The sequence below is a fragment of the Nerophis lumbriciformis genome, linkage group LG24 (assembly GCF_033978685.3).
Source record: "Nerophis lumbriciformis linkage group LG24, RoL_Nlum_v2.1, whole genome shotgun sequence".
NCBI lineage: Eukaryota > Metazoa > Chordata > Actinopteri > Syngnathiformes > Syngnathidae > Nerophis > Nerophis lumbriciformis.
The window spans coordinates 16973361-17214181 of record NC_084571.2 but is presented as its reverse complement, the minus strand read 5'-3'; the positions used below and the strand labels follow the sequence as shown (position 1 = coordinate 17214181).

General features: G+C 40.5%; 5 protein-coding genes across 11 annotated transcripts; 2 read left to right on the top strand and 3 right to left on the bottom strand.

Moving 5' to 3' along the window:
• Positions 1-5191: 5191 nt before the first annotated feature.
• On the top strand, positions 5192-28951 carry cln3 (CLN3 lysosomal/endosomal transmembrane protein, battenin). The gene is made up of 15 exons (XM_061981704.2): positions 5192-5405; positions 5701-5737; positions 6294-6384; positions 6877-6960; positions 7637-7716; positions 12372-12457; positions 13410-13482; positions 16211-16354; positions 18233-18366; positions 19647-19702; positions 21020-21088; positions 22573-22628; positions 24664-24757; positions 25266-25406; positions 28495-28951. Exons 1-15 carry the CDS (start codon positions 5357-5359, stop codon positions 28612-28614), a joined length of 1314 nt encoding a protein of 437 aa, XP_061837688.1. The 5' UTR covers positions 5192-5356; the 3' UTR covers positions 28615-28951.
• Positions 28952-71331: 42380 nt separating this feature from the next.
• On the top strand, positions 71332-88632 carry LOC133620310 (inositol monophosphatase 1-like). 2 transcript variants are annotated; one of them, XM_061981702.2, is made up of 9 exons: positions 71332-71471; positions 72448-72532; positions 72625-72764; positions 72817-72921; positions 74951-74996; positions 76079-76187; positions 76296-76404; positions 88221-88372; positions 88447-88632. In XM_061981702.2, exons 2-9 carry the CDS (start codon positions 72470-72472, stop codon positions 88569-88571), a joined length of 849 nt encoding a protein of 282 aa, XP_061837686.1. In that variant the 5' UTR covers positions 71332-71471; positions 72448-72469; the 3' UTR covers positions 88572-88632. The 2 variants fall into 2 exon arrangements, with proteins under 2 accessions (XP_061837686.1, XP_061837687.1); XM_061981703.2 differs by having other exon boundaries at positions 71342-71471; positions 72429-72532.
• Positions 88633-116433: 27801 nt separating this feature from the next.
• On the bottom strand, positions 116434-139951 carry gna13b (guanine nucleotide binding protein (G protein), alpha 13b). 2 transcript variants are annotated; one of them, XR_012051148.1, is made up of 6 exons: positions 139039-139951; positions 127243-127472; positions 122447-122497; positions 120821-121021; positions 116899-117437; positions 116434-116850 (listed from the first exon to the last, which is right to left on the bottom strand). XR_012051148.1 is itself a non-coding variant. In XM_061981697.2 (5 exons), exons 1-5 carry the CDS (start codon positions 139319-139321, stop codon positions 117066-117068), a joined length of 1137 nt encoding a protein of 378 aa, XP_061837681.1. In that variant the 5' UTR covers positions 139322-139951; the 3' UTR covers positions 116434-117065. The 2 variants fall into 2 exon arrangements, 1 of the variants encoding a protein (XP_061837681.1); XM_061981697.2 differs by having other exon boundaries at positions 116434-117437.
• Positions 139952-142689: 2738 nt separating this feature from the next.
• On the bottom strand, positions 142690-214909 carry LOC133620308 (uncharacterized protein C7orf57 homolog). Of its 3 annotated transcripts, none has more exons than XM_061981698.2 (7): positions 214654-214909; positions 214443-214489; positions 213995-214159; positions 207395-207479; positions 207076-207190; positions 164028-164107; positions 142690-142895 (listed from the first exon to the last, which is right to left on the bottom strand). In XM_061981698.2, the coding sequence occupies exons 1-7, from the start codon at positions 214662-214664 to the stop codon at positions 142790-142792; spliced, it is 609 nt and encodes a 202-aa protein (XP_061837682.1). In that variant the 5' UTR covers positions 214665-214909; the 3' UTR covers positions 142690-142789. The 3 variants fall into 3 exon arrangements, with proteins under 3 accessions (XP_061837682.1, XP_061837684.1, XP_061837683.1); XM_061981699.2 differs by lacking the exon at positions 142690-142895 and adding an exon at positions 162574-162760; XM_061981700.2 differs by lacking the exon at positions 164028-164107.
• Positions 214910-215243: 334 nt separating this feature from the next.
• Positions 215244-239227, bottom strand: slc16a6b (solute carrier family 16 member 6b). Of its 3 annotated transcripts, none has more exons than XM_061981694.2 (6): positions 239169-239227; positions 229551-229787; positions 225696-225839; positions 225215-225343; positions 221069-221962; positions 215244-221007 (listed from the first exon to the last, which is right to left on the bottom strand). In XM_061981694.2, exons 2-6 carry the CDS (start codon positions 229783-229785, stop codon positions 220646-220648), a joined length of 1764 nt encoding a protein of 587 aa, XP_061837678.1. In that variant the 5' UTR covers positions 229786-229787; positions 239169-239227; the 3' UTR covers positions 215244-220645. The 3 variants fall into 3 exon arrangements, with proteins under 3 accessions (XP_061837678.1, XP_061837679.1, XP_061837680.1); XM_061981695.2 differs by lacking the exon at positions 239169-239227 and adding an exon at positions 233405-233517; XM_061981696.2 differs by lacking the exon at positions 239169-239227 and adding an exon at positions 233314-233407.
• Positions 239228-240821: the final 1594 nt, after the last annotated feature.

Sequence of the window (240821 nt, the reverse complement as noted above, 5' to 3'; positions counted from 1 at the left end):
GATTGTGCACTACTACATTATCGCATTCCTTTGATTCATACGCATGCGCAGATTGAAGGTGCATGAATTCCAAGGATGCCTGTTGACGAGGCACTAGCAGCGTTACTTCCTCTTCGAGGTGTTACACTAGTGATAGAACACAAAACACTTCAAACTCTTTACCTTCATATGGGATTCCTCATTCTATGAATACTCTATACCTCGCATTTTGGCCACACATGTAAAAAAAAAATGCATGCAGACGTAGAATTGATGAGTTACAATCATTATTTCAATTCACCATAAATAATTCCTGATTATTAAGAAACTGTACCACATGATATTGGCCAGGATACTTGTCTCTGTAATATTCTATGTTTGACGGTTAAGTTAAACATAACAGTGGCCGATGCATATTTGTACATTTTTAGTCAACAATTTTAATACATTTACAGACTTTTTTCCTATTAATGTGACATTTTAACGTGATAAAGGCAATTATAATTGTAGATGAGACACTTTTTTCAAGTTCTTTAATTTGCTCACAGGACCAAAATTGTTCAATTTGTTTATTAACAACATTTGTAAAGTTACATTTTTATCAGACAACACGACTGTGTTTTGTTCAGGAGAGAACAAGATAATAACAGAAGAAATGACTTTGGTGTAACAGCTTGAAAACATAAAGAAGAGCACATTTGGAAGAAAAAGTAACTCATTCTGAACATGTCTTACACTAACCTATCATCTATTAAACCTTCAAATACATTTAGATGTAACACATGTAGCATGTCTTACACTAACTTATCCTCTATTAGACCTTCAAATACATTTAGATGTAACACATGTAACAGTGTAATTTGTCTTACACTAACCTATTATCTAATAGACCTTCAAATACATTTAGATGTTACACATGTAACAGTGTAACATGTCTTACACTAACCTATCATTTATTAGACCTTCAAATGCATTTAGATGTAACACATTTAATAGTGTAACACATACTTGCCAACCTTGAGACCTCCGATTTCGGGAGGTGGGGGTGGGGGCGTGGTCGGGGCGTGGTTGGGGGCGTGGCTAGTAGGGGAGGAATATATTTACAGCTAGAATTCACCAAGTATATATATATATATATATATATATATATAAAATAAATACTAACTTTCAGTGAATTGTAGCTGTATATATATATATATTTATTTTATTACACACACATAACACTCATCTACTCATTGTTGAGTTAAGGGTTGAATTGTCCATCCTTGTTCTATTCTTTGTCACTATTTTTCGAACCATGCTAAACACCCTCTCTGATGATTCATTCTGCTTCGTCTCCTTGTTGTGTGCGCAGTTGTGCACTGCACTCTCTAAAAGCCCTAAATGTTAATGTCACATATGCATGTACAGTAGATGGCAGTATTGTCCTGTTTAAGAGTGTCACAACATTGCTGTTTACGGCACACCAACTGCTTTACAAGCTGTCCTCACTCAGGTCTGCATGGAGCTGGAGGGGGCGTGGCCTCCAGCTCCGCCGGAATTTCGGGAGATTTTCGGGAGAAAATTTGTCCCGGGAGGTTTTCGGGAGAGGCGCTGAATTTCGGGAGTCTCCCGGAAAATCCGGGAGTGTTGGCAAGTATGGTGAAACATGTATTACACTAACCTATTATCTATTAGACCTTCAAATACATTTAGATGTAACACATGTAACAGTGTAACATGTCTTACACTAACCTTTCATCTATTAGACCTTCAACTACATTTAGATGTAACACATGTAACAGTGTAACATGTCTTACACTAACCCATCATCTATTAGACCTTCAAATACATTTAGATGTAACACATGTAACAGTGTAACATGTCTTACAGTAACCTATCATCCATTAGACCTTCAAATACATTCAGATGTAACACATGTAACAGTGTAATACATCAAACTGAAGGACAAAGCCCTATACAGGGTTATTTTGACTCATGGTACATTTGAATACCAGATAGAAGTGGGAATACAAAGATATGGTTACCAAACCGTAACTGACAAAGGTAGCTGAATAGCCCTATGGTTTGATGTGAACCACATTCTTGTTACAGTTCCAGCCGCCCAATTACATGTGATACAAGTTAGATTACAGTTACATGTGATACAAGTTACATTACAATTACATGTGATACAAGTTAGATTGCAATTATATGTGATACAATTTAGATTACAATTACATGTGATACAAGTTAGATTACAATTACATGTGACACAAGTTAGATTACAGTTACATGTGATACAAGTTACATTACAGTTACATGTGATACAAGTGTGATTACAATTACATGTGATACAAATTAGACTACAATTACATGTGATACAAGTATTAAAAACACACAAAGTATTAAATACATCCATCTTGTCCGTGGTGGTCTCGGGGGCAGCAACCTAAGCAGACTTCCTCTCCCCAGCTACTACCTGCATCTCCTGCCCAGGGATCCCCAGGACTTCCCAGGACTTCCCAGTAGTCTCTAAAGGTGTCCTGGGTCTTCCTCCTACTGGTCGGACGTGTCTTCATGACCTCTCCAGGGGTCATCCTGACCAGATGCCAGAACCTCCACATCTTCATGTGGAGGAGCAGCAGATTTACTGTGAAGGTGACAGATCTTCCCATCCTGTCTCTCAGGAAGAGACCCACCACCCAACTGAGGAAACTTATTTGGGCCACTTGTACCCGTGATCTGGTCCTTTAGGTCATAACTTCAAAGTTCATGACCTCAGGTGAGGATGAACCTAGATACACCGCTAAATTGAGAGCTTTGCCTTCTGGCTCAGCTCCTTCTTCTTCACCATGACAAATTAATACAGGGTACGCATCATATATATATATATATATATATATATATACAGGTAAAAGCCAGTAAATTAGAATATTTTGAAAAACTTGATTTATTTCAGTAATTGCATTCAAAAGGTGTATTATATTTATTCATTGCACACAGACTGATGCATTCAAATGTTTATTTCATTTAATTTTGATGATTTGAAGTGGCAACAAATGAAAATCCAAAATTCCGTGTGTCACAAAATTAGAATATTACTTAAGGCTAATACAAAAAAGGGATTTTTAGAAATGTTGGCCAACTGAAAAGTATGAAAATGAAAAATATGAGCATGTACAATACTCAATACTTGGTTGGAGCTCCTTTTGCCTCAATTACTGCGTTAATGCGGCGTGGCATGGAGTCGATGAGTTTCTGGCACTGCTCAGGTGTTATGAGAGCCCAGGTTGCTCTGATAGTGGCCTTCAACTCTTCTGCGTTTTTGGGTCTGGCATTCTGCATCTTCCTTTTCGCAATACCCCACAGATTTTCTATGGGGCTAAGGTCAGGGGAGTTGGCGGGCCAATTTAGAACAGAAATACCATGGTCCGTAAACCAGGCACGGGTAGATTTTGCGCTGTGTGCAGGCGCCAAGTCCTGTTGGAACTTGAAATCTCCATCTCCATAGAGCAGGTCAGCAGCAGGAAGCATGAAGTGCTCTAAAACTTGCTGGTAGACGGCTGCGTTGACCCTGGATCTCAGGAAACAGAGTGGACCGACACCAGCAGATGACATGGCACCCCAAACCATCACCCAACCATGCAAATTTTGCATTTCCTTTGGAAATCGAGGTCCCAGAGTCTGGAGGAAGACAGGAGAGGCACAGGATCCACGTTGCCTGAAGTCTAGTGTAAAGTTTCCACCATCAGTGATGGTTTGGGGTGCCATGTCATCTGCTGGTGTCGGTCCACTCTGTTTCCTGAGATCCAGGGTCAACGCAGCCGTCTACCAGCAAGTTTTAGAGCACTTCATGCTTCCTGCTGCTGACCTGCTCTATGGAGATGGAGATTTCAAGTTCCAACAGGACTTGGCGCCTGCACACAGCGCAAAATCTACCCGTGCCTGGTTTACGGACCATGGTATTTCTGTTCTAAATTGGCCCGCCAACTCCCCTGACCTTAGCCCCATAGAAAATCTGTGGGGTATTGTGAAAAGGAAGATGCAGAATGCCAGACCCAAAAACGCAGAAGAGTTGAAGGCCACTATCAGAGCAACCTGGGCTCTCATAACACCTGAGCAGTGCCAGAAACTCATCGACTCCATGCCACGCCGCATTAACGCAGTAATTGAGGCAAAAGGAGCTCCAACCAAGTATTGAGTATTGTACATGCTCATATTTTTCATTTTCATACTTTTCAGTTGGCCAACATTTCTAAAAATCCCTTTTTTGTATTAGCCTTAAGTAATATTCTAATTTTGTGACACACGGAATTTTGGATTTTCATTTGTTGCCACTTCAAATCATCAAAATTAAATGAAATAAACATTTGAATGCATCAGTCTGTGTGCAATGAATAAATATAATGTACAAGTTACACCTTTTGAATGCAATTACTGAAATAAATCAAGTTTTTCAAAATATTCTAATTTACTGGCTTTTACCTGTATATATAAACATATATATACATATATTGTATATATACATATATGTGTATATACATATATTGTGTGTATGTATATATATATATATATATATATATATATATATATATATATATATATATATATATATATATATACATGTGTGTTACATGTACATACATGTGTATTTATGTATATATTTATGTATATACATGTATATATGTATATGCATGTATACATAAATACGTGTGTATGTCTCTTTCTATGTATAAATGTGTGTATATATATATATATTTATATATATATACACATATGTGTTGTGTATATATATCCATCCATTTCCTACCGCTTGTCCCTTTTTTGAGGTCGCGGGGGGTGCTGGAGCCTATCTCAGCTGCATTCGGGCGGAAGGCGGCGTACACCCTGGACAGGTCGCCCCTTCATCACAGGACCAACACAGATATACAATAGATATATCACTTATGAGTCATGCCATGTTGTGACGATATGCAGTGTTCCAACACAGTCCACTAGATGTCAGTAGAGTTCATTTAGAATGAGAACAATGAGTCACTTCAGTAAAAATGGATCTAACAAGGAATATCTGTGGTCACGTGATGTCGTCTTTGGAAATGAAACAAGTGTCAACAAGATTTGCGTAGTCGAACAGAACCAGGTTTTATTGCGACATGTCATGTGGGTCTTGTACTGCAGGGGGCAGTATTGCAAGCATTCCACTGGCGATTAAATAGTAGAAGAAGAAATAGCCAACGCAGAAGAAATAGCAAAACAAAACATTTCCGGTGTTTTCTGTAATATTCTGCAGCACCCATCCATTTTCTACCGCTTGTCCCACACAATATGACATTGAGTAAAGTGTCATTTATCAACATGGAGCAATATAACACTGAGTAAAGTGTCATTTATCAACATGGAGCAGACTGTCAATGCAGACTCCAACGATCACCAATACACCAATAGTGAGTATCTTTTCTCATGCTTGTGTTCATTATTATTATTATTATTATTATTTTTAATTGTATTATTATTTATTCTTCACAGCTCTTTGCAAACATTTCTAATGCTTGTGTTCATTATTATTATTATTATTTATTCTTCACAGCTCCTTGCAAATATTTATAATGCTTGTGTTGATGTATTGTTTATTATTATTATTATTATTATTATTTGTTCTTCACAGCTCTTGGCAAACATTTCTAATGCTTGTGTTGATTTATCATCATTATTATTATTATTATGATGTATTCTTCACAGCTCCTTGCAAACAATGGCGCAATTGGCTGGGATTTTGGTGAGTCTAATAACTTGATAATAACGTGATAATAACGTGATATGATAACTTGATAATAGCTTGATAATAACTTGATGTGGCCCTAGTGTGTGAATGTGAGTGTGAATGTTGTCTGTCTATCTGTGTTGGCCCTGTGATGAGGTGGTGACTTGTCCAGGGTGTACCCCGCCTTCCGCCCGAATGCAGCTGAGATAGGCTCCAGCACCCCCTGTGACCCCGGAAGGGACAAGCGGTAGAAAATGGATGGATGGATGGATGGACTTGATGTGTTTGCTGCATATGATAATCCCCTTATTATCAAAGCAGATGACTAAAGATGACATTGCACATTTGATTGATGTGACGAATCATATTTAAACAAGATTGCTCAGCTTGTGTGAGTAAAAACAAGTTGAAATGATTGACTGGGTTGTGTGTTTCTTATAAAGCTAATGCAATAATGTTGAATTCAAGCTAGATGTCAGTCACTTGTCAGCTTTATTCCTTTTCAAAAAGAGCAATGATTTTCTGGAACTTTTGGTTTGTTGTGTTATTTACCCTGAGTTGTTTGTTGCAGGTTGCTTGGATTGTGCAACAACTTTGCTTACGTGGTCATGCTCAGTGCTGCACAGGACATCCTTCAAAAGCAACAGTCTGGAAACACCACAGTAAGTTGATATTGTTTGTTGTCAACACCTTTGATCAATCAGACATAATCACTGACTCTCTGTTATGTCTGTGTTATTAACTGTCTGTAATGGACTTATGTTGTCTTTAAGTTGAAATGGAGTGCTAAATGTTTTTTGGTGACACCTACTGGTCACAATAATTCATGAAGTCAAGATCATGACGCACTAAATTGAATGATGCGGACACGTTTGTTACTGGATACTTTCTAATCTGCCTTGGAGCCTTTGTATGTGTATGTAATATGTAACAATAACTATTTGTTTGTATTGACAAATGTCACCTTTTATTGTTCAATGATTATTACCTATGTTTAGCTTGTGTCCTATTGTGTGCTTAGCTGTTGTGTAGCTACTAGCTCCTAGTAGCTTTTAGTCTAGCATGTTTACCTTTTGTAAATAACTTTAATAAAATAGAAGACATTTGTTTACAAAGAACCAACAATTCTTCAAGGTGAACTTGTTTCTTTCCAGAAGTGGACTGTGAGCTTGTTGGACTCTGAAGGTGTGAAGAGTGGGAACAACAGTCGATACGATTGTAGTCCTGTGTCCACAGCAGTAAGATCACCTTTTTATTCAACAAGACAAAGTAGACAACAGTCACTATGATTGTAGTCCTGTGTCCACAGCAGTAATAACACCTTTTTATTCAACAAGACAAAGTAGGAAGTCATCATTGAGTTACTTGCAAGTATTAAAACAATATTTTGTTTACTTAAAAGAAACGATTCGGAAACATAAATGTGTTGTTTTATAATACTAAGTGGTGCCTGTGCATGACGTATTTACCTCGGCGGAAGAAAAACTAGTTCTCCTCTAACGTTCATGTGGACTTTTAGACAAGATCTCAATGACTGAGTTATTTACTTCCTGTTGATGACACATAATCACAAATAACTCATGTGGACATTTAGACAAGATCTCAATGACTGAGTTACTTACTTCCTGTTGATGACATACATGATCACAAATAACTCATGTGGACATTTAGACAAGATCTCAATGACTGAGTTATTTACTTCACATGATCACAAATAATTCAGAACTGATAATGGAGCTCAAAGATCTGGGAGTGGTGGTATCAATATTTCAGTATCAATCCACACATGACTAATAAATATGAATGTATGACAATAACCTTCAAATACTTGATAAAGTAGTTGATTTCACACTGGCCTGTCATATTTATAAGTCTTATAGTGATGTAAGATGATGAATTGTACTTTGTCTTCAGGCGGTGCTTCTAGCTGACATCCTGCCAACACTCATCATCAAGTTGTCTTTGCCACTCTTTATCCACCAAGTGCCTTATGGGTAAGCAAGTTGTTATCACCTCTGTCATGGCTGATGTTTATTGGTATCACTCTAGAAGTATTAGTATCACTACAGTAGTGTATTGGTATCACTACGGTAGTGTATTGGTATCACTATAGTAGTATTAGTATCACTATAGTAGTGTATTGGTATCACTACAGTAGTGTATTGTTGTCACTATAGTAGTATTAGTATCACTACAGTAGTGTATTGGTATCACTGCAGTAGTGTATTGGTATCACTGCAGTAGTGTATTGGTATCACTATGGTAATAATAATAATAATAATAACTGGGATTTATATAGCGCTTTTCTAAGTACCCAAAGTCGCTTTACATGTAGAACCCATCAATCATTCACACCTGGTGGTGGTAAGCTACTTTCATAGCCACAGCTAGTATTAGTATCACTACAGTAGTGTATTGGTATCACTGCAGTTGTGTATTGGTATCACTATAGTAGTGTATTGGTATCACTAGTAGTATTAGTATCACTACAGTAGTGTATTGGTATCACTGCAGTAGTGTATTGTACCACTGCTTTAGTGTATTGGTATCACTATAGTAGTATTAGTATCACTATAGTAGTGCATTGGTATCACTACACTAGTGTATTGGTATCACTATAGTAGTATTAGTATCACTATGGTAGTGTATTAGTATCACTATAGTAGTGTATTGGTATCACTACAGTAGTGTATTAGTATCACTATAGTAGTGTATTAGTATCACTATATCAGTACAGTATTAGTATCACCATATCAGTACAGTAGTGTATTAGTATCACTATATCAGTACAGTATTAGTATCACTATATCAGTACAGTAATTTAGTTGAGTCTTTATTTAAAGGGACAATGCACAGAAACATTACGCTTAAAGACAGATATGTTCTGTACTAGATTATAGCTAAATAGATCATTTCCATCTGCAGTCCCTGGCTACCTAAATTAAAGGGATGCAAAAATCCTGCAATAAAATCATAACAAATCAAGTTAAGAAAAGTCCTAAAATGCCCTTTCATTGACACATACTTAATATACAATACAACCACAACTCCTTTACATCATCACACAAAGACAACACATGCTCTTGTTCACATTTGTCATCACTTGTAAAACAACCATGATTTTAACACACACACCTCACAGTTTACAACACAATGTTCTCATGCATAAATATAATACACTTTAAGTTGACATGTCAATCATAGTTGTACTGTCATCATTCCTCCATGAAGGAGAGGGGGGCAGAGCAGAAAATAAACGGCAGATCAACTGGTCAAAAACGGGGGTCTATTTAAGGGCTAGAGTATATAAATGAGTTTTAAGATGGAACTTAAATGCTTCTACTGAGGTAGCATCTCTAACTGTTACCGGGAGGGCATTCCATAGTACTGGAGCCCGAATAGAAAACGCTCTATAGCCCGCAGACGTTTTTTGGGCTCTGGGAATCACTAATAAGTCGGAGTTCTTTGAATGCAGATTTCTTGCCGGGACATATGGTACAATACAATCAGAAAGATAGGATGGAGCTAGACCGTGTAGTATTTTATGTGTAAGTAGTAAAACCTTAAAGTCACATCTTAAGTGCACAGGAAGCCAGTGCAGGTGAGCCAGTATAGGCGTAATATGATCAACCTGGGGTCTATCAGAGTCATGGTAGTTGCAGGACTACATTTGGCCAAAAGATGGGTTCTATCAGAGTCATGAAACAGTACAAAGGTGCAGAACTATATTTGGCCAAATGGTGGGGTCTATCAGAGTCATGGAACAGTACAAAGGTGCAGGACTATATTTGGCCAAATGGTGGGTCTATCAGAGTCATGGAACAGTACAAAGGTGCAGGACTACATTTGGCTAAATGGTGGGTCTATCAGAGTCATGGAACAGTACAAAGGTGCAGGACTACATTTGGCTAAATGGTGGGGTCTATCAGAGTCATTGAACAGTACAAAGGTGCAGGACTACATTTGGCCAAATGGTGGGTCTATCAGAGTCATGGAACAGTACAAAGGTGCAGGACTACATTTGGCCAAATGGTGGGTCTATCAGAGTCATGGAACAGTAAAAAGGTGCAGGACTACATTTGGCCAAATGGTGGGTCTATCAGAGTCATGGAACAGTACAAAGGTGCAGGACTACATTTGGCTAAATGGTGGGGTCTATCAGAGTCATGGAACAGTAACCTACTCAGTGGCCTAGTGGTTAGAGTGTCCACCCTGAGATCGGTAGGTTGTAAGTTCAAACCTGGCGGAGTAATACCAAAGACTATAAAAATGGGACCCATTACCTCCCTGCTTGGCACTCAGCATCAAGTGTTGGAATTCGGGGTTAAATTACAAAAAATTATTCCTGGGCGTGGCCACGGCTGCTGCTCACTGCTCCCCTCACCTCCCAGGGGGCGATCAAGGCTGATGGGTCAAATGCAGAGAATAATTTCGCCGCACCTCGTGTGTGTGTGTGACAATCATTGGTACTTTAACTTTAACTTTTTACAAAGGTGCAGGACTACATTTGGCCAAATGGTGAGGTCTATCAGAGTCATGGAACTGTACAAAGGTGCAGGACTACATTTGGCCAAATGGTGGCTCTATCAGAATCATGGAACATTACAAAGGTGCAGGACTACATTTGGCCAAATGGTGGCTCTGTCAGACTCATGGAACAGTACAAAGGTGCAGGACTACATTTGGCCAAATGGTGGTTCTATCAGAGTCATGGAACAGTACAAAGGTGCAGGACTACATTTGGCCAAATGGTGGCTCTATCAGAATCATGGAACAGTACAAAGGTGCAGGACTACATTTGGCCAAATGGTGGCTCTGTCAGACTCATGGAACAGTACAAAGGTGCAGGACTACATTTGGCCAAATGGTGGCTCTATCAGAGTCATGGAACAGCACAAAGGTGCAGGACTACATTTGGCCAAATGGTGGGTTTTATCAGAGTCATGGAACAGGCTGCCAGAAAGTGTGACTCCTATTGAACATTTCAAACTGCTTGAAAAATAATCAGACATGCAAGCACTATTAGATTATTCACTTGTTTTTTTGTTTCTGTGATGTTTTTGTCCATGGTCTGTGCTTATGGTATGCTTGTAATGTGTAATGTCTTGTGATTTATGTATTCTTTTGTATCATGTTTACTCTATTAACCTGCCTTAGGACAACTCGTGAAAATTAGCTATTGTGCTAACTCCAGCATATTTACATTGTTGCTCTATGTTGATAAATATGCATTGTCCTAATTCAAATAAATAAATGCATTACAATAACAGGTACAAATATGCATGAAAACACTCCTACAGAAGTCACACATGGGACACTTTAGTAAGTAAGAATTGTTTTAGTTCTATTGTAAAACTTGCAAACGTTGCTTGGAGTGACGAATGAAGAATCCATACGAGCAGAAACGCTATGGACGGCTAGCACATTGAACGACACTTGTACTTCTAGCTCATAGCTTTAAAGAGCAGGAATTCACATTCACCCAGCAGCATCTGCAGGGAGCGAACTGGTCCAAAAATGGCGCCATAGCATAAACAACAACACACCTTTTCAGTGTCTCTGCAGGTGTTGAATGAACACCTTTTGCATTATGGCCGTCAGCCAAGACAAATCCATAAGTTAGCCGTATCGTTTTAGCGTAGGAGAAAATAGAGGCTTTCAGTTGACAGTAAATTTATTATGCTATAAAAGCGGTACACAGACTACTTTAAAAAGTTTTATCCCGCATTGTCCCTTTAGAATACCGTAAATTCCGGACTATAAGAAGCTACTCTTTTCCCTACACTTTGAACTCTGCGGCTAATAAAACGATGCAGCTAATTTACAGATTTTTTTTCGGTGACGGCTATATTGCAAATAGTTTTAAAAAAAAAACAAGCAAAGACACTGAAAAGATGTGTTATTGTTTGTAGTATGGCGCCATCTTTTGGACGATTTTGCTCATTGCAGGTGCTGCAGTGTTCTTCTAAATAGTGCTTTCAACTGGAAGTACAAGTGCCGATCAGTCTTTGAGCCATACGAGTAGAAACGCTATGGAGTTTTGTTTCATCACTCCAAGCAACGTTTGTAAGTTTAACAATAGACCTAAAACAATTTTTACTTACTAAAGTGTCCCATGTGTGATGTCTGTAGGAGTGTTTTCATGCATATTTGTACCTGCTATTGTAATCAAGCTAGCATCGTTAGCATTAGCTCATATGCTAACATGTTTACGAGTGTCTGTGTTATTATTATTAACTTACATTCTTTTTGTATTGTTTCACTTTCACAAATTCACCAAAACGTCACCGTGGAGTTATTGAGTCTGTTTAGTTGATTGGAGAGCTAGCTTGCGCAGCTAGTGGGTCCATGACCATGACTTCTTTTTTGTTTGATCAGCCGTTTTACTGCTGTGTTACAAACACCGTTTAGAAACAATTATGGTATGTAAATAAACATTTACAGAATATTTCTGTGTCCAGTGAAGCTTATATACGGAAACAGTCCCTAAAATTTAGTGGGCGCGGCTTAAATACCGGTGCACTCTGTAGTCTGGAAAGTGGGTTATATAAAATGTTTGCAGACATTAGAGGTCTACTCTAATTTTTCAGTATTGCGCTGACTTTACTGTCTGCCTAAATTCTCATTACCCCCCCCCCCCCCCCCCCAGAGTTCGAGTCCTGTTCTGTGTCGTCATGGCTGCCACAAGTTTTCTCATTGTTTCCTTTTCCTCGACGGTGTGGATGAGCATCATAGGTAATGACCACACAACTGTCAACATTAAAGTTGCCTTTTTCTTGTTGCTAAATCATCCAGTATGATTTAGCAACACAACATTTAGCAAAAGAAGTAGAACTAAGTATCATCCAGTAACCCACTGGCAGAAGTAGCACTAAGTATCATCCAGTGACCGACTGGCAGAAGTAGAACTAAGTATCACCCAGTGACCGACTGGCAGAAGTACAACTAAGTATCATCCAGTGACTGACTGGCAGAAGTAGAACTAAGTATCATCCAGTGACTGACAGGCAGAAGTAGAACTAAGTATCATCCAGTGACCGACTGGCAGAAGTAGAACTAAGTATAATCCAGTGACTGACAGGCAGAAGTAGAACTAAGTATCATCCAGTGACTGACCGGCAGAAGTAGAACTAAGTATCATCCAGTGACTGACAGGCAGAAGTAGAACTAAGTATCATCCAGTGACCGACTGGCAGAAGTAGAACTAAGTATCATCCAGTGACCGACTGGCAGAAGTAGAACTAAGTATCATCCAGTGACCGACTGGCAGAAGTAAAACTAAGTATCATCCAGTGACTGACTGGCAGAAGTAGAACTAAGTATCATTCAGTGACTGACTGGCAGAAGTAGAACTAAGTATCATCCAGTGACTGACAGGCAGAAGTAGAACTAAGTATCATCCAGTGACCGACTGGCAGAAGTAGAACTAAGTATCATCCAGTGACCGACTGGCAGAAGTAAAATTAAATATCCATGTTTGAAATGATTTCAACAGTCTATTGCTAAATGTTGTTTTCATAAAAGGGAAAGATCAGGTAACGACATGGCCTAGGTTTCACTCACATGTACCAAATATGATCATTGAAGTAATGGTACCATGGTGTCTGAGAAATTTCAAGATGACTTCTTTCTAATGTGTTCCCCATTATTCCTGCATCATGTACATTTTATTTCCTTCTGCTTCCAGGCGTGATATTTGCCAGTGCCAGCTCAGGAGTGGGAGAGTTATCCTTCCTTTCTCTCACAGTCTACTACAGCAGGTATGTCCTCTCAATGGTTCACCATTGACTACTTAATTTTTATACCATTTGATTGAGTGTGGACCCAGGTTGGAGCCCAGGGTGGAACAGAAGCAGGGGCTGGACCATGAGGGTTACAGTTGGTGCTGTGACCTGGATGAGAGTGAGCTTTAGGGTGGTGAGCATAATGGAGCCCAGGCTGTCTGGCTGTGCAGGTGAACGTGGGTAAACGTCACTGCCTAAAACCTTAAGAGTTTGAACCGGGCATCATGTTGACAGATTAGACTTCTTAGCTCAGGGGTCGGCAACCTTTACCACTCCAAGAGCCATTTTGACCCGTTTCACAAATTAAAGAAAACAATGGGAGCCACAAAACTCTTTTGAAATTTAAAATGAAATAACACTGCATACAACGTTTTTTTTTGCTTTCTGCTATGTATAAACCAGGGGTCTCAGACACGCGGCCCGCACCTTAATATGAAAATTTAAACTCCGCGAGTTTTATATGAGTTTATATGACAGCGTCACACTTGCCACCCCTCCCGATTTTTCCGGGAGACTCCCGAATTTCAGGGCAACTATTCTCTCGAATGTCTGCTGATTTTCACCCTAACAACAATAATAAGGGCGTGCCGTGATGGCACTGCCTTTAGCGCCCTCTACAACCTGTACATACAGCGTGCCAGCCCAGTTACATGTTGTATGCGGCTTCTGCAGACACACATGAGTGACTGCTAGGCATACTTGGTCAACAGCCATACAGGTCACACTGAGGGTGGCCGTATAAACAACTTTAACACTCTTACTAATATTAAAACGTTAAAGTTAAAGTACCAATGATTGTCACACACACACTAGGTGTGGCGAAATTATTCTCTGCATTTGACCCATCACCCTTGATCACCCCCTGGGAGGTGAGGGGAGCAGTGGGCAGCAGCGGTGGCTGCGCCCGGGAATCATTTTGGTGATTTAACCCCCAATTCCAACCCTTGATGCTGAGTGCCAAGCAGGGAGGTAATGGGTCCCATTTTTATAGTCTTTGGTATGACTCGGCCGGGATTTGAACTCCCAACCTACCGATCTCAGGACGGACACTCTAACCACTAGGCCACTGAGTAGTAGGTAATATGCGCCACACTGTGAACCCACACCAAACAAGAATGACAAACACATTTCGAGAGAACATCCGCACCGTACCACAACATAAACACAGCAGAACAAATACCCAGAATCCCATGTATCCCTAACTCTTCCGGGCTACATTATACACCCCCGCTACCACCAAACCCCGCCCCTCCAAACATCACCCCCCCCTCCGTGCGTCGGTTGAGGTGGGCGGGGATGGGGGGTTGGGGCGGGTTTTGGTGGTAGCGGGGGTGTATAATGTAGCCCGGAAGAGTTAGGGATACATGGGATTCTGGGTATTTGTTCTGTTATGGTGAAAAAGCGGACGCGACGACAGGTTGTAGAGGACGCTAAAGGCAGTTCCATCACGGCACGCCTTCAATATTGTTGTCCGGGTGAAAATCGGAGAATGTTTTTCCAGGGAGATTTCCGGGAGAGGCACTGAAATCCGGGAGTCTCCCGGAAAAACCGGGAGGGTCGGCAAGTATGCAGCTGAGCCGCATCAGAGTGATCAAAGAGCCGCATGCGGCTCCGGAGCCGCGGGTTGCCGACCCCTGTCTTAGCTCGATGCCTAGTACTCTCATTCGGAAGAACCATATTGGAGCCCAGGGTGGAACAGAATCAGGGGCTGGACCAGGCAGTCTACAGTCGGTGCCGCGACCCGGATGAGAATGAGTTTTAGGGTGGTGAGCATAATCAATAATGGAGCCCAGGCAGTTTGGCTGTGCCAGTATACGCTGGTAAACACGTGAGGAGCTTGCATTGGACATCAGGTCGACAGCTCAGGTCGACAGCTCAGGCTTTTATCTCGATGCCTAGCGCTCTCACACTCTCATTTGAATGACCCACGTTCAAGCCCCGGGCGTAATGGAAGCAAGGGCTGTGCCATGTGGGTTACAGTGGTGCCATGACCCAGGTAATGGAGGCCAACCAGTACCCTAATACCTTAAGAGTTTGTGATGGAGATTGAGATGATAGCTCAGGTTTAAGCTTGTTCGGAGGACCCAGGTTTGAGCCCCATGCTGGACTGGGTGTGTTACACCTAGAGGTTACATCTAGTCTGATGACATCCCCTGGTCTGACCACATTACAGCCACAGTGAGAAGGGCCCAGCAGAGGCTCTGGTCTATCTGGGTTCTTAAGAGAACAAACAAGGAGAAGATGCTGCTCATCTCCTGCTGCTTCCATAAAGTCTTTCTTTAAGGGGTTGAAGAACTACAGTAAACCAACCGCCGTGTGTGGAGATGTATCCATAAAGTCTTTCTTTAAGGGGTAGAACAATTGATTGATTTATTGATTGATTGATTGAAACTTTTATTAGTAGATTGCACAGTACAGTACATATTCCGTACAGTTGACCACTAAATGGTAACAACCGAGGTTTTTCGGTTGTTACATTAATCAATTCATGGTAACTAACTACAGGGAAACCAACCACCATGTGTGGAGATGTAGCCACCTTGTGTTGTCCCAGCAGAGCACAGAAGGTAGTGCTGATGGACACCATGTAATTAAACTGAGAAGTTACAAGTTCACACAGGGACCAGATATCATCAGACATGGTGTGACTCCCACCTGACTGTAAGAGATTCCATAGTTCTTCTCTCTTCCCCACCTGTCCTAGGGATGTACTTGGAGCTTGGGGCTCTGGGACTGGTGGGGCTGGTGTTGCAGGAGCCCTCCTTTATTCAAGCCTCACTCAGGTTGGCCTGTCACCTCGGTCTACCCTTCTGACCATGCTGACCGTCCCATTGGCCATGTTCCTTAGGTAAGTGACATGCCAACTTCTGCATAAGAAACATGAATAATTCAAGTTCATATTTGAGTCATGTGTGTACACTTTGAAGACAATATGAAGTGATACTGTACAACAACCTGAATATATGCCCTGCTCTGCCAACACACACACACACACACACACACACACACACACACACACACACACACACACACACACACACACACACACACACACACACACACACACACACACACACACACACACACACACACACAGACAGAAGTGCCTTTGGTGCTCTCACAAATGATCAGGAATCACAATCCTTCATTTGAACAACCGTATTGCTGCATTTATAATTATTTAAAAATGTAAAATCGACGAGACAGAGGGAATGAAGGGGGGTTTGGGGGAAGGAAATTAGGTAAAATGGCCACTGCCCAGTTAGCTCATACACGTCTTTAAATCTCTGGATTGATGAAGTAATGTGCTGGTCATTCTTACTGGGGACCCTGAGGAAAAAGAGTTAATATTGTTCATGGGGACCAAATTTAAATCATTTTGCATAATTCACACACATTTGTACTAACCCAGGCTGCTGTGCAAATGTCTCACACTCAAACTAACCAGTAAACATGTTTTATGGGCCAAAGCTTAAAAATCACTTAGGCATCTTCAGAATGGAACTGACTATCATTTAAAAAGGTTTCCCTTTAGGGGACCTGTTTTTTTGTCCCCATACCTAGTCACGTCCGTTGTGTCCTTGGGCAAGACACTTAACCCCTTGCTCCTGATGGCTGCTGGTTAGCGCCTTGCATGGCAGCTCCCGCCATCAGTGTGTGAATGTGTGTGTGAATGGGTGAATGTGGAAATACTGTGAAAGCGTTTTGAGTACCTTGAAGGTAGAAAAGCGCTATACAAGTATAACCCATTTATACTTGTATAGCGCATTTACCATTTAAAATACACTTTTAAATGGTAAATGTTTTACCATTTAAATCTGGTAAAACAGGTAAATCTGCTATGCAGGGTCATTTCCCTGAAAATATGATCATTTGAGTCCTTCTATACAAATATTTGTTGTGTATCAATAAAAATACATCTGTTTACCACAGTCAGGCCTGGAACCTGTTGTGTTGTACTGTAGCATATACTACATGGCCTAGGTAAATCTGCTATGCAGGGTCATTTCCCTGAAAATATGATAATTTTAGTCCTTCAATACAAATATTTGTTGTCTATCAATAAAAATATATCTGTTTACCACAGTCAGGACTGGAACCAAAGAGCCAGGAAAAACAACCGTTGTGTTGTACTGTAGCAGATACTGCATGGCCTAGGCAAATCTGCTATGCAGGGTAATTTCCCTGAAAATATGATCATTTTAGTCCTTCAATACAAATATTTGTTGTCTATCAATAAATATACATCTGTTTACCAGTCAATCAGGCCTAGAACCAATGACAAACAACTGTTGTGTTGTAGTGTAGCAGATACTACATGGCCTAGGTAAATCTGTTATGCAGGGTAATTTCCCTAAAAATATGATCATTTTAGCCCTTCAATACAAATAATTGTTGTGTATCAATAAAAATACATCTGTTTACCACAGTCAGGCCTGGAACCAAATAGCCAGGACAAACAACTGTTGTGTTGTACTGTAGCAGATACTACATGGCCTAGGCAAATCTGCTATGCAGGGTAATTTCCCTGAAAATATGATCATTTGATGTTTGTGGTGTGATGGCAACAGTGCTGGGTTCTGGGGTCTTGTTCATTCTCAGTACAGTAAGAGGAACACATGCAACACATGAAGGTGCATATGAAGTTGTACTTTACATTTCTTCACAAATTGCATTCGTTGCTAAAATAATTCCCAACCCCCTTCATCTTCAAACAAACTATTAGTTATTTCTTCCTGCTGGCTCCGCCTCCTCACCTTCCTCAGTGGAAGGACCGAAGGGCCGACGGTGCTTTGCTTCCAGAGGAGAGGCAGCGACTGATGGACCAATCACAGGAGGAGCAGGAAACCTGCCGCCAAGGTACTAACTCTCCTTCACCTGTATTGCATGTGGCCATCACAGCATGAAAATACACTTTTGAATGGATGTGTCATTCCAATAACGTGCCATACCAATAATGTGTCATACCAATAATGTGTCATACTAATAACGTGTCATACCAATAACGTGTCATACCAATAACGTGTCATACCAATAATGTGTCACACCAATAACGTGTCACACCAATAATGTGTCATACCAATAATGTGTCATACCATAAATGTGTCATACCAATAATGTGTCATACCAATAACGTGTCATACCAGTAATGTGTCATACCAATAACGTGTGATACCAATAACCAGTCATACCAGTAATGTGTCATACCAATAACGTGTCATACCAGTAATGTGTCATACCAATAACATGTCATACCAATAACCTGTCATACCAATAATGTTGTCATGATCCGTTACCCGGATCATGGCATGATTTACGTTGGTAATGTTTCTGTTTTAGTCTGTTTCCTGGGTGCACCCTCTTTCCCTGTTTACTGTTGGTTTCCATGGGCACTGATTACTCTCACCTGTCTTAGTTTTGCAATTAGTGTTCCCACCAGGTGTTTTGGTTAATCACTCCCCTTTATAGTTTCCTGTCACCCAGCAATAGTTGCTGGGTCAATGTTTGCTTTATGCAACATTTACGTTCCCCTGGTTTTCTCCTCGCTCTTTAGATTATTCTGCCGTCCAGCATTCCCCGTTTTTCACCCTTGGTGACATTTTGGTTTTTTGTTTAGCTCCACGCTTGCTAGCGTCCTCAGTTTTGTATTTTTGTCCTGCCTTTTATTTATTAAAAATACTTTAATCTTACCTGCACACTCCTCCTGCTTGTCTTCTGCCTTGGAAGGAACACGACAATCGCAGCCATGCGTCGAAGACGTAACAAATGTGTCATACCAATAACGTGTCATACCAGTAATGTGTCATACCAATAACCTGTCATACCAGTAATGTGTCATACCAATAACATGTCATACTTATAATGTGTCATACAATAACGTGTCATACCAATAACCTGTCATACCAGTAATGTGTCATACCAATAACCTGTCATACCAGTAATGTGTCATACCAATAACATGTCATACTTATAATGTGTCATACAATAACGTGTCATACCAATAACCTGTCATACCAGTAATGTGTCATACCAATAACATGTCATACTTATAATGTGTCATACAATAACGTGTCATACCAATAACCTGTCATACCAATAATGTTGTATAAGTACAAACTACAGGTTTTTTTCTTTCTCAGAGGGCAGGAACAGACATGTTCCTCTCACTCTTCACGAGAAACTCCATATCATCAAAGTAAGACAAACACACACACACACACACGCACACACGCACACACACACACACACACACACACACACACACACACACACACACACACACACACACACACACACACACACACACACACACACACACACACACACACACACACACTGTATGTATACACATATTTGAACAATTTCCCTAGTGGATCAATAAAGTTTGTCTAAGTCTAATATACACACACACTATATTGCCAAAGGTATGTGTCCAGCCATCCAAATGATGAGAATAGGTGTCCTAATCACTAATCACAGGTGTATCAAATCAAGCACTTAGGCATGGAGACTGTTTCTACAAACAATTGTGAAAGAATGGGCCGCTCACAGTGATTTCCAGCGTGGAACTGTCATAGGATGCTACCTGTGCAACAAATCCAGTCGTGAAATTTCCTCGCTCCTAAATATTCCAAAGTCAACTGTGGGTTTTATTCTAAGAAAAGTTAAGAGTTTGGGAACAACAGCAAGTCAGCCACCAAGTGGTAGGCCACGTAAACTGACAGAGAGGTCAGCATAGTGCAAATACTTTCTGCAGTCACTTGCTACAGAGCTCCAAACTTCATGTCACCTTCCAACTAGCCCACGTACAGTACGCAGAGAGCTTCATGGCCGAGCAGCTGTATCTAAGCCATACATCACCAAGTCCAATGCAAAGTGTGGGATACAGAGGTGTAAAGCACGTGGCCACTGGACTCTAGAGCAGTGGAGACGCCTTCTCTGGAGTGACGAATCACGCTTTTTCATCTGGCAATCTGATGGACCAGTCTGGGTTTGGAGGTTGCCAGGTGGACGCTACATTTTGGTGTGAAATTTGGAGGAGGAGGAATTATGGTGTGGGGTTGTTTTTCAGGAGTTGGGCTTGGCCCCTTAGTTCCAGTGAAAGGAACTTTGAATGCTCCAGGATACCAAAACATTTTGGACAATTCCATGCTCCCAACCTTGTGGGAACAGTTTGGAGCGGGCCCCTTCCTCTTCCAACATGAATGTGCACCAGTGCACAAAGCAAGGTCCATAAAGACATGGATGACAGAGTCTGGTGTGGATGAACTTGACTGGCCTGCACAGAGTCCTGACCTGAACCCGATAGAACACCTTTGGGATGAAATCGAACGGCGACGAAAAGTATATATATATATATATATATATATATATATATATATATATATATATATATATATATATATATATATATATGAAAAGTATATATATATATATATATATATATATATATATATATATATATACACACAGCAGTTGTTAAGGTTACATTGTTTATCTAACTCCTCTGCAGGACTTGATGCCATTTATCTGTCCTTTGGTCCTGGTCTACTATGCTGAGTACTTCATCAACCAGGGCTTGGTAAGTGTTGTGTGCATCACACTAAGCTACCTAACAGACTTTAGTCTGACCAAGCTACCTAACAGACTTTAGTCCTGACCAAGCTACCTTACATACTTTAGTCCTGACTAAGCTACCTAACAAACTTTAGTCCTGACCAAGCTACCTAACAGACTTTAGTCTGACCAAGTTACCTAACAGACTTTAGTCCTGACTAAGCTACCTAACAGACTTTAGTCTTTACCAAGCTACCTAACAGACTTTAGTCCTGACTAAACTACCTAACAGACTTTAGTCTTGACCAACCTTCTTTCAGTCATCTTCTGATAATTTCTTTCTTCAATTCCATGAAGATCCACTTCACTCTCACCACTAGCATGCTTGGAAAAACTAACTTATGTCCATCTAGAGCTATGAGCTAATGCTAGCTCTAAGCTAACGCTAGCTCTAAGCTAATGCTAGCAGGTAAAAACATATGTTTTAGTGGGTTGACTGCCTCCACACCGCTAGTTTGCCTAGTAAATGTTTACTCGTTGGCCTGGTAAATGTTTACTAGTTGGCTTAGTAAATGTTTACTAGTTGGCCTAGTAAATGTTTACTAGGCCAACTAGTGGTGTGGAGGCTCCTAACATCAGTAAGGAATGATGAACAATTGTTCATCTGTGTACTACTGTGTACTATTTGGAAGTAACTGTGCAGTATTTGGAAGTAACTATGTATTACAGTGTACTATTTGGAAGTAACTGGGTACTATTTGGAAGTATCTGTGTACTATTTGGAAGTATCTGTGTACTATTTGGAAGTAACTATGTATTACTGTGTACTATTTGGAAGTAACTGTGTACTATTTGGAAGTATCTGTGTACTATTTGGAAGTAACTATGTACTACTGTGTACTATTTGGAAGTAACTATGTATTAATGTGTACTATTTAGAAGTAACTGTGCACTATTTGGAAGTAACTATGTATTACAGTGTACTATTTGGAAGTATCTGTGTACTATTTGGAAGTAACTATGTATTACTGTGTACTATTTGGAAGTAACTGTGTACTATTTGGAAGTATCTGTGTACTATTTGGAAGTAACTGTGTACTACTGTGTACTATTTGGAAGTAACTATGTATTACTCTGTACTATTTGGAAGTAACTATGTACTATTTGGAAGTAACTGTGTACTATTTGGAAGTAACTATGTACAAATGTGTACTATTTGGAAGTAACTATGTATTACTGTGTACTATTTGGAAGTAACTGTGTACTATTTGGAAGTAACTGTGTACTATTTAGAAGTAACTGTGTACTATTTGGAAGTAATTGTGTACTATTTAGAAGTAACTGTACTATTTGGAAGTAACTGTGTACTATTTCGAAGTAACTGTGTACTATTTCGAAGTAACTGTGTACTATTTCGAAGTAACTGTGTACAACCGTGTACTATTTGGAAGTAACTATGTCCTACTGTGTCCTATTTGGAAGTAACTGTGTACAATGTGACTTTCCCAGATGGAGCTCCTGTATTTCCCAAGGTTTTTCCTGTCACATGCGGAGCAGTATCGCTGGTTAGTACTTTTTGATCAAATATTACTATATGTTACTTGTGTACTCAACAACCTTCTACTTGAATATTTAGAATCATGTTTACAATGTCATTGTTTGTGTAGTTGTAATATTTGTGTACTAATATGTATTTGTGGAGGTTGCCCTCCCATGGGTTCCTTAGACCACCAAATACTGTCACGAGAGCCCCGATCAGGGTTGTAACACTGTTTTATTTTCATAAATTCGTGCAGGGGTTTTGCTTTCCAGCAAACTGTCTTTTTCCTGTCCGTTTCTCTCACTCTCGCTCCAGCTCCAACAACGTGTCTCCTCTGGCTGCTGCTATTACAGGCGACATGTGATTAGATAACAAGGCCCACCTGGGCCATCTATGCACCTGTCACTGTCTTCGAGGCCGGTCCTGGCACACCCCGTTCCGCGGCAGGCCCGCAGGCCACGCCCCCCTCCACAGTATTGTTTGTGTACAAAAGCAGTGAAGTTATCACATTGTGTAAATGGTAAATAAAAAGAGAATACAATGATTTGCAAATCCTTTTCAACTTATATTCAATTGAATAGACAGCAAAGACAAGATATTTCATGTTCACACTGAGAAACTTAGTTTTTTTTGCAAATAATCATGAACTTAGAATTTAATGGCAGCAACAAATGCCAAAAAAGGCATTTTTATCAGTGTGTTACATGGCCTTTCCTTTTAACAACACTCAGTAAAGGTTTGGGAACTGAGAAGACACATTTTTGAAGTGGAATTATTTCCCATTCTTGCTTGATGTACAGCTTAAGTTGTTCAACAGTCTCCCTTCTGATATTTTAGACTTCACATATTTTCAATGGGAGACAGGTCTGGACTACAGGCAGGCCAGTCTAGTACCCGCACTCTTTTACTATGAAGCCACGCTCTTGTAACATGTGACTTGGCATTGTCTTGCTGAAATAAGCAAGGGCGTCTATGATAACGTTGTTGGATGGCAACATATTTGCTCCAAAAGCTGTATTAATGGTGCCTTCACAGATGTGTAAGTTACCCATGCCTTGGCCACTAATACATCCCCATACCATCACAGATGCTGACTTTTACACTTTGACCCGAGAACAGTCCGGATGGTTCTTTTCCTCTTTGGTCCACGGTTTCCAAAAACAATTTAAAATGTGGACTCGTCAGACCACAGGACACTTTTCCACTTTGCGTCAGTCCATCTTAGATGAGCTCGGGCCCAGCGAAGCGTTTCTGGGTGTTGTTGATAAATGGCTTTGGCTTTGCATAGTAGTTTTAACTTGCACTTACAGATGTAGCGACCAACTGTAGTTACTGACAGGGGTTTTCTGAAGTGTTCCTGAGCCCATGTGGTGATATCCTTTACACACTGATGTGGCTTTTTGATACAGTACCGCCTGAGGGATCCAAGGTGCGTGGCTTACGTGCAGTGATTTCTCCAGATTCTCTGAACCTTTTGATGATATTACGGAGCATAGATGGTGAAATCCCTAAATTCCTTGCAATAGCTGGTTGAGAAATGTTCTTAAACAATTTGCCCAGGCATTTGTTGACAAAGTGGTGACCCTCACCCAGTCCTTGAATGACTGAGCATTTCATGGAAGCTGCTTTTATAACCAATCATGGCACCCACCTGTTCCCAATTAGCCTGTTCACCTGTGGGATGTTCCAAATAAGTCTTTGATGAGCATTCTTCAACTTTCTCACTCTTTTTTGCCACTTGTGCCAGCTTTTTTGAAACATGTTGCAGGCATCAAATTCCAAATTAGCTAATATTTGCAAAAAAAACAAAACGTTTCTCAGTGTGAACATGAAATATCTTGTCTTTGCAGTCTATTCAATTGACTATAAGTTGAAAAGTATTTGCAAATCATTGTTTTTATTTACCATTTACACAACGTGACAACTTCACTGCTTTTGTACTTTGTATGTCTAATATTTCAATGTTTGTGTTGAGGTACCAGACTGTGTATCAGTACTTCATCTGTGCTGTGTTGAGTACACATATGTATTGTTTGTATAATTGTACAATTTGTGTTCAGGTACCAGACTTTATACCAGGTGGGCGTGTTTGTGTCTCGCTCCTCCTTGTCCTGTGTGAAGATCAGGAGACTTTGGGGCCTTGCAGCACTCCAGGTGAGTTTTACCTGAGCTGAACATTCATTAAAACTGTACAGGTGGTGAATGAGTGTAGATAATAATGAGAGCAAAACTGTACAGGTGGTGAGTGAGTGTAGATAATAATGACATTAAAACAGTATACAAAAACTGTACAGGTGGTGAATGAGTGTCTACGATAATGGCAACATGACATTAAAACAGTATTAAAACTGTACAGGTGGTGAATGAGTGTAGATAATAATGAGATCAAAACTGTACAGGTGGTGAATGAGTGTAGATAATAATTACTTTAAAACCGTATTAAAACTGTACAGGTGGTGAATGAGTGTAGATAATAATGACAACATGACATTAAAACAGTAATAAAACTGTACAGGTGGTGAATGAGTGTTGATAATAATGACAACATGACATAAAACAATATTAAAACTGTACAGGTGGTGAATGAGTGTAGCTAATAATGAGATTAAAACTGTTCAGGTGGTGATTGAGTGTAGCTAATATTGAGATTAAAACTGTACAGGTGGTGAATGCAGTGCTGCTCCTACTAGCAGTGTACTACCACTTCCTGCCCAGTGCCTGGCTGCTGTTCCCCATCATTTTGTACGAGGGTCTGCTGGGAGGAAGTGCCTACGTCAACACCTTCTACTTCATCAGCAAGGAGGTCACTTCATCATCCTTTTGTGACATTCCATTTGTCTAATGACATTTTCATTTCACTTTCATTGCATCAACATTTGTCAGCAAAATTAGTGAGTTTTGAAATTCAGTGTGTAAAAAAATTGAATGTGTAAAAAACGCAGTTTAAAAAAATTCAGTGCGTAAAACAATTCAGTGTAAAAAAAAATCAGTGTATAAAAATTCAGTGTATAAAAAAATTGGTGTGAAAAAAGTCAGTGTAAAAGATATCAGTGTAAAACAATCAGTGCGTAAATATTCAGCATGTAAAACAATCAGTGTGTAAAAATTGAGTGTGTAAAAAAATTGAGTGTGTAAAAAAATTGAGTGTAAAAAAATCAGTGTAAAAAAATTCAGTGTGTAAAACAATTCAGTGTGAACAAAAAATCAGTGAATAAAAATTCGGTGTGTATTACAATTCAGTGTAAAAAAATTCAGTGTTAAACAATTCAGTGTAAAAAAAATCAGTGTGTAAAACAATTCAGTACAAAAAAATTTCAGTGTGTTGAACAATTCAGTGTGTATAAAAATTCAGTGTGTAAAAAAATTCAGTGTAAAAACAAAATCAGTGTGTAAAGATTGCGTGTAAAAAAAATTAGTTTGTAAAACAATTCAGTGTGTAAACAATTCAGTGTGTAAAAAAATCAGTGTATAAAAATTGAGTGTGTAAAAAAGTTCAGTGTGTAAAAAAATTCAGTGTGTAGAACAATTCAGGGTAAAACATTCAGTTTGTACAAAAATCAGTGTATAAAAATGTTGTTTAAAACAATTCAGTGTAAAAAAAAAATCATCAGTGCGTAAAAAGAATCAGTGTATAAGAAAAATCAGTGTATAAAAATGTTCAGTGTGTTAAAAAATTCAGTGTGTAAAAAAAATCAGTGTGTAGAACAATTCAGTGTAAAACATTCAGTTTGTTAAAAAATCAGTGTGTAGAACAATTCAGTGTAACAACATTCAGTTTGTTAAAAAATCAGTGTGTAGAACAATTCAGTGTAACAACATTCAGTTTGTACAAAAATCAGTGTAAAAAATCAGTGTATAAAATGTTTGTGTGTAAAACAATTCAGTGTAAAAAAATCAGTGCATAAAAAGAATCAGTGTATAAGAAAAATCAGTGTATAAAAAATCAGTGTATAAAAATTCAGTGTGTAAAAAAATATTTGTAAAACAATCAGTGTAAAAAAATCAGCGTGTAAAAAATTCAGTGTGTAAAAAAATCAATGTATACAATTGTGTGTAAAAAAATTGAGTTTGTAAAACAATTCAGTGGGTAAAAAAATCAGTGTAAAAAATCAGTGTGTAAAAATTGAGTGTGTAAAAAAGTTCAGTGTGTAAAAAAATTCAGTGTTAAAAAATTCATTGTGTATAAAATTCAGTGTAAAACAATTCAGTGTATAAACATTCAGTGTGTAAAAAAAATCTATGTAAAAAATCAGTGTATAAAAAGTTTGGGTGTAGAACAATTCAGTATAAAAAAAATCAGTGTGTAAAAAATCTCAGTGTGTAAGAAAAATCAGTGTATAAAAATTAACTGTGTAAAAAGTCAGGACCATTTAATGGACTATGTTTTGTGACCATGGTCTTCCAAAGGGGCAGGACCATGTAATGGACTTTGTTTTGTGACCATGGTCTTCCAAAGGGGTAGGACCATGTAATGGACTATGATTTGTGACCATGGTCTTCCAAAGGGGCAGGACCATGTAATGGACTATATTTTGTGACCATGGTCTTTCAAAGGGGCAGGACCATGTAATGGACTATGTTTTGTGACCATGGTCTTCCAAAGGGGCAGGACCATACAATGGACTATGTTTTGTGACCATGGTCTTCCAAAGGGGCAGGACCATGTAATGGACAATGTTTTGTGACCATGGTCTTCCAAAGGGGCAGGACCATGTAATGGACTATGTTTTGTGACCATGGTCTTCCAAAGGGGCAGGACCATGTAAAGGTGGAAAATACACAAAATTCACATTGCTTCACTCTTCATTTACTGCAAGTGTGGAAGCAACTAATGGTTCTGCTTTGAATCTTTTTACACTGAATTTTTTACATTACATTTTTTTACATTGACTTTTATACACTGAATTTTTATACATTGAATTTATATACATTTAGTTTTTATACATTTAATTTTTCCACAAAACATTTTTTATTTATTGAATTTTTATACATTTATTTTTTATATATTTAATTGTTATACATTACATTTTTCCACAAATGTTTTTTTATTCATTGAATTTTTAAACATTGAATGTTTATACACTGAATTTTTGATACATTAAAATCGTATACATTGAATTTTTCTATAATAGTTTTTTTATACTGACTTTTTATATATTAAATATTTTTATACTATTTTTTACACTAAATATTTCTACACTAATTCTTTTTACACTTATTTTTCATACATTACATTTTTCTACACACATTTTTTTACTCTCATTTTTTCATACATTACATTATCCTACACTACATTCCATACAGTGAAATATTATACATACATTTTTTCTAGACTAATATTTTTACACTGAATGTTTTAAACAATAAATGATTCTGCACTAATTTGTTTACACTGAATTTTCATACATAAGTTTTTTGTACACCAAGTTTTTTTTTACATTACATATTTTTTCACTAATTTTTAACACTAATTTTTTACAGTGAATTTTTATACGTACAATTTTCCTACACTCATTTTATATCCTGATTTTTTTCACACTGAATTTGTATACCTTAAATTTTTCAGCTCTAATTAGTTTTACAATTGCATTTTGTACACTGAATTTTAAAACGCTGTGTTTTAACAAAGTGAATTTTTGAACACAGATTTTGCTGACAAATTGTTATCCTATGAAATGTCAGCATATTTGATGGAAAACAATCAGTTTACAAAATAAAATGTAGTGATATCAATTCAGTGTGAAAAAAAAAAGCTGTCATAATAAAGACACAAATGACCCTCCATAGAATTTCCCCTAAACAGGAAATAGTGACAAAACAAGAGCACTGGACAGGAAGTGATACTAAACACAGGAAAACCACAAAGTGATATCCTCTTTTTTTCCTTGCAGACGGAAGACAGACAGCGAGAGTTTGCTATGGCAGCTGCCAGCCTGGGAGACAGTCTGGGCATCGCTTCGGCCGCACTGACCGCCTTTCCTGTGCACGCATACTTCTGTGACTTAGTCTGACAACTACACCCTCATGACCAGGGGCGGATTAAGAAATGTTGGCCCTCTGGGCCTGACATGGTCTTGGCCCCTCAACCCCGCGCGTGCACGCGCACACACACGCACGCACTATGCAAGAAATACTGTATACTGTGAACAGACATGCACACTGTACTGTACAGAAGAGTGCACATACTGCACACACACTATTAGGTATACCACACAGACAAGCACAGGTTTCACACAGACACAGGTAGGGGGAGGGGATAAATGGCCTAAAAATAAAAATTTTGGAAAATGATTACGCCCACTTCAGTGATGGTGCATTGGGTCATTTGAGAGATATTATGTATTGGAAGTTGGTACCTATCATGAAATAAACCCCCCACCCAAAAAACTAAATTGGCCATGATTTTTGCCCCCTTTTCCTCCCTTCTATCATTAAAAATAAAATAATATCTTAGGAAAACACTTTGGCATAACGGCAGCTGTGCAGCAAATTGAGGCTCAAAGTCTGTATCTATTTTGTGGGAAAGCTTGAGGAGGAGAAGGAGAAAGGTAAAATGATAACACATGCATCGGAGAGCACCACAAAGAAAGGTGTAGGCCAGTTTATGGTACAAGGGCTGCATGCAGGTCAAGATAGCCCATTTCCTCTGCCTGTCTTACCCATTCACCGAGAGACCACTGAGGACATAGAAATGCAAGTGGATATGGGGTTCGAAATACTGGCGTCGGTCAGAGGAGTCAATGTGGAGGATGTTTATAAACTTGTAGATGCACATATGACTGACAGCACAGAGCACAACAAAGGCTTTTCAAAGCTGTTGGCAGAGATGAACAACTTGGAAAAACCAGCAGGGCAGATCTTTTGTGGCACCCACACTACACTGGGCTTCAGCAGTGCCATGAATAAAGTGATGCGGTTGGCGGAGGCCGATATGAAGATGGAGCAAGTGCTACAGAGTTTCATGGTGGATCTGGATGTAGACAGCAAGAATGCTATAGTGGCTGGACAGGCACTGGACATGTCCTGAACTCAGTGTCAGACGTGGCTGCCGAATACTTGGATGAAGTGAAGCAGCTGACAGATCTCATGCTGCCCCATCTGAAGACTGTCCTGGCCAGGCAGAGGATGGACTATGGGATGGATGAGGAGACCTTCCCAATGGACCCTGTCAGTGAACAGGCTAGTAACATTGATGGCACCCCTGTGCACAACATTGGGATGGAGAGACAATGTGGCAAGGTGGACTACAGACTGAAGAAGTTGGGCACACTGAACGCAGTCAATAGGTCAATAATTTTACAGAAGAGCCAGGAGCTTCAGAGGTTTCAAGGCAGCAGCACAAGCAAAAAGAGAGGTTGAACTCAACTGGAGTAAACTCATGAAGGCAAAATTCGAGAGTTGGGCTGACGAGAAACAAGAGATGGCTCAAAGACAGGAGAAGAAGAGACTAGACATGCTGGACACACTGAAATCTTTTGGTGTCCCCTTCACGATAGTGGGGAAGTTGAAAAGTTCCTTGTCGATGAAAGTCTGAACAAGAATGCAAAGCTGCAGAGAATGAAGCTTGAGGTTCAGTTTGCCAGAGAAAGCACCAAGCTTCTGCCTAAAGTCAATCCTATCTTCAGAATCCAGGTGACAGACAGTTCCCAGAAATGGCGAAAGTGCAATTCTCCCAGTCATAATGGATACTTAGAATTTTATGGTGGTGGTAAGTATTCATGAAAACAGGTAGCCTAACATTAGTGAATGGGTGAATTCTGGAAATAACAACCTAAAAATCTTACACAGTGCACCTTTAAGCAAGGGGTTTCTTTCGTGCTTTCAATTTCGCAAAATCATCCACCACATCATTGAAGTCCAACTCTCTTGTCAGCTCACTCTCAATTGCCATTAGAGATAACGCATTTAATCTTTTCTGAGTCATTCTTGTGCACAGCTCATTTTTGACTCTTGACAAAAGAGAGAATGAGCGTTCTCCCTCACAGTTACTGACCGGTAGAGTGAGAAAAATCTGTAGTGCAATGTATGTATTAGGAAACGTAGGCTGTAGTCCAAAATGTATTATTGTTTTGAGCAGTCCTGAAGGGGTCCTCTCCTCATCAGTGTTGTTGAGCTGTATAAAAGATTTGAACTGTATAAGCTCCTGTCCAAGACTTTCATTGAGGTCAGATGAGTATGATTCAGTGAGAATCTTGGCCTTGTGAAGGACTGAAGCATTGGACTCTGTATCCAAAGAGAAAAGGACACTGAACAAATTGTTCAGATGTTTGTAGGCCTCCAGACGGTGATTAAGGCTTGAACTCAGTTGATCAATAGAGGCAATAAATGTCTCTATTTGAAACAGTTGCCTTCCCTCAAGCACAACATCTGGGGATGCTGATTCATCAGCAAACTTTTTACGTTTCTTCGTCCGTTCAGCCCTGTAAGATGGGGTGCCACCCAACATGTTTAAGGCTTTCTGCTCAAAATGATCAAATAGATCTCTTTGGGACAGAACAAAGGTGCGCAGAGATTCCAGCAATCTAACTGCTGTACCAAGGTCCATGTCTGCTTTTTGAAGTTGCAGACTTGTGGCCTGAAATATGGACAGAACAGTGTCCCAAAAGCCTGCCATGAAGGCCATCTCAAGTGAATCCAGCTTCCGCACTAGACTGTCAGCTTCAGTTTGTGTGTCTCGTTTCTCTGTGTCATCAGTGGAAATACCCTGTAGTGCTGCTCTTATTTTACTGTAGTTCTGCCACAGTGCTTTGGTAGATTCTGCACGGCAACTCCAACGCGTGTTGGATAAAGTTTTAAGTGTGAGATCTATGTTGGAATTGCCAAATACCCTGTCCCATCGGTGTGTGGATGCAGTTGTGAAGTTGTAAATAGACTGAATCAAGTCAAAATACTTAGAGACTTCATTTCCACATCTGTCAATGCTGTTGACTCCCACCAAATTCAAAGAGTGAGCTGCACATGGAGTATAGTGTATTAATGGGTTGCTTTTCTTTAAGTGAGCCTGCAACCCATTATACCTCCCTGACATGTTGCAGGCATTATCATAAGCCTGCCCCCTGCAATTTGACAGCTCTAACCCTAGATTTTCCAACACAGACATGACACAGTTAGCCAAACTTTCACCTGTATGGCTAGTAATGGGCTCAAAACCCACAAAGCGTTCAACAACACTGCCCTCTTTGCTAACAAAACGGAATATGAATGTCAATTGGTCCACATGAGATAAATCTGGGGTTGAATCCACAATGATAGAGTAGTATTTGCTTGCTTGCAGTTCATCTGCTATAGCCTGTTTGGTTTTTGCACCCATCAATTCAATGAATTCCTCACAAATGGTGGAGGACAGATATGAGGTATTACCTCGACCCATCTGCCCAAACTTTCTGATGTGATCTTTTAGAAAGGGATCAAATTCAGCCAGGACCTCCAGAATACCAAGGTAGTTCCCATTGAGAGGAGACCCTAACGATTCATTTTTACCCCTAAATGCAAGGCCCCTTTCTGCAAGGAATTTAATGACTGCAACAACTCTTTGTAACAACTGCCTCCAATAGCTGCTCTCTGCCTGAAACTGTTTGAACAGGTCTGCATCAACTGTGGCACCTGTGGCGCGGTTCAAGACTGCTTGCATGCAGGTTATGTGCTCAGCACTTCGCTCATGTTCACCAAATCTTTCTGAGTGTTTCCAATCACAATAGCCTGTCACAAAAGAATGCGTTTTTGGGGAAAACAGTTTGCATGCAAAGCAGTAAACATTTCCAGTAGAGGGAGAGTACATCATCCACTCTCTTTGTACTCGTTGTCCATTGGGCAGGTGTGAAGTAAAATGTTCATTGTTTAGGCATCGGGTTTTGCCTCCTAGCCCACTGTTCCTCACAGAAGCTGGATAATGGCTGTGACGTTTGTGAAATGATTTTGCACCTCTTTGAATAAGAACTTCCTTCATTGACTCAGTGAGGGTATCAGCCCATTTAGCGGGATCACTAGGTAGAGTTGTCACTGTAGATGGTGTTGAAGAAAGATTCAACTCATTTTCTATGCTGTCCAGAGGTGCAGTGACCTCACATTCATCTGAGCAACTGGCTACTGCTGAGTTGATTGAATCATTAGCATCCGAAGCATTTGGTTCAGTGCGTACACTTGTAGTGGTCTCAGGATCTTGGGAGCTACATGCTAGCTCAGGTGCATTGCTAACCTTAGCTGAATTTGCAGTAGCATTTATAGAATTGCTTTCAGCAGATGTCTTTGTACTGAAGAAGCTGGAGATATTTGGAACACTCTCAAGTAAAACTGATTCCTTTTTTTTCTTTTCTTGCTGAATTTTTTTTTCTAGCTCCTCCACTTAGACGTTTATGATCCATATTTCCCTTCTTTCTGTGCACATTGGCTCTTTGCCTATCACAACAGCTTAACCAACTGTGTGTGTGTGTGTGTGTGTGTGTGTGTGTGTGTGTGTGTGTGTGTGTGTGTGGGTGATGCAATTTTCAAAACTAGCAATCTAGCATTAACAGTCAAAAGCAGAAATCAGCTGATTTCTATAAGAACTGATAACAGATTTCCAATCAATGCTAAACTCAGACAGCGAAAGTCACTAGATGACGTTTTGAGTCGCCAGTCATGTATGGCCAAAAGTCTCTAAATCGAATGCCAACGTTGCTTAATCGCCAACACACTGGGACTCACTGAAGGACTGACAGTGAATAAAAAAAGATGATTAAGATAATTGTGTACTTTTCTCTTCTGATATTTTCATTAAGGACCCCAAGCTATCTGCATGCAGCAACAATGTCTGACAGACAGGAGAGCGGAGTGGTCAGTGATGAATGGCAAGGGAACAGACTGATTTGTACTGAGGAGAAAGAGAGAGCCAATTACAGTGAAATAAATTCCAAAAGAGCCAAGTGACTAGCTGAAGGCAGGGACAAATGCCTTGGAGTGACCAACAAGAGTGCAAAGTACCAAATGGCAAAATGTGGGAAGACCAACAGGCAGATCTGCTTTTACCACTTATTTTCACAACCAAAAAGTCGCTAAATGATGTTTTCAGTCGCTAGCCAGGTATGGCCAAAAGACGCGAAATCTAGCGGTAAAGTCGCTCAATCACACTGACAGTGAAACAAATAATTTTTAAAAAGATAGTAATCGTACTTTTTTTTTTTTCTTGTACTTTTGTCTTCTTTCTTAATATTTCTCAAAGGACACCAAAATGTCGCTATCTGCAGGCAGCTTGCTAGCTATGATGGCAGCAACAATGTACCTTAGAGTGACTGACCAACAAGAGCTCAAAGTACCTAATGGCAAAATGTGGAGAGACAGACACAATAAATTGCATTAAGATGAAGAGAACTGTTGCTATTATTAATTTTAACAACAACCAGAAAGTCGCTAAATGTCACCAGCCAGGTATGGCCAAAAGTCGCTTAATTGGCCACACACAGTAACAGAAAAACAAACAAACAAAAAAAAAGATCATAAAGATAATAGTTGTACAACTTTGTGTACTTTTGTCTACTTTCTAAATATTTTCACAAAGGACACCAAAATGTTGCTATCTGCAGGCAGCTTGCTGGCTATGATGGCAGCAACGATGTCTGCCAGACAGGAGAGAGTGGTCAGTGACGATCGAATCGAGAAAATGACAAAATGGGTCAAAGACCAAAAAGTTATTAACTGACAGCAGTGACAAATGTCAGACTGTAAACTTTTTTGAAAGAAAAGGACAAAATGGGAAGTTGCTGATAATAACAGCAAAATGGAAAATATAAGAATTTCCAAGTAATGCTCAACTCAAGTGTGTGTGTGTCGTGTGTGTGTGCGCGTTAAACTTCTTGTGGAATGATTTCAAATTATCTCTGAGTCTGAACTGAGGGAAAGGAAACCAAATTTTGAGCAGTCACTCACGAGTTCAAAGTACCAAATGAGGAGATTCTAAAAGAACAGACCGGTTTATGAAAGACTCGATGGGGGAGGGGCACAGCTAAGAATACTTGAGTGAGATTCTGTGATCCAAATTCGAGATAGAGCTTTTTGATAATGATAATTTGTCAGAGTAAGGTTGTGTAATCAAAATTTGAGAATGAGCTTTGCCAATCAATCAAGAATATTTGCATTAAGTTCTGTGATCAAAATTCAGAAACAACCTTTAATAATTGATAAAGAATATGTGAGTGAGGTTGTGTGATCCAATTTGAGAATTAGCTTTGATAATAATGATTGAGAGCCTCTGGCCCTCTGTGGATCGTGGCCGCGGGGCCAAGTTGGCCTGGCCCCTTGGGGCCTCTGACCCTCTATGGATCGGGGCCAAGTTGGCATGACCCCTCGGGGCCTCTGGCCCTCTATGGATCGTGGCCGCGGGGCCAAGTTGGCCTGACCCCTTGGGGCCTCAGGCCCTCTGTGGGTCGCGGCCGCGGGGCCAAGTTGACCTGGCCCGTTGGGGCCTCTTACCCTCTATGGATCGTGGCCGCGGGGCCAAGTTGACCTGGCCCCTTGGGGCCTCTGGCCTTCTGTGGGTCGCAGCCGCGGGGCCAAGTTGGCCTGGCCCTTTGGGGCCTATGACCCTCTGTGGGTCGTGGCCCCGGGGCCAAGTTGACCTGGCCCCAAGGGCCTCTGACCGTCTATGGATCATGGCTGCGGGGAAATGTTGGCCTGGCCCCTTGGGGCCTCTGGCCCTCTGTGGGTCGCGGCCGCGGGGCCAAGTTGACCTGGCCCCTTGGGGCCTCTGACCCTCTATGGATCATGGCCGCGGGGCCAAGTTGGCCTGGCCCCTTGGGGCCTAAGATTATTATTTTTGCAAAAGTAGTTTTGCATGCGTTGCGGCCGCGGGGCCAAGTTGGCCTGGCCCCTTGGGGCCTCTGGCCCCCTGGGCCTGGGCCCGGTAGGCCCGTTCATTAATCCACCTATGCATGTAACAGTGTAACACATCAAACTGAAGGACAAAGCCCTATACAGGGTTACTTTGGCTCATGGTACATTTGAATACCAGATAGAAGTGGGAATACAAAGATGTGGTTAACTGACAAAGGTAGCTGAATAGCCCTATGGTTTGATGTGAACCACATTCATGTTACAGTTCCAGCGGCCCAATTACATGTGATACAAGTTACATTACAATTACATGTGATACAAATTTGATTCCAATTACATGTGATACAAGTTAGAATACAGTGTGATACAAGTAATAAAAACACACAAATAAAGTATTAAATACATACATCTTGTCCGTGGTGGTCTCGGGGGCAGCAGCCTAAGCAGACTCCCTCTCCCCAGCTACTACCTGCAGCTCCTGCCCAGGGATCCCCCGGACTTCCCAGGCCAGCTGGGAGATATAGTCTCTAAACGTGTCCTGGGTCTTCCTTGTGGCCTCCTACCGGTCGGACATGTCTTGATTACTTCCCCAGGGAGGCATCAAGTCCCTCTCAAGAAGACTGGTTCCAGAGCCCTTGCTGTGCATAGAAGTGAGTCTGACTAGATGCAGGTGGAAGTTCTCCACCTTACGCACCAGCTCAGGCTCCTTCCCCTCCAATGAAGTGACTTTCTAAGTCCAAAGAGCTCGCTTCTGTAGCCCAGAATTGGACTGCCTTTGGCTGCTGCTCAGGTCACAATGCACCCGACCTCTATGGCCCCTCCTACAGTATGAGTGGTGAGTCCATTGGAGACCCGTGTCACCACCTCTATGGCCCCTCCTACGGTATGAATGGTAAGTCCATTGTGGACCCGTGTCACCACCTCTATGGCCCCTCCTACAGTATGAGTGGTGAGTCCATTGCAGACTCGTGTCACCACCTCTATGGCCCCTCCTACAGTATGAGTGGTGAGTCCACTGGAAACCCGTGTCACCACCTCTATGGCCCCTCCTACGGTATGAATGGTAAGTCCATTGTGGACCCGTGTCACCACCTCTATGGCCCCTCCTACGGTATGAATGGTAAGTCCATTGTGGACCCGTGTCACCACCTCTATGGCCCCTCCTACAGTATGAGTGGTGAGTCCATTGGAGACCCGTGTCACCACCTCTATGGTCCCTCCTACAGTATGAGTGGTGAGTCCATTGGAGACCCGTGTCACCACCTCTATGGCCCCTCCTACAGTATGAGTGGTGAGTCCATTGGAGACCCGTGTCACCACCTCTATGGTCCCTCCTACAGTATGAGTGGTGAATCCATTGGAAACCTGTGTCACCACCTCTATGGCCCCTCCTACGGTATGCATGGTGCGTCAATTGGAGACCCGTGTCACCACCTCTATGGCCCCTCCTACAGTATGAGTGGTGAGTCCATTGGAGACCCGTGTCACCACCTCTATGGTCCCTCCTACAGTATGAGTGGTGAGTCCATTGGAGACCCGTGTCACCACCTCTATGGCCCCTCCTACAGTATGAGTGGTGAGTCCATTGGAGACCCGTGTCACCACCTCTATGGTCCCTCCTACAGTATGAGTGGTGAATCCATTGGAAACCCGTGTCACCACCTCTATGGCCCCTCCTACAGTATGAGTGGTGAGTCCATTGGAGACCCGTGTCACTACCTCTATGGCCCCTCCTACGGTATGAATGGTAAGTCCATTGTGGACCCGTGTCACCACCTCTATGGCCCCTCCTACAGTATGAGTGGTGAGTCCATTGGAGACCCGTGTCACCACCTCTATGGGCCCTCCTACAGTATGAGTGGTGAGTCCATTGGAGACCCGTGTCACCACCTCTATGGCCCCTCCTACAGTATGAGTAGTGAGTCCATTGGAGACCCGTGTCACCACCTCTATGGCCCCTCCTACAGTATGAGTGGTGCGTCCATTGGAGACCCGTGTCACCACCTCTATGGCCCCTCCTACAGTATGAGTGGTGAGTCCATTGCAGACCCGTGTCACCACCTCTATGGCCCCTCCTACAGTATGAGTGGTGAGTCCACTGGAAACCCGTGTCACCACCTCTATGGCCCCTCCTACGGTATGAATGGTAAGTCCATTGTGGACCCGTGTCACCACCTCTATGGCCCCTCCTACAGTATGAGTGGTGAGTCCATTGGAGACCCGTGTCACCACCTCTATGGTCCCTCCTACAGTATGAGTGGTGAATCCATTGGAAACCTGTGTCACCACCTCTATGGCCCCTCCTACAGTATGAGTGGTGAGTCCATTGGAGACCCGTGTCACTACCTCTATGGCCCCTCCTACGGTATGCATGGTGCGTCCATTGGAGACCCGTGTCACCACCTCTATGGCCCCTCCTACAGTATGAGTGGTGAGTCCATTGGAGACCCGTGTCACCACCTCTATGGTCCCTCCTACAGTATGAGTGGTGAGTCCATTGGAGACCCGTGTCACCACCTCTATGGCCCCTCCTACAGTATGAGTGGTGAGTCCATTGGAGACCCGTGTCACCACCTCTATGGTCCCTCCTACAGTATGAGTGGTGAATCCATTGGAAACCTGTGTCATCACCTCTATGGCCCCTCCTACAGTATGAGTGGTGAGTCCATTGGAGACCCGTGTCACTACCTCTATGGCCCCTCCTACGGTATGAATGGTAAGTCCATTGTGGACCTGTGTCACCACCTCTATGGCCCCTCCTACAGTATGAGTGGTGAGTCCATTGGAGACCCGTCTCACCACCTCTATGGTCCCTCCTACAGTCTGAGTGGTGAGTCCATTGGAGACCCGTGTCACCACCTCTATGGCCCCTCCTACAGTATGAGTAGTAAGTCCATTGGAGACCCGTGTCACCACCTCTATGGCCCCTCCTACAGTATGAGTGGTGCGTCCATTGGAGACCCGTGTCACCACCTCTATGGCCCCTCCTACAGTATGAGTGGTGAGTCCATTGCAGACCTGTGTCACCACCTCTATGGCCCCTCCTACAGTATGAGTGGTGAGTCCACTGGAAACCCGTGTCACCACCTCTATGGCCCCTCCTACGGTATGAATGGTAAGTCCATTGTGGACCCGTGTCACCACCTCTAAGGCCCCTCCTACAGTATGAGTGGTGAGTCCATTGGAGACCCGTGTCACCACCTCTATGGTCCCTCCTACAGTATGAGTGGTGAGTCCATTGGAGACCCGTGTCACCACCTCTATGGCCCCTCCTACAGTATGAGTGGTGAGTCCATTGGAGACCCGTGTCACCACCTCTATGGTCCCTCCTACAGTATGAGTGGTGAATCCATTGGAAACCTGTGTCACCACCTCTATGGCCCCTCCTACGGTATGAGTGGTAAGTCCATTGTGGACCCGTGTCACCACCTCTATGGCCCCTCCTACAGTATGAGTGGTGAGTCCATTGGAGACCCGTGTCACCACCTCTATGGTCCCTCCTACAGTATGAGTGGTGAATCCATTGGAAACCTGTGTCACCACCTCTATGGCCCCTCCTACAGTATGAGTGGTAAGTCCATTGGATGAATGGATTGAATGAAAATCAAAACAAATACAAAATGAAGATAAAACAAATACAAAATGAAGATAAAACAAATACAAAATAACTGTAGATACAAACAAATACAATTTCTGAGGATTAAAACACATCTAAAATGCCTGAAGATAAAAACAAATATAAAATGACTGGAGATAAAACAAATATAAAATGACTGAAGATAAAAACAAATATAAAATGAATGAAGATAAAAACAAATATAAAATGACTGAAGATGAAAAACAAATATAAAACAAAGATAAAAACAAATACAAAATGACTACAAATAAAAACGAAAAAAAAAAATGACTGAAGACAAAAACAAATGTAAAATCCCTGAAGATACAAAGAAATATTACATGAAAACGAAGACAAAAAACAAATATAAAATTAAGATTAGAACAAATATAAAATCACTGAAGATAAAAACAAATATGAAATGACTGAAAATAAAAACAAATATAAAATGAAGATAAAATAAAAATAAAATGAAGTTAAAAACAAATATAAAATGACTGAAGATAAAAACAAATATAAAATGAAGATAAAACAAATATAAAATGACTGAAGATAAAAACAAATATAAAATGAAGATAAAACAAACATACAATGAAAATAAAACAAATATAAAAGGACCGAAGATAAAACCAAATATAAAATGACTGAAAATAAAAACAAATATGAATTCATTGAAGATAAAAAACAATATAAAATGAAGATAAAAACAATATAAAATGAAGATAAAAACAAATACAAAATGAAGATAAAACAATGTAAAATGAAGATAAAAACAAATATAAAATGAAGATAAAAAAAAATATAAAATGACTGGAAATAAAAATAAATATAAAATGACAGATAAAAACAAATATAATTGACTGAAGATAAAAACAAATTTCAAATGACAAGAATATAAAAACAAATATCAAATGACAGAAGATAAAAACAAATATACAATGACTGAAGATGAAAACAAATAAGATGAAGATAAAAACAAATATAAAATGACTGAAAATAAAAACAAATATGAAATCATTGAAGATAAAAAGCAATAAAAAATGAAGATAAAAACAATATAAAATGAAGATAAAAACAAATACAAAATGAAAATAAAACAAATATAAAATGACTGAAGATAAAAAAATAAATAAAATGAAGATAAAACAAATATAAAATGACAGGATGAAAACAATTATTGAATGAAAATAAAAACAAATACAAAATGAAAATAAAACAAATACAAAATAACTGAAGATAAACTTAAATACAATTTCTGAGGATAAAAACAAATCTAAAATGACTGGAGATAAAACAAATATAAAGTGACTGGAGATAAAAACAAATACAAAATGACTGAAGATAAAAACACACATAAAATGAATGAAGATAAAAACAAATAGAAAATTACTGAAGATGAAAAACGAATGTAAAACAAAGATAAAAACAAATATAAAATGACTGAAAATAAAAACGGAAAAAAATGACTGAAGACAAAAACAAATGTAAAATCACTGAAGATACAAAGAAATAATACATGGAAATGAAGACAAAAAACAAATATAAATTTAAGATAAAAACAAATATAAAATCACTGAAGATAAAAACAAATATGAAATGACTGAAGATAAAATCTAATATAAAATGAAGATAAAATAAAAACAAAATGAAAAAAAACAAATATACAATGACTGAAGATAAAAACAAATATAAAATGAAGATAAAACAAATATACAATGAAAATAAAACAAATATAAAAGGACCGAAGATAAAAACAAATATAAAATGACTGAAAATAAAAACAAATATGAATTCATTGAAGATAAAAAACAATATAAAATGAAGATAAAAACAATATAAAATGAAGATAAAAACAAATACTAAATGTAGATAAAACAAATATAAAATGAAAATAAAACAAATATAAAATGACTGAAGATTAAAAATAAATATAAAATGACTGAAGATAAAACAAATATAAAATGACTGAAGATGAAAACAAAGATAAAATGACTGAAGATAAAAAATATAAAATGACTGGAGATAAAAATGAATATAAAATGACTGGAGATAAAATCAAATATAAAATGAAGATCAGAAAGTATTATAAAATGAAGATGAAAACAAATATAAAATGAAGATAAAAACAAGTATAAAATAACTGAAAATGAAATCAAATATAAAATGACACAAGATAAAAATAAGTACAAAATGAAGATAGAAACAAATATTAAATGACTGAAGATAAAAAACATATATAAAAATCATTGAAAATAAAAACAATATAAAATTATAGAAAATAAAAACAAATATAAAATGACTGAAGATAAAAACAAATATAAAATAATTAAACATTAAAACCGATATAAAATGACAGAAGATAAAAACAAATATAAAATGAAGATAAAAATATATAAAATGAAGAGAAAAACAAATATAAAATAACTACATAAAAACATATATAAAATGACTGAACATAAAAACAAATATAAAATGACTGAAAATAAGAACAAATATAAAATGAAGAGAAAAACATCCATCCATCCATTTTCTACCGCTTATTCCCTTTTGGGTCGCGGGGGGCGCTATCTCAGCTACAATCGGGCGGAAGGCGGGGTACACCCTGGACAAGTCGCCACCTCATCGCAGGGCAGATAAAAACATATCAAATTAAAATTAAAACAAATATGAAACGACAGAAGATAAAAAACATATAATGACTAAAGATAAAAACAAATATCAAATGACAGAATAGATAAAAATATATAAAATGACTGAAAATAAAAACAAATATGAAACCTTTGAAGATAAAAAAATATATAAAATTAAGATAAAAACAATATAAAATGAAGATAAATACAAATACAAAATGAAAATAAAACAAATATAAAATGACTGAAGATAAAAACAAATATAAAATGACTGAAGATGAAAACAAATATAAAATGAAGATAAAAAACAAATATAAAATTAAAATAAAACAAATATAAAATGACTAAAGATAATAACAAATACAAAATGACTGAAGATAAAAACGAATATAAAATGACTGAAGACAAAAACAAATGTAAAATCACTGAAGAAACAAATATTTCATGGAAATGAAGATAAAAACAAATATAACATGAAGATAAAAACAAATATAAAATCACTGAAGATAAATACAAATATGAAATGACTGAAGATAAAAACAAATATAAAATGAAGATAAAAATAAAGGCAAAAAGAAGATAAAACAAATATAAAATGACTGAAGATAAAAAACAAATATAAAATCATTGTAGATAAAAACAAAAATAAAATTATAGATAATAAAACAATATAAAATGACAAACGATAAAAGCAAATAACAATATGAAATGACAGAAAATAAAAATATAATATAAAACGAAAAACAAAAAAATATAAAAAGATGAAAAAATATAAAATGACTAAAGATAAAAACAACTATAAAAAGAAGATACAATGAAATATAGAATGACTGAAGATAAAAACAAATATTAAATGACAGAATATAAAAACAAATAATAAATGACAGAAGATATAAACACATAAAATGACTGAATATAAAAACAAATATAGAATGAATATAAAAACAAGTATAAAATGACTGAAAATAAAAACAAATATAAAATAATTGAAAATGAAAACCAATATAAAATGAACATAAAAACAATATACAATGAAGATAAAAACAAATACAAAATGAAGATAAAACAAATACAAAATGACTGAAAATAAAAACAAATACAACATGACTGAAGATAAATTCAAATATAAAATGACTGAAGATAAAATAAAATAAAAAATGAAGAGAAAAACAAATATAAAATGACTGAAAATAAAAAATAATATAAAATCATTGAAGATAAAAAACAATATAAAATGAAGATGAAATCAAATATCGAATGACTGAAGATGAAAACAAATATAAAATGAAGATAAAAATAAATATAAAATGACTGAAAAACAAACAAATATAAAATCATTGAAGATGAAAACCAATATAAAATGAAGATAAAAACAATATAAAATGAAGATAAAAACAAATACAAAATGAAGATAAAACAAATACAAAATGACTGAAGAGAAAAACAAATATAAAATGACTGAAAATCAAAACCAATATAATATCGTTGAAGATGAAAACCAATATAAAATGAAGATGAAAACAACAATAAAATGACTGAAAAAAACAAATATAAAATCATTAAAGATGAAAACCAATATGAATTGAAGATAAAAACAACTTAAAATGAAGATGAAAACAACTATAAAATGACAGCAGATCAAAACAAATATAAAATGAAGATAAAAACAAATGTGAAATCATTGAAGATGAAAACCAATATGAACTTAAGATAAAACAATATAAAATGAAGATAAAAACAAATACAAAACGAAGATAAAACAAATATAAAATGACTGAAAATAGAAACAAATAACATGACTGAAGATAAATGCCAATATAAAAGGACTGAAGATAAAAACGAATATACAATGATTGCAGATATAAAAACAATATAAAATGAAGATAAAACAAGTATAAAATGAAGATAAAAACAAATACAAAACTATAAATAAAAACTAATATAAAATTGTTGAAGATAAAAAACTATCAAATTAAGAAAAAACAATTTAAAATGAAGATTAAAAACAAATATAAAATGACTGAAAATAAAAATAAATGATATATGGGTTATACTTTTATAGCCCTTTTCTACCTTCAAGGTACTCAAAGCGCTTTTGACAGTATTTCCACATTCACCCATTCACACACACATTCACACACTGATGGCGGGAGCTGCCATGCAAGGCGCTAACGAGCAGCCATCAGGAGCAAGGGTGAAGTGTCTTGCCCAAGGACACAACGGACGTGACTAGGATGGTAGAAGGTGGGGATTGAACCCCAGTAACCAGCAACCCTCCGATTGCTGGCACAGCCACTCTACCAACTTCGCCACGCCGTCCCAAATATAAAATGATTGAAGATAAAAACAAATATAAAATGACTGAAAATAAAAACAAATATAAAATGATTGAAGATAAAAAACAATATAAAATGAAGATAAAAACAAATATAAAATGACTGAAAATAAAAACAAATATAAAATGATCGAAGATAAAAACAAATATGAAATGAAGATAAAAACAAATATAAAATCAAGATAAAAACAAATGTAACATGACTGATAATAAAAACAAAAATAAAATCGTTGAAGATGAAAAAACAATATAAAATTAAGATAAAAACAAATATAAAATCATTGAAGATCAAAAACAAAATAAAATGAAGATTAAAACAATTATGAAACTACTGAAAATAAAAACAAAATAAAATAAAGATTAAAAACAATGAGACTACTGAAAATAAAAACAAATATAAAATCGTTGAAGATAAAAAAACAATATAAATTGAAGATAAAAACAAATATAAAATGACTGAAAATAAAAATGAATATAAAATGATTGAAGATAAAAACCAATATAAAATGAAGATAAAACAAGTATAAAATGAAGATAAAACAAATACAAAATTACTAAAAATAAAAACTAATATAAAATCGTTGAAGAGAAAAAACAATATAAAATTAAAATAAACAATATAAAATAAAGATAAAAACAAATACAAAATGACTGAAAATAAAAACAAATATAAAATGATTGAAGATAAAAAACAATATAAAATTAAGATAAAACAAGTATAACAGGAAGATAAAAACAAATACAAAATGAAGATAAAAACAAATCTAAATTGACTGACAATAAAAACAAATATAAAATGAAGATAAAAACAAATATAAAATGACTGAAGATAAAACCAAACATAAAATGAAGATAAAAAAGAATATGAAATTAAGATTAAAAACAAATACAAAATGAAGGTAAATACAGATAAACTAAAGCTAAAAACAAATACAAAATAAAAGTAAAACACGTAAAATTAAGATAAAAACAAACATAAAATGAAGGAAAAAATATAACATGACTGAAAACAAAAACAAAAATAAAATAATTGACGATAAACAATATAAAATAAAAACAAGTATAAAATGAAGATGAAAACAAGTACAAAATGAAGATAAAACAAATATAAAATGACTGAAGATAAAAACAATATTAAATGAAGATAAAAACAAACAAAATGAAAATAAAAACAAATACAAAATGAAGATACATTTTTTTTGAACTGAAGATAAAAAACAAAAAATGAAGAAAAACAATTATAAAATGACTGAAGATGAAAACAAATATAAAATGAAGATAAAAACAAATGTAACATGACTGAAAATATAACAATTATAAAATCGTTGTAGATGAAAAACCATATAAAATGAAGATAAAAAACAAATATAGAATCATTGAAGATCAAATAAATCAAATAAAATAAAGATAAAAACAAATATAATTAATCAATCAATCAATCAATCAATGTTTACTTATATCGCCCTAAATCTTGAGTGTCTCAAAGGGCTGCACAAGCCACAATGACATCCTCGGCTCAGATCCCACATCAGGGCAAGAAAAAACTCAACCCAATGGGATACAATGAGAAACCTTGGAGGGGACCACAGATGGTGTGAGAGTCCAGTCCATAGTGGATCTAGTTAATAGTGTGAGAGTTCAGTCCATAGTGGATCTAGTTACTAGTGTGAGAGTCCAGTCCATAGTGGATCTAGTTACTAGTGTGAGAGTCCAGTCCATAGTGGATCTAGTTAATAGTGTGAGAGTCCAGTCCATAGTGGATCTAGTTCATAGTGTGAGAGGCCGGTCCATAGTGGATCTAGTTAATAGTGTGAGATTCCGGTCCATAGTGGATCTAGTTCATAGTGTGAGAGTCCGGTCCATAGTGGATCTGTTCAAAATGATTAGTGGTGACTTGGGAGAATTGGTGTTAGCCCTTTAGAGCAGTGGTCCCCAACCGCTGGGCCGCGGCCCGGTACACAAGAAATACAAAAAATATTAAAAACATCCATCCATCCATCCATCCATCCATTTCTACCGCTTATTCCCTTTGGGGTCGCGGGGGGCACTGGAGCCTATCTCAGCTACAATCGGGCAGAAGGCGGGGTACACCCTGGACAAGTCGCCACCTCATCGCAGGGCCAACACAGATAGACAGACAACATTCACACTCACATCCACACACTAGGGCCAATTATTATTATTATTTTTTTTAAATTAAATCAACCTAAAAAAACACAAGATACACTTACAATTAGTGCACCAACCCAAAAAACCTCCCTCCCCCATTTACACTCATTCACACTCATTCGCACAAACGGGTTGTTTCTTTCTGTTATTAATATTTCGGGTTCCTACATTATATATCAATATAGATCAATAAAGTCTGCAGGGATACAGTCCGTAAGCACACATGATTGTATTTTTTTATGACCAAAAAAATAAAATAAAAATAAAAATAAATAAAAATAAAATAATACCATACCACCATGAAATGCTCAGTCATTCACAAACAAGGATGGGGCGAGGGTCACCACTTTGTCAACAAATGCGTGAGCAATTTGTTGAACAGTTTAGGAAAAACCTTTCTCAACCAGCTATTGCAAGGAATTTAGGGATTTCACCATCTACGGTCCGTAATATCATCAAAGGGTTCAGAGAATCTGGAGAAATCACTGCACGTAAGCAGCTAAGCCTGTGACTTTCGATCCCTCAGGCTGTACTGCATCAACAAGCGACATCAATGTGTAAAGGATATCACCACATGGGCTCAGGAACATTTCAGAAACCCACGGTCAGTAACTACAGTTGGTCGCTACATCTGTAAGTGCAAGTTAAAACTCTCCTATGGAAGGCGAAAACCGTTTATCAACAACACCCAGAAACGCCGTCGGCTTCGCTGGGCCTGAGCTGATCTAAGATGGACTGATACAAAGTGGAAAAGTGTTCTGTGGTCTGACGAGGCCACATTTCAAATTGTTTTTGGAAACTGTGGACGTCATGTCCTCCGGACCAAAGAGGAAAAGAACCATCCGGATTGTTGTAGGCGCAAAGTTGAAAAGCCAGCATCTGTGATGGTATGGGGGTGTATTAGTGCCCAAGACATGGGTAACTTACACATCTGTGAAGGCGCCATTAATGCTGAAAGGTACATACAGGTTTTGGAGCAACATATGTTGCCATCCAAGCAACGTTACTATGGACGCCCCTGCTTATTTCAGCAAGACAATGCCAAGCAACGTGTTACATCAACGTGGCTTCATAGTAAAAGAGTGTGGGTACTAAACTGGCCTGCCTGTAGTCCAGACCTGTCTCCCATTGAAAATGTGTGGCGCATTATGAAGCCTAAAATACCACAACAGAGACCCCAGGACTGTTGAACAACTTAAGCTGTACATCAAGCAAGAATGGGAAAGAATTCCACCTGAGAAGCTTAAAAAATGTGTCTCCTCAGTTCCCAAACGTTTCCTGAGTGTTGTTAAAAGGAAAGGCCATGTAACACAGTGGTGAACATGCCCTTTCCCAACTACTTTGGCACGTGTTGCAGCCATAAAATTCTAAGTTAATTATTATTTGCAAAAAAAAAAAAAGTTTATGAGTTTGAACATGAAATATCTTGTCTTTGTAGTGCATTCAATTGAATATGGGTTGAAACGGATTTGCAAATGATTGTATTCCGTTTATATTTACATCTAACACAATTTCCCAACTCATATGGAAATGGGTTTGTAGCACTTTAGAGTACCAAGCAACGCCAGGACCATTGCAGCCTGTTAAAATGATTAGTAGCGACTCGGGAGGATTAGAGTTAGCACTTTAGAGCAGTGGTCCCCAACCACCGGGCCGCGGCCCGGTACCGGTCTGCGGACCGATTGGTACCGGGCCGCACAAGGAAAAAAATAAAATAAAATAAAATATATTTTTTTAATTTTTATTAAATCAACATAAAAACACAATATATGCACTATATATCAATGTATATCAATACAGTCTGCAGGGATACAGTCCGTAAGCACACATGATTGTATTTCTTTATTAAAAAAATAAATAAAATTAAATTAAAAAAATCACCCACTTCTTCCGGTCCACGGGACAAATTTTCAAGCGTTGACCGGTCCGCAGCTACAAAAAGGTTGGGGACCACTGTTTTAGAGTATCAAGCAACGCCAGGACCATTGCAGCCTGTTAAAATGATTAATAGTGACTCGGGAGGATTAGAGTTAGCACTTTAGAGGATCAAACAACGTCAGGACCATTGCAGCCTGTTAAAACTATTAATAGTGAGTTGGTAGAATTGGAGTTAGCACTTTAGAGGATCAAACAACGTCAGGACTATTGCAACCTGTTCAAAATGATTAGTAGTGACTTGGGAGAATTGGAGTTAAAACTTTAGAGTAACAAACAACGTCAGGACCATTGCAGGTTGGTAAAATAATTATTAGTGACTGGGGAAAAATGGATTTAGCACGTTAGAGTACCAAACAACATCAGGATCATTGCAGCCTGTTAAAATGATTAGTAGCGACTTGAGAAGATTGGAGTTAGCACTTTAGAGGATCAAAAAAACGTCAGGACCATTGCAGACTGTTCAAAATGATTAGTAGTGACTTGGTAGAATTAGAGTTAGGACTTTAGAGTACTAAGCAAAGCCAGGACCATTGCAGCCTGTTAAAAGATGATTAGTAGTGATTCAGGAGAATTGGAGTTAGCACTTTAGAGGATCAAACAACATCAGGACCATTGCAGCCTGTTATAATGATTAGTAGTGACTTGGGAGAAATTAAGTTAGCACTTTAGAGCATCAAACAATGTCAGGACCATTACAGCCTGTTAAAATGATTAGTAGTGACTTGAGAGGATTGGAGTTAGCACTTTAGAGGATCAAACAACGTCAGAACCATTGCAGCCAGCTAAAATGATTAGTAGTGACTTCGGAGAATTGGAGTTAGCAATTTAGAGTTCCAAACAATGTCAGGACCATTGCAGGCTGTTAAAATGATTAGGAGTGACTTGGGAAGATTGGAGTTAGCACTTTAGCGGGGTTGAGGTGTGGGGGGGCGGGATTGAGATGGGCGTGGGTTGGGGGACGCTTTGTGGTAACGGGGGTGTATATTGTAGCCCGGAAGAGTTAGGGCTGGAAGGGATTACGGGTATTTGTTCTGTCGTGTTTATGTTGTGTTACGATGCGGATGTTCTCCCGAAATGTTTGTCATTCTTGTTTGGTATGGGTTCACAGTGTGGCGCATATTTGTAACAGTTTTAAAGTTATTTATACGGCCATCCTCAGTGTGACCTGTATGGCTGTTGATCAAGTATGCCTTGCATTCACTTACGTGTGTCTGTAGACGCATCATACAACGTGTGACTGGACCGGCACGCTATTTGTATGCGACGACAGGTTGTAGAGGACGCTAAAGGCAGTGCCATCACGGCACGCCCTCAATATTGTTGTCCAGGTGAAAATCGGGAGAAATTCAGGAGAATGGTTGCCCCGGGAGATTTTCGGGAGGGGCACTGAAATTCGTGAGTCTCCCGGAAAAATCGGGAGAGTTGGCAAGTATGTCGGCGACCTATTTGTCAACAAAGCAGGTGAAGCCAGCATGTCTGTGCAAGAAGGATATCAACTGCTGGAGATTGCAAATGACGGCAGCCTTAAAAGTGTGTTTGAGACAACAATGTTCTGGATTAAAGTCATGGCAGAATACCCTTGAGATCGCCACCACAGCACCGAAAACCCTGTTGCCATTTCCGACATCCTATCTGTGTGAAGCGGGATTTTCTGCAGTGACAGCCACCAAAACAAAACAACGGAGGGCTCCCATTGATTTAACGTTACGGTGAGTTCAACTTCTCATGTTCTTAATGTTGTATCTGCATCTTATTTTGAAGGCATGTAAACGTTACCATAGCAACCAAAATCAGAGAGCATTACAGTGGTTGCCAACAGAGGGAGGGGAGGGAGAGGGGAGGGGAGAGGAGAGGAGAGGAGAGCTTGTGAGTCTGGGGCACACAAACATGCAGGAGGCTTATCTGACGGTTCAAACTGGCAACTTTATTTCAGCTGTTGAAAAATAACATTCATTAAGAAAGAAGTGTGGAATTGCTGGTTCTTGTCATTTATATATTTTTCCACGTGATTTTTTTTATTTATGTAATGGGCTGAGTACACAGTGGGTTCACGTTTATTATTATGTCATAACAACCAACGCCCCCTGTCGCCCATCACCCCGCTCCCGCACGTGTCGCGCTGACCGCGCCCACGTGCCACCGCAGCCGCAGGCAATCTACAATCTGCAATCCGCGCACCTGGACCCGACGAGAGGCGACAGTGTCGGCAACCCTTCCCCTACCTACCGGCCGACACCCCACGAGACTGACAGACACCACAACTTCGTCTCCTTCCATGGCCACGGAACCTATTCAAATAGGCAGATCTCGATTGTCTCTCGAGGAGCGGGAGAGAAGATTCCAACATCATCTCTGCCTCTACTGCGGTCTCACGGACCACATAATTTGCAACTTCCCCCTCACGGCCAAGAGATCGCGCTCACCAGTCAAAGGGATCCTGGTGAGTCATACTACAGTCCCCACGATACATACGAAGAGGAACCCTGGAATTATTTTTCCCGCAACCTTGACATGGGACGCTAGGACATTGTCTGTGGGGGCTTACTTGGACTCCGGGGCCGATGAGAGCTTCATCGACCTGGAGTACGCTCGACAAGCGGGAATTCCCTTAGTTGCCCTCGACACATTCATCTCCGCCCAAACCCTAGACGGACATCCTTTGGGTTCTATCAAGCACCACGCAAGACCCCTTTCATTGACCCTCTCTGGCAACCACACGGAGACCATCAGCCTCTCGGTACTGGACGCCCCAGTTCCCCCCCTTGTCCTCGGCCGGTCTTGGTTGTGTCAACACGACCCCCACATTTCCTGGACTACTGGCAAGATCCTGGCTTGAAGCACCCACTGCTACGCACACTGCCTCAGATTGGCAGTGGTTCCCCCTGCAAACCCAAACCAGCCACACCCCTGTCAGATCTCTCCCGAGTCCCTGAGATTTACCATGACCTAGCAGCAGAATTTAGCAAGGAACAAGCTCTGTCACTTCCTCCTCACAGACCCTACGACTGTGCGATCGACCTGCTCCCCAACGCTGTCCTTCCATCCAGCCGCTCGTATAACTTGTCCCTCCCTGAGAAGCAGGCCATGAGGGACTACATCTTTGAGTCTCCCGCCTCCGGAATCATCACACCATCCAAGTCTCCAGTAACCGCAGGATTTTTTTTTGTCAGCAAGAAGGATGGCTCCCTCATACCCTGTATTGACTACCGTCAACTCAACTGCATCACCATAAAAAATAAGTATCCAATACCCCTCCTGAATTCTTCCTTCGAGACTCTCGCCCCCGCCACCATCTTCACAAAATTAGACCAGGGGTCATACTTGCCAACCTTGAGACCTCCGATTTCGGGAGGTGGGGGGTGGAGGGTGGGGGGCGTGGTTAAGATATATATATATATATATATATATATATATAAGAAATACTTGATTTTCAGTGAATTCTAGCTATATATAAATATATTTATATTATTTATATATATATATATATATATATATATATATATATATATATATATATATATATATATATATATATATATAAAAGAAATAGTTGAATTTCAGTGTTCATTTATTTACACATATACACACACATAACACTCATCTACTCATTGTTGAGTTAAGGGTTGAATTGTCCATCCTTGTTCTATTCTCTGTCACTATTTCAGAACACACACATTATACAAATATACATTATAAAATCAATAAGAAAACGGGAGCTCTAATTTGGGAGTCTGAATTAGGATCAGAAGCTCCTATATAAACATTGCGCACTCACGTCGCTTTTTTGTATTGATTACTGCAGCTGTGCACTGGATTCATTCACAAATACAAACTACAACTCACAAACACTTTAGAGTTAGGCTCCACCGTCAGAATGTGTACTTAAACTTATAAAGATCACATGGATATTATTCAGTGAGTTGATTCACCAAAACTAACCTGTTATACAGGAGGAAAAAGCACACAGGACGTTTCAATTGTTCACAGACTGGTCGCTCTCAACAGAATGACAAGACACTTCCGGTCTGCAGGTGATAGCATTCAATTGGGAAGAAACGCCCTACTGCCCCCTACTGACCAATGTGAATACTGATAAATGTGTAATGACAGCTCCAAAAACAAATTCAAACCACAAAATAAAATAAATAAATCAACACAAAAATGTGACACATTATGGGTGGGTCACATATGCATGTACAGTAGATGGCAGTATTGTCCTGTTTAAAAGTGTCACAACATTGCTGACGAACTGCTTTACGGTAGACGAAAACTTGACTGCTGTTGTTGTGTGTTGTTGCCGCGCTGGGAGGACGTTAATGAAACTGCCTAACAATAAACCCACATAAGAAACCAAGAACTCGCCCTCGATCATTAGCTGTTTATATTGTGGGAAAGCGGACGTGTGAACAGGCTGTCAACACGTCACTAAGGTCTGCATGGAGCTGGAGGGGGCATGGCCTCCAGCTCCGCCTTAATTTCGGGAGATTTTCGGGAGAAAATTTGTCCCGGGAGGTTTTCGGGAGAGGCGCTGAATTTCGGGAGTCTCCCGGAAAATCCGGGAGGGTTGGCAAGTATGCCAGGGGTCACCAACCTTTTTGAAACCAAGAGCTACTTCTTGGGTACTGATTAATGCGAAGGGCTACCAGTTTGATACACACTTAAATTAATTGCCAGGAATAGCCAATTTGCTCAATTTACCTTTAACTCTATGTTATTATTAATAATTAATGATATTTATCTTTGTGGAAACACTGATCATCTTAATGGTTTCTCACAATAAATATATATAGAAACAGATAAATATCAATATGCAACACTGTATTTTTATATTTTCTCTAAGTGCACATTTTTCAAATTGAACATTTTCAAATGATCACTTCTAAGACAGTCTTGTGAAATCACCAGAGGTGGGACCAAGTCATTGTTTTGCAAGTCACAAGTAAGTCTCAAGTCTTTGCCCTCAAGTCCGAGTCAAGTCCCGAGTCAAGACAGGCAAGCCCCGAGTCAAGTCCAAAGTCAAGACTGGAAAGTCTCAAGTCAAGTCCTAAGTCCTGCATTTTGAGTTTCGAGTCCTTTCAAGTCCTTTTAACCACAGACTAATATATTAACACAGATTGTGTATGCTTTTCAAACGCTGTATTTATTTATTAAAACAAGTGCATTTTAAATTGCAGGAAAGAAAATTGTGCTGACATTGCACTTTATAATAGCACTATTAACCAGTCATTTTAAACATTAACTCATTCCTTTACAGAACAAACACATTGAAAAATAAAGTGCAAATGTACTTATTTGTACAAAAGTGTTAACATTGAAAAAACATGACATATACGTGAACATAACAAAAAAGTTGTACTTTTTATATGTCAGGGCCCTATGCTGCATTGCATCTGCAAAAGACCAAATTAGCCAAGAGTCTGTCAGTCATTTGTGCACGATGGGGGCGTAGTATGATGCCACCATGGCTGAAAACTCGCTCCACTGGAGCACTGGAGGCAGGCACTGCCAAGACTCTCATGGCCACTCGGAACAGTGAAGGAAGAGTCTTCATGTTCAATGCCCAGAACAAAAGGGGGAGAGAGTTTTTTTGGGTTGGTGCACTACTTGTAAGTGTATCTTGTGTTTTTTATGTTGATTTAATTTAAAAAAAAAAAAAAAAAAAATTATTATTTCTTGTGCGGCCCGATACCAATCGATCCACGGACCAGTACCGGGCCGCGGCCCGGTGGTTGGGGACCACTGAGGTAAACAACCAACAGTATGTCAGAAAGCTAGCTAAAACGGTACACATATTCATAATATAGTATACATTTTAACTGACCTTTATTTTACTATTTTTGTCTTTTTTTAGGTGGCTAAAATACGCGGTGCTGCTGACCGCCGTCTAACGTTACGTGTGATATATTGACTAACGTAACCCTGCTTAAAAAAATCACTGAACAAAAAGTATGAATAAGGTAGTGAACTGCAACAGATTCCCGTGTTTGCAATAACGTTATAACGTTAGCAGTGAGTTTACAGCCTCACTGATTTAACTACACAGCAAATAAAAGTCACGTTACTTAGCCAATAAACGTTATCTTACATTCAAAACTTACCGTTCTTTGTGCAACTTCAAATGCCGGACGAAGTTGGAAGTTGTTGCCTCTCCATCAGTAATTTTCGAACCGCATGTGTTGCCTACTGCAAACCGTTTTGTGTTGACCACCTCGTAATTTTTATACCCAAACGAAATTATTTTAGGTATCATTTTTTGTTCACTGGCGTGTGGTTTGGACATGTCTTCATCGTTGGTTGTCCTGCAATTTGATTGGATGAATGCTGTGTGATGAAAACAAAGTAGATCTAATTTGATTGGCTGTTGTACTGAGCGCACACCAGCTGACACACGCAACGCTGATAGACAAGTACACAATGAAAAAGTAGCAAGTCATGTCAAGTCATGTCAATTCAAAAGGCTCAAGTCCAAGTGAAGTCACAAGTCATTGATGTTAAAGTCTAAGTCGAGTTGCAAGTCTTTTTACATTTTGTCAAGTCGAGTCTAAAGTCATCAAATTCATGACTCGAGTCTGACTCGAGTCCAAGTCATGTGACTCGAGTCCACACCTCTGGAAATCACAATATCCCATTTTAACTAGCTAGCCACTAACATTTTTTAACAAATCATGAATTACTTTGCACCATGTTTGTACAAATAATAACTCATGTAAAATACAAAAGTCAACTCTCAAATGTTTAAATAAATCATGTCACACTTTGAATTGGACACCAAATCTGTTATCTGTTTCTTTGTCAGTTAGTGGGAAGCCTGGCATTGCATGCTGTTAACTAGTGTGTTGTACTCTGGTGTGTAACTTGACACTGCAACTCTGAGTGAGTCTTGCAGATGTGCATCAGTGAGGCGTGTTCTGTGTTTGTTCTTGATGAAGTTCATGTCAGAAAAGGCTGATTCACAAAGATAAGTTGAACCAAACAGGCTTGCAACCTTCATAGCTGCTGTACTTTTCTGTGTCAACAAGGCACCAAAAGTTTGGTGCAGCCTGGTGGGCTTTGAGGTGGAGGTCATTTTGCAGTGTTACAATTTCAATCTCCACCTGTTCAGCATCCAGGCTGAATGTTGCACTTAACTGCTCAGCAATGCATGATATGTCCACGTTCAGCTCAAGCTGATCCAGGTCACAAAACCTGTTCTCAAACTCTTGCCCAACTCTGTTCATGACCTGAGAGTACTTTTCTGCAACTTTGTCAAAAGCCTCAGATTCTACAGATTTTCTAGATTTGCCAGAATATTTTTTTTGAATTTTAATCATAATAAGTTTGAAGAAATATTTCACAAATATTCTTCGTTGGAAAAACAGAAGCTAAAATGAAGAATTAAATTAATATTTATTTATTATTCTTTACAATAAAAAAATAATTTACTTGAACATTGATTTAAATTGTCAGGAAAGAAGAGGAAGGAATTTAAAAGGTAAAAAGGTATATGTGTTTAAAAATTCTAAAATCATTTTTAAGGTTGTATTTTTTCTCTAAAATTGTCTTTCTGAAAGTTATAAGAAGCAAAGTAAAAAAATAAATGAATTTATTTAAACAAATGAAGACCAAATCTTTAAAATATTTTCTTGGATTTTCAAATTCTATTTGAGTTTTGTCTCTTTTAGAATTAAAAATGTCGAGCAAAGCGAGACCAGCTTGCTAGTAAATAAATAAAATAAAAAAAATAGAGGCAGCTCACTGGTAAGTGCTGCTATTTGAGCTATTTTTAGAACAGGCCAGCGGGCGACTCATCTGGTCCTTACGGGCTACCTGGTGCCCGCGGGCACCGCTTTGGTGACCCCTGAATTAGACTAACGCAACGCGTACCATCTGGTATGCATCAGGGAAGGGGGACGAGTGGAATACTGCATTTAATACTCACCTGGGCCACTTTGAGTACTGGGTCATGCCTTTCGGACTGACCAATGCACCCGCCGTTTTCCAGGCCCTTGTAAACGATGTACTCAGGGACATGATCGACCGTTACGTTGTTGCTTACCTTGACGATATTCTCATTTTTTTAAGACCCAGCAGGAACATCACCAACACGTCCGCCTCGTCCTTCAACGCTTACTTGGGAACCTGCTCTTCGTTAAGGCCGAGAAATGTGAGTTCCACACACCATCTGTTGACTTCCTGGGTTTTGTTATAGAGAGGGGCCAGGCTGACCCCAAGAAGGTGGAGGTGGTGGTGGAGTGGCCCCAGCCCTCAACTCAGACGAAGCTGCGGCGATTCCTGGGGTTCACTGGATTCTACAGACGCTTCATTAAAGATTTCAGCAAGCTGGCCGCACCCCTCCATGCTCTCACTTCAACCAACGTGCCGTTTCAGTGGAACCAAGAAGCCGGGATGGCTTTCTGGAGTCTCAAGAGGAGCTTCGTCTCTGCGCCTATCCTCGTTCACCCAGACCCTGACTGTCCTTTCATTGTGGAGGTGGACGCATCCGATTCTGGAATCGGGGCAGTACTCTCCCAACGCTCCAAGCGGGACAACAGCATCCACCCATGCACTTATTTCTCCAGACGTTTATCCCCCGCTGAGCGGAACTATGATGCTGGTAACCGTGAATTACTGGCAGTCCACAACGCAGACATTGGCTCGAGGGGGCCAAGCCCCAGTTTCAGGTCCTCACGGACCACCGCAACCTCCTGCATGTCCGGTCTGCCAAAAGGCTCAACAACCGGCAGGCCCTATGGTCACAATTTTTCCGGCGATTTGACTATGTCCTCTCTTTCAGGCCGGGCTCCCGCAACACCAAGGCCGATGCCCTATCCCAACAGTTCTCTGAGGAGCCCACCTGCACCACCCCTGAGGAACCCATCCTCCCGCCCGCCAGAATAATCGGCCTGGTCACCTGGGAAGTGGAAAACCTGGTTCGGGCCGCCCTGCAGGCTAAGCCCGGATCATGGGGGAGCCCCCAACAAGCTTTTCGTTCCCCGAGAACTACGCCCCAGAGTCTTGGACTGGGGGCATTCCAGCGTCTTCTCCTGCCATCCGGGATTCCAGCGCACACTCTCTTTCATCCGCCGGCGGTTCTGGTGGCCATCTATGGCTATCGATACACGTGAGTTTATCGCCGCATTCAGTACCTGTGCTCGAAATAAATCTTCCCACAGACCGCCGGCAGAACTGCTGTGCCCTCTTCCTGTCCTCAGTCCCCCTTGGTCACACATCGCCCTGGACTTTATCACTGGTTTTCCCCCATCCCAAGGTAACACCACCATACTCACTACTATAGATCGTTTCTCCAAGGCCGCACACTTTGTCCCTTTGCCTAAACTCCCCTCTTCGTCCGAAACGGCTGACCTCCAGTCCACGTAGTCAAACAGCATGGTATTACAATGGACAATGTTTCTGACCGTGGCCCCAGTTCACATCCCGGGTGTGGCAGGCCTTCTGCAAGTGGTTGGGGATACGGTCAGTCTTACCTCTGGATACCACCCCCAGAGTAACGTACAAGCGGAAAGGGCAAACCAGAGTGGAGACCATGCTGCGCTGTATTGCCACTCGCCAACCCTCATCCTGGAGCAAGTTTCTGCCCTGGGTCGAGTTTGCCTACAACTCTATGAAGAGCTCAGCTACCGGTTTGTCTCCATTTGAGTGTTCCCTTGGCTACCACCCCCGATGTTTCCCCAACAGGAGATCAAAACAGCTGTCTCATCCTCAAGCAAGCACATCAAAAGATGCCGCCAAGTCTGGAAGACCGCCCGTGCTGCCCTGCTGAAGGTCTCAGAGAGGATGTGCCGCAGTGCCAACGGGCGGCGCATTCCGGCTCCCTCGTACTCCCCTGGACAACAGGTGCTATTACGGGCCAAAGACCTCCACCTACAGGTACCATCCCGTAAACTTGCACCCCGGTTTGTAGGACCCTATACGGTGGAGGCCATAATCAACCCGGCAGCAGTTGGACTGTCTCTTCCCCCCTCGGTGAAGCGACGTCCGGTGGTCCATGTGTCACAAATTAAACCTGTCTCTAGCTCTCCACTCTCCTCCCCCGAACCCCCCCTCCCTCCTAGGATTCTGGATAACGGTGACCCGGTCTGGACCGTCAAAGAGATCCTCGGGGTCCGTCGGCAAGGTAGGGGTCTGGTATATTTGGTTGATTGGGAGGGCTATGGGCCAGAAGATAGATCCTGGATGCCGGCCTCCTACCTTGCTGACCCCTCCCTTCTGGAGGACTTCTATCGGGCCAACGCGGGAGCTCTCCGCCGCTCGTCGGGAGCCTCGCATAAGAGGGGGGTGGGGGGGCACTGTTACGGCGCACACGCATTCTGCTTCTCCCTCCTCGGCGGGAGCACCTTTATACTGCTGCATCTCGTCAGGCCCCTGCATGTGCCCCGTAGACCGCGCCCACGCGCCACCGCAGCCGGAGGCAATCTGCAATCTACGCACCTGGACAGACGAGAGGCAGCAGTATAAAGAGTCTCTCCACTGACTACTCCACGTCGGAACGTAGCCCTGTTTACAGTAAGCTTCACGTCTCTGGCTCCTCTCCTGTGTCTCTCTCTCTTGCTCGCTTTGTCTCCCTCGTGCCTTGTCCTTATCTGTCCTTGTCGTCTCCTGTTCCCACAGTCCTCCGTGTCTCAGCATTAAGCCGTGCGCTTCTGCTGCTGATCTTCCCCCGGACTCTGACTGCCTTCCGCGATCCTCGACCCCCATGCTCGGACTTGGACTTCTGGACGCCTCTCTCCTGCTTACGGACCTTGCTCGGATCACGGACCTCTTTTGCTTTGCCCCCTCTGGACTTGTTCGCTGGGTGAATTAGAGTTAGCACTTTAAAGTACCAAACAACATCATGACCATTGCAGCCTGTTTAAAATGATTAGTAGTGACTTGGAAGAATTGGAGTTACATCGCACAGGCAATTACAGAGCCTGCTAGTCCGGGTGAGGAGTCAGTTAAGCTAGAACTAGCCAGCACCAGGCTGGATAATTCCTGTACGCATAGCAATTTTCTTAGAATAACACACAACTCACATAATGGGTTTTCTGTTGTGAATGTGTCCGGGGGAGATATGCATTCTACTGAGGTGGCAAATCATGATGCGTTCAGTCGATCGCAGCATCAAGCAAACAATCTGAAAATTCCCGTCGTATCAATTCCTAGATATGGTCGAAACTATTTAAAGTGCACTACGTATAATAAACGCAACATTATTAATATTTCTACTACGGATAATTTAAACAAAAACTCGTCAAAACAGCCCAATACTTATAATATGGGCTTTTTAAACATAAGATCATTGTCTCCCAAAACGTTATTAGTTAATGAGGTCATTAGAGACAACAATCTTAACGTCATTGGTCTTAGCGAAACCTGGCTCAAACCAGACGAATTTTTTGCGCTAAATGAGGCATCTCCTCCTAACTATACGAATGCGCATATTGCCCGTCCCCTTAAAAGGGCTGGGGGGGGGTCGCACTAATATACAATGAAAACTTTAACCTTACCCCTAACCTAAATAATAAATACAAATCGTTTGAGGTGCTTACTATGAGGTCTGTCGCACCGCTGCCTCTCGATATGGCTGTTATCTACCGCCCCCCAGGGCCCTACTCGGACTTTATTAATGAATTCTCAGAGTTCGTTGCTGATCTAGTGACGCACGCAGACAATATAATCATAATGGGGGACTTTAATATCCATATGAATACCCCATCGGACCCTCAGTGCGTGGCGCTCCAGACTATAATTGATAGCTGTGGTCTTACACAAATAATAAATGAACCTACGCATCGCAACGGCAATACGATAGATCTAGTGCTGGTCAGGGGTGTCACCACCTCCAAAGTTATGGTACTCCCGTATACTAAAGTAATGTCCGATCATTACCTTATAAAATTCGAAGTTCTGACTCATTGTCAACAAACTAATAATAATAATAACTGCTATAGCAGCCGCAACATTAATGCTGCCACAACGATGACTCTTGCTGACCTTCTGCCTTCGGTAATGGCACCATTCCCAAATTATGTCGGCTCTATTGATAACCTCATTAACAACTTTGACAATGCCCTGCGCAAAACCATTGATAGTATAGCACCGCTAAAACAAAAAAGGGCCCCTAAAAGGCGCACCCCATGGTTTACAGAAGAAACCAGAGCTCATAAATTATCATGTAGAAAGTTGGAACGCAAGTGGCGCGCGACCAAGCTTGAGGTTTTCCATCAAGCATGGAGTGATAGTTTAATATCGTATAAACGCATGCTTACCTTAGCTAAAGCTAAATATTACTCAAATCTCATCCGCCTCAACAAAAACGACCCTAAATTTTTGTTTAGTACAGTAGCATCGCTAACCCAACAAGGGACTCCTCCCAATAGCTCCACCCACTCGGCAGATGACTTTATGAATTTCTTTAATAAGAAAATTGAACTCATTAGAAAGGAGATTAAAGACAACGCATCCCAGCTACAACTGGGTTCTATGAACACAGATACAACTGTATCTACGATGGATACTGCAATACAAAATAGTCTCTCTCTTTTTGATGAAATAACATTAGAGGAACTATTACAGCGTGTAAGTGGGATAAAACAAACAACATGTTTACTTGACCCACTTCCTGGGAAACTTATCAAGGAGCTTTTTGTATTATTAGGTCCATCAGTGCTAAATATTATAAACTTATCACTCTCCTCTGGCACTGTTCCCCTAGCATTCAAGAAAGCGGTTATTCATCCTCTGCTCAAAAGACCTAACCTTGATCCTGACCTCATGGTAAACTACCGACCGGTGTCCCACCTTCCGTTTATTTCGAAAATCCTCGAAAAAATTGTCGCACAGCAGCTAAATGAACACTTAGTGTCTAAATTAAATGATAAATGGGTTGTACTTGTATAGCGCTTTTCTACCTTCAAGGTAATCAAAGCGCTTTGACACTACTTCCACATTTACCCATTCACACACACATTCACACACTGATGGAGGGAGCTGCCATGCAAGGCGCTAACCAGCACCCATCAGGAGCAAGGGTGAAGTGTCTTGCTCAGGACACAACGGACATGACGAGGTTGGTACTAGGTGGGGGTTGAACCAGGGACCCTCGGGTCGCGCACGGCCATTCTTCCACTGCGCCACGCCGTCCCACAACAATCTCTGTGAACCTTTTCAATACGGTTTCAGGGCAAATCACTCTACGGAGACAGCCCTCGCAGAAATGACTAATGATCTACTGCTAACGATGGATTCTGATGCGTCATCTATGTTGCTGCTTCTTGATCTTAGCGCTGCTTTCGATACCGTCGATCATAATATTTTATTAGAGCGTATCAAAACACGTATTGGTATGTCAGACTTAGCTTTGTCGTGGTTTAACTCTTATCTTACTGACAGGATGCAATGCGTCTCCCATAATAATGTGACCTCGGACTATGTTAAGGTAACGTGCGGAGTTCCTCAGGGTTCGGTTCTTGGCCCTGCACTCTTTAGTACATACATGCTGCCGCTAGGCGACATCATACGCAAATACGGTGTTAGCTTTCATTGTTATGCTGATGACACCCAACTCTACATGCCCCTAAAGCTGACCAACACGCCGGATTGTAGTCAGCTGGAGGCGTGTCTTAATGAAATTAAACAATGGATGTCCGCTAACTTCTTGCAACTCAACGCCAAGAAAACGGAAATGCTGATTATCGGTCCTGCTAAACACCGACATTTATTTAATAATACCACCTTAACATTTGACAACCAAACAATTACACAAGGCGAATCAGTAAAGAATCTGGGTATTATTTTCGACCCAACTCTCTCCTTTGAGTCACACATTAAGAGTGTTACTAAAACGGCCTTCTTTCATCTCCGTAATATCGCTAAAATTCGTTCCATTTTGTCCACTAGCGACGCTGAGATCATTATTCATGCGTTCGTTACGTCTCGTCTCGACTACTGTAACGTATTATTTTCGGGCCTCCCTATGTCTAGCATTAAAAGATTACAATTGGTACAAAATGCGGCTGCTAGACTTTTGACAAGAACAAGAAAGTTTGATCATATTACGCCTATACTGGCTCACCTGCACTGGCTTCCTGTGCACTTAAGATGTGACTTTAAGGTTTTACTACTTACGTATAAAATACTACACGGTCTAGCTCCGTCCTATCTTGTCGATTTCATTGTACCATATGTCCCGGCAAGAAATTTGCGTTCAAAGAACTCCGGCTTATTAGTGATTCCCAGAGCCCAAAAAAAGTCTGCGGGCTATAGAGCGTTTTCTATTCGGGCTCCAGTACTAAGGAATGCCCTCCCGGTAACAATTAGAGATGCTACCTCAGTAGAAGCATTTAAGTCCCATCTTAAAACTCATTTGTATACTCTAGCCTTTAAATAGCCCCCCTGTTAGACCAGTTGATCTGCCGTTTCTTTTCTTGTCTCCTCTGCACCCTTCTTCCTTGTGGAGGGGGGGGGGGGCACAGGTCCGGTGGCCATGGATGAAGTGCTGGCTGTCCAGAGTCGGGACCCGGGGTGGACCGCTCGCCTGTGCATCGGCTGGGAACATCTCTGCGCTGCTGACCCGTCTCCGCTCGGGATGGTGTCCTGCTGGCCCCACTATGGACTGGACTCTCACAATATTATGTCAGACCCACTCGACATCCATTGCTTTCGGTCTCCCCTAGAGGGGGGGGGGGTTACCCACATATGCGGTCCTCTCCAAGGTTTCTCATAGTCATTCACATCGACGTCCCACTGGGGTGAGTTTTTCCTTGCCCTTATGTGGGCTTTGTACCGAGGATGTCGTTGTGGCTTGTGCAGCCCTTTGAGACACTTGTGATTTAGGGCTATATAAATAAAGATTGATTGATTGATTGATTGAGTTATCACTTTAGAGGATCAAACAACATCAGGACCATTGCAGCCTGTTCAAAATGATTAGTAGTGACTTGGCAGAAAGGGAGTTAGCTCTTCAGAGTACTAAAAAAACGTCAGGACCATTGCAGCCTGTTAAAAATGATTAGAAGTCACTTGGGATAATTGAAGTTAGCACTGTAGAGGATCAAACAACGTCAGGACCATTGCAGGCTGTTAAAATGATTAGTAGTGACTTGGGAGAAATGAAGTTAGCAGTTTAGAGTACCAAACAACGTCAGGACCATTACATCCTGTTAAAATGATTAGTAGTGACTTGGGAGGATTGGAGTTAGCACTTTAGAGGATCAAACAACGTCAGAACCATTGCAGGCTGTTAATATGATTAGTAGTGACTTGGAGGAATTGGAGTCAGCACTTTAGAGGATCAAACAACGTCAGGACCATTGCAGCCTGTTCAAATGGATTAGTAGTGACTTGGGAGAATTGGAGTTAGCACTTTAGAGGACCAAACAACGTCAGGACCATTGCACCCTTTTAAAATGATTAGTAGTGACTTGGGAGAAATGGAGTTAGCACTTTTGAGGATCAAACAACATCAGGACCATTGCAGCCTGTTCAAAATAATTAGTAGTGACTCGGGAGAGTTGGAGGTATCACTTTAGATGCTCAAACAACGTCAGGACCATTGCAGCCTGTTCAAAATGATTAGTTGTGACTTGGCAGAAAAGGAGTTAGCTCTTCAGAGTACCAAACAACGTCAGGACCATTGCAGCCTGTTAAAATTATCAGTAGTGACTTGGGAGCATTGGAGTTAGCACTTTAGAGGATCAAACAACGTCAGGACCATTGCAGCCTGTTCAAAATGATTAGTAGTCACTTGGGAAAATTGGAGTTAGCACTTTGGAGTACCAAACAACGTCAGGACTATTGCAGGCTGGTAAAATGATTAGTAGTGACATGGGAGGATTGGATTAAGCACTTTAGAGTACCAAACAATGTCAGGATCATTAGAGCCTGTTAAAAGGATTAGTAGTGACTTGGCAGAATTGGAGTTAGCACTTTAGCGAATCAAACAACGTCAAGACCATTGCAACCTTTTAAAATGATTAGTAGTGACTTGGGAGAAATTGACTTAGCACTTTTGAGGATCCAACAACATCAGGACCATTGCAGCCTGTTCAAAATGATTAGAAGTGACTCGGGATAATTGGAGTTAGCACTTTAGAGTACCAAACAACGTCAGGACCATTGCAGCCTCCTAAATTGATTAATAGTGACTCGGAGAATTGCAGTTAGCACTTTAGAGGAATGTGCTACCTACATAGCCACTATGACAAAAACGACCAAACAAGTGAAAGTAAAGCAACTTCTATTGTTCCTAATTAGCATAAACTATCTGGAATGTGCTTCAATACAGGTTCATGTAGTTGTTGGTATCACAGGCAGCCCCTTGCCTCCAGCTAATCAATAAAAAAGGAGAAAAACGGGAAGACCAACTTAAAAGTACTCAACTCCAGCTGTGTTAAGCGCATTTAATAATATAAATAGCAAAGCCATGTTGAATATCTCACGCAGTGACGTCATGTGCCTGCGTGCACTGAAATAGTATTGTGAGCTTGCGCAGAATAAATGGTGCAGTAAGTTCCTGGACCAAAGAAGTAATGGCGGTTTGTTTATTTCCTCCCGTGAATATAAAGTGCTAGCTAACCACATTGGTGACTGTTATAATGGTAGACTGCTGCAGAAATGAGTAATGCTACAGGTTATGGGCCCAGTCATTCAGGCCAAAAATGGTTTAGACTTTTATTCGACGGTGACGAGAAAAATTATGAACTCTGGGAAACGAGGTTCCTTGCACACATGGAGTTACGTGGTCTCGGAGGAGTTATCCTGGAATACCCGCACATAGATGAGGAAGACGAAGAAGCTCTCGCGGAAGATGAGGTAAAGTACGGTGAGGCATATGCGGAGCTAGTGCAGTGTCTCGACAATAAGAGTTTGTCGTTGATAATGAGGGACGCGAAACGTGATGGAAGAGCAGCACTGGAGATTCTTTGCGAGCATTACGCGAGAAAGGACAAACTCCGTGTTGTGAGTTTGTATTGTGAACTTTCCTCGCTCTATAAGGCTAGTAATGAAACGATCACGGACTATATTATTAGAGCAGAGACAATTTTCACGTCATTAAGAAGAGCAGACGAACAGATAAGTGATGAGCTTCAGATAGCCATGGTAGTAAAGGGGCTACCTGACTCATATAAGCCATTCGTCGTGCACATTACCCAAACAAATGACTCTGTAATGTTTGGCGAGTTTAAAACGAAACTGCGAAGTTATGAGAGAACAGAAAAATATGGGAAAAACGACGTGAATGCAGAAGAAGATAATGTGATGAAGGCTAGCGGGGCAACAAGATTACATGGAAGAGGAAGAGGAAAGAAAATGGATCTAGTTGATGTCGAGTGTTACACATGTGGGAAAAAGTGACACATGGCCAGGACATGCCCTGACGAATCCCAGGCGAGAAGAGAGTATCAAAAATGGGATACACCACATCGGGGAAGGGGGCGCGGTCGAGGACGAGGCTGTGACCATATAAAGAAAGGTGATGGGGAGGTACAACCTACATCTTTCTGTTTCTTCAAATTGAGTGACTGTCCTCCACAAATAGGAAACAAGAAGGGTCTCATGGTCGACTGTGGCGCCACGACCCACCTGATCAACGACGCCACAAAGTTCAAGACAGTCGACAGGAGCTTCAGGCCTGAGGACCACATGATTGAGCTTGCCGATGGAACCAAGGTGAGCGGGATGGCGAAGATGAGGGGAGACGCCGAAGTCTACTTGTTGGACAGCGAAGGACGACGAGTCAAAGCAAGGCTCAAACAAGCACTTAACATCCCGTCGTTTCCACAAAACATCTTTTCAGTGAAATCAGCGACAGCCAACGGAGCCGAGCTACGCTTCAAGGACGGTGATAACTGGCTGGTCCACAAGGATGGTACCAAGTTCAAAATGGATGTGCATGGTAGACTGCATTACCTTATCACAGTAGAAAATAATGTTGATGAAGTGTATGGGTGTCATGACATTCAAACATGGCATAGGATCCTTGGTCATTGAAATTTTGATGATATTGCAAGATTAGAAAAGGTAGTTGAAGGGATGTCAATTAAAGGGAAACATGACAAGTCCAATCAAAACTGTGAAATATGTACATACGGAAAGTTTACCCAAAGTAGAAACAGACAGGCAGACGCTAAAGCTACAGCTGTACTAGAACTAGTACACACAGACTTATGCAGTCCTATAGAGCCAGCAGATAAAGATGGATACAGATATGCAATAGCATTTACTGATGATTACAGCGGAATGATTTTTCCATACTTTATCAAAGCGAAGAGTGAAACAACAAAAGCTACAGAGAAATTCATAGCAGATGTAGCTCCATATGGAAAGATAAAGTGCATAAGGTCTGATAACAGTACAGAGTTTACCGGGCAGGAGTTCCAGTCTTTACTGAGGAGTACGGGGTAAGGCACGAGACGAGTGCACCCTACTCACTTCATCAGAATGGAACCGCCGAAAGAGATTGGAGAACCTTATTTGAAATGGCACGATGCATGCTATTGGAGAGTAATCTCCCAAAGCAATTATGGACATATGCTGTACAGACAGCAAGTCAAATTCGCAACAGGTGTTACAGTAAGCGTCTAGAGCAGACACCTTATCGTGTTTTCACAGGAAAAACACCTAACCTATCTAACATGGAGATATTTGGTTCTGAATGCTACGTGTATAAGCAGGATAAAAAGAAGCTGGATTCTAGATGCGAAAAAGGGGTCTTTGTAGGCTATGATAAGTATAGCCCAGCATATAATGTGTATTATCCTGACACTGGAAAAGTCCTAAAACATAGGCTGGTAAAATTCATCACCAAACGTAGTGCAGATAGCCAGACTCAGACATATTGTGATAGGGGAGTGAGATTGAGAATTATGAAGATGCAAGGCCAAAGGTAGTCAAGCAGGGTCAGGAACAGCCTAATGAGAGTAAAGAGTCTAGTGTTGAGGAGACTGCTGAGGAAAAGCCACCCCAGACAGGTAGTACTCAGAGAGAACAGGGAGAAAGGAGGCATCCTATAAGAAAAAAAGGCTCCAGAATACTTCAAAGAGTACCAGTGTAAAGCTGAGTGTAATATTGACGAAAGTGAAAATGTAGATTATTTCTACAGATTGGCATATGATGTACCTAAAACATTTACAGAGGCTATGGACTCTAAGAAGTCAAAAATGTGGGTTGACGCAATGAAAGAGGAGATGAACTCTTTGAGAGAGAATGAGACTTTCACTCTAACCCCACTGCCAAGAGGCAAACAAGCAGTGGGAGGTCGCTGGGTATATGCAGTGAAAGAGAGCCCAGATGAATTAGAGACTTGTAAAGCAAGATATGTCGCAAAGGGTTATGGTCAAGTGGAAGGGATTGACTATAAAGAGACTTTTTCACCGACAGCCAACATGACGTCTGTCCGAGCATTGATGCAGGTGGCTGTACAGGAGGACCTTACCCTACACCAAATGGATGTAAAGACTGCTTACCTACATGCTCCAATGGACTGTGAGGTATATATGGAACAACCGGAAGGTTTTGAGGTCAAGTCAAAAACAGGAGAACACTTAGTGTGTAATCTCAATAAGTCATTTATGGTTTAAAACAGTCCGGGCGTAACTGGAATATGTTACTGCATGATCATCTTACAGAGAATGGTTTTGTACAAAATGATGCTGATCATTGTGTCTACAGCAGAGAATCTGAGAATGAGAAAGTGATTCTGATAGTATGGGTGGATGACCTAATCATAGCGGTGAGTAGCAACACCTTACTCAGTGATGTAAAGGAAATGTTGAAGAGCAGGTTTAAGATGAAAGATATGGGTCCACTTAAACACTTGCGGGGTATTGATTTTAGACAGAGTGAAGGAGAGATCAAAATGACTCAAAAGAAACACATAGAGAAGATGTTTGGCAAAATTTGGAATGTCAGACTGCAAGCCAAAATCCACCCCATGCGAGCAAAAGTTAAACTTTGACAATGAGGGTGAAGCTATCGATTCAACTGGATGTAGAGAAATAGTAGGTAGTTTGATCTACATTATGACATGTACTAGACCTGACTTGAGCTGGGTTGTTAGTAAACTATCACACCTAGCAGAACCAAAGCAGCAGCATTGGGCTACAGCAAAGCACCTACTGAGGTACTTAAAGGGTACTATAGATCACGAACTACACTTCCAGAAATGTGAGAAAAGCCTTCAGCTTGAGGGACATAGTGATGCTAATTGGGCAGCTGATAAAAATGATAGGAGGAGCACAACTGGATACTGTTTCAGCTTGACTGAAAATGGTCCAGTTGTATCGTGGAAGAGCAGGAAACAGCCAACGGTGGCACTCTCCACCTGTGAAGCTGAGTATATGGCACTAGCAGCCACTACTCAAGGGAGTATGTACCTTGTGCAACTACTTAAAGGAATACTGTAGATACCAGCATCTACCAGTCAAGATATATGAGGACAACCAGGAATAGCTTTATCTAAGAACCCAGTATGCAGACAAGAGGAGCAAACACGTAGATATAAAGTACCACTTTATACAGTCTGCACACACAGAAGGGAACATTTCTATAGAATACTGCCCTACTGCAAACATGGTAGCTGATGTTTTTACCAAGCCAGTGACAAAGGCTAAATTTGAGAAGTTCAAGGGGTATTTGTTTAGAGAGTGATGTGAACTGGCAGATGTGAATAAGTTTGAAGTTTTAACACTGCCAGTATGTCAAAATGTTTTATTTTGGAGTTATGTATTTTTGGTTTTTGTTTACCATTATACAGAGCTATAAACATGTCTTTGAGTGGGAGTGTTAAGCGCATTTTAATAATATAAATAGCAACGCCATGTTGAATATCTTACGCAGTGACGTCATGCACCTGCGTGCACTGAAATGGTATTGTGAGCATGCGCAGAATAAACGGTGCAGTAAGTTCCTGGACCAAAGAAGTAATGGCGGTGTGTTTATTTACTCACGTGAATATAAATAAAGTGCTAGCTAACCACATTGGTGACTGTTATAACGATAGACTGCTGCAGAAATGAGTAATGCTACAAGCTGGTAGGTCAACTATTCTTATTTGCTTTGCCTTCTCAACACTTAGAGAGCACACCAGTGCAATCTCACGCAGCTCTCGGCCCTCGGCGGAACTTTCCGGAAATCCCTGAATTCTAACTGCTCACAGTCCAGAGTCAGAGCCGAGGTTTTTGCTTCTTGCCTCACCCAAGTCCACCTTCTTCAGGATGTAACTTGTATGTAACTTGTATAGACTCATGCAGGAGGATCAAAATTGTATAGACTGATGCAGGAGGATGTATTTTGTATAAACTCATGTTGGGCGGCAACACAAGACATCAAGTTATGTGAGGCAAGAAGAGCAAGTCTGAACCTGCCTTGCTTTTCTGCACACTCAGCTCTTAAACAGTCACTACTGCATGTTGATACTGCAGTGGTGGTTAAAAGTGTACATACACTTGGAAAGAACATAATGTCATGGTTGTCTTGAGTTTCCAATCCTTTCTACAACTCCTGTTTTTTTGTGATAGAGTGATTGGAGCACATACTTGTTGGTCACAAAAAACATTCATGAAGTCTGCTTCTTTTATGTATTTATTATGGGTCTACTGAAAATGTGAGCAAATCTGCTGTGTCAAAAGTATACATACAGCAACGTTAATATTTTCCCTTGGCAAGTTTCACTGCAATAAGGCACTTTTGGTAGCCATCCACAAGCTTCTGGCAAGCTTCTGCTTGAATTTTTGACCACTCCTCTTGACAAAATTGGTGCAGTTCAGCTAAATTTGTTGGTTTTCTGACATGGACTTGTTTCTTCAGCATTGTCCACATGTTTAAGTCAGGACTTTGGGAAGGCCATTCTAATACCTTCATTCTGGCCTGATTTAGCCATTCCTTTACCACTTTTGACATGTGTTTGGGTCATTGTCCTGTAGGAACACCCAACTGCGCCCTAGACCAAACCTCCAGGCTGTTGATTTTAGGTTGTCCTGAAGAATTTGGAAGTAATCCTCCTTTTTCATTGTCCCATTTAAAGCACCAGTTCCATTGGCAGCAAAACAGGCCCAGAGCATAATACTACCACCACCATGCTTGATGGTATGCATGGTGTTCCTGGGATAAAAGGCCTCACCTTTTCTCATCCAAACATATTGCTGGGTGTTGTGGTCAAACAGCTCCATTTTTGTTTCATCTGACCACAGAACTTTCCACCAGAAGGTCTTATCTTTGTCCATGTGATCAGCAGCAAACTTTAGACGAGCCTTTAGGTCTCGCTTCTGGAGCAAAGGCTTCCTTCTTGTGTGGTAGCCTCTCAGTCCATGGCGATGCAAAACACGCTTAACTGTGGACACTGACACCTGTGTTCCAGCAGCTTCCAATTCATTACAGACCTGCTTTTTAGTGGTTCTTGGTTGACTCTTGATCATCCTGACCAATTTTCTCTCAGCAGCAGGTGATAGCTTGCGTTTTCTTCTTGATCGTGGCAGTGACAAAACTGTGCTATGCACTTTATACTTACAAACAATTGTCTGCACAGTTGCTCTTGGGACCTTAAGCTGCTTTGAAATGGCTCCAAGTGACTTTCCTGACTTGTTCAAGTCAATGATTCGTTTTTTTAAATCTGTGCTGAGTTCCTTTGACTTTCCCATTGTCGCTTTTGTAACCGAGTCTAATGACTGCATCACATGAGCCATATTTAAATGGGCTTTTTAAATGGGCTAAACTTTTCTACATCACCAAAATTGATCATGTATGTTGCTGTATGTGTACTTTTGACCCAGCAGATGTGGTCACATTTTCAGTAGACCCATAATAAATTCATAAAAGAAGCAAACTTCATGAATGTTTTTTGTGACCAACAAGTATGTGCTCCAATCACTCTATCACAAAAAAATAAGAGTTGTAGAAATGATTGGAAACTCAAGACAGCCATGACATTATGTTCTTTACATGTGTATGTAAACTTTTGTACACTTTTGTAAACTTATGTATACTTTTGACCATGACTGTATATGGTATTGTCACTAAAGTCAATACAATAACTTTTATATAGACTAGGGTCTTAAATAGTCACTACTACATGTTTATACTATATAGTATTGTCACTAAAGTCAATACAAATAATTTGTGCTACAGGCTATTTTCTGTTTCAAGAACACAGAAACATGTTGGTGGTTGCAATCTTCCAGGAGAGAAATTTCTACTTGCTTGCATTGAAATGTTGCCAAATACTGTTGCATCGTGTCCTGAGGTGGTTTTTCTCTTTGAGGCGGTGCTAGTACTTTTCCAACTACCACCCTTGCTGAAACACCTTAAGATTCATCTTTCAAGCAGACAGTGTCAGACGTCAGAGATCTCACTGAGTGAAGCAACTTTTGTCAACTTGTCTTCTTCTACTTGTTTGTTAAGGTAACGCTGCTTCTTCTACTTGTTTGTCAATGCTGCTTCTACTTGCTGGTTAATGCTTATTCTACTTGTTTGTCAATACTTCTTCTTCTTTTTTGTCACTGCTTCTTCTACTTGTTTGTCACTGCTTCTTCTACTTGTTTGTCAATGCTTCTTCTACTTGTTTGTCACTGCTTGTTCTACTTGTTTGTCAAGGTAACACTGCTTATTTTACTAGTTTGTCAAGGTAACAATGCTTCTTGTACTTGTTTGTCACTGCTTCTTCTACTTTTTGTCAAGGTAACACTGCTTCTTCTACTTGTTTGTCACTGCTTCTTCTACTTGTTTGTCACTGCTTCTTCTACTTTTTGTCACTGCTTCTTCTACTTGTTTGTCAAGGTAACACTGCTTCTTTTACTAGTTTGTCACTGCTTCTTCTACTTGTTTGTCACTGCTTCTTCTACTTGTTTGTCACTGCTTCTTCTACTAGCTTGTCACTGCTTCTTTTACTTGTTTGTCACTGCTTCTTCTACTTGTTTGTCAAGGTAACACTGCTTATTCTACTAGTTTGTCAAGGTAACAATGCTTCTTGTACTTGTTTGTCACTGCTTCTTCTACTTTTTTGTCAAGGTAACACTGCTTCTTCTACTTGTTTGTCACTGCTTCTTCTACTTGTTTGTCACTGCTTCTTCTACTTGTACTTCACTGCTTATTCTACTTTTTGTCACTGCTTCTTCTACTTGTTTGTCACTGCTTCTTCCACTTGTTTGTCACTGCTTCTTCTACACTGCTTCTTCTACTTGTTTGTCAAGGTAAAGCTCCTTCTTCTTGAATCCTTCAACTGTCATGTGCTCTTTTGGAGCGAGCTAACTTGAAGCTCCTGCTCCTGCAAGTCTGGGGAAGCGTTGTGTTACACAAGTCTTTGATGAAAGGGACTCAAATGTTTGCATGCCTGACGCTTTTGTGTCCTCAACCTCAAAGTCTTAGTTTTGCCGTGCAGAACCACAGCAGCACCAGAAGCCATGGCAGACCCGTGGCAGAGAGCCTATGACTTTGCCGTGGAAGTGGCGAGAAAAGCCGGGGCGGTAGGTCTTGAGTCATCGCAATGATAACAAAAGAGGGGAAATTGTGAAACGCTTGTGCAAGACAAACTGTGCCAACGCCGGTGTGCATGCAGGAAATTAGGAAAGCCGGCGAAAGCGAAATACGAGTGATGACCAAGAGCTCCACTGTGGACTTGGTCACCAAGACGGACGAGAGGGTGGAGAAAATCATCATCAACTCCCTGAAGGAGGAATTTGGAGAGGACACCTACGGGTGAGTCTTGTTGGTCCAGCTGTGTTGGGAGCGACTGACTGCTTCTCTGCAGGTTCATAGGCGAGGAGTCGGTGGCCAAAGGCATTCCCTGCATTCTGAGCGACAAACCCACCTGGATCATTGACCCGGTGGATGGAACCACCAACTTTGTCCACGGGTGAGAAGTAGCAGAACACTTTCATTCAGCTTGAAACAGGAAGTTGTATCCTGAAAGGCTGTGTTCATCTTGTGTCAATCGACATGTAGACCAAGGACTTGCATACCAGTTACAGATCCACTTCATAATACAACCGTCACTGCGTTTCCGTGCACTAAATTAGTCTGATTTCTAAAAGAGTTTTTTTTGTATTTTCAAGTGTCCATGTACCCTTTCTACTACGTACTATGTACTACTACTACGTACTGTAGTTGCACATGACGTGCTGCGTGCACCATGATCAATATCAAAGTGACTCACTCCATTGACAGTTGTGCATTTGGTCCAGCTGGCCAAGGATGTTTTTTCCGGTTTATTTGGGTAAGCCCTCCATTTTGTTGTGGTTTGCAGAGGGAGCTGACGGCAACAGACACCAGGGGGTTGTATGTAGCTCTAAGATGTATTATATAAATAGACCATATATATATAATAATCAAACAATACTAAATATACTAACTAAGGAAATAGTTAACTGGAGCGTTTTACCGTAAATGTGGAGGTGCGTGTTGAGAGGAGCGGTGCTGTCCGACAAGGGCAAGGCAGGCAGAGTTGTCCAGGGGCGGAAGCGGGGTCGAGAGGCAGGAGCGAGTCGTCGTAGTCCGGGGGCAAGCGAGGAGTCGAGAACCAGGAAACGCGAGGGAGGCAGGGAAGATCCGGGAGCACAAGACGCACAGCTTGACTCGGGGATGCACACAGGGAACTGCGGGGTGAAGGAGGACATGACAATCAACGCAGGGAAAGCACAGAGATCAGGACAGAGAGAGAGCATAAAGTGAGAGTTGCATCAAGCATCAGATGATCGCTTACTGAACACCAACGGAAGATTATATTTCGGCACCGGCATGGCAGGTTGTGCAGGCTTATGAAGGCAGCTCCTTCATTACAGGCAGGTGCGCTGATTGCCAGTGAATGATTGCAGCTGGCGGCTGCTGCAGGGCGGAGATGTGCCCGGCGCGTCTCTGGATGTGCGCGGCCGTGGGCGTGTCCCGAGGTGCGCCAAGCAGAGCGCAAGGATGAGCGCAAGGATGAGGCATTGGAATGTGCCCTGGCCGTGACACATTTATGTCATATAGCTCGTCTCCAAGTTCCACATTTAAAGCTTTGAGTCACTTTCACCTCACTCTCTGATTAAAATGACTAAAATAGGGTAAATATTGTACATATACATATTGTTATGAGGGTGTCTGTTACTACATTATATATATACTTGCAGTGTGTTTATATCGTACATATTACATATTTTTATGAAGGTGTCTGTTACTACATTATATATATACTTGCAGTGTATATATTGTACATATTACATACTGTTATGAAGGTGTCTGTTACTACATTATATATATATATATATATATATACTAGCAGTGTGTATATTGTACATATTACATATTGTTATGAACGTGTCTGTTACTACATTATATATATACTTGAAGTGTGTATATTGTACATATTAAATACTGTTATGAAGGTGTCTGTTACTACATTATATATATATATATATATATATATATATATATATATATATATATATATATACACTTGCAGTGTGTATATTGTACATATTGTTATGAAAGTGTCTGTTCCTACATTATATATATACTTGCAGTGTGTATATTGTACATATTAGCTACTGTTATGAAGGTGTCTGTTACTACATTATATATATATATATATATATATATATATATATATATATATATATATATATATTAACAGTGTGTATATTGTACATATTACATACTGTTATGAAGGTGTCTGTTACTACATTAAATATATATACTAGCAGTGTGTATATTGTACATATTACATACTGTTATGAAGGTGTCTGTTACTACATTATATATATATATATATACTTGCAGTGTGTATATTGTACATATTACATACTGTTATGAAGGTGTCTGTTACTACATTATACATATACTTACAGTGTGTATATTTTACATATTACATACTGTTATGAAAGTGTCTGTTCCTACATTGTTCACAGGTTCCCATTTGTGGCGGTTTCTATTGCCTTTGCAGTCAAAAAGAGGGTATGTACAGTGGTGACAGTAATAAAAGTACCAATGTTGTAGTTGGAGTTTAGTGTGGTGAAGCAACAATACTAACTAGTACCAATGTTTTAGTTGGAGTTTGGTGTGGTGTAACAACAATACCAACTAGTACCGATGTTCTAGTTGGAGTTCGGTGTGGTGTAACAATACTAACTAGTACCAATGTTGTAGTTGGAGTTTGGTGTGGTGTAGCAATACTACTAACTAGTACCAATGTTGTAGTTGGAGTTTGGTGTGGTGTAACAACAATACTAACTAGTGCCAATGTCATAGTTGGAGTTTGGTGTGGTGTAACAACAATACTAACTAGTACCAATGTTGTAGTTGGAGTTTGGTGTGGTGTAACAATAGTACCAATGTTGTAGTTGGAGTTTGGTGTGGTGTAACAACAATACTAACTAGAACCAATGTGGTAGTTGTAGTTTGGTGTGGTGTAACAACATTACTAACTAGTACAAATGTTGTAGTTGGAGTTTGGTGTGATGTAACAACAATACTAACTAGTACCAATGTTGATGTTCGAGTTTGGTGTGGTGTAGCAACAATACTAACTAGTACCAATGTCGTAGTTGGAGTTTGGTGTGGTGTAACAACAATACTAACTAGTACCAATGTCTTAGTTGGAGTTTGGTGTGGTGTAACAACAATACTAACTAGTACCAATGTTGTAGTTGGAGTTTGGTGTGGTGTAGCAACAATACTAACCAGTACCAATGTTGTAGTTTGGTGTAACAACAATACTAACTAGTACCAATGTTGTAGTTGGAGTTTGGTGTGGTGTAACAACAATACTAACCAGTACCAATGTTGTAGTTGGAGTTTGGTGTGGTGTAACAACCATACTAACTAGTACCAATGTTGTAGTTGGAGTGGTGTAACAACAATACTAACTAGTACCAATGTTGGAGTTAGAGTTTAGTGTGGTGTAACAACAATACTAACTAGTACCAATGTTGTAGTTGGAGTTTGGTGTGGTGTAACAACAATACTAACTAGTACCAATGTTGTAGTTGGAGTTTGGTGTGGTGTAACAACAATACTAACTAGTACCAATGTTGTAGTTGGAGTTTGGTGTGGTGTACAGCTGCTTGGAAGACAAGATGTACAAAGCCAGGAGAGGGAAAGGAGCTTTCTGTGACGAAGAGCGCATCCAAGTGTCTGACGTGAAAGGTAAATAAATGTCTGACGTGAAAGGTAAATGTCTGACGTGAAAGGTAAGTGCAAGTCTTCCTGCAGCACTAACTAACTACTAACTGTGCAAGATGGCTGTCATGGCAGATATTCACAAGTCCATCATCATCTCTGAACATGGGACAGACAGGAGCCCTGAGAAGGTCACCAAGATCTTCTCCACCATGCAGAGGATTCTCTGCATCCCAGTGCACGGGTATGTATATATGTACTGTATATACCTTCTGCTGCCCCCTATTGACAACACCCGCTAACTGCACACCAACAACCTAACCATTGCAGTTGTTAGCTTCTGGGTTAGGATTAGTCTACTTCTAGGTTAGGGTTAGTCTACTTCTGGGTCAGGGTTAGTCTACTTCTGAGTCAGGGTTAGTCTACTTCTGGGTTAGGGTTAGTCTACTTCTGGGTCAGGGTTAGTGTACTTCTGGGTTAGGGTTAGTCTACTTCTGGGTTGGGGTTAGTCTACTTCTGGGTTAGGGTTAGTCTACTTCTGGGTTAAGGTTAGTCTACTTCTGGGTTAGGGTTAGTCTAATTATGGGTTAAAGTTAGTTTAATTCTGTGTTAAGGTTAGTCTATTTCTGGGTTAGGGTTACTCTACTTCTGAGTCAGGGTTAGTCTACTGCTGGGTTAGGGTTAGTCTAATTCTGGGTCAGGGTCAGTCTACTTCTGGGTTAGGGTTAGTCTACTTTTGGGTTGGGGTTAGTCTACTTCTGGGTTAAGGTTAGTCTACTTCTGGGTTAAGGTTAGTCTACTTCTGGGTTAGGGTTAGTCTAATTATGGGTTAAAGTTAGTTTAATTCTGTGTTAAGGTTAGTCTATTTCTGGGTTAGCATTAGTTTACTTCTGGGTTACGGTTAGTCTACTTCTGGGTTGAGGTTAGTCTACTTCTGGGTCAGGGTTAGTCTACTTCTGGGTCAGGGTTAGTCTACTTCTGGGTTAAGGTTAGTCTATTTCTGGGTTAAGGTTAGTCTACTTCTGGGTTAGGGTTAGTCTACTTAGGGGTTAGGATTAGTTTACTTCTGGGTTGGGGTTAGTCTACTTCTGGGTTAAGGTTAGTCTACTTCTGGGTTGGGGTTAGTCTACTTCTGGGTTAGGGTTAGTCTACTTCTGGGTTGGGGTTAGTCTACTTCTGGGTTAAGGTTAGTCTACTTCTAGGTTAGGGTCAGTCTACTTCTGGGTAAAGGTTAGTCTACTTCTGGGTTAAGGTTAGTCTACTTCTGGGTTGGGGTTAGTCTACTTCTGGGTTAAGGTTAGTCTACTTCTGGGTTGGGGTTAGTCTACTTCTGGGTTGGGGTTAGTCTACTTCTGGGTTAGGGTTAGTCTAATCAATCAATCAATCAATCAACGTTTACTTATATAGCCCTAAATCACAAGTGTCTCAAAGGGCTGCACAAGCCACAACGACATCCTCGGCTCAGATCCCACATCAGAGCAAGAAAAAACTCAACCCAATGAGATAACAATGAGAAACCTTGGAGGGGACCGCAGATGTGGGGATCCCCTCCGGGCGACCGGTGCAATGGACGTCAAGTGGATCTAGCATAATATTGTGAGAGTCCAGTCCATAGTGGATCTAACATAAGAGTGAGAGTCCAGTCCATAGTGGGGCCAGCAGGAGATCATCTTGAGCGGAGACAGGTCAGCAGCGCAGAGACGTCCCCAACTGATGCACAGATGAGCGGTCCACCCTGGGTCCCGACTTTGGACAGCTAGCGCCTCATCTGTGGTCACCGAATCTGTGCCCCCCCCTTCACGAAGGAGAGGGGGGCAGAGCAGAAAAGAAAAGAAATGGCTGATCAACTGGTCTAAAAGGGGGGTTTAGTTAAAGGCCTACTGAAACCCGCTACTACCGACCACGCAGTCTGATTATATATCAATGATGAAATCTTAACATTGCAACACATGCCAATACGGCCGGGTTAGCTTACTAAAGTGCAATTTTAAATTTTGCGCTAAATATCCTGCTGAAAACGTCTCGGTATGATGACGTCTGCGCGTGACGTCACGGATTGTAGCGGACATTTTGGGACAGCATGGTGGCCAGCTATTAAGTCGTCTGTTTTCATCGCAAAATTCCACAGTATTCTGGACATCTGTGTTGGTGAATCTTGTGCAATTTGTTCAATGAACAATGGAGACAGCAAAGAAGAAAGCTGTAGGTGGGAAGCGGTGTATTGCGGCAGGTGTTGTGCTGGATAACGCACCCCCACCGTAGAATGCACCCCCTGACTGTTGTGCCGGATAACACAGCCGGTGTTTCATTGTTTACATTCCCGGAAGATGACAGTCAAGCTTTACCATTGGCCTGTGGAGAACTGGGACAACAGAGACTCTTACCAGGAGGACTTTGAGTTGGATACGCAGACACGGTACCGTGAGTATGCATGCAGCTGCGGCTTCCAAACATTTGATCGCTTGCCCGTACGTGCGTGCCGCTATGTGCATGTCACGTACAAAACTTTGGGGACTTTGGGGAAATATATGTGCTGTATGAACTTTGGGGAGGTGAACGGTACTTTGGGCTGTGGGATTGAGTGTGTTGTGCAGGTGTTTGAGTTGTATTGGCGGGTTATATGGACGGGAGGGGGGAGGTGTTTGTTATGCGGGATTAATTTGTGGCATATTAAATATAAACCTGGTTGTGTTGTGGCTAATAGAGTATATATATGTCTTGTGTTTATTTACTGTTTTAGTCATTCCCAGCTGAATATCAGGTCCCACCCGCCTCTCACAGCATCTTCCCTATCTGAATCGCTCCCACTGCCCTCTAGTCCTTCACTCTCACTTTCCTCATCCACAAATCTTTCATCCTCGCTCAAATTAATGGGGAAATCGTCACTTTCTCGGTCCGAATCGCTCTCGATGCAGGTGGCCATGATTGTAAACAATGTGCAGATGTGAGGAGCTCCACAACCTGTGACGTCACACTACTCGTCTGTTACTTCCGGTACAGGCAAGGCTTTTTTATCAGCGACCAAAAGTTGCGAACTTTATCGTCGATGTTCTCTACTAAATCCTTTCAGCAAAAATATGGCAATATCGCGAAATGATCAAGTATGACACATAGAATGGACCTGCTATCCCTGTTTAAATAAGAAAATCGCATTTCAGTTGGCCTTTAAAGGCTAGAGTATACAAATGAGTTTTAAGATGGAACTTAAATGCTTCTACTGAGGTAGCATCTCTAACTGTTACCGGGAGGGCATTCCAAAGTACTGGAGCCCGAATAGAAAACGCTCTATAGCCCGCAGATTTTTTTTGGGCTCTGGGAATCACTAATAAGCCGGAGTTCTTTGAACGCAGATTTCTTGCCGGGACATATGGTACAATACAATCAGCAAGATAGATAGGATGGAGCTAGACCATGTAGTATTTTATACCAAAGTAGTAAAACCTTAAAGTCATATCTTAAGTGCACAGGAAGCCAGTGCATGGGGGGCCAGTATCTTTTTTTGTACAAAAGGCGCACCGGATTACAAGATGCATTAAAGGAGTCATATTATTATGATTATTTTCTAAATGTAAAATACTTCCTTGTGGTCTACATAACATGTAATGGTGGTTCTTTGGTCAAAATGTTGCATAGATGATGTTTTACACATCATCTTCAAGTCACTTTCTGACAGTGTCTTCAGGATGCGCCGTTTTGTGGACGGTCTTATTTAAGTGCCTCCACTTCGACAGCGTTTTCTCCCCGTCATCTTTGTTGTAGCGGTGTAGCGTGCAAGGACGGGTGTGGAAGAAGTGTCAAAAGATAGAGCTAACTGTTATAATGACATTCATACTTTACTTCAATCAATAAAGGAGCAGCATCTCCTCATCCGTGGTTCATTAGTGCAACAACAACACCCGAAATGTGTCCCGTGAAAAACCTTAACCCAGAACTAAAGTTCCTTGGGTGAATAATGTAAACTCACTATACCGGTATGTTTTAGTGCTTTCATGGAGAGTTTACTGACAGATATAAGTAAGAACTTTACACTACTTTATATTAGAAATGGCAACAGTGGAGGATGAATGTCACATAACAAGAAGACAGAGAAAAAGAAGAAGCTTATCGACTACGGTGTCGGCACAGACTACAAAGGCGGACGCGCGCACATTTTCAGCACTTATACAGATCCCAAATACACATCATCAGGTACCAGAAGGTAAGAAAAGTTGGTTTTGCATAATATTGCGAAAAAAAACACCAGATAATATGTCTTACTTTATACACACACCATAATAATACTCCTATGTAGCAGCACAGTACGTCTGACTATGGTAGTCATAATGCTCCGACAATCCATCAAGCGGTGCGGCTTCATAGCTTACCAAAGTCCTACTAAAACATTTTGACAGAAATTTTTGAGCGCTGTGTGTAATGTTCTATATTTTCAATGGAACTTATAAAATGTTGGTGTTGTTTACTTGAGTCATATTGCAGTCTACATGTATCTCTTATGTGTGACTGGCATCACATTGCAGTCTACACGTATCTCTTGTGTGACTGCCATCATATTGCAGTCTACACGTATCTCTTATGTGTGACTGCCATCAAATTGCAGTCTACACGTATTTCTTATGTGTGACTGTCATCACATTGCAGTCTCACGTATCTCTTATGTGTGACTGCCATCATATTGCAGTCTACACGTATTTCTTATGTGTGACTGCCATCACATTGTAGTCGACACGTATCTCTTATGTGTGACTGCCATCATATTGCAGTATACACGTATTTCTTATGTGTGACTGCCATCATATTGCAGTCTACACATATCTCTTATGTGTGACTGCCATCACATTGCAGTCTACACGTATCTCTTATGTGTGACTGCCATCATATTGCAGTCTACACATATCTCTTATGTGTGCCTGCCATCACATTGCAGTCTACATGTATCTCTTATGTGTGACTGCCATCATATTGCGGTATACACGTATCTCTTATGTGTGACTGCCATCACATTGCAGTCTACACGTATCTCTTATGTGTGACTGCCATCATATTGCAGTCTACACGTATCTCTTATGTGTGACTGCCATCACATTGCAGTCTACACGTATCTCTTATGTGTGACTGCCATCACATTGCAGTCTACACGTATTTCTTATGTGTGACTGCCATCACATTGCAGTCTACATGTATCTCTTATGTGTGACTGCCATCATATTGCAGTATACACATATCTCTTATGTGGGACTGCCATCATAGTGCAGTCTACACGTACCTCCTATGTGTGACTGCCATCTACTGGTCACACTTATCATTAAACCCTGTACCAAATAAAATAGCTTGGAGGTCGGTAAGCACATCCAGAATTATTCTGCACATTAGGCGCACCGGGTTATAAAGGTGCACTGTCCAGATTTTAAGTGCGCCTTATAGTCCGAAAAATATGGTAATTAGGAGTCTTTGTTTCTTTACTTACTACTAAAGGACAAGTTGTCTAGTATGTTCAACATTTTATTTAACAACTAAATTGCAATAATAAACATACTTTTAATGTATTACTTAAAGGCCTACTGAAATGAATTTTTTTTTTATTTAAACGGGGATAGCAGATCCATTCTATGTGTCGTACTTGATCATTTCGCGATATTGCCATATTTTTGCTGAAAGGGTTTAGTAGAGAACATCGACGATGAAGTTCGCAACTTTTGGTCTCTGATTAAAAAAGCCTTGCCTGTACCGGAAGTAGCATGACGTCACAAGTTGAACGTCTCCTCACATTTCCCCATTGTTTACACCAGCAGCGAGAGCGATTCGGACTGAGAAAGCGACGATTACCCCATTAATTTGAGCCAGGATGAAAGATTCGTGGATGAAAAACGTGAGAGTGAAGGACGTATCTTTTTTCGCTCTGACCGTACCTTAGGTACAAGGGCTCATTGGATTCCACACTCTCTCCTTTTTCTATTGTGGATCACGGATTTGTATTTTAAACCACCTCGGATACTATATCCTCTTGAAAATGAGAGTCAAGAACGCGAAATGGACATTCACAGTGACTTTTATCTCCACGACAATACATCGGTGAAGCACTTTAGCTACGGAGCTAACGTGATAGCATCGGGCTTAACTGCATAGAAACAAAATAAATAAACCCCTGACTGGAAGGATAGACAAAAAATCAACAATACTATTAAACCATGGACCTGTAACTACACGGTTAATGCTTTCTAGCCTGGCAAAGCTTAACAATGCTGTTGCTAACATTGAAGCTAACTTAGCTATGGACCTGGACAGAGCTATGCTAAAAACATTAGCTCTCCACCTACGCCAGCTCTCATCTGCTCATCAACACCGAAGCTCACCTGCGTTCCAGCGATCGACGGAGCGATGAAGGACTTCACCCGATCATCGATGTGGTCGGCGGCTAGCGTCGGATAGCGCGTCTGCTATCCAAGTCAAAGTCCTCCTGGTTGTGTTGCTGTAGCCAGACGCTAATACACCGATCGCATCTACAGGTTTGTTCTTTGCAGTCTCCATTGTTCATTAAACAAATTGCAAAAGATTCACCAACACAGATGTCCAGAATACTGTGGAATTTAGCGATGAAAAAAGCCGATTTAAGCTGGCGACCGACCTATTCGGATTCAACTATTGACGTCACGTGCATACGTCATCATACATAGACGTTTTCAACCGGAAGTTTCCCGGGAAATTTAAAATTGCACATTCTATAAGTTAACCCGGCCGTATTGGCATGTGTTGCAATGTTAAGATTTCATCATTGATATATAAACTATCAGACTGCGTGGTCGGTAGTAGTGGGTTTCAGTAGGTCTTTAACATTTTTAGTTCGAATAAAGCAAATAATGACATTTTATTGTGGTCCCCGTGATACATAACATTATGTAAATACATGTTGGTAATAAAATGTACTGTAGTATTGTGACACAGGACTGTATGTCACATGATGATCACATGGACTAAAACAACAACCATCTGCAGGATGTTCTGCACACACACACACACACACACACACACACACACACACACACACACACACACACACACACACACACACACACACACACACACACACACACACACGCACACATTCTTGTATTTGTTACCTTCTTGAGACCTGAGAAAAATGCCTACCTCTTTAGGACCACCCTTTCTAGATATATAAAGATGTGTATTTACAACATTAATAATATATACATACTATGCACATATAAAAAAAGGTAAGCTTTTATTTTTTTATTTTATTTTTTGTTTGTAATTGTTTTTTAATCTATATTATGTACTTCAAGTTATTACAGTATGTCTCGATATACATATTAATTTTTTTTTTTTTAAGTAACTTTGGTCAAAGGGGCGCATTTGAATGTCTTACACGCACTTGTTATTACATGTGTTCACCAGATCAGATGGGGAGCACTTCACATTTTTACACACACTTGTTATTTCTGTGTCCTGGGTATGATATTAAACTGCATCCAACCTGGAGAGGGACGGGCGCCACCAGGTTTAAATTGCCCAAGACACACCACATGATGACAACTACTGCTTTACCCATACCGGCTCGGTCGTCGCCCAGGTCAACAAGGACCGCGCCTACCGTTGGCCACCAGGACGGAGGTGGAAAATTTACTACTGGGAAACTCTGCAGATTCCGCACTAGAGACAATTTAGTTGTGGGAACCTGGAATGTAAGGACACTAACTGCTGATGGGAAACTCGAAGAGCTAGCCCAAGAAATGGATTAATACCACTGGAATATCTTAGGCATCAGCGAGCTACGCTGGAAAGGATTCGGTGAAACATTAACCGACGTAGGCCACAAGCTCTACTTCAGTGGCAAGGAAGACAAACACCAGTATGGTGTTGGTTTCCTTGTTCACAAAGACATTACAGACACTGTCATGGGCTGCCGGCCAGTCTCAAGCAGACTCATTACCATTCAATTGAGAGCAACTCCATTTAACATCACCATCATTCAGGCCTATGCCCCAACATCCATGTATGAGGACAGTGAGGTGGAGGATTTGTACGATGAAACTGCATCCAACCTGGAGAGGGACGGGCGCCACCAGGTTTAAATTGCCCAAGACACACCACATGATGACAACTACTGCTTTACCCATACCGGCTCGGTCGTCGCCCAGGTCAACAAGGACCGCGCCTACCGTTGGCCACCAGGACGGAGGTGGAAAATTTACTACTGGGAAACTCTGCAGATTCCGCACTAGAGACAATTTAGTTGTGGGAACCTGGAATGTAAGGACACTAACTGCTGATGGGAAACTCGAAGAGCTAGCCCAAGAAATGGATTAATACCACTGGAATATCTTAGGCATCAGCGAGCTACGCTGGAAAGGATTCGGTGAAACATTAACCGACGTAGGCCACAAGCTCTACTTCAGTGGCAAGGAAGACAAACACCAGTATGGTGTTGGTTTCCTTGTTCACAAAGACATTACAGACACTGTCATGGGCTGCCGGCCAGTCTCAAGCAGACTCATTACCATTCAATTGAGAGCAACTCCATTTAACATCACCATCATTCAGGCCTATGCCCCAACATCCATGTATGAGGACAGTGAGGTGGAGGATTTGTACTATGAAGTACAAGCAGTCCTAGATAAAACTCCAAAGAAGGACATCCTTATTGTACAAGGAGACTGGAATGCAAAGGTTGGAGAGGACGATTACAACTGGAAAGACACATGTCGTACATACAGCAACAGCGAGACCAACGATAGAGGCCTAAGGCCTTTTGAATTTGCCAGGTACAACAATCTGTTGCTGGTGAACACACTCTGCCTCTAGACGATGGACCTGGCACAGCCCCGGTGGAGAGTACCACAACCAGATCGATTACATCATGGTCAAGAAGCGCTTTCGCTCAAGCGTCAATACTGGCAGGACGTGCAGCTTTCCAAAAGCAGACATTGGGAGTGACCATGACCTCGTCCTGATGTCCCTTCGCCTTCGCTTCAAGAAGATCAAAAGCTCTAAGTGCATTAGAATGAAGTTCGATCTGGATAAACTGCGAGACCCTGAGGTGGCAGAAGTCTTCAAGACAAGGATAGGAGGGAGGTTTGCACCACTGCTCATCTTAGGTGCAAAATAAATTTATGTCAATAGCATGACCACTACGTTAAACAAAGTCGTAACCGAAACAGCCACTGAGATCCTTGGCAAACTCCGTCCAAAGAAGAAACCTTGGGTCACTAATGAACTGCTAGACTTGTGTGACAAGTGGAGAGCCCTAAAGAAGAGTAAGAACTCACTTGAAGGATCTGATGCTTATAGAGTCGTCAATAAGAGCACCAAGAAAGGCATGCAGTCAGCAAAACAGAACTGGATTGAAGGAAAGTGCCAAGAAATAGAGAACAGCCAGAATGCCAACAACAACACCAAGAAGGCATATCAAACTGTTAAGGAGCTAACAAGAGCAAAACAAACCAGTCTCTGCAATCCAGAGCAAGACAGGCGAATGCCTAGCGGAAGAGAAGATCCTAGACAGGTGAACAGAATACTGCTCTGAGCTCTACAACCACACGGTAAGCGGAGATCCAACAATCCTGACATGTCCTCAATCCAAAGAGGATGAAGATACACTCCCCATCCTCCGTGAAGAAGTTGAGGCAGCAATCTGAGCACTGAAAAAAGGAAAAGCAGCCGGAGTGGACAACATCCCAGCTGAGCTTGTACAAGCAGGGGGAGAAGCCTTGATCGACACCCTCACCATCCTGTGCAACAAAATCTGGCAGAGTGGTGAGTGGCCTACATCATGGACCTAGTCACTTATCATCACACTTCCGAAAAAAGGCAATCTCCAACTGTGCCAAAACTACCGCACCATCAGTCTTATTAGCCATCCCAGCAAAGTCCTACTGAAAATAACACTAAATAGGTTACAACCCCAAGCTGAACTGATCATAGCTGAAGAACAGGCTGGATTTAGGGCAGGGCGGAGCACCACAGAACAGATTTTCAACTTGAGAATCATTTGTGAGAGACACCTGCAGCATCAACAACACCTTTACCATGTGTTTGTAGACTTTGAGAAAGCCTTTGACCAGGTATGGCATGCTGCACTGTGGGCAACCATGAGGAAATATAACATCAGTCCTAACCTTGTCAGAGTCATTCAACGTCTGTACAATAAAGCTACCAGCGCAGTTCTCTACAACGGCGCTATCGGAGACTGGTTCAGGACAACAATTGGAGTGCGCCAAGAATGCCTTCTCTCTCCCATTCTCTTCAACATCTTTCTGGAGCGTATCATGATGGATGCCCTGGCAGATCATGAAGGAACTGTCAGCATTGGAGGCAGACCAATCACCAACCTCTGTTTTGCAGATGATATCGATGGGCTAGCTGGAAAAGAAAGAGAACTTGCCAGTCTAGTTGAAAGGCTTGATACCATCTCCCGAGTCTATGGAATGGAAATCCATGCTGAAAAAAACAAAAATGATGACCAACAACAACAATGGCATCCGCTCAGACATCAAAGTCAATGGAAAGGCACTGGACACGGTGTCAAGCTTCAAGTACCTCAGTGCAATCGTGTCCGATGAAGGATCCAAACGGGAAGTCCTTGCCAGAAGTGCTCAAACAACTGCTGCCCTGGCAAAACTCAAGCCCATATGGAAAGATACAAACACAAGTCTGACATCAAAGGTGAGATTACAGCGCTCACTTGTAATGTTGATCTTCTTTTACGCCTGTCAAAGACGGACCCTTACAGCAGAGCTGCAGAAGAGAATTCAGAACATGGAGATGAGATGCTACAGAAGACTTGTGGGTATCTCCTACACCCAACATGTCACAAACAAAGAAGTCCGGCAAAAGATCAGCCAAGCCATCGGCCCACATGATGACCTGCTCACCACGGTCATAAAGCGGAAACTGAGGTGGTACGGACACATCACCAGATCCTCAGGCCTTGCAAAAACCATCCTGCAAGGCACCGTACAAGGTGGCAGGAGACGAGGGAGACAAAAGAAAAGATGGGAAGATAACATCGGAGAATGGACCTGAAACTCACTGAGGCAATGAGAGCTGCTGAGGACAGAGAGGGATGAAGAGAGCTGGTCAACAGATCGTCTGTGGTGCCCCAACGACCCTCCGGGGTTATGGGATAGGTTAGGTTAGGGGGTTAGGGGTTATTTCATATGTTGACCAGAGGGGGAGCACTTCACATTTTTACACACACTTGTTATTGTATATGTTGACCAGAGGGGGAGCACTTTTAAAAGCGACACACAGTCAATGTGAAAAATCCCTCTTTTTTGGGACCACCCTCATTTTGATAGATGTCACCACCAGGGGTGCTAATGAGATCTCTATTTTTTGTTTTTTGTAATGTGCTTAAGGCTGATGACAAATGAGTCAAAGACCACAGATGGCCCCTGTGCCGCACTTTAAACAACCCAGCTGTAGAAGCTAACTGTTATTGGTCACTATAGTTTTAGCAGCGTAGTGTATTTGTTCACCCTATGGTCACATATGGGTTGTCTTACGTCAGCACTGGAAGTCGTAAAATCAGCTGTTCACCTGGTGGTTTTTTCGGGGATGAATAGGGAAGTCCTTCTTTAGCTTGTTTTATCATATACTGCTGCCTTTGAAATTGTCAATGTTTACTTTTGTATGCACATTAAATCAACCAAAAATCCTGGCTTTGGAGCAATGTTCACAGACTCTAGTCTTTGGCTCTCTATATGATTTATGTCCTAACTTGTTCACCGGTCCTCATATGGAAGCTACTTTTCTTTGTTGATGTCTCAAGAAGGGCAGAAATACAAGAACACACACACACACACACATACACGCACACAAAATCAAAGTTAATCCTAAACCTAATCTGGTCTACAATTCAATAATATCAACAAAAAATCACAATGGTGACAATTCTCCAGATAATAAAACTGTCACCATGGAAATAGTCCAACTTCGTCCAAGTCTCATTGGTGCCCCTAGTGGTGGGACCATGTCAGCGTACCTAACCTTGTACTTTGTTATTGCCTTCAAACAGTCAAGTTGTACTTCCTGGTGTACTCACAGGCTGCGTGGGTCGGGTACTGCTGCCACCAACATGTGCCTGGTGGCCTGCGGGGCGGTGGAGGCCTTCTTTGAGATCGGGATCCACTGCTGGGACATCGCGGCGGGAGCGGTGATCGTGACGGAGGCGGGAGGAATGCTGCTGGATGTGGACGGTGCGTGGGCATCATAAAGACCTAAGTCACAGCATGACATTTATTTTGAAAAACTTCCTGTGTGCAATACCTAGGAGGGCCATTCGATCTGATGTCCCGGAGGATGGTGTCGGCCAACAACGAGGTCATCGCTAACCGAATCATCAAGGAAATCGAGATATTCCCCGCGGAGAGGGACGACGCGGTGATCAAGAAATGAGAAGCACTCAAATGGCTTTCTCTGCTTCATGCAAATAAAATGACCACTTTTGACATCTTCACCTGCACCTTTGATTCTTGACTGAAGTGAAAGTTCAAAAAGAGAAACGTGTTTTTTGTCTACGGTTTACTTTCTTATGTCAGACAAGAACAACTTGTTTTCATGCATTTAAATTGGAAATAAACTTTAGCCAAAGTTAGTTGCTCTGTTCCGCTTATAAAGTGCTTTAAAAAACGTTCATATACACACTAAGTATATATGTAATGTAGTAACATTCATAATAACATGTAATATATACATGATGTAAGTATATATGTAATGTAGTATCATTCATAATAACATGTAATATATACATGATGTAAGTATATATGTCATGTAGTAACATTCATAATAACATGTAATATATACATGATGTAAGTATATATGTAATGTAGCAACATTCATAATAACATGTATTATATACATGATGTAAGTATTGTTATGTTTGACAGAGGGAGTTGACGGCACAGACACCAGGGGACAGTAAAGTTCTATGATTTATTATATATATAGCCAATATATATATAATAATAATAATAAACAATACTAACTAAAACTATAGAATGGTGTGTGTGACAAAACCCAAGAGTGTGTGTGTGTGAGGCTATGTGTATGGTTAGCTGAAGTGTGTGTTACCAAGTGTTGAGTAGAGCGAGAGGAGGGACAAAGCAGGAGGTCAGTCCGTGAACAGACAAGCAGTCGAGGGCAGGAGAGAAACGACAAGGTCCGTGTCCAGGCGAGGGTCGAGGATCGAGGAAGGCAGTCCAAATCCAGAGGGGAACGACAGGAGATCACAACGGGTAAAACTCGGGAAAGCACTATGGGAGGACAACAAGGACATCAGACACGGAGGGAAACGCAGAGAGAAAAAGAGAGCATAAAGCTTGTGTCGGCTTATGGTACACAATAGAGAACTAAGTTCCCGCAAATATCCTTGGGTCCTCTGGTCCTTATAACGCTCGCCCTCATCAGTCCCAGGTGTGCAGATTACTGATCGCCCACAGCCTTGCCAGCATGTGGGCGTGACGCAGCCAGCGCGAGCAGGGGCGTGTCTTGGCGCGCTGCCAGCGGAGGTGCTGGCAGACACAGCTGCCAGGGAAAAGCAGGTCGAGCCCGTGCCGTGACAAGTATATATGTCATGTAGTAAAATTCATAATAACATGTAATATATACATGATGTAAATATACATGTCATGTAGTAACATTCATAATAACATGTAATATATACCTGATGTAAGTATATATGTAATGTAGTATCATTCATAATATGTAATATATACCTGATGTAAGTATATATGTAATGTAGTAACATTCATAATAACATGTAATATATACCTGATGTAAGTATATATGTAATGTAGTAACATTCATAATAACATGTAATATATACATGATGTAAGTATATATGTAATGTAGTAACATTCATAATAACATGTAATATATACATGATGTAAGTATATATGTCATGTAGTAACATTCATAATAACATGTAATATATACATGATGTAAGTATATATGTCATGTATTAACATTCATAATATGTAATATATACATGATGTAAGTATATATGTAATGTAGTAACATTCATAATAACATGTAATATATACATGATGTAAGACTTACATCATGTATATATTACATGTTATTATGAATGTTACTACATGTTACTTCATAAGAACATGTAATATATACATGATGTAAGACTTACATCATGTATATATTACATGTTATTATGAATGTTACTACATTACATATATACTTACATCATGTAAGACTTACATCATGTATATATTACATGTTATTATGAATGTTACTACATTACATATATACTTACATCATGTATATATTACATGTTCTTATGAATGTTACTACATGACATATATACTTACAATGTAAGTATATATGTCATGTTACTACACGACATATATACTTTCTGTCACAGTTCAATTAAAAGTAGAACAGAGGAACCCAAGGATGCAGATGGAATGTGAGTAAATAGTTCTTTACTAAACCAAAAGGCACTCACAACAAAAATCCAAAAATAGAATGTAACAAAAAGCGACGGTGCGAAAAAGAGCACCGTGACAAAAAGAACAAAAGCTAATATACAAAGCTAACTAAAACTTGGGTCGGAGTTGCAAGACGTGCAAACTAACATACTACATACCAATCTGGATGGCACTGGAAATAGCCAAGAAGGTAAGAAGCATAAATACAAGGAGCATAGGAATCTTCATACAACAGGAGTCGAGGAGTGGAATTGCCGAGTGCCATCCAGCTGAAGAGGTGCTGCTTAAATAGTGTGAGGCTGATTGGACACAGCTGTGCACGTCTCACAACTCCGCCCACAGGAAAACACAGGAACTCTGGGAAGAAGACAAACAATAAGAACCAGGTCTGCTGCACCAACAAAGGCAAACTGAACACAAACCACAAGATGGCAGCAGGCGGTGACAGTATTCCCCCCCCCCTAATCAACGGACGCCACCTGGCGGACCTCCTGGCTTACCGGGAAATCTATGATAGAAATCAGAAATTAGTGATTTATCAATAATAAGGGAACGTGAAATCCAAGAACGATCCTCTGGCGGGTAACCCTTCCAGTCGATCAGAAATTGCACTCCCCTGCCCCGCTTCCTGGCGTCCAAAATGGTGTTGACAGTATAGGCTGGATGACCCTCCACCTGCTGAGGAGCTGGGGGAGACACTGGTGGAGGGCTAAGGTCGCTCGACTCAACGGGCTTTAGGCGGGAGACATGGTAGACCGGATAAGACTTAAAAGACTTGGGTACCTTGAGTCGAGCTGTGACGGGAGTGATCATCTGCTTCACCTCGTATGGTCCGATGAACCTAGGTGCCAGTTTCTTAGACTCTCCTGGCAGTGTAATGTCTTTAGATGATAACCAAACCTTCTGGCCGGGTTTGTAGTCGGGAGATGGTCTGCGATGGCGATTTGCCATGATCTGGTTCCGACTGGCCGTGCGAGACAAGGCGGCACGGGTATCACGCCACACGGTGCAGGAAGGTAGTCACGGAGGGAACTGTGGACTCGACCTCTTGAGAGGAGAAGATGGGAGGTTGGAAACCATGCACCACATGAAAAGGAGACAGGCCAGTAGATGAACAGATGAGGGTATTACGGGCATACTCCACCCATGGGAGATAGGTGGACCACAGTGATGGATGCTGGTGACAAACACATCTCAGAGCCGCCCCTAAGTCCTGGTTGGCTCTTTCCGACTGTCCATTAGATTGTGGGTGGTACCCTGATGACATGCTGACAGTGGCCCCTAACAAGTTGCAGAAGGATCTCCATGTAGCGGATGAAAACTGAGGACCTCTGTCTGACACCACATCCATGGGGATCCCGTGAAGTCGAACCACATGGGTGACCAGAAGCTTGGCGGTCTCCAGGGAAGAGGGAAGTCTGCGAAGGGGGACAAAGTGTGTGAATTTAGAGAATCTGTCTACTATAGTGAGGATGACAGAAAAGCCCCTGGAGATGGGTAGACCTGTGACAAAGTCCAGAGCGATGTGTGACCATGGACGGGAGGGGATGGGAAGGGGCTGCAGCAACCCCGCAGGAGCTTGATGGGAAGCCTTGCTCCTGGCGCAAACAGGGCATGCAGCCACACACTTCTTAGTGTCGGTGTGAATAGTAGGCCACCAGAACCGCTGTGTGAGCAGGAACTCCGTGCGTCTGGCACCTGCATGGCAGGCAATCTTGGAGGTGTGAGCCCACGACAAGCCCTCTGCACGTAGAGTTCTTGGCACAAAAAGGCGGCCAGGAGGACATCCAGCAGGTGATGGGGAGTCCTTGATAGCCTCTGACACACGTCTCTCTACCTCCCACTGTACTGCGCCAAGGATCCGGGACTGAGGAAGGATAGTCTCTGGGGGAGTGTCTTTTGTAGGAGGAGAGAACATCCTAGACAAGGCATCAGGCCTTCCATTGAGTGAGCCAGGGCGAAAAGTGATACAGAAGTCGAACCTTGTGAGGAAGAGGGACCACCGGGCCTGTCGGGGATTGAGATGCTGGGCAGAGCGGAGGTAGACTAGGTTCCGATGATCCGTGTAAATGATGAAGGGGTGTTTGGCACCCTCCAGCCAGTGCCTCCATTCTTGAAGGGCGAGGATCACTGCCAGAAGCTCTCGGTTCCCGATATCATAGTTCCTCTCCGCAGGGGAAAGGCGTTTGGAGAAGAAGGCGCAGGGGTGCAATTTCTGATCGGAACTGGAATGCTGGGACAAAACAGCCCCTACCCCGGTGTCCGATGCGTCCACCTCCACAAAAAAGGGGAGATCAGGATTAGCGTGGATTAACACAGGAGCGGAGGTAAAAAGGCATTTAAGGCGTCGAAAAGCGTGGTCAGCCTCCGAAGACCACACAAAAGGAACCTTAGCGGACGTTAATTTATTTAACGATTGAGCTACTTTACTGAAGTCCCTAATAAAACGCCGGTAAAAATTAGCAAACCCCAAAAACCTCTGCAGCAGCTTCCTGGAGGACGGTGTTGGCCAATCTGCAACCGCTTGGATTGGGTCTGGCTTAACCTGCCCCCTCTCAACAATCAATCCCAAAAACGACACTGTGGGCGAATGAAAAGTGCACTTTTGGGGCTTGACAAATAAACGGTTCTCCAAAAGTCTCTGTAAGACCAAACGGACATGCTGATGGTGTAATTCAATGGAGCGTGAAAAAATAAGTATGTCACCCAAGTAGACTACCACAAAACGGCCTATCATGTCACAGAGTACATCATTAATTAAACATTGAAAAACACCAGGAGCATTTGTGAGGCCGAATGGCATGACGCAATATTCAAAGTGGCCAAGCGGTGTGTTAAAAGCAGTCTTCCATTCATCACCTTCACGAATGCGCACGAGGTGATACGCATTACGTAGGTCCAATTTCTTAAATACTACCGCCCCATGCAGGGGAGCAAATGAAGATTCTAGCAGTGGAAGAGGGTATTTATTCTTGATAGTAATCTTGTTAAGGGCTCGGTAGTCTATACATGGTCGCAACCCACCATCCTTCTTCTTAACAAAGAAAAACCCTGCCGCCACCGGAGCGGAGGAGGGACGAATGTGTCCGGCGGTGAGAGATGAGGAGATGTATTCCTCCATTGCCTGCTGTTCGGGGCGCAAAATATTATACAGCCGCGAAGAAGGTAGTGGAGACCCTGGAAGGAGGTCAATGGCACAGTCATACGGGCGGTGGGGGGGTAGCGACGTAGCCTGGTCTTTACAAAAAACATCACTAAGGGAGTGATATTCGTCAGGAATCAGTGAAAGATCAGGGGGCTGAAGACTGGGAAGAATGACAGGTTTAGTGGGAGACGAAGCGGAACGCAAACAGTGACTATGACAGAAAATACTCCAATTAGTAATCTTAGGTGTGGTCCAGTCTATACTGGGACTGTGACGTCGCAACCATGGAAGTCCAAGAACTACGGGTGCTGAACGAGAAGGCATTATCAGAAAATTAATCTCCTCACGGTGATTACCAGAAGTAAGGAGGGATATGGCATGTGTCTGATGAGTAATATTAGCCAAGTGGCGCCCGTCAAGTGAGCTAACATTCTTAATACGTTCAATACACACAGAAGGAATATTTAAAGACTCCACAAGCCCACTGTCAATAATGTTCTCATCAGCCCCTGAGTCAATTAGTGCCTTAATAGGGCAAGAACCCCCCACCCATGACAGAGTACCTGTCAGGTGCAAACACTGTTGACATCTACTAATCAGACAAGAAGCAAGGAATGAATCAGAGACGGAGTTCAATTTAGCTCATGAGGAGACACGTGTTTTGGGCTGTACTCTAGTTACAGATCCAAACTACGTTCTAAAGAAAAGCCCGTGTGCCTCCTCCATTTATTAGGAAAATGGCCCTATTACATCACGGTGACTGAGGGAAGGGGGTAATCTCGACAACTCCAGTAAGACACAATATATGATAATACAAAAATGCAAATATGTTGACACTTGGTGATATCGCCCAGTCTCTTCTCTGCTTTGTCTGGTCTTGGAACCAAATATTCGGCCTTGGCTGCCAGCAGGCCGAGTCTGCACACAACACTGATAACGAGGCTAGCAATCTTTTGGATTGCTAGCTCTGCACAAATTGACAATACTTTATAGTATGGCCCTTAAGCATAAAGTTATGATGATAATATATACATAATTATTCTAACATTTCCCTCCTGTTTATCACATAACTTCCCCAGAATCTTCTTATCCCCAATAACTTCTTCTTGCGATTTTCAGTTAATAGTTCAATTCTTTAGGGCCAAGTTATGTTTACACTCAGAGTTCAACATCATCATATTTTTATATATATATAGTCACCAGGGTCTGGAAACAGATCAGGAACACCGTCCAGGTAGGTATCCTCGTCATCAGATTCATCTTTCTTGTCATCCGCCAGAAGGTGCATCTGAACAGTTCTATCGTCTGCTGGGCTAATCGCTGTGGTAATCAGACGGTTAAGCAGAGAACCCAGACAGGGAATACAACTACATCCACACAACGTCAGTTTTGCTGAAAACACAGCCATAGATACTAGAATTGATGATACCAAGGACTTGTATTTGCCGAACACATTCAACCATCCATCCCACATAGGTGAGTGCTCTTCCATTTTACCGTTGAGGGTGCGAAGGCCTTCCAGTGCTCTGGTCAGGCTATCTTCTGCATCAGTGTATTTTGGTATGAAGTACAACACTGTTCACCCAATATTGCGCACACATCTCCTTTTTCCGCTAACAACATGTCTGGCGCCATACGGTTTTGAAAGGCCTTAAGGGAGGTTGCGGCGAGTTGATCAGTGACGACTTCAAGTCCGGCCTTTGTCCAATTTCCTAATCTCTGTACGTTGTAGTGGACGTAGTTTATTCTGTCAACATTCTTGTTAATCGTACACCACCAGTAGACGGATGATTCGAATCCAGCTGCAACTTGATTTACCAATTTGTACTCGTCAGGTACACCTCTGGGGACACCTATTGTATCGATATAAGTTGGATCTCCAACACTTTGCCAGTTTACATCACGTGTAGTTCTTTTCCAATGTTCGGATATCAAACTGTTCAGACGTGTTAACAATTTTTGTACAATATTGATACATTTACTATGTGTAAGCAGTTGTCTGACGATAAGTTTCCTAACTGTTGTCCAGAGCCTAGTATGTTAATGCAGGTGTAAATAGCTTTTGTCACATGTTTATCAAATATTGGTTTCTGCTTTGTTTCTTTGGTTACAGGCTAGATTTTGTCCCATGTAGTGCAATTCCATTCAGGAGTTGTTTCGCTGATTACTTCAATTAAACCTTTTTTCCATGAGTAACCAATTAACAGCCAAAGGAGGAACCAATTATTACACACCAGTTGTTACTTTGAACATTTATCCACATCATCAAATGGTATGCTTACAACTGTGACTTCCAGCGCGTTTAGAACACTCTGGGTTATTCGGTGTTGCGCATGGTTTGATTTATGCAAACAATCACCAGGAAATATGGGTCTAGTCCACTTGACCATGCCCATAATTGGAAACCCCATCTGGACGTGTTGAACAGTGTGGAATTGGGTGGTCTATTTTGTCCATCAGGGAGTGATATGGTTAACACTAGATTTGGGCCTTAATGTTTCAGAGTTATTCGACTTTTAAAGAATTTAGCTTCTTCACTATCTCCCGGGGCCAGTAATTCATTCATTCATTATCAATAGACAATTCAAAACTTTGGCAACTGAACACATATTTACACACCTATGCTTGAGAAGGAACAGGATAAAGAGAATCTTATATTTCCTGCCCCCTTTAACATAATAAGTAGTCTTAGCTTAATGGATAGCCCAGATTCACAAGCTTACAAACCAAACAAATGCATCCAAATATAACAAAAAATAATATACACCTCACGGGATGATACAAAACAAATACAAAACCAGACACAAAATAAGTAGAATAATACATATAATCTATACTACAGTATAATATATGTAGTGACCAGAGTGTCCAATTCCCCCGTATTGTATGTCCTGTGAGGTACCACCAGTAATTTGGTCAGTCTGTTCCCGTGGTGGGAATCCTTTTAAGTTTAACACGAGCGAGCAGTAGAGAATATGAAGTGAGTTTTGGCCCAGGACGTATTTTGCTTTATTCATTATTGAAATGTTTTGTTTTTTTCCACCTTATGTTGTATGTTTTGTATATAAGATTTCCAGTTCATTTGATCATCTATTTATACTCTCCAAAATCTTGTTTCTTTTACCCTTTCAATATCTACTCCGTCTATTTGTATTCGTGTTTGATGCTCTTTTCTACTGTTACCAAATAGCATTATTTTAGTTTTACTGAGATTCAAAGAGTCAAACCATTTTTTTAAATTTGTTCATTTATTCTGTTATTTGTATTATCTTCTGTGTGTTCTCTCCTGAACAGAAAGCAGTTGTGTCGTCTGCAAATAAAACTAACTTTAAGTCCTTTGTAGCTTTACAAATGTCGTTTGTATAAATATTAAACAATCTTGGTCCCAGTATTGATCCCTGGGGTACACCACAAGATATATCTAGCCGTGTTGACATATTTTCACCCATCTTCACATATTGCTTCCTGTTGGTTAAATAGCTTCTTATTCTTGATTAATTGATTTACAAATTGAGGTCCATTGTCATGTATAGATTTAGTTATACCCTATCTTGGTATTATATCTTTGCATAATGCTTTTACTACTGTTAGCACATCTGCTTTTCCTTTAAAAAATATTTCTACCCACTTTGAAAATGCATCTACTATGACCAGACAACACTGTTTTTCTTCACTCCTATTTTGTTCAATAAAATCCATGCATAGATGCTGGAACGGGTGTTTTGGTTTTGGGGAATTGGCCTCGCACAGGTCATGCATGACCTACAAATTTTTATTTTTATTTATTTTTTGAATAAGAATAAAAGCTGTAGGTAGTATAGTACTTCTGTATAAGGGTCACCATCCCTCCTGTTGAGACATGAGTACAACCATGGCTCAATACTGCTGCCCACTTATACAGATTTTTTTGGTAAAATTCGTTTATTGTCTGGACATACATAGATGTCGTCTTTGTTCAACGTGGCTCCGTTTTTTTGTTTTTGTTCTTTTTTTTTGGTTTATTTTTCCATTTATCTTTTTCTTTTGGAGTACTTTGTTGTTGCATGTCTTTTAGTATATCATTATTCATTTCACTAGTTTGTAGTTTAAAACCTTGTATTTCTTCTTCTGCTGTTTGTTTTGCTGTTTTGTCCGCAAACGTGATATTGTCATGATCCGTGGTCCGGATCATATTTTGTTTAGTTATGTTCTGTTAATTTTGGACTTCTTTAGTTCCCGTTTAGGCTTCCTTGTTTGTTTTTGTCACCATGGCGACTTATTTTGTTCACCTGTCTCTGATTAGTGCTCGCCCGCTCACCTGCTTCCCGAGCACCAATCAGAGGCATTATTTAAGTTACCTCTGCCAGTCAGTGGGCCTGGCTTCATTATTTATGTCACACTGTTTGTGTCACGCTTGTACCAATTAAGTTTCTTGTTCCATGCCATAGCTTCTGTTTTAGTCTTAGCTTGACGTGTTTTAGGCACGCCTTTCTTTTTATGTTGTTTGTGTTTTTGGTAGTTAGATGGTTTATGTTAATAAATCCCATCCTACCTTTACACCTTCGTCCAGAGCCGTCTTTTTGCATTGAAAGAACGAACCGCAGCAAGCTGCATAACCCACGTGTGACAGATATTGCGTCCGTTCCGTTGGTGTGTGCCACACATTTGCACATTGCTACTTTAGCTGCTAACTGTACCGCTTTTAATATTACTTTTAATAGTTCTCCATGTGTTACAAGGTTTCCCGTCGACGTTATCATTCCTCTATTTTGCCAGTGTTGTGCAAATGTGTGCACTGTTGAGAATGCATATTGACTATCTGTGTGTATTGTAACATTTTGATCTTATTAATTTACTTGCTTTAGTGTTACTAGTTGTGCCGCTTGCATTGAGTCATTTGATGCTCATTTGATAGCTTTCAAAACTTCAGTTGCTGTAACAACCGCACATATCCTATTCTATTTTTATTTCACAGAATGCTGCTTTAGCTTCTAAATTCCACTCTATTGGTGTTGACATTTTTAGATCTTTTTCATACATTAATTTACTTAAAGGAGCTACTATTTCTGTGTAATTTGGTATCCAACTTCTACAGTAATTAGTTAATCCTAGAAATGACAATTTGCTTCTTTGTTTGTAGTTTTGGTGCTTGCAGCACTGCTGTTTTTCTGCTTCCCACAATAGTGCGTCCATCTTTGTTTAGAGAATGTCCTAGATATTTTACTTCTGTTTTGCATAATTGGACTTTTGTTTTGCTTACTTCGTGTCCTTCACTGTGTAGATGATTTAATAACGCTAATGTATCTTTTCTACTGGTTTCTCTATCCAGTGATGCTAATAATATGTCATCTACGTATATCAGGACTTTTGTTTTCCTCCTGAAGGTTCGAATTTGGACATGCTTGCATGCATTGCTTGTGAAAAGATTGTCTGACTTTCCGCATACCCTTGAGGTAGTCTTGTATAGGTGTATCTTTTCCCTTTATAAGTAAATGCAAACCAAAATTTACTTTCTTTATGTATTGGTATCGAGAAGAATGCATTACTGATATCAATCACTGTGAAATGTGTCCAATCCTGCATATGATGTTTAAAATTACAGCATTTATTGTCCTAATAAACACTAAATCAATATTCCTAATTCAAATGTTATACGTATTACTTCATGTAATTTTAAGTAACATTTTAAAACCACTAAAAACTGTCTATAAGTGTATTAACTGTAAATTTTACAACTCAGAAGAGACATTCTTCCAATTCTTTATATGTTTTATTTGTAATTATTATTCAACAATATTCAAAGCAAACAGTTGTAATGGTTATAGTTACTCGCATTATATTATCAAAAGTCTATAGCTAACTGAAAGCTGTTGAGATTGCCATGCCTCTTTATTTATTTCATGTTATGTCATTATCTTATCGTAGCTCACCACCCAGATGTATGGTGTACTGCAAATGTCTAAAAAATATTCTAACCTAAGAATGTTAGACTACAATTTAAAGTTAAACAACTTAAAACTTACAGTTAATACATTTATTTTCAAACTTGCACTCCTGATGCGCCATACGCACACACACACACACACACACACACAAGGTTATGTGTGTGCGTGAGTGCACATTCTAAGAGATAAGGCGAACACACTCGAAGAGCGTTTTTCTCTCTCTTTTTTTTTTTTTCTTCCTCAGCCTCTAAACATGTAACTTATTTTATATCATTTTATCATGCTATACATATCGACTCTTATTATAGTTATTAATCTAGGTTTTTATTTGTTCCATTATTTTAATTATAGATATATATACATATATATTTGTATATATAAAAGCGCTATTTATATATCCAAACATACGTGTATATCTTCAATCTACATTTTCTTCATATCTTATTTTAATATCCCCCATTATCTCTCGTTCGCATTAGTTTATTCCATTTTGCATTAATTCTTCTTGATTTCTTCCCATTTCACTTAAACTACCAAACAAACAAATACACAAACTTGCAGCGAACCACAACCAACAGCCTACCACTTGTGAATACCTTCATTTGTCACTTTCTCATCTTTTCTTCACTTTCGTTTTCCTTTACAAACAACATCCTGTATCCATCTCTTCCTTACACTTCACACAATGTTTCTATTTTCTGTTCTCCTCTCCTAGAAACCATTCACGTAACGTAAGGTTATAAACATTCTTTTTCCATATTTTCTCAATCCATTCTCTTCACCCTCAATCTTCCTTCACCTGCTCTCTCTCTCTCTCTTTCTCCCTCTCTCTCTTTTCACAATACAAACACAACAATCCAAAATAAATCAGTCTTATAAAATACAACATGGTCAGCAGCAATCCAAAACCTTTTAATGTCATGCATCTTTATTTATCTCACAATCCGGCTCGAAGGACCAAAGAGATGTCAGGTGCAAACACTGTTGACATCTACTAATCAGACAAGAAGCAAGGAATGAATCAGAGACGGAGTTCAATTTAGCTCATGAGGAGACACGTGTTTTGGGCTGTACTCTAGTTACAGATCCAAACTACGTTCTAAAGAAAAGCCCGTGTGCCTCCTCCATTTATTAGGAAAATGGCCCTATTACATCACGGTGACTGAGGGAAGGGGGTAATCTCGACAACTCCAGTAAGACACAATATATGATAATACAAAAATGCAAATATGTTGACACTTGGTGATATCGCCCAGTCTCTTCTCTGCTTTGTCTGGTCTTGGAACCAAATATTCGGCCTTGGCTGCCAGCAGGCCGAGTCTGCACACAACACTGATAACGATGCTAGCAATCTTTTGGATTGCTAGCTCTGCACAAATTGACAATACTTTATAGTATGGCCCTTAAGCATAAAGTTATGATGATAATATATACATAATTATTCTAACAGTACCTTCCACTTGAAGTCTTCCCACCGTAGAAGATGCAGACGTCGCCACAGGAGCAGGCGGCGAAGGTGGCAAACTCCCCCGTGGAAGATCTCCGGTGGAAAGTGGAACGGCCCCCCTTTGGGGCGCGCAGGACAGCGAACAACGACGTGGTCTGCAGCTCCGCAGTACAGACATAGCTGCAACCTCAGCCGACGACTCCTCTCTGCTGATGACAGGCGGCTGCCACCCAGCTGCATAGGTATGGCCCCCTCTGGCCCCCTCCTCCGGGGCACTGCAGTCAGAAAGCGGAAGCGACCACACCTGAGGCTTGGACGTAGATTGTGTGAAGCTGGTAGGTGACTGCCCTCTGGTGGATGGAGGACCCCTCCCCTTCTGGGCGTGTCGCTCTCGTAGGCGGTTGTCCAATCGGATCGAGAGCGAGATGAGCTCCTCGAGGGTCTGGGTCTCATCTCGGACAGCCAGCTCGTCTTGGATACGGGGGCTAAGACTAGCCAAAAATATTCCCCGTAATGCTCTCTCCCCCCAGCCACTCTCCGCTGCCAGGATCCGGAAGGAGACTGAATAGTCTGCCACAGAGGAGGACCCCTGGCGTGTAGCGAGGAGGCGGCCTCCTGCCTCTCGTTCCCTCACTGGGTGATCGAAGACGCTGCGCAGCTCAGCAGAAAACAGGGGTAGGCTGGAACGCAGTTCGGGTTTGCTCTCACACACCTCCATAGCCCAGCGTGCTGCTCTTCCAGCCAGTAAACTGAGTACATATGCCACACGGGCGGAGTCTGTCGTATATGTGTGAGGCTGCTGTGCAAAAACTAAAGAGCATTGATATAAAAAAAGTCTGCATTGTCCAAAGTCCCCCTCATACCTGGGCGGATGTGGTATGCTGGGCTCCCTGGTAGGAAAACCCGATGTCGAGGGGAACGAGTAAGAAGAGATTCCAGCTGCGGGTTGAGTAGCCTCTGAGCCTGGGAGCGGGGGAGGGACCAACAAGCGTGTATGCATCTCCTGCACAAGCGTTGTCAGGTTCAACAAAGTCTGTTCATGATCACTTATTCGTTGACCATGGGCCATGAGGGCCCGCTGGATCTGATTCTCATCTGCGGGTTCCATAATTGACTCGGCAATTCTGTCACAGTTCAATTAAAAGTAGAACAGAGGAACCCAGGGATGCAGATGGAATGTGAGTAAATAGTTCTTTACTAAACCAAAAGGCACTCACAACAATAATCCAAAAATAAAATGTAACAAAAAGCGACGGTGCGAAAAAGAGCACCGTGACAAAAAGAACAAAAGCTAATATACAAAGCTAACTAAAACTTGGGTCGGAGTTGCAAGACGTGCAAACTAACATAGTACATACCAAGCTGGATGGCACTGGAAATAGCCAAGAAGGTAAGAAGCATAAATACAAGGAGCATAGGAATCTTCATACAACAGGAGTCGAGGAGTGGAATTGCCGAGTGCCATCCAGCTGAAGAGGTGCTGCTTAAATAGTGTGAGGCTGATTGGACACAGCTGTGCACGTCTCACAACTCCGCCCACAGGAAAACACAGGAACTCTGGGAAGAAGACAAACAATAAGAACCAGGTCTGCTGCACCAACAAAGGCAAACTGAACACAAACCACAAGATGGCAGCAGGCGGTGACACTTACATTGTAAGTATATATGTTTATTATTTTTCTGACATGTGTTGTTTGTCCTGTAAGAACAGAATAATAATAAGATATTCAGTGTTTATTATGCTTTTTGTCATTTATAAGTTAGTATTATTCTAATTACATGTTGCTTGTATTTTCAGTATATTTTAGTTCAGGGGTGTCCAAACTTTTTCCAGGCTACTGAAAAGTCAGGTATGAGAAAACTGTGTTCGAGATGACTTAGTATATTATTGTTAAATGTTAAGCTATTTCTCATTACATTGCCATGTTTTCTTACATTTTTACACTTGTGATTATATTAGAGTACACTTTTTTACATTTTAGCAGACACCTCAGATATATTTGCACAAAGTACCGGTATTGACATAACCAGCCTGAACCGTCCTTGGTATCGCACATCTTTCCACATCCGGGTGATGTAGCCGCACATGACCGCTAGAGGTCAGTGTGTCATTAACTATTACTGCCACATTCGGGTGATGTAGCCACGCATGACCACTAGAGGTCAGTGTGTCATTAACTATTACTGCCACATCCGGGTGATGTAGCCACGCATGACCACTAGAGGTCAGTGTGTCATTAACTATTACTGCCACATCCGGGTGATGTAGCCGCGCATGAGCACCAGAGGCCACATCTGTTACCATTGATTGATTGATTGATTGAGACTTTTACTAGTAGATTGCACAGTACAGTACATATTCCGTACAATTGACCACTAAATGGTAACACCCGAATATGTTTTTCAACTTGTTTAAGTTGGGGTCCACGTTAATCAATTCATGGTATAAATATACAGAATACTATCACAGTCATCACACAAGTTAATCATTAGAGTATATACATTGAATTATTTACATTATTTACAATCCGGGGGGTGTGATGTGGAGGGGGTTGGGGCGGGGGGGATCAGGTTTGGTTTATATCAGCACTTCAGTCATCAACAATTATATCATCTGAGAAATGGACATTGAAACAGTGTAGGTCTGACTTTGTAGGATATGTACAGCGAGCAGTGAACATAGTGAGCTCAGAAAGCATAAGAACAAGTATATACATTTGATTATTTACATTTGATTAATTACAATCCGGGGAGGTGGGATGTGGTGGGGGGAGGGTGTTAGTCTAGGGTTGTAGTTGCCTGGAGGTGTTCTTTTAGTGCGGTTTTGAAGGAGGGTAGAGATGCACTTTCTTTTACACCTGTTGGGAGTGCATTCCATATTGACGTGGCATAGAAGGAGAATGAGTTAAGACCTTTGTTAGATCAGAATCTGGGTTTAACATGGTTTGTGGAGCTCCCCCTAGTGTTGTGGTTATGGCGGTCATTTACGTTATGGAAGTAGTTTGACATGTACTTCGGTATCAGGGAGGTGTAGCGGATTTTATAGACTAGGCTCAGTGCAAGTTGTTTTACTCTGTCCTCCAGAGTGAGGTGTGATCTGGGGTGGAGGTCTAGAAGTAATCTGACTAGCTTTTTCTGGGATGTTTGGAGTTTAGATTTGAGGGTTTTGGAGGTGTTAGGGTACCAGGAGGTGCATGCGTAATCGAAAAAGGGTTGAATGAGATTTCCAGCTAGAATCTTAATGATGCTTTTGTTGACCAGAGAGGAGATTCTATAGAGAAATCTCGTTCGTTGGTTGACCTTTTTGATTACCTTGGTTGCCATTTTATCACAGGAAAGATTAGCTTCTAGAATGGAACCTAGGTAAGTGACCTCATCTTTCCTGGTGATAACAATGTCACCTACTTTAATAGTGAAGTCACTGACTTTCTCAAGGTTGATGTAGGACCCAAGCAGGATGGATTTTGTTTTACCCAAGTGTATGGATAGCTATTGTCATCCAGCCAGGTGCAAATAATACAGAGTTCGGCACTGAGGATTTTTTCCACCTGTGACTTGTCCTTGCCGGATACCAGCAGGGCCGAGTCATTCGCAAACAAGAACAATTCACAGTCGCATGCTGATGACATGTCGTTTACGTATATTGGGAACAGTAAAGGCCCTAATATACTGCCTTGGGGGACACCGCAGCTTACTGATGAACGGTCTTCCTTGTGGAAGCAGCATCTAAAAAAAGAATATAAAACTGCGAAAACGGCTCCTGAATGATTGAAAAGAAACGTAATAGTTTCCCTATAGTCTTTAGTTTTGTGTTTCGTTTGGTTGGACTTTGACGGCTGTTCTTTGAACTATGTCGTCGTCTTCTGGCATGAAAAGAAAAGGTGGGGCGAGGAAAATGGCGGACAACACTACAACCGGAGCTTCAAACCTGCTGTTTGAGAATTGCCATGACTATGGGGACAGCATGAATATGTATCTCGTGAATGAAGATTTTCCTTCCCTGCCAGTAACACCGTTGAAGCCTCCCACCAAGAAAGGTAAAGAAGGATTGGGCAATAGCGACTTTGTCGCTATGCTATCCGTGCTAATTAACGCCCACTCGGACGAGCTGAATGCTCGCTCGGAGTAGCTGAAGAAGTTGATCCAGGTCAACACCATTCAAATTGCCAGCGTAAATGTTAAAGTGGAACAAGTTTGCAAACAAGTCAGCGATATTATGGAGAGAGTTTTTAGGCTGGAACTGGATGTGGAGGGGGACAAAAAGCTAATCAGTATACTTCAAGAAGGCATCACCGACATGGAGAGATATTGAAGAGGATGGAAGCTGAGACTGCATGGTCTGGAGGACAGAGATGTATGTGAAGAAGTTATCCCAGTTTGCCAGGCTCTGCTGCTGAACGGCTCCCGAATGTTATAGACACCGTGCACCGCGTTGGATGAAGAAGCCGAAAGATAACAGATGTGTTTTACTGCACTTTTCCTCCCAGGTGCACAGAGCTGCAGTCTGGGCCGCTGCAAAAAAATCATCTTATCTGCGAGGCAACAGGCTGCACTTGGCCGAGGATCTTTGTAAAGTCCACAGAGAAGCAAGAATGAAGGTATGGCCACTGGTGGATGAAGTAATGGCCACTGGTGGATGAAGCTATGGCCACTGGTGGATGAAGATATGGCCACTGGTGGATGAAGCTATGGCCACTGGTGGATGAAGTTATGGCCACTGGTGGATGAAGCTATGGCCACTGGTGGATGAAGCTATGGCCACTGGTGGATGAAGCTATGGCCACTGGTGGATAAAGTTATGGCCACTGGTGGATGACGTTATGGCCACTGGTGGATGAAGTTATGGCCACTGGTGGATGAAGTTATTGTCACTGGTGGATGAAGTTATGGCCACTGGTAGATGAAGCTATGGCCACTGGTGGATGAAGATATGGCCACTGGTGGATGAAGCTATGGCCACTGGTGGATGAAGTTATGGCCACTGGTGGATGAAGCTATGGCCACTGGTGGATGAAGCTATGGCCACTGGTGGATGAAGTTATGGCCACTGGTGGATGACATTATGGCCACTGGTGGATGACGTTATGGCCACTGGTGGATGAAGAAATGGCCACTGGTGGATGAAGTTATGGCCACTGGTGGATGAAGCTCGCAAGGCAGGGAAAACTTTGTAGGCGGTCCAGCATTTATCGACAAAAAATAAATCCCTCTTCCAGTCTGAAGATTCACCTTTCAGACTTGAACTTACTTCTGACTATTTTGTTCAAAGAGGATGGATGGATGGATGGATGGATGGAGTTACAACTTACGCACCAGCCAGTTTTTTGCACTTTTCTATAGGCTAGTAAGGTCAAGTTTGTACCTGACAAGATTGGGCTACGTGAAACCTCTGATGAAGGCTGCAGAAACAAGGAAGCCGAAACTTGTCAGGTACAAAACTTGACCTTACTAGCCTATAGAAATCAACCACTTATAAATAACTCTATAATTGCTAACATTTATGGATATAACTGACAATAATATATTTGATTTAGTGAGGTGGAAAATAGAATTCTACATTCCAAATGCTTCTATACTTGATGTCAACACTGTCCTTGACAAGTCACTTGATAGATGGCCCTCAAAATAGTGTAGGCTCAAATCTAAAGTTACTAGTGCAAAAGCTTGATGTCATTGATGCCTGATAAGACATATTTTACCTGGTCTAATAAGTCAGGCTCAAGAACATCGAGAATAGACATGTGGTTCATTTCTAATCGATGCAAGACAGTGTTACTGTTCAAATTCTCTCCACTCCTTTGACTGATCATGCTTTCACATCTCTCTACATCCCTTTCACAACTGTCCAAATAACTCAATACTTCGCTTTTTTTTCATGAAGCAGTTAACGTGAGGATTAAAGATCTAATACAATACTTTTGGAATAAAGCCAAGACCAAAAACATTGATTGTAGTAATTGGGAACTCCTTAAATATGAGGTCGGTACATTTATTAGAAAAGATTGCAGTAATTTAGTTAAGAAAAAGTGATCTGAGGAAGAAAATGTGATTTCCATCATTACTGCAATAAATGTCAGATAATATGTCAGCAGGGGAACAAGAAAAGTTCTTAGAAAGCCAAAATAAATGAGACAAAATGTATCAATGAAAAGCAGAAGGTAAGATCTAGGAAACAATGTTGGAGGAAGGGGAATTAAATAAACAATGTTGGAAGAAGAGGATGTAAATAAACAATGTTGAAGGAAGGGGAATTAAATAAACAATGTTGGAGGAAGGGGAATTAAATAAACAATGTTGGAAGAAGGGGAATTAAATAAACAATGTTGGAAGAAGGGGAACTAAATAAACAATGTTGAAGGAATCGGAATTAAATAAACAATGTTGGAGGAAGGGGAATTAAATAAACAATGTTGGAAGAAGGGGAACTAAATAAACAATGTTGGAGGAAGGGGAACTAAATTCTGCGTATTTCTTTTGTTTAGACAAATGTTGATCTATTGATTATTGCATGTTGCACCTTAAGTAACATGATTGTTTACCTTGTGACATGCATGTTGCACCTTATGTAACATGATTGTTTACCTTGATTGTTGCACCTTATGAAACATGCATGTTGCACCTTATGAAACATGACTGTTTACCTTATGTAACATGCATGTTACACCTTATGTAACATGACTGTTTACCTTATGTTACATATGTTGCACCTTATGTAACATGATTGTTTGCCTTATGTAACAAGCATGTTGCACCTTATGTAACACGAATGTTTGCCTTATGTAACATGCATGTTGCACCTTATGTAGCATGACTGTTTACCTTATGTAACATGCATGTTGCACCTTATGTAACATGACTGTTTGCCTTATGTAACATGCATGTTGCACCTTATGTAACATGACTGTTTACCTTATGTAACATGCATGTTGCACCTTATGTAACATGACTGTTTGCCTTATGTAACATGCATGTTGCACCGTATGTAACATGACTGTTTTTAGGACTTGTGAAAGCACTCCATCACTATCTATCCTTCCATCCTGGACAATATTCATGACAAATGTGTGCTTTGTTTTAAAGATGTGCTATTTGGATTTACGCGGTATGAGAAAACATTTGAAAAGGAATTTGACCTCATTATACTATTGGCTAAGTTTTATATTCATAAATGTAAGTTTCTCAACACCCGACCTCTTTTTTGTGCCTTTAAAAAAATAATTAGAACTTTACTTTAAAACACTTTCTACCTCTAACAAGCAAAAAGCTGTGAACTAAAACTATGATGCGGTGTTCCAAACCCCCTGCCGCTGTTTTGTACTGTTTCTGTACTTCTTTTGTTTATCATTATTTCTTGATTATTTGTAAATGTTGCATATTATAAATAAAGGTTTACAAAATATATATATATAAAAAAAAAAAGACAAATGTTCTTGTAAGCTGCTCCTTTTTCAAGTCGCACTTCTTGGACCTGTCTTTGAACAGTTGTTATGTATTAGAAAGATGATGTCATTGTTCCATAAAGCATGAGTTAGTCATGATTCCCTTCGAGGAGGAATAGAAAGGAGTTGACTTCATTACAAACATGAATTGATTAACGTAACTCCGACTTGAACAAGTTGAAACACTTATTCTGGTGCTACCATTGAGTGATCAATAGTAGGGAATATGTGCTGTATTGTGCAATATCATGGATTCTCTTATTTTGCGATCTACTAATACAAGTTTTATTCACTCTTTCAGGAACAATTGAAGCGCCTTTTCGACATCAACTTTTTACTTCCGCTCCCACAGGCTCTTGGGAAATGTAGTTCTAGCATACGGCGTGTCACTACGTGATGGGTCCACGCATGCGCCAACACGTCACTTCCTCGAGTTGCCTTTTTTTTTTTTTTTTCTTTACGACTGAGCCTTGCGACGTCATGTTGTGTGATATTTGTATGTTCAATGTATGTTTTGTGTAAAAATAACTTACCTGGGAGTGAAAGAGATCAATAATACAAGAGGTAGATCAGAGAGTATTATCGCCACATTTGAAAAAGCTTCTGTCATTGCAATGCAGGCCGCAAGGGGGCGCCACTGACTAAGGTCGGTTTTCTAGGAATTTATTTTGGAAAGTGATGCGCCGTCTAGTTCACATAAACATAAATATGACATCATTGAGTAGTGACGCGCCGTCTAGTCCACATAAACATGAATATGACTATGACATCATCGAGTAGTGACTTGCCGTCTGGTCCACATAAACATGAATATGACATCATCGAGTAGTGACTTGCCGTCTAGTCCACATAAACATGAATGTGACTATGACATCATCGAGTAGTGACTTGCCGTCTAGTCCACATTAACATGAATATGACTATGACATCATCGAGTAATGACGTGCTGTCTAGTCCACATAAACATGAATATGACTACGACATCATCGAGTAGTGACGTACCGGCTAGTCCCACATAAACATGAATATGACTGACATCATCGAGTAGTGATGCGCCGTCTAGTCCACATAAACATGAATATGACATCATCGAGTAGTGACGCGCCTTCTAGTCCACATAAACATGAATATGACATCGAGTAGTGACTTGCCGTCTGGTCCACATAAACATGAATATGACTATGACATCATAGAGTAGTGACGTGCCGTCTAGTCCACATAAGCATGAAATCATCGAGTAGTGACGTGCCGTCTAGTCCACATAAACATGAATATGACTATGACATCATCGAGTAGTGACTTGCCGTCGAGTCCACATAAACATGAATGACTATGACATCTTCGAATAGTGACTTGCCGTCTAGTCCACATAAACATGAATATGACTATGACATCATCGAGTAGTGACTTGCCGTCTAGTCCACATAAACATGAATATGACTATGACATCATCGAGTAGTGACTTGCCGTCTAGTCCACATAAACATGAATATGACTATGTCATCATCGAGTAGTGACTTGCCGTCTAGTCCACATAAACATGAATGACTATGACATCATCGAGTAGTGACGTGCCGTCTAGTCCACATAAACATATTATCATCGAGTAGAGACGTGCCATATAGTCCACATAAACATGAATATTACTATGACATCATCGAGTAGTGATACGCCGTCTAGTCCACATAAACATGGATATGACTATGACATCATCGAGTCGTGATGCGTCGTCTCATAGACTCTACTACTTCCGTGTTGGTGTTAAGTAATTGCACAGTGGTGTGTGTGTGTGTGTATATATATATATATATATATATATATATAAACACACACATATATACGTGTGTGTGTGTGTGTATATATATATATACATACACATATATACTAGGGCTGCAACAACTAATCGATTAAATCGATTAAAATTGATTATAAAAATAGTTGCCGATTAATTTAGTCATCGATTCGTTGGATCTATGCTATCTAGGCAATTTTTATTTATTTTTTTAATAAACCATTATTTATAAACTGCAACATGTACAAACAGCTGAGAAATAATAATCAAAATAAGTATGGTGCCAGTATGCTGTTTTTTTTCAATAAAATACTGGAAAGGATAGAAATGTAGTTTGTCTCTTTTATCCGATTATTAATCGATTAATCGAAGCAATAATCGACAGATTAATCGATCATCAAATTAATCGTTAGTTGCAGCCCTAATATATACATATGTGTGTGTGTGTATGTATATGTATACACATATATATATATATATATACACACACACATATATACCGTATTTTTCGGAGTATAAGTCGCACCGGAGTATAAGTCGCACCTGCCGAAAATGCATTATAAAAAAAGGAAAAAAACATATATAAGTCGCACTGGAGCCCGGCCAAACTATGAAAAAAACTGCGACTTATAGTCCGAAAAATACGGTATATATATATATATACACACACACATATATATATATATATATATATATATATATATATATATATATACAGTGAGGTCCACAAGTATTTGCACATCCTGCAATTTTGCAAGTTATCCCACTTAGAAATTAGGAAGCGGTCTGAAATGTTCCTCATAGATGTATTTCCACTGTTAGAGACCCATCCATCCATCCATCCATCTTCTTCCGCTTATCCGAGGTCAGGTCGCGGGGGCAGCAGCCTAAGCAGGGAAGCCCAGACTTCCCTCTCCCCAGCCACTTCGTCCAGCTCCTCCCGGGGGATCCCGAGGCGTTCCCAGGCCAGCCGGGAAACAGTCTTCCCAACGTGTCCTGGGTCTTCCCCGTGGCCTCCTACCGGTCGGACGTGCCCTAAACACCTCCCTAGGGAGGCGCTCGGGTGGCATCCTGACCAGATGCCCGAACCACCTCAGCTGGCTCCTCTCGATGTGGAGGAGCGGCGGCTTTACTTTGAGCTCCTCCCGGATGACAGAGCTTCTCACCCTATCTCTAAGGGAGAGCCCCGCCACCCGGCGGAGGAAACTCATTTCGGCCGCTTGTACCCGTGATCTTGTCCTTTCGGTCATAACCCAAAGCTCATGACCATAGGTGAGGATGGGAACGTAGATCGACCGGTAAATTGAGAGCTCAGTTCCTTCTTCACCACAACGGATCGATACAGCGTCTGCATTACTGAAGACGCCGCACCGATCCACCTGTCGATCTCACGATCCACTCTTCCCTCACTCGTGAACAAGACTCCGAGGTACTTGAACTCCTCCACTTGGGGCAAGATCTCCTCCCCAACCCGGAGATGGCACTCCACCCTTTTCCGGGCGAGAACCATGGACTCGGACTTGGAGGTGCTGATTCTCATCCCAGTCGCTTCACACTCAGCTGCGAACCGATCCAGCGAGAGCTGAAGATCCTGGCCAGATGAAGCCATCAGGACCACATCATCCGCAAAAAGCAGAGACCTAATCCTGCAGCCACCAAACCGGATCCCCTCAACGCCTTGACTGCGCCTAGAAATTCTGTCCATAAAAGTTATGAACAGAATCGGTGGTAAATATCCGGAAATCACATTGTATGATTTTTTTTATGATTTATTTGTATGTTACTGGGCTTCATATGTATTTGCACACATGAGAACATCAGTGTTAATATTTAGTGCAGAAGCCTTTGGTTGCAATTACAGAGGTCAAAGGTTTCCTATAGTTCATCACCAGGTTTGCACACACGGCAACAGGGATTTTGGCCCACTCCTCCACACAAATCTTCTCTAGATCTGTCAGGTTTCGGGGCTGTAGATTTTCTATTGGATTTAGATCTGGAGACTGGCTAGGCTACTCCAGAACCTTGATATGCTTGGTATGGAGCCACTCCTTGGTTATCCTGGCTGTGTGCTTCATGTTGGAAGACCCAGACACGACCCATCTTCAATGCTCTGACTGAGGGAAGGAGGTTTTTGGCCAAAATCTCTCAGTATATGGCCCCGTTCATCCTCTCCTTAATACAGTGCAGTCGTCCTGTACCCTTTGCTGAAAAGCACCCCCAAAGCATGATGTTTCCCCCCCATGCTTCACTGTAGGGATGGTGTTCTTGGGATGATACTCATCCTTCTTTTTCCTCCAAACCCAACGAGTGGAGTTTATACCAGAAAGTTCTATTTTGGTCTCATCTGACCACATTACTTTCTCCCATGACTCCTCTGGATCATCCAGATGGCCATTGGCAAACTTCAGACGGGCCTGGACATGGGCTGACTTAAGCAGGGGAACCTTCCGTGCGATGCATGATTTTAAACCACTACGCCGTAGTGTTCTACTGATAGTAGCCTTGGAAACAGTGGTCCCAGCTCTCTTCAGGTCATTTACCAGCTCATGCCGTGTAGTTCTAGGCTGATTCCTCACTTCTTATCATGAGTGATGCCCCACGAGGAGAGATCTTACATAGAGCCCCAGTCCGAGGTAGATTAGCAGTCATGTTTAGCCTCTTCCATGTTCTAACAATTGCTGCAACAGTTGATCTATTCTCACCAAGCTGCTTCCCAATTGTCCCATAGCCTTTTCCAGCTTTGTGGAGCTCTACAATTTTATCTCTGGTCTCTTTTGACACCTCTTTGGTCTTGCCCATGGTAGCAGTTGGACCTTGACTGATTGTGGGCTGCACAGGTGACTTTAATGAGATCAAAGGGGTGGTGGGTGGGTGATTAGTTGTGGGGTCAAGGTGGACTTTTTTTTAAGGTAGACTGACAGCTCTTTGAGAGTTATAATTCTTGCTGATTCTTATGTGTGCAAGTACTTATGAACCCCAGTTACATGCAAATAAATCATTAACAAATAATACAATGTGATTTCCGGATTTTTCTTTTTAGATGAAGTCTTTAACAGTGGAAATACATCTATGATGAACATTTCAGACCTTTCCCTAATTTCTAAGTGGGAGAACTTGCAAAATTGCAGGTTGTTCAAATACTTGTGGACCTCACTGTATATATATATATATATATATATATATATATACACACATATATCCGGATGGCCGGATCCCCAAAGACATCCTCTACGCAGAGCTTGCCTATGGCAAGAGGACAACGGGACGGCCACATCTCCGCTTCAAGGATGTCTGCAAGCGTGACCTGAAAGCGCTCGACATGGACCTGAACACCTGGGAAGAGCTTGCTCAGGACAGATCCAGCTGGAGACACACCGTGAACACTGGACTGAAAGCTGGCGAGGCAAAACTCCGCCAGCTTGCAGATGAGAAGCGAGCTCAGAGAAAGGGCAAGCAACAACATCCTGTAGCTGACTCGACCTACAAATGCACCAAGTGCAACAGAGACTGTCACTCCCGTGTGGGTCTGTACAGCCACAGCAGACGCTGCATGACCAACTAAAACATATCCAAGGGGCGCCAATCCATTGTCTTCCGAGACTTACGGATGCCAACAACAACAACAACAAATATATATATATATATATATATATATATATATATGTTCCCCCATTTCCATCAATATGTGAATTTTGCAACAACCAGGAGTGGAAGCAAGTTAGACATAGTCCACAGCAACATCAAGCTGGCACTCAAAGCTGCACCCCGCCCCCACCTCGGCTCCTCAGCCCATCTCTCTGTGATGCTAATTCCTGCATACAAGCCTCTGCTGATCAGAAAGCAAGCTAAAGTGAAGCAGGTGAGGACCTGGCCAGAGGGAGCAATGGAAGCATTACAAGACTGCTTCGAAAGCACAGACTGGGACATGTTCAAGGCAGCTGCCACGGGAAATCATCACACAAGTGTGGAGGAGTATGCAGAGTCTGTGTCCGCATACATTCAGAAGTGCATGGAGGATATTAGTGTGATCAAGAACATCCCCACACGGTCCAACGAGAAACCCTGGATGAACTGTGAGTTACGTGCAATGTTCAAGGCTCGGAACAGCGCTTTTAAATCTGGCGACATGGTCGCACTTAAAACAGCCAGAGATAACCTGAACCGTGCCATTAGGGTTGCAAAGCGTGCTCACAGTCAGAAAGTGCAGGACTTCTTCGAGAACCCCACAAACACTAGACGAATGTGGCAGGGCATACATGTCATCATGGACTATAAAGCCACCCCCCGTCCCTGTGACAACAGCATCAGCTTTCTGAACGACCTCAACAACCACTTTGCGAGGTTTGAGGCAATTAACACCACTCTGGCGAGGAAATCCATCCCTCGTCCTGATGAGCAGCCGCTCAACCTCGACACAGCGGATGTCCGGAGAACCCTGAGGAGAGTGAACCCCCGGAAAGCAGCGGGACCTGATGACATTCCGGGCAGGGTGCTAAAGGGATGTGCAGACCAGCTGGCTGGGGTTCTCTCAGACATCTTCAACATCTCGCTGACCCAGGCTGTGGTACCATCATGTTTTAAGACGGCCACAATCATTCCAGTACCTAAAAACCCCACAATCTCCTCCCTCAATGATTATCGCCCCGTGACACTCACCCCCATCATAATGAAGTGCTTGGAGAGGCTGGTAAAGCAACACATTGTCTCCAGACTTCCCTCCACATTTGACCCATACCAGTTTGCTTATCGCCCTAACCGCTCCACAGAGGACGCCATTTCCTCTGCACTCGACCTGAGCTTAGAACATCTGGAAAGAAAGGACACACACGTGCGGATGTTGTTTCTGGACTTCAGCTCAGCATTCAACACCATCATCCCGCAGCACTTAGTGAGCAAACTGGCCGCCCTTGGTTTCCGTACCCACCTATGCAACTGGTTGCTTGACTTCCACACAGACAGACCCCAGTCTGTGAGAGTAGGCGACAACACCTCCAGTGCCATCTCCCTGAGCACCGGCTCCCCCCAGGGCTGCGTCCTGAGTCCGCTGCTGTTCACGTTGATGACTCATGACTGCTGCGCCAGGTTCATTACATCCGTGACAACAACAACATGGACTACAGGGAGGAACATCTGGTTGACTGGTGCAGAACCAACAACCTGATCCTGAAAGTCGACAAGACCAAGGAGATCGTCGACTTCAGGAGGCACCAGTCAAGCCACACTCCACTCTACATCAACGACACAGCAGTGGAGATGGTAAGCAGCACCAAGTTCCTGGGGGTGCAGGTAACTGATATGACGACCTGGTCCCTACACACCGGAGCTCTTGTAAAAAGAGCTCAGCAGCGCATGCACTTTTTGCGTGGGATGAAAAGAGCACAGCTCCCTCCCCCCATTCTCAGCACATTCTACAGAGGCACTATAGAGAGCAACTGCATATACCGGTATGTCTGGACTGGAGCCTGCAGTGCCTCAGACTGGAAGTCTCTGCAGAGAGTGGTGAGGACATCGGAAAAGATAATCAGGACTCCTTTTCCACCTATTCAGGAGATTGCAAAAAGCCGCTGCCTGACCAGGGCTCAGAAAATATGCAGATACTACTCCCACCCCCACCAAGGACTGTTTTCACTGCTTGACTCTAGAAAGAGGTTCTGCAGCCTCCGTAGCAGAACCTCCAGGTTCTGTAACAGCTTCTTACCTCAGGCCGTAAGACTCTTGAATCATAACAATTCCCTCAATTCCCCCCAAAAATGGATTAACTCGCTGGAATATAAAGACAATATAACATACATCCATAAACGTGGATGCATATGCAAAAGTGCAATATATTTATCTGTACAGTAATCTATTTATTTATATCTCCACCTTATTGCTCTTTTATCCTGCACTACAAGCAGCTAATGCAACCTTCTTATCTGTACTGTAAAGTTCACATTTGAATGACAATAAAAGGAAGTCTAAGTCCAAGTATGTGGTATACGTTGGTGTTAAGTAGTTGCACAGTGGCGTATGTGGTATACGTTGGTAGTTGCGAAAAGGAAAAGAAGACAATATGTCTGCACAGTAGTAAAGAGTGAGAGTGCATCTTATTGACATGGAAATAAAAGATGGTTGTAAAAGTGGTGGGTGAAGGAATGAATGAAGATGATGTTCTCACTGAAGTGTCCATGAACACAAGTGGTACATTTGTTACTAAAACATGCTAATACATACATTTGTAGAAAAGGAATCCATCATTAAAAAATGTCATTCACACTGAACACACATTGTGCGTGTGTATCCATGTGTGTATGTACGTATGTATGTGTGTATGTCTGTATGTATGTGTGTGTGTGTGTATGAATGTACGTGTGTGTGTGTGTAAGAAAGATGGATTGTATGCTCCTTAATATGCTAAGTAAGGCAAAGATCAGGAATGTTTGCTAGTAGTGGTGACTTCCTTTCATAGTCTACATGTCCATTTGGGACTAGAGGACATGGTAACCTCCTTTCATAGTCTACATGTCCATTTGGGACTAGAGGACATGGTAACCTCCTTTCATAGTCTACATGTCCATTAGGGACTAGAGAAAAGGGTGACCTCCTTTCATAGTCTACATGTCCATTAGGGACTAGAGGACATGGACTGTTCCCCTGCAGGCTGGTGGACAAGAAAACATCAGCAACTTGCACCATCATGTTCCTGGTCATGTTCCTGTGTCACTGCAACATGAGCTGCTTGAGGTTGTCATGCAAGATGGTGTCTTTAACATCTCGGAACACCAGGCGGATGTTCTCAGTGTTGATGGCGGTGGTGAAATGGTGGTAAAGTGGTTTCTGCTGTTGCTCCCTGCGCTTCTTTCGAAAACACTCCACCAAGAAGACTTGGACGTCCGCCAGGCTTGTAGGTTCGCCTGAGAATTCTGGAAAATAGTCTCTGATGGACACCTGCCTCACCTTGTTCTCCAGAAGGTCCGTCTTGTTTAGGAACAAGATAATGGAAACGTTGGTGAACACTCGATTGTTGACGATGGTCTCAAAGATGTTGAGAGACTCGCTCAGGCGATTGGTATGTCGATCTTCCATTAACACCTGGAGATATGATACACACAAGATTATTGTCATGATTGGTATGTCCATCTTCCATTAACACCTGGAGATATGATACACACAAGATTATTGTCATGATTGGTATGTCCATCTTCCATTAACACCTGGAGATATGATACACACAAGATTATTGTCATGATTGGTATGTCGATCTTCTATTAACACCTGGAGATATGATACAAACAAGATTATTGTCATGATTGGTATGTCCATCTTCCATTAACACCTGGAGATATGATCCTTCTTGACATCCATCCTTCCCCGTGAGACGATGGATTATCTCTGTTTCAAATCTCATCGGCACCTGCGAGAGTGGCTAAAGAGACCAACCAGTCTCCGGTGGACTTGGTACAGCTGGTGCTCCCTTCTCTTCTGTCTTGTCCTCCTCTCCACAAGGGCCACTATTCTGGCCTCTCCAGATGTCCTGACACCGCTCCTCAACGTTGAACGCCAGGATGCACGGTCAGCAGCAAGGCACTCCCAAGAAGCCAGGTTGTGACAGGTGTCTTTCAAACAAAGGTGTGGTTGCCTTCCAGTAGGTCCTTTGGGTTCCATCCTTCTGACACGACCAAGCCAGCGTGGGCGCCTCTCACAGAGGATGGTGAAGATGCTGCTCAACCCAGCTTGTTGCACGACTTCTGTGTTTGGCACCTTAAGTGGAAACTGTTCTCTCCAGCCTGGCGTAGGTGGTCCAAGTCTCGCTGCTGTAGAGGAGTGGGCTGAGGACGCAGGCCTGGTAGGCCTGGTGCAGCTTGGTGTTCTCCGTGAGACAAGGGTTGTTTCAGGTGCCCCTCCATGTGGCCGGTTGACGGACCACGTGTCTGCACCATGACTTGGGTTTTCTTAAGGTCAGTCCAAATTCCTTGCACGCGTGAGAGTGTTGGAGGCCATGACAAGGCTGCATCGTCCGCAAAGAGCAGCTCAGGGATGAGCACCTCGGTCACCCTGGTCGTGGCACGGAGGTAAGGTACTTTACCATCAGCAGTGACTTTGGACAACAACGCAAAGTACCAAAAATTTGTACTGTGAGTACCGGTACCATCCCTACCAGACACATACAAGCACATGACCAAGCTCCTAACTCGGAATAGCTGAGTTGCAATCACGTGACCTAGAGGCACTTACGATTTCCAGACGATGGTGGAAGCCCCATTAGGCAACTGTTTATTTACCTGTACCAGTGCAGATTTAGTCTTATTTTGAAAGGTTTAGAGGCAAATATAAAAGCGATCGTGAAAAACTATTTAAAATGAGATGGAGTGGATTTTTACACTCTTAAAAAATACATTTAAAAAAAAGATTTAAACCATTCATCATCGCGTCATGTGACACTCGCAGTATTTACAGAGGCACGTCTGAGGGGTCCAGACATTAATCATGAACGGGTGCATGACTAAGTAACATATTTGATTGACATAACGAGTGCTGCTGTGATCGTGACGCTAATGAGAAAAACATTTATTTGCAGTTGATTTCCTGCACCAAATATTAGTCTCATCTACAAATCATGTCTGCACTTGTATTTAACTTCATATTGTTTAGTTCAGTCCTTCTCAAATAGGGGGAACGTATGATGACTTCACTGGAACTACACTGGGAGACCATTGTCTTGTTTCCTTTGATGTTAATAAACTTACAATGTTAAAACAATTCTATAGACAAATGATAATATTTATAGTCACAGTGGAGAGTGGAGAGTGGGGGGGCGCAAAAGGTTTTCTTTTCCTAAGGGGGGGTGGTCATACCAGACAATATTTGAGAAGCACTGGTTTGGCTATAGGTGCAAAGTTTGCTAGCCATATCAAGATTCAGTGTATGCCTACCAGAGTTGTACTTTATAATGACTATTATGTACAGGGCTGAAATTTAACCACGGCAATTTCCGTCACCACCCTTGTGACTTGCCGTAATGCCCTAAAAAATGGACCTGCATCTACGACAAGAACATGCCGTGACTTCCCTTGACTTTGTACTTGTTAATAGACTAGGGATGTAACGGTAAACGCTATAATGATCAAATTCCAGACGGTTAGTAACACCGTTTAAATGTTTAATTACCGATAAAAGCCGTCATTTATTAATGCATTTTAGGCAACGGCTAACTTCCGGAATACTGAAGCGCTGCAGCGTCTGAGCATGCTCACTAGAGCCGTTAGACTGGGAAAACATGGACTGTGCTTTGAAAATGTTCCTCCCAGCTAACGGCTTGGTTTCAATGGCTCCTACTTCCGTGGAGTCTCGGTGTAAGGTGAAGAGCACAATATTTAATGTTGCGGTTTCAATGCAGCTCGCGTCCTTCCGTCAGCTGCTGGGACTGAGAGTTAGCATGCAGCAGGCGATGTGTCGGGAACTTCGTCACACCTTGTTTATAAAGTCTGTACTTTCTTTACTGGGATGCTCACTCCTCCTTCAATTAACTCTAAACTTTATTGGTGTTCCAATAACATCAACACCAGATAAATGTTTAGTCGTCTCATCCAACTGAACGCAGGCTGAGTTGTCAGTGAGGCACAAAGATTGTGTGTTAGAAGTATCACTCCTCTTTATTCAACTAATGCCATCTCTTGTCCTTTCTTTACGCATAGTTCTGCTCTCAAACACTACTAATATACTGGCATTCATCAAAGAAAGTTTCTCAAACATTTTACAAAGGGATCACTGCAGACACGAGCATGGTTCGATTGTATTCCACAAGATGATGAAAGTGATATTTTTAGGAGCCATTTAGTTTTTCCCCCTGACTTGAATGACCTTTATGAGCCACTTCTTTCCTATGTCTCTATTTGAACGAGAGGACATTTTCTGACCAAACTCTAAACTCCAGCTGCTGGACCATCGTGTCAATCAAGCTGCTGGACCAGAAGAAAAACGGACATATGCAACGTTTCCTACCTATTGGTACCTCTTGTTGTGTATTTCAGAAATGTGAACTCCAACCACGAAGGCATGGCGGACATATTTATAAAACAACCTTGCCTTCTTTCATATCCATATATGGTAGACATTTCACAAGGGGCTTTGCACCCTGCTGTGGGGTAGACTGGCTCGTACATGCACATGTCTACTGCCTACTCAGTGGCCTAGTGGTTAGAGTGTACGCCCTGAGATCAGTAGGTTGTGAGTTCAAACCCCGGCCGAGTCATACTAAAGACTATAAAAATGGGACCCATTACCTCCCTGCTTGGCACTCAGCATCAAGGGTTGGAATTGGGGGTTAAATCACCAAAAAGGATTCCCGGTCAAATGCATGGGACAAATTTCACCACACTTAGTGTGTGTGTGACAATCATTGGTACTTTAACTAACTTAATGTCTAACATGACTACAACATGACACAGTCTAAGAGTACAGTTGGAGCGACTCACCTGGTCATATTCAGAGGAGGAGACAAGGAAGAGGATGGACGTGACGGAGTCGAAGCATTCAAACCACCGTCGCCTCTCAGAACGCTGACCGCCCACGTCCACCATTTTAAAAGGCACATTCTTGATGTCAAAGTGGTATTCGTGAATGCCCTTGGTGGGTTTTCTGGCCAGGAGGATGTCCTGCTGGCTGGGGAGGTAGTCCTGCACAGAGAACTCAGACTTAGTCTTGATCAAGTTGGAGCGATGTCTGTCTTAAGACTACTTTCCTCAACACAGCATATGATGTTTATCTTCTTCCAATGTCAACCTTTTAGATTGATTCATGTGTCTTTCACTTCCTGTTGATATGACGTCAACAGGAAAGAAAGGCCATGTCCACACTAAGCCGGATAACTCCTTCAAGGAATAATTAGTTAGCCTAAGCCCCGTGTCAGCCACACTAAACCATCCTTTAAGGTTCCCCTCCTTGGATCATTCTTTACACGGGTAAGTGCGCCGTCTATTTCTTGAATGTCTGACTCTTAGCTTTGTGTGGACTCATCCATCGTTTACAAACTGAGTTCGGAGAGGAAGTGACGTCAGAAAGAAGGCGCCACAGCCAGCTTCATAACAACCAGTTCGGTAACACGGAGGTAACCACTGGAAATATGGAGGCGAGTCATCCAGACTTGCCGTGTTTCTCCTTCTTGTACATGTACAGACGCTTGTGGAAATCACACATGAATACCTTCAGAGAAGGAAACTATTTGGGATACAACACATCTCAGACGACAACATAGCAATGTTGAGTTTTGGATAAGGCCTGAAAGAACAGCAGCCTGGTGGGATATGTTGGTCAAGGAGTGTGTTGTGCCAGAGGAATGGCAAGAGAACTTTCCAATGTCCAGGTCAGCTGTGACTCGACCTAGCGAAAAACTTGGTCCATTTGTCGGAGGAGAGAGACAAGAATGCGGGCTCCCGTGGACGAGGGAAGACTATGGAAAACAGCGAATGCATTTGGACTGGCAAAGCAGACTATCAGATATTGTCCGCCATGTATGTCGAACGATTACTCAACGTCTAGTTTTGTACTCCATAACTATTGTGAAACCATGAAGTGGTTGCGGCCGCCAAGTACGACCGTCAATTTCAGCCAACAAGCCCAGTGTCCTGACCAGATATCTAGATCCCTAGATTGATTGTGGCCAATGTTCTTTATCACATTGTTTACTTTCACACAGCCATTAAAGATATGATTGATGTATGATGGCTCAGGTGTGATTCACTACAATAGTGTAACAGCTGCTGATGGTGAGGCAAGCAAGGTCTACTGTTCAAAGAAAAGTGGCAATAGTCTACATTGAAACACAGGGTAAGGATACACTTCCAGGTCAGAGGTGACTATGACGCGCACATTTTGCCGCGCATGTGTACCAGGTCGCGTTGTGCCGGCGGACGGAGGGGGAAGGGGGTCTTATACGGTGGCATTGTTGTGTGGGCAGGGATATGGTTAAGTGTGATTTACCCTGGATAACCTTATCCGGCTTAGTGTAGAAGGAGCCAAAAACTTCTGCAGTTCTGTTATCACACCAATATCATGTGGATGAATGCACCAATCATCTGCTAGACCAGCACCAGAAGACTTACCGACTGTCCAAGCTTTTCCAAATTGTCCAGGAAATATCTGACCGACTCCCCCTGAGGACGAGACGCAGACCAAATCATTTCATTTTGAACACAATCCTGCAGCTGTCTTTCCAAGTGTCAAATATTACAAGACTGTAAAAGACTAGTTTTTCATCAGACGAAGTGGGAAACAGGAAGTTGTATCCTTGTTGTCCATCCTTTAGGAAATGCATGTTGATAAGAATCATTAGCAGACAAACCTGCAATAACACATTTTACTGGACCATCCGGTCGTGGTCAAAAGTGTACATAGACTTGTAAAGAACATCATGTCATGGCTGTCTTGAGATTCCAATCATTTCTACAACTCTTATTTTTTTGTGATAGAGTGATTGGAGCACATACTTGTTGGTCACAAAAAACATTCATGAAGCTCGCTTCTTTTATGAATTTATTATGAGTCTACTATGCGTCATACACACCAGTTCTAGAGCGGTGCATGCGTCATACACTCCAGTTCTAAAGCGGTGCATGTGTCATACACTCCAGTTCTAGAGCGTACAATCCAGTTCTGGAGCGGTGCATGCATCATACACTCCAGTTCTAGAGCGGTGCATGCGTCATACACTCCAGTTCTAGAGCGGTGCATGCGTCATACACTCCAGTTCTAGAGCGGTGCATGTGTCATACACTCCAGTTCTAAAGCGGTGCATGTCATACACTCCAGTCCTAAAGCGGTGCATGTCATACACTCCAGTTCTAGAGCGGTGCATGTCATACACTCCAGTTCTAGAGCGGTGCATGTGTCATACACTCCAGTTCTAGAGCGGTGCATGTGTCATACACTCCAGTTATAGAGCGGTGCATGTGTCATACACTCCAGTTATAGAGCGGTGCATGTGTCATACACTCCAGTTCTAGAGCGGTGCATGTGTCATACACTCCAGTTATAGAGCGGTGCATGTGTCATACACTCCAGTTCTAGAGCGGTGCATGCGTCATACACTCCAGTTCTAGAGCGGTGCATGCGTGCTGATCCCGAAAGGGACAAGCGGTAGGAAATGGATGGATGGATGGATGTGTCATACCCTCCAGAGGTCTGCATCATCCAAGTGTGTTAGTCCCACTTTCAAAAAGCCAACATGATGGATGAAGGTGTTTCCATGGGTACTAGGAGGCTTCTTTAGTGCCAAACTATTTGAGGAATCAGACTAAGACTACGTTTACACTCCAAATCAGATTTTTTTTTTAGATCTGATTTTTTCCAGCTGACTGTTTACACTGCAAGTACAATATGTTATTTATCAGACTCCAGTGTGAACCTGACAGGCCCCAATGTGGATCCAATGGGGTCCCAATGTGGCTCCAATGTAGTCCTAATGTGGATCCAATGTGGCCCCAATGTGGATCCAATGTGGGCCCCAATGTTGTTCCAATGTGGATCCATTGTGGCCCCAATGTGGATCCAATGTGGGCCCAATGTGGATCCATTGTTGTCCCAATGTGGATCCATTGTTGTCCCAATGTGGATCCATTGTGGCCCCAATGTGGATCCAATGTGGGCCCAATGTGGATCCATTGTTGTCCCAATGTGGATCCAATGTGGGCCCCAATGTGGATTTCTTGTGGCCCCAATGTGGGCCCCAATGTGGATCCAATATGGGCCTCAATGTGGTCCCAATGTGGATCCAATGTGGTCCCAATGTGGATCCAATGTGGGCCCCTATGTGGATCCAATGTGGATCCATTGTGGGCCAAATGTGTCCTCCACGTCACTTGCACGCACACTTCGATAAAGTGAAAACAAAGGAAGTTGACCGTGAGGAAGTCGCTACTACTACAAAATAAAATAAAAGTGGCAACACCTTCAAAAGAGTGTTTTTAAGTGAAAGTAAAGTACTATAAAGTATGAATGGATGTATATAGTGTCATATATCTGTCATCTTGTTGGCTGTTTAGTAGAGGAGAGGATCTACTTTACATTTATTTTTACACTCACATGGAAACTAATTCTGGTCCTTCAACAATCGCCATTTCTTCATGATCCAAATATATATTCCATATACTGTACATCCAAATATATATTCATGTACATCCAAATATATATTCATATATTCCATATACATCCAAAAATATATTCATATATTCCATATACATCCAAAGATATATTCATATATTCCATATACATCCAAATATATATTCATATACATTCAAATATATAATCATATATTCCATATACATCCAAAGATATATTTATATATTCCATATACATCCAAATATATATTCATATATTCCATATACAGTACATCCAAATATATATTCATATATTTCATATACATCCAAATATATATTCATATATTCCATATAAATCCAAATATATATTCACATATTCCATATAAATCCAAATATATATTCACATATTCCATATACATCCAAAGATATATTCATATATTCCATATATATCCAAAGATATATTCATATATTCCATAAACAGGGTTTGCCTTTAATGTAACTGAATGCTGCATTTTTAATACCACCACACCTTAAAAATATTTGTTGTACTTGAAAACAATAAAAGTAATATAATATATTGTAGAATCACGCAAAATCTGAGGCTATTTTAACTTGTATTACCAATCTTATGACAAACAACAAGACGTATGCATCAGGTTTTACCTCCAATGAAAACACTTTTGCCTCTTTGAGTCTTGGCTTCCCCGCCGGACACACAACAACACTTCCTCATTCTCCACCAATCACCTTTCAGGCACGGACGGTGTGTTTGTGACCATGGGAAAAACTGGCATCAGATCCAAAGCACAGGAACATCAAACATTAGCAGTATGATATTGTTTGCACACTATTGACAAGTGATGGACTGAAAACTTGACCACAGGAAAAAGACTTTGAGCACCAAAAACTGCGCTGCCAAACCCGCATGTAAGCAAGACGAACACCATAGTCAGCATGTCTGGGATGTGGACCTTGTACCCATGATCTGGTCCTTTAGGTCATAACTTAAAAGCTCATGACCATAGGTGAGGATGGGAAGATAGATATTGTACCCTTGATCTGGTCCTTTAGGTCATAACTTAAAATCTCATGACCATAGGTGAGGATAGGGATGTAGATCTTGTATCCGTGATATGGTCTTTTAGGTCACGACCCAAAGATCATGACCATAGGTGAGGATGGGAACATAGATCTTGTACCTGTGATCTGGTCCTTTAGGTCACGACCCAAAGATCATGACCATAGGTGAGGATGGGAATATAGATCTTATATCCGTGATCTGGTCTTTTAGGTCACGGCCCAAAGATGATGACCATAGGTGAGGATAGGGACGTAGATCTTGTACCCGTGATCTGGTCCTTTAGGTCACGACCCAAAGCTCATGACCATAGGTAAGGATGAGAACATAGATCTTGTACCTGTGATCTGGTCCTATAGGTCCCGACCCAAAGATCATGACCATAGGTGAAGATGGGAACGTAGATATTGTACCCTTGATCTGGTCCTTTAGGTCATAACTTAAAAGCTCATGACCATAGGTGAAGATAGGGTCGTAGATCTTGTACCCGTGATCTGGTCCTTTAGGTCACAACCCAAAGATCATGACCATAGGTGAGGATAGGGTCGTAGATCTTGTACCCGTGATCTGGTCCTTTAGGTCACAACCCAAAGATCATGACCATAGGTGAGGATGGGAATGTAGATCTTGTACCTGTGATCTGGTCCTTTAGGTCACGACCCAAAGATCATGACCTTAGGTGAGGATAGGGACGTAGATCTTGTACCCGTGATCTGGTCTTTTAGGTCACGACCCAAAGATCATGACCATAGGTGAGGATAAGGACGTAGATATTGTCCCCATGATCTGGTCCTTTAGGTCACGACCCAAAGATCATGACCATAGGTGAAGATAGGGACGTAGATCTTGTACCCGTGATCTGGTCCTTTAGGTCACAACCCAAAGATCATGACCATAGGTGAGGATATGGACGTAGATCTTCTACCTGTGACCTGGTCCTTTAGGTCACAACCCAAAGATCATGACCATAGGTGAGGATGGGAACATAGATCTTGTACCCGTGATCTGGTCCTTTAGGTCACGACCCAAAGATCATGACCATAGGTGAGGATGGGAAGATAGATCTTGTACCCTTGATCTGGTCCTTTAGGTCATAACTTAAAAGCTCATGACCATAGGTGAGGATAGGGACGTAGATCTTGTACCCGTGATCTGATCCTTTAGGTCACAACCCAAAGATCATGACCATAGGTGAGGATAGGGACGTAGATCTTGTACCCATGATCTGGTCCTATAGGTCACAACCCAAAGATCATGACCATAGGTGAGGATGGGAACGTAGATCTTGTACCTGTGATCTTGTCCTTTGGTCATGACCCAAAGATCATGACCAAAGGTGAGGATGGGAACATAGATCTTGTACCCGTGATCTGGTCCTTTAGGTCACGACCCAAAGATCATGACCATAGGTGAGGATGGGTAAATAGATCTTGTACCCTTGATCTGGTCATTTAGGTCATAACTTAAAAACTCATGACCATAGGTGAGGATAGGGACGTAGATGTTGTACCCATGATCTGGTCCTTTAGGTCACAACCCAAAGATTATGATCATAGGTGAGGATAGGGACGTAGATCTTGTACCTGTGATCTGGTCCTTTAGGTCACAACCCAAAGATCATGACCACAGGTAAGAATGGGAACATAGATCAACTAGAACATTTACAATTGAGAGCTTCACCTTCCGGCTCAGCTCCTTCGTCACCACGACAGACAAAGACACTTACCAACTGGAATTCTCTGCGACGGTCATAAGCGGTCTGAATTCCCTGGTCAGTCCACAGGTCCCGGATGGATGGCAGGTAGTGCTGAAAAACCTTAGGCTGCACCAGACCATGGCCATGGGCCACCATAGACCGCGTGTCGAAGGCCATCAATATGTCTCCATGGCGCTGGTTGGACAAGTTGCCCCATGGGATGTGGAGCTTTTCTCGAGCATCCACTAACACTCGAATACCTACAACAGATGTACACCATGGTTAACATGAGGCTTCAGACCCGAGGGGTGTGGCAGCAAATATTTCACTTTGGATTCTTCGGTTCTCAGACCTAACAACCTGGAAAAACTGCTAGTACTCCTTCCACACACACACTCTGCCCTCCTTTTGCATCATTATATATATATATATATATATATATATATATATATATATATATATATACACACAGGACTGTCTCAGAAAATTTGAATATTGTGATAAAGTTATTTTTTTCTGAAATGCAATTAAAAAAAACAAAAACGTCATACATTCTGGATTCATTACACATCAACTGAAATATTGCAAGCCTTTTAATATTTCAATATTGCTGATTATGGCATACAGCTTAAGAAAACTCAAAAATCCTAACTAAAAAAATTAGAATATTTCCTCAGACCAAGTAAAAAAAAGATTTATAACAGCAAAACAAAATCAAACATTTGAAAATGTCAATAAATGCACTCAGTACTTGGTTGGGAATCCTTTTGCACGGATTACTGCATCAATGCGGCGTGGCATGGAGGCAATCAGCCTGTGGCATTGCCAAGGTGTTATGGATGCCCAGGATGCTTCAATAGCGGCCTTTAGCTCATTTGCATTATTGGGTCTGGTGTCTTTCAGCTTCTTCTTCACAATACCCCACAAATTCTCTATTGGGTTCAGGTCAGGGGAGTTGGCAGGCCAATCGAGGACAGTAATGCCATGGTCAGTACACCAGTTACTGGTGGTTTTGGCACTGTGGGCAGGTGCCAGATCATGCTGGAACATGAAATCATCATCTCCATAGAGCTTTTCAACAGATGGGAGCATGTAGTGCTATTTTTTACATTTTGATAGAGAGAGCTTTTATTTGATTACAATTTTTTAAGTGATGTACATGTATATGTATATGTAGATGCTGTATCGGGACAGATCCATTAAGAGTTTGAGCAGAAATATGTCATATAGGAATTAACAATACCGGTACACAATAAAACATTAACACAATGATGTGGTGTCACATGAAGGTTTTTGAAGTAACACCTTAGTGACATGAAAACGTTCACCACACATCACTTGCTGCAAAACATCAAATAATTTTCTCCTTCGCTATTTACTTTTGGTGTGGGGACAATATTGTCCACACTTTTCTCCATCTAAACACGGCAGTGTCTCTTAAACGCATGGCGGCAAGCGAGGGAAAATGAGGTTAAACCAAGCGCTTGGCTCCGGGAATTTTTTATTTATTATTATTTTAAATCTGTCTTTTTTAATCCATTTTTTGGTGTCTCCTAGCCGCTCAGGTAAATCATATTGTCTAAAAATGCATTTTACCATATGACTTATATTGTCTTAGCTCAGGGGTGTCAAACTCAAATACAGATCGGGCCAAAATTTAAAACTAATATATATATATATATATATATATATATATATATATATATATATATATATATATTAGGGGTGTGGGAAAAAATAGATTCGAATTGCGATTCTCACGTTGTGCAATTCAGAATCGATTCTAATTTTTTTTAAATCAATTTTTTTTATTTTAAATTTATTTTAAAAAATGTTTATTTTTATTTTGAATTTTTTTGTAATTAATCAATCAAACAAAACAATACACAGCAATACCATAACAATGCAATCCAATTCCAAAACCAAACCCGAACCAGCAACACTCAGAACTGCAATAAACAGAGCAATTGAGAGGAGACACAAACACGACACAGAACAAACCAAAAGTAGTGAAACAAAATGAATATTATCAACAACAGTATCAATATTAGTTACAATTTCAACATAGCAGTGATTAAAAATCCCTCATTGACATTATCATTAGACATTTATAAAAAAAAAAAAAAAAAAGAACAATAGTGTCACAGTGGCTTACACTTGCATCGCATCTCAGAAGCTTGACAACACACTGTGTCCAATATTTTCACAAAGACAAAATAAGTCATATTTTTAGTTCATTTAATAGTTAAAACAAATTTACATTATTGCAATCAGTTGATAAAACATTGTCCTTTACAATTATAAAAGCTTTTTACAAAAATCTACTACTCTGTTTGCATGTCAGCAGACTGGGGTAGATCCTGCTGAAATCCTATGTATTGAATGAATAGAGAATCGTTTTGAATCGGGAAATAATCGTTTTTGAATCGAGAGTCGTGTTGAATTGAGAAAAAAAAATAAAAAAATAAAAAAATAAAAAATCGATTTTTTTTTTTAATGTCCTGTCCAGCTTCTCAGGCAAATCATATAGTTGATGTAGACGCCCATGTCGGCTGTTCAGATTTACTTTACAAAAGAGAAGTGTAGGATACTTCTCTTGTTGCCTTATTTGTATTTGACTTTATTAAATGTATTTATATTATCATTTAGTGCAGCCAGGCCGGAGCAGGAGGGGATAGAAAGAGAAAAAAAGAAGACAGAGGGGGAAATTGTGCGGACAAGAGGGGGATTAGACAGAGAGACAAAAACAACAACAGCAAACAACAACAACAACAACAACAACAATAGAGCAACATCAGCAAATACGACATGTACAAATATGATGGTAAAAGTAATAGCAAATAAGCAGTTAGCGAAAAATAAAAAATAATACAGAAATGACAATGGGCATTATTACACTACAAATGGATCAATACAAATACCAATAGAAATAGCGCTATTGATAAAGAACACTACCAATACTTTACCTTTATTATCAACAATACAGTTGTTCAAGTGCAACAATACATATACCGTATTTTCCGCACTATAAGCCGCACCTAAAAACCACAAATTTTCTCAAAAGCTGACAGTGCGGCTTATAACCCGGTGCGCCTTATATATGGATTAATATTAATATTCATTTTAATAAAGTTTAGGTCTCGCAACTCCGGTAAACAGCCGCCATCTTTTTTCCCCGTAGAAGAGGAAGCGCTTCTTCTTCTACGGTAAGCAACCGCCAAGGTAAGCACCCGCCCCCATAGAAGAGGAAGCGCTTCTTCTTCTACTGTAAGCAACCACCCGCCCCCGTAGAAGAAGAAGCGCGCGGATATTACGTTTCATTTCATTTGTGTGTTTACATCAGTAAAGACCACAAAATGGCTCCTATTAAGAGACACGCGTACAACGCAGAATTCAAACTCAAAGCAATAAGTCACGCAGTAGAACACGGAAATAGAGCAGCAGCAAGAGAATTGAACATAAATGAATCAATGGTGCGTAGGTGGAGGAAGCAACAAGATGACCTGCGCCACTAAGACAGGGAGACAGCGCCGGACGACATACGCCAACATCTGCCAGTGGATTGTAAATGCCTGAGCGGATATATCGGTCTCAACTGTGGTCCGAGCTTTCCGGAAGGCAGGATTCATGGAACTGCTGGACAACAACAGCGACACTTACTCTGATGACTTCGACGAGACGGAGCCGGCCATTTTGGATGCCGTATTCGCCCAACTTTTTAATTCAGACACCGAAGAAGAATTCGAGGGATTTATGGATCAGGAATAACTTCAGAAAGTGAGCTTTAAATGTTTATTTTGTGTGTTGTGTGACATTAACGTTCGAGCAACGTTGAGTTGTTATTGTTGCTATTGCTCTGCACTATTTTGAGTGTTACTATTTTTGTGATTGCACATTTGCACATTACATTTTGGGGGTGAACGGAGTTGTTAAAACGCTGGTTTGTAATATATTATTAAAGTTTGACTGACCTATCTGACTGTTTTTTTGACATTCCCTTTAGCGCAGCGTAGGTGCGGCTTATAACCCGGGGCGGCTTATAGGTGAACAAAGTTTTGAAATATGCCATTCATTGAAGGTGCGGCTAATAACCCGGGGCGGCTTATAGTGCGGAAAATACGGTACGTAATGATAACTTGACATACGAAAGAATGCATAAAAATGGAGGGGGAGAAAGAGAAGCAACCTACATTAACCTTGTAGATTGTTATAGTAAAAATAGGTTAAGCTTTGTCAGTGTGCCATGTGTTATACCCAGTTTACCCTAGGGCAACAACGTTAATATATGTTTGATGAAACGTGATTATGTGCAAGAGTGTAAGTATGCATATGTACTTGTATATGTACAGAATGTGTATATGTGTTTGTACAATGAATGTATATGTACAGAATGTGTATATGTGTTTGTACAGTGAATGTATATGTAGAATGTAAAAAATCGATTTTGAATCGAATCGTGACCCCAAGAATCGATATTGAATCGAATCGTGGGACACCCAAAGATTCACAGCCCTAATATATATATATGTATATATATATATACATACCGGTATATATCTCCTGCCTCGAAAAAAAAAAAATGTTTGCCTTGGTGCCCCTTCTAACTTCCCTCGGTGCCCTAAAATATGAGCCCTCCTTTAAGGCAACACTTGCCTTGACCTTTAAAAGATAAAATTTGAGGCCTGTACATTAGAGCTGCAGCTATCAAATATTTTAGTAATCGAGTATTGTATCGAATATCCCAATCGATTAATCGAGTAATCGAATAAATCATATTTTTGCTTTGTCCTGTCCAGCTTCTCAGGCAAATTATACAGTTGATGTAGATGCCCATATCGGCTGTACAAATTTACTTTAAAAAAGAGAAGTGTGGGATACTTCTCTTGTTGCTTTATTCGTATTTTTACTTTATTAAATGGATACATATTATTATTTGGTGCAGCCGGGCTGGAGCAATATTTTTGCTTAATTAAGGTTTAATTATACATGTTAAGATGTGCCCCTCCTCTCTGAGCTGCCACCTACCGTGGTAGAGGAGTTTGCGTGTCCCAATGATCCTAGGAGCTATGTTGTCCGGGGGCTTTATACCCCCTGGTAGGGTCTCCCGAGACAAACTGGTCCGAGGTGAGGGATCAGACAAAGAGCAGATCGAAGACCTCCATGAAAAATAAAAACGAAGGGTTCAGATTTCCCTCGCCCGTACGCGGGTCACCGGGGCCCCCCTCTGGAGCCAGTCCCGGAGGTGGGGCACGATGGCGAGCGCCTGGTGGCCGGTCGAGCCGGGCACAGCCCGAAGAGGCAACGTGGGTCCCCCCTCCAATAGGCTCACCACCCATAGCAGGGGCCATAGAGGTCGGGTGCAATGTGAGCTGGGCGGAAGCCAAAGGCAGGGCACTTGGCGGTCCGATGCTCGGCTACAGAAGCCAGCTGTTGGGACGTGGAACGTCACCTCGCTGGGGGAGAAGGAGCCTGAGCTAGTGCGCGAGGTGGAGAAGTTCCGGCGAGATATAGTCGGACTCACTTCGACGCACAGCAAGGGCTCAGGAACCAGTTCTCTCGAGAGGGGCTGGACTCTCTTCCACTCTGCAGTGAGAGGCGACGGGCTGGGGTGGCAATTCTTGTTTCCCCCCGGCTCAGAGCCTGCACGTTGGAGTGTTGGGGGGGGTGTCCTGACTGTTGTTTGCGCTCACGCGCAAAACGGCAGCTCAGAGTACCCACCCTTTTCTCAGAGTACCCACCCTTTTTGGATTCACTCGAGGGAGTACTGGAGAGTGCTCCCCGTGTGATTCCCTCGTTCTACTGGGGGACTTCAACGCTCATATTGGCAACGACAGTGAAACCTGGAGAGGCGTGATTGAGAAGAATGACCGCCCGGATCTGAACCCGAGTGGTGTTTTGTTATTGGACTTTTGTGCCCGTCACAGATTGTCCATAACGAACACCATGTTCAAACATAAGGGTGTCCATATGTGCACTTGGCGCCAGGACACCCGCGGCCGCAGTTCCATGATCGACTTTGTAGTTGCGGCCTCATGTTTTGGACACTCGGGTAAAGAGAGGGGCGGAGCTTTCTACTGATCACCACCTGGTGGTGAGTTGGCTGCGATGGTGGGTAGGATGCCGGACAGACCTGGCAGGCCCAAACGCATTGTGAGGGTTTCCTGGGAAAGTCTGGCAGAGTCTCCTGTCAAAGAGAGTTTCAATTCCCACCTCTGGAAGAACTTTGAACATGTCACGAGGGAGGTGGTGGACATTGAGTCCGAGTGGACCATGTTCCGAACCTCTATTGTCGAGGCGGCTGATTTGAGCTGTGGCCGCTAGGTAATTGGTGCCTGTCGTGGCGGTAATCCTAGAACCCGTTGGTGGACACCGGCGGTGAGGGATGCCGTCAAGCTGAAGGAGTCCTATTGGCTTATAGGACTCCTGAGGCAGCGGACAGTTACCGACCGACAGGCCAAGCGGCTTCAGTGGTCAAAAAGGCAAAAACTCGGGACATGGGAGGAGTTCGGGGAAGCCATTGCAAACGACTTCCGGACTGCTTCGAAGCGATTCTGGACCACCATCCGCCGCCTCAGGGAGGGGAAGCAGTGCACTGTCAACACCGTGTATGGTGAGGATGGTGTTCTGCTGACCTCGACTGCAGATATTGTGGATCGGTGGAGGGAATACATCGAAGACCTCCTCAATCCCACCGACACGTCTTCCTATGAGGAAGCAGTGCCAGGGGAATCTGTGGTGGGCTCTCCTATTTCTGGGGCTGAGCTTGCTGAGGTAGTTAAAAAGCTCCTCTGTGGCAAGGCCCCGGGGGTAGATGAGATCCGCCCGGAGTTCCTTAAGGCTCTGGATGCTGTGGGGCTGTCTTGGTTGACAAGACTCTGCAGCATCGCGTGGACATCGGGGGCGGTACCTCTGGATTGGCAGACCGGGGTGGTGGTTCCTCTCTTTAAGAAGGGGAACCGGAGGGTGTGTTCTAACTATCGTGGGATCACACTCCTCAGCCTTCCCGGTGAGGTCTATCCAGGTGTACTGGAGAGGAGGCTACGCCGGATAGTCGAACCTCGGATTCAGGAGGACCAGTGTGCTTTGTGGACTTGGAGAAGGCAATCGACCGTGTCCCTCGGGAAGTCCTGTGGGGAGTACTCAGAGAGTATGGGGTATCGGACTGTCTGATTGTGGCGGTCCGCTTCCTGTATGATCAGTGTCAGAGCTTGGTCCGCATTGCCGGCAGTAAGTCAGACACGTTTCCAGTGAGGGTTGGACTCCGCCAAGGCTGCCCATTGTCACTGATTCTGTTCATAACTTTTATGGCCAGAATTTCTAGGCGCAGTCAAGGCGTTGAGGGGATCCGGTTTGGTGGCTGCAGGATTAGGTCTCTGATTTTTGCAGATGATGTGGTCCTGATGGCTTCATCTGGCCAGGATCTTCAGCTCTCACTGGATCGGTTAGCAGCCGAGTGTGAAGCGACTGGGATGAGAATCAGCACCTCCAAGTCTGAGTCCATGGTTCTCGCCCGGAAAAGGGTGGAATGCCATCTCCGTGTTGGGGAGGAGACCCTTCTCCAAGTGGAGGAGTTCAAGCACCTTGGAGTCTTGTTCACGAGGGAGGGGAGAGTGGATCGTGAGATCGACAGGCAGATCGGTGTGGCGTCTTCAGTAATGCGGACGCTGTATCGATCCGTTGTGGGGAAGAAGGAGCTGAGCCGGAAGGCAAAGCTCTCAATTTACCGGTCGATCGACGTTCCCATCCTCACCTATGGTCATGACCTTTAGGTTATGACCGAAAGGACAAGATCATGGGTACAAGCGGCCAAAATGAGTTTCCTCCGCCGGGTGGCGGGGCTCTCCCTTAGAGATAGGGTGAGACTATCTGTCATTCGGGAGGAGCTCAGCGTAAAGCCGCTGCTCCTCCACATGGAGCGGAGCCAGATGAGGTGGTTCGGGCATCTGGTCAGGATGCCACCCGAACGCCTCCTTAGGGAGGTGTTTAGGGCACGTCCGACCGGTAGGAAACCACCATCATAACATGTTGGAGATGAAAACACATATATATATATAAAATTAGTTCAAAAGTAATATTCCCTGAGAAAGTTAAAATAAAACTATATTCTTGGTATGAAAAATAAAAACAATAAGAGCAGTTTTCATTTTATCAGGAATTAGGCTTGGCCCCTTAGTTCCAGTGAAAGGAACTTACTTTTGTCTTTAAAAAGGCAAACTTTTAGAAACGCTGGCCAAAGTGTAGAGATCCAAAACTCTCCACTCAGCATATGCGTGTGCACGACACAGACGGAGGCTTGTGATGACGTCAAGGTTGTATAATGTCACTTCCAAACTCGAACAACACTGCCTTGCTGCCTTTAAACACATTATAAGAGGACTTAATGTATGTTTGAATGTAAACATGCTGCTATTTTCACTCAACATGAATAAAAAGACACATCAAAATGTGCTTAGTGGCACTCCCGCCTGCACTAATGACAGTCAGCTGTTTGGATATGATGGTTGTGGAACCTCCACCTGATGGAACAACTTTGACCAGCAAGACTTTTTGCTCTGTGTCATAGGAAAGGTGCAACATTATTTTATGTTTTTAGTCCTTGTTTAACCACAAATCATGAAGTTAACTTACGTGTCTTGCGTCCGTGAGCCGGGCGTGACCCTGCTCGCACGCAAAAAGTGACCAAGCAACAAAAAAAACATAATGTAGCGTCCTCCTTGTAGTGTGTACTGATGTTAAATACTATATATACTTCATTACACATGTACTATATATTCATTGTAGTGTGTACTGATGTTAAATACTATATATACTTCATTACACATGTACTATATATTCATTGTAGTCTGTACTGATGTTAAATACTATATATATTTCATTACACATGTACTATATATTCATTGTAATGTGTACTGATGTTAAATACTATATACACTTCATTACACATGTACTATATCACTATACCCATCATTAAATGGATATAGTGATATAATCGAAGAAATAATCGACAGATTGATCGATTATCAAATTAATCGTTAGTTGCAGCCCTAATATATATATATATATATATATATATATATATATATATATATATATATAGATTCTGTGTGTATGTGTAGGCTGCTTTTAAAGATAATTTACGTGTCATTGTACAACTAAAGTATATCAAAATAAAAACAATAGGAAGTGTAATGCTGCACCAAGTCAGATATTGCTGCTTTTTTCAGGCTTCTGACTGGACAAAAAGTGCATGACAGCAGGTGTGTGTGTTTGTGTGTAGACATAGACATTTTTGAAACTACACTTGTGTGGATGGACATTGTTTTAACTCCAAATATGTCTTTTTGAAACTCTCCGTGTTCGTGTGGACATGGCCTAAAGCTCACGTTTCGCACAAACTGTTTAGGTGTTGCACAGCGTATTTACGTCACAGATCATACACTGCACAACAACGCTCCTCTAAATACGCTTGAGTTTAGAAAACGTTTTGGCTGACATAACCGAGGGGGGAAGGGGGGGTATTATTATTATAATTTTTTTTGTCATAAAAAAAATACAATCATGTGTGCTTACGGACTGCATCCCTGCAGACTTTATTGATCTATATGTGTTGGTGCACTAATTGTAAGTGTATATTTGTTGTTGTTGTTGATTTAATAAAAAAAATAAAAAAATAAAAAAACTTTTTTTATTTCTTGTTAAGGCGACCGCCATAACAACAAAGAGCCACCGCCAAAACTAAAATCTTAACAAGCTGCTCCGCTTAGTTCTGCCTCTGCCTCTGTCAGTACGTCTCTGCAGCACCCAGCATTGTCCCACCCACAGAACCATCTGATTGGTTACACGCAGAGCGGTAACAGCCAATCAGCAGTGCGTATTCAGAGCGCATGTAAGAGCCAATCAGCAGTGCGTATTCAGAGCGCATGTAGTCAGTGCCCAGGCAGTCAGAGAGGAGAGACGGTGGAGTGAGCAGAAAAGTGTTTAGCAGGTGAGCATAATGCAGCGGACTCTCCCCAAATTATAATAAACACTTCCAAGTCAACTACTAGTAACATCACTATGAGCCAGTTGACGTTCTGGAAACATAAGCGGCAGCTCAGCTCGCTCGCAGTCCTTGAGATGAAAGCTAATTAGCTTTTAGCGTAACGTTAGCTCACTGTGCTGTGTGTGTTACGGACAGCAAATCCCTGTCTGTCTGAGAGAAAGCCAAGCATTATTGACCTACAGTTAACAACTAAGTTATTTCACTTTACCTTTTTCTGTGTTGATTGAGCTGTGTTGAAGCAGCAAAAAAGGACATTATGTTAAAAGAAGAGTTTCCTAAAGCTGTCTCTGATAGTTGATATAATAATGTAACTGCATCATAAAGCCTACATGAACTCCATGGTGTTCAGGGATGAATAGTCTCTCCTATTGCTATTGTACTATTTTTTCAGCTATAGTTACATTAATCATTAGTAATGTAGCAGCCTAGTTTTGAATGGCAGGGTCCCTGCTATCACATGTTGATAAAAATAAAGCATTTACATAATAAATATCAACTACAGGCTTCCCAAATGCTGTAATAAATTAAGCATGATGAGTTGAACATATGTCAGCATGTGGCCCCACTTTTAACTCTTTTTTTCAAACGCTTATTGCAAATGCTTACTTACAGTAAGTCGTTAATTTGACTTTGTAAGTCATTATTTTGACTTAGTAAGCCATCATTTTGTCATTATTTTGACTTAGTGAATTACTAAGTCATAATAATGACGTACTTAGTATCTCAGGTAACTAGGACTGTTTTGTTTTTACTTTACGGAAAAAATATCGAGATACATATCGTATATCCCCATTCAGAAAATGGAGCGGAAAACACAACCAAAAGTTGTAGGCTTCTTCACGCGACGAAGCCAGCCTAGTTCACCGCAGTCTGTAATCTATTGCCCCCCAGGCTGTGGTGGCAGCGACGAGGTGGAGACGTGATGGCGACAGGCTGAGTTACACCGATCCTTACACCCACCCACCCCTTTCCCCGGTCCCCTCCCCTGGAGAGTCACCACCTTAACCAACAATATTTCTGGGGGAAACACTGCAGCCCATATTATTGTTGCTCATACTTCAAACGTTATTGTTCTTGTTCCGCACGTTTCTCTTACACTTAATACGAGATGAACCATCGGAAAGGGGTTGTTCGCGCCGATGGCGTTACTTTAAATTGGGACCATTTCGTGTTACCATGGCAACGCTATTCATAAATAAACGAAAAATAATGGGCCACTAGAATGGGTACGCACCAAAAAAATAGGCAACATTACCTCCTTTTGTATCTCTGCCTTACTTTCACGTAGCTCGGTGCTTTAACGTCCAATATTTGGTTTCGGTTCCATGGCCATCGGAGTGAGGCGAGTGCCATCGGCCTGACTGTTATCATGCTATTGTTAGCACACATGCTAAGTGTTAGCATTTGTATTAAAACATGCTACTGTTTTAGGCTTTTTGGACAGTGACACCCAAAACTCCCGGATTCAGACACTCGGCACCATCTAATAAGTAAGGTGGCTTCCAGAGTTCCAGGGCCCATCAAAATTTCTGCGGGAATGTTCTAGTTTTTAGGTTATCATGCCGTGATTTTATCAGTTTTGCCCACTTGGGAGTAGATTTTTCTCCATGCGGCCCCCCATCTAAAATTACTTTGACACCCCTGCCTGACATAGCACAACAGCCATCTTGGCTGGGTTGACCACCACTTCCGGGAAGAAGTCACGTGTGTGAATAGGGGTGACATGTTGAGCGCTATGTTGACGTCACGTGACAATAAGCGAGTTGAAAGAGAACAACACTGACCTTTAATAACGTTGCTATAAATGGTGTCTCTGAAGTCTTCCTTGGCTCTCTGCTCGAAGTCGCGGCCGTGGATGATCCGCATCTGCTTGAGGAAAGTCGACTTGCCGCTCTCGCCCGCTCCCAGGAGCAGGATTTTAACTAGCCGCTTCACGTAGCTCTTGTCCCGCAGAAGACACTTGTCTATCTCCTTGGACCTCTGCAGCTGCTCGGCCTCCCCGCTGCTGAGCAGGCAGTGCGGGAAACACGCGGATAAGACGGCGCGGGACGGCAGGAAGTCCGCCATCTTGGACAGAACTTCATCGAGCAGGAAGACTGATGCTACGTTCAAAGTAGTCGGAATCCCCCCAACTCGCTCACTTAATCGATGCTCCCGGGCAGGAAGACTGACGGCGGCTGCTGCGTTCAATGTCGTCGGAATCCCCCCAACTCTCACTTCATCGATGCTCCCGAGCAGGAAGACTGACGGCGGCTGCTGCGTTCAAAGTCGTCGGAATCCCCCCCACTCGCTCACTTCATCGATGCTCCCGAGTAGAAAGACTGACGGGGAACTGCGTTCAGGGTCGTCTGAATCCCCCAACTCGCTCACTTCATCGATGCTCCCGAGCAGGAAGACTGAAGCTGTGTTCAAAGTCTTCGGAATCCCCCACAACTCGCTCACTTCATCGATGCTCCCGAACAGGAAGACTGATGCTACATTCAAAGTCATCGGAATGCCCCCAACTCGCTCAATTAATCGATGCTCCCGAGCAGGAAGACTGACGGCGGCTGCAGCGTTCAGGGTTGTCGGAATCCCCCCAACTCACTCACTTCATCGATGCTCCCGAGCAGGAAGACTGATGCTGCTGATGCTGCGTTCAAAGTCGTCGGAATCCCCCCAACTCTCTCACAGTGCGGCTGTAGCTTGAAGGCAACAAAGTTATATCACGTGATATAAAAGAAAGAAGTAGTATTTGATGTGATTAAAACAAACATGTATTATTTCACGTGATATAAAACAAAGTATCATTTGATGTGATATAAAACAAAGAAGTATTATTTGATGTGATATAAAACAAATAAATATTATTTGACGTGTTTGTGGAACCATCCAAGATTCTTTCTTCTTCTATTTGACATCAGCGTAGACGTGACAATATTACGTCACGTCAGTTGGACGCGCTAGTACTCAGGGGAAATGTGGTCTTCTGGACAAACACTACCGCGTTCGTCCACTGGCGCCGCCAAAATCAACCAAAACTGAAAGTACTCATGAAAACACTTGAGAAATACTTCATAACAGAGGTGTGGACTCGAGTCACATGACTTGGACTCGAGTCAGACTCGAGTCATGAATTTGATGACTTTAGACTCGACTTGACAAAATGTAAAAAGACTTGCAACTCGACTTAGACTTTAACATCAATTACTTGTGACTTCACTTGGACTTGAGCCTTTTGAATTGACATGACTTGACATGACTTGCTACTTTCCCCAAAACCCAAAGATGAAAAAGTTATTCGGGAGCGCTCCGTATTTTTCATTGTGTACTTGTCTAGTTGCGTGTGTCAGCTGGTGTGCTGTCAGTACAACAGCCAATCAAATTAGATCTACTTTGTTTTCATCACACAGCATTCATCCAATCAAATTGCAGGACAACCAACGAAGAAGACATGTCCAAACCACACGCCAGTGAACAAAAAATGATACCTAAAATAATTTCGTTTGGGTATAAAAATTACGAGGTGGTCAACACAAAACGGTTTGCAGTATGCAACACATGCGGTTCGAAAATTACTGATGGAGAGGAAACAACTTCCAACTTCGTCCGGCATTTGAAGTTGCACAAAGAACGGTAAGTTTTGAATGTAAGATAACGTTTATTGGCTAAGTAACGTGACTTTTATTTGCTGTGTAGTTAAATCAGTGAGGCTGTAAACTCACTGCTAACGTTATAACGTTATTGCAAACACGGGAATCTGTTGCAGTTCACTACCTTATTCATACTTTTTGTTCAGTGATTTTTTTTAAGCAGGGTTACGTTAGTCAATATATCACACGTAACGTTAGACGGCGGTCAGCAGCACCGCGTATTTTAGCCACCTAAAAAAAGACAAAAATAGTAAAATAAAGGTCAGTTAAAATGTATACTATATTATGAATATGTGTACCGTTTTAGCTAGCTTTCTGACATACTGTTGGTTGTTTACCTCAGTGGTCCCCAACCACCGGGCCGCGGCCCGGTACTGGTCCGTGGATCGATTGGTATCGGGCCGCACAAGAAATAATTTTTTTTTTTTCTTCTTTTTTTAATTAAATCAACATAAAAAACACAAGATACACTTACAAGTCGTGCACCAACCCAAAACAACTCTCTCCCCCCTTTTGTTCTGGGCTTTGAACATGAAGACTCTTCCTTCACTGTTCCGAGTGGCCATGAGAGTCTTGGCAGTGCCTGCCTCCAGTGCTCCAGTGGAGCGAGTTTTCAGCCATGGTGGCATCATACTACGCCCCCATCGTGCACAAATGACTGACAGACTCTTGGCTAATTTGGTCTTTTGCAAATGCAATGCAGCATAGGGCCCTGACATATAAAAAGTACAACTTTTTTGTTATGTTCACGTATATGTCATGTTTTTTCAATGTTAACACTTTTGTACAAATAAGTACATTTGAACTTTATTTTTCAATGTGTTTGTTCTGTAAAGGAATGAGTTAATGTTTAAAATGACTGGTTAATAGTGCTATTATAAAGTGCAATGTCAGCACAATTTTCTTTCCTGCAATTTAAAATGCACTTGTTTTAATAAATAAATACAGCGTTTGAAAAGCATACACAATCTGTGTTAATATATTAGTCTGTGGTTAAAAGGACTTGAAAGGACTCGAAACTCAAAATGCAGGACTTAGGACTTGACTTGAGACTTTCCAGTCTTGACTTTGGACTTGACTCGGGGCTTGTCTGTCTTGACTCGGGACTTGACTCGGACTTGAGGGCAAAGACTTGAGACTTACTTTTGACTTGCAAAACAATGACTTGGTCCCACCTCTGCTTCATAAAAATGACATTTTCATTGAAAGGATATTTGTATCCCCTCAAGTGTACTTACATTGTACATTGTACTACAATACAGTGTACTTGCATTGTACATTCTACTACAATACAGTGTACTTACATTGTACATTGTACTACAATACAGTGCACTTGATTTACGTGGACCCCGACTTAATCAAGTTGAAAAACTTATTCGGGTGTTACCATTTAGTGGTCAATTGTACGGAAAATGTACTGTACTGTACACTCTACTAATAAAAGTTTCAATCAATCAATCAAAAAAACCTTGTATTACAATATACTTCATAGTACTTGTATTCTACCTTGTACTACAATATACTTCATAGTACTTGCATTGTACCTTTTATTACAATATACTTCATAGTACTTGCATTGTACCACAATATACTTCATAGTACTTGCATTGTACCTTGTACTACATTATTATCATTTACTACAATATACTTAATAGTATTTGTATCCTACCTTGTACTACAATATACTTCAGTGTACTTGCATTGTACCTTGTACTACAATATACTTCATATAGTACTCACAAAGAGGAATGTCATTGTTCAATGTGTTTTTTTTTGCAAAGCAATACAAAGTATTTTCCTGAAGGGTTTTAGGTCCTTTAATGAGTTGTGATGAAATCAATAATCAATATTTACAGTAATTTTAGGTCCTTTAATGAGTTGTGATGAAATCAATAATCAATATTTACAGGACTGAGTCACATGACTCCACAGCTGTTTTGTCGTCGTCTGCGTAACCAAAACTCAACAACTTGGACATGTTGACTGGAGACGTTTTCATGGTGGAGTTTCTGTGGGAACATGAACAATAGTGAGATGGAGCCTATCCCACTTGTATTAACCCTCATCGTAGTGAGATGGAGCCTATCCCACTTTTATTAACCCTCATTGTAGTGAGATGGGGCCTATCCCACTTTTATTAAACCTCATTGTAGTGAGATGAGCCTATCCCACTTTTATTAACCCTCATCGTAGTGAGATGGAGCTTATCCCACTTTTATTAACCCTCATCGTAGTGAGATGGAGCCTATCCCACTTTTAGTAACCGTCATCGTAGTGAGATAGTGCCTATCCCACTTGTATTAACCCTCATCGTAGTGAGATGGAGCCTATCCCACTTTTATTAACCCTCGTTGTAGTGAGATGGGGCCTATCCCACTTTTATTAAACCTCATTGTAGTGAGATGAGCCTATCCCACTTTTATTAACCCTCATCGTAGTGAGATGGAGCCTATCCCACTTTTATTAACCCTCATCGTAGTGAGATGGAGCATATCCCACTTTTAGTAACCGTCATCGTAGTGAGATGGAGCCTATCCCACTTTTATTAACCCTCATCGTAGTGAGATGGAGCCTATCCCACTTTTATCAACCCTCATCGTAGTGAGATGAGCCTATCCCACTTTTATTAACCCTCATCGTAGTGAGATGAGGCTATCCCACTTTTATTAACCCTCATCATAGTGAGATGAGCCTATCCCACTTTTATTAACCCTCATCGTAGTGAGATGAGCCTATCCCACTTTTATTAACCCTCATCGTAGTGAGATGAGCCTATCCCACTTTTATTAACCCTCATTGTAGTGAGATGAGCCTATCCCACTTTTATTAACCCTCAACGTAGTGAGATGGAGCCTATCCCACTTTTATTAACCCTCATCGTAGTGAGATGGAGCCTATCCCACGTTTATTAACCCTCATCGTAGTGAGATGGAGCCTATCCCACTTTTAGTAACCGTCATCGCAGTGAGATGGAGCCTATCCCACTTTTATTAACCCTCATTGTAGTGAGATGGAGTCTATCTCACTTTTATTAACCCTCATTGTAGTGAGATGGAGCCTATCCCACTTTTATTAACCCTCATTGTAGTGAGATGGAGCCTATCCCACTTTTATTTTATTAACCCTCATTGGGGTCACTAGTGAGATGGAGCCTATCCCACTTTTATTGAACCCTCATTGTAGTGAGATGGAGCCTATTCCACTTTTATTAACCCTCATTGTAGTGGGATGGAGCCTATCCCAATTTTATTTTATTAACCCTCATTGGGGTCACTAGTGAGATGGAGCCTATCCCACTTTTATTAACCCTCATCGTAGTGAGATGGAGCCTATCCCACTTTTATTTTATTCCTCATTGCTGTCACTAGTGAGATGGAGCCTATGCCAGCTTTGTACACCTGGACTGCTCAGCAGCCAAACACAAGCAATCACACCTGTGGACCATTCACTTTTATAAATGTACAAACCCCAAAAGCAGTGAAGTTGTCACTTTGTGTAAATGGTAAATAAAAAGAGAATACAATGATTTGCAAATCCTTTTCAACTTATATTCAATTGAATAGACTGCAAAGACAAGATATTTCATGTTCACACTGAGAAACTTTGTTATTTTTTGCAAATATTAACTCATTTGGAATTTGATGCCTGCAACATGTTTCAAAAAAGCTGGCACAAGTGGAAAAAAAGAGTGAGAAAGTTGAGGAATGCTCATCAAAGACTTATTTAGAACATCCCACAGGTGAACAGGCTAATTGGGAACAGGTGGGTGCCATGATTGGGTATAAAAGCAGCTTCCATGAAATGCTCAGTCATTCACAAACAAGGACGGGGTGAGGGTCACCACTTTGTCAACAAATGCCTGAGCAACATTTCTCAACCAGCTATTACAAGGAATTTAGGGATTTCACCATCTACGCTCCGTAATATCATCAAAAGGTTCTGAGAATCTGGAGAAATCACTGCACGTAAGCCACGATATTACGCACCTTGATCCCTCAGGCAGTACTGCATCAAAAAGCCACATCAGTGTGTAAAGGATATCACCACATGGGCTCAGGAACACTTCAGAAGTGTGTGTGCATAATTGTGTGTGTGTGTGTGTGTGTGTGTGTGTGTGTGCATGCATGATTGTGTGTGCGTGTGTGTGTGTGTGTGTCTGTCTGTGTGTTGTGTGTGTGTGTGTCTGTGTGTGTCTGTCTGAGTGTGTGTGTGTCTGTCTGTGTGTGTGTCTGTCTCTGTGGGTGTGCGTGCATATATGCGGGTCTGTGTGTGTGTGTGTGTGTGTCTGTCTGTGTGTGTGTGCGTGTACGTGTGTGTCTGTCTGTCTGTCTGTGTGTGTGTCTGTGTGTGTGTGTGTGTGTGACATAACAATCCTGTAGAGTTGAGTGTGTTTTCTAGTGAGAAGGAAGTGTAATGAATGAGTGGTGTGAAGATCACCATGGAAGATGTTTACACATTTAGTAAGTTTCTATGCACTCCATGAGTCTAATTGCTCCAATAATTCACAGTTGTAGTATCCTTGTGAGTGCAGTGTGCCTGTCCTACACCAGGGGCCGACATGTCATCTTCTTTATGAACACAATAGAAGATGGTCATGCTAGTAACTTCAAAGCTAACAGGTAAATACAACTTTCCACTGCTAGGTCATGTTTAAATGTGTTAGCATCCTCACACACACACACAACATGTTTGAATGTGTTGTTAGCATCATCACACACACAACATGTTTGAATGTGTTGTTAGCATCATCACACACACACAACATGTTTGAATGTGTTTTTAGCATCATCACACACACACAACATGGTTGAATGTGTTGTTAGCATCATCACACACACAAACACAATGTTTCAATGTGTTGTTAGCATCATCACACACATACACAACATGTTTGAATGTGTTGTTAGCATCATCACACACACAAAACATGTTTGAATGTGTTGTTAGCATCATCACACACACACATGTTTGAATGTGTTGTTAGCATCATCACACACACAACATGTTTGATTGTGTTGCTAGCATCATCACACACACACACATTTGAATGTGTTGTAAACATAATCACACACACACACACAATGTTTGAATGTGTTGTTAGCATCATCACACACACATGTTCGAATATGTTGTTAGCATCATCACACACAACATGTTTGGATGTGTTGTTAGCATCATCACACACACAACGTGTTTGGATGTGTTGTTAACATCATCACACACACAACATGTTTGAATGTATTGTTAGCATCATCACACACACAACATGTTTGAATATTTGTTAGCATCATCACACACAACATGTTTGGATGTGTTGTTAGCCTCATCACACACACAACGTGTTTGGATGTGTTGTTAGCATCATCACACACACAACCTGTTTGAATGTGTTGTTAGCATCATCACACACACAACATGTTTGAATGTGTTGTTAGCATCATCACACACACACACACAACATGATTGGATGTGTTATTAGCATCATCACACACACATGTTTGAATGTGTTGTTAGCATCATCACACACAAAACATTTTTTAATGTGTTGCTAGCATCATCACACACACACACATTTGAATGTGTTGTTAGCATCATCACACACACACATGTTTGAATGTGTTGTTAGCATCATCACACACACAACATGTTTGAATATGTTGTTAGCATCATCAGACACACAACATAATTGGATGTGTTGTTAGCATCATCACACACACAACGTGTTTGGATGTGTTGTTAGCATCATCACACACACAACATGTTTGAATGTATTGTTAGCATCATCACACACACAACATGTTTGAATATGTTGTTAGCATCATCACACACACAACATGTTTGGATGTGTTGTTAGCATCATCACACACACAACGTGTTTGGATGTGTTGTTAGCATCATCACGCACAACATGTTTGAATGTGTTGCTAGCATCATCACACACACAACATGTTTGAATGTGTTGTTAGCATCATCACACACACAACATGTTTGAATATGTTGTTAGCATCATCACACACACAACATGTTTGAATGTATTGTTAGCATCATCACACACACAACATGCTTGAATATGTTGTTAGCATCATCACACACACAACATGTTTGGATGTGTTGTTAGCATCATCACACACACAACGTGTTTGGATGTGTTGTTCGCATCATCACACACACAACATGTTTGAATGTATTGTTAGCATCATCACACACACAACATGTTTGAATGTGTTGTTAGCATAATCACACACACAACATGTTTGAATGTGTTGTTAGCATCATCACACACACACACACACACACACACAACATGTTTGAATGTGTTGTTAGCATAATCACACACACACAACATGTTTGAATGTGTTGTTAGCATCATCACACACACACACACACACACACAACATGTTTGAATGTGTTGTTAGCATCATCACACACACAACATGTTCACAACATGTTTGAATGTGTTGTTAGCATCATCACACATACACAACATGTTTGGATGTGTTGTTCGCATCATCACACACACAGACAAAATGATTGGATGTGTTGTTAGCATCATCACACACACAACGTTTGAATGTGTTGTTAGCATCATCACACACACAACATGTTTGGATGTGTTGTTAGCATCATCACACACACACACACACATGTTTGAACAACATCACACACACAACGTGTTTGAACGTGTTGTTAGCATCAATACACAAACAACATGTTTGGATGTGTTGTTAGCATCATCACACGAACAAAATGTTTGAATGTATTGTTAGCATCATCACACACACAAGATGTTTGAATATGTTGTTAGCAGCATCACACACACAGAACATGTTTGGATGTGTTGTTAGCATCATCACACACACAACATGTTTGGATGTGTTGTTAGCATCATCACACACACAACGTGTTTGGATGTGTTGTTAGCATCATCACACACACAACATGTTTGAATGTATTGTTAGCATCATCACACACACACAACATGTTTGAATATGTTGTTAGCATCATCACACATACAACATGTTTGGATGTGTTGTTAGCATCATCACACATACAACGTGTTTGGATGTGTTGTTAGCATCATCACACACAACATGTTTGAATGTGTTGCTAGCATCATCACACACACAACATGTTTGAATGTGTTGTTAGCATCATCACACACACAACATGTTTGAATATGTTGTTAGCATCATCACACACACAACATGTTTGAATGTATTGTTAGCATCATCACACACACAACATAATGAACATGTTGTTAGCATCATCACACACACAACATGTTTGGATGTGTTGTTAGCATCATCACACACACAACGTGTTTGGATGTGTTGTTCGCACCATCACACACACAACATGTTTGAATGTATTGTTAGCATCATCACACACACAACATGTTTGAATGTGTTGTTAGCATCATCACACACACAACATAATGAACATGTTGTTAGCATCATCACACACACAACATGTTTGGATGTGTTGTTAGCATCATCACACACACAACGTGTTTGGATGTGTTGTTCGCATCATCACACACACAACATGTTTGAATGTATTGTTAGCATCATCACACACACAACATAATGAACATGTTGTTAGCATCATCACACACACAACATGTTTGGATGTGTTGTTAGCATCATCACACACACAACGTGTTTGGATGTGTTGTTCGCATCATCACACACACAACATGTTTGAATGTATTGTTAGCATCATCACACACACAACATGTTTGAATGTGTTGTTAGCATCATCACACACACAACATGTTTGGATGTGTTGTTAGCATCATCACACACACAACGTGTTTGGATGTGTTGTTAGCATCATCACACACACAACATGTTTGAATGTGTTGTTAGCATCATCACACACACAACATGTTTGAATGTGTTGTTAGCATAATCACACACACAACATGATTGAATGTGTTGTTAGCATCATCACACACACACACAACATGCTTGAATGTGTTGTTAGCATCATCACACACACAACATGTTCAGAACATGTTTGAATGTGTTGTTAGCATCACACATACACAACATGTTTGGATGTGTTGTTAGCATCATCACACACACAACATGTTTGAATGTGTTGTTAGCATCATCACACACACAACATGTTTGAATGTGTTGTTAGCATAATCACACACACAACATGATTGAATGTGTTGTTAGCATCATCACACACACACACAACATGTTTGAATGTGTTGTTAGCATCATCACACACACAACATGTTCACAACATGTTTGAATGTGTTGTTAGCATCATCACACATACACAACATGTTTGGATGTGTTGTTAGCATCATCACACACACACAAAATGATTGGATGTGTTGTTAGCATCATCACACACACAATGTTTGAATGTGTTGTTAGCATCATCACACACACAACATGTTTGGATGTGTTGTTAGCATCATCACACACACACACACACACACACACGTTTGAACACCATCACACACACAACGTGTTTGAACGTGTTGTTAGCAGCATCACACACACAGAACATGTTTGGATGTGTTGTTAGCATCATCACACACACAACATGTTTGGATGTGTTGTTAGCATCATCACACACACAACATGTTTGGATGTGTTGTTAGCATCATCACACACACAACATGTTTGAATGTATTGTTAGCATCATCACACACACAACATGTTTGAATTTGTTGTTAGCATCATCACACACACAACATGTTTGGATGTGTTGTTAGCATCATCACACACACAACGTGTTTGGATGTGTTGTTAGCATCATCACACACACAACACGTTTGAATGTGTTGTTAGCATCATCACACACACAACATGTTTGAATGTGTTGTTAGCATAATCACACACAAAACATGTTTGAATGTGTTGTTAGCATCATCACACACACACACACACACAACATGTTTGAATGTGTTGTTAGCATCATCACACACACAACATGATTGGATGTGTTGTTAGCATCATCACACACACAACGTTTGAATGTGTTGTTAGCATCATCACACACACAACATGTTTGGATGTGTTGTTAGCATCATCACACACACAACATGATTGGATGTGTTGTTAGCATCATCACACACACAACATGATTGGATGTGTTGTTAGCATCATCACACACACAACATGTTTGGATGTGTTAGCATCTTTACACACACAACATGTTTGGATGTGTTGTTAGCATCATCACACACACACACACACATGTTTGAACACCATCACACACACAACATATTTGAACGTGTTGTTAGCATCATCACACAAACAACATGTTTGGATGTGTTGTTAGCATCATTACACGAACAAAATGTTTGAATGTATTGTTAGCATCATCACACACACAACATGTTTGGATGTGTTAGCATCATCACACACACATGTTTGGATGTGTTTTTAGCATCATCACACACACACACACACATGTTTGAACACCATCACACACACAACATGTTTGAACGTGTTGTTAGTATCATCACACAAACATGTTTGGATGTGTTGTTAGCATCATTACACAAACAAAATGTTTGAATGTGTTGTTAGCATCATCACACACACACACACACACACACACACAACATGTTTGAATGTGTTGTTAGCATCATCACACACACATGTTCACAACATGTTTGAATCTGTTGTTAGCATCATCACACATACACAACATGTTTGGATGTGTTGTTAGCATCATCACACACACAACATGATTGGATGTGTTGTTAGCATCATCACACACACAACGTTTGAATGTGTTGTTAGCATCATCACACACACAACATGTTTGGATGTGTTAGCATCATCAAACACGCAACATGTTTGGATGTGTTGTTAGCATCATCACACACACACACACATGTTCGAACACCATCACACACACAACATGTTTGAACGTGTTGTTAGCATCATCACACAAACAACATGTTTGGATGTGTTGTTAGCATCATCACACACACAAGATGTTTGAATATGTTGTTAGCAGCATCACACACACAGAACATGTTTGGATGTGTTGTTAGCATCATCATGCACACAACATGTTTGGATGTGTTGTTAGCAGCATCACACACACAGAACATGTTTGAATATGTTGTTAGCATCATCATGCACACAACATGTTTGAATGTGTTGTTAGCTTCATCACACACACACGTTTGGATGTGTTATTAGCATCACTCACACACACACACACACACACACACACACACACACACACACACACACACACACACACACACACACACACACACGTTCAGCTGCTGTCATTAAAGTGTCTTCTTTGGGAACACAACTATTTACCTGCACCTGCCCCTCACCACCTCACCTGTGTTCACCTTGCATGGGTCACATGACTGTCAGGCTGCGTTTGATTGGTCAAAGGTCACAGATGCAGAGTCATGTGACAGAAGAAGAAGAAGAAGAAAAGGCTCGCTGACAATGAATAGATGTGAAATAACTGAATAGAGGTTGATTGGCAACACTAAATGGTCCCTTGTGTGTGAATGTGAATGTCTGTCTATCTGTGTTGGCCCTGTGATGAGATGGCGACTTGTCCAGGGTGTATTCGCCTTCCGCCCGAATGCAGCTGAGATAGGCTCCAGCACCCCCGCAACCCCAAAAGGGACAAGCGGTAGAAAATGGATGGATGTTAAATAAGTGGCATAGAAATAAATGTAAGGGAGTAAAAGAAGCCTTTCTTTGTCACTAAAATACTCAAAGTATGTTGCATTAAAACTACCCTGACACCATCCATCCATCCATCTTCTTCCGCTTATCCGAGGTCGGGTCGCGGGGGCAGCAGCCTAAGCAGGGAAGCCCAGACCTCCCTCTCCCCAGCCACTTCGTCCAGCTCTTCCCGGGGGATCCCGATGCGTTCCCAGGCCAGCCGGGAGACATAGTCTTCCCAACGTGTCCTGGGTCTTCCCCGTGGCCTCCTACCGGTCGGACGTGCCCTAAACACCTCCCTAGGGAGGCGATCGGGTGGCATCCTGACCAGATGCCCGAACCACCTCATCTGGCTCCTCTCGATGTACCCTGACACCTACATTACAAATGATGATGATATTCATACTTACCAACCTTTAATCGTAACATGTCCAGTATTGAAGTGCTAACATGGTCAATGTTCCCAAGTATTTAAGTGCTAATATGGTCAGTGTTCCCTAGTATTGAAGTGCTAACATGGTCAGTCTTACCAAGTATTGAAGTGCTAACATGGTCAGTGTTCCCAAGTATTGAAGTACTAACATGGTCAGTCTTACCAAGTATTGAAGTGCTAATATGGTCAGTCTTCCCAAGTATTGAAGTGCTAATATGGTCAGTGTTCCCTAGTATTGAAGTGCTAACATGTTCAGTCTTCCCAAGTATTGAAGTGCTAACATGGTCAGTGTTCCCTAGTATTGAAGTGCTAACATGGTCAGTCTTGCCAAGTATTGAAGTGCTAATATGGTCAGTCTTCCCAAGTATTTAAGTGTTAACATGGTCAGTGTTCCCAAAGTATTGAAGTGCTAACATGGTCAGTGTTCCCAAGTATTGAAGTGCTAACATGGTCAGTCTTACCAAATATTGAAGTGCTAATACGGTCAGTCTTCCCAAGTATTGAAGTGCTAACATGGTCAGTGTTCCCTAGTATTGAAGTGCTAACATGTTCAGTCTTCCCAAGTATTGAAGTGCTAACATGGTCAGTGTTCCCTAGTATTGAAGTGCTAACATGGTCAGTCTTACCAAGTATTGAAGTGCTAATATGGTCAGTCTTCCCAAGTATTTAAGTGCTAACATGGTCAGTGTTCCCAAAGTATTGAAGTGCTAACATGGTCAGTCTTACCAAGTATTGAAGTGCTAACATGGTCAGTGTTCCCAAGTATTGAAGTGCTAACATGGTCAGTCTTACCAAGTATTGAAGTGCTAATATGGTCAGTCTTCCCAAGTATTGAAGTGCTAATATGGTCAGTGTTCCCTAGTATTGAAGTGCTAACATGTTCAGTCTTCCCAAGTATTGAAGTGCTAACATGGTCAGTGTTCCCTAGTATTGAAGTGCTAACATGGTCAGTCTTGCCAAGTATTGAAGTGCTAATATGGTCAGTCTTCCCAAGTATTTAAGTGCTAACATGGTCAGTGTTCCCAAAGTATTGAAGTGCTAACATGGTCAGTGTTACCAAGTATTGAAGTGCTAACATGGTCAGTCTTACCAAGTATTGAAGTGCTAATACGGTCAGTCTTCCCAAGTATTGAAGTGCTAACATGGTCAGTGTTCCCTAGTATTGAAGTGCTAACATGTTCAGTCTTCCCAAGTATTGAAGTGCTAACATGGTCAGTGTTCCCTAGTATTGAAGTGCTAACATGGTCAGTCTTACCAAGTATTGAAGTGCTAATATGGTCAGTCTTCCCAAGTATTTAAGTGCTAACATGGTCAGTGTTCCCAAAGTATTGAAGTGCTAACATGGTCAGTGTTCCCAAGTATTGAAGTGCTAACATGGTCAGTCTTACCAAGTATTGAAGTGCTAACATGATCAGTGTTCCCTAGTATTGAAGTGCTAACATGTTCAGTCTTCCCAAGTATTGAAGTGCTAACATGGTCAGTGTTCCCTAGTATTGAAGTGCTAGCATGGTCAGTCTTACCAAGTATTGAAGTGCTAACATGGTCAGTGTTCCCAAGTATTGAAGTGCTAACATGGTCAGTCTTACCAAGTATTGAAGTGCTAATATGGTCAGTCTTCCCAAGTATTGAAGTGCTAATATGGTCAGTGTTCCCTAGTATTGAAGTGCTAACATGTTCAGTCTTCCCAAGTATTGAAGTGCTAACATGGTCAGTGTTCCCTAGTATTGAAGTGCTAACATGGTCAGTCTTGCCAAGTATTGAAGTGCTAATATGGTCAGTCTTCCCAAGTATTTAAGTGTTAACATGGTCAGTGTTCCCAAAGTATTGAAGTGCTAACATGGTCAGTGTTCCCAAGTATTGAAGTGCTAACATGGTCAGTCTTACCAAGTATTGAAGTGCTAACACGGTCAGTCTTCCCAAGTATTGAAGTGCTAACATGGTCAGTGTTCCCTAGTATTGAAGTGCTAACATGTTCAGTCTTCCCAAGTATTGAAGTGCTAACATGGTCAGTGTTCCCTAGTATTGAAGTGCTAACATGGTCAGTCTTACCAAGTATTGAAGTGCTAATATGGTCAGTCTTCCCAAGTATTTAAGTGCTAACATGGTCAGTGTTCCCAAAGTATTGAAGTGCTAACATGGTCAGTGTTCCCAAGTATTGAAGTGCTAACATGGTCAGTCTTACCAAGTATTGAAGTGCTAACATGGTCAGTGTTCCCAAGTATTGAAGTGCTAACATGGTCAGTCTTACCAAGTATTGAAGTGCTAATATGGTCAGTCTTCCCAAGTATTGAAGTGCTAATATGGTCAGTGTTCCCTAGTATTGAAGTGCTAACATGTTCAGTCTTCCCAAGTATTGAAGTGCTAACATGGTCAGTGTTCCCTAGTATTGAAGTGCTAACATGGTCAGTCTTGCCAAGTATTGAAGTGCTAATATGGTCAGTCTTCCCAAGTATTTAAGTGCTAACATGGTCAGTGTTCCCAAAGTATTGAAGTGCTAACATGGTCAGTGTTACCAAGTATTGAAGTGCTAACATGGTCAGTCTTACCAAGTATTGAAGTGCTAATACGGTCAGTCTTCCCAAGTATTGAAGTGCTAACATGGTCAGTGTTCCCTAGTATTGAAGTGCTAACATGTTCAGTCTTCCCAAGTATTGAAGTGCTAACATGGTCAGTGTTCCCTAGTATTGAAGTGCTAACATGGTCAGTCTTACCAAGTATTGAAGTGCTAATATGGTCAGTCTTCCCAAGTATTTAAGTGCTAACATGGTCAGTGTTCCCAAAGTATTGAAGTGCTAACATGGTCAGTGTTCCCAAGTATTGAAGTGCTAACATGGTCAGTCTTACCAAGTATTGAAGTGCTAACATGATCAGTGTTCCCTAGTATTGAAGTGCTAACATGTTCAGTCTTCCCAAGTATTGAAGTGCTAACATGGTCAGTGTACCCTAGTATTGAAGTGCTAGCATGGTCAGTCTTACCAAGTATTGAAGTGCTAATATGGTCAGTCTTCCCAAGTATTTAAGTGCTAATATGGTCAGTGTTCTCAAAGTATTGAAGTGCTAACACGGTCAGTGTTCCCAAGTATTGAAGTGCTAACATGGTCAGTCTTCCCAAGTATTGAAGTGCTAACATGGTCAGTCTTCCCAAATATTGAAGTGCTAACATGGTCAGTGTTCCCAAGTAACGTCATTTTTTGTGTGGAAGCACATCACAGTAGCTCCTTTGACATCCTTCATTTGACTTTATTTTTTCTCAACTTTTCTTGCTTTTCTTATCACTTATCTTTTCCATAAACAACTAATTATGGTTCTTTGGCCCCTTTGTGTGTTTTTGTTACTTTTTCTTTTCTTTTCGGGCCATTTTGTGTTTGGCTTTGATCAGTTGATTAGCCAGTTGTGTTTGTTTACACACGCCAGGAGCTGTTTGCTAGTTTTTTTGTTTACACATGTCAGGAGCTGTCTGTTTGTTTGTTTACACATGCCAGGAGATGTTTGTTTGTTTGTCTACACATGCCAGGAGCTGTTTGTTTGTTTGTCTACACATGCCAGGAGCTGTTTGTTTGTTTGTTTGTTTACACACCTCAGTAGCAGTTTGTTTGTTTGTTTACACAAATTAGGAGCAGTTTGTTTGTTTGTTTACACAAGCCAGGAGCTGCTTGTTTGTTTGTTTGTTTACACACATCAGGAGCAGTTTGTTTGTTCGTTTTTTTTACACAAGCCATTAGCTGTTTGTTTGTTTACACATGCCAGGAGCTGTTTGTTTGTTTACACATGCCAGGAGCTGTTTGTTTGTTTGTTTACACACGTCAGGAGCTGTTTGTTTGTTTGTTTACACACGCCAGGAGCTGTTTGTTTGTTTATACATGCCAGGAGCAGTTTGTTTGTTTACACACACCAGGAGCTATTTGTTTGTTTGTTTACACAGGCCAGGAGCTGTTTGTTTGTTTGTTTACACACACCAGGAGCAGTTTGTTTGTTTGTTTACACAGGCCAGGAGCTGTTTGTTTGTTTGTTTGTTTACACACGCCAGGAGCTGTTTGTTTGTTTACACACGCCAGGAGCTGTTTGCATTCTCCTTGCCAGCGCTATGGGGAGGACATTCCCATGGAACAATGGAAAAAGCGCCATGGTGCCGTGGCACAAAGATGGAGGAGCGGAGAAGGAAATTTAAGCCTGCAATTCACTCGGTCCTCATGGGGAACGTGCAGTCTTTGGCGAATAAAATGGACGAATTGTTCGGGCTTGTCCGAACTCAAAAGGAGTACGCTGTGTGCAGTATCATGTGCTTTACGTAGACTTGGCTACACGTCGGACCACAGCGCGTCTCTACCCGGCTTCACAACCTCACGGGTGGATAGACACACTCCTGAGCAGTAAGAAGAAAGGCGGTGGGATTGCCATCTTGGTAAAGGAGAGGTGGTGTAATCCTGGACATGTTACTGTAAAGGAGTGTTTGAATGCCAGACATTGAACTTTTGGCTGTTGGAATTCATCCATCCATCCATTTTCTACCGCTTGTCCCGTGAATTTGACCATATTATTTGCCAAGGGAGTTTACTTCTGTAATCTTCATCGGAGTGTACATCCCTCCGGATCGGAGTGGCACCGCCAATATCAGCGACCGTCTCCATGCAGCGCATGAAGGAAGAAGAGGACCCCCATGCCTTCATAGACATTTTTGTGGCCACGGCGGAGGCATGTGCGTGGCCGAAAGAGGAGTGGGGAGTGCGCCTCTTGCCGCTGCTGGCCGGGGAGGCACAACGAGCGGCGCTTAGCCTACCGGCGGCCTTGCCTCGTGCACTTCCCGGACCTGAGGAGGACAGTGCTGGACCGGACCGGTTGCACCGCCAAGGACCACCGACGCCGGTTCCGGGCGCTGCGTCTGGGGACAGAGGACCGCCCGTTCGTGCTCGGGCAGCAGCTACGGGACGCGGCGAAACGTTGGCTGCAGCCAAGAGAGGGCGACGATCAGGTGATGAAGCGGCTGGTCACGGAGCAGTTCTTGGAGGCGATCCCAGCGCACCGGCCCCAAGACCTGGCCGCAGCAGTGACGCTTGCCGAGGACCACCTGTCGGTGCACCGCGAGGCGCAAAGGGAGACGACCGTGGAGGCAGCCGAGCGGCCAGCACCAACACCGCGCAGAGCGAGCGCGCAGAGGGAGGAGGCAGCGCCGTTGGTTCCAGGGCGCCGCGCAGTTGTCTCTTTTGTGTGTGCTTCCTCGCAGGTCACGGCTGCTGCGAATACAGTGCTTCCTGCGCAGACGGCCCCTCAAACGCCTGGGCAGGCGTGCTGGAGGCGTGGGCAGCCCGATCGCGTGCATCAAGGACCTCCACGTGTGGGGGTGGGGCAGGTGATCCGGGTTGCCGGGTTGCCGGGTTGCCGGCCCTCCGGCGCCCTCCCCCGGCCCGGGTGAGACGTACTGTATGCCTGTAAGGATACAAGGGAGTACACACCGAGCGATGGTGGATTCGGGCTGCGGGCAGTCCATGATCCACCAGAACCTGGTTCGATCCGGGGCTTTGAGGCAGGCAACACGGGTGAAATTAAATGTGTTCATGAGGATGTGCACGAGTACCCTGTGGTGCCAGTAGAAATTTGGTGTAATAAAAAAATAAATAGTGTCAAGGTTGCTGTAAGTGCGCACCTTACGCACCCCGTAATTTTGGGTACAAATTGACCGGGGTTTAACCATCTAGTGACACAATGTGTAGGGGTGCGTTCACGGCCCGTAGGAAAGGGGAATATCCGTGCGGTTCTCAGCGGCGAAGCAGGTTCATCCAACACTGCCGAAGAGGGGCCGGGGGGACTTCCCGCGAAGCCCCCGCCGGCACCGTACGGAAGATTTCCCCCTCAAGCAGTCCCGGGTTTCCATCGATGGTCAGCTGGTGCGCCCGGGAACAGCGCAGGTATACCCTCATTTTGCCATTATTAGGGATAGATTATACCGAGTGAGTCGTGCGCATGCGTCGATCTAGACGGCCGCTGCTGCAGTTCGCTCCGTATTTGTCTTTTGTTTTTGTTCGCTTTGTACTTTTTTTTATATTTTTACATTTACTCTACATTTACTTTCTATCTAGTCGTACCCTTCTAAACATGCAGTTTAGAAGAGTTTTGTTCGTCCTACTGACGGTGGGGACACTACTGAAGAGCTCAGACGGACAACAGTGGAGAGGCTCTTTCATCTACATCAGGGAACAGTTGTTAGCGGCACCAGTTATTAGCATCCAGCTAACGAACTCGGCGCTAACTAACCAGATCTCGGAGGAGCTAAAAAGGACTAATGGAGGTGTTCGTGGCTGTCGAGGGAAAGGGAGACGCTCGAGACAGAAGAGGGCTGAAACGAGGAGGGAGAGAAGGAGATATAAACCATATCTTCCTTCCGTCGTCATGGGTAACGTGCGGTCTCTGGCAAATAAAATGGATGAGTTGTCGGTGCTTGCCGCTAGTCAGAAAGAATATCGTGAGTGTAGCCTAATGTGTTTTACTGAGACGTGGCTGCAGGACGATGTTTCGGATAGTAACGTCTCTATAAACGGGTTTCAAATGGTGCGCACTGAACGGGACCGAACAAACGGCAAGCGGAAAGGAGGGGACTTGCTTTGTTTATTAATAAGAAATATTGTCATCCCGGTCATATCACAATAAAAGAGCGCCACTGTGACCTGAATATAGAGATGTTAGCTGTAGGACTCAGACCATATTATTTGCCCAGGGAGATTCCGCAGTATACACCCCCCCCCCCCCCCCCCCCCCCCCCCCCCCCCTGCTAACGCTGCAGCTGCCAGTGACGACTGGGAGTGAAGGACGCAGTCATCTACCTGCTGAACCGAGCCCACACCCACCTAGACAAGCCTGCGAGCAGTGTGAGGGTCATGTTTTTTGACTTCTCCAGTGCTTTCAATACCATACGGCCTGGGCTACTGGGTGTGAAGTTGGAGACGATGCAGGTGGAGGCCCCCTTGGTGTCCTGGGTTGTTGATTACCTGACTGACAGACGATAGTACATGCGACTGCAGGACTGTGTGTCTGACGGGCTGGTCAGCAACACCGGGGCCCCGCAGGGCACAGTCCTCTCCCCCTTCCTCTTCACCATCTACACCACCGATTTCCACTATCACTCAGAGTCCTTCCACCTTCAGAAGTTTTCTGATAACTCTGCGATAGTGGGGTGTATTGAGGATGGTGATGATGAGGAATACAGTGCACTGGTGGAGGACTTTGTCACATGGTATGGAAAGAAGGAGCTGGTTGTGGACCTGGGAAGGAGGAGGAGTACTCTGGCGACCCCTCTTTCCATCAGGGGGGTCGATGTGACATGGTTGAGGATTATAAATACCTCGGTGTACACATCGACAACAAGCTGAATGGGTCAAAACACGCTGAGGCACTCTACAAGAAGGGACAGAGCCGCCTCTACTTCCTCAGGAGGCTAGGATCCTTCAACGTCTGTACAAAGATGATGAAGATGTTCTCCGGTGGTGGTGGGCATCTTCTTGTACGCCGTGGCCTGCTGAGGAAGCGGACTGAGAGCGAGAAATGCAAACAGACTGGACAAGTTGGTAGAGAAGGCCAGTAACGTGGTGGGAGTGGAGCTAGACACTCTGGCGGTGGTGTCAGAGAGAAGTCTAGCAAAGCTCCTAGCCATTATGGAGAACACCTCCCACCCACTACACTCGGACCTTGCAGAGTAAATGAGCACGTTCAGTGGAAGGCTCAGACTCCCTAAATGCAACACGGAACGACACAGAAGGTCCTTCATACCGACAGCCATCAGACTGTATAATGCATATGTTCCTTGACTGCACTTAAATGTAGACTATATGTAGAATATATTTATATTATTTATATATTATATATATAATATATATTATATTATTTATTATTATTATTGTCTATTGTGAGCAAACTGTGGTGCTGAATTTCCCCCAGGGATCAATAAAGTACTTTCTATTCTATTCTATTCTATAGATTATACCGAGTGAGTCGTGACACTCAGACAGGAGAAGAAATCACCCAGTTGTTGGTGCCGAAACGCCGTCGGGAAATGATTTTCCAGGCAGCGCACGTCAACCCTATGGCTGGCCACATGGGGTATGTTAAGACACTCAATCGGGTAATGGTCCGATTCTATTGGCCGGGCATCCGGGCAGACATGCGCCGCTGGTGTGCTGCCTGCCCGGACTGCCAGCTGGTCAATCCGGCGGCCACCCCCAAGGCACTCTTGCGCACACTACCACTCATGGAGGTCCCATTTGAAAGGTATGGCATGGACCTCATCGGATCATTCCACCCGAGCACACGAGAATATTGTTTTGCGCTAGTCCTGGTGGATTACGCAACTCGTTATCCCGAAGCAGTGCCGCTGCGCTCCATCTCTGCAAAGAGTGTAGCGCAAGCGCTGTTTCCTTTTAATCTCCCGAGTCGGAATCCCGAAAGAGATTCTGACTGACCAGGGCACGTCCTTTATGTCACGCACGATAAAGGAACTATACGGATTATTGGGAATTAAGGCGATCCGAATCTGCGTATACCACCCGCAAACTGACGGGCTGGTGGAGCGGCTGAATAAGATGCTGAAAACCATGATCCGTAAGTTTGCGCACAAGGACAAACCAAATTTAGATAAATGGTTGGAGCCCCTACTGTTTGCAATCCGGGAGATACCCCAGGCCTCCACTGGGTTTTCCCCTTTTGAATTATTATACGGCAGGAAGCCGCGTGGGGTTTTGGACAAAGTTAAAGAAAGCTGGGAGGAGGGTCCAAGCCCCAGCAAAAATGAAAATCAATATGTCATGGACCTGCGAGCAAAACTCCACACGGTGGGGCAATTGTCACGTGAGAATTTGCTCCGGGCTCAGGAACGTCAGCAGCGCTTTTTATAACAGAGGGACACAGCTAAGGACATTTTCAGCAGGAGAAAAAGTGCTTGTGTTACTTCCAACATCCAGCTCGAAATTACTCGCCAGGTGGCAAGGACCCTTTGTGGTCACACGGCAAGTGAGCGATGTGGATTATGAGGTCCAGCGCTCGGATCGGGGCGGAGACACTCAAATTTACCATCTTAACCTCCTGAAGGCATGGAGGGAGACGGAGCCTGTTTCCATGGTGACGGTGGTCGAGGAGGAGGAGGAGTTCAGGCCAGAGATTTGCCCCGCGCTCCCCCTTCCTCTGTGATAATCAGCTCACATTAGCGCAGAAAGCAGATGTTGCCAAGCTGCAGCAGCGCTTTTCTGATGTGTTCTACCCTCGGCCCGGCCGCATGAACCTCATCCAACATCACATTGAGACCAGTGTGGTTACGGTGCAGTCTCGGCCCTCCAGGCTCCCCAAACACAAACGCAAAGTGGTTCGGGAGGTATTAAAATCCATGCTGGAGTTAGGGGTAATAGAAGAATCACACAGTGCATGGTGCAGCCCCATTGTTCTGGTAGGGAAGAAGGATGGGTCTGTGTGGTTCTGTGTGGATTACCGCAAGGTAAATGAGGTGTCACGTTTTGACGCCTACCCAATGCCCCGGGTCGACGAGCTCCAGGATCGGCTGGGCACTGCTCGTTTTTTCACGACACTGGATTTGACCAAGGGCTACTGGCAGATTCCCTTGTCACCAGAGTCCAAGGAAAAAACATAATTTTCCACTCCGGAAGGATTGTACCAATGCGTGACACTTCCATTCGGCATGTTCGGTGCGCCCGCCACGTTCCAGCACCTCATAGACCTGGTGCTGCGTCCTCACGCTGCATACGCGGCCGCCTATCTGGATGACGTCATCATCCAGAGTGGCGGCTGGGAGAACACATGCGGCAGGTGGGGGCGGTGCTCGAGTCCCTAAGGCAGACGGGGCTCACCGCCAACCCGACGAAGTGTGCAGTTGGCCGGAGAGAAGTACAGTATTTGGGGTACCACTTGGGAGGAGGGCAGGTGCACCCGCAAGTAGATAAAACAGCAGCAATTGCAGCCTGCCCAATCCTCAAGACGAAAAAAGAGTTGAGGCAGTTTTTGGGTCTGGCAGGTTACTACCAGAGGTTTATCTCCCGGTTTGTGGACCTGACCAGCCCACTAACTGACCTCACCCAAAAGGGTGCTCCAGATCTGGTCCAGTGGACGGAGCAGTGCCAGCAGGCATTTGAGAGTGTGAAAAAGTCCCTCTGCGAGGAGCCGGTCCTGCACATGCCTGATTTTTGTCTCCCGTTTTGTCTGCAGGCTGACGCGTCGGGCAAAGGGCTGGGAGCTGTTCTGTCCCAGCAGGTCGGGGACGTCGACCGCCCCATTCTGTACATTAGCCGGGAGCTCTCCGATCGGGAGGCGAGGTACAGCACCGTGGAGAGGGAGTGCCTGGCCATCTGGTGGGCGGTTGGTGCCCTCCGGTACTACCTACTGGGGCACTCATTCAGCCTCTGCTCGGACCAGTGGCTTCACCGCATGAAGGATGCCAACGCGCGGATCACCCTTTGGTATCTAGCTTTACAACCCTACAATTTCAGAGTGATCCACAGACCGGTGGCGCAGATGGCCGTGGCTGACTTCCTCTCCCGCTCCCTCACGGGGGGAGTAGGCCCGGCCGGACGGCTTCCCGGCCTGCGTCTGGCGGTGGAGGTATGTGGAGGGGGGCGTGGCCTGCGGGTCTGCCGCGGAACAGGGGTGTGTCAGGACCGGCCTCGAAGACAGCGACAGGTGCGTAGATGGCCCAGGTGGTCCTTGTTATCTAATCACCTGTCGCCTTTATTAGCAGAGGCTGTGATGAGACGAGTAGTGGGAGTTGGAGGTGCTGCTGAGAGACACAGACGCAGAAAAGACACTTTGCTGAAAAGCAAAAGACTTTTCACTATTTGAGGAAAAATAAAACAGTGTTATACCCAGAATTCCGGGCTCTCCTGGCAGTGTGTGGTGGTCTGAAGAACCCGCGAGAGGGCAACCTCTACAACATGCTAACATGTAACGTGGGTCACTCACAAACACATGCTAACATGTAAAGTGGGTCACTCACAATCACATGCTAACATGTAAAGTGTGAGAACATTTCCTCTTCTTTTTCAAAACATGAAGTCATTTTGCAAAGTTCTTACATCTGTGACACACCAGCATTTAAAGCCTACTCTGTCTCACTCACCTTTATTCTATTGTGTTGTTTATTGTATGTTCATCTATTGTGTTGTTTATTGTATGTTATTCTGTTGTGTTGTTTATTGTATGTTATTCTGTTGTGTTGTTTATTGTATGTTATTCTATTGTGTTGTTTATTGTATGTTATTCTGTTTTGTTGTATATTGTATGTTATTCTGTTGTGTTGTTTATTGTATGTTATTCTGTTGTGTTGTTTATTGTATATTATTCTGTTGTGTTGTTTATTGTATGTTATTCTATTGTGTTCTTTATTGTATGTTATTCTGTTGTGTTGTTTATTGTATGTTATTATGGTATGTTGTTTATTGTATGTTATTCTGAAATGATTATGAAAGACATGATGTATTATTGTTATTATTATTAAAGACATGATGTATTATTGTTATTATTATTAAAACCATGATGTATTATTGTTATTATTATTAAAGACATGATGTATTATTGTTATTATTATTAAAACCATGATGTATTGCTGTTATTATTATTAAAGACATGATGTGGGACATTGGGAAGAAGGATGTTCTCTCAGCCTCACTAAGAGTGATAGCTTCTACCTTGCTAGCTAGCTGAGATGAAGTTGTGTGAAAACTAACTTCAACGATCATTTTAGTCAGTCAGCCTGATAAACTTTGTCGACATCAATTCAAGTACTTTTTAAAGCAGCCTCATTTTGCAATGTTGTTGTAAAAAAGACACTTTAATTAACGCGCGCGCGCGCGCACATACACACACACACACACACACACACACACACACACACACACACACACACACACACACACACACACACACACACACACACACACACACACACACACATTTTTACGCCTGAGTATATTTAAATAGGTATATACTTATAGACACATTTACATACAGCATCTAAAATTTGCCATCTTTTGAGTACAGAAACTTACGTTCTCCTGAATTTGATGTTGTCCTTAATAAAGATGGGCATCTGTCTTTGGACCAACTGTTTGTCAGGAACCTTCTTTTTCTGCACAACACAAAGTCACACAAAAGTAACACAATGTTAAGTGTTGACGTGACGACCATTTGTCTCCCTCCTTCTACATCCATACTATAAGTTTCTACATCCATACTGTACGTTTCTATATCAATACTGTACGTTTCTACATCCATTCTGTATGTTTCTATATCTATACAGTACGTTTCTACATCCATACTGTACGTTTCTATATCTATACAGTACGTTTCTACATCCATAATGTGCAATTCAACATCCATACTGTACGTTTCTACATCCATACTGTACGTTTCTATATCTATACAGTACGTTTCTACATCCATACTGTACATTTCTATATCAATACAGTACGTTTCTACATCCATACTATAAGTTTCTACATCCATACTGTACGTTTCTATATCAATACTGTACGTTTCTACATCCATTCTGTATGTTTCTATATCTATACAGTACGTTTCTACATCCATACTGTACGTTTCTATATCTATACAGTACGTTTCTACATCCATAATGTGCAATTCAACATCCATACTGTACGTTTCTACATCCATACTGTACGTTTCTATATCTATACAGTACGTTTCTACATCCATACTGTACATTTCTATATCAATACAGTACGTTTCTACATCCATACTATAAGTTTCTACAGCCATACTGTATGTTTCTATATCCATACAGTACGTTTCTATATCCATACAGTACGTTTCTACATCCATACTGTAAGTTCCTACATCTATACTGTACATTCCTACAACCATACTGTAAGTTTCTACATCTATACTGTACATTCCTACAACCATACTGTAAGTTTATACATCCATACTGTAAGTTTCTACATCTATACTGTACATTCCTACAACCATACTGTAAGTTTCTACATCCATACTGTACGTTTCTACATCCATATTGTAAGTTTCTACATCCATACTGTACATTTCTACATCCATACTGTATGTTTCTACAGCCATACTGTACATTTCTACATATATACAGTAAGTTTCTACATCCATGCTGTAAGTTTCTACATCCATACCGTACGTTTCTACATCTATACAGTACATTTATACATCCGAACTGTACATTTCTACATCCATACTGTAAGTTTCTACATCCATACTGTAAGTTTATACATCCATACTGTAAGTTTATACATCTATACTGTACGTTCCTACAATCATACTGTAAGCTTATCAGAGGTGGGTAGTAACGCGCTACATTTACTCCGTTACATCTACTTGAGTAACTTTTGGGATAAATTGTACTTCTAAGAGTAGTTTTAATGCAACATACTTTTACTTTTACTTGAGTATATTTATAGAGAAGAAACGCTACTTTTACTCCGCTACTTTTATCTACATTCAGCTCGCTACTCGCTACTAATTTTTATCGATCTGTTAATGCACGCTTTGTTTGTTTTGATCTGTCAGACAGACCTTCATAGTGCCTGCGTTTCACCAATCAGATGCAGTCACTGGTGACGTTCACTCCGTTCCACCAATCAGATGCAGTCACTGGTGACGTTGGACCAAACAGAGGGTCACATGACCTGACTTAAACAAGTTGAAAAACTTATTGGGGTGTTACCATTTAGTGGTCAATTGTACGGAATATATACTGTACAATCTACTAATAAAAGTTCCAATCAATCAATCAAAATTGTGAAGGAAAAAAGACCCTTTTTTATTTCAACCGTACATCCCGTCAAAAGCCTAAAGACTGACTACACAGTTCCTGTCTTCACAATAAAAGTGCCGCTCTATCGCGCATGCGCTTTCAAAATAAAGAGTCTCCGAAAGCCAGCGCAAACAAGCTAGCAAGCTACGGAGTTTGCCGCCAATGTATTTCTTGTAAAGTGTATAAAAACGAATATGGAAGCTGGACAAATTAGATGCCAAAAACCAACCACTTTCATGTGGTATTAGACAGAAAGGAGGAACTTTTTTTCTCCTCCATTTGAAAACGTGGCCGTTATCAGCACTACTGTCTGATTACAATCAATGCAAGTCATCAGAATCAGGAAATACACCAACTTGTATTCTTGTCTTCATGAAAGAAAGGAATCTATATGTGTTAAACATGCATGTATATTCATTAAAACACCTTTAACATGTAAACAAAAATGGCAAAATAAATAAATATAAATGATATACTGTATATATCAATGTATTTATATATATATATATATATATATACATATATATATATATATATATATATATATATATATATATATATATATATATATATATATATATATATATATATATATATATATGTCTTAATAAGGTTATCCAAAAAATAGTGCTCGATACCGTAGTAGAGCGCAATATATGTATGTGTGGGAAAAAAATCACAAGACTATTTCATCTCTACAAGCCTGTTTCATGAGGGGGGGTACCCTCAATCATCAGGAGATTTTAATGGGAGCATTCGCATACCATGGTTTATATAGGGCACAGAGTGGGTGGGTACAGGCTGGCGTAGGGGCGTGGTGATTGGCTCATGTGTTACCTAGGAGGTGTTTCCGTCTATGGCGGCATGCTGTTACAATTTCGCTGCGCTTGTTGAGGGATGACAGGTCTAGACGGTAAATAATAAACAGTTTCTCTTTCAAGCATAGGTTGCATCTTTTATTACCACTATTGTAAGGTGTGCTGGATGCAATAATTTGCCATGTTATTGAATATTCAACATTATTGTCTTTGAGGTCCCAAATGTGTTTGCTGAGTTCTGTGGTATTCCGCAGGTTTTGGTTCCTGAAAGAAGCCTTGTGATTGTTCCATCTGGTTTTGAATTCTCCCTCGGTTAATCCTACATATGTGTCAGATGTGTTAATGTCCTTGCGTATTACCTTAGATTGGTAGACAATTGATGTTTGTAAGCACCCCCCGTTGAGAGGGCAATCAGGTTTCTTTCGACAGTTACAGCCTTTGTTGGTTTTGGAGTCGCTCTGTCCGGGGGCCGACGGCTCATTTGCAATTGTTTTGTTGTGGTTTGAGATGATTTGTCGTATATTGTTCATGCAGCTGTAGCTCAATTTAATGTTGTTCTTGTTGAATACTTTTCTTAGGGTGTTGTCTTTGGGAAAGTGTTTGTCAATCAGATTGAGGAATTTGTGTCCAATGTTAGTTGAGACGTTTTTGCTGTATGGGGGGTTGTACCAGATGATGTCGTTTCGTTTTCTGTTCTTTTTTGGCTGGTTTCCTGGCGTGGGTTCATAGGTGAGGGTGAAATTGTATCCGCTTTCATCAAGGGCTTTTTGGTACGGGGGGGTTGCTTGGTCAAATTCAGCTTTGCTAGATGACAGCATCGATAGCCTTTTATTAATTCCGGTAGGTATTCTTTTCGTGGTGGTGGGTGGGTGGTTGCTGTCATGGTGCACGTATTGGAGTGTTGTGTTGGGTTTCGTGAATGGTTGGTAGCTGTTATTTCTCAGGTTGAAAGTGACGTCAAGGAAGTTGACGGTTTGCTTGTTGGCTTCAATCGTGATCCGTAGGCCGTTCTCTTTGAAAATTTGGCATATGCGCTTCTTGGTATTCTCGACACACTGCCAGTCCGTCATCACGGTAAATACCAAGGTTCAGATTGAGGCTAGCGAGCTGGGAGAGGAGGAAACTCCCAACGAGTTCACACGTTTCTGCTCCGTCAAAACTTCCCATAGTGACGTCAAATGTTGCATTGTTCTTTTTTTGCCATGGTGTACTGTTGTGGATGAGAATGGAGTTTTTTGCATGGATGATGATGTTTCTTTCGTTGCCTGTGATTGAGTCGTAGTCTGAGGCGAAGTCTAGTGCTTGAGTCAGTAGGTCTTGCGTGATGGAAGGGTAAAATTCTTCGATATCAAAGGAGATAAAGTTGTGCTGTTGTTTGTCTTGGATGTTGTTGAACCATTTGATTACTGCTGCTGTATTTCTCCATTGGTTGAGTGGTGTTTTGTCCTTGATTTTTGTGTTGACTCTGTCCAGGATTATTTTGCTGATTTTTCCTATTTCAGATTTAGTTGGGTTTATTAGTCGGCATGTTGGGTTATTTGCGAAGTTGGGTTTGTGGTCCTTCAATGTGATGAAGGCTTCCTTGTTGGCTGTGGCGTCCACCCTGTCCTCAATGTCCGCTCCTTGTCATTTTTCAGCTTGGTGAGGAGTGGGTTGCGGATTGGCTTGAATTTGACTGATTGTATCATTTTGAGCATATCGTTCTCAAAATCCTTTAGTTCCTCAACTGTGGGTGGGTTCTTGGTAGATTTGAATCTGTAAGTTTTCTTTTGCGTTCCTTTTGTTTCAGGGTGGAGGAAAAAATGTGCTTTCCACCGCATCCTTCTTAGGAAGTGTTCCGTCTCATTCTCATCCACAACAGTACACCATGGCAAAAAAAGAACAATGCAACATTTGACGTCACTATGGGAAGTTTTGACGGAGCAGAAACGTGTGAACTCGTTGGGAGTTTCCTCCTCTCCCAGCTCGCTAGCCTCAATCTGAACCTTGGTATTTACCGTGATGACGGACTGGCAGTGTGTCGAGAATACCAAGAAGCGCATATGCCAAATTTTCAAAGAGAACGGCCTACGGATCACGATTGAAGCCAACAAGCAAACCGTCAACTTCCTTGACGTCACTTTCAACCTGAGAAATAACAGCTACCAACCATTCACGAAACCCAACACAACACTCCAATACGTGCACCATGACAGCAACCACCCACCCACCACCACGAAAAGAATACCTACCGGAATTAATAAAAGGCTATCGATGCTGTCATCTAGCAAAGCTGAATTTGACCAAGCAACCCCCCCGTACCAAAAAGCCCTTGATGAAAGCGGATACAATTTCACCCTCACCTATGAACCCACGCCAGGAAACCAGCCAAAAAAGAACAGAAAACGAAACGACATCATCTGGTACAACCCCCCATACAGCAAAAACGTCTCAACTAACATTGGACACAAATTCCTCAATCTGATTGACAAACACTTTCCCAAAGACAACACCCTAAGAAAAGTATTCAACAAGAACAACATTAAATTGAGCTACAGCTGCATGAACAATATACGACAAATCATCTCAAACCACAACAAAACAATTGCAAATGAGCCGTCGGCCCCCGGACAGAGCGACTCCAAAACCAACAAAGGCTGTAACTGTCGAAAGAAACCTGATTGCCCTCTCAACGGGGGGTGCTTACAAACATCAATTGTCTACCAATCTAAGGTAATACGCAAGGACATTAACACATCCGACACATATGTAGGATTAACCGAGGGAGAATTCAAAACCAGATGGAACAATCACAAGGCTTCTTTCAGGAACCAAAACCTGCGGAATACCACAGAACTCAGCAAACACATTTGGGACCTCAAAGACAATAATGTTGAATATTCAATAACATGGCAAATTCTTGCATCCAGCACACCTTACAATAGTGGTAATAAAAGATGCAACCTATGCTTGAAAGAGAAACTGTTTATTATTTACCGTCCAGACCTGTCATCCCTCAACAAGCGCAGCGAAATTGTAACAGCATGCCGCCATAGACGGAAACACCTCCTAGGTAACACATGAGCCAATCACCACGCCCCTACGCCAGCCTGTACCCACCCACTCTGTGCCCTATATAAACCATGGTATGCGAATGCTCCCATTAAAATCTCCTGATGATTGAGGGTACCCCCCCTCATGAAACAGGCTTGTAGAGATGAAATAGTCTTGTGATTTTTTTCCCACACATACATATTATATATATATATATATATATATATATATATATATATATATATATATATATATATATATATATATATATATATTTATATATGATATGTGTGTGTATGTTACTCATCAGTTACTCAGTACTTGAGTAGTTTTTTCACAACATACTTTTTACTTTTACTCAAGTAAATATTTGGGTGACTACTCCTTACTTTTACTTGAGTAATAAATCTCTAAAGTAACAGTACTCTTACTTGAGTACAATTTCTGGCTACTCTACCCACCTCTGAAGCTTATACATCCATACTGTACATTTCTACATCCATACTGTAAGTTTCTACATCCATACCGTATGTTTCTACATCTACACAGTATGTTTCTACATCCATACTGTAAGTTTCTACATCATACGGTAAGTTTCTACATCCATACTGTAGGTTTCTACCATCCGTCCATCTTGTTCCGCTTATCCGATGTCGGGTCGCGGGGGCAACAGCCTAAGAAGGGAAGACCAGACTTTCCTCTCCCCAGCCACTTCGTCCAGCTCTTCTCCGGGGATCCCGAGGCGTTCCCAGGCCTGCCGAGAAACATAGTCTTCCCAAGGTGTCCTGGGTCTTCCCCGTGGCCTCCTACTGGTCGGACGTGCCTTAAACACGTCCCTAGGAAGGCGTTCGGGTGGCATCCTGACCAGATGCCCGAACCACCTCATCTGGCTCCTCTCCATGTGGAGGAGCAGCGACTTTACTTTGAGCTCCTCCCGGATGACAGATCTTCTCACGCTATCTCTAAGGGAGATACCATGCGGAGGAAACTCATTTCGGCCGCTTGTACCCGTGATCTTGTCCTTTCGGTCATAACCCAAAGCTCATGACCATAGGTGAGGATTGGAATGTAGATCGACCGGTAAATTGAGAGCTTTGCCTTCCGGCTCAGCTCCTTCTTCACCACAACAGATCGATACAGCGTCCGCATGACTGAAGGCGCCGCACCGATCTGCCTGTTGATCTCACGATCCACTCTTCCCTCACTCGTGAACAAGACTCTGAGGTACTTGAACTCCTTCACTTGGGGCAGGGTCTCCTCCCCAACCCGGAGATGGCACTCCACCCTTTTCCGGGCAAGACTTGAGTTGTTTCACACTCGGCTGCGAACCGATCCAGTGAGAGCTGAAGATCCTGGCCAGGTGAAGCCATCAGGATCACATCATCTGCAAAAAGCAGAGACCTAATCCTGCAGCCACCAAACCAGATCCCCTCAACGCCCTGACTGCGCCTAGAAATTCTGTCAATAAAAGTTATGAACAGAATCGGTGACAAAGGGCAGCCTTGGTGGTGTCCAACCCTCACTGGAAACGTGTCCATCTTGCGGACCAAGCTCTGACACTGATCGTACAGGGAGCGGACCGCCACAATCAGACAGTCCGATACCCCATACTCTCTGAGCACTCCCCACAGGACTTCCCAAGGGACACGGTCGAATGCCTTCTCCAAGTCCACAAAGCACATGCAGACAGGTTGGGAAAACTCCCATGCAACCTCAAGGACCCTGCCGAGAGTATAGAGCTGGTCCACAGTTCAACGACCAGGACGGAAACCACACTGTTCCTCCTGAATCCGAGGTTCGACTATCCGGTGTAGTCTCCTCTCCAGTACACCTGAATAGACCTTACCGGGAAGGCTGAGGATGGTGATCCCACGATAGTTGGAACACACCCTCTGGTTCCCCTTCTTAAAGACAGGAACCACCACCCCGGTCTGCCAATCTAGAGGTACCGCCCCCGATGTCAACGCGATGCTGCAGAATCTTGTCAACCAAGACATCCCCACAGCATCCAGAGCCTTAAGGAACTCCGGGCGTTTCTCATCCACCCCCGGGGCCTTGCCACCGAGGAGCTTTTTAACTACCTCAGCAACCTCAGCCACAGAAATAGGAGAGCCCACCACAGATTCCCCAGGCACTGCTTCCTCATAGGAAGACATGTTGGTGGGATTGAGGAGGTCTTCGAAGTATTCCCTCCACCGATCCACAACATCCACAGTCAAGGTCAGCAGAACACCATCCTCACCATACACGGTGCTGACAGTGCACTGCCTCCCCTTCCTGAGGCGACAGGTGGTGGTCCAGAATCGCTTCGAAGACTGTTCGGAAGTCGTTTTCCATGGCTTCTCCGAACTCCTCCCATGTCAGAGTTTTTGCCTCGGCGACCGCTGAAGCCGCACATCGCTTGGCCTGTCGGGACCTGTCCGCTGCCTCTTGAGTCCTATGAGCCAAAAGAACCCGATAGGACTCTTTCTTCAGCTTGACGGCATCCCTCACCGCCGATGTCCACCAACCGGTTCTAGGATTACCGCCACGACAGGCACCAACGACCTTGCGGCCACAGCTCCAATCAGCCGCCTCGACAATAGGTAGTACACTCGGACTCAATGTCCAGCACCTCCCTTGTGACATGTTCAAAGTTCTCCTGGAGGTGGGAATTGAAACTCTCTCTGACAGGAGACTCTGCTTGACGTTCCCAGGAGACCCTCACAATGCGTTTGGGCCTGCCAGGTTTGTGCGGCATCCTCAACCACCATCACAGCCAACTGACCACCAGGTGGTGATTGGTAGAACGCTCCGCTCCTCTCTTCATTCGAGTGTCCAAAACATGAGGCCGCAAATCCGATGACACAACTACAAAGTCGATCATGGAACTGCGGCCTAGGGTGGTCTGGTGCCAAGTGCACATATGGAAACCCTTATGTTTGAACATGGTGTTTGTTATGGACAATCTGTGACGAGCACAAAAGTCCAATAACAAAACACCACTCGGGTTCAGATCCGGGCGGCCATTCTTCCCAATCACGCCTCTCCAGGTTTCACAGTCATTGCCAACATGAGCGTTGAAGTCCCCCAGTAGGAAAAGGGAATCACCCGGGGGACCACTTTCAAGTACTCCCTCGAGTGCATCCAAAAAGGGTGGGTACTCTGAACTGCTGTTTGGTGCGTTAACACAAACAACAGTCAGGACCCGTCCCCCCACCCAAAGGCGGAGGGAAGCTACCCTCTCGTCCACTGGGTTGAACTCCAACGTGCAGGCTTTGAGCCGGGGGGCAACAAAAATTGCTACCCCAGCTCGTCGTCTCTCACTGCGTGCAACGCCAGTGTGGAAGAGAGTCCAGCCCCTCTCGAGAAAACTGGTTCCAGAGCCCTTGGTGTGCGTCGAAGTGAGTCCGAATATATCCAGCTGGAACTTCTCCACCTCGCGCACTAGCTCAGGTTCCTTCCCCCCTAGTGAGGTGACATTCCACGTCCCAAGAGCTAGCTTATGCAGCCGGGGTTCGGACCGCCAAGTGCCCTGCCTTCGGCTTCCGCCCAGCTTACAACGCACCCCGACTTCTATGGCCCCTCCCATGAGTGGTGAGCCCATTTTCGGGGGGACCCACGTTGCCTCTTTGGTCTGTGCCCGGCCGGGCCCCATAGGGGGCCATAAAGGCCACTAAGCGCTCGCCATCGTGCCCCAACTCCGGGCCTGGCTCCAGAGGAGGGACCCAGTGACACGCGTTCGGGCGAGGGAAATCGGAGTCTCTGTTTTTGCATTTCCATAGAAGTCTTCGAGCTGCCCTTTGTCTGATCCCTCACCTAGGACCTGTTTGTCTTGGGAGACCGTACCAGGGGGCATGGAAGCCCCCCAGACAACATAGCTCCTAGGATCATTGTGACACGCAAACTCCTCTACCACAATAAGGTTAGGGTTAGTAAGTTTCTACATGATACTGTTAGTTTCTACCACCATACTGTAAGTTTCTGCATCCATACTGTTAAGTTTTTACATCATACTGTAGGTTTCTACACAATACTGTTAGTTTCTACCACCATACTGTAAGTTTCTGCATCCATACTGTAAGTTTTTACATTATACTGTAAGTTTCTACATCTATACTGTACGTTTCTACAACCATACTATACGTTTCTACATCCACACTGTAAGTTTCTACCACCATACTTTAAGTTTCTACATCTATACTGTAAGTTTCTACCACCAAACTGAAAGTTTCTGCATCCATACTATAAGTTTTTACATCATACTGTAAGTTTCTACATTCATACTGTAAGTTTCTACATCATACTGTAAGTTTCTACATACATACTGTAAGTTTCTCCCACCATTCTTAAAGTATCTAAGTATATACTGTAAGTTTCTACATCCATACTGTAAGTTTCTACATCATACTGTCAATTTCTACATCCATACTGTAAGTTTCTATCACCATACTGTAAGTTTCTACATCCATACTGTAAGTTTCTACATCATACTGTCAAATTCTACATCTATACTGTAAGTTTCTACATCCATACTGTAAGTTTCTACATCATACTGTAGGTTTCTACATCTACAATGTGAGTTTCTACTTTATACTGTAAGTTTCTACGTCGATTCTGTTAGTTTCTACGTCGATTCTGTAAGTTTCTACATCCATAACTGTAAGTTTCTACATCTACAATGTGAGTTTCTACATCATACTGTAAGTTTCTACGTCGATACTGTTAGTTTCTATGTCAATACTGTAAGTTTGTACCACCAAACTGCAAATTTCTGCATCATACTGTTAGTTTCTACATCATACTATCATTTTTTACATCCATACTGTAAGTTTCTACATCCATAAAGTAAGTTTCTACATCATCTTGTTAGTTTCTACATCCATATTATAAAATTCTACATAATACTGTTAGTTTCTATCACCATACTGTAAGTTTCTACATTATTCTGTAAGTTTCAACCACCTTACTGTAGGTTTCTGCATCCATACTGTAAGATTTTACATCATACTGTAAGTTTCTACATCCATACTGTAAGTTTCTAAATCATACTGTACGTTTCTACATCCATACTGTAAGTTTCTACCACCATACTTCAAGTTTCTACATCCATTCTGTAAGTTTGTACATCCAAACTAAGTTTCTACCGCCATACTTAAATTATCTTCATCCATACTGTAAGTTTCTACATCCATACTGTAAGTTTCTACATCATACTGTAAGTTTTGACCACCAAACTGTAAGTTTCTACATCATACTGTAAGATCCTACATCATACTGTAATTTTTTTTACAACCATACTGTAAAATTCTACATCCATACTGTAAGTTTCTACAATATACTGTTAGTTTCTACCACCATACTGTAAGTTTCTACATCCATACTGTAAGTTTCTACATCCATACTAAGTTTTTTACCACAATACTTTAATTTTCTTCTTCCATACTGTAAGTTTCTACATACATACTGTAAGTTTATACATCATACTGTAAGTTTATACATCATACTGTAAGCTTTTACATCCATAGTGTAAGTTTCTACATCCATACTGTATGTCTCTACATCATACTTTTAGTTTCTACCACCATACTGTAAGTTTCCATATCCATACTGCAAGTTTCTACATCCATACTGTAAGTTTCTATATCCATACTGCAAGTTTCTACATCCATACCTATGAAGTCACGTTGATGTAACACATGGCTTGGCATTGTCTTGCTGAAATAAGCAGGGGCGTCCATGATAACGTTGCTTGGATGGCAACATATGTTGCTCCAAAACCTGTATGTACCTTTCAGCATTAATGGCGCCTTCACAGATGTGTAAGTTACACATGTCTTGGGCACTAATACACCCCCATACCATCACAGATGCTGGCTTTTCAACTTTGCGCCTATAACAATCCGGATGGTTCTTTTCCTCTTTGGTCCGGAGGACACGACGTCCAGTTTCCAAAAACAATTTGAAATGTGGACTCGTCAGACCACAGAACACTTTTCCACATTGTATCAGTCCATCTTAGATCAGCTCAGGCCCAGCGAAGCCGACGGCGTTTCTGGGTGTTGTTGATAAACGTTTTTCGCCTTGCATAGGAGAGTTTTAACTTGCACTTACACATGTAGCGACCAACTGTAGTTACTGACAGTGGGTTTCTGAAGTGTTCCTGAGCCCATGTGGTGATATCCTTTACACACTGATGTCGCTTGTTGATGCAGTACAGCCTGAGAGATCGAAGGTCACGGGCTTAGCTGCTTACGTGCAGTGATTTCTCCAGATTCTCTAAACCCTTTGATGATATTACAGACCGTAGATGGTGAAATCCCTAAATTCCTTGCAGTAGCTGGTTGAGAAAGGTTTTTCTTAAACTGTTCAACAATTTGCTCACACATTTGTTGACAAAGTGGTGACCCTCGCCCCATCCTTGTTTGTGAAAGACTGAGCATTTCATGGAATCTACTTTTATACCCAATCATGGCACCCACCTGTTCCCAATTTGCCTGTTCACCTGTGGGATGTTCCAAATAAGTGTTTGATGAGCATTCCTCAACTTTATTAGTATTTATTGCCACCTTTCCCAACTTCTTTGTCACGTGTTGCTGGCATCAAATTCTAAAGTTAATGATTATTTGCAAAAAAAAAAAAGGTTTCAGTTTGAACATCAAATATGTTGTCTTTGTAGCATATTCAACTGAATATGGGTTGAAAATTATTAGCAAATCATTGTATTCCGTTTATTTTACATCTAACACAATTTCCCAAATCATGGAAACAGGGTTTGTACATTACTAAGTTTCTACCACGATTCTTTAATTTTCTTCATTCATAATGTAAGTTTCTACATTTATACTGTAAGTTTCTACATCCATACTGTAAATTTCTACAACCATACTGTAAGTTTCTACATCAAACTGTAAGTTTCTACATCCATACTGTAAGTTTCTACATGATACTGTAAGTTTCTACCACCATACTGTAAGTGTTTATATCCATACTGTAAGTTTCTACCATCATACTGTAAGTTTCTAAATCCATACTGTAAGTTTCTAAATCCATACTGTAAGTTTATACATCCATACTGTAAGTTTCAACAACCATACTGTAAGTTTCTACATCATACTATAAGTTTCTACATACACACTTACTTTCTACCACCATATTTTAATTTTCTTCATCCATACTGTATGTTTCTACCACCATAATGTAAGTTTCTACATCCATACTGTTAGTTTCTACATCCATACTGTAAGTTCCTACCACCATGCTGGAAGTTTCTACATCCAAACTAAGTTTCTACATCTATACTGAAAGTTTTTCGACCATACTGTAAGTTTCTACATGAAAACTAAGTTTCTAAATCCATACTGTAAGTTTCTACATCATACTGTAAGTTTTTACATCTACAATGTGAGTTTCTACATCATACTGTAAGTTTCTACATTCATACTGTTAGTTTCTACATCCATACTGTAAGTTTCTACCACCATAATGTAAGTTTCTACATCATACTGTAAAATTCTACATCATACTGTTAGTTTCTACATCATACTGTAAGTTTCTACATCCATACTGTAAATGTCTTCTATCATAATTTAAGTATCTACATCTATACTGTACTTTTCTACATCCATACTGTAAGTTTCTACATCATACTGTAAGTTTGTACATCCACACTGTAGGTTTTTACATCTACAATGTGAGTTTCTACATCATACTGTTAGTTTCTCCGTCAATACTGTAAGTTTCTACATCCATTCTGTAAGTTTCTACCAAAATACTGTAAGTATCTATGTCTATACTGTAAGTTTCTACATCCATACTGTAAGTTTCTACATCATAGTGTAAGTTTCTACATCCATACTGTAAGTTTCTACCACCATACTTTAAGTATCTACGTCTATACAGTAAGTTTCTACATCCATACTGTAAGTTTCTACATCATACTGTAAGTTTCTACATTCATACTGTAAGTTTCTACATCCATACTGTAAGTTTCTACATCCACACTAAAGTTTCTACTACCATCCTTTAATTTTCTACCACCATACTGTAGGTTTCTACATCATACTGTAAGTTTTTACATCAAACTAAGTTTCTACCACCATACTGTATGGTTCTACCACCACACTGTAAGTTTCTACATCCATACTGTAAGTTTCTCAATCATACTGCAAGTTTTTACATCCATACTGTAACATTCTCCCACCATAATGTAAGTTACTACATTGCTACTGTTAGTTTATACGTCAATACCATAAGTTTCTACATCCATACTGTAAGTTTCTACATCATACTGTTAGTTTCTACATCCATACTGTAAGTTTCTACATCATACTGTAAGTTTCTACATCCACACTGTAAGTTTCTACCACCATACTTTAAGTTTCTATATCTATACTGTAAGTTTCTACATCCACAGTAGTTTATACCACCATACCTTAATTTTCTTCATCCATACTGTAAGTTTCTACATCAATACTGTAAGTTTCTACATGATACTGTAAGTTTCTACCACCATACTGTACGTTTCTACATGATACTGTAAGTTTCTACCACCATTCTGTAAGTTTCTACATTCATACTGTAAGTTTCTACATCATACTGTAAGTTTGTTTACATCCATACCGTAAGTTTCTACATCCATACTGTAAGTTTCTACATCATACTGTTAGTTTCTACAAGCATACTGTAAGTTTCTACATCCATTCTGTAAGTTTCTACATCCATACTGTAAGTTTCTACATGTCACTGTAAGTTTCTACCACCGTACTGTAAGTTTATACATCCATACTGTAAGTTTCTACATCCATGCTGTAAGTTTCTACATCATACAGTAACCATACTGCACCTTTCTACAGCCGTACTGCAAGTTTCTACATCCACACTAAGTTTCTACCACCATATTTAAATTTTCTTCATCAATACTGTAAGTTTCTACATCCATATTGTAAGTTTCTACATCCATGCTGTAAGTTTCTACCACCATACTGTAAGTTTCTACATCCATACTGTAAGTTTCTACATCCATGCTGTACGTTTTTACATCATACTGTAAGTTTTTACATCCATAGTGTAAGTTTCTACATCATACTGTAACCATACTGCACCTTTCTACAGCCGTACTGTAAGTTTCTACATCCACACTAAGTTTCTACCACCATATTTAAATTTTCTTCATCAATACTGTAAGTTTCTACATCCATACTGTAAGTTTCTACAGCCATACTGCAAGTTCCTACCACCATACTGTAAATTTCAACATCCAAACTAAGTTTCTACATCCATACTGTAAGTTTCTACATCATACTGTATGTTTTCTTATCTACAATGTGAGTTTCTACATCATACTGTAAGTTTCTACGTCGATACTGTTAGTTTATACATCATACTTTTAGTTTCTACATCCATACTGCAAGTTTGTACATCATACTGTAAGTTTCTACCACCATACTGTAAGTTTTTGCATCCATACTGTAAGTTTTTACATCCTACTGTAAATTTCTACATCATTCTGTAAGTTTTTTACATCCATACTGTAAGTTTCCGTTGGCGGTCCTGTTCTTGTCTCCCTGTAATGTATGTCTGCTCTTAGTGTGACTGTGCCACTGTTTCTACATCATACCGTTAGTTTCTACCACCATACTGTTAAATTTGTACATCCATACTGTATGTTTCTACCACCATACTGTAAGTTTTTACATCCATACCGCAAGTTTCTACCATTCATACTGAAAGTTTTTACATCATAATGTAAGTTTCTACATCTATACTGTAAGTTTATATATCATACTGTACAGTTCTACTTCCATACTGTAAGTTTCTACATCCATACTGTAAGTTTCTACATGATACTGTAAGTTTTTACCACCATACTGTAAGTTTCTGCATCAATACTGTAAGTTTCTACATCATACTGTTAGTTTCTACCACCATACTGTAAGTTCCTACACCCATTCTGTAAGTTTCTACATCCATACTGTAAGTTTCTACATCATACTGTAAGTTTCTACATCCATACTGTCAGTTTCTACATCCACACTGTAAGTTTCTACCACCATACTTTAAGTTTCTACATCTATACTGTACGTTTCTACATCCACAGTAGTTTATACCACCATACTTTAATTTTTTCATCCATACTGTAAGTTTCTACATCCATACTGTAAGTTTCTACATTATACTGTAAGTTTCTACCAATATACTGTAAGTTTCTACATGATACTGTAAGTTTCTACCACCATACTGTAAGTTTCTACATTCATACTGTAAGTTTCTACATCATACTGTAAGTTTGTTTACATCCATACCGTAAGTTTCTACATCCATACTGTAAGTTTCTACATCATTCTCTTAGTTTCTACAACCATACTGTAAGTTTCTACATCCATTCTGTAAATTTCTACATCCATACTGTAAGTTTTTACATCCTACTGTAAGTTTCTACATCATACTGTAAGTTTTTTACATCCATACTGTAAGTTTCCGTTGACGGTCCTGTTTTTGTCTCCCTGTAATGTATGTCTGCTCTTAGAGGGACTGTGACGAAAATTTAATTTCAGTTCTTATATGTGTTGTACATGTTAAAGAATGGACAATAAACAGCATCTTGAATCTTGAATCTTGGTACCGTAAGTTTCTACATCCATTCTGTAAGTTTCTACATCATACCGTTAGTTTCTACCACCATACTGTAAGTTTGTACATCCATTCTGTAAGTTTCTACATCCATACTGTATGTTTCTACCACCATACTGTAAGTTTCTATATCGATACTGTATGTTTCTACCACCATACTGTAGGTTTCTGCATCCATACTGTAAGTTTTTACATCCTACTGTAAGTTTCGACATCATACTGTAAGTTTTTACATCCATACTGCAAGTTTCTACCATTCATACTGTAAGTTTCTACATCATAATGTAAGTTTCTACATCCATACTGTAAGTTTATATATCATACTGTAAATTTCTACTTCCATACTGTAAGTTTTTACATCCATACTGTAAGTTTCTACACGATACTGTAAGTTTTTACCACCATACTGTAAGTTTCTGCATCAATACTGTAAGTTTCTACTTCATACTGTTAGTTTCTACCACCATACTGTAAGTTCCAGCATCCATTCTGTACGTTTCTACATCCATACTGTAAGTTTCTACCACCATACTGTACGTTTCTACATCCATACTGTAAGTTTCTACAACATACTGTACATTTCTACATCTATACTGTAAGTTTCTACATCCATACTGTAAGTTTCTACATCATACTGTAAGTTTGTATATATGCATACCGTACGTTTCTACATCCATACTTTAAGTTTCTACATCATACTGTTAGTTACTACAACCATACTGTAAGTTTCTACATCCATTCTGCAAGTTTCTACATCCATACTGTAAGTTTCTACATGATACTGTAAGTTTTTACCACCATACTGTAAGTTTCTACATTCATACTGTAAGTTTGTACACCCATACTGTAAGCTTTTACATCCATACTGTAAGTTTCTACATCATACTGTAAGTTTCTACATGAATACTGTACATTTCTACAACCATACTGTACCTTTCTACAGCCGTACTGTAAGTTTCTACATCCACACTAAGTTTCTACCAGCATATTTTAATTTTCTTCATCCATACTGTAAGTTTGTACATCCATACTGTAAGTTTTTACATCCATACTGTAAGTTTCTACATCATACTGTAAGTTTCTACATCAATACTGTACATTTCTACAACCATACTGTACCTTTCTACAGCCATACTGTAAGTTTCTACATCCATACTGTAAGTTTCTACATCATACTGTATGTTTTTACATCTACAATGTGAGTTTCTACATCATACTGTAAGTTTCTATGGCAATACTGTTAGTTTCTACATCATACTGTTAGTTTCTACATCCATACTGTAAGTTTGTACATTATACTGTAAGTTTCTACCACCATACTGTAAGTTTATGGATGCATACTGTAAGTTTTTACATCCTACTGTAAGTTTCTACATCATACTGTAAGTTTTTTACATCCATACTGTAGGTTTCCGTTGGCGGTCCTGTTCTTGTCTCCATGTGATGTATGTCTGCTCTTAGTGGGACTGTGCCGAAAATTAAATTTCAGTTATTATGTGTTGTACATGTTAAGGAATGGACAATAAACAGCATCTTGAATCTTGAATCTTGGTACCGTAATTTGTCCATCCATTCTGTATGTTTTTACATCCATACTGTATGTTTCTACCACCATACTGTAAGTTTCTTTATATCAATACTGTAAGTTTCTACCACCATACTGTAGGTTTCTGCATCCATACTGTAAGTTTTTACATCCATACTGTAAGTTGCTATATCATACTGTAAATTTCTACTTCCATACTGTAAGTTTCTACATCATACTGTTAATTTCTACCACCATACTGTATGTTCCTACAGCCCTTCTGTAAGTTTCTACATCCATACTGTAAGTTTCTACCACCATACTGTACGTTTCTACATCCATACTGTAAGTTTCTACATGATACTGTAAGTTTTTACCACTGTAAGTTTCTACCACCATACTGCAAGTTTCTACATCATACTGTAAGTTTCTACATCATACTGTTAGTTTCTACCACCAAACTAAGTTCATACATCCATTCTTTAAGTTTCTACATCCATACTGTAAGTTTCTCACCATATTGTACGTTTTTACATCTATACTGTAAGTTTCTACATCATACTGTAAGTTTCTACATCCATCCTGTAAGTTTCATGATACTGTAAGATTCTACCACCACACTGTAAGTTTCTACATCCATACTGTAAGTTTTACATTATACTGTAAGTTTCTACATCATAATGTAAGTTTCTACACCCATACCGTAAGTTTTTACACCATACTGTAAGTTTCTACATCATACTGTAAGTTTCTACGTCGATACCGTTAGTTTCTACATCATACTGTTAGTTTCTACATCCATACTGTAAGTTTGTACATCATACTGAAAGTTTTTACCACCATACTGTAAGTTTCTGCATCCATACTGTAAGTTTTTACATCCGACTGTAAGTTTCTACATCATACTGTAATTTTTTTTACATCTATACTGTATGTTTCCGTTGGCGGTCCTGTTCTTGTCTCCCTGTAATGTATGTCTGCTCTTAGTGTGACTGTGCCGAAAATGTAATTTCAGTTCTTATAAGTGTTGTACATGTTAAAGAATGGACAATAAACAGCATCTTGAATTATGAATCTTGGTACCGTATTCTACATCCATTCTGTAAGTTTCTACATCATACCGTTAGTTTCTACCACCATACTGTAAGTTTGTACATCTATTCAGTAAGTTTCTACATCCATACTGTATGTTTCTACCACCATACTGTAAGTTTCTATATCGATACTGTACGTTTCTACCACCATACTGTAGGTTTCTGCATCCATACTGTTTTTACATCCTACTGTAAGTTTCTATCATTCGTACTGTAAGTTTCTACATCATAATGTACGTTTCTACATCCATACTGTAAGTTGCTATATCATACTGTAAATTTCTACTTCCATACTGTAAGTTTCTACATCATACTGTTAATTTCTACCACCATACTGTATGTTCCTACAGCCCTTCTGTAAGTTTCTACATCCATACTGTAAGTTTCTACCACCATACTGTACGTTTCTACATCCATACTGTAAGTTTCTACATGATACTGTAAGTTTTTACCACTGTAAGTTTCTACCACCATACTGCAAGTTTCTACATCATACTGTAAGTTTCTACATCATACTGTTAGTTTCTACCACCAAACTAAGTTCATACATCCATTCTTTAAGTTTCTACATCCATACTGTAAGTTTCTCACCATATTGTACGTTTTTACATCTATACTGTAAGTTTCTACATCATACTGTAAGTTTCTACATCCATCCTGTAAGTTTCATGATACTGTAAGATTCTACCACCACACTGTAAGTTTCTACATCCATACTGTAAGTTTTACATTATACTGTAAGTTTCTACATCATAATGTAAGTTTCTACACCCATACCGTAAGTTTTTACACCATACTGTAAGTTTCTACATGATACTGTAAGTTTCTACCACCATACTGTAAGTTTCTACATTCATACTGTAAGTTTGTTTACATCCATACTGTAAGTTTGTTTACATCCATACCGTAAGTTTCTACATCCATACTGTAAGTTTCTACATCATTCTCTTAGTTTCTACAACCATACTGTAAGTTTCTACATCCATTCTGTAAATTTCTACATCCATACTGTAAGTTTTTACATCCTACTGTAAGTTTCTACATCATACTGTAAGTTTTTTACATCCATACTGTAAGTTTCCGTTGACGGTCCTGTTTTTGTCTCCCTGTAATGTATGTCTGCTCTTAGAGGGACTGTGCCGAAAATGTAATTTCAGTTCTTATATGTGTTGTACATGTTAAAGAATGGACAATAAACAGCATCTTGAATCTTGAATCTTGTTACCGTAAGTTTCTACATCCATTCTGTAAGTTTCTACATCATACCGTTAGTTTCTACCACCATACTGTAAGTTTGTACATCCATTCTGTAAGTTTCTACATCCATACTTTATGTTTCTACCACCATACTGTAAGTTTCTATATCGATACTGTACGTTTCTACCACCATACTGTAGGTTTCTGCATCCATACTGTAAGTTTTTACATCCTACTGTAAGTTTCGACATCATACTGTAAGTTTTTACATCCATACTGCAAGTTTCTACCATTCATACTGTAAGTTTCTACATCATAATGTAAGTTTCTACATCCATACTGTAAGTTTATATATCATACTGTAAATTTCTACATCCATACTGTAAGTTTCTACACGATACTGTAAGTTTTTACCACCATACTGTAAGTTTCTGCATCAATACTGTAAGTTTCTACATCAAACTGTTAGTTTCTACCACCATACTGTAAGTTCCAGCATCCATTCTGTAAGTTTCTACATCCATACTGTAAGTTTCTACCACCATACTGTACGTTTCTACATCCATACTGTAAGTTTCTACAACATACTGTACATTTCTACATCTATACTGTAAGTTTCTACATCCATACTGTAAGTTTCTACATCATACTGTAAGTTTGTATATATGCATACCGTACGTTTCTACATCCATACTTTAAGTTTCTACATCATACTGTTAGTTACTACAACCATACTGTAAGTTTCTACATCCATTCTGCAAGTTTCTACATCCATACTGTAAGTTTCTACATGACACTGTAAGTTTTTACCACCATACTGTAAGTTTCTACATTCATACTGTAAGTTTGTACACCCATACTGTAAGCTTTTACATCCATACTGTAAGTTTCTACATCATACTGTAAGTTTCTACATGAATACTGTACATTTCTACAACCATACTGTACCTTTCTACAGCCGTACTGTAAGTTTCTACATCCACACTAAGTTTCTACCAGCATATTTTAATTTTCTTCATCCATACTGTAAGTTTGTACATCCATACTGTAAGTTTTTACAGCCATACTGTAAGTTTCTACATCATACTGTAAGTTTCTACATCAATACTGTACATTTCTACAACCATACTGTACCTTTCTACAGCCATACTGTAAGTTTCTACATCCATACTGTAAGTTTCTACATCATACTGTATGTTTTTACATCTACAATGTGAGTTTCTACATCATACTGTAAGTTTCTATGGCAATACTGTTAGTTTCTACATCATACTGTTAGTTTCTACATCCATACTGTAAGTTTGTACATTATACTGTAAATTTCTACCACCATACTGTAAGTTTATGGATGCATATTGTAAGTTTTTACATCCTACTGTAAGTTTCTACATCATACTGTAAGTTTTTTACATCCATACTGTAGGTTTCCGTTGGCGGTCCTGTTCTTGTCTCCATGTGATGTATGTCTGCTCTTAGTGGGACTGTGCCGAAAATTAAATTTCAGTTATTATGTGTTGTACATGTTAAGGAATGGACAATAAACAGCATCTTGAATCTTGAATCTTGGTACCGTAATTTGTCCATCCATTCTGTATGTTTTTACATCCATACTGTATGTTTCTACCACCATACTGTAAGTTTCTTTATATCAATACTGTAAGTTTCTACCACCATACTGTAGGTTTCTGCATCCATACTGTAAGTTTTTACATCCATACTGTAAGTTGCTATATCATACTGTAAATTTCTACTTCCATACTGTAAGTTTCTACATCATACTGTTAATTTCTACCACCATACTGTATGTTCCTACAGCCCTTCTGTAAGTTTCTACATCCATACTGTAAGTTTCTACCACCATACTGTACGTTTCTACATCCATACTGTAAGTTTCTACATGATACTGTAAGTTTTTACCACTGTAAGTTTCTACCACCATACTGCAAGTTTCTACATCATACTGTAAGTTTCTACATCATACTGTTAGTTTCTACCACCAAACTAAGTTCATACATCCATTCTTTAAGTTTCTACATCCATACTGTAAGTTTCTCACCATATTGTACGTTTTTACATCTATACTGTAAGTTTCTACATCATACTGTAAGTTTCTACATCCATCCTGTAAGTTTCATGATACTGTAAGATTCTACCACCACACTGTAAGTTTCTACATCCATACTGTAAGTTTTACATTATACTGTAAGTTTCTACATCATAATGTAAGTTTCTACACCCATACTGTAAGTTTTTACACCATACTGTAAGTTTCTACATCATACTGTAAGTTTCTACGTCGATACCGTTAGTTTCTACATCATACTGTTAGTTTCTACATCCATACTGTAAGTTTGTACATCATACTGAAAGTTCTTACCACCATACTGTAAGTTTCTGCATCCATACTGTAAGTTTTTACATCCGACTGTAAGTTTCTACATCATACTGTAATTTTTTTTACATCTATACTGTATGTTTCCGTTGGCGGTCCTGTTCTTGTCTCCCTGTAATGTATGTCTGCTCTTAGTGTGACTGTGCCGAAAATGTAATTTCAGTTCTTATAAGTGTTGTACATGTTAAAGAATGGACAATAAACAGCATCTTGAATTATGAATCTTGGTACCGTATTCTACATCCATTCTGTAAGTTTCTACATCATACCGTTAGTTTCTACCACCATACTGTAAGTTTGTACATCTATTCAGTAAGTTTCTACATCCATACTGTATGTTTCTACCACCATACTGTAAGTTTCTATATCGATACTGTACGTTTCTACCACCATACTGTAGGTTTCTGCATCCATACTGTTTTTACATCCTACTGTAAGTTTCTATCATTCGTACTGTAAGTTTCTACATCATAATGTACGTTTCTACATCCATACTGTAAGTTGCTATATCATACTGTAAATTTCTACTTCCATACTGTAAGTTTCTACATCATACTGTTAATTTCTACCACCATACTGTATGTTCCTACAGCCCTTCTGTAAGTTTCTACATCCATACTGTAAGTTTCTACCACCATACTGTACGTTTCTACATCCATACTGTAAGTTTCTACATGATACTGTAAGTTTTTACCACTGCAAGTTTCTACATCATACTGTAAGTTTCTACATCATACTGTTAGTTTCTACCACCAAACTAAGTTCATACATCCATTCTTTAAGTTTCTACATCCATACTGTAAGTTTCTCACCATATTGTAAGTTTTTACATCTATACTGTAAGTTTCTACATCATACTGTAAGTTTCTACATCCATCCTGTAAGTTTCATGATACTGTAAGATTCTACCACCACACTGTAAGTTTCTACATCCATACTGTAAGTTTTACATTATACTGTAAGTTTCTACATCATAATGTAAGTTTCTACACCCATACCATAGGTTTTTACACCATACTGTAAGTTTCTACATGATACTGTAAGTTTCTACCACCATACTGTAAGTTTCTACATTCATACTGTAAGTTTCTACATCATACTGTAAGTTTGTTTACATCCATACCGTAAGTTTCTACATCCATACTGTAAGTTTCTACATCATTCTCTTAGTTTCTACAACCATACTGTAAGTTTCTACATCCATTCTGTAAATTTCTACATCCATACTGTAAGTTTTTACATCCTACTGTAAGTTTCTACATCATACTGTAAGTTTTTTACATCCATACTGTAAGTTTCCGTTGACGGTCCTGTTTTTGTCTCCCTGTAATGTATGTCTGCTCTTAGAGGGACTGTGCCGAAAATGTAATTTCAGTTCTTATATGTGTTGTACATGTTAAAGAATGGACAATAAACAGCATCTTGAATCTTGAATCTTGTTACCGTAAGTTTCTACATCCATTCTGTAAGTTTCTACATCATACCGTTAGTTTCTACCACCATACTGTAAGTTTGTACATCCATTCTGTAAGTTTCTACATCCATACTTTATGTTTCTACCACCATACTGTAAGTTTCTATATCGATACTGTACGTTTCTACCACCATACTGTTGGTTTCTGCATCCATACTGTAAGTTTTTACATCCTACTGTAAGTTTCGACATCATACTGTAAGTTTTTACATCCATACTGCAAGTTTCTACCATTCATACTGTAAGTTTCTACATCATAATGTAAGTTTCTACATCCATACTGTAAGTTTATATATCATACTGTAAATTTCTACATCCATACTGTAAGTTTCTACACGATACTGTAAGTTTTTACCACCATACTGTAAGTTTCTGCATCAATACTGTAAGTTTCTACATCAAACTGTTAGTTTCTACCACCATACTGTAAGTTCCAGCATCCATTCTGTAAGTTTCTACATCCATACTGTAAGTTTCTACCACCATACTGTACGTTTCTACATCCATACTGTAAGTTTCTACAACATACTGTACATTTCTACATCTATACTGTAAGTTTCTACATCCATACTGTAAGTTTCTACATCATACTGTAAGTTTGTATATATGCATACCGTACGTTTCTACATCCATACTTTTAAGTTTCTACATCATACTGTTAGTTACTACAACCATACTGTAAGTTTCTACATCCATTCTGCAAGTTTCTACATCCATACTGTAAGTTTCTACATGACACTGTAAGTTTTTACCACCATACTGTAAGTTTCTACATTCATACTGTAAGTTTGTACACCCATACTGTAAGCTTTTACATCCATACTGTAAGTTTCTACATCATACTGTAAGTTTCTACATGAATACTGTACATTTCTACAACCATACTGTACCTTTCTACAGCCGTACTGTAAGTTTCTACATCCACACTAAGTTTCTACCAGCATATTTTAATTTTCTTCATCCATACTGTAAGTTTGTACATCCATACTGTAAGTTTTTACATCCATACTGTAAGTTTCTACATCATACTGTAAGTTTCTACATCAATACTGTACATTTCTACAACCATACTGTACCTTTCTACAGCCATACTGTAAGTTTCTACATCCATACTGTAAGTTTCTACATCATACTGTATGTTTTTACATCTACAATGTGAGTTTCTACATCATACTGTAAGTTTCTATGGCAATACTGTTAGTTTCTACATCATACTGTTAGTTTCTACATCCATACTGTAAGTTTGTACATTATACTGTAAATTTCTACCACCATACTGTAAGTTTATGGATGCATACTGTAAGTTTTTACATCCTACTGTAAGTTTCTACATCATACTGTAAGTTTTTTACATCCATACTGTAGGTTTCCGTTGGCGGTCCTGTTCTTGTCTCCATGTGATGTATGTCTGCTCTTAGTGGGACTGTGCCGAAAATTAAATTTCAGTTATTATGTGTTGTACATGTTAAGGAATGGACAATAAACAGCATCTTGAATCTTGAATCTTGGTACCGTAATTTGTCCATCCATTCTGTATGTTTTTACATCCATACTGTATGTTTCTACCACCATACTGTAAGTTTCTTTATATCAATACTGTAAGTTTCTACCACCATACTGTAGGTTTCTGCATCCATACTGTAAGTTTTTACATCCTACTGTAAGTTTCTAAATTATACTGTAAGTTTTTACCTCCATACTGCAAGTTTTTACCATTCATACTGTAAGTTTCTACATCATAATGTAAGTTTCTACATCCATACTGTAAGTTTCTATATCATACTGTAAATTTCTACTTCCATACTGTAAGTTTCTACATCCATACTGTAAGTTTCTACATGATACTGTAAGTTTTTACCACTGTAAGTTTCTACCACCATACTGCAAGTTTCTACATCATACTGTAAGTTTCTACATCATACTGTTAGTTTCTACCACCAAACTAAGTTCATACATCCATTCTTTAAGTTTCTACATCCATACTGTAAGTTTCTCACCATATTGTACGTTTTTACATCTATACTGTAAGTTTCTACATCATACTGTAAGTTTCTACATCCATCCTGTAAGTTTCATGATACTGTAAGATTCTACCACCACACTGTAAGTTTCTACATCCATACTGTAAGTTTTACATTATACTGTAAGTTTCTACATCATAATGTAAGTTTCTACACCCATACCGTAAGTTTTTACACCATACTGTAAGTTTCTACATCATACTGTAAGTTTCTACGTCGATACCGTTAGTTTCTACATCATACTGTTAGTTTCTACATCCATACTGTAAGTTTGTACATCATACTGAAAGTTTTTACCACCATACTGTAAGTTTCTGCATCCATACTGTAAGTTTTTACATCCTACTGTAAGTTTCTACATCATACTGTAATTTTTTTACATCTATACTGTATGTTTCCGTTGGCGGTCCTGTTCTTGTCTCCCTGTAATGTATGTCTGCTCTTAGTGTGACTGTGCCGAAAATGTAATTTCAGTTCTTATAAGTGTTGTACATGTTAAAGAATGGACAATAAACAGCATCTTGAATTATGAATCTTGGTACCGTATTCTACATCCATTCTGTAAGTTTCTACATCATGCCGTTAGTTTCTACCACCATACTGTAAGTTTGTACATCTATTCAGTAAGTTTCTACATCCATACTGTATGTTTCTACCACCATACTGTAAGTTTCTATATCGATACTGTACGTTTCTACCACCATACTGTAGGTTTCTGCATCCATACTGTAAGTTTTACATTATACTGTAAGTTTCTACATCATAATGTAAGTTTCTACACCCATACCGTAAGTTTTTACACCATACTGTAAGTTTCTACATCATATTGTAAGTTTCTACGTCGATACCGTTAGTTTCTACATCATACTGTTAGTTTCTACATCCATACTGTAAGTTTGTACATCATACTGAAAGTTTTTACCACCATACTGTAAGTTTCTGCATCCATACTGTAAGTTTTTACATCCTACTGTAAGTTTCTACATCATACTGTAATTTTTTTACATCTATACTGTATGTTTCCGTTGGCGGTCCTGTTCTTGTCTCCCTGTAATGTATGTCTGCTCTTAGTGTGACTGTGCCGAAAATGTAATTTCAGTTCTTATAAGTGTTGTACATGTTAAAGAATGGACAATATACAGCATCTTGAATTATGAATCTTGGTACCGTATTCTACATCCATTCTGTAAGTTTCTACATCATACCGTTAGTTTCTACCACCATACTGTAAGTTTGTACATCTATTCAGTAAGTTTCTACATCCATACTGTATGTTTCTACCACCATACTGTAAGTTTCTATATCGATACTGTACGTTTCTACCACCATACTGTAGGTTTCTGCATCCATACTGTTTTTACATCCTACTGTAAGTTTCTATCATTCGTACTGTAAGTTTCTACATCATAATGTACGTTTCTACATCCATACTGTAAGTTGCTATATCATACTGTAAATTTCTACTTCCATACTGTAAGTTTCTACATCATACTGTTAATTTCTACCATCATACTGTATGTTCCTACAGCCCTTCTGTAAGTTTCTACATCCATACTGTAAGTTTCTACCACCATACTGTACGTTTCTACATCCATACTGTAAGTTTCCACAACATACTGTACATTTCTACATCCATACCGTAAGTTTCTACATCATACTGTAAGTTTCTACATCCGTCCTGTAAGTTTCATGATATTGTAAGTTTCTACCACCATACTGTAAGTTTCTACATCCATACCGTAAGTTTTTACACCATACTGTAAGTTTCTACATCATACTGTAAGTTTCTACCACCATACTGTAAATTTCTACATCCATACTGTAAGTTTCTACATCATACTGTAAGTTTTATACATCCATACTATAAGTTTCTTTATCTGTACTGTAAGTTTCTACATTCATACTGTTAAGTCTTTTGTCAATACTGTAAGTTGGTTGTAAGATGTAGAAACTTACAGTATGGTGGTAGAAACTTACAGTATGGATGTATAAACTTACAGTATGGTGGTAGGAACTTACAGTATGGATGTAAAAACTTACACTATAGACGTATAAACTTACAGTATGGATGTAGAAACTTACAGTATGGTGGTAGAAACTTACAGTTTAGACGTAAAAATGTACAGTATGATGTAGAAACTTACAGTATAAATGGATAAACTTACAGTATGGTGATAGAAGCTTACAGTGTGGATGTAGAAATTACAGTATAATGTAGAAACATACAGTATAGCCATATAAAGTTACAGTATAATGTAGAAACTTACAGTATGGATGTCAAAACTTACAGTATGATGTAGAAACTCACAGTACATATGTAAAAACTTAACAGTATGGTAGTAGAACCTTACAGTATGAATGTACACACTTACAGTATGGATGTAGAAACTTACAGTATCGTAGTAGAAACTTACAGTATGAATGTACACACTTACAGTATGATGTATACAACTTACAGTATGATGTAGAAACTTACTGTAGGATGTATAAAGCTTACAGTATGATGTAGAAACCTACAGTATAGATGTAGAAACTTACAGTATGTGGTAGAAACTTACAGTATGATGTAGAAACTTACAGTATGGGGGTAGCAACTTACAGTATGATGTAGAAACTTACTGTAGGATGTATAAAGCTTACAGTATGATGTAGAAACCTACAGTATAGATGTAGAAACTTACAGTATGTGGTAGAAACTTACAGTATGATGTAGAAACTTACAGTATGGGGGTAGCAACTTACAGTATACATATAAACTTACATTATGGATGTAAAAACTTACAGTATGATGTAGAAACATACAGTATGATGTAGAAACATACAGTATGATGTAGAAACTTACAGTATGGATTTAGAAACTTACCAAAGACTATAAAAATGGGACCCTTTACCTCCCTGCTTGGCATTCAGCATCAAGGGTTGGAATTGGGGGTTAAATCACCAAAAATGATTCCCGGGCGCGGCACCGCTGCTGCCCACTGCTCCCCTCACCTCCCAGGGTGTGTAAAAGGGGATGGGTCAAATGCAGAGGACACATTTCACCACACCTAGTGTGTGTGTGACAATCATTGGTACTTTAACTTTAAATTAACTTTAACCTACAGTATGATGTAGAAACTTAGAGTATGGATGTAGAAACTTACAGTATGATGTAGAAACATACAGTATGATGTAGAAACGTACAGTATGTATGTAGAAACTTACAGTGTGATGTAGAAACCATCCTAGTCACTGCCGTTGTGTCCTTGGGCAAGACACTTTACCCACTTTACTGCTCCCAGTGCCACCCACACTGGTTTAAATGTAACTTAGATATTGGGTTTCACTATGTAAAGCGCTTTGATTCACTGGAGAAAAGCGCTATATAAATATAATTCACTTCACTTCACTTCAGTATGATGTAGAAACTTACAGTACAGATGTAGAAACTTACAGTAGAGATGTAGAAACTTACAGTGTGTGGTAGAAACTTACAGTATGATGTATAAACTTACAGTATGATGTATAAACTTACAGTATGGCTGTAGAATCTTACAGTATGATGTATAAAACTTACAGTGTGATGTAGAAACCTACAGTATGGATGTATAAACTTACAGTATGATGTAGAAACCTACAGTATGATGTAAAAACTTACAGTATGGTGGTAAAAACTTACAGTATGGTAGTAGAAACTTACAGTATGACTGCACACACTTACAGTGTGGATGTAGAAACTTACAGTATGGTGGTAGAAACTTACAGCATAGATGTAGAAACTTACAGTATGGATGTAGAAACTTACAGTATGATGTGAAACTTACAGTATGGTGGTAGAAACGTACAGTATGATGTAGAAACTTACAGTATGATGTAAAACCTTACAGCATGGATGTAAAAACTTACAGTATAGACATAGACACTTACATTATGGATGTAAATACTTACAGTAAGGATGTAAAAACTTACAGTATGCTCGAACAAACTTACAGTATGGATGTATAAACTTACAGTATGATGTAAAAACTTACAGTATGGATGTATAAACTTACAGTATGGATGTATAAACTTACAGTTTGGATGTATAAACATACAGTATGATGTAGAAACTTACAGTATGGTGGTAGAAACTTACAGTATGATGTATACAACTTACAGTATGATGTAGAAACTTACAGTATGATGTATAAACTTACAGTATGTGGTAGAAACTTACAGTATGATGTAGAAAATTACAGTATGATGTAAAAACTTAGAGTATGGATGTAGACAGTATAAACATATAAACTTACAGTATGATGTAGAAACCTACAGTATGATGTAGAAACTTACAGTATGGTGGTAGAAACTTACAGTATGGATGTAGAAACTTACAGTATGATGTAGAAACTTAAGAGTTTGGATTTAGAAACTTACAGTAAGATGCATAAAACTTAGTGTGATGTAGAAACCTACAGTATGATGTAGAAACTTACAGTATGGTGGTAGAAACCTACAGTATGATGTAGAAACTTACAGTATGGTGGTAGAAACCTACAGTATGATGTAGAAACTTACAGTTTGGATGTAGAAACTTATAGAGTATGGATGTATAAACTTACAGTATGATGTAGAAACCTACAGTATGATGTAAAAACTTACAGTATGGTGGTAGAAACTTACAGTATGGTAGTAGAAACTTACAGTATGACTGTACACACTTACAGTATGGATGTAGAAACTTACAGTATGGTGGTAGAAACTTACAGCATAGATGTAGAAACTTACAGTAAGGATGTAAAACCTTACAGTATGGATGTAGAAACTTCCAGTATGATGTGAAACTTACAGTATGGTGGTAGATACATACAGTATGATGTAGAAACTTACAGTATGATGTAAAACCTTACAGCATGGATGTAAAAACTTAACAGTATAGACATAGACACTTACATTGTGGATGTAAATACTTACAGTATGGATGTAAAAACTTAACAGTATTGTGGTAGAAACTTACAGTATAGACATAGAAACTTACATTATGGATGTAAAAACTTACAGTATGCTCGAAACAACTTACAGTATGGATGTATAAACTTACAGTATGATGTAAAAACTTACAGTATGACGTATAAACTTACAGTATGGATGTAGAAACTAACAGTTTGGATGTATAAACATACAGTATGATGTAGAAACTTACAGTATGGTGGTAGAAACTTACAGTATGATGTGTACAACTTACAGTATGATGTAGAAACTTACAGTATGATGTATAAAACTTACAGTATGATGTATAAACTTACAGTATGTGGTAGAAACTTACAGTATGATGTAGAAAATTACAGTATGATGTAAAAACTTAGAGTATGGATGTAGACACTTACAGTACAAACATAGAAACTTACAGTATGGATGCAAATACTTACAGTATGATGTATAAACTTACAGTATGGATGTAGAATCTTACAATATGATGTAGAAACTTACAGTATGGATGTAGAAACTTACAGTATAGATCTAGAAACTTACAGTATGATGTAGAAACCTACAGTATGATGTAGAAACTTACAGTATGGATGTAGAAACTTACAGTATGATGTAGAATTTTAAGAGTTTGGATTTAGAAACTTACAGTAAGATGTATAAAACTTAGTGTGATGTAGAAACCTACAGTATGATGTAGAAACTTACAGTATGGTGGTAGAAACCTACAGTATGATGTAGAAACTTACAGTATGGTGGTAGAAACATACAGTATGATGTAGAAACTTACAGTATGGATATAGAAACTTATAGAGTATGGATGTATAAACTTACAGTATGATGTAGAAACCTACAGTATGATGTAAAAACTTACAGTATGGTGGTAGAAACTTACAGTATGGTAGTAGAAACTTACAGTATGACTGTACACACTTACAGTATGGATGTAGAAACTTACAGTATGGTGGTAGAAACTTACAGCATAGATGTAGAAACTTACAGTAAGGATGTAAAACCTTACAGTATGGATGTAGAAACTTCCAGTATGATGTGAAACTTACAGTATGGTGGTAGATACATACAGTATGATGTAGAAACTTACAGTATGATGTAAAACCTTACAGCATGGATGTAAAAACTTACAGTATAGACATAGACACTTACATTGTGGATGTAAATACTTACAGTATGGATGTAAAAACTTAACAGTATTGTGGTAGAAACTTACAGTATAGACATAGAAACTTACATTATGGATGTAAAAACTTACAGTATGCTCGAAACAACTTACAGTATGGATGTATAAACTTACAGTATGATGTAAAAACTTACAGTATGACGTATAAACTTACAGTATGGATGTAGAAACTAACAGTTTGGATGTATAAACATACAGTATGATGTAGAAACTTACAGTATGGTGGTAGAAACTTACAGTATGATGTGTACAACTTACAGTATGATGTAGAAACTTACAGTATGATGTATAAAACTTACAGTATGATGTATAAACTTACAGTATGTGGTAGAAACTTACAGTATGATGTAGAAAATTACAGTATGATGTAAAAACTTAGAGTATGAATGTAGACACTTACAGTACAAACATAGAAACTTACAGTATGGATGCAAAAACTTACAGTATGATGTATAAACTTACAGTATGGATGTAGAATCTTACAATATGATGTAGAAACTTACAGTATGGATGTAGAAACTTACAGTATAGATCTAGAAACTTACAGTATGATGTAGAAACCTACAGTATGATGTAGAAACTTACAGTATGGATGTAGAAACTTACAGTATGATGTAGAATTTTAAGAGTTTGGATTTAGAAACTTACAGTAAGATGTATAAAACTTAGTGTGATGTAGAAACCTACAGTATGATGTAGAAACTTACAGTATGGTGGTAGAAACCTACAGTATGATGTAGAAACTTACAGTATGGTGGTAGAAACCTACAGTATGATGTAGAAACTCACAGTATGGTGGTAAAAACTTACAGTATGGATGTAGAAACTTACAGTATGTTTCAAAAACTTACAGTATAATGTATAAACTTACAGTATGGTGGTATAAACTTACAGTATGATGTATACAACTTACAGTATGATGTAGAAACTTTCAGTGTGATGTATAAAACTTACAGTATGATGTAGAAACTTAACAGTATAGATGTAGAATCTTACAGTATGCTGTAGAAACTTACAGTATGATGTATAAAACATAGTGTGATGTAGAAACCTACAGTATGATGTAGAAACTTACAATATGGATGTAGAAACTTACAGTATGATGTAGAAACCTACAGTATGGATGTAGAAACTTACAGTATGATGTAGAAACTTAAGAGTTTGGATGTAGAAACTTGCAGTAAGATGTATAAAAATTAGTGTGATGTAAAAACCTTCAGTATGATGTAGAAACTTACAGTATGGTGGTAGAAACTTACAGTATGGATGTAAAAACTTACAGTATGGATGTAGAAACTTACAGTATGTTTTAGAAACTTAGAGTATAATGTAGTGAAGTGAATTACATTTATTGTAGCGCTTTTTCTCAAGTGACTCAAAGCGCTTTACATTGTGAAACCCAATATCTAAGTTACATTTAAACCAGTGTGGGTGGCACTGGGAGCAGGTGGGTAAAGTGTCTTGCCCAAGGACACAACGGCAGTGACTAGGATGGCGGAAGCGGGGATCAAACCTGCAACCCTCAAGTTGCTGGCACGGCCGCTCTACCAACCGAGCTATACCGCCCCATGTAGAAACTTTGACAACTCCAGATGTTGTCAAAGTTGCAATATAGTCCAAAATCACAACTCCAGATGTTGTCAAATTTGCAATATAGTCCAAAATCACAACTCCAGATGTCAAATTTGCAATATATTCCAAAATCACAACTCCAGATGTTGTCAAATTTGCAATATAGTCCAAAATCACAACTCCAGATGTTGTCAAATTTGCAAAACAGTCCAAAATCACAACTCCAGATGTCCAATTTGCAATGTAGTCCAAAATCACAACTCCAGATGTTGTCAAATTTGCAATAGTCTAAAATCACAACTCCAGATGTTGTCAAATTTGCAATATAGTCCAAAATCACAACTCCAGATGTTGTCGTGTTTGCAATGTCGTCCGAAATCACTAAAGTCTGAGTGTCCACAGTTCTGCCCACATTTTCCAATCATTTGTGGCAAATTTAGAGTACTTTGAACATCTGCCAGCATCTTCCAATTTGTGGATAGACCAGAGCAAGGCTTACTCCAGTCATGGTTCCCAATAGGTATATATCATCAAGGTCCTGGACAGACAGGGCCGCCAGGCACTCTTCTCCCTAGAGTCCATCATGTGTACAGCAACAACCCTTCTGTCAAAACAGGCAGGTTCCCTTCAACCCCAGACCTTGTCAATTTTGTTGAGAGGTGAGTTGATCAATTCCATTGTTTGGATGTTAGAGAGTCGTGCAAAAAGAGGCAAGAAGAAAGTTAGGAGAGGCAAAAACAAAGAAGGAAGCAGGAGAGACAAGGGAGAAGGAACAGGGACTGTCCGCCAGTGAGTATGAAAACATATACTGTATATATATATACATATATATATATACACACATATATATATATATATACACACATATATATATATACACACACACACATATATATATATATATATATATATATATATATATATATATATATATATATATATATATATATATATATATATATATATATATATATATATATATATATATATATATATATATATATATATATATATATATATATACACACATATACAGGACTGTCTCAGAAAATTAGAGTATTGTGATAAAGTCCTTTATTTTCTGTAATGCAACTAAAAACATGAACATTTTTAATATTGCTGATTATGGCATACAGCTTAAGAAAACTCAAAAATGCTATCTCAAAAAATTTGAACATTTCCTCAGACCAAGTAAAAAAAAAAAGATTTATAACAGCAAAACAAAATCAAACATTTGAAAAAGTCAATTATTGCACTCAGTACTTGGTTGGGAAACCTTTTGCATGGATTACTGCATCAATGTGGTGTGGCATGGAGGCAATCAGCCTGTGGCATTGCTGAGGTGTTATGGATGCCCAGGATGCTTCAATAGCGGCCTTTAGCTTATTTGCATTATTGGGTCTGGTGTCTTTCAGCTTCTTCTTCACAATACCCCACAACTTCTCTATGGGGTTCAGGTCAGGGGAGTTGGCAGGCCAATCGAGGACAGTACACCAGTTACTGGTGGTATTGGCACTGTGGGCAGGTGCCAGATCATGCTGGAAAATGAAATCATCATCTCCATAGAGATTTTCAACAGATGGAAGCATGTAGTGCTCTAAAATCTCTTGGTACACAGCTGAATTTGTGGGGTATTGTGAAGAAGAAGCTGAAAGACAACAGACCCAATAATGCAAATGAGCTGAAGGCCGCTATTGAAGCATCCTAGGCATCCATAATCTCAGCAATGTCACAGGCTGATTGCCTCCATGCCACATTGATGCAGTAATCCGGGCAAAAGGATTCCCAACCAAGTACTGAGTGCATTAATTGACATTTTCAAATGTTTGATTTTGTTTTGCTGTTATAAATCTTTTTTTTTTTTACTTGGTCTGAGGAAATATTCTAATTTTTTGAGAAAGGATTTTTGAGTTTTCTTAAGCTGTATGCCATAATCAGCAATATTAAAATAATAAAAGGCTTGCAATATTTCAGTTGATTTGTAATGAATCCAGAATGTATGACATTTTCATGTTTTTAGTTGCATTACAGAAAATAAAGGACTTTATCACAATATTCTAATTTTCTGAGACAGTCCTGTATATATATTCCAGCTAAACTCTCTGGGACCGCCTTCAGCACCCAGTCATGGCATCAATGATAGCAGCCGTTTTCTGAGGTCTGTCTGTAAGCAGCTGCTGAAGGGATCTATGGACATGTACTGGACTTGGGGGGCCATGAAAGACTGCTTGCATCATGTTGGAGCAGGTCATCCTGCACCGCAGCCACACACTTTTACGCTTGTCCAAGCTCTCACACTCTCCTCCAGCACACCTGCTCCAACATCTTCCTGACTCTGTCCCTGCCTTTGAGTTGCTGATAAGGGTCTTCAGGAGGTAGCCCAGGTCTGCTCCCCTCCGCCGTTCTGTTGCTGCTGCGCAGACTTTTACCAGCTCTCGCAAAACGGGAGATTTGTAATCAATGAAAGCACAAACACTTTGCCAATCAAGATAACGTCCTTCAATGCCTACAGGTGGATGTAGCTGTGACGCCATGGACTTGACTCGTAGAAAAGACAACAGTTTTGCCTCCATCCATTTTCTACCGCTTGTCCCTTTTTTGGCCTCGCGGAACCACAACTTGATTTTTCTATTTCTAGCCAGCGACAACATCACACACACATAATGATATCATCCCCTGCCCGTATCAGCTGCTATTTGACACATGTAGCTTCCCGGGATAAGCCTGTAATATGATTCTTTGATTTTGGACCTTCAGAATCTGCGATCCATCCATCCATTCATCCATCTTCTTCCGCTTATCCGAGGTCGGGTTGTGGGGGCAGCAGCCTAAGCAGGGAAGCCCAGACTTTCCTGTCCCCATCTACTTCGTCCAACTCTTCCCGGGGGATTCCGAGGCGTTCCCAGGCCAGCCGGGAGACACAGTTTTCCCAACGTGTCATGGGTGCCCTAAACACATCCCGAGGGAGGCGTTCGAGTGGCATCCTGACCAGATGCCCGAACCACCTCATCTGGCTCCTCTCGATGTGGAGGAGCAGTGGCTTTACTTTGAGATCCCCCCGGATGGCAGAGCTTCTCACCCTATCTCTAAGGGAGAGCCCCGCCACCCAGCGGAGGAAACTAATTTCGGCCGCTTGTACCCGTGATCTTGTCCTTTCGGTCATAACCCAAAGCTCATGGCCATAGGTGAGGATGGGAACGTAGATCGACAATTGAGAGCTTTGCCTTCCGGCTCAGCTCCTTCTTCACCACAACGGATCGATACAGCGTCCGCATTACTGAAGACGCCACACCGATCCGCCTGTCGATCTCACAATCCACTCTTCCCTCACTCGTGAACAATAATCCGAGGTACTTGAACTCCTCCACTTGGGGCAGGGTCTCCTACCCAACCCGGAGATGGCACTCCACCCTTTTCCGGGAGAGAACCATGGACTCGGACTTGGAGGTGCTGATTCCCATCCCAGTCGCTTCACACTCGACTGCGAATCTGCCATGTTCTCCTCAATTTGTGTGAAATCAGCTCTGAAACACTTTGACAAGTTGACTTCGCACATTAGAACCTTTCAAAGTGTAAAATACACAGACTATTTTATTTTGAAAGGAAACGTGATCATTTATGTTGTGTTTGTGCATGATTTCCTGTCCCACACGAGCAGATTTGAGCTAAATTGAGCTGACGTGTTTGGCTAATAGAGGAGCTGTGTTACGGCGCACGCGCATACTGCCATTCCCTCCGCTGCGGAAGCAGCAAGAAGCTCCGCAGAGAGCGCAGCCGGACACGCCCCCACACGCTCCGCTCAGACCGCAGCCACGCGCCTTCACAGCCGGAGGCAATCTGCAATCTGCGCACCTGGATCTGATGAGCCTCAGCCGTATATAGGCCCACGCAGCAGACGACCCAGCGCCGGAACCTAGTTCTCTGTTTACATTGTCTCCGTCGCCTTAGAGGTGCCTCACTTCTCTAGATTTCCCCCGGGACCCTGGCTGCCTTCCTCGATCCTCGACTTCCCTTGTTTTTGGACCCGGACTTCAGGACGTCTCTCTCCAGACCCCACAGACCTCTTTTGCCCAGCCCCTTTGGACTTGTTTGCCTCTACAACCAACACACACTTGCAACAACCTCTGGTTAATTCCTACACATAATCTGGCATGTACACACATAGTAGCATACACACTCCACTCAATCATCAAAAGGTCAATAAATCCTGTTGAGCGAGACTTCCTGTGTCATGCCGTCTCCTTCCCACTTGCCGTACATAACACTCTGCGTGTATTTGGCGCAGGGATGCGGTACGGCACCGGCATGGCGCCGCCGTGACCAAGGGTTTTGGTGGCAGTGGAAATCGACGCGTTGACTTGTATATGTATGTGTATGTAAGTATATATACATGCATATATACATGTCTGTTTATATATACTGTATGTGTGTGTGTATATAATGTGTGTATGTATATATATGAATGTGTATACAGTATGTACGTGTGTATATGTGTGTATGTGTATATTGAAGTTAAAGTTAAAGTAAGGTACTTTAACTTTATATATGAATGTGTATATGTACGCGTGTATATGTGTAAATGTATGTATATAAATGTATGTTGGTATACATATGTGTATATATATATATGTACATGTATATTGTATATATATATATATATATATTAATGTGTATCCATACATATATATATATATATATATACATGTGTTTATAAGTGTGGACAAATTGTGTTTTTTTAATTTTTGTAATTTTTGATTAAATCAATCATAAATTGTGTTAACGTGTGTATATGTGTATGTATAAGTGTGTGTATAAAAGTGTATATATACGTGTGTATATATATGTTAATGTATGTATATACAAACCCCGTTTCCATATGAGTTGGGAAATTGTGTTAGATGTAAATATAAACGGAATACAATGATTTGCAAATCATTTTCAACCCATATTCAGTTGAATATGCTACAAAGACAACATATTTGATGTTCAAACTGATCAACTTTTTTTTTGTTGCAAATAATCATTAACTTAAGAATTTGATGCCAGCAACACTTGACAAAGAAGTTGGGAAAGGTGGCAATAAATACTGATAAAGTTGAGGAATGCTCATCAAACACTTATTTGGAACATCCCACAGGTGTACAGGCTAATTGGGAACAGGTGGGTGCCATGATTGGGTATAAAAAGAGCTTCCCAAAAAATGCTCAGTCTTTCACAAGAAAGGATGGAGCGAGGTACACCCCTTTGTCCACAACTGCGTGAGCAAATAGTCACAGTTTAAGAACGTTTCTCAAAGTGCAATTGCAAGAAATTTAGGGATTTCGACATCTACGGTCCATATCATCATCAAAAGGTTCAGAGAATCTGGAGAAATCACTCCACGTAAGCGGCATGGCCGGAAACCAACATTGAATGACCGTGACCTTCGATCCCTCAGATGGCACTGTATCAAAAACCAACATCAATCTCTAAAGGATATCACCACATGGGCTCAGGAACACTTCAGAAAACCACTGTCACTAAATACAGTTTGTCGCTACATCTGTAAGTGCAAGTTAAAGCTCTACTATGCAAAACGAAAGCCATTTATCAACATCCAGAGACGCCGCCGGCTTCTCTGGGCCTGAGATCATCTAAGATGGACTGATGCAAAGTGGAAAAGTGTTCTGTGGTCTGTCTGACGAGTCCACATTTCAAATTGTTTTTGGAAATATTCGACATTGTGTCATCCGGACCCAAAGGGGAAGCGAACCATCCAGACTGTTATCGGCGCAAAGTTCAAAAGCCAGCATGTGTGATGGTATGGGGGTGCAATAGTGCCCAAGGCATGGGTAACTTACACATCTGTGAAGGCACCATTAATGCTGAAAGGTACATACAGGTTTTGGAACAACATATGCTGCTGTCTAAGCGCCGTCTTTTTCATGGACGCCCCCGCGTATTTCAGCAAGACAATGCCAAGCCACATTCAGCACGTGTTACAACAGCGTGGCTTCGTAAAAAAAGAGTGCGGGTACTTTCCTGGCTCGCCTGCAGTCCAGACCTGTCTCCCATCAAAAATGTGTGGCGCATTATGAAGCGTAAAATACGACAGCGGAGTCCCCGGACTGTTGAACGACTGAAGCTCTACATAAAACAAGAATGGGAAAGAATTCCACTTTCAAAGCTTCAACAATTAGTTTTCTCAGTTCCCAATCGTTTATTGAGTGTTGTTAAAAGAAAAGGTGATGTAACACAGTGGTGAACATGCCCTTTCCCAACTACTTTGGCACATGTTGCAGCCATGCAGCCATGAAATTCTAAGTTAATTATTATTTGCAAAAAAAAAATAAAGTTTATGAGTTTGAACATCAAATATCTTGTCTTTGTAATGCATTCAATTGAATATGGGTTGAAAAGGATTTGCAAATCATTGTATTCCGTTTATATTTACATCTAACACAATTTCCCAACTAATATGGAAACGGGGTTTGTAAATATATATATATATATATATATATATATATATATATATATATACATAATATATATATATTTATATATAAATAAAAATATAATATATATATATATAAACATAATATATATATATATATATATATATATATATATATATATATATATATATATATATATATATATATATATATGACATTCCTCAAATAAAGTTGTCAAAATATGGTCTTTGTCAACTTGATTAGAAATCAGAGTATGAGAGATGTATTGACCTTGTTTTATGACATTCCTCCAATAAAGTTGTCAGAGTATGGTCTTTGTCAAGTTAATTTAAAAGTGTGATTAGAAATCAGAGTATGAGAGATGTATTGACCTTGTTTTATGACATTCCTCCGATAAAGTTGTCAAAATAAGGCCTTAGTGAAGTTGATTAGAAATCAGTGTAGGTACTGATCTTGTTTTATGACATTCCTCAAATAAAGTTGTCAAAATAAGGTCTTAGTCAAGTTGATTAGAAATCAGAGCATGAGAGATGTATTGACCTTGTTTCATGGTATTCCTCCAATAAAGATGTCAACATATGGTCTTTATTAAGTTAATTTTAAAGTGTGATTAGAAATCAGAGTATGAGAGATGTATTGACCTGGTTTTATGACATTCCTCCAATAAAGTTGTTAAAAATAAGGCCTTAGTCAAGTTGATTAGAAATCAGAGTATGAGAGATGTATTGACCTGGTTTATGACATTCCTTCAATTAAGTTGTCAAAATATGGTCTTTGTTAAGTTAATTTAAAAGTGTGATTAGAAATCAGAGTATGTGTGAGAGATGTATTAACCTTGTTTATGACATTCCTCAAATAAAGTTGTCTAAATGTGGTCTTTATTAAGTAAATTTAAAAGTGTGATTAGAAATCAGAGTATGAGATATGTATTAACCTTGTTTTATGACATTCCTCCAATAAAGTTGTCAAAATAAGTTAAATTGATTAGAAATCAGAGTAGATACTGACCTTGTTGTATGACATCCCTACAATAAAGTTGTCAAAATAAGGCCTTAGTCAAGTTGATTAGAAATCAGAGAAGGTACTGACCTTGTTTTATGACATTCCTCCAATAAAGTTGTCAAAATAAGGCTTTAGTCAAGTTGATTAGAAATCAGAGTAGGTAGTGACCTTGTTTTATGACATTCTTTCAATAAAGTTGTCAAAATAAGACCTTAGTCAAGTTGATTAGAAATCAGAGAAGGTAATGACCTTGTTTTATGACATTCTTCCAATAAAGTTGTCAAAATAAGGCCTTAGTCAAGTTGATAAGAAATCAGAGTAGGCACTGACCTTGTTTTATGACATTCCTCCAATAAAGTTGTCAAAATAAGGCCTTAGTCAAGTTGATTAGAAATCGAGTAGGTACTGACCTTGTTTTATGACATTCTTTCAATAAAGTTGTCAAAATAAGGCTTTAGTCAAGTTGATTAGAAAATCAGAGAAGATACTGACCTTGTTTTTGTCACGTGGGGGTCGCATATTTATGCGGGATCGTTCCTCCGATGCAACACGGACACTCCGGACTAGTGATGGGTCCGGCAACACCGATGCATCGGCGCATGCGTCGAGCTCATAGAGCAAAACCCTGTGTTGGTGCGCGTACCGCTTTTAGAAAGTCACGTGACCGATCATGAGCTGTTTTGGTCACGTGACCGATACGCGAACTGTGTCGCACTCCCGCCTCCTCTGTGCCCTGTGAGCGGGTCTTTTCTACAGCCGGAGAAATAATAACTAAGAGAAATCGTCTAAAATTTAATACGTTGGAAAAACTGTTTTTTTTAAATAAAAATGTGCAAAAAAAAAAAAAAATTCCCAGTCCACAAGCATCCGCATTCACAACACGTTCTCTTAGATTTCCATGTTATGATACATGTTCACATTATTTATTGACTGTATCTAAAAAGATAAAAATATATTTTTATTTATATGAAGATATGAAATAATCCTAAATGAAATACAATGACTTGGTTTATATTATTGTATATACTAGGTCATAAAATCAGTGTCAGTTGAGTCGGTCCATAGGTTGCCTGTAGGGATTTTTAATGTCCAGCAGATGTCAGTATTTAGTGACACAGTATCTACACAGTATCAATACCGTTTTGCTATGTGTCGAAACGCTTCATGACGCCTCATCAACCCATCACTACTCCGGACGAAAGCGTGTAGGTAGGATTTGGTTTATTTAACTTAAATAGTAAATGGATACAAACAGACAAAAACAAAACAAAAGGAAAGCGTGCCGTTCGCACGAGAAGCTAAAACAAAAACTTACCGGAATCAGGAATCAAGACCAGGAATAAACAAACGTGACTGTTGCATACAGCAAACATGGAAGCCAGGACGAGTGAACAGAAAAGCAGGCTTAAATAGTGTCTCTTGATTAGACACAGGTGTGCTTCCCGAATAACAGAGGCAGGTGAAAATAATACGTAACCATGGTAACAAACTCAAACAAGGAAGTGCACAACCAGGAACTGAGGGAGTCCAAAACTAAAAGAACATAACTAAACTAAACATGATCCGGACCAGGGATCATGAGTTTTATGACATTCTTCCAATAAAGTTGTCAAAATAAGGCCTTAGTCAAGTTGATTAGAAATCAGAGTAGGTACTGACCTTGTTTTATGACATTCCTCCAATAAAGTTGTCAATATAAGGCCTTAGTCAAGTTGATTAGAAATCGAGTAGGTACTGACCTTGTTTTATGACATTCCTCCAATTGAGTTGTCAAAATAAGTCAAGTTGATTAGAAATCAGAGTAGGCACTGACCTTGTTTTATGACTTTCCTCCAATAAAGTTGTGAAAATAAGTCAAGTTGATTAGAAATCAGAGTAGGCACTGACCTTGTTTTATGACTTTCTTCCAATAAAGTTGTGAAAATATGTCAAGTTGATTAGAAATCAGAGTAGGCACTGACCTTGTCTGTGCTGCCGTCGTCTCGTTCCCAGGTGGACATGTTGTCAGTCCAGAAAGGAGGCAGGGATCTTTGTGAGGAACCTTCCTGACCTTTCTTCTCCTTGTTGCAGACCACACTGATGCAAAGTAGAAAATAAAAAGATTTATTTTAGTGCTTCTTCTACTGGACTCCTAACACCAACTTCCAGGACAACCAAGTCATCAAGATGTTGTCATGGCAACAAAAAGCTTGATTGGATGAATGCCATCCATGGCCCAGACTTGCAGGGACCTGCAGGCACGTCCACGGTGTCCTGGGTCTTAGATTGGGACAAAGGTACCTGAGATTTCCAAGAGCTTCTACTGGAGCATCCAGTAGCAGGTCTGTGGAGCATGACTTGTTGGTCTCATCGAAGTACAGAAGTCCTAAAAAGAATCATCTTCATCATAGAAAGTAGTAATAATACAACACATTAACACTTATATTCACATTTTTATTACATTGACATTTAGTAATATCATCATTTATATATTCATATACAATCATTTAGATGATATAATCTAATAATGTGTTGTCATTTTAGTAACATAAATGACCAATATGAGGTACTTTTACAAATATAATCTAGTAATATGCAGTAACTTTAATAATATACAGTAGTTGTATCAAAAAAATCTACATAGTAATATGCAGTAACTTTATTAATAGAAATTACTAATATGAGGTACTTTTACAAATATGATCTAGTAATATGGAGTAACTTTAATAATATACAGTAGTTTTATCAATAAAATCTACATAGTAATATGCAGTAACTTTAATAGTAAAAATTACTAGTATGTAGTACTTTTACAAATATAATGTAGTAATATGCAGTCACTTTAATAATATACAGTAGTTTTATCAATAAAATCTACATAGTAATATGCAGTAACTTTAATAATATACAGTAGTTTTATAAATAAAATGTACCTAGTAATATGCAGTATCTTCAATAATATACAGTAGTTTTATAAATAAAATCTACCTAGTAATATGCAGTAACTTTAATAATATACAGTAGTTTTATCAATAAAATCTACATTGTAATATGCAGTAACTTTATCAATATAAATTACTAATATGAGGTACTTTTACAAATATAATATAGTAATATGCAGTAACTTTAATAATATAAATGACTAATATGTAGTACTTTTACAAATATAATCTAGTAATATGCAGTAACTTTAATATTATATAGTAGTTTTATCAATAAAATCTACATAGCAATATGCAGTAACTTTATAATATACATTAGTAATATGAGGTACTTTTACAAATATAATCTAGTAATATGAAGTAACTTTATAACATAAATTACTAATATGAGGTACTTTTACAAATATAATCTAGTAATATGCAGTAACTTTATAATATAAATTACTAATATGTACTACTTTTACAAATATAATCTAGTAATATGCAGTAACTTTAATAATATACTATACAGTAGTTTTATCAATACAATCTACATAGTAATATGCAGTAACTTTAATAATATAAATTACTAATATGTAGTACTTTTACAAATATAATCTAGTAATATGCAGTGACTTTAATAGTATATAGTAGTTTTATAAATAATATCTACATAGTAATATGCAGTAACATTAATAATAAAAATTACTAATATGTAGTACTTTTACAAATATAATCTAGTAATATGCAGTAACTTTAATAATATACAGTAGTTTTATCAATAAAATCTACATAGTAATATGCAGTAACTTTATTAATATAAATTACAAATATGAGGTACTACTACAAATATAATCTAGTAATATGCAGTAACTATATAATATAAATTACCAATATGGAGTACTTTTACAAATATAATCTAGTAATATGCAGTAACTTTAATATCATACAGTAGTTTTATAAATAAAATCTACATAGTAATATGCAGTACCTTTATAATATAAATTACTAATATGAGGTACTTTTACAAATATAATCTAGTAATTTGCAGTAACTTTATAATATAAATTACTAATATGTAGTACTTTTACAAATATAATTTAGTAATATTCAGTAACTTTAATAATATACAGTACTTTTATCAATAAAATCTACATAGTAATATGCAGTAACTTTAACAATAAAAATTACTAATATGTAGTACTTTTACAAATATAATCTAGTAATATGCAGTAACTTTAACAATATACAGTAGTTTTATAAATAAAATCTACATGTAATATGCAGTAACTTTAACAATAAAAATTACTAATATTTAGTACTTTTACAAATATAATCTAGTAATATGCAGTAACTTTAATAATATACAGGAGTTTTATCAATAAAATCAACATAGTAATATGCAGTAACTTTATTAATATAAATTACTAATATGAGGTATTTTTCCAAATATAATCTAGTAATAGGCAGTAACTTTATAATATAAATTACTAATATGGAGTACTTTTACAAATATAATCTAGTAATATGCAGTAACTTTAATATTATACAGTAGTTTTATAAATACAATCTACATAGTAATATGCAGTAACTTTAATATTATACAGTAGTTTTATACATAAAATATACATAGTAATATGCAATAACTTTATAATATAAATTACTAATATGAGGTACTTTTACAAATATAATTGTCACCGCCTGCTGCGATCTTGTGGTTTGTGTTCAGTTTGCCTTTGTTGGTACAGCAGACCTGGCTCTTATTGTTTGTCTTCTTCCTAGAGTTCCTGTGTTTCCCTGTGGGCGGAGTTGTGAGACGTGCACAGCTCTGTCCAATCAGTCTTACACTATTTAAGCAGAACCTCTGCAGCTGGATGGCACTCGGCAATTCCACTCCTCTTGTATGAAGATTCCTATGCTGCTTGTATTTATGCTTCTTACCTTCTTGGCTATTTCCAGTGCCATCCAGCTTGGTATGTACTATGTTAGTTTGCACATCTTGCAACTCCGACCCAAGTTTAGTTAGCTTTGTATATTAGCTTTTGTTCTTTTTGTCACGGTGCTCTTTTTCGCAACGTCGCTTTTTGTTATCTTCTATTTTTGGATTATTGTTGTGAGTGCCTTTTTGTTTAGTAAAGAACTATTTACTCACATTCCATCTGCATCCTTGGGTTCCTCTGTTCTACTTTTAATTGAACTGTGATAATAATCTAGTAATATGCAGTAATTTTATAATATAAATTACTAATATGTAGTACTTTTACAAATATAATCTAGTAATATGCAGTAACTTTAATAATATACAGTAGTTTTATCAATAACATCTACATAGTAATATGCAGTAACTAATAATATAAATTACCAATATGTTCTACTTTTACAAATATAATCTAGTAACATGCAGTAACTTTAATAATATACAGTAGTTTTATCAATAAAATCTACATGTAATATGCAGTAACTTTAATAATAACAATTACTAATATGTAGTACTTTTACAAATATAATCTAGTAATATGCAGTAACTTTAATATACAGTAGTTTTATCAATAAAATCTACATAGTAATATGCAGTAACTTTAATAATATAAATTACCAATATGTAGTACTTTTACAAATATCTAGTAATATGCAGTAACTTTAGTAATATACAGTAGTTTTATCAATAAAATCTACATAGTAATATGCAGTAACTTTAATAATATAAATTACCAATATGTTGTACTTTTACAAATATTATCTAGTAATATGCAGTAACTTTAATAACATTCAGTAGTTTTATCAATAAAATCTACATGTAATATGCAGTAACTTTAATAATAACAATTACTAATATGTAGTACTTTTACAAATATAATCTAGTAATATGCAGAAACTTTAATAATATACAGTAGTTTTATAAATAAAATCTACATAGTAATATGCAGTAACTTTAATAAAATACAGTAGTTTTATGAATAAAATCTACATAGTAATATGCAGTAACTTTATTAAAATAAATTACTAATATGAGGTACTTTTACAAATATAATCTAGTAATATGCAGTAACTTTATAATATAAATTACTAATATGTAGTACTTTTACAAATATAATCTAGTAATATGCAGTAACTTTAATAATATACAGCAGTTTTATCAATAATATCTACATAGTAATATGCAGTAACTTTAATAATATAAATTACCAATATGTAGTACTTTTACAAATATAATCTAGTAATATGCAGTAACTTTAATAATATACAGTAGTTTTATCAATAAAATCTACATGTAATATGCAGTAACTTTAATAATAACAATTACTAATATGTAGTACTTTTACAAAAATAATCTAGTAATATGCAGAAACTTTAATAATATACAGTAGTTTTATAAATAATATCTACATAGTAATATGCAGTAACTTTAATAATATACAGTAGTTTTATCAATAATATCTACCCAGGGGTGCCCATTACATCGATCGCGAGCTACCGGTAGATCGTGGAGGGTGTGTCAGTCCATCGCCAACTAGGCATTGAAAAAATAGTCCTAAAATTAGCGATCAGAAATCTTCACTATGACGTCACTTTCGTCACTTGATTGACATTCACGGCACCCGAGCTCAGGCTGCTGCGAGCTCAGTGTGAAGGAAAAAAAGACCGTCTGGGAGGCGAGAAACAGTTTTTATTTCAACCATACCTTCTGTCAAAAGCCTATAGACTGACCACATAGTTCCTGTCTTCACAATAAAAGCACTGTTCTATCCTGCCTGCGCTAACAAAATAAGAGTCTCAGAAAGCTGGCGTGCACAAGCTCGAAAGCCACGGAGTTTGCCGCCAATGTATTTCTCGTAAAGTGTATAAAAAGGAGTATGGAAACTGGACAAATAAGATGGCAAAAAGCAACCACTTTCATGTGGTATTAGACAGAAAGGAGGACTTTTTTTTCTCCATTAAAAAATGTGGACGTTGTCAGCACTGCTGTCTGATTCCAATCAATGCAAGTCATCAGAATCAGGTAATACACCAATTTATATTCTTGTCTTCAGGAAAGAAAGGAATCTATATGTGTTGAACATGCTTGTCATTAAACACCTTTTAACTTGTTAACAAAAACGTCTCTTTCATAAATAAATAAATATAAATTAATATGAATGAGGTAGATCCCTTCGACTCGGTCATTTATTGTTTGACCAGTTTATGATATGTCTTATAATTATTTAATAATATGAATACCTTTGTGACCTCCTCCTTTCACCAGTTTATGATATATTTTATAATAATTATTGAATAATATAAATACCTTTGTGACCTCCTTGTTTCACTAGTTTATGATATATTTTATAATAATTATGGAATAATATTAATACCTTTGTGACCTCCTTGTTTCACCGGTTTATGATATATATTATAATAATAATTTAATAATATAATACTTTTGTGGTCTCATTGTTTCACCAGTTTGATACATTTTATAATAGTTATTAAATCATATGAATACCTTTGTGACCTCCTTGTTTCGCCAGTTTATAATACATTTTATAATCATTGAATAATATAATACCTTTGTGACCTCCTTGTTTCGCCAGTTTATGATGTATTTTATAATAATTATTGAATAACATAATAAATGTGTGACCTTCTTTCACCAGTTTATGATACATTTTATAATATTTATTAAATAATATAATACCTTTGTGACCTCCTTGTTTCGCCAGTTTATGATGTATTTTATAATAATTATTGAATAACATAATAAATGTGTGACCTTCTTTCACCAGTTTATGATACATTTTATAATATTTATTAAATAATATGAATACCTTTGTGACCTCCTTGTTTCGCCAGTTTATAATACAGTTTATGATTGAATAATATAATACCTTTGTGACCTCCTTGTTTTGCCAGTTTATGATATATTTTATAATAATTATTCAATAATATGAATACTTTTGTGACCTCCTTGTTCCACTAGTTTATTATATATTTTATGATAATTACTGAATAATATATTACCTTTGTGACCTCCTTGTTTCACCAGTTTATGATATATTTTATAATAATAACTTGGAGGTATGCGGTCAGCTTAGGCTTGACTCAGGGAAAAGGACGCCCCTGCCATGCATAGTAGTCCCATGAGAAGTCTGCTGCTCAACACCAAGCAGCAACTCATGATTAATTGGGGTTGACGAAAGCCCTGGGTCGATCTCCCTGTGGCTGGCCACCTCTGGAGAGGGCGTCTAGTGATAAGGTCGAAACGTCCAGTGACCCAGGGGCACACTACTGATGATGCGTCCAAATTGTAAAGCACCCATCCACCATTCCACCAGTCATCACCAAACACTCTCAAGTATGTGCCAGCACAAAGGAATTTACAACGTATCCTGTGTTTCGTAAACCAAACTAATAATATAATACCTTCGTGACCTTGTTTCACCAGTTTATGATATATTTTATAATAATGATTGAATAATATAATACCTTTGTGACTTCCTTGTTTCACCAGTTTGATATATTTTATAATATTTATTGAATAATATTATAGCTCTGTGACCTCCTTGTTTCATCAGTTTATGATATATTTTATAATAATTAATTAATAAAATAATACCTTTTTGACCTCCTTGTTTCACCAGTTTATGATATATTTTATAATAATTATTTAATAATATAATACCTTTGTGACCTCCTTGTTTCACCAATTTATGATGTATTTTATAATTATTGAATAATATGAATACCTTTGTGACCTCCTTGTTTCACCAGTTTGTTACATTTTATAGTAATGATTGAATAATATAATACCTTTGTGACCTCCTTGTTTCACCAGTTTATGATATATTTTATAACAATTATTTAATAATATGAATACCTATGTGACATCCTTGTTTCGCCAGTTTATATCTTTTATAATATTGATTTAATATAATACTTTTGTCACCTCCTTGTTTTGCCAGTTTATAATATATTTTATAATAATGATTGAATAATATAATACCTTTGTGACCTCCTTGTTTCGCCAGTTTGATATATTCTGAGTCGCTGTCAAGAACTCCAACTCTCTTGCCGATGTTCTTCTTGTCTTCACCTGTGCTGACGATGGGAGAAAGTCCTGGAATTTGGGAGATCTGACCTTTGACTCCTTGATGTGCCTTCTTTGCAGCTGAGACATTGGAAGACACACAAAAGTCACAAAGTGAAGAAGAAAACGCTTCGGTCAGCATCGCGAGCAAAGCAAGTGCTTTTTCCCACAGAGTTGAAACAGAGGAAAAGGTCCATGAAGGCAACACAAGCAGTATTTTGATAATTTCTTATGAACGATGCCGTTTTAAACTCCTGTGAACTTGTGTAAACTCTTGTGAACTTGTGTAAACTCTTGTGAACTTGTGTAAACTCTTGTGAACTTGTGTAAACTCTTGTGAACTTGTGTAAACTCTTGTACTTGCCGGACTTGGTGCTTGGAGAGCCGTTAGTCTTAGGATCTTTGGTGTTTCTGGCGGAGGAGAAGGGGAGAAGAGTCAACTTCCGGGTTGCTAGCTCGCTTAGCTTCACTTTAGCATCACTTTCCTCGAAAAAGTCAACATTTCGCCTTTTTTTGTGGCGCACAAACCGCCAACATTTGATCCGCAACAACTTGAATAAAGACACTTTTCTTACTTGGAGTTCATTTTGTTCGCGGAAAAAAGCTTATCCGGTGGACTTTGTTGTCTTCACGTTGCCTGGCAACACATTCAATGAAGTCCAAACAAGAATGAAAAAGCCAAATGTGTTTGCAATAAATGAGAGGAATAAATGTTGCTTTTTATGCGCTCCAGCGGACTGTTGGACGCTCGTTGACTTTAGTTGTAAAGAAAAGATCAAACATTTGATTTCTACTGCGTGCACGCACGTCGACACTCGTGTACGCGCGCGCACGTCGACACTCGTGTACGCGCACGCACGCACCAAGCACTGCTACGTCTCTCACATGCCTCAGTTATCATATATATTTAAATATGTGATGAGGTGTCGACTTGTCCAGAATGTACCCCGCCTTCCGCCCGATTGTAGCTGAGATAGGCTCCAGCGCCCCCGCGACCCCGAAGGGAATAAGCGGTAAAAAATGGATGGATGGATGGATGTGCTTATTACTTCAGTTATTACATATATATTATTTAATTAAATATGTGTGTTTATTACTTCAGTTATCATATATAACTACAATCAATAAAAGTCAACATGAGTGACAAACAATATTTTATTCATTAAAAATACACAATAAATACATCAGTAGATCACTTAAGTATGTTTCAAAGTGACAACAAATTCAAGTTTTGGATGCAACAATCAGCAGCTTTTTTTAATTTTTTTTTATCACAGAATAGATATCTACATCTATACAAGGTGTCTAATTATAGATCTATAAACATATGTATATCTACAAATCAGGTGTAGTTATACTGTGGATGTATAAAATATGTGTAGTACTAATTATGGATGTATGCATGTGTGTAATTATACAACAGCCAATAGCAGTGAAGTTGCCACGTGTAAATGGTAAATAAAAAGAGAATACAATGATTTGCAAATCCTTTTCAACTTATATTCAATTGAATAGACTGCAAAGACAATATATTTCATGTTCACACTGAGAATCTTCGTTTTTTTTTGTGCAAATAATTATGAACTTAGAATTTAATGGCAGCAACACATTAAAAAAAAAAAAAAGGCATTTTTACCACTGTGTTACATGGCCTTTCCTTTTAACAACACTCAGTAAAGGTTTGAGAACTGAGGAGACACATTTTTGAAGTGGAATTATTTCCCATTCTTGCTTGATGTACAGCTTAAGTTGTTCAACAGTCTCCATTCTGACATTTTAGCCTTCATATTGCACCACACATTTTCAATGTCTGGACTGCAGGCAAGCCAGTCTAGTACCCGCACTCTTTTACTATGAAGCCATACTGTTGTAACACGTGGCTTGGCATTGTCTTGCTGAAATAAGCAGGGGCGTCCATGATAACGATGGCAACATATGTTGCTCCAAAAGCTGTATGTACCTTTCAGCATTAATTGTTCTTCACAGATGTGTAAGTTACCCATGCCTTGCACACTATTACACCCCCATACCATCACAGATGCTGCCTTTTACACTTTGACCCTAGAACAGTCCGGATGGTTCTTTTCTTTTTTGGTCCAGTTTCCAAAAACAATTTGAAATGTGGACTCGTCAGACCACAGAACACTTTTCCACTTTGCATCAGTCCATCTTAGATGAGCTCGGGCACAGCGAAGCGTTTCTGGGTGTTGTTGATAAATGGCTTTGTATTGTAGAGTTTTAACTTGCACTTACAGATGTAGCGACCAACTGTAGTTACTGACAGTGGTTTTCTGAAGTGTTCCTGAGCCCATGTGGTGATATCCTTTACACACTGATGTGGCTTTTTGATACAGTACCGCCTGAGGGATCCAAGGTGCGTAATATCATCGCTTACATGCAGTGATTTCTCCAGATTCTCTGAACCTTTTGACATTACGGAGCATAGATGGTGAAATCCCTAAATTCCTTGCAATAGCTGGTTGAGAAATGTTGTTCTTAAACAATTTGCTCAGGCATTTGTTGACAAAGTGGTGACCCTCGCCCCGTCCTTGTTTGTGAATGACTGAGCATTTCATGGAAGCTGCTTTTATACCCAATCATGGCACCCACCTGTTCCCAATTAGCCTGTTCACCTGTGGGATGTTCCAAATAAGGCTTTGATGAGCATTCCTCAACTTTCTTACTTTCTCACAGGCATCAAATTCCAAATGAGCTAATATTTGCAAAAAATAACAAAGTTTCTCAGTGTGAACATGAAATATCTTGTCTTTAAGGATTTGCAAATCATTGTCTTCTCTTTTTATTTACCATTTACACAACGTGAAAACTTCACTGCCTTTGGCTTTTGTAGATGTACAACATGTGTGTAGTTATAGAAGCCTACAACATGTGTGTAGTTATAGAAGCATACATGTGTGTAGTTATATAAGTACAACATGTGTAGTTATAGAAGTACATGTGTGTAGTTATATAAGTATACAACACGTGTATAGGTATAGAAGTATACAACATGTGTATAGTTATAGAAGTATACAACATGTGTATAGTTATAGAAGTACATGTGTGTAGTTATATAAGTATACAACATGTGTGTAGTTATAGAAGTATACGTGTGTGTAGTTATAGAAGTACAACATACGTGTAGTTATATAAGTACATGTGTGTAATTATAGAAGTATACAACATGTGTGTAGTAATAGAAGTACAATATGTGTGGTTATATAAGTACGTGTGTGTAGTTATAGAAGTAAACAACACGTGTATAGTTATAGAAGTATACAACATGTGTGTAGTTCTAAAAGTACAACATGAGTGTAGTTAAAGAAGTACATGTGTGGTTATATGAGTACATGTGTGTAGTTATAGAAATACAATATGTGTGGTTATAGAAGTATACAACATGTGTGTAGTTATATAAGTACATGTGTGGTTATATAAGTACAACATGCGTGTAGTTATATAAGTACAACATGTGTGTAGTTATAGAAGTATACAACATGTGTGTAGTTATATGAGTATATGACACCTGAGGATAGGTTGATTGGCAACACTAAAATTGGCCCTAGTGTGGGAATGTGAGTGTGAATGTTGTCTGTCTATCTGTGTTGGCCTTGTGATGAGGTGGCGACTTGTCCAGGTTGTAGTCCGCCTTCCACCCGATTGTAGCTGAGATAGGCTCCAGCGCCCCCGAAGGGATTAAGCGGTAGAAAATGGATGGATGGATGGATGTGTGTAGTTATAGAAGTACATGTGTGGTTATATAAGTTCAACATGTGTGTAGTTATAGAAGTATACGACATGTGTGTAGTTATAGAAGTACATGTGACATATATGTAGTAATAGAAGTACAACCTGTGTGTAGTGTAGTTATATAAGTACATGTGTGTAGTTATAGAAGTATACAACATGTGTGTAGTTACATAAGCACATTTGTGTAGTAATATCAGTACATGTGTGTAGTTATATAAGTACATGTGTGTAGTTATAAGTATAACATGCGTGTAGTTATATAAGTACAACATGTGTGTAGTTATAAGTATAACATGTGTGTAGTTATATAAGTACAACATTTGTATAGTTATATCAGTACATGTGTAGTTATAGAACTATACATGTGTATAGTTATAGAAGTATACAACATGTGTATAGCTATAGAAATACAACATGCGTGTTGTTATATAAGTACGTGTGTATAGTTATAGAAGTATACAACACGTGTATAGTTATAGAAGTATACAACATGTGTATAGTTATAGAAGTATACAACATTTTAATTTTCCTGAGGGAAATCTCCTGAAGGAATCAATAAAGTACTATGTATCTAACATGTGTGTAGTTATATAAGTACAACATGTGTGTAGTTATATAAGTACATGTGTGTAGTTATATAAGTACATGTGTGTAGTTATAGAAGTACATGTGCGTAGTTATAGAAGTACAGCATGTGTGTAGTTATAGAAGTACAACATGTGTGTAGTTATAGAAGTACATGTGTGTAGTTATAGAAGTATACAACATATGTGTAGTTATAGAAGTACAACATGTGTGTAGTTATAGAAGTATACAACACATGTAATGAGAGAAGTACATGTGTGTAGTTATAAAAGTACAACATGTGTGTAGTTATATAAGTACATGTGTGTAGTTATAGAAGTACATGTGTGTAGTTATAGAAGTACAACATGTGCGTAGTTATAGAAGTACAGCATGTGTGTAGTTATAGAAGTACAACATGTGTGTAGTTATAGAAGTACAACATGTGTGTAGTTATAGATGTGTAAACAACATGTTGCATAAGTGTAAATGTTGACATGATTGTATTGCAGTAAAACAATAGAATATTTCTACAAGTCATCTTTTCAACATCATCAAGTTTTTCAGGCTTCTAGAAGAAAGGTCATGTGACTCAATAAGGACAAGAATGGATTATGAATATGACAATTATTTTGTCTGCGTAGATTGGAGGAATATTTTTATATTACGATGAATATTTTTATACAGCTATTTGTACATCAATATCTTTATATGAATATTTGTACATGAATATTTTCGTATGAATATTTGTGTAGTTGTGATGTTTCCTGAGAGGTGCTGATGGTGGGTCAGGAGTGACAAGTTGTGTGAAGACGATGTTCTCTGGTGTCCTTGAGAAGCTTGTCAGACTCTGGAATAAAGCCCAACAATCAAAGTATTTTGTTGTCTTCATGCCACACAAGGACTCTTCTTCACATACTTTTGTTGTCTTCATGCCACACAAGAACTCTTCACATATTTTGTTGTCTTTATGCCACACAAGAACTCTTCTTCACATCTTTTGTTGTCTTCATGCCACACAAGAACTATTCTTCACATCTTTTGTTGTCTTCATGTCACACAAGGACTCTTCTTCACATCCTTTTGTTGTCTTCATGTCACACAAGGACTCTTCTTCACATCCTTTTGTTGTCTTCATGTCACACAAAAACTCTTCTTCACATACTTTTGTTGTCTTCATGTCACACAAAAACTCTTTCACATCTTTCGTTGTCTTCATGTCACACAATAACTCTTCTTCACACCATTTTGTTGTCTTCGTGCCACACAAGGACTCTTCTTCACATCTTTTGTTGTCTTCATGTCACACAAGGACTCTTCTTCACATCCTTTTGTTGTCTTCATGCCACACAATAACTCTTCTTTACATCTTTTGTTGTCTTCATGCCACACAAGGACTCTTCTTCACATCTTTTGTTGTCTTCATGCCACACAAGAACTCTTCTTCACATCTTTTGTTGTCTTCATGTCACACAAGGACGCTTCTTCACATCTTTTGTTGTCTTCATGTCACACAAGGACTCTTCTTCACATCCTTTTGTTGTCTTCATGTCACACAAGGACTCTTCACATCCTTGTGTTGTCTTCATGCCACACAAGGACCCATTGTCTTCATGCCACACAATGACTCTTCTTCACGTCTTTTGTTGTCTTCATGCCACACCAGAACTCTTCTTCACATACTTTTGTTGTCTTCATGTCACACAAGAACTCTTCTTCACATCTTTCATTGTCTTTATGTCACACAATAACTCTTCTTCACACCATTTTGTTGTCTTCGTGCCACACAAGGACTCTTCTTCACGTCCTTTTGTCTTCATGCCACACAAGGACTCTTCTTCACATCCTTTTGTTGTCTTTATGTCACACAAGAACTCTTCTTCACATCTTTTGTCTTCATGTCACACAAGGACTCTTCTTCACATCCTTTTGTTGTCTTCATGCCACACAAGAACTCTTCTTCACATCTTTTGTTGTCTTCATGTCACACAAGGACTCTTCTTCACATATTTTGTTGTCTTCATGCCACACAAAGACTCTTCTTCACATCTTTTGTTGTATTCATGCCACACAAGGACTCTTCTTCACATACTTTTGTTGTCTTCATGTCACACAAGGACTCTTCTTCACATCCTTGTGTTGTCTACATGCCACACAAGGACTCGTTGTCTTCATGCCACACAAGGACTCTTCTTCACATCTTTGGTTGTCTTCATGCCACACAAGGACCCTTCTTCACGTCTTTTGTTGTCTTCATGCCACACAAGAACTCTTCTTCACATATTTTGTTGCCTTCATTCCACACAAGAACTCTTCTTCACATCCTTTTGTTGTCTTCTTCACGGGCGTGTCCTCCACTGCCAAGTCCACCTCCAAAAAGTCGGGCTGCCCGCTGTCCTGGGAGTCCAGGTCCTCCTCCGGTCCACATGCACGCGTGGGACACCTGCCAGACTCCACCTGGGAGTCTAGGTCCTCCTCCGGTCCACATGCACGCGTGGGACACCTGCCAGACTTGACGGGTCCAAGCAGAGCCAGGCAGACGGCGGCCAGTCCCATGCCGACAGCGCATGAGTAGAAGGCGGCGCCGTAGTCGTCGCTGAGGTCCACCAGCGCGCCTGCACACAAATGTCAAGATGAGAACTCAGCCATACCCAAGGGACAAGTGAAAAACTCTACCTCCAAGCGGCGGTCCAGCAAGCCCAGCGAAGCTCTGGATGAAGACGTAGACGCCCACGGAGGACGCCATCTTCTCCACGCCCACCACGTCCTCCTCTGCCAGCATGGGGATGTGTGTGGAGCCCACGGTGCCCAGGAAGTAGCCGTAGAGAGCACAGCAGACCGCCAGGCCCCAAAAGTCCCAAACCAGGGTGAAGGCCACCAGAACCAGGCACAGGGACATCACACACCACAACAAGACCAGGGTCTTTCTGCAGCGCGCTTTGCTCAGCACCGGCCCGATGGACAGGCGACCAAAGATGTCGGCAACCGCCATGACGGACAGCATGCAGGACGCCGTGCTGGTGTCCACGCCGCGACTCTTGCTCAGTTGGATGATGTAGAGCTGCGGGGCGAAGAAGCCCAGAGTGGCCAACAAACCAAAGAGGGAGTAGCAGATGAAGGCACGGTCTTTCAGGACAGACAAGTCCACAAGTTTGGGTCTGGGGGGTCCAGAAGGACCCGCAAGTTCTGGCTCAGCCTCAGGTTGGAGAGGTGTGTCCCAGGACGCCTCCTGGTCCTCTTTGTCCCGCATAGCCCAGTCCAGCTGGACTTCAACTCCTGCCACCCTCAAGTCCACGTTGGAGGACGAGAGCGAAGTGACGCCCGAGTCCTGTGAGCCGGCAGACACTTTAGAACTGATGGAGGTTCTGGTCTGTTCGTTCTCCAGCTCGTAGGCGGCCTGCAGTTCTTTCAGAGAGACCGAGGCCTCCACTTCACCATCCTCCTTGTCAGGCGGAGGCTGGATGACGATTGGCCGAAGAAGAAGACCGCAAGCCAGAACGGCGCTCTGAAGAATCCCAAGGAGAAGGAGGCAGCAGCGCCAACCCATGTGCTCCTTCAGCCGGGTCAAGACTGCAGACCAGAGGACAGAAGAAGACTCAGAACTTATTTCTAGGACTAAGATGCAGGTTTCATTTATTTATTTATTTTAATTCTGTTTTTTTTTCAGAAATATTTTTTAACATTCATTTATTCAGAACTTCTTTCTTCAACTAAGATGCACGTTTTACTGCCAATGATTGTAAGTCAACATCAAGTTACTCACACGACTACCGTATTTTCCGCACTATAAGGCGCACCTAAAAACCACAATTTTTCTCAAAAGCTGACAGTGCGCCTAATAACCCGGTGCGCTTTATTACGATTCATTTTCATAAAGTTTCGGTCTCGCAACTTCGGTAAACAGCCGCCATCTTTTTTCCCGGTAGAACAGGAAGCGCTTCTTCTTCTACGCAAGCAACCGCCAAGGAAAGCACCCGCCCCCATAGAACAGGAAGCGCTTCACCCGCCCCCATAGAAAAGGAAGCGCTTCACCCGCCCCCGGAAGAAGAAGAAAAAACGCGCGGATATCACTGTACGTTTCATTTCCTGTTTACATCTGTAAAGACCACAAAATGGCTCCTAATAAGCGATCCGGTTCATAAAAAGACGCAATCTCTCCATCCGCACACGGATTACTACCGTATTTCACAGCAACTGATATTCCTGTGAACCGCACTGTGGAACGGGAGCACATACGGTGAATATTCGCTCCACAGGGAATGAGAAGTCATCCTTCACTGTGGTTCTAGCTTGCCATGCTAACTTCCACTCATGGTGATATTCAAAAGGAAGACCTTGCCAAAAGAGACCTTTCCAGCCGGCGTCATCATAAAAGCTAACTCGAAGGGATGGATGGATGAAGAAAAGATGAGCGAGTGGTTAAGGGAAGTTTACGCGAAGAGGCCGGGTGGCTTTTTTCACACAGCTCCGAAGGCGAACACACCTTCACTAAGACGGGCAGACAGCCTCGGACGACATACGCCAACATTTGCCAGTGGATCGTAAATGCTTGGGCAGATATTTCGGTCACAACTGTGGTCCGAGCTTTCCGGAAGGCAGGATTCACAGAACAACAGCGACACTGACTCCCGATGACTTCTACGAGACGGAACCGGCCATTTTGGATCCCGTATTCGCCCAACTTTTCAATTCGGACACCGAAGACAAAGAATTCGAAGGATTTACGAATGAAGAATAACTTCAGAAGGTGAGCGCTATGTTTATTTTGTGTGTTGTGACATTAACGTTAAAGCAACATTATGTTGCTATTGTTCTACACCATTTTGAATTTTACTATGTTTGTGATTGCACATTTGCGTACATTTTGGGACAGAGTTGTTAGAACGCTGGTTTTCAATATATTATTAAAGTTTGACTGAACTATCTGACTGTTTTTTTGACATTCACTTTAGCGCAGCGTTTTTTTGACATTCACTTTAGCGCAGCGTAGGCGCGGCTTTTAGTCCGGGGCGGCTTATTGGTGGACAAAATTATGAAATATGTAATTCATAGAAGGTGCGGCTAATAATCCGGTGCGCCTTATAGTGCGGAAAATACGGTACTTGTAGTCTTCTTTACTTTCTAACATTAATTTATTCTTTTGTGTTTTTAAATGTACAAAGAGAATACAATGATTTGCAAATCCTTTTCAACTTATATTCAATTGAACAGACTGCAAAGACAAGATATTTCATGTTCACACTGAGAAACTTTGTTATTTTTTGCAAATATTAGCTCATTTGGAATTTGATGCTTGCAACATGTTTCAAAAAAGTTGGCACAAGTGAAAAAAAAGAGTGAGAAAGTTGAGGAATGTTCTTTAAAGACTTATTTGGAACATCCCACAGGTGAACAGGCTAATTGGGAACAGGTGGGAGCCATGATTGGGTATAAAAGCAGCTTCCATGAAATGCTCAGTCATTCACAAACAAGGACGGGGCGAGGGTCACCACTTTGTCAACAAATGCCTGAGCAAATTGTTTAAAAACAACATTTCTCAACCAGCTATCGCAAGTAATTTAGGAATTTCACCATCTACGCTCCGTAATATCATCAAATGGTTCAGGGAATCTGGAGAAATGACTGCACGTAAGCCATGATATTACGGATCTTGGATCCCTCAGGCGGTACTGTATCAAAAAGCCACATCAGTGTGTAAAGGATATCACCACATGGGCTCAGGAACACTTCAGAAAACCACTGTCAGTAACTACAGTTGGTCGCTACATCTGTAAGTGCAAGTTAAAACTCTACTATGCAAAGCCAAAGCCATTTATCAACAACACCCAGAAACGCTTCGCTGTGCCCGAGCTCATCTAAGATGGACTGATGCAAAGTGGAAAAGTGTTCTGTGGTCTGACGAGTCCACATTTCAAATTGTTTTTGGAAACTGGACCAAAGAGGAAAATAACCATCCGTACTGTTCTAGGGTCAAAGTGTAAAAGGCAGCATCTGTGATGGTATGGGGGTGTATTAGTGCCCAAGGCATGGGTAACTTACACATCTGTGAAAGCACAATTAATACTGAAAGGTACATAAAGCTTTTGGAGCAACATATGTTGCCATCCAAGCAACGTTATCATGGACACCCCTGCTTATTTCAGCAAGACAATGCCAAGCCACGTGTTACAAAAGCGTGGCTTCATAGTAAAAGAGTGCAGGTACTAGACTGGCCTGCCTGTAGTCCAGACCTGTCTCCCATTGAAAATGTGTGGTGCAATATGAAGGCTAAAATAGCAGAAGGGAAACTGTTGAACAACTTAAGCTGTACATCAAGCAAGAATGGGAAATAATTCCACTTCAAAAATGTGTCTCCTCAGTTCCCAAACCTTTACTGAGTGTTGTTAAAAGGAAAGGCCATGTAGCACACTGGTAAAAATGTATTTTTTGACATGTGTTGCTGCCGTTAAATTCTAAGTTCATGATTATTTGCAAATAAAAAAACAAAGTTTCTCATTGTGAACATGAAATATCTTGTCTTTGCAGTCTATTCAATTGAATATAAGTTGAAAAGGATTTGCAAATCATTGTATCCTCTTTTTATTTAACATTTACACAACGTGCCAACTTCACTGCCTTTGGCTTTTGTAGATCAGACGCAACATGCCCACTAATAGTACACACTTTTTGATACTTTGTACATGCTGTTTAGCACTTTGGATCTCAGTAGATTAGGTGTGTTGACCTGGAGCACTAATAGTACACACTATTTGATACTTTGCACACAATGTTTAGCACCCTGAATTTTAGATCTTCGTAGATCAGGTGTGAGTGTGTGTTGACCTGGAGCAAATGCAAACATGGCGAAAGATTCTCCGGAGGAAGCAGCCGAGATGACGAGGGCTCGCCGCCGGGAGAAGTACTGGGCCAGAAGGGTGAGGGTGGGCAGGAAGGCGAGGCAGTGGCCGAGGCCTGTAAGGACAGAGGAGAGAAGAAGAAGGCCGCATGGTAGGAACACTGATCAAGGTGCGGCTGCTGGTGGGCGGACGCTGGACCTTGCTACAGCAGCTGCAAGACAAAGGCATGTAAAGACAAAAACAGAGACGGGGAGAGAAGAGAGGGATGCTGCAGTTAGCGGTGCTCCGTGAAAACACAGACATGCTAGCAGTGCTTTCTGTCCAAGAAAAAGATCAAGTTAACGCCTTTGACCACTTCACATTTAACTTATTTCCTCTGCCACTAGGTGAAAAACCAGCAGCACTCAGGGAACTAGTCGCAGCTCACAAAGGGTCTGCCAACAACACTGGTGCTTGCTGCCACGTACCTGAGACCACGCCCATGGTGACGTACATCTCATTGATGGAGTTGGCAAAGGCAGAGCTGATGGTGCCCAGACTGATGAGGAAGCCCCCCACCATCACCACCAGACGATGGCCGAAGCGGTTGCTCAGCACGGTAGACAGGGGAGCTGTGGGTGAACCGGTGAGAAGGTAACAGGATCGTCATCGGGATTACAATGAAAACAATCATCTGATTATGACGAGCATTTTTATGCATCACACCATCAATTGGAATACTTTCACATGCACAGAACATAACTTGAACAGACAGGTGTGGTATTTGTGCTATGGTGCCATCTTTTGGACAGAGTTCACTCACTGCAGGTGCTAAAGGAGCAGCAGACTTCTGCTGTAAACAAACAGGGCTTTGTGCATTTCTGCTTGTCCGACATGATCACGGACAAGCAGTAGTGAACCTTCTGTTCACTACTTCTGTTTTACCTCTCTTTTTGAAATGCAGTTCTGTGCCTTTTATGTTGTGATTTACCTATCATTTTGTCCTTCTGTTCACTACTTTTGTTTTGCCTCTTTTTGAAATGCAGTTCTGTGCCTTTTATGTTGTGATTATTGCGGTGCGTCAGACTTCCGCTATAAACAAACATGGCTTTTGTGCATTTCCGCTTGTCCGACGTTATCACGGTACTTATTTATCATGTTTTCCTTATGTTCACTACTTTTGTTTTACCTCTCTTTTTGAAATGGAGTTCTGTGCCTTTTATGTTGTGATGATGCGCATCTTCACGTTACAACATTCTGTGTATGTGTTTGAGGCTAGCAGTTAGCACCTGGAGTAGCTGTAAGGTCGTGAATAAAACCGCTTGGTAAAAGGACAACTGGATTCCTTTTATTGTTACATGGACACATGACCATACTTTTGTTTTTGCTTGTCTGGTTTAATGCAACAAAGTCAACAGTATATAACGCTACCAACGTTTCCTCTAAGGTGCGCGCCTGTGAAATTGCGCACTGCCCACGCGTCCTCTGCACATTGCAAATCAATGCCATGCACAAAATCAAATAAAAAAAATAAGCGCATAAAAATTTTCTATGTAACTGACGACAACAGGAAACAGTTTTCGTCATCACTGTTCAGTTATTGTAGCGTCTGTCGAGACGCTTTAAGGAGGACATGAATTCCATCCATCACTTTATTGAGAAAAACTCTTTATTGTCGGCCGTAAACGCATGACCAAAACATTGGTAAACAATTTATATCTAGCAAAACCAAAATTAACTTTGTCATATCAATAGCAGCCACTCGCTCTTTCTCACTTGCCAGTGACGCGCTTACGGCCACACTACAAGTCAGACAACACCACACATTTGTAATTCCAGGTCGTTACACTATGATTTACCAATCAAATGTGTGCTTATTGTTCTGTCATTTATTAAGAATCTTCATTTATAAATATTGATCATGAAATGCTGTTATTATATTAAAGAAATACTAATATTTTACAAACAGAAAGTTACAGGAATGTACACATGAGCCCATGCTTACATTTCATTGTGCAACATGTGAATGTTTTCATGGGAACTAAATGCGATATCTGAAAGGGGCACACATTATTTCCAAAGCAGGACCCCCACCCAGACATACACTCACTGGCACTCATCGAGGGCGGACGCTCCCCTTTCCTCTCCCTTATCTCTCCTGCTTGCTTCTTTGTCTTGTCTTGTCTTAACTTTATTGTTGCCTCTTTTGCACTGCTCTCCGAATCTAACCATTGGAAATATATACTGGCCTCAACGAAATTGACAAGATCTTGGGTTCGGGGGAACCTGCTTGTCGTGACAGAGCGGTTGTTGCTGGACACACCGCGGACTCTTGGGAGAAGGAGTGCCTGGCGACCCTATCAGTGGAGGACGTGAAGATTTCCACCGATGATGACAACAGGACATCTGCTGATAGGAGTAAATGTTGCTCTGGTTTGTCCACAAATTGGAAGTTGCTGGCAGTCTTCAAAGTACCCCAAAGCTGCCACAAATGATTGGAGGATGCAGGCAGAACTGTGGACACTTTTTGATCTGGATAACAGCGGATTGTCTGCCCCGCAGGATGATTTTGAGGACCAGTCATAGACAATTTAGAGAGAACATTTTATTTTCACTTGCATACAAAACATTCTAACTTGGATTGTTTCCCTGGCTTGGAGACTGTCCCGAAGGACAGTGCGGCGACGACACAACAAACTCCCTTCTTGTCTTTCATGGACACACACTTGTTGCTGTTGGCTTTGGACTGACTGGCGGCTGCAACAACATCAAGGCCGCGGAACAGAGACACGCGGCAGGCTTACACACACACATGCATCCACATAAAATATATGCCACAAACACATACACCACCCCCCATCCAACGCCCTTGACGCAAATTCCTTAGGGGTGATTGAGGGCTGGGCAGCGCCTGAAGAGCTGCAGCCTTCCACCGTGGTCCCCACTCCCTCCCCTCTGTTGCAAGTCTCAAGTTGTTTATTGTAATATGTATATGTGCTTTGTAGGGGTGTAACGGTACATGTATTTGTATTGAACCGTTTCGGTACAGGGGTTTCGGTTCGGTTCGGAAGTGTACCGAACAAGTTTCCACATGGACATATTAAGTAGCGTACCGCACGTTGTGTAAACAATGCACACTGAGGCACAACACACGGCATGCTAGCTGATGGCAGCTAGAAGCGACCGGGCTACGATAGACTGACCATATGTCCTTTTTTCACCGGACATGTCCTCTTTTGCGGGGAATTCCGGGCGGAGTTTTTTAAATGCCTCAAATGTCCGGCATTTTGAGTTAGGGTTGCGTGTATTTTCAATGTACGTTCAGGGTTAAGAAGGGGTTAAAAACATAACAAATTGTGCGCGCAGCAGCATTCATGAGGAAGGGGCAGAGACAGAGAGAGCGAGAGAGTTATGATAAACGCGCATGCGTCGCCAGGGTCTGCTTTTTATCCATGGATGTATCAGATTTAATTTTTTATTATCTATAGTGGGAGTGTCAAAAGTGTGCCCCGGAGGCCATTTGCGGCCAACAGTTAATGTTTTAAAGGCCCACGGCACATTCTAAAAATACTATTAAAATAAACAAAAACATAACAAATGTGAAATAAAAAAGCTTAAAGGTTAAATGTAATTTAGAAAAAGTTGCAATGTTGACTAATAAAACAAAGCTGTTTTTTTTCTTTCAAACTGTCATTGCTCAAAAACATAATATTGAATCAAAATCAATGTTATTATGACTTATTGACCTTTCCAAGGTTCCGATTACTTCACATAAAATATTCCAGTGAAAAAAATATTTTTGGTGGAAGATTTAGCAAATTTGGTAAATAAATAACCAACAAATGTATATTTTGTTGTTTTCTTACTGTACCGAAAATTAACCGAACCGTGACCTCTAAACCGAGGTACGTACCAAACCGACATTTTTGTGTACCGTTACACCCCTAGTGCTTTGCTATGTAGTTTTTTCCCACTCCAGACTGGGCCCCCTTAAGAGCCCAGTCTAGATTGTATTGTTTTACTTATCCTCTCCCAGCATTGACCTTTTTCCCATCTTTTACGGGACGCCTTGTGGCGACCCATCAGCGTTCCTGTTCTGTAACCCTGTACACTGTTTGTTTGTCTAATCTTGAACGGGTTTGTGCTGAAAACAAAGTTTTGTTGCACTTGTGCAATGATAATAAAGACCTACCTAAAGTAAATACTAGTCCACAGCTCATGAAAAACTATTTGTTATTGTCATTGTAAGTGAGGCAAAACACTTCTATTAGAAAATGAGGGAAATGACTGCTGTCCTTTGATTGTAATAATAAGAAATGGAACTAGTGACAAGTGACACTCACCAGTGAAGGTGAAGATGAAGACACAGATGGAGATGACCCACGACACCCGGCTGTTACTCTCCCCAAACTCCTCCATCAGATCCTGGAGAAAGACGCCCAGGCTCTTGAGGGTTCCATAGGTGCAGATCTCCACCACAAAGAAGGCCAGGGCCACAGCCCAGCCCCAGCCACCATCAGGCACTTCTGGGTAAACACTTGGACCCAAGCAACCCTGGCCAGTGAAGAAGTCCTTCATGGCTGCAAGGAGAACACACTTTACCATCTGCACTACTTCAAAGTACAAAGTATTGTACTACTTAAATTCTGCAGTCAAAGTACAAAGTATTACATCATATTTTATTACTTCAATTCTGCAGTCAAAGTACAAAGTAATACATCATATTTTGCTACTTCAATTCTGCAGTCAAATTATTACACCATTTTGTAATACTTCAATTCTACAGTCAAGGTACTCATATTTTTCTATTTCAATTATGCAGTTCAAGTATTCCATACTTTGCTACTTCAATTCTGCACTCATAGTATTACATCATATTGTATTACTTAAATTCTGCAGTCAAAGTACAAACTATTACATCATATTGTATTACTTAAATTCTGCAGTCAAAGTATTACATCATATTTTACTACTTCAATTCTGCAGTCAACGTACAAAGTATTACATCATATTTTACTTCTTCAATTCTGCAGTCAAAGTACAAAGTATTCCATCATATTGCACTTCTTGCATTTCTGCAGTCAAAGTACAATTACTTTCACCGAAGAAGTATTGTATGTACACTATATTGCCAAAAGTATTTGGCCACCCTTACAAATGATGAGAATCACTAATCACTTGGCCCAACCACAAGTGTATCAAATCAAGCACTTAGACATGGAGACTGTTTCTACAAACATTTGTGAAAGAATGGGCCGCTCACAGTGATTTCCAGCGTGGAAATCCAGTCGTGAAATTTCCTCACTCCTAAATATTCCAAAGTCAACTGTCGGCTTTATTCTAAGAAAAGGGAAGCGTTTGGGAACAACAGCAAGTCAACCACCAAGTGGTAGGCCATGTAAACTGACAGAGAGGTCAGCATAGTGCAAATACATTCTGCACAGTCACTTGCTACAGAGCTCCAAACTTCATGTCACCTTCCAATTAGCCCACGTACAGTACGCAGAGAGCTTCATGGCTGAGCAGCTGCATCTAAGGCATACATCACCAAGTCCAATGCAAAGTGTGGGATACAGTGGTGTAAAGCACTGGACTCTAGAGCAGTGGAGACGTCTTCTCTGGACTGATGAATCACGCTTTTCCATCTGGCAATCTGATGGACCAGTCTGGGTTTGGAGGTTGCCAGGAGAACGCTACATTTTGGCGTGAAATTTGGAGGAGGTGGAATTATGGTGTGGGGTTGTTTTTCAGGAGCTGGGCTTGGCCCCTTAGTTCCAGTGAAAGGAACTTTGAATGCTCCAAGATACCAAAACATTTTGGACAATTCCATGCTCCCAACCTTGTGGGAACAGTTTGGAGCGGGCCCCTTCCTCTTCCAACATGACTGTGCACCAGTGCACAAAGCAAGGTCCATAAAGACATGGATGAGAGAGTCTGGTGTGGATGAACTTGACTGGCCTGCCCAGAGTCCTGACCTGAACCCGATAGAACACCTTTGGGATGAATTAGAACGGAGACTGAGAGCCAGGCCTTCTCCACCTACATCAGTGTGTGACCTCACCAATGCGCTTTTGGAAGAATGGTGGAAAATTGCTTTAAACACACACCACAACCTTGTGGACAGCCTTTCCAGAAAATAAAAACACACTCCACAACCTTGTGGACAGCCTTCTTAGAAGAGTTGAAGCTGTAATAGCTGCAAAAGGTCATATTGAACCCTATGGGTTAGGAATGGGATGGCACTTCAAGTTCATATGCGAGTCAATGCAGGTGGCCAAATACTTTTGGCAATATAGTGTATATATGTACAGTATGTACACATATACATATACATATATATATTTATATACATACATACATACATATATATATATACACACATACATATATATATATATATACATACATATATATATATATATACATACACATATATATATATATATATATATACCGGTATATATATATATATATATATATATATATATATATATATATATATATATATATATGTGTGTGTGTGTATAGTATGTATGTACAGTATATATATATATATATATGTATGTGTGGGGAAAAAAATCACAAGACTATTTCATCTCTGAGAGATGAAATAGTCTTGTGATTTTTTTCCCCCACACATACATATATTGCGCTCTACTACGGTATCGAGCACTATTTTTTGGATAACCTTATTAAGACATATATATATATATATATATATATATATATATGTATATAAGTAAATGTGTACATGTACCAGCTGTAAAGACTACAGCTGATACATGTAGTATTTATAAAATAACACTTCTGGTAGATGTAGTATTTATAAAATAATACAGCTGGTACATGTAGTATTTCAAAGGAATACCGTGGTACATTTAACATGTAATATTTTTTTAAATAATACAGCTGGTACATGCAATATTTATGAAATAATACATCTGGTACATGTAGTATTTCAAAGGACTTCCACGGTACATGTAATATTTATAAAATAACACTTGTGGTACATGTAGTATTTCAAAGGACTAGCATTGTACATTTAACATGTAATATTTATAAAACAATACTTCTGGTACATGTAGTAGTTATAAAATAATACTTCTGTTACATGTAGTATTTATAAAATAATACTTCTGGTATATGTAGTATTTCAAAGGACTAGCATGGTACATTTAACATGTAATAATTTTAAAACAATACTTCTGGTACATGTAGTATTTATGAAATAATACTTCTGGTACATGCAATATTTCAAAGCAGGGTACATTTAACATGTAATATTTATAAAACAATACTTCGGGTAGATGTAGTATTTATAAAATAATACTTGTGGTACATGTAGTGTTTATATACGGTAATAATACTTGTGGTATATGTAGTATTTCAAAGGATGGTACATTTAACATGTAGTATCTATAAAATAATACTTGTGGTACATGTAGTATTTCAAAGGACTGTACATTTAACATGTAATATTTATAAAATAATACTTGTGGTACATGTAGTATTTCAAAGGACGGTACATTTAACATGTAGTATCTATAAAATAATACTTGAGGGACATGTGGTATGTATAAAATAATACTTGAGGGACATGTGGTAAGTATAAAATACTTCTAGCACATGTAGTATTTATAAAATAATACTTGTGGTACATTTAAAATTTATAAAATAATACTTGTGGTACATGTAGTATTTATAAAATAATACTTGTGGTAGATGTAGCATCTATAAAATAATACTTGTGGTACATGTAGTATTTATAAAATAATATTTGTGGTACATGTAGCATTTATAAAATAATACTTGTGGTTCATGTAGTAATTATAAAATAATACTTGTGGTACATATAATATTGATAAAATAATACTTGTGGTACATGTGGTATTTATAAAATAATACTTATGGTACATGTAATATTTATAAAATAATACTTGTGGTACATGTAGTATTCATAAAATAATACTTGTGGTACATGTAGTATTTATAAAATAATACTTTTGGTACATGTAGTATTTTAAAGGACGGTACATTTAACATGTAGTATTTATAAAACCGCATGAGTGTCAATGAGCGATGACGCAACAAATATTGCAATATTACCTTGAACAACACGAAGATTCGTCGCTCAAACGAACATTTGACTGTCATTCCAAGAAGAAAAGAAATGTTACCGTTAACCGTCACGACTTACCGGCTTGTTAGGGCAGCAAATTACCGGCTCCAGCCGCTTTATTTCAATGTTTAAGCAGCTTCTTACCGGCTCCAGCCGGTTTATTTAAACGAGGCCGCGCAAATCTCTCTGTCATGAACGCGCATCGCTGCCGCGTGCAGCGCGGTCACGACAACACTGTGCGTGCGACGTGCTGCAGTTGTGACGTCATCAAGTCACAAGATCATACGGCAACTCTTATCCATGTATTTACTGTATATATTTGATTTATACATATGCTACAACACTTATCCATCTATTTACTGTATATATTTGATTTATAAATATACTACAACACTTATCCATCTATTTACTGTATATATTTGATTTATAAATATACTACACCACGTATCCATCTATTTACTGTATATATTTGATTTATAAATATACTACACCACTTATCCATCTATTTACTGTATATATTGGATTTATAAATATACTACATCACTTATCCATCTATTTACTGTATATATTTGATTTATAAATATACTACACCACTTATCCATCTATTTACTGTATATATTGTATTTATAAATATACTACAACACTTATCCATCTATTTACTGTATATATTTGATTTATAAATATACTACATCACTTATCCATCTATTTAGACTTAGACTTAGACTTAGACTTCCTTTTTTATTGTCATTCAAATTTGAACTTTACAGCACAGATAAGAACGAAATTTCGTTACCTAAACTCATGGTAGTGCAGGATAAAAAAGCAATAAGGTGCATGTATAAATAAATAAATATATATAAATAATATATATAATATAAATATAAAATAAATAAATATATATAAATAAATAAATAGATTTACTGTATATATGTACCTAAATATTTATATAGTAACACAGTTATGTACTCATGCAGTAATGTACTCATAGAGATATGTTGTTGGCATCCGTAAGTCTCGGAAGACAATGGATTGTGGATATGATTTTGTTGGTCATGCAGCGTCTGCTGTGGCTGTACAGACCCACACGGGAGTGACAGTCTCTGTTGCACTTGGTGCATTTGTAGGTCGAGTCAGCTACAGGATGAAGTTGCTTGCTCTTTCTCTGAGCTCGCTTCTCATCTGCAAGCTGCCGGAGTTTTGCCTCGCCAGCTTTCAGTCCAGTGTTCACGGTGTGTCTCCAGCTGGATCTGTCCTGAGCAAGCTCTTCCCAGGTGTTCAGGTCCATGTCAAGCGCTTTCAGGTCACGCTTGCAGACATCCTTGAAGCGGAGATGTGGCCGTCCCGTCGTCCTCTTGCCAGAGGCAAGCTCTGCGTAGAGGATGTCTTTGGGGATCCGGCCATCGTCCATTCGACACACATGGCCCAGACATCGAAGGCGACGCTGACGGAGGAGAGTGACCATGCTGAGAATCTTGGCTTGCATCAGCACCTCGTTGTTTGTCACACGGTCGCTCCATATAATCCCGAGTATGCGACGGAGGCAGCGCATGTGAAAGGCACTTAGCCTCTTCTCCTGCGAGGAGTACAGAGTCCAGGACTCGCTAGTGTACAAGCTGGTGTAGACAGTCAACTGTCATAGTCCGATCATATTGATGGTATTTCAATGAAAATGGGAAGAGGTTTAGCCATGGTCAGGAAGTGCTCCACCTTCTTGACATCCTCAACAATGGGTCAAGTCATACAGTCCTTGGTTTTCTGTCATCTTCATTACTGTCCTATAATATGGTCCACTACGACTAAGTCTGACCTGAACAAACTGCAACTTGTTCAGAACAGAGCGGCTAGACTGGCACTTAAATGTTCTTTGCGCACTAATATTTAATTTATGCATTCACGCCTGTCCTGGTTGTCTGTTGAACAAAAGATGCATTGTAGTCTCCTTATGTTCTTTAGAACTATCATTTTAGATCAATCACCAGATTACTTTTACAAACAGTTTTTAAAATCAACTAACACACATATTCATGACACTAGGAATGCCAGGATTGGCTATTTGGCACTTCCTGCTCCCAGGACTAATCTCCTCAAACATACAGTCATGTATAGATGTACATCATTCTGGAATGGGTTGCCATCTCACATTAATCTCTCACAAAGAAAATTGTCATTCAAGACAGCTTTGAAGATACACCTATTGCAGCTGCCCACATGACATGAATTTTTAATACTGGTTTTAACTAGCTTTTTATCTTATATTGTATTTTTCCATTGTATAATGTCTGGTAATGCATGTATTCTTTGTATTTTAATTTTGTATGCTCCTATATGGACCCCAGGAAGACTAGCATTCGCCTTGGCGTCAGCTAATGGGGATCCATTCAATAAACAATAAACAATAAACAAGAGGGTGCTTAGCACGCAGGCATGATACACAGCGATCTTGGTGTTTATTGTCAGCATGCTGTTGTTCCACACTCATTGCAACAACCTGGCGAAGGTTCTGGATGCCTTGCCGATCCTCTTGATAATCCAGAGATATGTACTCATGCAGTAATGTAGTCATAGAGATATGTACTCATAGAGTGGAACATATATAATGTACATAACATGAACATTTTATTTTGAGTTCTCTGTGATGTGTTTAAGAAACAGCAAGTGGTGGACTATGGCACCTGATGATGAAATACAGATAAGGGATATGACTAAGAACATACATACATATACTGTATATATATACCGGTATATATATAGAAGCATTCACATACCATGGTTTATATAGGGCACAGAGTGGGTAGGTACAGGCTGGCGTAGGGGCGTGGTGATTGGCTCATGTGTTACCTAGGAGGTGTTTCCGTCTGTGCCGGCATGCTGATACAAATTCGCTGCGCTTGTTGAGGGATGACAGGTCTGGACGGTATATAATAAACAGTTTCTCTTTCAAGCATAGGTTGCATCTTTTATTACCACTATTGTAAGGTGTGCTGGATGCAAGAATTTGCCATGTTATTGAATATTCAACATTATTGTCTTTGAGGTCCCAAATGTGTTTGCTGAGTTCTGTAGTATTCCGCAGGTTTTGGTTCCTGAAAGAAGCCTTGTGATTGTTCCATCTGGTATTAAACTCTCCCTCGGTTAATCCTACATATGTGTCGGATGTGTTAATGTCCTTGCGTGTTACCTTTGATTGGTAAACAACTGATGTTTGCAAGCACCCCCCGTTGAGAGGGCAATCAGGTTTCTTGCGGCAGTTGCAGCCTTTGTTGGTTTTGGAGTCGCTCTGTCCGGGGCAGACGGCTCATTTGCAATTGTTTTGTTGTGGTTTGAGATAATTTGTCGTATATTGTTCATACAGCTGTAGCTCAATTTAATGTTGTTCTTGTTGAATACTTTTCTTAGGGTGTTGCCTTTGGGGAAGTGTTTGTCGATCAGAGTGAGGAATTTGTGGCCAATCTCAACTAATATTGTAATAACGGGGGGTGCTTGCAAACATCAGTTGTTTACCAATCAAAGGTAACACGCAAGGACATTAACACATCCGACACATATGTAGGATTAACCGAGGGAGAGTTTAAAACCAGATGGAACAATCACAAGGCTTCTTTCAGGAACCAGAACCTGCGGAATACTACAGAACTCAGCAAACACATTTGGGACCTCAAAGACAATAATGTTGAATATTCAATAACATGGCAAATTCTTGCATCCAGCACACCTTACAATAGTGGTAATAAAAGATGCAACCTATGCTTGAAAGAGAAACTGTTTATTATATACCGTCCAGACCTGTCATCCCTCAACAAGCGCAGCGAAATTGTATCAGCATGCAGGCACAGACGGAAACACCTTCTAGGTAACACATGAGCCAATCACCACGCCCCTACGCCAGCCTGTACCTACCCACTCTGTGCCCTATATAAACCATGGTATGTGAATGCTTCTATTAAAATCTCCTGATGATTGAGGGAACCCCTCATGAAACAGGCCTGTAGAGATGAAGTAGTCTTGTGATTTTTTTTCCCACACATACATATATTGCGCTCTACCACGGTATCGAGCACTATTTTTTGGATAAACTTATTAAGACATATATATATATATATATATATATATATATATATATATACACAGGTGTATATATCTATATATATATATCTATATATATATACACAGTATATATGTAAAGATATATACAGTACAGGTATATATATATATATATATATATATATATATATATATGTAAAGGTATATACAGTACAGGTATATATATATATATATATATATATATATATATATATATATATATATATATATATATATATATATATATATATATATATACGGGTTGCTCATGCGGCCCCTGGTAAAAATTAATTGCCCACCCCTGATCTACACTCATGTTTTTACTTAGGATTTCTTTGCAATAAATACTTTTACATAAAGACAACATTTTACTGGCGTGGACATTCACTTTTTTATCAGTTTAAAAAGTTAGAATTATGCAAAAACTTTGACACTAAACTCCCAATTAGTGATGTATATCGATATCAATACTCCTTATCGATACCAACATTCCTCTTTATTTTATGTAATGTATTGTTAATAAAGACGTTAAAAGATTAATTTCACGACCACAAGAGGGCGCAACATTTAACATCTCCACACTCGGGGGGTTGAGGTGGTTGAGGATAAGGGGTGGGGGGTGGTTTGGTGGTAGCGGGGGTGTATATTGTAGCGTCCCGGAAGAGTTAGTGCTGCAAGGGATTCTGGGTATTTGTTCTGTTGTGTTTATGTTGTGTTACGGTGCGGATGTTCTCCCGAAATGTGTTTGTCATTCTTGTTTGGTGTGGGTTCACAGTGTGGCGCATATTTGTAACAGTGTTAAAGTTGTTTATACGGCCACCCTCAGTGTGACCTGTATCGCTGTTGATCAAGTATACCCTGCAGTCACTCATGTGTGTGTAAAAACCGCATATATTATGTGACTGGGCCGGCACGCTATTTGAATGGAGGAAAAGCGAACGTGACGACAGGTTGCAGAGGACGCTAAAGACAGTGTTTTTAAGGCACGCCCTCATTGTTGTCCGGGTGGAAATCGGGAGAAATTTGGGAGAATGGTTGCCCCGGGAGATTTTTGGGAGGGGCACTGAAATTCGGGAGTCTCCCGGGAAAATCGGGAGGGTTGGCAAGTATGCACGCATGTGGCCACTAAGCCTTTAGAGGTTTTATGGGCACAATTCGATATTATTGTGGAATTGTCAACAAAGAACAGACTTGGTCAAATATTATAGTGTGAAAAATGAAGTAAACACTAATTCAGTCCCTCTCATATAGTGGGGTGGGGATTTATTAACCATGTTAGCATGCTAATGTCAAATACAAATATATAGGAGTGCATGTGGATATACTGTATACATACAGTAAATATGTGTATACATACATGTATTATTATATTGTGTATTGAGCATGTATAGTAATACTAGATATTAACATATCATAAATGATCAATTCCTTTCAAAATGTAATTAGTCTCATGGTAACTTTGGGTCACAGTCCTAAAGTCACGGCTCTCAGGATGCTATCAGTGAATCCGAAGATCAAGAGATGCTGGAACTAACAAGAAGTCTGAGAAAGTTCTACATCACCACCACAAGACAGGGCCAGATGACCAGAAGCAAGCGGATGTGGGGAGATGCCAGAGGACCCCTAGGTTCAAAGCTTGACCTACATGTGCTGGGCAGAGAAGGAGCGGAGAACAGACTTTCTAAGGCCGTGTCTACATTAAGCCGGATAACTCCTTGAAGGAATAAATATTTAGCCTAAGCCCTGTGTCAGCCACACTAACCTATCGTTTAAGGTTCCCCTCCTTGGATCATTCTTTACACGGGTAAGTGCGCCGTGTATTTCTTGAATCTCCGGCTCTTAGCTTTGTGTGGACTCATCCATCGTTTACAAACTGAGTTTGGAGAGGAAGTGACGTCAGAAAGGCCGCGCCCCACACAGGAAGTGACCTCAGAAAGAACGCGCCACAGCCAGCTTCATATCAAGCGGTTTCGTAACTCGGAGGTAACCACTGTGCAGAAGCAGCCTTAGCTTGTCTCAAGAACATGGCAGTCTGCTTGCTGTTTCTGTGCCCGAACAATGTGTGGCGCCTCAACCCCATTGGGGAGGGAAATAATGGTCAAGTCAAAGAGGGAGGCGGTACCCACTAGAAAGGTATGATTAAAAAAGTACCAATGATTGTCACACACACACTAGGTGTGGTTAAATTTGTCCTCTGCATTTGACCCATCCCCCTGTTCAACCCCTGGGAGGTGAGGGGAGCAGTGGGGAGCAGTGGGCAGCAGATGTGCCGCGCCCGGGAATCATTTTTGGTGATTTAACCCCCAATTCCAACCCTTGATGCTGAGTGCCAAGCAGGGAGGTAATGAACTCACAACCTACCTTGTTTGTGGAAAGATGGGACATGGGACAGAGGGACAATGTGACAGACACAAAACTACATTCAGTCTTTTTGTGGGTGCTGTCATGATCCGTTGCCCGGATCATAGTTTATTTAGGTTTTGATTCACCTGTGGTTTAAGTTCTGTTTCAGCACCCCTGTTTTGTGTTTCTCGGTTGTCATGGGTGATGATTGTTTTCACCTGCCTCTGATTAGTGATTGGGACGTTCACCTGTTCCCAAGCACTAATCAGAGAGCTATTTAGTCCTGCCTTTCGCTTCACTCATCCTGGTGCTTTTCTTTGCTCTCATGCAACGTTACGGTCTTGTTCCTCCTCCTAGTGTTTTGGTCTAGCTCCCTTTTGGCAAAGCCATTCATGCTTTCCGTGCCGTGGGCATTGCGCTGCATATTTTTGTGGTGCTTTATGGAATAAATCATTCTTCTTACGGGCAAGCTGTTTCCTTACATTCCTCCGCATCCTGGAAAGACGACCTTCGGCATCGTCATCGTAACAGAAAAGCACCATTATATCGTTCTTCCGAAGCCGGCTTCAACGAGTTTGACGAGGATACGTGGAAAGTGCTTCAAGCGATGGAGGACGAGACACTCCGCTATTGACATGAAATGAGGCCCCGGAGGTTCGCTGGTCCCCGCCATTCCGGACAAATCAGGGAAGACGGAAGCCGTCCAGAAAGGCTTTGACTCGCTGCCATGACGCGCCAATCCCGCAAGCTTCTCCTCCAGAGCGCAGCACTCCACAGCCTGTTTCGACTTCTCCGATGTTTGGAAATCGAATTCATCACTTCGCCAAACAGTTCACTGACTGGGCGAGAAGCAAAATGAATACCCGCGCCGATGACGCCACTCTGCCGGCGCCCTCCAATGTCGTCATCCTACCGGCGCTTGGTGATGACATTAGAGAGCAAGAGATTTTTTTTCCTGATCCATTTTGTCAGCCTCCCGCTAACGACATTCACTTCAAAGCCACAACCTCCTGAAAGGCCAGCTCCACCACAGCTGCGCCCAGCCAGGCTGCTACCTCCGGCTCGACCACCT

Excerpts from the sequence above, each read along its gene's own strand:
- cln3 (XM_061981704.2), top strand. The coding sequence starts at position 5,357 with ATGGAGCAGACTGTCAATGCAGACTCCAACGATCACCAATACACCAAT. Across the intron at positions 24,758-25,265 it reads GGGGCCTTGCAGCACTCCAG|GTGGTGAATGCAGTGCTGCT; the intron begins GTGAGTTTTACC and ends AAAACTGTACAG. Across the intron at positions 25,407-28,494 it reads TCTACTTCATCAGCAAGGAG|ACGGAAGACAGACAGCGAGA; the intron begins GTCACTTCATCA and ends TTTTCCTTGCAG.
- LOC133620308 (XM_061981698.2), bottom strand. Across the intron at positions 214,160-214,442 it reads CTCTCCAAGCACCAAGTCCG|CTGCAAAGAAGGCACATCAA; the intron begins GCAAGTACAAGA and ends CCAATGTCTCAG. Across the intron at positions 164,108-207,075 it reads ACGACGGCAGCACAGACAAG|AAAAAGAAGGTTCCTGACAA; the intron begins GTCAGTGCCTAC and ends TGTGTTGTGCAG.
- gna13b (XM_061981697.2), bottom strand. The coding sequence starts at position 139,321 with ATGGCGGACTTCCTGCCGTCCCGCGCCGTCTTATCCGCGTGTTTCCCG. Across the intron at positions 122,498-127,242 it reads GTCGCAGAGAATTCCAGTTG|GGGGAGTCGGTCAGATATTT; the intron begins GTAAGTGTCTTT and ends TCTCGTCCTCAG. Across the intron at positions 117,438-120,820 it reads CCTCCTCTGAATATGACCAG|GTGTTAATGGAAGATCGACA; the intron begins GTGAGTCGCTCC and ends TCATATCTCCAG.
- slc16a6b (XM_061981694.2), bottom strand. The coding sequence starts at position 229,785 with ATGAAGGACTTCTTCACTGGCCAGGGTTGCTTGGGTCCAAGTGTTTAC. Across the intron at positions 225,344-225,695 it reads CACCATGGGCGTGGTCTCAG|GCCTCGGCCACTGCCTCGCC; the intron begins GTACGTGGCAGC and ends CTGTCCTTACAG. Across the intron at positions 221,008-221,068 it reads TGCTGGACCGCCGCTTGGAG|GCGCGCTGGTGGACCTCAGC; the intron begins GTAGAGTTTTTC and ends ATTTGTGTGCAG.
- LOC133620310 (XM_061981702.2), top strand. The coding sequence starts at position 72,470 with ATGGCAGACCCGTGGCAGAGAGCCTATGACTTTGCCGTGGAAGTGGCG. Across the intron at positions 72,533-72,624 it reads TGGCGAGAAAAGCCGGGGCG|GAAATTAGGAAAGCCGGCGA; the intron begins GTAGGTCTTGAG and ends GTGTGCATGCAG. Across the intron at positions 74,997-76,078 it reads CCTTTGCAGTCAAAAAGAGG|TTGGAGTTTGGTGTGGTGTA; the intron begins GTATGTACAGTG and ends CCAATGTTGTAG.